Source organism: Eschrichtius robustus, chromosome 12, assembly GCF_028021215.1.
Source record: "Eschrichtius robustus isolate mEscRob2 chromosome 12, mEscRob2.pri, whole genome shotgun sequence".
Classification (NCBI taxonomy): Eukaryota; Metazoa; Chordata; class Mammalia; order Artiodactyla; family Eschrichtiidae; genus Eschrichtius; species Eschrichtius robustus.
The window spans coordinates 39,027,452-39,303,729 of record NC_090835.1 but is presented as its reverse complement, the minus strand read 5'-3'; the positions used below and the strand labels follow the sequence as shown (position 1 = coordinate 39,303,729).

General features: G+C 48.0%; 7 protein-coding genes, 1 non-coding gene and 2 pseudogenes across 32 annotated transcripts; 5 read left to right on the top strand and 5 right to left on the bottom strand.

Moving 5' to 3' along the window:
* Positions 1-8,763: 8,763 nt before the first annotated feature.
* Positions 8,764-9,976, bottom strand: GPX1 (glutathione peroxidase 1). Its single transcript, XM_068558592.1, has 2 exons — positions 9,606-9,976; positions 8,764-9,328 (listed from the first exon to the last, which is right to left on the bottom strand). The coding sequence occupies exons 1-2, from the start codon at positions 9,960-9,962 to the stop codon at positions 8,969-8,971; spliced, it is 717 nt and encodes a 238-aa protein (XP_068414693.1). The 5' UTR covers positions 9,963-9,976; the 3' UTR covers positions 8,764-8,968.
* Positions 9,977-11,043: 1,067 nt separating this feature from the next.
* On the bottom strand, positions 11,044-70,530 carry RHOA (ras homolog family member A). 2 transcript variants are annotated; one of them, XM_068557178.1, is made up of 7 exons: positions 70,329-70,530; positions 66,087-66,165; positions 23,666-23,750; positions 21,965-22,122; positions 17,574-17,694; positions 13,543-13,673; positions 11,044-12,303 (listed from the first exon to the last, which is right to left on the bottom strand). In XM_068557178.1, exons 4-7 carry the CDS (start codon positions 22,118-22,120, stop codon positions 12,130-12,132), a joined length of 582 nt encoding a protein of 193 aa, XP_068413279.1. In that variant the 5' UTR covers positions 22,121-22,122; positions 23,666-23,750; positions 66,087-66,165; positions 70,329-70,530; the 3' UTR covers positions 11,044-12,129. The 2 variants fall into 2 exon arrangements, with proteins under 2 accessions (XP_068413279.1, XP_068413278.1); XM_068557177.1 differs by lacking the exon at positions 23,666-23,750 and having other exon boundaries at positions 70,329-70,528.
* LOC137773882 (NADH dehydrogenase [ubiquinone] 1 beta subcomplex subunit 8, mitochondrial pseudogene) lies at positions 23,066-23,499 on the top strand (annotated as a pseudogene).
* A 165-nt stretch (positions 70,531-70,695) lies between the features above and the next one.
* On the top strand, positions 70,696-78,997 carry TCTA (T cell leukemia translocation altered). Of its 14 annotated transcripts, none has more exons than XR_011075614.1 (5): positions 70,696-71,143; positions 71,448-71,550; positions 73,001-73,080; positions 74,657-74,710; positions 78,638-78,997. XR_011075614.1 is itself a non-coding variant. In XM_068557185.1 (4 exons), exons 1-3 carry the CDS (start codon positions 70,921-70,923, stop codon positions 73,041-73,043), a joined length of 369 nt encoding a protein of 122 aa, XP_068413286.1. In that variant the 5' UTR covers positions 70,696-70,920; the 3' UTR covers positions 73,044-73,080; positions 78,638-78,997. The 14 variants fall into 14 exon arrangements, 9 of the variants coding, with proteins under 9 accessions (XP_068413286.1, XP_068413285.1, XP_068413284.1 ...); XR_011075612.1 differs by having other exon boundaries at positions 73,001-73,636; XR_011075613.1 differs by lacking the exon at positions 74,657-74,710 and having other exon boundaries at positions 73,001-73,636.
* On the bottom strand, positions 74,617-80,411 carry AMT (aminomethyltransferase). Of its 2 annotated transcripts, none has more exons than XM_068557172.1 (9): positions 79,939-80,411; positions 79,669-79,836; positions 79,046-79,126; positions 77,400-77,531; positions 76,905-76,983; positions 76,465-76,610; positions 76,200-76,380; positions 75,655-75,810; positions 74,617-75,552 (listed from the first exon to the last, which is right to left on the bottom strand). In XM_068557172.1, the coding sequence occupies exons 1-9, from the start codon at positions 80,233-80,235 to the stop codon at positions 75,374-75,376; spliced, it is 1,419 nt and encodes a 472-aa protein (XP_068413273.1). In that variant the 5' UTR covers positions 80,236-80,411; the 3' UTR covers positions 74,617-75,373. The 2 variants fall into 2 exon arrangements, with proteins under 2 accessions (XP_068413273.1, XP_068413274.1); XM_068557173.1 differs by lacking the exon at positions 76,905-76,983 and adding an exon at positions 76,815-76,860.
* A 123-nt stretch (positions 80,412-80,534) lies between these two features.
* NICN1 (nicolin 1, tubulin polyglutamylase complex subunit) lies at positions 80,535-84,928 on the bottom strand. 2 transcript variants are annotated; one of them, XM_068557175.1, is made up of 6 exons: positions 84,748-84,928; positions 83,245-83,421; positions 82,882-82,995; positions 82,362-82,433; positions 81,942-82,046; positions 80,535-81,867 (listed from the first exon to the last, which is right to left on the bottom strand). In XM_068557175.1, the coding sequence occupies exons 1-6, from the start codon at positions 84,877-84,879 to the stop codon at positions 81,826-81,828; spliced, it is 642 nt and encodes a 213-aa protein (XP_068413276.1). In that variant the 5' UTR covers positions 84,880-84,928; the 3' UTR covers positions 80,535-81,825. The 2 variants fall into 2 exon arrangements, with proteins under 2 accessions (XP_068413276.1, XP_068413277.1); XM_068557176.1 differs by having other exon boundaries at positions 83,245-83,361.
* A 6,979-nt stretch (positions 84,929-91,907) lies between these two features.
* On the top strand, positions 91,908-92,791 carry LOC137774015 (NEDD8-conjugating enzyme UBE2F-like; annotated as a pseudogene).
* A 9,752-nt stretch (positions 92,792-102,543) lies between these two features.
* TRNAG-CCC (transfer RNA glycine (anticodon CCC)) lies at positions 102,544-102,616 on the bottom strand. The gene has a single exon. It is a non-coding gene; the product is annotated as a tRNA-Gly (tRNA).
* Positions 102,617-106,270: 3,654 nt separating this feature from the next.
* DAG1 (dystroglycan 1) lies at positions 106,271-174,738 on the top strand. 9 transcript variants are annotated; one of them, XM_068559547.1, is made up of 4 exons: positions 108,725-108,885; positions 126,630-126,783; positions 156,192-156,588; positions 169,911-174,738. In XM_068559547.1, exons 3-4 carry the CDS (start codon positions 156,304-156,306, stop codon positions 172,311-172,313), a joined length of 2,688 nt encoding a protein of 895 aa, XP_068415648.1. In that variant the 5' UTR covers positions 108,725-108,885; positions 126,630-126,783; positions 156,192-156,303; the 3' UTR covers positions 172,314-174,738. The 9 variants fall into 9 exon arrangements, with proteins under 9 accessions (XP_068415653.1, XP_068415648.1, XP_068415644.1 ...); XM_068559546.1 differs by lacking the exon at positions 108,725-108,885 and adding an exon at positions 108,893-109,041; XM_068559548.1 differs by lacking the exon at positions 108,725-108,885 and adding an exon at positions 109,052-109,184.
* Positions 174,739-184,902: 10,164 nt separating this feature from the next.
* BSN (bassoon presynaptic cytomatrix protein) lies at positions 184,903-270,307 on the top strand. Its single transcript, XM_068558336.1, has 11 exons — positions 184,903-185,096; positions 208,554-208,565; positions 233,691-234,099; positions 247,863-248,747; positions 256,097-256,564; positions 257,013-263,657; positions 265,912-267,988; positions 268,294-269,102; positions 269,230-269,329; positions 269,880-270,011; positions 270,267-270,307. Exons 1-11 carry the CDS (start codon positions 184,903-184,905, stop codon positions 270,305-270,307), a joined length of 11,772 nt encoding a protein of 3,923 aa, XP_068414437.1.
* The last annotated feature ends 5,971 nt before the right edge of the window (positions 270,308-276,278 follow it).

The following is a 276,278-nucleotide window of genomic DNA, read 5'->3' as shown; positions in this document are numbered from 1 at the left end:
TGATTCGTTTTGCAGCAAGATACAGTGTCCTGAACACCGTATGTTTCCCACTCGACCCTGCATACAAAAAACACAGCCCTCCTCCTGGAGGGGGGAGTACGCCCAGAGCAAGGAGGAGACCAGGCAGCTGGCCTATGTGAGTCTAGCAGTTCCCGCCCTCAGAGAAAAATAAATAAGACCCAGTACCTGCCCTTGTACGATCTAACAGACGAGAGGGGATCTTCCACAAATAGCCCCAGCGCCGAGAAGTGCGTGATAAGCACCGTTACAGGGTATGAACCAAAGACTAGACCCCAAGCTGTGAAAGGGAGCCTTTGACTTAAGTACCTTTTGAGTGTGATTTTTTTTTTTTTGGCTGCGTTGGGTTTTCATTGCTGTGTGCAGGCGTTCTCTAGTTGCGGAGAGCAGGGGCTACACTTCGTTGAGGTGCATGGGCTTCTCATTGCGGTGGCTTCTCTTGTTGCAGAACACAGGCTCTAGACACATGGGCTTCAGTAGTTGTGGCATGCAGGCTCAGTAGTTGTGGCCCACGGACTTAGTTGCTCCGTGGCATGTGGGATCTTCCCGGACCAGGGAGCGAACCCATGTCCCCTGCATTGGCAGGCTGATTCTTAACCACTGCGCCACCAGGGAAGTCCCGAGTGTGATTGTGAAGAAAAGCATAGAAATGATGGTGCATGTTAAAGGAGAGGAGACTAGAGGGGTCAAAGAGAATTTCTGGAGCAAGCAAGGAAGGATCAAAGAGTGAAGATTAGGCCAGTTGAGCTGGGCACAGACTGAAAGGACCTGAGAGCTAAAACTAGAAGGGAGGCCGGAGGGACATATGTCCTGCCTTAAATGGCCCACAGATATTGTAGGAGGTTGAAGAGCAGAGAGAAATAGCTGAGGGTGCTTTATGCCTACAGTGGTGCAGCCTAGAGACCTACTAGGAACCTTTGGAAAGGTGCCTATGAAGGAGGAGAGGAGAAACAGATGAGCCATGTTCAGTGTTGGGGGTGGAAGAGAGAGCTGGCCTGGTGAAGCTGTGGTAGGACATTTGAACAGATTTACTATTTTTATGTTGGGTTTTGGCTAATTGAAATTAATTTGCACTCCTGGGACATCTATCACACCATCTGGTAACAGAGGCCTTTTGGCAGTTGGGTAGATAGCAGGGGAAAGTAATTTGGAATTAAAACTGCCTTGAATAACCACATAGCAGTTAATCCCCTGCAGGTAAGAGTTACCATCACGTGATAATTCTAAATCTGGGGAGCCAACCCTGGCACCCCAAGTGCCCTTCTGTGAAAGTTCTTTGAAATTGTTAAAAATGTTATCAAATGAGAAACACTGCCTTTAGTCCTATTTATGGAAGAAGAAAGTTGGGTTACTGACATGACTTCAGAACCTACATTACAATGTCTGCTTCCCTCTTCTTTTTTTAGCAGTTTCTCCTATACCATTTATGGCATGGGTCAGAGTCTTAAGGAAGTAGGACAAGTCGTCAGCACCACTAGAAAGGGGGACAAAACCTAATTATAAAAATGAAAACTTTGGAAAATCTTTTTAAGCCTGGATCTCTTCAGTGCTATTAAATAGCTGTAAAATTAGTACACTAATTATGGGTAGTCCCTAAAAATTTATATTAAAATTATCAAGTGCCAGTAGTTAAAATGCAAGGAATAAAGTGAAACTTCATAACCAGAAGATCACCATTATTTCCAGTTTTAAAACTTTCTTAGTGAGTTTGATTATATGTTAAAAACTGAGAACTAGAAACAATGAACATCTGCCTGTGTGTTCCTGCTGTTGTGAGAGTGACCCGCGGATTTGGGAGGAAAGGAGTTGAGTGATTCAACTCAGGAGACACCCTGGCCCCAGGACTGTGTTCTCTGTTGGGCCATTTCCCCTAGGGAGAGGTATGGGCCTAGTAGACCCCTCTCTTTGCCCCACAACCAAACCCCAGAACTGAACAACTCACCCATTGCCAAGGGAGCTTGGAGCACAACAACAGGAAGGAAAGCAGGAAGAGAGCTGGAGGCAACAGGTCTGGCTGATTGGTTACATACTACGATCTTGGACTGTGATGATCTATCTAATTGAGGGTTCGTAATGTCTGCGTGTGTGAACTTTAAGTTTTATTTGGTTCCAAATCATGAAGTTCTTGCCTTGGCTGGTACTATGGCTTGCTCTAAACCTACCTGGAGTTGGCCCTCCCCAGTCACCCTTGGTCCACACTTGGCTGGCAATCACAGAGCACGTGTGGCTGTATTCACAAATACTGGGCACCTTTTTTTTTTTTTTTTTTGGCTGCATTGAGTCTTCGTTGCTGCGTGCGGGCTTTCTCTAGTTGTGGTGAGCGGGGACTACTCTTCATTGCGGGGCGTGGGCTTCTCATTGCAGTGGCTTCTCTTGTTGTGGAACGTGGGCACTAGGCACGTGGGCTTCAGTAGTTGCAGCACGTGGGCTCAGTAGTTGTGGCACGTGGACCCTAGAAAGTGCGGGCTTCAGTAGTTGTGGCACGCAGGCTCAGTAGTTTTGGCCCACAGGCTTAGTTGCTCCGCGGCATGTGGGATCTTCCCGGACCAGGGATCGAACCTGTGTCCCCTGCATTGGCAGGGGGATTCTTAACCACTGCACCACCAGGGAAGTCCCTTGGGCACCTTTTGATTAGAGGTGGCATCAGGAGAGAAATACTTTTTTTTCCTTTTTGCCTGTGCTTCCTTACCTTGCCCAGGGGACTGTGAAAAAGTGAAAGGCGCTAGAGGTACATTTTAGAAGAATTAAATGTCTTATCAGTGACACTTTCACCTCTGTTACATAAGGGTTAGGTTACTGGGGAAGGTGACAGAGGCAAAAAACTGAATGAATCTCACAGAAAGGACGTGGGATCATTTTTTCCCATGTTGGAGATTCCATTCTGGTTATGCCACTGTCGGTAGCTAGCCCTGATTGGGTGGGGAAGGTGTTGTGTCCTGGGCCCATGTGTGGTCGTGTCTCCTCTTCCTGCTCTAATTCTGTTACCATCAATGTCTTAACCTTAAATAAGCATTTAGATATTAATTGTTAGATATTAATTGTATGTGTCGTTTTCCCTTTGCACAGAGCAAATTCTCCATAAGCATTTCTTGGGTGAATGAATGAAAGAATTATCCAGATAGTAGTCATTTTTTTCATTTGACTGATAATCTGTTATGTCCTCATAGTCCCTACCGTCCAGGGGTTCCCAGCCAGTGAGGTTGGGGAAGATGTTTTCACATGTAATTATAGTGTGTTGTGTGATAAAAGTGCTAGAGGAACATGGAGGGTGATGCTGTAGACACTTCGCTAGGAAGGAAACATAAGCAACTGGTGTAGGAAGCAGAGGTATGCTTAACATTAAGGATGAAAAAAAATTAAAGATAAGAAAAAGGGAGGGACTTCCCTGGTGGTCCAGTGGTTAAGACTCCGCACTTCCAGTGCAGGGGGTGCGGGTTCAATCCCTAGTCAGGGAACTAAGATCCCACATGCTGTGCAGCGGTGAGGCCCAGAAGAAAAAAAAACAGTATGCTTAACATCCCCCCGACCTTTGAGGATGCATGATGAGTCTTCCAAGGAATCCTGAGGGGACCAGGGCTTCTTTAGATTCACACACATGTACACAGATATAGCCACGTGCTGGGGACAGAGGAGGCTGGGGTAATAGGTGCTTCTTCTGCAGGGAGGCTCAGATTCCCTCCAGTCACCTCCCTGTGGAGTCAGATAGCCTGCAGGACTGTAGGACACCACCCAAGGTGGGCTGCACCTGCCCCTGGATACTGCCCCGACTCTGGGCATTTGGATTAAGTGAGCCTGTCTGTGGTCTCCTACCTTGGCCTTGCTGGCCATGGCTACACTGGACCTGGGAGGGGTGCTGGGAGTGGGGTTTCTGTCTGCAGGATGAATGATAGAAGAGCTACTGGGCCTCTGCCCAGCACATCACTGTCATGTCCTGTCAGTTTCAATGCTTCTGGATGCAACTAACAGAATACCCACCAGCAAGTGGCCCACCTAGTTAGTGATTTTATTTTTGTTTTTTCACGTGACAAGCCTGGATTTGAGTTCTTGGGTAGGTCAAAGCTGAAGGATGTCAGATCTCAAGTTGGCTTCTCTGTTACCCCCAGGGCCAGTGCCCATAAGCCCTCACTCCTTGGGCAAGAACTTCTCTCATCTGAGCTCCTGCTTCTCAATCCAGCAGTGCCTGATGCCCAGTAACTTATTGACCAGCTCCAGCTGGGCTTTATTTTAGTGCCATCCCAGGTGTGTCACACCTCTATGAAAGCATGCTTATCTAGCCTATTTGGTGATTGCAATAACAAAAACCTGCCAAATTCAGAGTACTCTGACAGGGATCCCTGCCCATTCTTTAAAAATCCATGCTGTGGATGGATATCTTTCTCTTGTGGAAAGCTTTAGCAAATATTTTTTACTCAATATTACCCCAAAGTTAAAACTTATGAGAAAAGGCTGATCAGGCCAGGAATGCCTCACTGAAAATAAGCTTATTTTAAATGTTGTTTGTGGAACTACATCAAGACAGAATAAGGAAGTCATCTGATAAAGAACTAATTGTGCTAGAAGTGCCTGACCAAATGAATTTTATCAGATTTTTTTTCAGCTTTGTTGAGGTATAGTTGACAAATAAATTTTAGTGTGTACATTGTGATTTAATATACATATACATATTTTATCAGATTTAATGTTTAAAAAAAATATTTAAAACCAGCATTTCTGGAAGAACTGCTAAAATGGAGGCTTCTGAACCTACTGAGTAACAGCACAACCCATCCCCTTCTCAGAAGACCTGTGGCCTAAATACTGCTGCCTGCTCCCAGATCAGGCAGTGTCCCGGGAGGCACTGCTACCAAAGGCCAGGACCGCAGGCAGGTTCACTGGGATTCCTTCACTTTTACTTGTTAATTTGAGCTGCTGATTCACAATGCGGTGGAGTGGGTGCAGGTCAGAGCCAGTAGCAGTTGCATGGTTGAATGAGAAAGAATGTGTGTGTGTGTTTTGGGGGAAGATGTCCACTTTCTTGGGGAGGAAGATGAAGTGTTAACCGGCTTTAGTCTGAGTGTTCCCAGAAAAAGAGAGAGTTGAAAAGGACAGTTAAAGGAGGCATGCAGCTTCAAGTCTGAGGAGGAGTATTCACCAGCCAGTGTCAGCCACATGGGGATCTCAGAATTTCCTTTGTCTTGCAGCCCAAGGCATAAACTGAAGAAAAAAAGAAAAAAAAAAAGTGGGCAAGGAGGGGTGAGTCACCAGGTACCCAGAGGGGAAGAAGTTGGAGTCAGTTTGGAAAGCCCTGGATTCCCATCCCAGAGCCTAACCAGAGAGTGTGGCCCGGGCCACACTGACCCTTTACAGGAAAGGGGAGAGTTGGAGCAGGAAGTCTCTCCTCATGGGTTCAGCTGTAGGACATTGAATAGGACCCTAAATCCCCAGGCTATCCACATCAGCATCTCTGGAGGGGGGCCGTGGACATAGCTTTTAACAAGCACCCAGGTGATTTTTGGGCACTGTGTATTAGCTCCCAGAATAGGACCTGGTAGATCTCGGGCACTGGCTGTCTGGTTACAGCTCTAGCTCCCCCTGACACTGCACTTGCTGAGGAACCCTCAGTTCACAAGCACTCATCCCAGATAACTGTTCTTTTTATTTTTTTAATTTTGGCCACGCTGTGAGGCATGCGGGATCTTAGTTCCCTGACCAGGGATTGAACCCGTGCCCTCTGCAATGGAAGCGCAGAATCCTAACCACTGGACCACCAGGGAAGTGCCCCCAGCTAACAATTCTTTATGAAATGTCCCTTCCCTCGGCTCTTTGACTCCATCACTGTTCCAGCTGTGCCTCTCTGCCATCTGACCCAGAAGCACTGTGAATTCATAGGCCCCAAGTTTAGGCCCCCTGATCTTCTTGCCACTCTCCCCAGGTGAGACCGTATCCTCTCCAATGGCTACTTACTGGCCCCTTGACTAGACCTTTGTCTCCAACCCAAATTCCTTTTCTGAGCCTCTTGTAAGCACCTGCTCCAGATATCTCCATCTGGATGTCTCATGCGCCAAATCTGAATCTAAACAGTTTTCTTCCCCCCACACCTGCTCCTCCTTGTGTTACCTGATTGTCAGTGATGCCACCTTTCCACCTCAGACCTTCACACACTGAACTCCCTGCCTGTCCACCCTCCATCAGCTTGTTCCTCAGCTAACTGCTCCTTAACCTCTCTTCAGCTTCACTGTCACTCCCTCCAAGAGACAAAAGCGTGATCCTCCCCACTGGGCCAGGCCCTCTAATTTATTCTCAAAGTACGCCATACTACTCTCATAGAACTAAACATGCATTTAGTAATTATAGAGTCTTTCTGCTTTCCTGAGGACTGTATCCTGGCACCCAGCAGAGTATATGGCACAGGGCTGAATGATGAGTGTTGCAATAAAGGAGCAAAGGGCTTTTAGAGAAGAGATGTGGGGTTTAAGGAGGTCAAAGAGGGCCTAGGTATACCCAGATATACCCAGGTGTATAGGTTGTTAGTTTCCATTCCAGCAGTCAGATTTGGAGTCTACAAATAATCGTCAAAAATCCCTGACCCTGTTTTTTTGTTTGTTTGTTTTTAATTTTATTATTTTTTTACTTTTGGCTGTGTTGGGTTTTCGTTGCTGCACGCGGGCTTTCTCTAGTTGCGGAGAGTGGGGCCTCCTCTTCATTGTGGTGTGCGGGCTTCTCATTGCAGTGGCTTCTCCTGTTGCGGAGCACGGGCTCTAGTCGCGCGGGCTTCAGTAGTTGCAGTGCGTGGGCTCAGTAGTTGTGGCACACGGGCCTAGTTGCTCCATGGCATGTGGGATCTTCCCAGACCAGGGATCAAACCTGCGTCCCCTGCCTTGACAGGCGGATTCTTAACCACTGTGCCACCAGGGAAGTCCCCCTGACCCTGTTTTGAGTGGAAAGTTTTTCTCTTTATATTAATTGACGAACACTGGCTGATTCATGCTATACACCAGGCTCTATGGACCCTGAGGAGATGACCAGCCCCTTTCCACCTCCCAGACTTTCACCCTCTGGGGAAGCAGACCAGTCACTCACAGATGTAATCAAGACTTTTGGTTCTGAGAGGAGCACAGATAGAGTGGGGTCTCAATGGGGAACAGAGCTCTGCCTTGTTACCTCAGAGGGGACTCAAAAGCGAGGTGGAGAGGCCTTGCAGCCAGAGGGAGGTGGGCGTTTTGATGATGGAGAGAGAGGGAGCCAGAACAGAAACAGCCCTTAATGACCTAAGGGCAGGCAGAGGGGGAGGGCAGCAGCAAAGATGCCTGCTTAGGGTTGGAAGAAAAGTTCTTGAGAGTTGGTTAAGACACAGAAGGGACTTGAGCCACCAATTTGAGCATAAACATTGGGACCCCAGAACCTCTGGACCGTGTTCTGGACTGATAACACATATCTGGGTGCTTGTCTGTCCAAACAGAAGCCTCACTGCATACAAGCCCGGCAGAGTCCCTTGTATTGTGATAGGAAGTGGCTCTAGGTCTGTCTCAAGACTACTGACAACAGGAACAACAGATGGAGAAGTTGGACCTGAGCCATACCTGAGAAGCAGCGCTGGCCTCCAAGATACGCGCCTACCCTAAGCCTGACCATGCAATTGCAACTGCAGGGCATGGTCAGAACAACCAGTTGTATACTCTTCTGAGTACCTGAGAGGCAGCAGCTGGTAAGCACAGCATCAGAGCAGATAGAAGCACTGGGTAGCCCTATGCAAAGAAGATCTAGAAAAGTAATGGGGAAAGAAAGTTATGTTGCATAAGCTGTCAACTGTGTAAAGTGGGCTTGTATGGCCCTAACACTTGAGGAGGCTGTTACCAAGTAAGGACTTGCTGCCCAACACACTTAGAAGCCAATACTATGGCACCCACTTTTGAGCAAAGAGCTTTATTGCGAGGTTGACCGGCAAGGAGACAGGAGGCAAGGCTCTCAAATCTCCCTAATCTGGGGTTTGGTCAAACTTTTTTGAGTTAGGGGAGGATGGGTTCATATGTGGAAGTACTGGTGGGGCAGGTTTTGACTGGAGGGCTTTGGAACTTGGCCATTTATGGTAAGGTATGGTAAAGGGGACTTCAGCACTGGGTCTTCCTGGACAATGGATCTTTCACTTCTGAAAGGGTTCCAGCATTCAGGTTCTGGTCATGTCCAGGTTCTTTTGGTTGTGTGTGGGGGAGGAGGGGTGGAGGTGGAAAAACTTGGTTCCAGGCATTATTAGAATTCAAAACTTCTCCTCTGCTGCATGACTTGCAGTTTTGTTCTGCTATCTCTGAAGAACAACTCAGTATCTTGTTATCAACAGAGCAGGGCCAGTTTGGGCTGGTTCTGCAGTTACAAAGCCACGGACTCTAAACGTTGAGTGGGAGCCCATGGTGTTATTTTTTGTGAAGGTCATTTTGAGCAGAGCAAATACTCAGAAAGGAGAGGCCTAACTACTGAGGATAGGCAGTCAGCCTTTGAAATTTCTTCCTCTTTTTGAAATAAAGACTTTCTCTTGTAACAGGGCCTCAGGATGGCCCTGCTGCATGTCCTGGCAGAGGGAGAAACGCTGAGACAGGAGCTAGGGTTCCCACATAGGAAAGAGTGAATTCCACTGCAGACAAAATTTTGGGATGTTCAGGCTTGGCTAGGTAATGCCAGCCAAGGAATGGGGGCTTAAGCTCCCAGCCCTATGACAGTGAGGTTAGTAGGAAAGGTGTCCCCATCTGACAATGACACAGGACATACACACAGTTCTGCTCACACTCAGCACTTTATTAATGAGAAAGCTGTGGTCTGGGAAAGGGGAGGCTGGGATGGACAGGACCAGTGCCCATCTCCGGGGATTTTCCTGGACATCTGGCATTCCTCCATGCAGGTTTAGAGGAAACACCTTCATGGATAAAATCCCCAGAGGGCAACGCTGTGACTGCCAAGCAGCAGGGGTAGGAGGGGCACCCTAGGCACAGCTGGGCCCCTGGGACAGCAGGGCTTCGATATCAGGCTCGATGTCGATGGTCAGAAAGCGGCGGCTGTACCTGCGTACGGGAACACCGTCTGGGCCCACCAGGAACTTCTCGAAGTTCCAGGCAACGTCGTTGCGGCACACCGGAGACCAGGTGATGAACTTGGGGTCTGTCATGAGGGCAGTGGCGTCGTCACTGGGCGTGGGCAGAGCCTCCCGAAGGAAGGCGAAGAGCGGATGGGCCTTCTCGCCATTCACCTCGCACTTCTCGAAGAGCATGAAGTTGGGCTCGAACCCGCCGCCTGGTCGTACGTACTTGAGGCAATTCAAGATCTCCTCGTTCTTGGCATTTTCCTGCGGGAGGGGAGAGCAGCTGGGACCCGGGGCTGCGAGGGGAAGGGAAGCCTTCTAACTGCAAACATGAAGTTTCTCCATGAGTCACTAGACTGTGCCTTTCTTGCACAACCCCAGGGTGGACCTCAACCCCAGCCGGGATGAGCGCCGGAGGGAAGCGAGCCGGTGGGCCGCCTCTCCGCCCCCAGGGCGCGCGGCTGCTGGGCCCGGCGGGTCGTCCGCCGGCGCTCCTAACCCCGGTCGCACGCCCACCCCCGCTCCGCCCGGCCCAGCGCACCTGATGCCCAAACTGGTTGCACGGGAAGCCGAGCACGACCAGGCCCCGGGACCCGAGGCGCCGCTGCAGGTCATTCATCTGGGTGTAGTCCCGGACAGTTGTGCCTCAGAGCGACGCCACATTCTCAATGAGCAGCACCTTGCCCCGCAGGGACCCCAAGTTCACGGGCTCCCCGCCGGCCAGCGGGCGCGCAGAGAAGGCGTACACCGAGCGCGGGGCCGCTGCCGCCAGGGCGGCCGCCGAGCGCTGAGCGGCGCACATGGTGTGGGTGCCCAAAAAGACAGGAGAGAGCCGCGGACTAGACGAACACGGGGTCCGGGAAGCGCCTCCTTTTAACAGGCGGGCGACCGGGGTCATGTGGCTCGGGCACTTTTCCGGCCGCTCCTACCCGCCCCTCCCCCGCTCGGTCCCGCCTCATCCGGCCTCTGTCCTACGGCTGTGGTCCCGCGAGGCTGGAGGGTGCGGTCGGGCCGGATGCGGACACCGCCCAGACCGTGCCGAGGCGCGGACGCATTTGGTCCCGCCCAGGGAGCGCAGCGCCGGCACTGTGACAATAGCCCGGATTATCCAGCCCAGAGCCCAGGCCGAAGAGGGCTTCGGATTCTTTCTCAATGGTTCTTCAGGGATTGGGGCCCGGCACGGGGAGACTCGCCAGCAACAGAATCGTTCGCTGCCTGTGGCCACACAGCCCTCCCAGCCTATGCCATATTACTACTCCCCGGGAACGTGCCCTATTGTCAGGCGCAGAGGGAGTTATGACTTGTGATGATGGTGCAGTTAGCAGCAGCTGCTAAGGCAAGTCCTCTGTGTTGACACTTCCTGGTTCTAGGAAGGTTAAGTTGGAGGAGGGTGGGCAATGCTGGGGAGAAAGGGGGCGGGCAGCCAGCTCTTTCTAACCCATTTCCTTGCATTCTGGGTCTGTCCTAGACTGTGTTCTCCTCCTGGCCTCTGGTTTCCCTCCTACTTTTACACCCCCAGTGTGGCACGACCCTTACACAGGTTTTCTGGGGTCACTGCTCAGGCCCTGCTCCAGACCCCTGGAGGGGAGACCAAAAGCATGCAGGGCCAAGGGGACTCAGTCGATTTCAGACCATCCTCAACTTCATCTGGAGCTCAGGCGAGGAAGTAAAAGACACTGAAAATGGACAGGTAGTAAGAAGAGGAAAATATCACACTAAGATTTGTCCAGAAGAATGACTGCTTGGAGTACCCCTCAGTCGGCTGCATTCCCTACCTCACCCCACTCTGAACTTGAATGTGACACAAGATAATCATTTCCACCTCTTTGGGAGGAGCCAGGTTAGTGCCAGCTTTGGGGTAGGGGTGGGCAAGCCAGTACTTTGCCCCCCTGAAGGAACCTTCCAAGGTGAGCTAGGCAGAATTCATCCTCCATTCCCAGCCCTGGAGAGAACCAACACAAACACCAGGATACAGGAAGTTTAGAAAACTGCCTTTATTCTATTAGTAGCTGGAAAAATTAACTGGTACAGAAAAAAAGTTTAGTCAGCTGGAGAGGACAGAGAAACTGTGGGCCATCCAAGAGAACTGGTGGCTCCTCTGGGAGGGAACCTGGATACAGTGAGAAAAAAGAGCACTGTGAACTAGAGCCAGACCCTGCCGTCCAGGTGAGACAGGTTATGCCACCTTCTGAAGTATCTAAGTGCCTCAGGCATAAAACCAAATTCCTATTTACTTAGCCCAGCTCTGGGGAAGGGGGTACTGGAATATGTGGGGCCGAAAAGGGGAGACATGGCCATCTTTTTTCAGAGAAACTGACAAAACGGGAATTTAAAAAATGAATTTTCCATCTGACTTTATTTTCAAATACACTTTCTTTTTTTTAAAAAAACCAATACACTTTCTGTGAGGATGACAAATATCAGTATTAGGAAATCCAATTATACAAAAAATACTACATCTAGTCTGGGGTAGATATATTTATTTTTGGTAACATACATTAAGCGGCACTAATTACACAGTAACTATAAGGTAACTAACATGAAACCACAGAACTGTAACTTTGCCACAGCTGCGTGAACTTGGGCCTTTCTGGCTGAGCACATTTTCAAAAAACTGGATTGCCACCCAGAGCTATGCCAATGAAATCTGTTAAAATGAGTAAAGCTCTGAAGTGGTGACTCACCAGAGTACCTTGGCAGCTGAAAGATGAGAGGCGGACATGTTAGTTATAAAGTAGTTACAGCCTAATTCACAAAAGTTACCAACTGTTTCTCTTTCTAGAAAGAAGCAAGAAGTTAGGAAATTCCTTGAATTAGCGCCTAGTGTGTCAGGTGGGAGTGCAGAGGAGGGCTGTTAGAGCAGTGTCAGAAGGACCCTGGTGGGTCAGGTGGGTTGGACATAATTAATAATCATGGTTGGCTTCTAAATACTGGTAGCAAGATGACTTCTGATTTGTAATCTTAGGTAAATTATAGATAAATGAAAAAGGCCAGTAATCATACACTAAGATTAATAAACAGCACTTCAAAATTAACCGCATGAGGGCCGTGCTTGCAGCAGGGTTTCACAAGACAAGGCACCCAGATTTTTTCTTCCCACGTCTGGCTTGCAGAGCAGCTCTCGTGGCCATTTCAAAAACCTCCCTCACTCCATCTTTGGTCTTTGCTGAACACTCCATGTACCCAAAAGCGCCAATCCTGTTTGCCATATCTCTGCCTTCTTCCGGTTTTACTGGCTCCTAGCAAAGAGAAGAGAGCACTTTTAGTTAACAGCGTTACATACATATAGTAAGTAGGTGTAGAATATTCAAATTCAGCTAAAAGACTGCTTTTAAAAAGCTGCCGAACTCCCAGATTTGAGTTCTGTCTTATGACACTCATATGGGGTGACCCCCACCTCCAATGTATAAAAAATCCCTGTCAAACACGCTCTTCTCTGGGAAGTAGAGAGAAAAGGAGAGGCCAGCGAAGCCCTAGAGGGTTGAGGGAATCAAGGGCAAATTACTCAAGCTGTTGATCCAGGGTAAGCCCTTGGGTCTTCCTGTAGTTAGCTTCACAGAGGATTGAATGCTCAGGGAAGGAAATAGATCCTGACCTTCACATTCAGACAGAGAAACCTCAGGAGGAGAACCCGTGCAAAAGACCTCAAGGCACTCCTGCAGTGGGGAAGTCCTATCATTGGGCCATCTGGCTTCTCAAAAGCCAAGATGTCACCTCCACCATCACTTTTAAACTTTTTTTTTTTTTTTAATTTTATTGTTATTCATTTATTTTTGGCTGTGTTGGGTCTTCGTTTCTGTGCGAGGGCTTTCTCTAGTTGCGGCAAGCGGGGGCCACTCTTCATCGCGGTGCGCGGGCCTCTCACTATCGTGGCCTCTCTTGTTGTGGAGCACAGGCTCCAGACGCGCAGGCTCAGTAGTTGTGGCTCACGGGCCTAGTTGCTCCGCGGCATGTGGGATCTTCCTGGACCAGGGCTCGAACCCGTGTCCCCTGCACTGGCAGGCAGATTCTCAACCACTGCGCCACCAGGGAAGCCCCCACCATCACTTTTATAAAGGCATTAGGGCTCTCTGTTTGGACTCCCTGCCATCAGGATTTCCTGATCCTTCAGTTGCCACCAATTTATCTTTAGCCTCACATATACGAAAGTAATAACTGGAGAGAGCAATCAAGAGCCTGATAAAGTTCCTGAATCTGAAGCACTGACTACTGCTGTGATGGTCCTTTCTCAGGCAGGCAATCTTCGGGGCACAGCACTACCTCACAAGAGAGGTTCCATCTTACAGGACTAGGGAGTTTTAGGGACCCCCTCTGTGCAGGCCCGAGTCAGTGAGGGCCGGATGGACAGAGAGAGGCTTCTGGGACTTTCTCTGAAACAGCCTGGCCTTTGAGGGTTTCTGCTGGGTTCCCTGAACCTCGAACCCAGGCCCCGAGTTTAAGAATGCTACAGGAAGACAGAGCCCTGCCCTAGACCATACCTGCTTCATCTTGGCTAGCTCCCGCCTTGTGTGCTCATCATTTCGAAGATCCTTCTTGTTCCCAACCAGGATGATGGGCACGTTGGGACAGAAATGCTTGACTTCTGGAGTCCATTTTTCTGGGATGTTTTCTGAAAGAAGCAAAATGCACATAATTTGGGGATACATACAATTCTATCTTGAAGAATCTCCAAAAACCCTAGTTAAATTGCAAAAAAACTTCTTGAGAAATATGCCGGACATTTAATGGAATTTCACTAGTTTCAAAACCATGAAAAAGGGAAAATCTAACCCCCCTTCTCTTAAGCACAGAATCACCAGCTTTTCTCAGTCCCACCAAGGAGCTCAGCTCCTCTGGAGGTGGCACCAGGTAAAGGCTCTCGAGGAGCAAAGGATGACTCCACAATGGTGCCACCTGCCCCAAGAAGGAAGGCTCCCCACCAGCCATCCATGTCACTGCTGGCAGATGATTCTGACCACAGCTTACAGAAGGAGTCCCCATTCTGGGGCTATAGCTGGCTCAGGGTTCACATGTTTTCTCTACACCTTACTCATGGGCCCTCAGCATGACCTACCCTTGGGTTACTGGTATTTCAAATGGCTTGAGTGGCTTTTGAAAATGAGTAATAACCAGCTGTAGCTTCTTGCCAATACTGTAGTAATTTAGAAAGGTTCTACGTACACCATGGTGGACAAGTGCCCTGGGTTCAACCTCACACACCCACCACCTTGAGCATCTCAGTGTCAGGGATGACACTATAAAATGGGGTAACAGTAATACCTTACATGAGGCTATTTTGAGTCAATGCGTACAGAATACTTAGTATGATGATCATTCAAATGGTACTGATTGTAATATAACACTATATTTTAGGAGTAAACTGTTCACTCTCTGACTTCAAGACCAAAAGGCAGGAGTTAGAATATAAAAGATGCTCTGCCTTCTGGCTAGAAGGTACAGAAGCTACATGAATAAGGTCAGGAAAACTCATAATTCAACGCTCCACTCTTCAGCACATAAGACAGACACTTGTCTGCTTTCCTTCCTCCTTTGCTATAGCGGCTAGAGTCAATCACTAATGTGACAACTTAAAACTCAAAGCCTTATTCTAGAACAAAGGGGTTCCCAGAGAAGTGCAGAGCAATAAAGAGACAAGGGCCAGCATATCTAACAGTGAAGCCAAACAGCCTCAGTACTGAATCTTGCTCTTATCTCTGCACCCTGTGGTCAGTTTTCAGTTCAGGTGCAACAGTGATCACTTTAAAGAGAAGGTGAGATCACATCACTCCTTTGTTCAAACCATCCAAGAGCTCCCATCTCACTCATGATGAAAGGAGAGGTCCACACCATTAACCACATGGCTCTGCAACCCTCGCTCCACTCCCTCTGCTACAGCTACACTGGACTCCTTCCTTCTGCCTGGGAAACTCTTTTGTTGGCTATCTGTGTTGGCCTCCCTCACCTATACTTCAGGTCTCTGCTCAGAGGTTTCCTTTTCAGTGAGGTTGCTGACCATCCTATGGTCATCTTCTAAAACAGCATACTACCATGGCCTATTCCATATCCACCTCTATGAATGTTATTTGTAACATTTCTTGCTATCAGATTTACTGTGGTTTTTGCTCTTCTGTCTCCCTTCATCTAGAATATAGGTTCCATAAGCAGGCGCTCAATAATTATTTGCTGAATATATAAAATTATTACTCCAAAAGTCCCCCCCACCCCCTGGAATTCAGGACATATAAACTGAAATGAATTGCCTCTGTCTTATCTTCACTTTTCATAAATGGTTTTAAAACTTAATTTTTTACTTTTTAATTCAGTGATGGCAATCGCCTATGACTGCTCCCACCTCCAAAGTAATCTGATATCAGGACACATCACTTTACATGGATTTACACTGGGGTGCTTTAGGGGCCATTTGGAATTCCATAAAGCCAGAGAAAAGGAATCCTTATCTAGATCAAGCAAATGAAATTTTGCCCAGAGTCTACTTTTATACGTGAAGTTTTACTGCAACAGAGCCAAGCTCTGTTGTGCTACAACAGCAGAGTTGAGTAGTTGTGGCAAAGTTCAGGAGGTGCAACAGAGAACACATGGCCAACAAAGCCTAAAATATTTACTATTTGGCCTTTTACATAAGTTTGTTGACCCCAGGCCTCAACTAGAATCTAGACTCTAGACCAACTGCCAGTGAGACAGCAGAGGTTCCAAAAAGTAAACTACTGTCACAGGGTTGGCCAGCAACAGGGCTGAAACCTGCACACCAACATTCTGATTGCTGATCAAACTTGTTATCCTACACCTAGACTCAGGGCCATGGTCTAACATCCAACCAGGTAAAAACGAAGTCCAGCATTAGGTTCACATTAGCTTTTCAGTTTCTTGATATAGACGTTTGAGTTCCCAAGACACATTTTACTGGGGCAAACTACCGGTGGACTTCTCTCCTACTCCCTAGCCAAGATAAGAGAACTTTTAAAAGGCCCTTGGCAAAACCAAGCTAATTCAGTCAGCTCAGCAAAGGGGCGCTACCTACCTATCATACTACTGTGGTGACCAGCAGTCTCTCTAGGTATGTTTGTATTTCAGAGAGGGAGATCAATCTCTCTTTGCCTCTTTACTTTCTACCTCTGCTCTCCTCCCTAGGACCTGCCCTCTGGGGGAGAGGATAGCAAGAAACAAGTCATAGTAAACAGAGGTCAAAAGCTGCAGACTTCCTTCGAGACCAGCAGACACAGTCTTAAAAGAAAATGTGAGACTGAAGAAGAGTAACTTTTTTGCTCTGAAGGTACTTTTGTCCCTAAAGGATTATACCTTGGATGAGGCGGCAAAGGGCACACAATCCTCCTCATTCCTATAGGATTTAGGCTAAGTCCATGATGTGTGTGTCTGAGGGGAAGGTGTCACATGGCTCCATTTTCTCTCTAAAGCTCAGCCTCTAGGGGCTTCTAACAGTCCCTCCAAAGGAAGGCAGATTAATTTGAAAACCAAAACTAGAACACAACTGTTAAAAACGAACCAAAGTGAAACAATAGCAGAGAGCACCCACTCTGTCTCAGTTTTGGGAGATATTGCACAGGGGGCTCAATCTCAGCTTGGCTCCTTGGGCTGCATGACCTTGAGCAAGTGGTTCAAAGTCTCAGAGCACCTCCCCCAGTACTGTCATTAAAGTGAGTACAAGCATGACACAGAAAGGGTCACTCTAACCCTAACTCCCCAGCAACAGCCCAGGCCACCAGCAGGTCCTCAACAGTCATCTGTGTTAATGATAATCTCCTTGGCCCACATGCTGCCCTGTAAAAACAGCACTGCAGCACCAAGCAAGACATTTCGTCATCTTCAGTACAAACCGAAAGCACGTTCTGTTTCAGGCCTTGCTGCCTTGTTTTGCAAAGTGTGAGGTCAGCATCATTCCCTCTTTTTTTGAAGGAAAGCACACGTGGCCAATGGAGCTAGTGGAATGGTCAGGTTCAAGTCTCTGTTAGCTAAGACGCTTTATAAAACGGCTAAAATAGGGCTTAAAAACATTACCAGGAATCACCAAGTCATCAGTCAGTCTAGATTTTGGGAAGCAGCAGGCTCAATATCAAGTACTGAAAAAAGGTGTGGACACCCAAAAAAAACCTTCCCCAAATCTTAGTCCAAAAAATAGCTTTGGGGAATGCCCTGGTGGTCCAGTGGTTAGGACTCCACGCTTTCACTGCTGAGGGCGCGGGTTCAATGCCCTGGTCGGGGCAAGCTGTGCAGTGCAGCACCCCCCCAACCAAAAAAAGACAAAAAATAGCTTTGTATTCGGAACCCACCTACTTTACAAGGTGGACATGGCAGTCATGGGAGACCTAGGCTGAAAAGGGACTCAGGGCTCAGGCTCTACAGTCCCAAAGCTCTAGGACTCTGGCCACTGATGATTCTTTCTCTGAAACTCATGTCTGCTTTTCAGTCACTTGATGCCCAGAAAGGACCTGAGAAACCAGAGGTCGGCCAGGCACACAGGCAGTGACAAACATCAGGCTGCAGGGCTACTCACCTAAACTATCAGGGCTGTCAATGGAGAAACACATCAGTATAACATCAGTATCCGGGTAGGAGAGAGGCCTCAAGCGATCATAATCTTCCTGCCCAGCTGTGTCCCACAAAGCCAACTCTACCTATGATAGGAAAAATAAACATAAGAGTGCAGGTTAATCCCACCACTTACTTTCAGAAGAAGTGACACTTAACACAGTACCTTCAAATGATAGACTGTCCAAAATAGTAAAATACAGGAGTGTTCACTTTTATTAGAATCAAGCCTGAAGATGGGAAGGAGTATTTAAATTATTTTAGGTTGAAATTTCTCAAAATTGCAAATTTTATAAACAGATGCTAGAATTGAATAAAGTACCTAATTCAAAATGTCAAGTCAAAAATAACTTTGTAGGGACTTCTCTGGTGGCACAGTGGTTAAGAATCCACCTGCCAATGCAGGGGGACACAGGTTCGATCCCTGGTCTGGGAAGATCCCACATGCCGTGGAGCAGCTGAGCCCATGTGCTGCAACTACTGAGCCTGCGCACTAGAGCCCGTGAGCCACAACTACTGAAGCCTGTGTGCCTAGAGCCCGTGCTCTGCAACGAGAAGCCCGCACACCGCAACGAAGAGTAGCGCCCGCTCGACACAACTAGAGAAAGCCCGTGCACAGCAACGAAGACCCAATGCAACCAAATAAATAAACAAACAAAAAACTCTGTAGCTTATAAGTACTTAATTACAAATAGCATTCTACATAGGAAAGAAAGTGAATGAACAAGAGGGGAAATCAACTGTAAACAACATTCTACTAGGTATACAAGGCAAGAGAGGGAAAAACCAGAACAAGTAACTTTTCCTAATACACTCTCACTCAACCATTTCCTTACTTTGTCTCATCATTCTGCTCCAACGTGGAAACGTGGAAACAAGACTGTATTTGAGTTGATTGGTAAGAAAAGACACCATCCTGGGTGTTAGGCAAGGTCTGAGCTGACAAGAAAGGCCTATGGCTCTGCCTTTACTGCTCAAAAAAATGTCTGAATGGCTGAACGAAAGCATCACATAGGTAGGAGGGTACTCCTTTCACACCTGGGAACCTACTCACTTTCCAGTGGTAGGAGGGCAAACTGATGTCTGGGCTCTGGACATAGCCCCGCTTCCACATTGTCCAGCACTGCAGTCAGCCCTGTCACCACTTCTTACAGTCACAGTGGATTTTTAACACCCTTTGCTCAGGAGCCCTTTGGGGCCCAAGGAGCTCTCCCTCCAATGCCTAGGACAGCCTTCTATTCCTAACATCTTCAGAGCCCATATTTCAGAGTTTCTAAATATTATTCCTACCTTAAAGTTGATGGCTAATTATCTCTTCCACCTTGAACCTCTGCCCCAGGATGTGTCACTCACAACTTCCACATGTCCCATTGCACCTCTGTCACGCACACATACCATCAGCTTGGTATAGGAATCTGTGACATACTGATGCCCAATCCTCACAGCTGGTCTGATCTCAGGATGGTACAGTGCATTCAATCTCTGCCAAATCCTACTCCTCTGGCTCCTCCACACCTCATGGGTATTCAGTCAGACACAACAGCCAACTCTGATTGTCTCCTGATAAATGATTTCAGGGTGTCAGGACTGTCTCATGTCAGAATGGGCCTTTCTATTTTTGGTAGGCCTATTTCTTGGACCATGATCACCTAGAATTTTGGATGGTTCCCTAGGCTCTGTTAGTGCATACTTTTATGAGAACATTTGCAGGAGGCGCCCTCTCCCATCCTGGGGCTACCGACTTGCTCTAAGGTAGGTAGCTAGACTGTGATACCCTCTTCCAGATCAAGTACCTTTCTTTCAGGGTTTCTCTCCCTGGGTGAAGGGCTCCTCTATTTTGCCAGCGTCAGGCATGTTCAAGGTTGGCAGAGCAAGAAAGATATTCATAGACCATTCCTCAAGGTTTATAAGTCAAAGTTCCTAATTTTCCTTTTCTTTTTTTAAATTAATTAATTTATTTATTTATGGCTGTGTTGGGTCTTCGTTTCTGTGCGAGGGCTTTCTCTAGTTGTGGCAAGCAGGGGCCACTCTTCATCACGGTGTGCGGGCCTCTCACTATCGCGGCCTCTCTTGTTGCGGAGCACAGGCTCCAGACGCGCAGGCTCAGTAATTGTGGCTCACGGGCCCAGTTGCTCCGCGGCATGTGGGATCTTCCCAGACCAGGGCTCGAACCCGTGTCTCCTGCATTGGCAGGCAGATTCTCAACCACTGCGCCACCAGGGAAGCCCCTAAATTTCCTCTTTAAAATATATTTATTTATTTATTTATTTGGCTGCACCAGGTCTCAAGGTTTATAAATCCCTAAATTTCTTTTTATTTCTTAAAAAGTTATTTATTCGTTTGTTTATTTGGCTGTGCTGGGTCTTAGTCGTGGCACGCGGAATCTTTGTTGCCACGTGCAAGATCTTCGTTGGGGCACGCAGGATCTTTTAGTTGCGGCACGTAGGATCTTTTAGTTGCGGCACGTAGGATCTTTTAGTTGTGGCATGCGGGATCTAGTTCCCTGACTAGGGATCGAACCTGGGCCCCCTGCACTGGGAGCGTGAAGTCTTAACCACTGGACCACCAAGGAAGTCCCAAAGTCCCTAAATTTCTTAAAGGTAAGATCCTGGTCATTCCAAGACACCAAGGCACAGATGATGTTTCAAAGACGACAGAAGAGTCATTACTACCCCCGAAACATATATACTGCCACAGGTGGAGAAGACTCTCCCAACTGATGGTCACAGACACATAGCAACCAACAGCTGTCAATCTCTGAATGAGAAGATAAAACCAGCAATATACATTCAAGTAGGCTTTTGAGAAATGTGCTATGAAAATACCAACCTAATCCTGTTTTCCTCAAGCCACTGGGTCTTTCTGTGTATGATGCATGGCAATCTAAATTAGATGAGAGGGCTGTTATGTGACAGCAGGCCCAAAGATCTCAACACATTTTCACCCAGCTTGTCACAATTGGGCCCTGTCTCTACACAAAACTAATCTTCCTATCAGGCCCACAGAAACCCTGTATCATCATGCAGAGAACTGACTGAAAGTTGAATTGGCAACACTGTACTGATGGGCCACCTGCAGGGAAGGACCCAGACAAAGTTCTGTTACGCTGGAATTCATGTGTTTTTTTCATCCATTCTTGACAAGAAGGGTGCCTTGGGGTTCCTAATGGCATGAGAGCAATCATTGTGGCCCACACGGTAACTGGATAAACTATAAAAGACGGTTCTGAGTACGCTCTTGTTCAGCCCAACTTGTCAAGTGCTTTGGTGCTTCCAAATGCCTTAAGTCACTTCATAGACCCCCGATGTCAGCCGTAAAATAGCTTAAACCACTTTACAAATGAAAGTGGCTCAAAGATTAGGCAGCTTACTCATGGTAATAGAAGTATCAAGATACCCTATGAGGGACCCTAGAATTCTAAGCAGCTGGCCTAATGTGCTTTCCATGCACAGTCCCACAAAATGAGGCTAGGTAATACTGGGACAGAAAGGGATAGCAGGTAAAGCAAGAATATGAGAAGGAAGAAAGGAGACAGAATTGTGGAAGCCAATAAATTAGGTGCTAGCAGCATGAGACATGTGACTGAATGCCTTAAGAGGACTGAGTGTGTTGGAAAAGAGCCCCTTGTTCTAGTTTTCTTTTCAGCTAACCCATCTGCAATGAGAATTTCATTCCTCTTCAAAAGATGTATAGGAATCTGGATAAAATATTATTTTGACAACAAAAGGGAGCAGAAGAGGAAAAAAAAATCTAATTCCAGAAGAGCTTTGCTCCAGTCTTGCTGGTGGGCTTTCAGGGCAGACAGGAGGAAACACTGTCCTCACCACCAGTGACAGGTAATTGAAGCAAATGTAGCAGCCTGTTTATGTTAAAGTAAAAAAAAACATTAAAAAAATTAAATGTGCCGGTGTTGTTTAAATGTCACACTGCTGGTGGTATAGATCAGTACAACCCTTTAGAAGCATAATCAATAAGGACCCGTTGACCTAGTAATCTCAAACTTCAGCACTTAATGAAATACTATGACAGAAAAAAAAGTCCATCCATACAAAGAGGTTCATTTTAGTATGATCCATTTGGCAACAAACTAAATTTCAAATATAAATAAAGCTGGAAAGAACACATGTTCTAAGGCTTCCCCATGTGAAATACATATGAATGTGGACAAAGTCTAGACGGTAAGTTAATAATGAACAAAACTGATCTAAAAGGCAGGATGAGAATGGATTTCTCATTCTAACATTTTTGTTATTGTTATATTGCATACTGAAGAGACAAAAAGGCCTAATTCTCTCCAGGCTCTATGAATAGCCTAACATGCAAAACAGTACCAGTTGTTATGAAAAGTATACTCACCTGCTTTCCGTCCACTTCAATATCTGCCACATAGTTCTCAAACACCGTAGGTACATACACCTCTGGGAACTGGTCCTTGCTAAAGACAATGAGCAAGCAAGTCTTGCCACAGGCTCCATCTCCAACAATCACCAGTTTCTTCCGGATGGCAGCCATTGCTGAAACACAAAAGTGTTGTCTAGAATGCACAAGAAGCTGTAATAGCTTCAGTCTATAGCACACACTTTTCTGACCATGGAGCACATGCTTCTAGTAGCACACCAAAATATAAAATGCTAGTACACCTTTCCATTTGGCACCAAAAAGTCATACCAAAAACCCATAACCAACATTATACTTAATGGTGAACATATTGAAAGCTTTCCCCCCAAGATCAGGAACAAGACAAGAAAACCCACTCTTGCCACTTCTAAGGAAGTTCTAGAAATTAGTCAAAAGACAACATAAAAGACATCCAGATTGGAAAAGAAGAAGTAAAATTATCTTAATTTGCAGATGACATAATCTTATATATGGGAAATCCTAAGGAATCCACTAAAAAACTATTAGAACTAATAAATTCAGCAAGGTTGCAGGGTACAAGATCAACATACAAAAATCAATTGTATTTCTATTCCCTAGCAATGAACAAACTGAAAATGAAATTAAGAAAACAATTTCACTTGCAATAGCATCAAAAAGAACAAGATAAGAATAAATTTAACAAAAGAAGTACAAAACATACTCTTGAAAACTTAAAAAAACCATGTTGAGAGAAATTAAAGATCTAAATAAATGGAAAGACATTCATGTTTATGGACTAAAAGACAATATTGTTAAATGGCAATATCCTCCAAATTAATCTACAGATTCAACACAATCCCTATCAAAATCCCAGCTGGCTTCTTTGCAGAAACTGAACTGATCAGAAAATGCACATGGAAATTCAATGGACCCAGAATGGCCAAAACAATCATAAAAATGAAGAGCAAAGTTGCAGGACTTACACTTCCTGATTTCAAAACTTACTATAAAGGTACAGTAATCAAGACAGTGTTGCACTGTCATAAAGACAGACATATAGGTCTTTGTGCATGTGTGGGGTGAAACAGGAAGGTGAAGATGGCAGCAGCCAGGGCGGGGGTCCTGGGAGTCCGATGGCTGCAAAGGGCAGCCCGAAACGTGGTGCCGATGGGTGCACGGACAGGTATGGTTACTACCTGAAGCTCCCTGACCACTCACAGCAGGAGAGGGATCCATGGTATGACTGGGACCACCCAGACCTGCGGTTGAACTGGGGTGAACCGATGCACTGGGACCTAGACATGTACATCAGGAACCGTGTAGACATGTCCCCCACTCCTGTTTCTTGGAATCGTATGTGTAAGCACCTCTTCGGCTTCGTGGCCTTCATGCTGTTCATGTTTTGGGTAAGAGAGACTTACACCACCTACCAGCCTGTGGGGCCAAAGCAGTATCCTTACAACAATCTGTATCTGGAACGAGGTGGCAATCCCAACAAAGAACCTAAGTCGGTGTTTCACTATGAGATCTGAGGAGGCTTCATGGGCTTTGTGCCCCCTAGCTGACTCCTTTAATCCTAGAGATTTTACCTTAATGAAATCCCTAATAAAACTTAGTGCTGTGGTAAAAAAAAAAAAAAAAAAAAAGACATGTATAGATCAATAGAGTAGAAGTGAGAATCCAGAAATAATCCCTCACCTTAGGGTCAAACAATTTTCAACGAGGATGCCAAGACAATCCAACAGAGGAAAAACAGCCTTTTCAACAAATGGTGCTGAGACAACTGAATAGATATATACAAAAGAAGAAAATTAGAACTCTACCTCACATCATATACAGAATTAACTCAAGATGGATTACAGACCCAACTCCAAGAGCTAAAACCACAAGAGACATTTTTTAATTAACCAGCAACAACAACAAAAAACACAGTAGGGCTTCCCTGGTGGTGCAGTGGTTAAGAACCTGCCTGCCAATGCAGGGTACATGGGTTCAAGCCCTGGTCCGGGAAGATCCCACATGCTGCAGAGCAAGTAAGCCCATGTGCCACAACTACTGAACCTGCACTCTAGAGCCCGCGAGCCACAACTACTGAGCCGGCGTGCCACAACTACTGAAGCCTGCGTGCCTAGAGCCCACCTGTGCTCTGCAGCAAAGGGAAGCCATCGCAATGAGAAGCCCAGGCACCGCAACGAAGAGTAGCCCCGCTCACCTCAACTAGAGAAAGCCCGCGTGCAGCAAGACCCAACGCAGACAAAAAAAAACACAGTAAAATATACATAAAATCTACCACTTAAACAAATCTTAATAACTTTGGTGGCATTACTTACATTCAACACTGTTGTGCAACCATCACCACCATCCATTTCCAGAACTTTTTTCACCTTCCAAAACCTAAGTTCTATATTCATTAAACAATAACTCCCCATTTCCCCTACCTCCCCTCTGGCAACCACCATTCTACTTTCTGCCTCTATGAATTTTACTACTCTAGCTACCTCTTGTAAGTGGAATCATACAGTATTTGTCCTCTTGTGACTGGCTTATTTCACTAAGCATAATGTCTTCGAGGTTTCTTCACTTTGTAGCATGTGTAAGAATTTCCTTTAAGACTGAATAATATTCCATTGTATCAATATGTATATACCACATCTTATTTATTCATTCATCTGCTGACACTTGGGTTGCTTCCACCTTTTGGTTATTGTGAATAATATATTTATCACAATATCCTGTGGACAGTATATTCACAAATATATCCATCACCAGGAACCAAAGAAAAAAGATAAATTGGACTTCATAAAAATTTTTTAAACTTTTGTGGTTAAAGAGATAGCATCAATAAAATGAGAAGACAACCCACAGAATAGGAGCAATGTTTGCAAATAACATATCTGATAAGGGACTTGTATCTAGAATACATAAAAAACTCTTACAACTGAACAACAAAAAAAGCAGCTTATTAGGTTGGTAGTCTGGCTCAGGGTCTCTCGTTGCAGTCAAGGTTGATTTGGACCCAGAATATATAAAGAACTCCTACAACTCAATAATAACTAGACAAACAATCCAATTTAAAAATGGGCAAAGGGGACTTTCCTGGTGGCACACTGGTTACAAATCTGCCTGCCAATGCAAGGGACACGGGTTCAAGCCCTGGTCCAGGAAGATCCCACGTGCCTCAGAGCAACTAAGCCCATACGTCACAACTACTGAAGCCCGCGTGCCTAGAGCGCATGCTTCGGAACAAGAGAAGCCACTGCAATGAGAAGCCCACGCACCACAATGAAGAGCAGCTTGATGCAACTAGAGAAAGCCTGCACGCAGCAACGAAGACCCAATGCAGAAATAAATAAATTAATTAATTTTAAAAAATGAGCAAAGGATCCGACTAGATCTATGACCCAGCAATTCTACTCCAAGAGAAATGGAAACAGTGTCCACAGAAAAACTTTACATGAATGTTCACAGCAGCATTATTCATCATCATCAAAAAGTAGAAACAAACCAAATGTCTAACAACTGATGAATGGATAAAATGTGGTTTATCTACACAATGGAATATTATTCAGCAATAAAGTGTGTGGGGGGGGAATACTAATACATGCTACAACATGGATGAACCTTGAAAACATTACAATTTGTGAAAGAAGCTAGCTACAAAGAACCACATATTGTGTAATTCCATTTATATGAAATGTCCAGAATGGGCAAATGCAGAGATAGAAAGTAGACTGGTGATTGCCAGGGGAAGGGAGCTGGAGGAGGGAGGAATAGGGAATGACTACCAAGGGAATAGAGGAGTTTCTTTATAGGGTGATGAAATTTTTCCAAAATCATTCTCAGATGATTGCACAACTCCATGAATATTCTATATACAACTGAACTGTACACTTTAAATGGGTGAATTGTAAGGTATGTGGATATTTAATAAAGCTGTTAATAAAAAAGAAAAGAAAAGCAAAGCAAAGCATGAAGACTCCCTCCATTTGGCACAGACTAGTGGTCAACCCCAATTCCCACCATTACCTCTTAGAACAGCACTCCAATTTTTAGTTGTGTACTTTGTTGCCCAGCTAAAAGACTACATTTCTTAGCTTCCCTTATATTAGGTATGGCCATGTACAAAGTTCTAGACCCTGAAATGTAATCAGTATTTTGTGGGACTTCCAGGAAGTCTTCCTTAAAGTTGAAGTCTCATGCCCTTCTCACCCCCTTCCTCCTTCCTGCTGCTTAAATCTGGAGTCAGGGCTGTTTAGAAAAAGTCATCCTAGAATATGAAGATGAGTGCCACACCCTGGAGTTGGAGGAATAAAGGGTAGAAGGAGCCTAGGTCCCAGATATCTTGAGAGCCACCATCTCAGCCCAACTGCCTACTTCCACACTTCTTTTATGTGAAGGAAAAATAACTGTCTTGTTTAAGGTAGTATTTTTCAGGTCCCCATTACCTATAGTCAAACTAATCCTCAACAATACATACTCACTGACAAAATCATGTTGTCTGAAGGGAATGTTTCTCAAACTGGAGTGGGTGAGACAATCCATTGGGGTACATGAAGGAAGCATTAGAAACTAAATTTTTTAGTCTAGAAAACATAAGAAATTTAGCTTTAAAATTAAATACACACACACAAAAAAAAATTAAATACACATAAACTCATAAGCATAAGGTTCCATAATGGGAAGGGCTGACGTTGCCATCATTTGTGAGTTCTCAGAACATCTGCAGTATACTGCAGTCAATATGTGCCTGGCTAAGAATATACACAGATATTATGAAATTTTAACCAACCCACAATATTACCTAGTAATTTTTAAAGACTTTTTATGTTCTGCAAAAAAGCAAATTGAGGATTATGGATAATACTAATAATGAAAGCACAATAATTAGCATATACATAAAGGGAAAATGTGCTCAATACAATTCTTTAAACAACAGGACCACGCAATCAGACAGTACTGTATAGAGACCAGCCCTTTAAGTTATAGCTCAGCACTCTGGCCATCCATTCAGCTTATGTATCCCTCCCTCAATTTTTGCTTTGGATTCCTAATAAATATGGGACCCACTTCAGGCCCTATACTTGGTTCACTTGTGTTTTGTCTTCCAACCAGACTGCAAGTCACCTCACAGCAAATGACGTATCTTAAATTTCTTTGCAGCCCTATGTGGTTCAGTACCTTAGTGGACATGTAGTAGGTATTAAGTAAATCCAAAAACAAAACAAAAAAAATTTTTTTAATGAGAAAGGAGAGATAGATTACCTCATTTTCAGTCTCCTATGAAATAATCCAGGGCATAGACACTAATGAATTTACCTCTTTAAAAGTCCTTCCTCTATGTTCAGTCTGACTGCTAACATCTTGAAAGGATTCACAAACCATTTTCTACTTTTTCTCATGCTCTCCAATTCATGCCAAGACTTTATATACTTTACCCATCTCCTCAGGCCTAACTTGGTACTGGTTTATGCCCAAAGTCAAGGAACCAGGACCTTCCAGGATGCAAACAAAATGCATCAGGAACTTCCCTGGTTCAAAAAAAGGCTGCTATCTTTGAATAGCATCCTTCCTAGAAAGCACTCAATTCTCAAGAAATAATTCCTCTAAATCTAATGTGGTTAAGGACACACAAAATGAAAATGCCAGGGAGCAACCAAAAAGGCTCTTGAAAATTTTCCCTGGGGAACATTTTGCCCAGGAAAAGTACAAAACCATTCAGCTTCTACTGATGACAAAGACAGAAATCACAAGTGATTATGGGACAAAATGAAAATGAAAGCCTACAATTACAAGGTAATTTCTGGGATGCTAGGAGTCTGGCAATACAACCAGAGTTGTTGACGAGATGTGAAAAGTACAAACATTAGAAAATGAAACTCGCTAATTTTTCCTGAAATGACCCAGGAATTTTTTCTTTCACTCTAGTATCTTTCCTTTCCACTTTGTTATAATCCAGTATCTTTTAAAGTACATGGCTTGCCAGCTTGAAAAAGGAAATCACACTGAGCTCTCTGCAGTCTATCTGCCAGATGTATCATTTTCTATTTCTAGACTCTGAATTGTTTCAGATATAATTCTTAAGAGCTTTGAGTAGAGGTTTATTTTTCCAGTAACAGTCAGTTATATCTATTTAAGTTACCTGTAATAGTATGCAAGTGACTGTATATTTCTTTTAAAAGTTCTTTATTATTATCCTCAGTCCAAAACCTTCAGCATAAGTTACTGTGCTACCCTCACTCAAGTCGAAAGGAGCTCTCTCATGGTGCTAAAAGGGCACAGAAAGTACCCACTCCGAGTTTATGTTCTCTGCATCACAAAACCAGCCTTTCCTCAAATCTCAAAAAACAATGTGTTTTGGCTGTGAACCAAATATCAGCAAATTACATTAAGCAGTTACTGTTAACAAAAAAAACAAGACAATCAAGACTGCAATATATTTCCCATCCATATGTAAATAGAAATGTGTGCCCAAGAAAAGCAACTGAGAGGCTACATGTAGTGTCCCATGTAATCCCACACTTGGTACTCAACAGTCACAAGGGCAGATAGCTCAGTGACTCTCAGGAGCCCACACCATAGCCCTCCAGTGCAGCACCCCTTTACAGGAGGTATGTGGAATCTCTGCCATCTCTTACAGGGTCTGGCATTATGAGAGGCACTCAGTGAAGAGCAGTTACTACTACTAGGGTCTCTCTCCTGCCCAGGCCTAAACTTAGGTCCTCTAGCACCTTTCAATTCATACACTATTGCCACCTGTGGTATCCCAAATCCCTTTCATCTCTCCTGTCTACTGGCTCCTTCTTTCAGTCTACAATAAAGTGCAGGGTGCCCTATTCTAAAACAAGAAATCTCCACATCCGTGCTTTCCTCTACTAACCTTCCTCTCTCTGGTCTGTTTCAAAGAAAAGGTACAAATTCCTGCTTGCTTCATACCCACTCACTTGCTTAAATTCTTCCAATCTGCATTCTGCCCAAATTTCTACTGAAACTTTCTCAAAAGTCACTAATGACCTACCTTCACAAAATCCAGTCCTCATTCTCCTTGATATTTTTTTACCACCTTACCTTCCTATCCTTGGACCTCCTTGACAAAATATGCTGATGTGCTGATCCCTTAAGTCTTCCATCTCCCTAGCTACAGCCTCCACACCTAACGACTCCCTTCAAGATTGTTTTTTTCCCTCACTCTCCTAGTACTCTACCTATCTCTGGGAGTTTCAGTTCTTCAAATATTACTTTTATGCACATGATTCTCAAATCTCTATCTCTGACCCAGTCCCTGTTCTCAAACTCCTGACACACCTGAACTCTGTGCTCTGCTTGCATATCAAATTCAACGTCTCCAAGACATCATCCCAACTTCTGTCAAGTCTCTTCCCAGTTCCCCCAATCTTGGTGACAAAAACAAAATTACACTCCTAACACACTCAACTCACTGTAGAAACCCTGAGGTTAAAAGACTCTTTTACTTCCTTTGTTCTTCACAGTATAACTACTGTCAAGTTCTGGAGAATTCTACCCCTTCACGGGTCTCACTTCCACCACTAACACTTCCCCTTGCATTCCTACATTGTTTTCAGTTCAAGTCCTCAGTACTCCCTACCTGGAAAAAAGCAAAAATCCAACTGGTTTCCTCACTTCCCTTCTATCCTGCCTGTTGCAGCCAAATCGTCCATTCCTATGCCTGGGCTTCAGCCCATCAGTCTTTGCTCAAAGGCCTTTAGAAGGTCAATGCCAAAATCAGGTCAAGACACATCAGCCTTAACCTCTACGACCCTCTGAAATTCTAACAGCAACCTATTTTATCTTCACAACTTCTCTCCATTCCTTATACACCTGGTTCTGTTAACTGGCCTTGTAAAATTCCTCCACCTCAGCTCAAAGCAATGCCTTCTTTGAAAAATGTTTTCCTTTCCCCAGAAAAGAACAACTCACCTGTCCACCTCAACTACCACCTTCTGTTTCAAAGCCTATTTCTGGTCCTACAGCTTCCACTCCCAAAAATGAGATGCTGCCTAAAAGTGGGGCTTTGGACTGCTCTTGGTTCTTATACGTATCAGTTCAACCACTTTTACCAGGCATTCTACTCTATGTGAGAGATGTGGCAGTTTATTTCTCTGTGCTTGACTCATATCCATTCCTGGGGTTTAAGTTCCTCCAGGACAGGGACTATGCTTCTGGCTTGGCCTATCCCTTGGAACTGTACTCCCAGCTGCATTAATGGCAAGGATACACTGAATGGGATCCATGTACAGAGGAATAAAAGTCTAAAGAAGGGGTATGTTTCCCCAAAATACTGATGAAAAACCTATAGTCTCAGAAAACTGAAATTCCACTCAAACTACCACAGGTCAAGCACTAAAATACTGAAAAAGACTTAGTGTGTAATACTAACTGGACCTGGACATGTGCTGTACTCAGTAGAGAATTTCAATGACATTCCTTTGAAAAACAGACTACCAAAGTATATCAACTGAAGCTACTTCTGCCTGACTTACCACGGATGTTTTTAGAATCTCAACATTGCAGCTTCCCCTCTGGTCTGATATACCATATATAATGTTTGCTATCTGCCTTTCAAAAGCCCCCAATTTTAAGTACATACTTCCTACCATCACTGTATTGCAATTGGATCCTTCACATCTGAAAACATCCCTGTAAAATGCTGTTAGAAAGCCAGGTAGCACCACAGCAAAGATACATGCTCTTAGTGACTACTCTTCACAGGCGGACAGTGTGCCAAGTATACTGGGCCCAGCCCTGCCCCCTGATTTTCAAGGCCAAGAAAATTCCCAGGATGGGAACAATGGCATTATCAGTGGCTGCTACAACCTCTCAAAATCAATCACAACGATGACAAATTAAGGTGCCCTGACTTAGATGTGGATGGAACCTACCTTGCCCCTGTTGCTTTGCTTTTGGGGTTTTTTGGTCGCGCCGCACAGCTTGCGGGATCTTAGTTCCCCGACCAGGGATCGAACCTGGGGCCCTGGCAGTGAGAGTGCTGAGTCCTAACCACTGGACTGCCAGGGAACTCCCCTGTTGCTTTGCTCTGATGTCAGTTACTATTCTATAGGCAACATGAAAGCCCCACAGTCTTCCTGGTATAGTCTCATTCACAAAGTTACTGATGACCACACCAAAAAAGTCAGAAAGACCTTCTAACTCTGTGTCCAGAATGCTTTAAGCTATAGCAATAGGGTGAACTCAACAAGGCCACATGGGTGGCTGTCTGTGGCTGGCATTCAATGATCTAGTGGTTAAAGCATAAAATACAATAAAGAATTACTAATTGTTATTTAAAGGTTTCTATTAGAAAGCAGGAACTTTTGTTTTATTTGTTCAAAGACTCGAAACTTATCAAAGGTTGGAGCTCAGTACAGGACTGGCCCTGCTGCTAAGCAGCAGTGCTGGGAGTGAATGGCAAGAGGTCACCCTTCTGGAAAACACCACCTTCCTTCCATAAGAGGAAATAAGGGCTGCCTGGACATAAACATCCTCCCTGAACAGCACTGAGGACAGAAGGCAAGAACATCTTTTTTGTGATGTGCAAATCCTGGATGACATAGTCATAAGTACTTGGAGCAATGCCCCTTTCAAGGGTGATTCTTCTGCTGGCATTGATGATGAAGCACTTTCCGAGGCATATACCTCACCGGCCCCATCAGAGGCTTGGGTTTTTGGAGGACAACCACTGATACACTTCACTGCCACATCTGATAGTGATGCCTACTGCTAATCACAGGCTACTTGTGGCTCTCAACTCCATTTCTGCCTAACCCTATTACCTGACATACAACTCCTTCAAAAAACACACTATGCTAATCATTCTTCTGGTTCTCTCTTTAATGATACAAATGGTGTCATAAGTTTCAAAATATGCTATACTATAACAGATCTTAAACTGCGTGGACCTTGATCAGCCACCATGACAACTTACACTGGTAGATCACAATGTACCTGTTACACATTTGATAGGAAATGATTTGATCCTGAACTTCTCCAAAGGCAGGTTTAATTATCATTCATTTTACTAATGAGAAAAGAAGCTTAGAGTTACTATATTTTACTGAGTATAAGGCCAGTATGTTATTAAAATACATTTTCAAACTGAAAAACTGTTCTAGCATGTAAGGTACACAGTTCTAAAACTTCCATTATTTAGAGGGGATGCTGAAATGTAACTTGTGCAATTGGGATAGACAACAAAGGATTTACTCATTGCCGAAGAGCCCTACAAATCAACCAAACTCCATTAGCCTAAATTTCTGCCAGTAAACAGATAAAATAGGCCAGGTCTACTAAGCAAACATGTCATGGAAGCCCTGTGCCCACTGACACACAATGAAAGGCATGTGATGTCCAACTGGTCAGGGGGCAAGGGGATGGGGGAACATGACACATATGAAAAGACGTTATTCTACAGTGTGTTATATGTATATTATACAGCAGATGTATACACACATATAGAATCTTTCTTTAAAAATATTTCAATTGAAGTATAATTCACAGGACTTCCCTGGTGGCCCAGTGGTTAAAATCCACCTGCCAATGCAGGGGGACACAGGTTCGAGCCCTGGTCCTGAAGATCCCACATGCTGTGGAGCAACTAAGCCCGTGTGCCACAACTACTGAGCCTGCGCTCTAGAGCCCGCGAGCCACAGCTACTGAAGCCCACGTGCCTAGAGCCTGTGCTCTGCAACAAGAGAAGCTACCACAATGAGAAGCCCATGTACGGAAACGAAGAGTAGCCCCCGCTTGCAGCAACTAGAGAAAGCCCACGCACAGCAACGAAGACCCAACGCAGCCAAAAATTTTTTTAATAAATAAATTAATTAAAAAAAGAATCTGCCTTCCAATGTAGGGGATGTGGGTTTGAGCCCTGGTTGGGGAACTAAGATCCCACATGCTGCAGGGCAACTAAGCCTGCGTGCTCTAGAGCCCACACACCACAACGGAAGATCCCACATGCCACAACTAAAGACCTGATGCAGCCAAATAAATAAATAAATAAATAAATAAAAGAAATATAATTCACATACGATACAATTTATCCATTTAAAGTATACAATTCTGGGGATCTCAGTACATAATGATTATAGTTAATGATACTGTATCATATACTTGAAAGCTGCTAAGGAAGTAAATCTTAAATGGTCTCACCACAAAAAAAAGAAATGGTAATTATGTGACGTGATGCAGGTGTTAGCTAATGCTTTGGTGGTAATCACTTTGCAATATAAGTGTATCTAACACTTTGTACATACTTGCACAATACTATATGTCAATTATATCTCAATAAAGCTGGGAAAAGAGGTATACAATTCAATGGTTTTTGGCATACTGCATTATTTTTAGAAGTTGTGATACTATATAACAAAATTTGCCATTTTAACCATTTTTGTGTATAACTGTGATATTATGATATATATTTATAACAAGAAATATATATATATATTTCTTATTTGGTCTTCATCCCAGCTCCTGGCACACAGCTCCTAAAACCTTGGTAATTTCCTAAGCGATATGTGCAATGGAGAGTTATTTGTTATAATATTTGGTCTTTTGGCCTCAAATAGCTCCAGTGTAATCAGGGTGAAGAGTGTCTTGTTATTCATAACAAGCTCTTTTCAATCATCCCTGAGTTTAAGTTAATGAGGTGACTTTTGGAAAATCCCCAAGGATGGGGACTGGTTGCCAGGGGAACCAACCATGTGATTAGAGGGTTGGAACTTTCAGTCTACCCCCCCACCCCCAAACAGGAAAGAGGGGCTGGAGGTTGAATTAATCACCATTGGCTGGTGATTTAATCAATCATACCTGCATAATGAAGCCCCTCCCAAACCCAAAAGGGTTCAGACAGCTTCCAGGTTGGTGTTGTGAGAGTGACACACCCGAAGAGGGTAGGGAAGCTCTGTGCCCCTTCCCACATACCTTGCCCTATGCATCTGGTTGTTTCTTTTATAAGAAACCGGTAATCTAGTAAGTTAAATATTTTCCTGAGTTCTGTGAGTCACTCTAGCAAATTAACTGAACTCCAGGAGGGGGCTGTGGGAACCTGGGGATTATAAAGCAATAAAAGCAGAGCTCTTTGGGTCTTAAATGACAGATTCACAAAATTAAAAGTTGACTTGATTCAGATATAAAATTTGAAACTTTATTTAACCCAAACTCTGCTTGCTTTGATAACTAAGCCAAATTTCTTTCAAATGAAATTACTCACCTAACAAAATTCTGTTACTGTATCTTTAACCTCAAAACATTAGGGACCCAAGTCTAACTAAGGAGCTTCACCTCCATGTGTCTTACAGAGTGATTTACATTGCTCTAAAGAGGTGAGACCTATACTTGGCCCAGGTTAAGGTCTCTGGAAGAATCTACTTATAAAGAGAAAACATGCAACTTAAACCATCTCCATCTACACAAGCCAAGAGCTACTGAAGGGTACTGGGAGACTAATTTGGCAACAATCATTTAATATTATTAGTAGCCTTTAAGCAGAAAAAAGGCTTTCTTGAAATTCATTTCAGGACACAATCTATATGAGTTCTCCCAAAATAAAGTAGCATAAGGTCTTACTGCAAAGGACATCTAGCCCAGGATCTAGCATTCCAACTTTTTTTCTAAAAAATTCCTTAGGCAGTCATCAAAGTACCAGCAAGATAATCAGCTTACTCAAGCCACAAGCTAGAATTTTTCAAGCTCCCAATGAGAGCCCAGATATGGTAGCAGCAGATCTGAAGTGATGCCCAGTACTATCTCTGGCAGATGCATTCTGCTCAAGCCCTCGCAGTAAGTCAAAGAACTCTGATCTCAACACAGGCAAAGCAGTTCTGAGATATGGAGAGCTTTAGTTTGTGGCTCACGTTCCTATCTAGTCTCAAAGTTATGTTCTCCCAACCCTGTCTGTCCCAGTATTATTAATGGTGGAGGCTGTGTTCCAAAATGATTATTTCCAGCCACTATGAGCTGATCTGTAAGCTTTTGAGTGCAGCCCCCAATTCTTATACTGTTCTGCTAAAACTTTATTTAACCTAGGTTTACCCAGACAATTTAGGCTATTCCAGAGTTCTTTTGCCTTACCAAATCATCTATGTAAGGACATTTCCTTATGATGACACAATGGAGTAATGCTGAACCCTGAATATAAAACACTGCCTTATTCTTTTTTTTTTTTTAATAAATTTATTTATTTATTTATATTTATTTTTGGCTGTGTTGGGTCTTTGTCTCTGCGCGAGGGCTCTCTCCAGTTGCTGCGAGCGGGGGCCACTCCTCATCACAGTGCGCGGGCCTCTCACTGTCGCGGCCCCTCCCGTTGCCGAGCACAGGCTCCAGACGCGCAGGCTCAGTAGTCGTGGCTCACGGGCTCAGCTGCTCCGCGGCACGTGGGATCCTCCCAGACCAGGGCTCGAACCCGTGTCTCCTGCATTGGCAGGCAGATTCTCAACCACTGCGCCACCAGGGAAGCCCCACTGCCTTATTCTTAATTCTAAAAATTTTATTTTCTAATAATGAAGTGAGAACCCATTTGCAAAAGGGAAAAGGCATTTTCTTAGATGGAATGAAAGCAAACAACAAGCCAGCACCTATTCTGGCTTTTCTAAAAGTGCACCTTCTTCCCCAAATCAATTCTTCTAATACAAATTTCAATCCCTTGAGTCATGCTCTCAGGTAGGTGTGAGGAAAACCAATAGAGTACAGTAATAATATAAAAAGTGTAAATGATAGGCTCAACTCTTTCAGCTACATTTGCATTTTATAAGAGCCTATAAAACCCAAATAAACACCTAGTAGATGATTACTTCATGAGAGATGAACCTTCCTTGATTATTCCTCAATCACTCTCAACTTACACTGGATATGTAAAAAAAAAAAAGGTGGGGGAGGTTTTACAAAAAAAGAGAACAAAGACTAAATCTCAAAAGTCTTAAGATGTCAGAGGGAAGCAATAAAGAAAACCATGATACAAAGCACAAGGAAAGAAGTGTTAAAAAGAACTGATTAATACCCCAGGAGTTAATCTTTTGGGGTAAACAAAAAAAAAAAAAAAAAAATTTTTTTAAAGGTATTTCACGAAGTGAGCACATCCATGTAACTACCACCAAGATCAAGAAACAACACGATCAGCATCCCAGAAGGTCCCATGTCCCCTTCCTCCTAAGTCATTCCTGGACTAGTCTGATTTCTTTCACTGTGGATTGGTTTTGCCTGGGTTTAAATTTCTTTGATCTTGAACTTTATTTGGGGCTACTTTATTTTAACAATCTTTCAGAGATTCACCCAGCTTGCTTCAAATAGCACTTGGTTTACTTTCATAGCTGTGTCGTATTCTGTTCTTGACTGATTATTTGGGCCTTTTAGGAATACTGTTATGACAAATCTTGCACGTGTTTGGTATACTTATTTACTAAACAATTTTGTGGGTTTACACCTAAGAGAATGTTTTGCTTTAGGACATACTACTAAACAGTTTTGCAAGGTAGTTATATACTCCCACAAGCAGTAAATGCTTCCCATTCAACGATACTTTTTAAATTTTAGCCAAGTTGGTGGCTGTGTAGTGGTATCTCATTATGGCTTTAATTTGCATGTCTCTGTTGACTAGCGGTGTTGAACACCTTTTCCTGTGTTTACTGGCCATTTTGGAAAGCTGCTTTTGTGAAAAAGGGTTACTTTGAACTAAGAAATTCAACCCTACTGGGGAAATAAGATACCTATGGAACATACTAAGATGTAGATTGAGATTTTTTTAACAGAAGCCAAAAGAGTAACAGAGTGGGTTAGACTATCAATCACTGAGAAGCAGATGAACAGATTTCAGAGAAATTGTAAGACTCACTGAAAATTATTCTGGGGTACCTGGTAGGTGGTGGGTGCTTCATTTTACCCCTATAGTGCATACACTGATTAAGAGGTTCTCAAAGTTTAACATGCATCAGAATCACCTGGAGAGAGGGCTTGTTTAAGCCCAGATTAATGGACCCACCCCCAGAGGTTCTGATTCAGTAGTTCTGTGGTGGGGGCTGAGAATCTGCATTTCTATCAAGTTCTCATGTGATGCTAACACCACTAACCTAGGGACCACTTTGAGAACCACTGAAGTGTCCTAGATAGTCACCTTAATAGGACTATTTCGTTAATTGAAAACTAAAGACTAAAGGATTAAAAATACAGGGAATTAAGTCAATTATTAGTGCCTTACAATATTTGCTTTTGGTTCAGTGAGTTATTTTTAATTTCCAATCCAATTTAATCTAGTAAGACTCTAGAATGTTGTACACTAAACTCCAGGTGTTAAACAGCTCCAGAAAGCCTTCAGGAAGCTATTCAGACAAATGTGAGTCAACATCATGGTTACACAAACATGAGGAAATCACCAGACTGCTGTGTGAAATGGGGAGAACTGAATGTTAATGCCTCATTGTAGTTTACCTACCCAAGTGCAGGAAGCAGCCACTCATAACAGTTGAAAAGTGTCTGAAGGACAGACCACTCCCACACTGTGCAACCAGGTAAGCAAGACAGGCAGCAGCGCAAATAGGCAGTAGTCAGCAGAGGGAATCGTTAAGACTTGTAAAAAGAAGTGTGAAAAGAGCTGGCCACCACTTATAAGTCTTACTGTAGCAGAGCTTCCTGAAACTCAGAAAGCTACTACCCTTGCTTGACAGATAATCATCTGTCCCCCTCCATGAGAGTAAACAGACTTAAGACACACTAGAACCAAATCGATGACTTCACAGCAACTCAAACATACTCGACAAATTTGGCAGCTCTCTTCCCCTGGTATGCAAATGACATTCTGAAAAGAATGTGTACAAAAAAATCATAAAAGGATAGAAAGCTAAGGAAAACGTGAAATATAATTTTTACAACCACAGGACTTTTGATCAAATATATGGAAAACTCGTTAAGGAGAAATAATTCAGAGTAATCAATCACCATAAGTTACATATTAACTGAATCCATCCTTCCTTCCCTTCCTTTCTTTCTTTCTAAAATATCTATCTGAAAAAAAAAAAAAGAAAGAAAAAAAAATCTATCTGGCTGCGCCGGTGTGTTTGCGGCATGAGGGATCTTCATTGTGGCATGCAGGATCTTTTTAGTTGCGGCATGCGGGATCTAGTTCTCTGACCAGGGTTTGAACCCGGGCCCCCTGCATTGGGAGTGCAGAGTCTTAACCATTGGACCACCAGGAAAGACCCTTAACTGAATGTTTCACAATGTCACCAAGATTTGCTTGGATAGGCAAAACAGAAAAGGACACTAAAACCTGCAGGATTGCTTCTTGATGTTTGCGGTGGAGAGAAGGGTGAGAGTAGAGTGTTTAGGGATATGGACTCTGGAACAAATTGTTTATTAGTTCAGGGCCTTGTTCTGCCCCTTACTAGTTAGCTGCGTGACCTTGGACAAGTTAGCCTTTCTGTGCTTCAATTTCTTTATCTGTAAAATGAGAATACTAGGCGATCCCATAGGGCAGTTATGAGAATTAGACATGTTCATATAAAGGAAAAAGTCTATAACGGCATTATTCAAGTGTTTGCTATTTCTGGCAATTTCCCTTTTATTTTCTACAAAGTGGTGGGAGACAAGGCTTCTTCACCTTTAAATGCCTAAGGTTCTAGGTACAAGTAAGGAGAAAAAGTAAGTTGGGGAGGGGTGGTTGCAAAAAAAGAAAGATGATCTAAATAAATGGTAAGACATCTGTGTTCATGGATCGGAAGATTTAACATTGTAAAGGTGGCAATACTCCTCAAATTGATCTATATATTCAATGCATTCCTTACCAAAATCCTAGCTAGCTTCTTTGCCAGTAATTAAGAAGCTGCTCCTAAAATTCATATGGATATCCAAGGGACCCAGAATAGCCAAAACAATCTTGGAAAAGAAAAATTAAGTTGGAGGACTTCCTAATTTCAAAACTCACTACAAAGCTAGTAGTAAACCAAAAAGCAATGTGGTACTAGTATAAACACAGACATATAGACAAATGGAATAGGACAGAGAACAGAAATAAACCTTCACATGTATGGTCAACTGATTCTTGACAAGGGGCCAAGACCATTCTATGAGGAAATGACAGTCTTTCCAATAAACAGTGCTGGGGAAACTGGATATTCACATGCAAAAGTTCAGACTCCAACCTTATACAATAAACAAAGTTAACTCAAAATAGATACAAGAGGAAAACTATAAAAACCTTAAAATACTGGGGAAAAATCTTCCTGTCATTGGGTTTAGCAATGACTTCTTGGATATGCCACCACAAGCAAAGTCAATGAAAGAAAACTTAAATTGAACCTCATCAAGATTAAAAAGTTTTGTGTCTCAAAGGGCACCATCAAGAAAGTGAAAAGACAACCCACTTTTGAGGAGAAAAGATTTGCAAATCACCTGATACGGGATTAATATCCAGAATATATAGAGAACTCCTAAAACTCAACAGCAAAAAAAAGTAACAACCCAATTCAAAACTGGGCAACGGAAAATATACAAACAGCCAATACGCACATGAAAAAGATAGTCAACATCATAAATTATGATGGAAATGCAAATCAAAATCACAATTAAATACCACCTCACACCTATTCGGATGGCTAAGATTAAAAAAAAAACAAAAAAAAAGGGGCTTCCCTGGTGGCGCAGTGGTTGAGAATCTGCCTGCCAATGCAGGGGACAGGGGTTCGAGCCCTGGTCTGGGAGGATCCCACATGCCGCGGAGCGACTGGGCCCGTGAGCCACAACTACTGAGCCTGCGCGTCTGGAGCCTGTGCTCCGCAACGAGAGGCCACGATAGTGAGAGGCCCGCGCACCGCGATGAAGAGTGGCCCCCACTTGCCGCAACTGGAGAAACCCCTCACACAGAAACGAAGACCCAACACAGCCATAAATAAATAAATAAAATAAATAAATAAATAAATAAATAAATAAAATATTTAAAAAAAAAAACAAAAAAAACCAACTCAGAAAACAGCAAGTGTTGACAGGAATGTAAAATGGTACAGCCACTATGGAAAACAGTATAGAGGCTCCTCAAAAAATTAAAAATAGAATTACCATATAACCCAGCATTCCACTTCTGGGCATATACTCCAAAGCAGCAGTCCCCAACCTTTTTGGCATGAGGAAGTTTTGTGGAAGACAATCTTCCCAAGGAGCAGGGGTGGGAGTGGGGTGGGGAATAATTCAGGTGGTAATGCGAGTGATGGGGAGCAACAGATGAAGCTTTGGTCGCTCACCCGCCACTCACCTCCTGCTGTTCCTAACAGGCTGCGGCGTGTTCCTAATGGCCCATGGCCCAGGGTTTGGGGACCCCTGCTCCAAAGAATTGAAAGCAAGATCTTGAAGAGATATTTGTACATCCATGTTCATAGCAGCATTATTCACAATAGCTAAAACATGAAAGCAACCCAAGTGTCCATCAACCAAGGAGTGGATAAGCAGAATGTGTTATATACATACAAAAAATTATTCAGCTTTAAAAAGGAAGGAAATTCTGCAATGTGTTACAACATGGATGAATCTTGAGGACATTCTGCCAACTGAAATAAGCAAGTCACGAAAAGGCAAATACTGTATGATTCCACTTATGTTTTAGAGTAGTCAAATCATAAAAATAGAAAGGGGAATGGTGTTTGCCAGGGGCTGGGACAAGGGAACAATGGGGGATTAATGTTCAATGGGTACAGAGTTTCAGATTTACAAGATGAAAAGAATTATGGGAATAGATGGTGGTGATGGTTGCACAACAACGTGATTTTTTTTTTTTTTTTGGCTGTGCCATGTGTGGCTTGCAAGATCCCAGTTCTCCGACTGGAGACGGAACCTGGGCAACAGCAGTGAAAGCCCGGAACCCTAACCACTAAGCCACCAGGGAAATCCTGATGTGAATGTATTTAATAACCCTGAACTGTACACTTAAAAATGGCTAAGATGGTAAATTTTACATTATGTGTATTTTAACTAAAAAAAAAAAAAAAAAAAAAAAGTGATTAGTAGGCCCAAGTCTTCACAATGATTTAGAAGACAGAACAAATCAGTTTTACAAAAGAAAAGGAGGCGTCCCTTCTTTTGCTGGCTGGTGCCTGTATTCTGCCTATAGTGGCCACAGGCTGGCTGTCAAAGGCAATCAGCCTGACAGCCCATGTCAGGATTTAGGAAATGGTATCTGCTTCACTTTGGAAAAGGCAACATGTAACGAAAAACATAGATCAAACAAAATTTATGGCCTGTCCTAGGCCCAGGATTCCAAGGAAAATTTACAAATTTTAATGGTGGCATTAGAGAAACTAAATAAAACTCTTTCAGGAATAAGTAAAAGAAGTCATGGTTATTAATGTGAAAGAAGAGATAATCAAAGGGAAAAATGGGGAATCAAAGTGAAAATTTTACTTAATGAAGAACAGTGAAAAAGTCACCTAACAGTTCTTCAAAGAGCCCAGAGTGACAAGTGCAGCTAGCAAGTTGTTGCAAATACCGTTGTGATCTGGGGTTTTAAGAAACATAGCTTAATTACAGTTTATCTGGAAGGCAAGTAGAAAGATGCTTAAACTAAGGTACCTGCAGGATTCATGAGACATTTCAATGACAATATAGCAAGCACCTAGTACACGTTTATATACCAACCATTAATAACTACATAACTGCCTACAAAGTTGGCTTTACTAAGCAATTAAGTTAATATAACAAACTTCACCTAGAATTAGGTAAGAAGGGTGGTAGGATAGAAAAATCAGCTCAAGGATCGAAGTTCAGAAATTTAAGCCTGGATCATGAGGCCACCCACAAGCAGACACCTAGGTTTTAAGGACTGCACTGCAGAAGCAATGTTTTCCAACAATCTTCTCTGAAATTAAGGGTTGTCTCCAGGTAAAGGGTCCATTTCACTCTAGATCTATTCCATTAACATCTGTACCACAATACAATTTTGTAAAAAGTAAAAGCATATTTTGGTCCTATATACACTTTCCTTCTGCCCAAGAAGCCTCCCCACCTCTTCTCTATCTACCAAATATTTACCTTTCAAGATGACGAAGTTACTTCTTTCCTAATCTCCTCTTCCATTTCCTTTTCCTTCCCCACACAACCTCCTTTATAAATATCCTTATACTTATTTATCATTCCTATTTAAACAAGACTCCCTCTACCGACTGAAAGCTAACTTAAGGCAGGGACAGTTTTATTCATTTTTATACCACCAATGCCAAGCATGTAGTGCCAGACACCAGTAGGCTCTCCACATGTGTTTGCTGAATGAACGAACGAAAGCCACTGTGTAATTTACCACTGGCTGCTACATACAGAAGTAAAAATTTGACTTCAATCCACCTTTGAAAGGAAGCACTTGTGAAGCTCTCCTCAACACGCTTAAGATGTCACTCACACCTAAATTATGCATAAGCAGGAAGGAAGCCAAAGACTTCAACAATAGTTATCAATTGGAATATAAAAATAATGAAAAAATATATTCAGGGAAGCAGAGTCATTGCTTGAAGCATGAACACAAGAGATAGGATGTCTGGGTTGTTTTTACTCCCAAAGCTGGTACTGTTACAGTTTCAATGCCCAACATGGTAGCCACAAATCACATGTGACTAATTTTTTAATATTTTAATTAATTCAAATTCAAAAATTCACTTCTTTGATCACACTAGCCACATTTCAAATGCTCAACAGCCACATATGACCATTGTATTGGATAGGCAGATACAGAACATGTCCACCATCACAGAAAGTCTACCAGACAGGATTATATTCTAAACAATTCTCCCACGGCTATTTGGTAGACACAGGATTCTTATTCAATGTCCTGGTTTTTTGCATGCTACAAGGATCTGCCAAATAAGACATATCCATAATTTCACAGTATAGATTTTTCTGGAAAACATTACAGCAAATATCAGGTCATTTAAAGATAAATTCTAGAAGGCACTCTCATCCATTACCCAGTCACTCTTACACCCTTTAGTACCTACACTCTTAATACTTAAGTACAATGGTGATCACCACCTTGCCAGGTCCAGTGGCCTTGTCTCAATTCTTCTCTCCCTTACCCCTGATCAGTCTAACCCAAACCAACAGTTTTCTATGGGCCATTCTCTGTTCCAGGTGCTAGAGAGCAGCCTTATATGAAAGACACCTATTGTTTTCTGTACAGAAAACAAAGCAATGTAATTAAGTGCTGTAAGAGAAGCTTATGCTCTCTGGTTTGAATGGAGAGAAAAGCAATCAATTCTGCCAGAGGGCTTCACAGAAGATAACATCTGACCTGGACCTGGAAGAATGAGGATTAGTCGAGGAGTTGAAAAGAGTGGTGGTGGCTCAGGAATACTTTCTAACATGAGGGAACAGCTTTAGCAAATGACCTTAAAAACAAGAATTCAGAGAGGAGACAATGAAGCTGGAAAGATGAGTGATAGTTAGGCTGGAGGATCTAGAATGTCATGCATAGCAACCTGTATTCTATTCTGTAAACAAGAGAAAACCAATGGAACAGCACCATCAGATCTGTGATTAACAAAGAGAGCCGGGACTTCCCTGGTGGCGCAGTGGTTAAGAATCCACCTGCCAACGCAGGGGACATGGGTTCGATCCCTGGTCCGGGAAGATCCACATGCCACGGAGCAACTAAGCCCATGCACCACAACTACTGAGCCTGCACTCTAGAGCCCGTGAGCCACAACTACTGAGCCCGTGTGCCACAACTACTGAAGCCCGCGTGCCTAGAGCCCGTGCTCTGCAACAAGAGAAGCCACCGCAATGAGAAGCCCGCGCACCGCAACGAAGAGCAGCCCCTACTCGCCACAACTAAGGAAAGCCCACACGCAGCAACAAAGACCCAACGCAGCCCAAAATAAATAAATATAAATAAATTTAAAAAAAACCAAAACAAAAAACAAAGAGAGCCTTGGCAGCAGCATGAGAGATGGCTGGGAGGTGAACCGGACAGAAATGAGAAGACCATGGTGAGAGTGCCCACGAAGAGAGAGAAGCCTAATGAGAGGGTGAGATGGAATGAGCACAATCTAAGAAGCTTTTTTCTAACCCTACACACATTTCCTCCAAATCAGGTGAAAAAGGCTAGTGCTGACACTAAGTTCTTATTACAGGTAAAAAAAGGATAGCCCTCAAGCGTGTGGAATACAGAGAGATTGTGATCTATCCACAGAGACCGCTAGTAACGTGAAAGAGGTGGACATGAGGGAGCCAGAGATTTTTGAGCAGAATAGTCAGAAAGCTATGATAAGAATTAGCCCCAAGAGAAAGAGCATTTCAAGGAAAGGGTCCATATTATATGACTAGCAAAAAGGGCATAGACATAACAATCAGAAGGTCTCTAGCAGCACAGGGGAAAAAAACCTTTCAGTTGGCCACAGGGGAGGATTACACTGCAGTGGATGGAGATGAGGGCATGAGGAAGGTGGGATATAACGTTCTTTCAAGAAGTTAGAAAATACATGTTACGGGCTTCCCTGGTGGCGCAGTGGTTGAGAATCTGCCTGCCAATGCAGGGGACACAGGTTCGAGCCCTGGTCTGGGAAGATCCCACATGCCGCAGAGCGACTAGGCCCGTGAGCCACAATTGCTGAGCCTGCGCGTCTGGAGCCTGTGCTGTGCAACAAGAGAGGCCGCGATAGTCAGAGGCCCGCGCACCGCGATGAAGAGTGGCCCCCACCTGCCGCAACTAGAGAAAGCCCTCGCACAGAAACGAAGACCCAACACTGCCATAAATAAATAAAATTTAACAAAAAGAAAATACATGTTACAATATGGATAAACCTTGAAAATTTTATGCTAAGTAAAAGAAGCCAGTAACTAAAGACCAAATATTACATGGTTCCATTTATATGAAATGTCCAGAACAGGCAAATCTACAGAGATGTGGTTGCCTAAGGCTGGGGGGTAGTGGTGGGAGAGACTGGAGGATGACAGCTGGAAAATACAGGAGTTTCTTTTCAGGGTGATGAAAGTGTTCTAAAAAAAAATTTTTTTTTTTTTTTTTGGCTGCACTGGGTCTTCATCGCATCGCGTGGGCCTCTCTAGTTGTGGCACGCAGGCTCTAGAGCGCATGGGCTCAGTAGTTGTGGCACGCAGGCTTAGTTGCGGTATGTGGGATCTTATTTCCCTGACCAGGGATGAATCCAGGCCCCGTGCATTGGGAGCGTGGAGTCTTAACCAATGGACCACCAGGGAAGTCCCTGAAAGTGTTCTAAAGTTGACTGCACAAATGAGTGAATATACTAAAACGGAGTGAATTATACACTTTTTAAAAAATATTTATTTATTTATTTGGCTGCGCCGGGTCTTAGTTGTGGAACTCGGAATCTTCGTTGCAGTATGCGGGATCTTTCGCTGCGGTGCGTGGGCTTCTCTCTAGTTGGGGTGCACGGGCTTAGTTGTCCCACAGCATGTGGGATCTTAGTTCCCCAACAAGGGATCGAACCCGCGTCCCCTGCATTGGAAAGCAGATTCTTAACCACTGGACCACCACGGAAGTCCCAAGTTATACACTTTTAATGAGTGGACTGTATGGTATGTGAATTATATCTCAATAAAACTGTTACCAGAAAGTTTTTTTTAATTAAAAAAAAGTCTGGAAAGTGTGGCAGAGACTCCTCACTGCCTGCCTCAGATCAATCATTCCCCTTCCTGGTCAAATGGCTGCCAATAATAAAGACTACATCCCCCACCTCTGTGGCAGCTAGGTGGGGTATTAAGGTCTAGCCAATGGACTGAATGTAGAATTGATGCAGGGGAGGGGAAAACTGCTAGAGTAGAGTTCTGAGGAGATTAGAGGGGACTAGCATCTAGCACACAAGTGGAGGGGCTAACCCTGGATATGAACTATGGACTCCCAAAGGACCACTCCATGATAATAGAGGAGGAAGCAGACCGTAACAGCCAAATGTAGGTGAGTAAGCAAATGTAGTGGTGGACTCTTCTAATGGCTTCCATTTTCTCAGTTAATTAAGAAGAGAGATCATCAGTTGACAGGGAAGCTGGGGAAGGGAAACAGAAGGTTTGATCGAAGGAGGTACTTCCATATTGTCCTAAAAATAGAATAAATAGACTAAGGAATCTTAGTGGGACTGCTGGACAGTGCTTAACTTAGGAAAGAGCCACCTTTCAGGTTAGGGGTCATGAGTTCCAAGTGAGACCAATCAGCATACTTTTTTCCTTCTCCAGACAATCAGTTACAGGGTAGAATAAGTAAAAAGTTGGATTTAACCAGGGCCGACCTTTTGCCAGATAAGATGAAGTGAGAAAAGAGTTAAGAATATATAAAAGGGGGTGATTACAGTGATGAACTATGAACACTGAGGAGGAAAGTGGGAACTGAAGAAGACTGAGGGGCAGTAAAAGGGTAATAAGATCAATGGATTGTAAGCACCAGCGTGACTGAAGAATTTCAGTGTCTGAGTATTAAAGGGATTAAGTCATAAAAAGAGCACGCTATTAATGCAGGGAGCAACTTCTCTGAAGGGCTATTGACAACGTTAGAAGTTAAACTGCATATATTGGGAATTCCCTGGCAGTCCAGTGGTTAGGACTCTGTGCTTCCACTGCAGGGGGCACAGGTTCGATCCCTGGTCAAGGAACTAAGATCCTGTATGCCTCGGGGCGCGGCATACATACATACATAAATAAATGCGTACATCGTTTGAACCACCAATTCTACTTACAAGCATTTATCCTATAAATGTATTCACATGGATGTAAATATTTATGTTCAAGAATACTCACTTCAGCAATAGTTTTATTATTATAGTAACAAACGATCAGAAACAACCTAGGTGTCCCTTTTGAGGACTGGTTAAGTATCCATACAATGGCACATTATGCAACCATTAAAAGAAAAAAGATCTGTGTTAATGAATGATCTCCAAGATAGATTAAATTTAAAAAAATAAGGTGCTGGTACTTCCCTGGTCGTCCAGTGGTTAAGAATCCACCTTCCAATGCAGAGGACGCAGGTTCGATCCCTGGTTGGGGAACTAAGATCCCACATGCCGCAGGGCAACTAAGCCTGCATGCTACAACTAGAGAGAAGCCCGCGCACCTCAACGAAAGATCCCGCAGTGCCTCAACTAAGACCAAAAATAAATAAATTAAAAGAAAAAAAAATAATAAGGTGCTGAGTATTTACACTCTCATACCATTGTGTAACGGTGGAATGTACAGATATATAGAACAGGGCCTGGCAGAGGTACACAATTAACATTCACTGAAGAACAATGAACACTGGTATATACAGACTCTCTCTCAAAAAATTCACAAGAAACTCTTAACAATGGTTGCTTCTAGGAGCCACATATCCTTTTGCATTCTCTCAATCTATAAGATGTACGTACTATGTTTTTGAAAATGATTAATAAATTTTATTTATTTACTTATTTTTGGCTGTGTTGGATCTTCGTTGCTGTGCGCAGGCTTTCTCTAGTTGCGGGGAGCGGCAGTGCACAGGCTTCTCATTGTGGTGGCTTCTCTTGTTGCGGAGCTCAGGCTCTAGGCGTGGGCTTCAGTAGTTGTGGCACGCAGGCTCAGTAGCTGTGGCGCACGGGCTTAGTTGCTCCGCGGCATGTAGGATCTTCCCGGACCAGGGATCGAACCCGTGTCCCCTGCATTGGCAGGCAGATTCTTAACCACTGCACCACCAGGGAAGTCCCTTAATATGACTGACTTGGAAAGGTCTACATAGTATATTAAGCAAAAAAAAAAGGGAAGAAACAAAGCAGTACATATGCAAGACTCCATCCTGGACTCTGATCTCCTGTTTATTGAATCTGACAGATGCATATTGCCCCCTCTCCCACATAACTTCCCTAGGCTAACCAACACTGTCCACCCTCTCTTCCCTATAAGGAGGTAAAACAAGATTATCTGTGTTCAAGCAGTTTAACACTGCAAAGGGCTGACTCGCACCACTCATAACACTCCCCTTTATCTCCTTTTAGGCCAAGAGTTACGCCCTCCCCAGAGACGACTCCCTGGCTACCCCAGCACAAATTCTTCTTTATCCCTGAACTCTTAGAGCTGTTTCCCAAATGACTGTATAAGCTTGCCATCACTTGGTACTCTGCACTGGTAGAGAGAAGGCTCTTGAAATCAGGTGCTAGGGTTCAAAGCAGCTGTGAATCTTTGGATAAGTTACTCAACTCCTCTGTGCTTCTACTTCCTCATCTGTACCAGTGGGGAAAATAATGGTTCCTACTCTCACTGGATAGTGGTAATTATTGAGTTAACACAAGAAGGCACTTAGAATAAACAATACCTAGCACATAACAGCTAATGTTTTACTGCTGGATACTACTGTCTGTAAGCTCCAGTAAAAAAGACTATACAGCAGTCCCCTGAATCTACAGGTTCTGCATCTACAGATCAAAAATATTCGGAAAAAAAAATTCCAGAAAGTTCCAAAAAGCAAAACTTGAATTTGTCACATGCCTACAACTATTTACATATAATTTACATTGAGTTTACAACTACAGCTTACCCTTGAACAACACAGGTTTGAACTCCACAAACCCACTTATACCCAGTTCTTCAATAAGTACTATAGAGCTTCCCTGGTGGCACAGTGGTTAAGAATCTGCCTGCCAATCCAGGGGACTTGGGTTCGAGCCCCGGTCCGGGAAGATCCCACATGCCGCAGAGTAACTAAGCCCGTGCACCACAACTACTAAGCCTGCGCTCTAGAGCCCGTGAGCCACAACTACTGTAGCCAGTGCGCCTAGAGCCCGTGCTCCGCAACGAGAAGCCCGCGCACCGCAATGAAGAGTAGCCCTCGCTCGCCGCAACTAGAGAAAGCCTGCGCACAGCAACGAAGACCCAACGCAGCCAAAAATAAATTAAAAAAAAAAGTATCCTCTAATAAATAAATAAATAAACACTATACTATACTATCACACAATCCTGGTTGGCGGAATCCAACTGAATATGGGACTTGAGTATCCAGATTTTGGTATCCAGGACAGGTCCTGAAACTAATCCCTGTGTAAACCAAGGGACGACAGTATTTATGTTGTATTAGGTATTATAAGTAATCTAGAGATGACTTAAAGTACATGGAAGGATGTGCACAAGTTATACGCAAATACTACACCATTTTATATAAGGGATGTAAGCAGCTACAGGTTTTGGTATCTGTGAGGATCCTGGAGCCAATCCCCTGAGGGATAACTATCTTCATTTCTATACTCCCTACAATGCCTAGCAAGGTCAAAGGTATCACTGAACATAAGTATGTGTTTGCCAATTGAATTACTGATAAGAAACCTAGCTTTCCTAAGTTAATGCATAAAAACATGTTGGTATAAGAAAGAGTTAATTTTCTAACTTTTGAAAGGAAACTTTCAAAAGCTCAAGTTACTAAAAATAGACATTAGCCTTCAAATTTACTTCCTCTTAGTTACTTCCCTTCTTTTCTGAATTGGCCTTAAGTCTCATTCTTCAAGTAGGAAGGTATTTCTTTTCAAACAAGACTTACAACTAACAAACCATTGTATATAAAACTCCCTAGCCCCAACATTCATGTATGAAACAACATCGAAAGGGGAGAAAAAAAAAAAAGACTAAATGTCTATCTTGTCACCTTAGACATGGCAAAAAGCCTTGAGGAAAAGACCAGTACTCTGGGAATATTTTAGAGGGCAGCAGTTTTCAACCATGATGAAGAGATTCATTACAGGGGATCAAAAACAATTTGTTAATAATAGCTAAAGTACTGAAGATTGTAAGCAATTTATTTTTTCCATAAATTAGAACAGATTCAAAGTTACCCGAATACAGTGGTATTTTTTCCTAAAATGAAAACTTCCCCAATCCAGTAAATATGTTTTAAGGCCAAGAGTTTTTAAGGCCTATAAGCATTCCTTTCTTGCATTCTATTAAGTCTTCCAAAGCAGAAGAGAAAAGGCCTGGAAATTGTGCAACACCACTGTTAACTTGTGAATAATCCTGATTATTCACTGTAGTTGGAGGAAGGTGTAATCACACGCACTCTAACCCCTGCACCATCCAGATTCAGGAAGGGGACAGCTGACACAAGCTCTCAGAGTTCCAGGTGATTCTTATCCACCAACCCTCCCAACCCAAAACACTACCACCAACCTTACTTGACCAAATGTTACTTTTGGGTTTCAAAATCTGAGTCCCATCCTGAGTGTGTTTCATGAGCATACAGCATCTACTATATGGACTACCCCATAAAATCAGAAATATTCATTACATGGATAGGTCCCACATAGACTAGCCAAAGAAAAGATTCTATGAGAAAGTAATTTCAGTTATAGGTAGCAACAGAGTAGAAAGAAGGCAGTTTACAGTAGCAGTAAAGGAGCTATTGATACATTACCTGATAGTTATCTTACTAGCTTTGTGCCCCTTTACAGTTTCCTTATCTGTCAGGGCTGGCATGAAGATTAAATAAGATATTACACAAAAAGGGCTTACCTATTCTGAAAATAGGTCAATGTTCAATAAATGTGTCATCATTATTTAGGTCTTATTTTGTACAAATGGCAACTCCTTCCTTCAAATTCCAACTGTCCAGAATTGAAGACCAGTTTATAATATGGCCTGACCTGAAAGGAATGTTTTTCCTAAAATGAAACTTTTACCAGTCCAGCAAATAATTATTTTTCCAAAGTGCATATGCCATCCATACCTCTTTCCACCCTCTTCTTTCCCATTAAAGAAAAAGACTTAGCTTTTCTCTCACTGCCTAGAAGTACAGGCCCACAATTCTTCATTCAAAAGCCTTGGGGTCAGATGTTTCTAAATTCAGAATTTTTCAGATTTAGAAAGGTAATATGGTGCAAATGCCAAATATTCTGTAACACACCCAATGGGTTAATAGTTCTTCAGTAAAATAAGTAAATATTCACACTAAGTAGGATAAAGACTACACAACTTCTCATCAGTTCAGGTTTTGCCATCAAATGAGTCTGTGGTTTTTAGAACTTTCTGAATGGCAATTATGAAATCCTTAGTCCAATGTCAATCTGTTTTAAACACACAATCATATTCCTCTCAATACTTTCTAAGCACCTTTTGTAATGCCCTCAAGTCTTATTTTTCCATGACCAATAACAATGCTGTTATCTCAGAGAAATGGATTGAGCCCCTCCTGACATTAAACCAAAATAGGCTTTAAATTAGGTGAGTTGGGGGTTGGGTGTGTTAATTTTGATAACTTGTTTAGGGACCACACATTTTGCAATACTTATTTTCTTAGATTCACAGTTAATCTGCCCCTGAGCACAATTTTTAGCTTATTTTTGGCAGATAAAGAGCCACCAAAGACTTTTGAGATGGTGCTACCAGGTTATAATAAATGCATTATATATACGGACATTTATTAGCCAAACATTCATTTTAAGCAGGCACAAAAAAGTTCTCAAGCCAAGAAACAGAAGTAGAAATAATTCAACTGAATAACTGTACTGTTTCTGCTAGATCAAGATCTTTATAATATTTTGGAAAGATAATGAACAAATTTCCATGCAGAGAAAATAATCACAGCTTGAAAAATTACTAATTCAGCATACTTGAGATAATTATAATTCTACCTCATAATTCTTCAATGGGACTAGTTACACAAAAGAAACAGTGATGACTACGGCAAGCTTTCTACTGTTTCTTAACCACCCAAGAAATAAAAGCATTTAACACCAGCATAGCTTTGGACATGACTTAATTTTTACTTTTTTACTGCATTCATTATTTTAAACACAGTGGACACAACAGATTAGAAGTTGAGTTCATAAGACTTGTTAACATCCATATGCTTCAATTATGTAATACAGTTGAAATTTCATATTGTTTATTTCTCTCCCTAAAGAAGTTGTTACAAATCAGTATTGTACATGACTATTACAAAAGCAAAAATTGTCTACTCTTTTGAAAACTAAACTTGACAATTTAAAAGGAAAATTTAAGATACATAAAAATCCTGTGAATTTCATTATGAAGAGTGATGATCCTAGTGTACATAATAACTTAACCCCAACCCTAGGTTTTGTCAATGTTAGTTTCTGTGGATGGGAGTAGTGTCAATGCAAGAGGTGCAAAAAATATTTTGGATGAAATGTGGGTACAAAATGTCACATTGCAGGTAAGGAAATAACTATAAATCCCAAGCCACTAACTTATAAAATTATAAAACCCAAGGCATACAACCACCCTTGGCCAAATAAAATATCCTATAATATCCTATAGCTGAAGATATTAAGCCATCTTTCTTCGGTCTTTCCTCTGCCCTGAATGAACGTCACCCACCTTTCCCCCACTTAGATAACTCATACTTAAAAGGCTAAGTCACTTTCTCTCAAGGCCTTCCCTGAGCCAACTTAGATCAGGTCCCTTAAGTACTCTGAGCATGTAACATTTCTCTCGGGACTTCCCTGGTGGCGAAGTGGTTAAGAATCTACCTGCTAATGCAGGGGACACGGGTTCAATCCCTGGTCCGGGAAGATTCCACATGCTGCGGAGCAACTAAGCCCGTGTGTCACAGCTACTGAGCCTGCGCTCTAGATCCCGCGAGCTACAACTACTGAGTCCACGTGCCGCAACTACTGAAGCCCGCGCGCCTAGACCCAGTGCTCCGCAACAAGAGAAGCCACCACAATAAGAAGCCCGTGCACCGCAACGAAATGTAGCCCCCACTCGCCGCAACTAGAGAAAGCCCGCGCACAGCAACATAGACCCAACACAGCCAAAAATAAATACATAAAATAAATTTATTTACGTAGACCCAACACAGCCAAAAATATATACATAAAATAAATAAATTTATTTTTAAAAAAATTAGCATTAAAAAAAAAATTTCTCTCTACTTCACTCGTCACACCCCCTCCAAACTTTCTTCCTGCCAAACTCCTATTAGTGTAAGAATCACCTCTTATTCACCATTGTTGGACAAGCACAGGCGCGAGCATGTAACAGTTAAGTGTTCAAATAACAAATTCCAAAAAATACATTTCCCAGAGCAAAGAAGCTTATATAACCAATTTGCTGCATGCAAATTTTTAAAAGAAAACAAGTTACAAGATTAGCTGTGTACACCAATGGTGAGCTACCTCCTAAGGCACAGTTGTAGTAGTTTAAGAATTCACCCTCATAAAAAAAAAAAGAATTCACCCTCATAGAATTACAGAAACCCCTCATATAATCAGGAACTTCAATCATCTGTAACAATGAGTGTTAAAACTCAGATCCTACGAACTTATTTGCTCTTATTTTAGACAACTCTGCAAGTCTAACTGGCCAGTAGCTCAGTTCACAGTAGTTTAGACAAATGCATGCTTGGGTGAGAAAGAGGTGTAGCCTATGACATGAAAGTAGAAAACCCTGTAAATCAGGCTTGGAAACGTAAAATGGGAAGGGAGGGAAGTGCCATTCAGTCCAGGCCAGAGTCCTAAAGCAGTGCAACATACTCCAAGGACAGACCTTAAAAATCCTCTAGCAGGGGACTTCCGTGGTGGTCCAGTGGGTAAGACTCCAAGCTCCCAATGCAGGGGGCCCGGGTTCCATCCCTGGTCAGGGAACTAGATCCCGCATGCATGACACAACTAAGAAGTCCGCATGACACAACTAAGAAGTCCGCATGCGGCAACTAAAGATCCCACATGGTGCAACTAGACCCGGCACAACCCAAATAAATATTTAAATAAATATTAAAAAAAAAAATCCTTTAGTTGGAAAGACCTCAATCGTTATGCAGGGAAGCTTAAGGTCCAGATACTATAAGAGAAAAAGAAGACATTCACTACAGGAATAAAATAAGTTTTAAAGCTTAAAGATGCAAGCTTCAGTTATCCAGAACACAAAGATACTATTTCAGTGGTTTAGGATCTCAAAATTTCTACAGGAGCCATACTTCCTGTACTTAAATACACATGAGTGAAAGTTTACAGGATGCCCTGCAATGCACCCTCCTGAAGCAAAGCTATCAGGACTATAAAACTGAAAATAAAAGTCAAAATACAGCCTTTTCTTCAGATAGTCCTAAAAGTAACAACCAAACCAGAATCAGATTTTTGTTCAAACAATAAACCTGGTTGAAAGGAAGTGTAGATTTTTCATAAGCACTCCCTTCTCCAGTACCCTCCTCCATTCCACTGCTTTGGTCCTTTGTTAAAATACACATACAAATGAACAGAATACATACTACTTCCGTAAGTCAGAGGAAGAAACTGTGTTTCAGCGCAATGGGCAGAAATCTGTCCTATCAACTCCAGGTTCACCCATACCTAGGACTGTGACTAGCACAATGGAAACACCATTAAACACTTGGGAAAGTAAGCTGAAAACATAAAGCCATTTATTTTGTTTATGGACTACATTGGAAACCTCTGGCAAGGAGGCGCAAACTACCATCTGTCCATTTGCTCATAATGAGCTTGAGCCTGGTACTATCAACATTATTTGGCCATCCTGATCAAGCAGTTGCCAAGGGTCAATGTCAGTTCAAAGGCCCTTGGAGACCAAGAGCAGCAGGCCTAAGGTACATAATAAGGGCAAGTAGAGGAGAACAAGAAAGCCTCCAATATACTGCCAAGTGGGAATCATCCCAGACTGAAATTCTTCTTTGTGGGGCAGGGGAGAAAGAAACACTCCTGAGGGAACATACCTTCTGGCTTCCTAAATAGGAGCATCATATCACTGACTTCAAAATGTAAAAATTTCAGGGTGAAACTTAAATATTGGGTCGACAAAAAAGTTCGTTCGGGTTTTCCCGTAAGATGTTATGGAAAACCCGAAAGAACTTTTTAGCCAACCAACAGATGCACAGAATCAGGATTTGACCTTGTGCAACCTAATTCTCCACTTACACTGTCCCCAAGACAATGCTTGTCTGGAGAACTGACACATAGAGTAGAATGAACCAAAAGCCCCAAGCTGCCTAATGTCCTGTTGAGATGTTTCAGCAGTGACAGTGCACAGCCAGGCACTGTATTTTGGCATAAAAATCGCTAGTCCTCTCAAGGTTCCACAACTAACAGACTGAAAACTCTTTAGGGTGGGGCCTGAACATCCATTTAAAAAACTTATTTTTTTAAATTGAGGTGAAATTCACAGAGTATAAAGTTAACCTTTTTAAAGTGTATAATTCAGTGATATTTAGTACGTTCACAATGTTGTGCGACCACCAATTCTATCAAGTTCCAAAACATGTTCATCACCACCAAAGAAAACCCCACACCCATTAAGCAGTCAGTCCTCAGTTTCCCCTGCCCCCAACACCTGGCAACCACCAATTTGCTTTGTCTCTACAAATTTACCTATTCTACACACTTCATATAAATGAAATCATACAATATGTGGCCATTTGTGTCTGGCTTCTTTTACTTAGCATAATGCTGTCAAGGTTCATCCATACAGTAGCATGTATCAGTGCATTTTTAAAAAATAGCTGAATAATATTCCGTTGTATGTATATACCGTATTTGTTTATCCATTCACCTGTTGATGGACATTTTGATTATTTCCACTTTTTGGGTATTTGAATAGTACTGCTATGAACATTTATGTGCAAGCATTTGTCTGAGTATCCGTTTTCAATTCTTTTAGGTATGTACCTAGGAGTCGTAAGGTAATTCTGTATTTAGCTATTTGAGGAAAAGCCAAACTATTCTCCACAGTGTATACTTTTAACTATCTTGCCAAATAATCAACAAGACCTATTGTTAAGGGGAAAGAATAGATGTATAACAGTGGGATGTGCATTCGTTTGTATATAAAAAAGGGACACAGTATCTCTAGAAGGATACACATGAAACAGTTACTTGGTTTATACACAGGAAACAGGTACAAGGTTTTCTCTGAAGCAAGAACCTTGGGAGGCAGAGATGTGAGAAAGGCTTGTTTTCATGCTTTACCCCTTTTGCCTTGCACTGAATATACATGCTTTACCAACCCCTTGCTCTAAAATACCTTTAAAGCTCCAAAGGAAGCAATACTCTGAGAGAAGCACTGCACTCTAGGACAGGAAGAATATACAGTTTTTATTATAAACATTACTGTATGATTTTATTTTTACCTAGTGCATTTTCCCCCTTTTATTGTGGTAAAATATATATAACAAAATTTACTATCCTACCCATTTTTAAGCGTACAGTGCAGCGGTATTAAATACAGTCACACTGTTGTGCAACTATCACCACCATCTATTCCCATAACTCTTTTCATCTTGTAATCTGAAACTCTATACCCACTGTACATTAACACCCCACTCCCCAGTATTCTTCTTCCCCCGCCAGACCCTGGCAACCACCATTCCACTTTGTCTCTACGGTTTTGACTACTCTAAGTATCTGGTATAAGTGGAATCATATAGTATTTGCCGTTTTGTGACTGGCTTACTTCAGTTAGCACAATGTCCTCAAGATTCATCATGTTGTAGCACATTGCAGAATTTCCTTCCTTTTTAAGGCTAAATAACACTCCATTGTATGTATATACCATATTTTGCTTATCCATTCATTGGCTGGTAGACACTTGGGTTGCTTCCTTGTTATAGCTATTGCGAATAATGCTGCTATGAACACAGGTGTACAAATATCTCTTCAAGACCCTGCTTTTAATTATTTGGGATATAAACCCAGAAGCGAAATTTCTGGATCAGATGGTAATTCTATTTTTAATTTCTTTTTTTTTTTTTTTTTAATTTTTATTTATTTTTATACAGCAGGTTCTTATTAGTCATCAATTTTATACACATCAGTGTATACATGTCAATCCCAATCGCCCAACTCAGCCCACCACCACCACCACACCCCCGCATCTTTCCCCCCTTGGTGTCCATACATTTGTTCTCTATATGTGTGTCTCAATTTCTGCCCTGCAGATCGGTTCATCTGTACCATTTTTCTAGGTTCCACATATATGTGTTAATATACGATATTTGTTTTTCTCTTTCTGACTTACTTCACTCTGTATGACAGTCTCTAGATCCATCCACGTCTCAACAAATGACCCAATTTCGTTCCTTTCTATGGCTGAGTCATATTCCATTGTATATATGTACCACTTTTTCTTTATCCATTCATCTGTTGATGGGCATTTAGGTTGCTTCCATGACCTGGCTATTGTAAACAGTGCTGCAATGAACATTCGGGTGCATATGTCTTTTTGAATTATGGTTTTCTCTGGGTATATGCCCAGTAGTGGGATTGCTGGATCATATGGTAATTTTATTTTTAGTTTTTTAAGGAACCTCCATATTGTTCTCCATAGTGGTTGTATCAATTGACATTCCCACCAACAGTGCAAGAGGGTTCCCTTTTCTCCACACCCTCTCCAGCATTTGTTGTTTGTAGATTTTCTGATGATGCCCATTCTAACTGGTGTGAGGTGGTACCTCATTGTAGTTTTGATTTGCATTTCTCTAATAATTAGTGATGTTGAGCAGCTTTTCATGTGCTTCTTGGCCATCTGTATGTCTTTTTTTTTTTTTTTTTTTAGAGATTGTATACTTTATTTTTTATTTATTTATTTTTGGCTGCGTTGGGTCTTCATTGCTGCATGCGGGCTTCCTCTGGCTGTGGCGATTGGGGGGCCACTCCTCGCTGCGTTGCGCAGGCTTCTCACTGCAGCAGCCTCTCCCGTTGCAGAGCACAGGCTCTAGGCACGCAGGCCTCAGCAGCTGTGGCACGTGGGCTCAGCAGCTGTGGCTCTCAGGCTCCAGATGCAGGCTCAGCAGTTGCGGCACATGGGCCTAGCCGCCCCGCGGCATGTGGGATCCTCCCCCACAAGGGCTCGAACCCGTGTCCCCTACATCGGCAGGCGGATTCCCAACCACTGTGCCATCAGGGAAGCCTGTATGTCTTCTTTGGAGAAATGTCTATTTAGGTCTTCTGCCCATCTTTGGATTGGGTTGTTTGTTTCTTTACTATTGAGCTGCATGAGCTGTTTATATATTTTAGAGTTTAATCCTTTGTCCGTTGATTCGTTTGCAAATATTTTCTCCCATTCTGAGGGTTGTCTTTTCGTCTTGTTTATGGTTTCCTTTGTTGTGCAAAAGCTTTGAAGTTTCATTAGGTCCCATTTGTTTATTTTTGTTTTTATTTCCATTCCTCTAGGAGGTGGATCGAAAAAGATCTTGCTGTGATTTATGTCAAAGAGTGTTCTTCCTATGTTTTCCTCTAAGAGTTTTATAGTGTCAGGTCTTACATTTAGGTGTCTAATCCATTTTGAGTTTATTTTTGTGTATGGTGTTAGGGAGTGTTCTAATTTCACTCTTTGACATGTAGCTGTCCAGTTTCCCAGCAGCACTTATTGAAGAGACTGTCTTTTCTCCATTGTATAGCCTTACCTCCTTTGTCATAGATTAGTTGACCATAGGTGTGTGGGTTTATCTCTGGGCTTCCTATCCTGTTCCATTGATCTATATTTCTGTTTTTGTGCCAGTACCATATTGTCTTGATTACTGTAGCTTTGTAGTATAGTCTGAAGTCAGGGAGTCTGATTCCTCCAGCTCTGTTTTTTTCCCTCAAGACTGCTTTGGCTATTCGGGGTCTTTTGTGTCTCCATACAAATTTTAAGATTTTTTGTTCTAGTTCTGTAAAAAATGCCATTGGTAATTTGATAGGGATGGCATTGAATCTGTAGATTGCTTTGGGTAGTATACTCATTTTCACAATATTGATTCTTCCAATCCAAAAACATGGTATATCTCTCCATCTGTTGTTATCATCTTTAATTTCTTTCATCAGTGTCTTATAGTTTTCTGCATACAGGTCTTTTGTCTCCCTAGGTAGGTTTATTCCTAGGCATTTTATTCTTTGTGTTGCAATGGTAAATGGGAGTGTTTCCTTAATTTCTCTTTCAGATTTTTCATCATTAGTGTATAGGAATGCAAGAGATTTCTGTGCATTAATTTAGTATCCTGCAACTTGACCAAATTCATTGGTTAGCTCTAGTAGTTTTCTGGTGACAACTTTAGGATTCTTTATGTATGGTATCATGTCATCTGCAAACAGTGACAGTTTTACTCCTTCTTTTCTGATTTGGATTCCTTTTCTTTCTTTTTCTTCCCTGATTGCTGTTGCTAGGACTTCCAAAACTATGTTGAATAATGGTGGTGAGAGTGGACATCCTTGTCTTGTTCCTGAGTTAGAGGAAATGCTTTCAGTTTTTCACCATTGAGAATGATAGTTTGCTGTGTGTTTGTCGTATATGGCCTTTATTATGTTGAGGTAGGTTCCCTCTATGCCCACTTTCTGGAGAGTTTTTATCATAAATGGGTGTTGAATTTTGTCAAAGGCTTTTCCTGCATCTATTGAGATGATCATATGGTTTTTCTTCTTCAATTTGTTAATATGGTGTATCACCTTGATTGATTTGCATATAGTGAAGAATCCTTGCATCCCTGGGATAAATCCCACTTGATTGTGGTGTATGATCCTTTTAATCTCTTGTTGGATTCTGTTTGCTGGTATTTTGTTGAGGATTTTTGCATCTATATTCATCAGTGATATTGGTCTGTAACTTTCTTTTTTTGTAGTATCTTTGTCTGGTTTTGGTATCAGGGTGATGGTGGCCTCATAGGATGAGTTTGGGAGTGTTCCTTCCTCCACAATTTTTTGGAAGAGTTTGAGAAGGATGGATGTTAGCTTTTCTCTAAATGTTTGATAGAATTCACCTGTGAAGCCATCTGGTCCTGGACTTTTGTTTGTTGGAAGATTTTTAATCACAGTTTCAATTTCATTACTTGTGATTGTCTGTTCATATTTTCTACTTCTTCCTGGTTCAGTCTTGGAAGGTTATACCTTTCTAAGAATTTGTGCATTTCTTCCAGGTTGTCCATTTTATTGGCATAGAGTTGTTTGTAGTAGTCTCTTAGGATGCTTTGTATTTCTGCAGTGTCTGTTGTAACTTCTCCTTTTTCATTTCTAATTTTATTGATTTGAGTCCTCTCCCTCTTTTTCTTGATGAGTCTGGCTAATGGCTTATCAATTTTGTTTATCTTCTCAAAGAACCAGCTTTTAGTTTTATTGATCTTTATTATTGTTTTCTTTGTTTCTATTTCACTTATTTCTTCTCTGATCTTTATGATTTCTTTCCTTCTGCTAACTTTGGGTTTTGTTTGTTCTTCTTTCTCTAGTTCCTTCAGGTGTAAGGTTAGATTGTTTATTTGAGAGTTTTCATGTTTCTTGAAGTAGGCTTGTATAGCTATAAACTTCCCTCTTAGAACTGCTTTTGCTGCATCCCATAGGTTTTGGATCATCGTGTTTTCATTGTCATTTGTCTCTAGGTATTTTTTGATTTCCTCTTTGATTTCTTCAGTGATATCTTGATTATTTAGTAACGTATTGTTTAGCCTCCATGTATTTGTGTGTTTTATGTTTTTTTTTCCCTGTAATTCATTTCTTTTTTTTTTTTTTTTTTTCATTTAAAGCTTCTGTTTCCTTATTTATTTTCATTTTGGATGATCTGTCCATTGGTGTAAGTGAAGTGTTAAAGTCCCCCACTATTATTGTGTTACTGTCAATTTCCTCTTTTATAGCTGTTAGCAGTTGCCTTATGTATTGAGGTGCTCCTATGTTGGGTGCATATATATTTATAATTGTTATATCTTCTTCTTGGATTGATCCCTGGATCATTATGTAGTGTCCTTCCTTGTCTCTTGTAACATTCTTTATTTTAAAGTCTATTTTATCTGATATGAGTATAGCTACTCCAGCTTTCTTTTGATTTCCATTTGCATGGAATATCTTTTTCCATCCCCTCACTTTCAGTCTGTATGTGTCCCTAGGTCTAAAGTGGGTCTCTTGTAGACAGCATATATATGGGTCTTGTTTTTGTATCCATTCAGCCAGTCTATGTCTTTTGGTTGGGGCATTTAATCCATTCACGTTTAAGGTAATTATCGATATGTATGTTCCTATGACCATTTTCTTAATTGTTTTGGGTTTGTTTTTGTAGGTCCTTTTCTTCTCTTGTTTCCCACTTAGAGAAGTTCCTTTAGCATTTGTTGTAGAGCTGGTTTGGTGGTGCTGAATTCTCTTAGCTTTTGCTTGTCTCTAAAGCTTTTGATTTCTCCATCAAATCTAAATGAGATCCTTGCCGGGTAGAGTAATCTTGGTTGTAGGTTCTTCCCTTTCATCACTTTAAGTATATCATGCCACTCCCTTCTGGCTTGCAGAGTTTCTGCTGAGAAATCAGCTGTTAACCTTATGGGAGTTCCCTTGTATGTTATTTGTCGTTTTTCCCTTGCTGCTTTCAATAATTTTTCATTGTCTTTAATTTTTGCCACTTTGATTACTATGTGTCTCGGCGTGTTTCTCCTTGGGTTTATTCTGTATGGGACTCTCTGCGCTTCCTGGACTTGGGTGGCTATTTCCTTTCCCATGTTAGGGAAGTTTTCGACGATAATCTCTTCAAATATTTTCTCTGGTCCTTTCTCTCTCTCTTCTCCTTCTGGGACCCCTATAATGCGAATGTTGTTGCGTTTAATGTTGTCCCAGAGGTCTCTTAGGCTGTCTTCATTTCTTTTCATTCTTTTTTCTTTAGTCTGTTCTGCAGCAGTGAATTCCACCATTCTGTCTTCCAGGTCACTTATCCGTCCTTCTGCCTCAGTTATTCTGCTATTGATTCCTTCTAGTGTAGTTTTCATTTCAGTTATCGTATTGGTCATCTCTGTTTGTTTGTTCTTTAATTCTTCTAGGTCTTTGTTAATCATTTCTTGCATCTTCTCAATCTTTGCCTCCATTCTTATTCCGAGGTCCTGGATCATCTTCACTATCATTATTCTGAATTCTTTTTCTGGAAGGTTGCCTATCTCCACTTCATTTAGTTGTTTTTCTGGGGTTTTTTCTTGTTCCTTCATCTGGTACATAGCCCTCTGCCTTTTCATCTTCTCTATCTTTCTGTAACTGTGGTTTTTGGTCCACAGGCTGCAGGATTGTAGTTTTTCTTGCTTCTGTTGTCTGCCCTCTGGTGGTTGAGGCTATCTAAGAGGCTTGATGGGAGGCTCTGGTGGTGGGTAGAGCTGACTCTATTTTTAATTTCTTGAGGAGCCTCTATATTGTTTTCCATAGTGGCTGTACCATTTTACATTCCTGAGAACACTTGGTGTTTTCTGTTTTTTTGATACTTGCAGCCATCCTAATGGGCGTGAGGTGGCACCTCACTGTAGTTCTGACTTGTAATTCACAGTCCCAACAAGGATAAAGTACATATATTGTTTTAAATAAAAAACTAGTTAAAAATAGAAAATGTTTTTTTCATTTTTATCGGAGTATAGTTGCTTTACAACGTTGTGTTAGTTTCTACTGTACAGCAAAGTGAATCAGCTATACGTATACATATATCCCCTCTTTTTTGGATTTCCTTCCTATTTAGGTCACCACAGAGCACTGAGTAGAGTTCCCTGGGCTATACAGTAGGTTCTCATTAGTTATCTATTTTATACATAGTATCAGTAGTGTATATAAGTCAATCCCAATCTCCCAATTCATCCAACCCCCCCTAAAAACAGAAAATCTTAAAGCCTCCCAAGGAAATGTTCTGTATCTTGACTGGGTGGCAATTACACAGGTGTATACATTTACCAAAACTTACTAAACTGTTATTTAAATAAGTACATTTCATTTATGCAAATTACACCTCAACAAAGGTGATTTTTAAAAAAGCCTCCTAAAGTAATTCCAACTTTAGGAACTGGATCCCATGTTTAGGAATAGCCAGGTTTGCAAACCACTGTTCCTAAGCAACAGGGATCCAGTAAAGAGGCCTGTTTATTTCCCCCTAAATTAATTCTTAGGGTGCTATCCCCCCTCCAAAAAAATTACCTTACAAATTAGATTAAAGTGTGATTACTCGGTACTACAAACTGTAACTTGAATAGTGAAAGTTAAAGAACTGCACCTGCATGTCTGGCACCGGGGCTAAGTGCTTCTCTCTCACTGAACCCTCACAGCACTCTGTTATCCCCATTTTACAGAGGAGGAACTGAGTTACAAAGGGGTAATATTACTATCCAGAGTCATAAGCTGTCAAGTATAAGAGCTAGTACTTAACTGTCAGTTCTCTGCAGAGAACCCATGCTCTTGCCTAAGATATTCTATTGCCTTCCTTTTCTGAACTTAAGACCTTCAAAAGATAAACAGTTTCCTTCGAATAACTTTAAAAGTTAAACAAAAGACTTCATCCAGAAAAGAACTTTCCCACAAAAAACTCTAAACGCCACAGTATTTCCAACAAAACTGTCAAATCATGTAATAAAATTATCTCGTGACAAAAAACTGTACTGTTACAACATTAAATATCCACCTTAAACGTACTTCCTTCCTTAGGCCTCAAAACCTAAATAACAAATAATAGGGTTGGTTACCTAAAGGTACACCAGAAGAGTGGCCAAACATTTGCTCTCTGGGCCCATGGAAGAGGCATCAGAGGACAACTCATCTGCACTATATCAACTGAGACACAACTGCCATGGGAATAAGGTAAAAATAGCAGTGTACATACAACAAAAGTAGAACTTTCAACCATATGCTTAAAATCAAAGCACAATTTTTTACAGTAATGGAATTGGATCTCTGTATTTTACAGCAGCTAGGAACTTCAGAAAATAAAAACCTATCTTCTTTTGTCCCTCTTCTTGCAAAAAACACATCAATTTTTATGTGGGAACTGCTTTTGGGGGCCTACTATTAAACTGACGAAGTGGTTCAAAACATTTTCCTGTTATGTTTTAGGGACTTCTGTCTTAGGGACTATGGTAAGGATGCAAGCTTAGTAAAATTGGAAAACTTAATTAATGGAAAATATAATTTCTAAAGAATAAGCCTGAAAGATAAACGAAGTCTGCATATAGCTGGTACAGGATAAATGCATGCTTCTAACTTCATGATCGAAGATTCTTCAACTACAATTAGACACATGAATGTGCATGAGAGTTGCCATGTATTAGATATTGTTCAAAACCCCTTCAGTTATAAAAGGCAGTGGCAGCAAATAACAGTAGAAAAAAATCTCCACCTCACAGATCTACTTTTCTGTCCACTTGTTGGAGAGTGCCATCTCTGCTGCTACTACTTACTGATGCTTAGGGGTAGAACTAAATGATCCCAGTGTCAGATAAAGGCAGAATCACTACTACAACCCAAGAATGAATCTTTACAACTTGTGATTTACATGGTCTCATGTTACCAAACTATTATTCATGATGTCAGTAAACATTTATAAAAATGATGGTAAAATCGAAGCCCAACATACTAACTCCTACAGTTAAACAAACAAAAGACAAGAAAAGAAAATGAAAACAACTAACACGTGTTTCTCCTATTCAGTCAGGTGGCAGTAAAGAAATTCATGTAACTTTAAGCTTCCTATTAAAATCTTCATCACTCTGAAAGCAAACGGTCACTATATAAATACAATGCACTGATATCCTGAAAGAAAAATATACTTGAAGAATCTACCAGAGTTAGAACAAGTATTTCCACCAAGGGAGAAAACTAATATGCATTGAGCATTGTGCTCTTCACATATTATTTCATCTAAAATTCCTATGAAATGGAAATCTTCATTTCACAGATGTAGGTGCTGAGGCTCAAAGAAAAAAAATAACCTGCTTAAAGACAGACAGACAGATAGACAGATAGATAGACAGACAGACAGGCAGGCAGGCAGGCAGGAGGCAGGCAGGCAGGAGGCAGGCAGGCAGGCACACTGTCTAAGGCAGAATTCTTTTGTAATTACAGGGCCATCAGCCTTTCTGGTAAAAAAAATCTGATTTAAGCAAACTTAGAGAGCAAAAGCATAACCTTAGTTTTGTTTTTAACTCAGTAATGTCAAAAATGAACTGAGAAAACAACTTTGAAACACAGTCTGTCCTCTTTTAAGAGACGCCATCAATCAAACCACCCTAATGCATCACTCGAATCTGCTGAAAAGGAGAATTTCAAGCCTCATGGAACTGCAATAGAGTATCACGCCCAGTGGTGCTAGCCTAGTTGCTGTCCTATGCCCAGCAGTTGCACTGGGCTAATCTCTTGCCATGGATCATCAGTATTCCCTACTAGAATAAAAATGAGCAGCGCTATTAATGATTTTGTGATTATTAACCCCTGATGTGCTTTCCACTTTCTCGTCAGTGATATTGAGAAAAGCAGATGAAATGATTCAAAATGTTCATGTTTTTAGGAATAAAGACATTGTAAAACAAAGAAAAAACTACCTGAGGGCAGGGACCTTCTTTGTTTTCTTCAAATGTGTCCCGGAACAGCACCTGCATATACTAACTATTTGTTCAATGAATGAATAACGACAAGCTAGCTTGGCCATTCCTTTTACCATGCCAACCATAAGTTCAAAGCCAACCGTAAGTTCAAAGCCAACCAAAACCACTACCATTATATGACTTCCCTGCCAGGTAGCCTATCTCATCAAATGAGAATATTCATCCTCTTAACAGCTCACTTCTTTACATACAGAGTTCCCTCCGACCCAAGGAGAACAAGAAAAAGTAGTCAAAATGGTACCAAACCAGGATACTTACATGGTATCAATTAAATTAAGATGATTCTATTTCCTTTATTTGTAATCCGTTTAAAATATCTGAATAGCCCCTGGATGGGCTATTACACCTGCTATTAACATTCTTCTTAATGCTGACTCCTCTGGCAAGAAGGATTGTCCTCCAATCCTCATTCTCTGGTTGAATTACTTTCTATTGATAATTAGACATACCCAAAGCACAGGTTGTGCACAAACTGTAAGATGACCAAACTACTCTACAGAAAAAACGAAAACTTAAAGAAATTTAAAAACAGAAGAATTAAGATGGGAGTGATCCAGAAGTGAGAGAAGTATGTGGATAATATGGTAAATACATCTCCTTAAAGATTAAGAAGTTAGGAAATATATCTTCATCTAAGAAGAAAAATATTGCTTAGAATAGAAATAGGAAGTTAGAGGAGTATCTTATAGAGAGAGGTTGGAAAATAAGACCAGAGAGAAAAGTTATGGAGTAAGATAAAGATCTCAAGATTGGTGGAGAAGAAAATCATTAATAGTATTGCACCCACATTTCCTTAGAACTTACGTTAATATATAATATAATTATTTCTCTTCCATGAAGAAAGGAGAATGAAAGCTATTTACATACCTTACAAATGTGCTGCAAGACCCACGGCCTGTGTGGCAGAAGTTCTACAAAGTGCCTTGAACTTCTCAGATGAAAGGTACTATAAACACATTAAAAAAAAAAAAAATCAGGAATTATGTCTATTCATTTCGCAAAGAAAAAAACAAAAGCACAGGATGTAAAATGGGTTTGCCCAAAGTTCTGTTAAGTAATTCAGAATCCAGAAGGGGGAAAAGCACAGAATTTAATTTTTACTGACATACCATAAAATTTACTTTTAAACGTTTTGGCCTCCTTCACTTAACAGAATGCACACTATCAACTTTATTTTCTGAGTATTACAAATTAATGTTGCCCTTTTAAAAGCAAAAATCAAAAGCAGATGAATCCTATGCAAATTAATTTCCCAACATTATAAACATTTAACACACAGCATTACAAACACACAGCAAAGTTAAAAGAATTTTACAGTGAACACCTATATGCCTACCACCCAGCCTACCACAAACATTTGAATGACCTGCTTTATCAAATTACATTTCCTTTTTTTTTTTTTTAATTTTTATTTATTTATTTATTTATTTTTGGCTGTGTTGGGTCTTCGTTTCTGTGCAAGGGCTTTCTCCAGTTGCGGCAAGCGGGGGCCACTCTTCATCGCGGTGCGCGGGCCTCTCACTATCGTGGCCTCTCTTGTTGCGGAGCACAGGCTCCCGATGCGCAGGCTCAGTGATTGTGGCTCACAGGCCTAGTTGCTCCGCGGCATGTGGGATCTTCCCAGACCAGGGCTCGAACCCGTGTCCCCTGCATCGGCAGGCAGATTCTCAACCACTGCGCCACCAGGGAAGCCCTACATTTCCTTTTTAATACAGGCATTACAGAGAAATTAAAGACAACTATCAGAAAATCAATGGATTCAAAAAAACAGGTTGAAGTCATTAGGTTAAGGACATGAATAATATTAGGAAATCCTTCTGATACCTTTGTCAGAAATGGTCAGTATTAGTTTACTGTTTAAAGTCAAAATGGACTCAGATCTACCCCCTACTCTTGGTGAATGATTCTAATTGTTTAATATCAGATCAGATCATTATCCTGATCTTTTAAAAAAATCTGATGATTAAAAAAAAAATCCAAAGAACTTCCCATGTCCTAAAAGGTTCTACATGATGTGGTCCCTGCCCACCTTTCTAATTTCATTTTACCTCCCACTTTTCCCTTCACTCCACTCCAAACTTATTTCATTGGCTGCTTATGTTCTCCTCTTTCCCTTTACTTGAATATTAAATAAGATGCTATCATAAATATGCTTAAGCACATTTACTTTACCCACCCTCTTAAAAAAAAAAAAAATCAAGCTCAATCTGGTATCAACTGCAAACTGGCTCCACTTTAACAGAGTATCTCATATTTTGATGATTATTAGCTATAAAAATGTATTCATAATCATCTGGAGGAAGCACCAATAAACTCAGACCAACACCCAGAATAAGCAGCTTCAATGCCTAGCTGATTTTCAGTCACATGACTACCATAATTATGAGTATACAAGGACTTGATACTTCAGCACCACAGATTAAAAATGAGTCACTTGAAATAGAAACACTTGAAATAGGAATTTTACAGTAATTACTAACTTTAAACTGTCTTGAGAATTTTAATTTATTAATCTCACAAGTACTTAACAGTGAGCATGTCCCCAAAGAGCAGACTATAGTGAGACACATTAACACAAGTTTAAAATTTGGTTATGTTAATGTGAAGATACAAGCAAACAGTTCTACAGGCCAGGTGCATAAAGGAATAAACTTAAGTCGTAAGGGAAGACGAAATACCTTTAGGGACCTTTTAAAACTACAAATATATGTGATTAAAATCCAGTGATTATGTACCATTTATCATTATCACTAGTAGCCACAATGCAATTAAACCCGAGGTGCTGTCTATAGAAGCCCAGCAAGCCCAAATTAGTGCTCTTAAAAAAGTTGAAATATCAGTCTTTCTTCTGACAAAGTTAACGTGACTCCCTCAGCTCCAGGACAATTAAGAAGGCCCAAAGTAGCAACCCACCTTCACCAGTCACAGCGTGGACTCCAAGCTATGGACAAGGAACACCTGAAGATCTACCTGTTTTTACTCTAATAACTTACACCCCCACATGACCAGGTTAAACTTTTAAACGGAGTTAACTGACAAACAAGGAATTCGGACTGAAAATACTCCAGCAAAACCACCACCACATACATATACACAGGAAACTATATTCTCGATATGTACTGTTTCTCTCCATCCCACCTCAAATCAATAGTCAAAAGAGCCCACAGTTGCCTGATAACATCTTATCAGGGCCTAACTACGTTGGATTTGGAGCAGGGGAGTCTAGGCCTGCCTCTGGAGGAAGCTGGGTCCCTCAAGAAGACCAAAACACCTCACGCCAAGAACTAGACCAAGCAGAGACCCTGTATATTCATTTACCTATTTCAATCAACTGCTGTAGGACCATCCAAATTACAGAAAGGAGAGTAAAAGCTCAAGAACTGAAATTTGCTTGGAAAAATTTTCAGATTCTCCCAATACATAAAAAATCAGCAATACATAAATGAAGAAACAGTTGGAATAAGTTGAAAGTCCTGAATTTTAGCTGACTCTAATCAAGCTGTTTGGGAGTACATGGAGATCTTACAGTGAAAATAGTTCTGGCTGGCAACTGACTAGACATATGACCTTGGGAAATTTACTTAAGTCTCTGGGACTCAGTTTCTCATCTGCAAATGCGGTTGGACTACAAGTCCTGAAGATTCCTTTCAGGTCTAAAATTCTTGATCAGTGAAAAAGTCAGTGGATTCCTACTCTCTTCTTCCCTCTAGTACAGATATTTATGAGAACAGAGGCTATAAGTCTAGGACTAGACTTTGACTAAAACCAAGTTCCATCTTATATTTTTTGTTTGTTTTCTTCATCTTATAAATTTTATGTCCCCAAGAGCCACCAGTGCTCTAAAAAACTAGAATTACTCAAGACAATTTATCAAAAGAGATCCTTCAAGTTATCCTTTACAATTAAGAATTAATCTTCTATTTCAGTCCAAACAATGTCACTTGTGCCAAACGCTCAAAACAGCATCTCTCCCAATTTAGCCATGTCTAAAAGTGACAATCAGGCAATGGTACATAAGCATTACACATCTGGGTGTGTGACACTAAGTGGCGGAAAAATTCTCACAACATACAACATTTAAAAGAATTTTTAAAGTATTTTTCCCCCTTCAGATCTGGCAGAAGTATAATCTGATCACACACCTGCATGAAACATTTACTTCAATTAAACTGTCTTAAACACAAAAAGAATCAAACGAGTTACCAACAGAGGTAAAAATTTTAAATCAGGATCATTAAGAAACACAAGTGAAACCAACTCTGGGAAAAAGAATGCCAATTTTCTATCATAAACTACTAAACATGGTTTTGACCAAATCAATTTGAGTGCAAATAGTACTATTTAATGAACGTGTAACTGGATCCAACACAGGTAACTAAGGACAGATGTCCAGGTGATTCCTACTCAAGGCAGTAATTTAGACTAAGCAAAACTGCAAATTAATACTTTATTTTGATGACACATAGTTTAAATCATGAAAAAATGTTCCTTTCAACTGGAAAATTCCCTTCTTTTAAATACGGAAGAATCCTAACCCTTAAGATTTCAACACTATATTTTACTTACACAATCTCAAAGAATACTGCATTAAAAAAGAAAATACCCAAAACATAACTGGACTTCACGCAGTATAAAACGGTGATTCATGTTTCATATTAAACGTAAAAGCCAAAATGGAGTTGTAAAGAGTTTCCTTCCCATTTCAACTCCAACAGCCACGCGCGCTTCACAGGGGACGGCTGCCCAGCGGCTCGTGGGGCCCAGCTTAGAGCCCCCGCCCTGCCCGGCGCGGCCCTAGGAGAGGAAGCGACGGGGACCGCGGGCTGGCGGGCCGCTTGGGCTCCAGCAGGCCTGGCCGGGCTGGGGGAAGGGGCGCGGGAGGCCGCGGGGCGCGCTTCCGGGGACTGCGCGGGCGGGGCCGCCGCTTCGGGAAGCGGGGCCTGGGTCCCCGGCCGGGGGTCAGGGTCAGGGGCCAGGGTCCTGGTGCTGCCGGCCGAGAGCAGCAGGTGGGGCGCGGCCGCGGCGGGGCGGCGGCTGGCGGGCGGCCGGAAGAGTGCCGGGCGGGCGGGCCCGGGGCACCGCGGCGCCAAGAGGGAACCTCTCGCTCACCTCAGGCGACGACTCCGAGTCCGGCCTCTCCGCGCCGAGGACTCCTGTCCGCGAGTCGCAAGCTCGAAGACTACAGCGGGTGACTGAGAAGGCTACGGCGGACTAACGAGAGAACCGACGGAGAGCAACGGGCGGGGAGCGCGAGAAAGCAAGAGCGGGCGGCGGGAGGGCGGGGAGCGACGTGCGCGCCCCCGCGTGCCCAGCGGGCTCGAGCCGGCCCCAGTCGCGGCCCCGCGCACGCGCGCGCACTCCCTGCTCAGCCACGATTGCTTAGGAGCGTGTCCACACCCTAAAAGCAAGACTCTTAACCAATCATTGCAGCCGCGTGGGGCATCATGGGAACTCCTGGGCTATAAAAGACCTGGTTGCTATTTTATACTCCTCGAGTCACTCATCCTTTAAGCAGGGTGGGGCTAGGTGCGCGTGCGCGGTTTTAACACTCCTCCCCAAACTGCCAACTCTTCGCGCAAGCGGGGTAGACTCGCCTTGCCTGGGTTTACGCGTGCGCACTAGCGGGCCTGGACCCGGAAGACCAGACGCCTGCGCAGTGGGGACTACGGTGACAGTTCCCCGGCTGGGACGCCGGCCAGTGATGGCGGAGCTTTGGTCTGGGCAATCCTTGCAGGCTCTGCCGGCCACGGTGTTGGGCGCTCTGGGCGCCCTCGGCAGCGAGTTCCTGCTGGAGTGGGAGGCGCAGGACATGCGCGTGACCCTCTTCAAGCTGCTGCTGCTTTGGTTGGTGTTAAGTCTCCTGAGCATCCAGCTGGCGTGGGGGTTCTACGGGAGTACGGTGACCGGGCTGTATCACCGGCCAGGTGAGACGATCCACCAACTTCCGTAGGCCGGCCACCCCCTCCCCCACCGACTGTACCTTTGGGCTCCCCAGAATCCCCCCAGACTACCAGTGGGTCCCCTGAGAACCTCATCACAACTTAACGCTGTACCCTGACCCATGTCAACATACCATTTCACGCCAGAAACCCCACCAGTCCACCCGTCACATATAAATTCGTTTCAACCCCCGTCAGACAATGCCACTAGTCCCTTAGGGCCTCCACTACACTCTCCATCAAACAATACCACTGGCCTCTAACCTGACCTGGGCTGATGCCTGTTCAGATACCCACCCCCAGCTTGCTGCAGCTCTGGATGTGTTCCTGCCCCCAGGTCTGGGCGGCCAGAACGGATCCACACCTGATGGCTCCACGCATTTTCCTTCCTGGTGAGTAAATTTACTCCTATGTCTACCCCATGCTTAGCAGGCAGAGGCCACTCCTGAGCTGAGGACAGGGGAAGGGAGTTCTCAGGGTAGGAGGCCACCAGCTTTGCAGCAAACCCCAGGGTCTGCACTAGAGCTCAGGCTTCAAGTGACATCGATGTCTGAGCAGCCCATCTGTATGCTGTTCATACAGAAATGTGGGGTGGGTGGCGTTATTGTCACAATTTTAGAGATGTAGTGGCAACTGCACTGTGAGAGATGTAGAGATTCCACTGCACTGTAAGCCCGTCAGTTAGAAAGGCAGGAGCCTCTGTCCTTAGTGCACTGACTGAACTCATCAGGATCAGCCTTCTTATCTGTAAAACATGAACTCACTAATCAGAGCGTTCATTCAGTTGATCTCTGAGCTCCTACCACATGGCAGGGGCCACACTAGGTCCAGAGAACAAGAACAACCCAGGCCCTGCTCACAGGTGGAACCAGAGATTTAAAAAGGGAGGGCAGAACCTAGTGGCGTGGCAGGGCAGGAATAAAGACGCAGATGTAGAGAACGGACTTGAGGACACGGCGGGGAAGGGGAAGCAGGGACGAAGTGAGAGAGTAGCATTGACATATATACACTACCAAATGTAAAATGGATGGCTAGCGGGAAGCTGCTGCATAGCACAGGGAGATCAGCTCAATGCTTTGTGATGACCTAGAGGGGTGGGACACGGAGGGTGGGAGGGAGGCTCAAGAGGGAGGGGATATGGGGATATAAGTATACATACAGCTGATTCACTTTGTTGTACAGCAGAAACTAACACAACATTGTAAAGCAATTATACTCCAATAAAGATATTTTAAAAAAAATTTTTTTAATAAATAAAAGGGGAGGGCAGCAGTGCAGAGGCAAGGGTCATCAGAGCTGGTGTCTTCCAAGTCAGACACCTAAGCTGAGGGCAAAGGCTAGGGGTGTACCAAGCAAAGAGAATGGACAGAACAAGGCCTAGAGGCAAGAACAAGGGTGACATATTGGAAGGATAGACAAGGCTGTGACGCTGGAGCTCAAACATAAAGAAATGGAGGGACCCGGAATACCCTATCCCAAGTCTCAAGGAGCTATTGGACTCAGCAAAGCCATGGCCTGATCGAATTTGCTTTTATAACTGCCTGCTTCATGGCAAATAGGTAAAGGAGCCCAATAGAGAGGGCAAGAGGCCAATTAGGAGGCCTGCCACTGCACAGGTTTCTGTCCTTGGCAACTGGCGAAGGATGGGAGCACCATTCACAAAGTGGAGAAGCAGGAGGAAGAATAAGTCTGCAGAGGACAGTGGTGGACCCAGTGAGGGCTGTGGAAGCTCAGCAGAGAGGTCTAGGTTACAGTGTGGACTTACTGAGCCCAGCTCAGCCCCCACAAGGGGACTGTTGTGCTGTCCGTGGAATAACCCCTCTTCTCTTCTATCACTTTCAGGGAAACAGCAGCAAATGAACCTCTTAAAACCCACAGAGAATAAGGGAAGGCAGCAGAGGGGTCTCCAGGAACATCACCAGGTCTGCTGGCTCCCACACTGGGTTCTGCTGCTGCCCAGACCCCAGGGACGACTGCAGCGGGGGTAGAGGTTGGGGGTAGGGAGTATGCCAGTGCTTGCAGGGCTGGGCCTTCACTGCCCTTGGTCTTGCCTCCAGCAGCCCCAGGCATTGGGCCAGTAAAGAGTTTGCCTGTACCCTGATCTGGGTAGCTTAAGGAGAGAAGGCATGCTTCTCCTTTCAGGGGTCAGCTCAGAAGCCTCTGGGTTGGGGATGGCAACAGTCCATTTTCTGTCTTGGCTTTTTCCTGTTCCTCTTCCCATCCCCCTGGGATGTGACCCTGTAGAGATTTGTCCCTGGGAGGAAGCCTGAGGTTGACCAGCTCTGACATTTGTAAGGCAGGTCTGTTTTCCCCTAAGCCTTGGGTTTCCTTTATTTGGTTTTGCTTTGTTGGCAGGGACCCAGGGAATCCTGGCCTGGACACAGCCTTATATTTTATGGTTACTTAGCTGGCCATTCAAGTGTAAGACAGTGGACACCAAACACCCACCTCCTTTGGCTCATCCTGAGCTCTCCAGATGTGAGTCAGGCTATATAAGTTCTCTTTTCATTGTACTCATATTCCTCTTAACCCCTCCCAGAATGAAGCTGGGTACCTAAAAGTGGCTGAGTCCCGGGGGTGACCTCCCATCCCCACTGCTTAAGTGCCTGTGGGGTTGTGGATCTGTACCCCACCCCTCAAAGGGACATACTGAGCAGTTTAGTGCAAAGCGGCCCCATTGTGCCCTGCAGCCTCACCACTTCCCATCTTGACCTGGAACCGGAGGAGCTTCGTTCTAAGAGCCCACAAACTAGGCAGGCCTGCCACTTCCACAGTGAGCCAAGGGAACTTCCAAAGGTATAAGTGGCAAACACCAGTTCCTGAAAGCAGTGTGGCCCTAGACCTGCCTCCTTCCCTGATGGACATACTTCTGCCTGCTTCTGCTGGGCCAGCAGCTACCTCAGTGTCCCACTGCTTGCTTCCTCTCTGTTAAATGTCACATTTCCATCTGGCAGCCTTTGCCTAGGCTGTCTTTGCAGAGTGCACTGGAGTAGGACTATGCTGAGCTCATGCACAAGTACTCCGGAGTATCTTCTGGCTGGTGGGATGATGGTTCTGCAGCCCCAGGCCTACCCACTGACAACAAACACCACACTCAGAATTGGTCCCACCTTTCACCCCAGGCTCAACTGAGGATGTGGCTTATTAAACATGGAAGTGCATCAGCTGTGTGGTTATTGACAGGACAGTGTGCATGCACAGGGGAAACTGGAGAGGGAACACCCTGGGGGCTGTTGCCCCTGAGCACCCAGAATACAACTTGCAGAGCTGGAGAGACGATGCCAGCTACCTGGAGGAGCAGTGGTGGTGCCCAATAGGGGCACTCTCCCCTTTAGTTCTTATAGACCTGCCCCTCTCAAGGGGAACCCACTCTGAGTCTGGGCCAGGAAGGCAGGCATTGGACTGACACCCCAGGAACCCTGTGGACAGAGAACAATGAAGCTAGAACTCTAGCAAGCAAGAAGGAAGGAAGCTCATTTAATGTTTTATTTTTTTTAGGAGTCAGTGGAGTCCAGTAGTAAGTCCCAGGGACGAAGGTCAGCCCAGGATAAGGCAAGTCTGGGAGGAGGCCCAGCCTGCCCTACAACAGCCCTGGGGCTCAGAACAGGTGGTGAGCCTGGCATGGCTGGCTACTGGGCAGCAGGCTGGGCCAACTGGAGAATGTGGAAGAATGAGTCCATGCCCCCCTCAGCCATCCCCAAGTTTACACACGGGCACCACAGCCCTACTAGGCCAACCCTCTGTGAGTCAGGAATCATCCCTGCCCAGGAAGAGGCAACAGTTTGAATTCATGGGAAGTGAACCAGAGGAGGTAGCCGGCACTGCCCAAGGTAATGACTCTTTGCAGTGTGAGAAACCGTGGTGAGGTAGGTTGGGCAGGCTTTCTCCTCCCCCTAAAGGTGAGCCTTTGCTCCACAGGCAGCACCTGGCAGAGTGGAAGGGCGAGGTGCCAGAACTGATGCTTCTCCAGCAGGCAAGAGTGGGGTCAATGGGACCGTGGGCTGGTCCGTCACTCAGAAATGGGGTCTTGAAGTTGCAAGTGGCACAGGATGAAGTGGGAATAGGTGGTGTGACCCTGTCACCCAGACAACCAGTACCAGCCTCCACCTAGCCACCTACCCCAAGTGTGTTCTGCCTCAGCTTCCTGACTAACCCCTTGTAGAATGCCCTCCAGGGTAAGGCTCCTGGAGGAGAGGGCCCTGCTCCAAGTCATCCTCACTTAAGGGTATAATAGTTTGTGGGCACAAAGGGCATCTTGCTGACCATGGCCATCTGCTGCTTTCGCCGCACCTCTACAAGCAGCAGGGTACCTGGCCGACTGTACTCATAGGGCACATAACCCATCGCCACATTCTTCCTCAGGCAGGGTGAGGGGCAGCCACTGGTCACAGCACCTGTCCGGGCAGACGCCATGTGTCCACACCACCCTGCCAGCCCAGAGTCCCCACCCTCCTAGGGAAGAGACAAGGGCTCTCCAACTTCCCTGGTCAACCTACCAAGCACGGTACCCTCTGTACTCAGGATGGGGTCGTGCGCCCGCACAGGAGCCCCCTCACACATTAACCCCACACGCCTCCGCTGCACCTTGCCCTTCAGCTGGGGAACAATGACCGAGGCTCCTGGGAAGTCCATAGCAGCTCGGCGGCGCTTCCCTGGAACATGACACATCAGATTTAAGCCACAGTCCGTAGGACCCCTGACCACAGGAGGTCCTAGTGACAAGGACCCCAAGTGACATCTATCCAGCATCAAGGCCCCTTCGCTCAAGCTGCCCCTGGACCCCATTCCTCCCCTGCAGTGCAGTCAGCCATCCACCTACTGACCCCTGGTCTTGGAGGCCATGTTCCCCACCTCAGTCTGCTGAGGGTCCTCAATATCTACTGGGCAAAGCCACTGTGGTACCTTCAGGAAATGAAGGCTCAGGGAGGCTGTGCCACTTGCTCCAGGCTACACAACCTTGGAAGCAGTCCGGGGTTGGCTGGTCTCATCAAGGGTCACTCCAGCCTTCAGGATCCCCTCCCTGAGCGCTAGCCCAGCTCACCCAATGTCCAACTGAGGCTGCCTTCCACAGGTGTGGTGTGTTCGTCAATGTCGTTCCCATACAGGCAGAGGCCTGCCTCCAGGCGCAGGCTGTCCCGGGCTGCCAGCCCTGCCAGCTTCACCTCTGGGTTTTCCAACAGAGCTGTTGCCAGGCGGACTGCCTCTGCTGCCAGCACCGAGATCTGCAAGGGACACCAGGGAGCAGATGGGCTGCTGGCCCCAGAGTCCTATGCCCTGCACTACCCTGTGCCCACTTCTTGACAAACCTCCACACCATCCTCTCCTGTGTAGCCACAGCGGGTCACACGGCAGCCAGACACACCAAACACCTCCATCACAGCACTGGTCATGAAGGGCAGTTTCCTCAGATCATCTGCCACGCCAGCCTGTAGCACCTGGGCCGCAGTGGGGCCTGGGCCCAGGGAGCCAATAACCAAGTGTCCAGGTCCTGGTGCCCCAGAAAGCTGGATCACAGCCCTTAGGGACCAGAACAAGCCCTGAGCAAGCCCCACTCTGTAGGTGGGAGAAGATGCTCTTGCCCACAGCCCATGGAGCCTTGTGGCAGGTAGAAGGAGGGCATGATACCAAACTTAGAATTATGGTGCACCATCCTCACCTTCCCCCGGCGCAGCGCGGCCTCTGTGCCAAGCAGTAGAGGAAACCTGGAAGGCAAAGGTCAGCTCCAAACCCAGCCTGGCCCACTTACCTTGCAGGGCTAGCAAGGCATTATCCATCACCTCCAGGCCCACATCGCTGCCCATGTTCTGAAGCTCCCTAACCTTGTCCTGAAAGGAAAGAAATAACCACATTTGCTCTGGGACCCCTTACTGAGCACCTACCACGGGCCAGGTGCTGCAGAGCTCGGCAGAGTAGGCTGGTTTCCATCTTAACAAGGTCATACAACTACTAAGTGGTAGGGGTGACTCAAGCCCAGGTCTGCTAGCTCTAACACCAGGCTCCAGGCCCTCCATCCTCACCAGAGGATGCTCACTTAGGGGCCAGGATCAGCTTCACCTCCCCACCTCCCCCACTTCCCCACCACTGAAACTTAGCATGCTCCAGGGAGGGCCCGCTCTGGCCCACTGTTCTTTCAAAGAGCCATTGTCTGAGCTCCTTATCCATTCCAGGTCTGTCCTGGAAAACAAGGATGCTGCTCTGTGAACAAGGAGGACAGGGTACCTGGGACGCAGAGGGGCTATACCTGCATGAGGGTCAGGTCCTTTTCCCAGCAGCCAGCATTGGACACCACATACAGGTGTCCCTCAGAGGTGTTGGTCACAATCAAGTCATCTAAGATGCCGCCAGCCTCATTGGTAAACAGCGACAGTGTTCCCTAGCATCAAAGTGGAGCATCATTGCCTCCAGGTCCAAGAGGCCAAGGTCAAGTGTGAGTCAAACACACCCCTGGGCCCACTCAGCCACCACAAACTCGTGAACCCTCGTGCATAGTGCTGAGGGGTGGCAGTGCAAGGAGCAAGGCTGGGTCAGCCCAGGCCCCTGCACAAGCCCAGGGTTTTTGATCCTCATACACTGAGAAAGGTTTCACCTCTTCCCCACCTTGGGGGACACCTCCCTGATCTGGTGGGGCCTCTGCACCCCTCCCCATTCAGTAGAGAGAGCCCCTCTCACACTTAACCCACCATACCTAGGACTTGCTGCTTCGTCCCACCCAGACCTAGGACAACTCAGTCTGTGCCCCAAACCCCAGGACAGAAGCTTCAAAGTCTATGGGAATTCCCTGGTGGTCCAGTGGTTAGGATTCGGTGCTTTCACTGCTGAGGGTGAGGGTTCAATCCCTGGTTGGGGAACTAAGATCCAGCATGGCCAAAAAAAAAAAAAGAAGCAGCAGCAGCTTCAAAGTCTATCTTGATGATCCCATGTGCTCCACAACAACCCTCCAAAACACTTGAGGCTGGCTGGCCTCAGCCTCCCCACTGGATGGACAGTATAAGAGCCTGAGGTTAAGAGGTCACATGAATCACCTGGGGATCTTGTTAAAATGCAGGTTCTGATTCAGCAGGTCTGAAGAACTGGCCTGAGAGTGTATCCTAACAAGCTCCTATGTGACGATGAGGCTGCTGGTTTACAGACTACGCTTTCGTTTTTCTTTTTTTTTTGGCCGCGCAGCTTGTGGGATCTTAGTTCCCCAACCAGGGATTGAACCCAGGCCCTCGGCAGTGAGAGCACAGAGTCCTAATCCTAATCACTGGACCGCCAGGGAATTCCCAGGACTACACTTTAAATTGCAAGGGGTTTAGCAGCATGGAAGGTCACAGAACAGGACATGAACCTGGGTTTCTGGCCTCCCAGCTTGATGTGGTGGGGATGGGATAGGACCCTCCCTGCAGATGGCTGGGTGTCTGGACATGACTCAGGGACTCCGTCCCCCAAGAACAAAAGCCCTGAGAAACTGTGTCTGATCCATCTCTGTGCCCCTAGGCCCGAAGCAGGGACTCAGACTGGTTTGCTGGCTTATGACTAAGAACACTCATGGAGCAGAAATAAAAGAGAGGCCCGGGCTTCCCTGGTGGCACAGTGGTTAAGAATCCGCCTGCCAATGCAGGGGACACGCGTTCAAGCCCTGGTCCGGGAAGATCCCACATGCCGCAGAGCAGCTAAGCCCGTGCGCCACAACTACTGAGCCCACGTGCTACAACTACTAAAGCCCACGCACCCTAGAGCCCATGCTCCGCAACAAGCCAAGCCACTGCAATGAGAAGCCCGCGCACTGCAACGAAGAGTAGACCATGCTCGATGCAACTAGAGAAAGCCCGCGCACAGCAACGAAGACCCAACGCAGCAAATAAATAAATAAAATTAAAAAAAAAAAAAAAAAGAGAGGCCCACCTGGTTTGGCTTTAGCTCTGCAATATCTCCAACCACTAGACTTTCCATCAGCTTCACCCGGTCATGGCCAAATATCTTGGTCTAGGAGAGATCAAAAAGCCTCAGGTCACTGCAGTAGCTACAGTCTGGAAAGCCACGGGGCTAGGAGGCATCCTCCCTGCCACCCACAGCACAGTCCAATCCAGCCAAAGTGCCTGACTAGTCTTTTGGTTCTGAAAGTGGCAGAAGCCCTACTTTCTGACTCCCCCACACCCGCCAAATACAGAAGAGATGCACTCAGGGAGGTTAGGGAACTTGAAAGGGCCCAGCACCTTCCTGAAATACCACCTTTTCCAAACCAATACCTAGGACAGTGGATGACAATGAGTGGCAGCCCTGGAAAACCCAGGACGTTGAGGCACTCCACTAAGTGGGAGCAGGCTAGAGAGATGAGACAGGAGATGATCAAGAGACCCTCTGAGTCAGTTTACTGAGGGCCATAGTACATTACACCCTTGAGACCTCCAACTCTTATGAGAGGGCTGCCCTTGGAATCCAGCTCCCAGCAAAGAAAGCCGAGGGTTGCACCATTGTGGACGGAGAGGAAGCCCTGGCCTAGCAATCAGCGCACTCCCCTGGCTCACCTGCAGCATGTGGGACACGTCAAAGAGCGAGCAGTGCCGGCGTGTATGCAGGTGTGAGTCAACGTGGCTGTCCCGGTACTGCACAGGCAGATTCCAGCCTGCGAATGCCACCATCTTCCCGCCATGGGCCAGGTGGAAGTCATAGAGTGGTGTCCTGCGGAGCACGTCCTGCGGGCGGCCGGGCTCAGTGCCACCAAGGCCCCAGACCCCAGCCCTCTTCCTCCCCCACCCTCCAAGATTGGCACCACAACCCAGCACCCTCTATCCCACCTGTGCACTACTGAGAGAACGGCGCAGGGCCGAGGGGAGCGCCTGGAGACACGAGCGCAGACGGGACATCATGCTCCCAGCCCACTGCATTGTTGCCCGCAACTGGTGCAGCCGACGCACAGAGGCCACCACTCTGCCAGGCACGCTGGGAGATGTAGTCCAGGCCCTGCTTAGATAGGTCTCTCCCCCGCCCGGGGGATCAGAAGAGGGAGTGGGCAGCCCCAAGGGCAGGCGCAGCTTTAGAGCACACAGTGCATTGACTCCCAGCTGCAGGGAAATAGCCCCGGGCGCTTCCATCTGATCAGGGCAGATTGGGCGGTTGGAGCCAGTTAAGCCACTCAGAAATAGAGCTGGGGGCTAGACCTCCCCCTGCTGACTGCCCTGCCTCCAAAGGGCCAAAGTTCTGCAAAGGGCTGAAAGGCCTGAATCACCAGTTTAGGACAATAGGAGTGTAAGGTCACATGGGGGGATGGGAAGGGGTGGAGAGGGCACAGGAGGGTGGAGTCAGCCCGGCAGGCAGAGTGCCACAGTAACCTGGCCTCATGTGAGGGTCTCCAGCTCTCTCACTGGGCAAACATAGGCAGCAAGCACAGTGATGCATTCCACAAGTATTTATTGGTCTTGCTGCACACTAGGCCCTGTGCTGGGGACACAGCTGTGCAGGAAGCAGGGTCCCTGCCATCCCAGGGACCTCCCCCCTCACTCACATACACACTGAGGACTGCTACTCCCTGAGCACAAGACTGATCATTACCCTCTTAGCAAAAGCTGAATGGGGCTAAGTAAATGACCCTGCAGGCAGATACCACCTGCAAGAACTCTGATAGGTGACATCAGAAGGTGGCCACCAAAAAGTGGCTGCCCTTCCCCTAGAAAGCTGTTGAGCCACACAAACATCCAATTTTCCAGGTCCAACACATGTTGCAGTACTGCCTCATAACAGCCCCCAGAAGAAAGCAAGTAAAAAACAGAGAGAAGCAGGATTTTCTCATAAGGAGCAGCAGCCTGTCTTATTCAGCTGCTGGCCTAGAGTTGTAGAAAACCTCAGCCTCTTAAAAGACACCAATGAGAACTCTCACCTGGCCCCCACCACCACCACCACCGAGGTTGATCTCTCATCACACTGAGCATGGCTCTTAGATGGGGGCAACTGGAAGAGGGACAAGGATGTGCTTTGGGCTCTGTCAGATGGCAGACAGGTCCCAGGACTCATTTTCAGGCCCCAGCCTTGCCCAGGGCACCCGCCCAGACCCGATGGATGGGGGCAGACCCATTTGAACGCACATCCAGGAGCCAACTTAGGGACCAAGGGACTCAGGCTGCCCAAATTCCCAGCTTTGTGTGGCTCCCTAGGCAAGCAGCAGAAGAGTTTAGATAGGAATTTTCTTTTTGTGGGCATAATACAAAGGGAAAGAAGACCATTAGGGGGCGCAGAAGGAAAAATGCGGCTCCTGTTTCTCCCTCAAGCTTCCAAACTACGACTGCCAAGCTATAGCAGTCTTCCAAGGCTAGACAGAGCAGGTTCTAGTAGGTTACCCCAGCCCACTGCACTCAGGGTGAGGGAGCAGGCAGAAGACAGGAATGTGCATGTTGGCAGGGGAGACAGAGGGCACAGGGGGATTCTTAGCAATAGAACTGGAGTGTTTTTAGGGAGGGCGAAGGAGGAGTTTTGGGTTGCAGTCAGGTGAGGACAGAGTGTATCCCCTCCAGGAGTTCATGCTAAAGCAACAGTGAGCCCCCAAGAATCTTGACTCTGTGAACATGGTCCCGACAGAATGCGCATGCAGGCAACACTCGGAATGCACAGGGACAGCACTTCGGCCTCTGATGGCCCAAACCGGGCCTGGATGGGCACGGAAGGCCAACGTCTTGGCTAAGGGCCACAGCTCAAGTGTAGGAGAGCAAGTTCAGGTCATAACAGCCATCCACCTGCAACACAAAAGACCATCAGATCTGACCCATTTAGGCCAACGGGAGCCAAGCAGAGGGAAGCAATCACTCACATCAAAGCGGCCGATCCTTGTGGAGGTGTGACTGGCCCGGATCATCTCTGTCAGCGCCCACATCTGCTGTACCTCGGAGGATACCCTGCTGGGGTCTGGGAGACCCTGCTCCAGAAGGAGGGGTCAGTGGCCATGGGTCTCTCCCCAGCAGTGCCCTTAGAACTCCAGATAGGCCAAGTTGGGCTATGGGGCCCTCCAGCTGACATTCCCAGATGACTTGTGAAGCATGAGGATGGGGCCTGATGTGGAGTAGGTGGCCCGGCCCCACACAGAGATGCCTCAAATCCCAGGAGGAAGGTGCACAGAGTGAACCAAGGTCCCTGGGTCCAGCCCCAGATTCTTGCAGAAAGGGGTCCCCTTGGGCCTGTGCTGGACACCAGAGCTGTTCGCACATGGTTCTTAGCCAGGGTGAGGGCTTACCTCAAGAAGGGGAGCAGGCTGATCACAAGGCACTGGGTGCGAGAGCCACTTGGGGAAGGTCACGGAAGGGCTCTGCAAAGCAAAGGCATACTGCCCTGAGGCGGGCAGAGTAGGAGAGACCTGGAACCAGATCCCAAGGTCCTGAAGGCAGAGAGAAGGGCCCCTGAGCCCCAGAAACTGGGAAAATCCTGTTTAGGTCCCAGGGGCAGAAGACTACCTAAGCTCTTCTGCTATGCAGAAGGAAGCCCCACGAAGACAAGGAACAGAAGTATATCTGGGTACCTGAATGTTCCAGATCTGAAAAAGGTAGGTAGCCCCAAAGGTCAGGGGATATGGGGACATGGCCTCACCTCTCATCATGAGCTTCCAGCATTCCCACCTGGCTAATTTCCAAGAAGGACTCCTTCTGAGTCTCCCCATCCTTACCCATCCACTCCCACCTGTAACCCCAGGCCTCCCAGCCATAGCTAGGAGCCTCCTGGAGAAAGGGCCAGCAAACAGCTCTGAGCTAGTCACTTACCTTTGGTCCCTGCTGGTAGATCTGCAGCTCCTCCACTGTGAAAGACAACCACAGTGGTGATGGCTGTCGCAGAATCAGGCGTAGTTCCAGTACTTTGCCCATGTCACACAGCATCTGACACATACACACAAGGACCCACCGAGGCCCCAGCTCACTGCCCAGGAGCCAACCAGCAATGAGCCAAGGTGCTTCCTCCCCAGGCCTTTGAGAAGGAAACAGTAGTTCCTCCACGGCACTTGCCCAAGAACCACAATTCAGGCCAACCTTGCCCACCCCTCTTCCCTCATGGTATCCTGGCCCAATCCCCAGGCCTCTTGTGAGCCCTCATCTGGGCTGCCCTGGCCATGCTGAGTCCCAGCTGACCTGGTGCTTGAACAGCGATACATACTCCTGAGCTCCCTCCTCACTGTGTGGGTCAGGCATCAGGCAGTAGTCCCGAAGGCAGGTCACCCACTTGGCTGGAGTGTGTGTTGAGGTGTGCTGGCGAACACGGATGGTCAGAAAGGCTGTGTAGTAATTCTTAAACATGATCTCCTGCAACTAGGGCACACACAACCCACCACAACAAATCAGACCTAGTCCCCGGGCCTGAGGGGTTCAAAAGCACCATCTCTTCCTCCACTTAGGAATGTACTCTTCTACCAATCTAACAATATCAACAAGAATCCACTGGGGCCCAAAGAGATTTTGCCTTCCTAGAACTCACAGTCTAAATGAGCACGTCATGCAAACAAACCATGACCTCGGATCTTGCCGCATGTCCAAGATGCTGCAAGTGGTCAGAGCCCTAACTCTAGATGAGTCAGAAAATGTACAGATGAGTTCATCAAGTGGACCATGAAAGGTAGAAACTGTAAAGTAGCATAAACAAAGGAGCACCAAGGGGTGACAAGACCTGGCATACCCCTGGAACAGAGAGTGGTTCAGCCTAGCTAAAGCAGTTCTCATCACTGGATACTCATCAGAATTACTCAAGGAGTGAATTCCCTGGTGGTCCAGTGGTTAGGACTCGGTGCTTTCACTGCCAGGACCTGGGTTTCGATCCCTGGTCAGGGAACTAAGATCCCACCGTGGTGAGGCCAAAAAAACCACCACCACCAACAACAACAACAAAATACAACAAAACAGAATTACTCAAGGAAATTTTTTTTTTTTTTTTTTTAAATATAAGTGTACAGGCTCCACCCCAGACCTACTGAATCAGATTTCCAAGGTTGGGCCCTGTAATGAAGTCTCCCAGCTTAGAGTAAGCAACAGCTTGGGGGAGAACCACACACTACAGGACAAAATGCCTGGGGCCGAGAAGCAAGTAGGGCAAAGACACAGAGTGGCTCTGAATGCCAGGCCATTAGAAAGTGGACTTTGCCCTCTGTGTTGAGGTCTTGCAGTGTCCAGTCACTCTGCCAGCAGATGTGGAAAGGCAACTGGAGACTGGAAACTGGAGCCCCTGGGAAGATCCTGATGAGGGATGATTTGAACCTGACCTCCAGCAGGGACTGTAGGAATGGGCAGGAGGCAGGTTTGGGGGTAACTCATTGTCTAATGATACCCAGCCAGTGGCCAGGGACAAAACGACCTCTCACCTCTATTAGGTTCAAAACTGTATTTCCAGCACCTAACCTACTATCTCGGCACTTCCGTGTCAGCGCCATTCTGGACATTGGGGAGAGACGTTGAAGAGAACAGAAGAGGAAGCTGCATTCTAGTAACTGTGTATTAACTGAAGGAATAAATAAATGGTTAAACTGATTCGTATGGGCGAGGTACTGCAGAGGCTTTCGGTAAACGATTAAATGGCTGGGACACGCCCGAGTTCCCAGATAAGCCCCGCCCAGGAGCCCCGGTCGCGCCCACTTGCTTGCTCACCTCGAAGGGCGCGACGCTGGGGAAGGTGACATCGATAACCAGCACGCCAGGCCGGCCTTGGGAGGTCCGCACGTCGCCCACCTGCAGGGCCACAGTGCCTTTCACATGACAAGGGACCGACACGCGGGACATGGTGGCAGCGGCCGCGACAAAGTAAGACCAATGGTCCTTCCCGGCGTCCCCAGCCGGGCCGCAAGAACTACAACTCCCGAGAGGACTCGCGCTCGGCCAGCCCAGCCAATCACCGATGCTCGGGGCGGGCCCGGATTCGGAAGTGCCTGCGGAAGTGCTCCTTCAGCCAATCACCGAGCGTGCCTTAGAGAGCCACCAGGGACCATGCCCAGAAACGGCCTAGCCGTTCTGGATCCGGTTAGTGCTGAACCTTCTAGGTGCCCTGAGGTGTCAGTCGGTTACTGCCTCTGTGCAGGGCGGGCGTCAGTTAAAGCACATAAAGCCATGAGCATGAATGAGCATAGTGTCTGGACGACACTGGTTGCAAAAATAGATATTAACCCTTTTTTTACGTGCGCGAAGGATTTGAAGAAGAAATAGCCAATAGCCAACAAGAAAAGATAAATAGCCAATATGCCCATGAAAAGATGCTTAACATTATTATTCATCAGGGAAATACAAATTAGAACCCCACACACCCACTAAACAGACTAAAATTAAAAACTGACAAAACTGGAACCCTCATGCATTGATAATTTCCTGCCACTTTGAAAAGCAGTTTGGCCATTCTTTAAGAACTAAATTTATACTTAAAACATGATCCAGCCATTGCACTCCTAAGTATTTACCCAAGAGAAATGAAAGCATATGTCCATCCAAGGACTTTATTCATAATAGCCAAAATTTGGAAATAATCCAGGTGTCCAGCAGATGAACAAATGAACAGATTAGCTAATTGTGGTGTATCCACACAATGAAATACTACTCAACAATAAAAAGAAATGAATGAATCGACAGGCTATCAATAGATGAATGGGTAAACAAAGTATAATTACACAAAATGAAATTATTCAGCCTTAAAAAGGAATGAAATTCTGGCACATGCTTCAACAAGGATAAACATTGAAAATATTACACTTAGTGAAAAAAGCCAGACATAGAAGAACAAATATTATATGATTCCGCTGATGTGAGGTACCTAGAAGAGGCAAATTCATCTAGACAGGAAGTTTAATAGAGGTTGCCAGGGGCTGGGGAGGGGGAAGTAGAGAGTTATTGTTTGACAAGTACAGAGTTTCAGTTCAGGATGGATGGAAAAAAAAATCTGGAAATAGTGGTGATGATTACAAAGCACTATGAATGTACCTAAGGCCAATGAATGATATATACACTTAAAATGAGTAAATGGTAAATTTTATGTCATGTATGTTTTACCACAATAAAAAACAAACAAACAAATGAACAACTGACATACACAATACCACCACTGGATTTCAAATGCACTATGTTAAGCAAAAGAAGTCAGACCAAAAAAAAAAAAAAAAAAGAAGTCAGACCCAAGTGAGTTCATATGGTATGGTTCCACTTACATGAAATTCTAGAAAAGTCAAAACTAATATAGAGTAATATAAATCAGAACAGTTTTCCCTGGTGCCAAGGGTGACTGTGAAGAAGTACAGGGGAATATTTTGGGGTGACAGAAAGGTTCTATGACGTGATAGGCTGGTAGTTATATTTGTCTAGACATTTGTCAAAATTCATTAAACAATGCTTAAGATATGTGCATTTTATTGTATCTAAATTATACCTCAATTGGGAATTCCCTGACAGTCCAGTGGTTAGGACTCTGTGCTTTCATTGCCGAGGGCACGGGTTCAATCCCTGGTCAGGGAATTAGGATCTCACAGGCCGCACAGATTGGCCAAAATAAATAAATAAGTAAATAAAAATTGGTTAAAAAAAAAAAATATATATATATATATACACACACACACACCCCAATAAAGAAATTTAAAAAAAAATAAAATAAATTATACCTCAATAAACATGTTTTTAAAAGAAAAAAATTAAACATCATATTTATTATCATCATCATCCTTCCAGATACTTGTAGAAACAATGCCTCAGAAATTGTCACTTAAGCCTGTTTTATGGATAACAAAGCTGAGGCCAGATGTGGGCCAGTGACTTCCCAAGCCAAGAAAGCAATATGAAGTAGAGCTGGAAACAGAGCCTCTTTTGGACTCCTACCTCATAGGTCAGACCCTCCAGGCAACAGTCATCTTTGGTGACCTGTGTCTTCTCTGTGTGAGGGGCTCCAGAGACACAGGCCCAGTGTAGCTCATAGGATTCTCCTAGTGGGGCATCAAACAGACACGAAACCAGGATTCCAAGCCAGCCCAAGGAACAGCCTGGAGGAGCTGAGCCTTCCCAGCCCAGACCTAGAGACCTCCAGTGACAGAAAACTTTCCCTGCCTCATCATAATTTGTAACCTGTGGCTTCTGGACTGGTCATTGTTATCTCCATTTTGTTTTTTAATATATTTATTTATTTATTTATTTATTTATTGGCTGCATTGGGTCTTCATTACTGCACATGGGCTTTTCTCTAGTTGCGGCGAGTGGGGGCTACTCTTCATTGCAGTGAGTGGGCTTCTCATTGCGGTGGCTTCTCTTGTTGCGGAGCATGGGTTCTAGGCACACAGGCTCCAGTAGCTGCGGCACACGGGCTCAGTAGTTGTGGCACACGGGCTTAGTTGCTCCGCGGCATGTGGGATCGTCCTGGACCAGGGCTCGAACCCGTGTCTCCTGCACTGGCAGGCAGATTCTTTTTTTTTTTTTCTGACATCTTTATTGGAGTATAATTGCTTTACAACGTTGTGTTAGTTTCTGATGTATAGCAAAGTGAATCAGCCATACATATACATATATCCCCATATCCCCTCCCTCTTGCATCTCCCTCCCACCCTCCCTATCCCATCCCTCTAGGTGGTCACAAAGCACCAAGCTGATTTCCCTGTGCTATGTGGCTGCTTCCCATTAGCTATCTATTTTACATTTGGTAGTGTATATATGTCAATGCCACTCTCTCACTTCATCCCAGCTTACTTCCCCCTCACTGTGTTCTCAAGGGCAGGAGGATTCTGAACCACTCTGCCACCAGGGAAGCCCGCTATCTCCATTTTGACTCAGACAAATGATTCATTGCCTGGGTCCCTCCAGATTCCTGAGGGTTTCCCTTTTAGGGAGCCACCACCCCCCCATAATGGAGCAGAGGTTTCCCTAAATCCCAGAGGACTATAGCCCTCCTGAGAATCAGGAGGATACAGACAGGCTTTGGTCTTCAGGCCTCAGCTCTGAGAGCAGACACAGACCCATGTGGCCCCTCATTGCAGATGAGTCTCAAGATTGAAACAGGAGGGAAGGGTGCAGGGCACAACCTTTGAAAGAATGACATAGCCTGAGGACATGACATAAACTGATTAGTACCAAATGGGTCCAAGATGGCAGACAAGTCGACTTCCACTAGACCTTGAGCCTCAGTATACAGCTCATTGTAACACATCAGTAAGCTGACTGACACACCCACAGAGCCATGGCAGTCCAAGGCCCACCATAAGTATCAAAAAGTGGGTGGTGGCCCAACTCCTGGAAATCCCCACCCTTTCTCAAAATAGCTGGAATACTCGCCCCACTCATTAGCCTATGCAATTACCCACCCCTATAAAAATTGATAACCCATACCCTGGTGCTCCTCTTGCCTTCTGAGATGGCCCACTGTCTGTCTGTGGAGTGTGTTTCTCTCTAAATAAATCCACTTCTTACCTATCACTTTGTCTCTCACTGAATTCTTTCTGCAATGAGACATCAAGAACCTGAGCTTCATTAAATCCTGAAACCAGGTGTGTGATCTCAGTTGGAAGACTGTGAGTTTTCCCCGGCTGCATGGGTTCGAGTCCCAGTCAGGCTTTTGGCTGGGTTCCGAGTCCCAGTCTGAGGTGCACGGTTTCAATATCTCTCTGGTGAACAGCCACCTCCACTCCATATATATATGGAGAGAGAGAGAGATCAATTGAGAGATTGAGATTATAAACTTATAAACTCTTTGCTCATGTGATTATAGAGGCTGAGAACTCCCAAGATCTGCCATTGGCAAACTTGAAACCCAGGAGAGCTAATGTGTAGTTCTAGTTCAAGTCTGAAGGCATAAAAACCAAGAGAGCTGATGGTATAAATTCCAGTCCAAAATCTGGCAGTCTCAGAGACCCTAAAAGAGCTGATGTTTTGGTCGTACCCCAAAGGCTGGAAAAAGAACAATATTCCAGCTCAAGCAATCAGACAGGAGGGGTTTCCTTTTACTCAGCTTTTTTGTTCTATTCAGAACTTCAACTGATTGGATGAGGCCTACCCATATAAAGGAGGGTAATCTGCTTTACTCAGTCTATTCAAATATTAATCTCAAAAACTAAAAGAAAGAAAAAGAAAAAAACAAGTGTTAATCTGACACAGAAACACCCTCAGACACACACCCAGAATAATGTTTGGCTAAATGTCTAGATACTCCACGGTCATTTCAAGTTGACACATAAAATTAACTATCACACAGTGTGTTGTTAAATTTCCACATATTTGTGATTTTTGTTTTCAGTTTTCCTTATCTTATTCATGTCTAGTTTCATTCCATTGTGACCAGAAAGGAAAAGATACTCAGTACGATTTCAATCTTTTTAAATTTATTGAGACTTGTTTGTGGCCTAATATATGGCCTACTCTGGAGAATGTTCCATGTTCACTTGAGAAGAATGTGTATTCTGCTATTGTTGGGTGGAATGTTCTGTATATCTCTGTTAGGTTTAGTTGGTTTACAGTGTTGCTCAAGTCCTCCATTTCCTTACTGCTCTTGTCTGGTTGTTCTATCCATCATTGAACATGGAGTATTGAAATCTCCAAATATTATTGTAGAACTGTGTATTTCTTCTTTCCATTCTGTCAATTTTTGCTTCATATATTTTGGAGCTCTGTTGTAAGATGTATGTATGTTCATAACTGTTATATCTTCTTGCTATATTGTACCTTTTATCAATATTTTCCTTCTGTCTCTTGTAAACTGTTTTGATTTAGGTCTAATTTGTCTTACAATAATATAGCCACCCAACTCTCTTTTGGTTACTATTTTAATGGAATATATTTTTCCACCCCTTACTTTCAACCTCTTTGTGCCCTTATACCTAACGTGAGTCTCTTATAGATACACATAGATAGACCTTTTTTAAAAAAATCCAATTTGGGGAATTCCCTGGCAGTCCAGTGGTTAAGACTCCACACTTTCACTGCCGAGGGCCCGGGTTCAATCCCTGGCCAGGGAACTAAGATTCCACAAGCCACACAGCGCAACCTAAATAAATAAATAAATATTTTAAATAAAAATACTATATATACATATGCCATCTGAATGACCAAAATATATATTTCTCCTATATATTTGGTCTTCATCTACAGTTTCTGGTTCACAGCTCTTAAAACCCTTGGAATTTTCTGAGAGACAAGAGCAATGGGTTAATATCTGGTCTCTTGTCCTGTCCTCAATTCCTGAAAACTCTTCAGGGAAAGTGACTTTTGGATCCTGGTCAAGGGTGGGGGCTGATTGCCAGGAGAACTTTTAGTCCCACTCCCCAGACCTCCATGGAGGGGAGAGGGGCTGGAGGTTAAATCAATCACCAAAGGCCAATGATTTAATCAATCATGCCAATGTAATGAAGCCTTCATAAAACCCCAAAAGGACAGGGTTCAGAGAGCTTCTGCATTGGTGAACATGTGGAGATATGGGGAGAGTGATGTACCTGGAGAGGGCATGGAAGCTCCACACCCCTTCCCCATGCCTTGCTCTTTGAATCTCTTCTTCTGGCTGTTGATTGGTATCCTTTAATAATTGTTTTATAATAAACCAGTAATCTAGTAAGTAAAATGTTTCTCTGAGTTCTGTGAACTGTTCTAGCAAATTAGTCGAAATTGAGGAGCAGGTCTTGGGAACCTCTGATATACAGCCAGTGGGTCAGAAGTACAGGTGACAACCTGGAGTTGAGATTAGCATTGTAAGTTGGAGGGGGTCGTCATAAACTCAGTTTGTGGCCATTTGGTTAGAAGCACAGGTAACAACTTGACCTGTGTCTGAAGTGGAGGGCAGTCTTGTGGGACTGAGCCCTTGACCCATGGAATCTGATTCTATCTCTGGATAGATAGTATCAGAATTGAGTTAAATTCTCAGACACCCTGTGGGGAAGCCTCCACACACATGTTGGAATTGGGTTCAGGGAACCCTTATTTATTCCATTACTGCCTTTTTAAAAAAATTTAGTTGATCTTTTGTAGTGTATCACTTTGATTCCTTTCTTTCCTTTTTTGTATATTTTTAAACTATTTTCTTAGTGGCTTACTTAGGGATCACAACTGATATCTTAAATTTATGACAAGCTAGTTTGAATAATACCAACTTAGTTTCAAGAGTTTACAAGTACTCTGCTCCTATACATCTCTGTTCCTCCCCCTTTATATTGTTATTGTTACAAATTATATCTTTATACATTTTATGACTACTACCATGGATTTATAATTGTTTTATGCATTTGCCTTTTAAATCATGTAGAAAAAAGAGAGAAATTACAAATCAAACCAAAAGTATCATGATCTTGGCTTTTATATTTACCTATGAAGTTACCTTTACTAGTATCCTTTATTTTAAATTATGGCCTCAAGTTACTATCTAGTGTCCTTTCATTTTAGCCTGAAAGATTCCCTTTAGCATTTCTCATAGGGCAGGTCTACTGCTATATCGTTGTTTATTTTAAATAAGCAAATAGGGACATCCCTGGCAGTACAGGGGTTAAGACTCCCAGCTTCCACTGCAGCGGGTGCAGGTTCGATCCTGGGTGGGGGAGCTAAGATCCCACATGCCTGGCAGAGAGGCCAAAAAAAAAAAAAAGCAAATAGTTTAAATTTTCCTCAGTTTTACTTTCCAACACATAAACATCTATAAATATAACTCACATAAAATCTCTCTTGAGTCCTCAGTTATAAGAGTGTACGGCCTACCGCCCGGAGCCAGTGAGGCTGTGAGGGGGTGCGTCTCGCCGCCCCTGGCCCACCTGGCCGGGTGTTGGGCGCTGGGCGGCATCACCTGTCTCGGGGTGCCCAGGATAAAGGTAGCAGTAATGCTGATGCTGGCAAGCAAACTGAAGAGGGATGACGGTCTCAAAGGGTCCGGGGCGTGAGCCACAGCCTCTGACTCCACTCGATGGGTTTCTGTGAGAGCAGGCTGCTTGTTAAAGAGGTTGCAGAACTTGTTGCTAATTTACCTTGTACGTGTAAAGTGTATTTTCCTGATCCAAACAAGCTTCACTGTTTCAGCTGTCACCCCAGATGAGGGTTACTACCAGGGTGGAAAACTTCAGTTTGAAACTGAAGTTCGGGGACTTCCCTGGTGGTCCAGTGGGTAAGACTCTGTGCTCCCAATGCAGGGGGCCCAGGTTCGATCCCTGGTCGGGGAACTAGATCACACGTGCATGCCGCAACTAAGAGTCCACATGCCGCAACCAAAGGATTCCGCGTGCGGCAGCCAAGACCTGGTGCGGCATCAATAAATGAATGAATGAATGAATGAAACTGAAGTTCCCGATGTGTACAACATGGTGCCTCCCAAAGTGAAATGCTTGACCAGGATCTGGCACCCCAACACCAAAGAGACAGGCGAAATACATCTAAGTTTACTGAGAGACCATTCGACTGATGGCACTGGCTGGGCTCCCACAGGGACACTGAAGGATTTTTTTTTTTTTTTGGCCGCACCACAGGCACACAGGATCTTAGTTTCCAACCAGGGATCGAGCCTGTGCCCCCTGCAGTGGAAGCTTGGAGTCTTAACCACTGGACCACCAGGGAAGTACCACTGAAAAACAGTGTTTAGGTATTAAACTCTTTGTTTACTGATCTTTTGAATTTCGATGATCAACTGAATATTGAAGCTACAGAACATTTGCAGGACAAGGAAGACTTCAGCAATAAAGTTGAAGACTACATTAAGCATTATGCCAGATGACAGGAGGAGAAGACTGCAGGGCTGTGGACTGTGCATTAGAAGTTTGTCTCCAACTGAAACCAACAGGGAGCCTCCTCCCCAGTCCTCGTGCTCCCCTCAGTCACGCTGGGGCGTCGGAGTCCTGTGACCATGTTGTCCTGAGGAAGAACCTCTTCACAACCACCCACTGTAGATGGAGAGTTCCACATAAACACAACAAGGAAATGTGTGTGGGGTTCTAAAGCATTGTCTGCTTAACATGTTTACTTTTTTGGAACTGTACTGTATAGGCTGTTGATAAGATTCTCGAGAAGTTGTAATGAACTCAACATTGAGGCTAGAGCTTGCTTCTCCCCCTTTTCCCAAAGTCAGTTCCCTGCACAGGTGATGCTAATGATGTGCTCATTGTAGTTCACAGACTGGCGATTAGAAACCTGCTACAAACTGTGACTGGATGCAAATTCTCTTAGCTCCTTCCATGGATGTTGGCCCTGCCTAGACATCGTGAAGCTTCCCAGAATGCATAGTCATTCACTGTAGATCTCTTACTGAAATGCATATTTTATTTAATGTAAGTATATTTTGGAACAGATTTGTAATTTGTATGATTTAATGCTTTAATTATTTTTTTCTATTCTCAGTTTGTATTTTCATTGTATAGAGTAGACAGGAAGATGTTGGGGCAAGCAACTATTGAAGAGAAATTTTTTAAAAATATGAAAGACAAAAAAAAAGAGTGTACGTGGTTTTGAGACTAAAAACTTTGAGACCCACTGTTCTAGAGTTTATTTCTGGGAGTCAAATTGTCAGATCATGGCTATGAGAGAATGCATATTCTTACATTTAATCAATAACATAAAACTTTGGGACTTCCCTGGTGGTCCAGTGGTTAAGACTCCACATTCTCAATGTAGGGGGCCTGGGTTCGATCCCTGGTCAGGGAACTAGCTCCCACATGCATGCTGCAACTAAGAGTCCTCATGCTGCAACTAAAGACCTCCCATGCCGCAACTAAGAAGTCCACATGCCGCAATGAAGATCCAGCGTGCCGCAATGAAGGCCTGGCTCAGCCAAATGAATGAATGAATGAATAACTAAATAAATAATCCCACATGGTGCGTGGGGTGGCCAAAAAAAAAAAAAAAAATCAAACTTCTTCCCAAAATGGTTATATAGCAATAAGCAATAATATTTTAAAACTGCATCTCTGGCCCTGCTTTTATAACTCGTCTCTTACACTCCTCTCTCCCCTGCTCTGGCCACATTGGCCTCCACACTGTCCCAGGCTCACAGGTTTATTTCCACCTGTTTGCTCACTGTCTCATTTCTGTCACTTCTCAGCCCTAATCTCTCCTCACCTGACATCATATTGCACATTTGTTTATATGTCTGATTGCCCTCCAGAACAGCACTGTCCAACAGAAATATAATGTAAGCCACAAATGTGGGCACACTATGTAATTTTAAAATTTTTGGTAATGTTAAAAAAAAGTCAAAAGCAGGTTAAATTATTTTAATAAGATATTTTATTTAACCCAAAATACTCTAAATATCATTTCAATATAAAATCAATATTTAAAATGTTAGATAGTTAACATTATTTTTTTACTAACTGTTTGACATCAGGTATGTATTTTACACTTACAGCACTTCTCAATTCAGACTACACATTTGAAGAGCTCAATAGCAGCGTGTGGCTAGGGGCTACAGTATTTGACAGCACTGCTCTAAAATGTAAGCCCTGTAAAAGCAGAGCTTGGTCTGTCTTGTTCCTGGCTAAATCCCCAGCACCTAGAACAGTGCCCGGCACATATTTTATATTCAATTAGTGTTTGTTGAATTCGTGAATGAATAGAATGGCTTTGTACTCCTTGGCAGCCTTCCGTAGGACAGGTCCCAGCCCTCTGAGAACACATCATCTGTCTGGCAACCATCAGGCATAGTCGGACAGCAGTGTCACCTGCTGGGGAATGGGGAGTCACGCACCCATGAGAATCAGGCACCAGGACTCAAGGCTGGTGGAGGGGGCAAAGGCAGGAGGTGGGCTTTGGATGCCTGGAATGCTATTCCTTACCTGAGTCTTGGACCCTCAATTTTCCAAAAATCTTTCCCAGACCTTATCTCCTAGTATTACCAAGGTAACTATCATATTAAGAATTCCATCAATAATAAGACTTACCTGGTGGCACAGTGGTTAAGAATCCACCTGCCAATGCAGGGGACACTGGGTTCGAGCCCTGGTCCGGGAAGATCCCACATGCCGCGAAGCAACTAAGCCCATGCGCCACAACTACTGGACCATGCCAGGCTCCCTTTTGCATGGTCTACACCGGAACTCTGGAAATGGCTGCCTGAAAGTCTCCTACAGGCCAGCCCTCTGCCCAGTCCTTTTATTTTTTATTTATTTATTTATTTATTTATTTTTGGCTGCATTGGGTCTTCGTTGCTATGTGTGGGCTTTCTGTAGTGCGGCAAGCGGGGGCTACTCTTGGTTGCGGTGTGCGGGCTTCTCATTGCGGTGGCTTCTCTTGCTGTGGAGCGCAGGCCCTACAGTGCACAGGCTCAGTAGTTGTGGCCCACGGGCTTAGTTGCTCTGTGGCCTGTGGGATCTTCCTGGACCAGGGCTCAAACCCAGTGTCCCCTGCATTGGCAGGTGGATTCTTAACCACTGAGCCATCAGGGAAGCCCTGCCCAGTCCTTCTTAACTTCTGTTGGGTTTAGACCTTTTGAGAACCTGATGAAAGTCAACCTCCTCCAAGATTACACTTGCACATTCGCGCACGTGTGTGTGCGTGTGCGCACACACACACACACACACACACACACACAAGTTGCTCGTTTGTAATGTTTGGAGATCCAGAAAGAGTCAGTATGTATAAAATTGTACTAAATGGGGATTTCCCTGGTAGCCCAGTGGGTGAGACTCTGCGCTCCCAGTGCAGGGGGCCAAGGTTCGATCCCTGGTTGGGGAACTAGATCCCGCATGCATGCCACAACTGAGAAGTCTGCATGCCGCAACTAAGAGCCTGCATGCCACAACGAAGAGCCGGCACAGCCAAAATAAATAAATAAATATTTTTTTAAAGTTGTACTAAATAAACGGCACCTTTGTCTAACGGCATAGTGGGTCTACAATAACCATCAAGTTTCTGATCCAGGTGGAGAAATCTCCTAGCAATGTTGAATGAACAAAGCAGAATAATAATAGTAACAATAATAATTACCACTAACACTTAATTTAGCATTTACTATATGCCAGACACTGTTCTCTTTATGCTTGTGTTCTTTCCTTATTCCACTCCCCTTCAAGGTAGAAATCACAATTATTCTAATATTACAGGTAAGAAAATGAGTGGAAAGTTTCAGTAACTTGCCCAAGGCCATATATCTGATGAGCGGCCATACTGGGGTTCAATTCTGGCAGGACACCATGTTGTATATAGAATCTGGTCTGAACTCCATGATTTTTTAAATTTAATAAATATTAACTGAGCACTGTTTTTCACATGGGCATACAGCAGCGAACAAAAGTCTCTGCTCTCTTTTTTTTTTTTTAATATTTATTTATTTATTTGGCTGTGCCAGGTCTTCGCTGCAGCACGTGGGATCTAGTTCCCTGACCAGGGTTCCAACCCAGGGCCCCTGCATTGGGAGCACAGAGTCTTAACCACTGGACCACCAGGGAAGTCCCTCTCATAGAGGATTCATTCTAGTGGAGGAGATAAGACAAATAAATCAGTTTACATATGTCTCCTAGTGATAAGCACTCTGAACAAAACAGCAAGTAATACATCCAGAATACTCTTGCCAGGATTCAGCCAGGTCCTTTGTTAAAAGCCTCCTGGGGAGTTCCCTGATGGTCTAATGGTTAGGATTCAACACTTTCACTGCCATGGCTGGGGTTCAATCCCTGGTCAGGGAACTAAGATCCCACAAGCCATGCAGCAAGGCCAAAAAATAAAAATAAAAAAGCCTCCTGGATCCTAGGGCAGACAACAACAGTTCTTTCCTCATCTCCTACCCTGGGTTCAAAGTTGCTGGTTGGCAGCTGGAGGTGGCAAGAAAGTGACTAACAAGTCCAGGCTCTGCCTAGAGATGACCACACTAGGCAGCTTACCAAAAGCCGTAAATGAGTAGAAGAGGGATTCAGTTTCAAGGTGAACCAATTGGGAGGGCTGTGCTGGGTAGGCAGTGAAGGTTGGGAGGGCATGAGATTCAGGCAGGACCCAGAAGTATGGGCATGATTTGGACTTGAGCTATGCTTACTTAGCTCAAGCCCTGGTATATAATAGGTGCTTAGTAAATGTGGTGAATGACTGATAGAGTTGATAAATGAAAAAAACAAAACAAAAACAAAACACACACCCTTGTATTGATGGGTGTGTGTGTGAATGAGAGCTCAGAACTTCAAAAGCTCCCAGAGGCCCGCAAGTTGGCAGCCAGACCCATCTGGATGAGCAGAAGGCAGGGGGGCAGCAGATACTGTTGGGGTGTGCGTAGAACAGCCCAGCCCTGGTGAGTGCGGGTCTAGCTTCTCAGCTGGGTCTGAAGCCACCCCTTCTTTTATACTATCTCCACTAAGATGATATGAAGTAGCTCCCAGGAGGTGGCAGGGCAGATGGACCCCTTGAGGCTCCCTAGCCCAACCTCTCAGGCTCGAGAGGGCAGCGCAAGTCAAGATGGCCAGGAGCTGGCCCATGGTTCAGCCAGTTGGGGCAGAACCAGACTAGAATTTCTCTGACCTTAAGTGCACTTCAGGGGGTTCTAGCCTGGAATCCCTGCAAGCACTGCAGGATGTTTAGGGACTCTTTTAAATTATAGGCAAGACTGTGTGTGTAGGGAGTGTTTGTCTGGGAAAGTGTCAATAGCTTTTTCAGATGATGGAGGTAAGGAACGCTGGGGACCCTGCCACAGGGAATGAAATCCATGGTACCCCCTTCCTAGAGTTGGTCTCCAGACAGGCTCTATGCTGCCTTCCCAAACATTGGCTGGCAGGCCCACCATCTCCCTTGGGGCTTGCCATGGAGTACTCAGCCACTTCCATTCCAGAACGTGTGTGCCCAATCAGGGGGTGGCAGGAAATAAGACTTTCTCCGGTCCTTGGGGGCTACTGGGTACAGCTGGGAGCTTGGAGCAGCTTCCTGCAGCTGCTGGGGACAGGGAGCCAAGGAATGCTTGCCTGTGTTTCCCTGGCTTTCCTGGGACCTGCTGTCCTGCCACTGAAGTCACTGGGCCTCACCAGGCCCCACTCCGGGCCTCACTGTTGGTACATTTTATCCCATTATGAAAGGAATCTGGAACGAGTTGACTCTAGTGTTGGGCAATGCAGGACCAGCAGGAGGCTGCCCAGCTGGCTTATCTTGTCAGTTCCCCTGCCTCCTTCCCTGAGCTCCCCGTGCTTGGCCCCAACTCCAGACCATTCTGCTCAGAGTCAGGCAAGTTCCAGCAAAGTCTAGGATGCCTGGTCAGGGCCTGCTCAGGCAGTCACCCCTTCCCTGTTCTTGTCCATCTGTCCGGGCCTGGACAGGCTCTGCTACTGCTGAACCCTTCCTGGGAATTCCCCAAGCCAGCAGGAAACTAAGCTGCGCCCCTCCCATAAGACCCAGCTTCTGTGACCCCTACTCCATATACTTCCTCAGACCAGGCCAGGCTGCCTGACCCCCCTCCATATACCTCCTGGTTTCTTGTGTGCAGCTTTCCCTGAGGAGCTGGAACGCGTGCTTCTCTGTTGCCCTGGCCATGACTTCTAGTTCTCTGCCTTTGGCCTTCTTGCATGTCTGGGAACAGAGTACGTACTCAGTAAAAGGCTTTGTTATTTTATTTATTTATTTTTTTGGCCACACTGCGTGGCATGTGGGATCTTAGTTCCCCAACCAGGGATGGAACCTGCTCCCCCTGCAGTGGAAGCACAGAGTCTTAACCACTGGACCGCCAAGGAAGTCCAAGGGCTTTGTGATTTGATTTGCATACTTCCCTGTCCTCTACCCACTTCCTTACCCTTTTACAATTAAGGACTGAAGTGGGCTTAGATTAAATGCCAGAACTTCTAGAAGACTCTATAATCAGGCTACCCTGAGAACACCTGTGTTCAACCACTGCCCCCCCCCGCCCCCACCCCCACCCCCACCCCCACCCCCCACCCCAGGTCTTTTTGCTCTTTGAATGGGGCTGGCTGACCTGGAGCCCTCTGCCTTTTCCTCACTGAGGTTGCCCTGAAGCTTCTTCCCTCCCTCACTGGTCCCTGACTACTCATACAACTCAACAGTGTCAATACCCCCACCAAGGTTGAGCCCATGTGAACAAAGGGAGGAGGAGAGAGAGACCCGCCCTGTTTCTCCCAAGTCTGGAAGCCCCTCTCATGAATTCAAGGCCTCTGTGTCCTGGGCTCCAGAGGTGGATAGGTCCTGGTAGTTGAAGTTTTTTGGGTTTTTTTCTGGCTGCGTTGGGTCTTCGTTGCTGCGCGCAGGTTTCTCATCGCAGTGGCTTCTCTTATTGCAGAGCACAGGCTCTAGGCACGCAGGCTTCAGTAGTTGCAGCACGCGGGTTCAGTAGTTGTGGCGCATGGGCCCTAGAGCGCAGGCTCAGTAGTTGTGGTGCACAGGCTTAGTTGCTCTGTAGCATATGGGATCTTCCTGCACCAGGGCTCGAACCCGTGTCCCCTGCATTGGCAGGCTGATTCTTAACCACTGCGCCACGAGGGAAGTCCCAGTAGCTGAAGTTTTGATGCAGCTATATCCATCTGTTCACTCATTCAGCAAGCATCAGTGGAGTTCCTTACTCTGGGCCAGGGACAGTGAAGGCTAGGAAGATGAATAAAGATTCGCAGCTTGGCTATTTACTGGCTGTGTGACCTCTGGTGACTTTACCCTTGGGCCTCAGTTTCCTCATCTGTAACATGGGGCCAGTAATAACAACTGTTGCAGAGGGTTGTTGGGAGGCAAAGTGAAATTTTGTGTGTCCAGGGTGCAGGACAGAGCTCAGTGATGGCAGCTGTTATTATCAAGGGAAATCTTTGTTCTCCAGGAGCTTGAGGTCTCCTAGAAACAATAGGGAGTCAGATGCTGAGAAGGCTTTTGGGTGTTGTTCTTGAGTGGAATAGGCAGGACTTGGGTAGGCGGAAGAAGAGGGGCCCACACAGGTGGCATTCTTCAGGGAGTTGAGGGGAGGGGATGACACTGGTGAGTCTTGACCAGTCTGGGGCAGGCCCCTATTGTCCAGGGTGGTATAGGGTGGGGCTCAAATTTATTCTGCAGGAGGCTGGAAGTCTCTGAAGGTACGTTGGTTTGTAAGGTTTGGCCTCCAAAATGCCAATTGGACTCTCTGGGAAGTCTCTCCAGAAGTGTACAGGTCTCCAGCACAGACTTAAGGCTCCAAGAGGCCTCGTTTTCAATCAAATGTTTGTTCACTCATTCCAATTTTACTGGGTACCTTCTAAGTGCCAGGCCCTGTCTCAGGTGCTAGAGGTTCCCAGGATGGAGGGAATAGCCAGACATAGATCCTCTAGTCTGTCCTAGGGATAAACTTTAAGTGAGACTTAATAATATGGTGGGGTAAACCAGGGTCCACAGCAGAGACACCCTGCCCAGGCCAGAAACTGAGACAGGGGATGAGCAGGAATGAGGTCAACCAAGTGGCCAAAGAATGCTGTGGGCAGAAGTGTCACACCTGGGAAGGCTTGAAAGGCTTGAGGGGAGCTGGCAGATGCCTGGCATGTTTGTAGGAACTTAAAGAGGTTCCCTGTGGCTGGGGTCACGTGCAAAGAGAAACTGGAGTAAAGATGTGACGGTATGTGTTGAGAGAAGTGGAGGGTGGGGGCCAAGCTGGGCAGGTCAGGATGAATGAGAGGTCCTCGCCCACCTGCCCCCCTCCCAGCAGCAGTGGGAAGTCGGGGGCAGAGCACTGAGCAGGGCGGGATCACAGGTAGATTTCAGTTTGGAAGTTAACTTTGGCTGCTGCCTCACAAAGACTGGGTCAGCAGAGGACAGGGCCCCATGGCCCCCTGCAGGCCACAGTGGTGTTATGGGAGAAGGTTCTCAGAAGACAAGGCCCCAAAAGACTAGGGGGATGTGCAGGGTAGGGGCTGGCACCTCACCCTCAGACTGACAGGAGGCAAGGGGACTTGGCCCTGGAGGAGCCTGGGAGCAGCAGCAGCTGTTGCTCCTCGTGAGGGTTCAGGCAGTCCACAGCTGTGGTGGGTCTTCAGGATTTGAGGTCAAAGACCTCTGAAAGGCAGGGCTGTGGTGGGCCAGCAGGGCTATCGGCCAGGGAAGGGGGGAGTCGTGGCAGTTCAGCGGGATGCAGTGTCCTACTCTGATCCAGCTGTCTGGGAACAGCTGCTGGCCCGGAAGAAGGAGGGAACCCAGGCAGCAGCAGGTGAGGAAGCTCCCTGGCTGCTGGGCTGTGGGAACGGAGGTTGAGAGCCAGTGGGGGGTGGGAGGGCATTGGGAGAGAGGCAGCATCTGCTGCCAATGGACCAGCCTGGCTCCAGTGCATTCTTTTTCTTTTTTTTTTGGCTGTGCCCCGCAGCTTGTGCAATCTTAGTTCCCCCACCAGGGATCGAACTCGCACCCTCGGCAGTGAGAGCGCAGGGTCCTAACCACTGGACCGCCAGGGAAATCCCAGGCTCCAGTGCTTTCAGAGGCAACTGAAATTCCTCTGGGAAGGAAAGACTGGGGTGAGGATGGGGGTGGGGAGACTAGGGAGGGAGCCAAGTACTTTTCTCTGTGTTCCAGTGGTTTCCCCCAAAGACCATTCTCCTGGGCTGCACTGCCTCCTCAGGACCCCTCTAGAGCCCTCCCCCACCCTAGTGGGGTTGTTGGTTTTTATCCCTCTCACCTACTCTTCAGCTCTCCTTATCTGCACCTGTGTCCTGGCCCTTCTAGGAAGGAAAGTAGACAACCCGACGCCTTTTGGAAAGCTCTGGCCCATTGGGTCATAGAGGGAAAGGGGTTTTCCCAAGGTCCCAGTCAGTCAGAGGCAGGCACAGGGGCCCCTGCCTGTGTACAGCTAGCCCTTGGGGCCTCAACCCTAGGTACCCACTATAAGAGCAACTAGGCCTGGTACGCCCCCAGGAACTGCCTCCTGAGAACTGGGAATTGATGGGACTTACTTAGTCCCAGTGGTTGTAGGTGCAGTAAAGAGGCCTGTGGGCTCCCGCTTCTCTGCCCACCTCAACACCAGGGCCTCAGCACCATCACCATTGACCCAATTGCTGAGGGTCTCAGGCAGCAGGGCGAGTACAAGGAAGTTTCAGGCAGAGGGAGGGTACGGGGTCAGCTGAGGCCAGTCTTCCTTCTTGGGGGCCCCAGCATGAGACGAGCAGCTGCTCAGCCCTGCTTTGAGGCCCAGACTATCCCCTTCAGGAGCAGCCTTCCCTCCACCCTGATGTCCCCACCTTTGTATTGTTCCAGCTGCCACATCCCCACATGTGCTTGGGGGCACAGAGATGGGATGGGAATGAAGAGATGAAATGTTTCTTTTTACCTTTGCTGTAAAAATTCTCCATGGATCATGAATGGGTCTTTGTATGGCTCTTAGGACATGTTAGTGCCTCTGCAAAGAGCCACGACCATGCTTGTAGCCAGTGGTGCCCACACCCAGAGGTCCAGAGCCCTGGCTTCCAGCTGGGGTCTCTCTTACCTCAAGAGCCCAGTCCCCAGTCTGTCCTGTTCCAGGCCTTCTATTTTTTTTTTTTTTAATATTTATTTATTTGGCTGCGCCGTGTCTTAGTTGTGGTGTGCAGGATCTTTTTAGTTGCGTCATGCGGGATCTAGTTCCCTGACCAGGGATCGAACCTGGGCCCCCTGCATTGGGAGTGCAGAGTCTTAACCACTGGACCACCAGGGAAGTCCCCCGTTCCAGGCCTTCCTGGTCCCTGGGGTCCCTTGTCAAGTTCAGCTGACTGAACCCATCTGATGAATATAGACCCTCTCCTGCCCTTCCCGGGTAACCCCAGCCAGGACCTCAGTCCATTCCATTCGGCTAAATGGCAGCTGCAGGGAGGGAGCTTTGAAGGTTACCGCCCCTGATCAGTGAGCAGAAGGGAGATGGATGCGACAGCTGGCTGAGGCCTCATGTGCCTGCCAGGTGACACCCCGCATGCGGCCTCATGTGCCTGCCAGGTGACACCCCGCATGTCCTGAGGGCCTCCTGCAAGCCTGTGTCCGGCAGCAGCCCCAGGGGAGTTGGGTGGGGGGGTATCGCCCAGAACCTGTCTTGGGGCAGGACATTCCCACCCCTCAACACACACACTCCTCTGCTCTCTCCCGCCTTCACCTTGGTCCAGACCAAGTGCTTCCTTTCCTCAGAGGGTTGGTGCTAGACCTTCTCTGGTGGGCTCTGCATGGTCTGTCCTAAAGCCCTTACCTGCAGTGCATACCAGGAGCTGTCCAAGCCATTCCTCTCCCCACAGGCATGTTCCCTCCCCCTTGGTCCTTCCTCCTCTGGGGCTGAAAGGAGGGGTGCTGCCTCTCTGGCCTCTCTGTATTCCCGTGGAAGATGGAGGCAGGGAAAGTGAGAAATTTTCTCTCTAAATGCTTGTTCTGACTTGACTTCCATGGTGCCTGCTGTCCCTCCCCCTGAGGATCCCCATCTGTGCCCCTTCCCCTGCCTGCTCTCCCACCCCTTTCCCCACCTCCAAGGGGAAGGAGGAGCTCCAGGGCTGGGGCCAAGCTGCTGCCCCCTCATTCCTCACCCCACTGCATTCCTTCCAGGAGGCCTGAGGGCAGTGTCCCACTCCCTTCCTCCTCCTCCTCCTCCTCCTCCTCCTCCTCCCCCTCCCCCTCCCCCTCCCCGTCCCCTCCTCCTCCTCCTCCTCCTCCTCCCCCTCCCCCTCCCCTCCCCCTCCCCCTCCCCCTCCTCCTCCTCCTCCTCCTCCCTCCCACCCTTCAGCTTCCCTGCCCCTTGCTTCTGGGATCCTATACTTCTGGCAAACCCAAGCCTGGTTAAATACAGCTCCAGTGCCCGCCCTCCCACCAGTCACTCTTTCTCCCTTGTTCAGGGTTCCATTCACTGCTCAGGCCATGGTGACCTCCCGGTTTCCTCAGACCCGTCTGGCCACTTTCTCCTCTGACTTCACTGTTGTCTGTTCCCTAGAAAACCCCAGGACTTCCTCCTTTACCTCCTGCGGGCTCTGCCTTCAAAGAGAGGACTTCCCTGATACCACACAGCAGATCCTGGCCCCTCCCGGCCCTCTCATCCCCTGATTATTACATTTTTATTTGCTTATTTATTTACTGTATAGCTTGTTACACTAGAATTTGAGCTCCACAAGAGCAGCTTGTTCCTTTTATCCCTTGCTGTATTTCCAGCGTACAGTAGACTCAGTAAATATCTCTGGATTAATAATACACTGACAGATGTTTCACAATGGTCCTGATTCAGTCATATAAAGTGATATTCTGTCACTCTCAGTGAGCAGGCAAATCTGAAGCCCACATATGAGGTCACTTGATGATGAGGGACAGGCTCAGAGAAGGCAAGTAGCTTATTTCAGGTCACACAGTGAACTTAGCTCTGGTTCGCAGCAGGGGCTTATTCCTCATATGGACACACCTGGAGGTTTGGCTGATCTGCTAACATTCACTCTTTATCCTTTATTAGCTCCCCTCAAGATGCCTGGATGGATCCCTCTTACTCCTCCCCCAGATGCTGGGGATTTCCCAGACCACAGGTGAGGCTCCCAGGGACACTGCCTGTATCTGTCAGCACTCAGCCTAGAGCAAAGGGTGTCTGTCCACTCAGGTTCAACACTTTCCAGTGTTCTAACAGCATACCCATCAGCCATGAGAGCAGAGTCAGAACCAGTGGTTGTCAGGTAACCTGTTAATGTCTCTTGACTAAGGGGCCACTGAGAGGAGCCGAGGCTGATGAGAGGCACACTCTCAGATCTCAGGCCAGCTCTGAGAGGAAGAGGTCTTTCTGCCATGGAGGAGCCCTGGCCAAGCTCTGGGCGAGACATGGACATATGACTGAGCGTGGAGAAGGGACTCTTAATCTGGCTGAACAAGAAGAGTGTCGGTCTGAGGGCCTGGGTTCAATCCTGGTCAGGGAGCTAGAAATCCCATAAGCTGCATGGCGCGGCCAAAAAAATAAATACATAAATAAAATAAAACAAAATAAAAAAAAAAAGACTGTGGGTGGCTTCCGCCAAGACTCTCTGTTTAGGGGCTAGCTGGTCAGTGACTAAAAAGAATTAACAAAGAGGCGCCTCAGCTTTGTTTGCCTCCACTGGCTCCTCAGCCAGACCAGACCTAATCTGGTGTTTAGTCCAGTGCTCAAGGCCACAGGCCCAGTGATTTGAGAATAATCACCCAAAGTTGGCCTTGGGGGACTGTCTTATCCCAGAGCCAAAAGGGAGTGGAATGTGACTGAGGGAGAGGGCAGTGGACATGTGTCCATCAAGGGGAGAGGCGACTTTTATTCATTCGACCAACCCTCACCCTTGCTGTGGAGTTCCTGTCCCCACAGGACTGTATGTTCCTGGAGGGCCAGGTGCAGAAGCAGCTGCCAGGTTGACTAGAAAGGAAGGCCCTATGCCAGACATGTATGAAGGGGTCTGGTGGAAGTGCTGCAGTTGAGGTCCCTGCAAGGGAAGGAGAAGATTTCTGGGAAGACTGGTGTTGACCCGCAAACACGCCTACTAGCAGTTTCTCCCGGATGAACTTATCAGCCCTTTCTTTCTGCCAGAGCTGCTGGACAATCTGCCTTCTGTTAAATCCAGACAAAAGGGACCCCTCCCTTGCCCTGATTTGGCTGGCCTTGCTTGCCAGCCCACTGCCTCAGGCAGACCTGCAGGCCTGGCATTTGGACCAGGAGCCTCCACCCTCAGCCAGCACTGACCCCTGCCCCTCTCCATTGGGCCTTGGGGAGGATCAGTAGCAGGAGCCTCCCTCCCCATCGAAGTCTGAGGCTGGGCACTGGCCCTTGGCCCTCGGTTCCTTGGGAATATGCCAGAATGAAAAAGGCCTGGAAGCCTAGGACCAGAAGAAAGTTTGGTCCAAGTAGGTGTCTGCTGGATTTCACCTGAGCTAGAACCAAGGCCCTAGCTTAAACCATATCAGCACCAAGTAAGCACTGGGACATTTGCTTTGGGCCTTGTACAAGGCTTAGACCCTTGGGGATAACTGCCAACCGAGAAGGGAGGCAGGCAGCATCCCGATTCCTTCTTTTCCAAACAGAAATTGAGCCTCTATTATGTGCATGCTGTTAGGTGATCGTTGCAATGTGGGATCAAGCAGGTGCACATATCTGGCCTCAAGGGCTCATACTCTCGTGGGGAAGACAAACCTCAATCTGATAATCTTCCTGAAGCCTCTGGCTGGGGTTCTAATTGGAGGGTGGAGGAAGCACTGGAGGCTATATGGCCAGGAGAGTTGAGGGCTGACTGTCATGCCTAAATAGCCTCATTCTTGGTCTCTTGATCAGTTCTCCCTGAGCCCATACCACGTGGGCCCTTTGGGCAGCTGTTCTTGGGTGTGCCCTGGGCCTCACTCTTGGCTGTGCTCTCCAACTGGCAGTGAACACCAAGCCTGATCTAGGATGGCCTAGGCACTGCTGGGGTTCCAGAATAGCTCCCAAGGGTGAGTCACTGGGGACCTTGTGCTGAGCCCTAGGGTGAGCTGTGGGAGCCCCAGGAGAGGAAAGGTTTCAATTCTCAGGACTATAGGGAGTAACAGGGCCTTGACTTTACAACCCCCACCCAACCTAGGGGCCCATGAGGACTGTCCACCTCTCTCTATGGGCTCCATGGGGGCTGGTTGGGCTCCACTGGGGGCTGGTTAGGCCCCAAGAGGCTGGCCATCCAGGCCTCTTGCCTTCTAGGGCCTGAAGGAACAGGGGGTTGGGGGAACCCCAACTCCAGACAAAAAAGAAGAAGCCAGCAATGAGACCCAGAGCTCACATCTGTTCTGGTCTTGTGGGGGGAGCTGCCAAGGCTGGAGGGCTGGGGAAGGGGGAGAGCATTGGGGCCAGCCTGGGACAACAGCATCTCCAAGTGAGTTCCAAACCTGGAGAGGCAGGGGCTGGAAGGATTTGGCTGTAAGGGCTTCAGGCAAACTCTGGTTGTTGCTCCCCTCCTCCTAGGACTAGGAAGGGCCTATCCCACCTTTTGGCACCAGCTGGTTGAGGTAGAGACCTTCCCATGGCCAGAGCTCTGGGGGAGCTTGGGCATGGGGTGCTGGGACCCTGGAGGCCAGAGTGAGGCCCGGTGCCTCATCTAGCAAGACCAGTGCCAAAAATGAAGAAGGGGAGTTACTCTAGTATCCATGGATGGTCATTGAGGACTAAAGAGCAGCTAGCAGTTTCTGTGTAGACGGTAGGAGGGATGAGGCCTGTACTCACTGCTGTCTTTTGTTTTGGGAAAACATATATATATATAATTATACAGTCAGACACTAAAATACCCAGCAGAACCTAGGGCTGCAAAGCAGTGTCTGGTGTGTGTTTGTGGGTGGCAGGGAAACTCTGCAAGCTGAAGGAGTGAATGGAAAGAATGTATTTTGTTTAGAAACCCAAATAATTTTCTACATTTTTAGCCTTTTTTTTTTTTGACATCTTTATTGGAGTATAACTGTTTTACAATGGTGTGTTAGTTTCTGCTTTATAACAAAGTGAATCATCTATACATATACATATATCCCCATATCTCCTCCCTCTTGCGTCTCCCTCCCACCCTCCCTATCCCACCCCTCTAGGTGGTCACAGAGCAGCGAGCTGATCTCCCTGTGCTGCATTTTTAGCCTATTTGAAGCAGGAGAATTTTAGAACTGGATTTGAAAGACCATAAATTTTTTAGGTTTAACGTCCAAGGGATAATTTGGGGCTTTTTTCCTGGTTTTTACTTCTTTTTCTGGTCTGTGTGAATGAAGTTTGGAGCCTAAGCATTTAAGTATAACGCATCACAAACAAGTATGTGTGTTTGAGAGATGAGGCATTCCTTTTTGCTCTCTCTGAAATTTGCTTCTTCTAGTCCTTCCTAAGGAGGGGAGAAAGCAGGGGAGACCCAGGGCTGTCCGGATTCCGGATTCCGGGAGGAACCCCTGGCAGGCAGCAGCCCGTTCTGTGTTCAGAATGTACTCGTTGACAAGAGTGCGGGCCTGGAATTCCAGCCTGGCTACAGGCCCAGGAGGGAATGGACACATCCTGCACAGGGTTTGGGGAACAGAGCCCACCACGGGTCCCATCCCCATACCCGTCCAGTAACTGTCGGGGGTCTTTGAGATAGTGGGCCTAGGTAAGCCCTGGGGAGTGAGAGCATTTTTAGGACCCTCCCCTTGAAGGGAGACAGACCTCAGCAGTAACTCCCTGCCCTTTACTCCCCCAACTCCCTGAAAGAATGCGGGCCTCGAGTGAGTGACCAGCGCCAGCGGGTCAGAGCTATTTCTGGCGGCTGAGGAGGCACCGGATTCCGGGTGTTCAGGGCAGGAGGAGGGGAGGAGGGTCAGGCCTGAGGCGCTTCCCGGACACCCCCGCCTGCTGGAGGCTAGGCCCCCGGAGAGGGGCAGCCTTCCTGCCCTTCCGGCCCTCGGCCCTCGCCTCAGTTCCTCATCAGTATAAGAGTCGGGCAACGGGGCCATCATCCTTCGCAATTTGGAGGACGCTTCCTGATTGTTTTCTTGTCTTAAAATTACCTGATTTGCGTTCGACAGAAATCAGAAGGGCGGAAGGCAGTCTATGGGTGGCCAGTTGTGGCCGGGACAGTTATCGGGCCTGACCACCCGGGTAGGTTGGATGCCTCTCAGGGGCCCACATGCCTGAGGTTGGGCGGGGCGCCCTTCCCCCACTCCCACTCCTGAGCTCTCCGGGTAACCCGGACGGGCCGGGGCGTGTCGCGGGTACGGACCTGGCCCGCCGCGGGCGGGATTTCCAGGACGGGGCGTGTCTTTTCAGACGGGGGCGTGGCGGGCCAATAAGCAGAGCGGCTCGGGGGGCGGGGCCTGTGCGCGGGTGCGGCGCGCTGCGGGCGGCCGACGCAGGCAGAAGCGGGGGTCGCGGGGACTGCCGGTCGGCGCCGCGCGGAGCTGGCAGCGGGATTGGCTGCGGCTCTCGCGTGTCAGGGGGTTGCTAGGCTTCGGTCGCGCGCCCCGCCCTCGCGCTCCGCGCCCTCTCACTGCCCGGTACGTGCTCGCGCCGAGGCTGCGGTGCGGCGCTAGAGCTCCTCGGGCTCGGCGGCGGCGGCGGCGGGAGCTTCCCGCCGTGTCCCCGGGGAGCGGCGGCGGTGTCTCGCGGGCGGGAAGAGCGAGCACCTGCCGCGGCCCGCCCGTCGGCGCTCGGTGAGTGCGCCGCCCGTCCACTGCCGCCGAGCCTGGTAGCCCAGGCCCCCATTTCCGTCGCTGGCCCAGCCTTCCGAGGAACACCTGCTGCTGCTCTCGCTGTTTGGCACGGGGCGGGGACACGGTCGCGGACGTCCTTGCGGGTGAGGCGGCGACGCGGCCCGGGTAGAGCCGCCCCTTGCTCTCGGCCCCTCAGGCGAAGGCTGGGGGCGTCCGGGCCCGGGCTGCGCGCCGCGGCGGTGGGCCAGGCCTCAGCCCGGGCCGCGCTCCAGGGGACGCGCGGCGGTCGCGGGCGTGTGCGGCCTGCGGACTGTCTCCCGGGCTTCCTCAGAGGGTCGCGCGGCCCAGTTTGGCCGGAGCCCGAGGATGGGGCATTGAGCCCCTCAGGAGGCGCCGCAGCCGCTGGATCCTGAGCCGCTCAGAGCCTTGGGGTCACCCCTTCACACACATACACACTTGGCTTCTTTGGTGTTTGGAAAACCATATTCACCCGCGGGTATATTTGGAAAATGTCTCCAGAGAAAATGCTCTCTCGGTTTAGAATCCTTCTGCCGTAAATTCCGAGTTAATTTCATACGAACTCAACTACTAATTTAAAATGGATATTTTAATCTCTATGACTTGAGAAGCTCTTACATTTGTAAACTTACTTCAGAATTAGTTTTAATGGTGATCATGAAGTTTTGTCTTGGTGAGAGCTACAGCCTGGGACAGCACGGTTATAGCCTAGAGTTGTCTTAAGAGCCCGGCCTGCTGTTTCCCTAAATAAGCGAGTAGACGTGATTCCTGGCATGGAAGCCAAACTCTGCAGGGAGGGTGGTGTTTATAGGACATAAGTCCAGATAAAGAGTTGGATGTGCTACCAGGTGTTTTGGAGTTTGGTGTAGGTGGGATGTTGTAACTTTATCAGGTTGTTCTATGCTCAAGCGTTCAGAGACATAATTTTGGGATGTCCTTTTTTAGAAAAAGAATTGAACATTGGAGGCATAGTTTGAATATGAAGAAGTTGAATTGAACTTTGTTTGCCTTGGAGCCAAGTAATAAGAGCTCCTGGCCTACATGCTTAAAGGAGGCTGAGGAGCCATTTCTTGGAGGAGTGAGATTTGAGGAGGGAGTTGGATGAATGATATGAGCCTGTTTAAGGCCTGTGGGATACTGTAAGAAAGTAGGAATAAGCATTACTATATAGGCAACAAACATCTGGTTGGAGCATGAAAGCTTGTGTTGTTACGTGCCTCTGTTGAAAGAGGCAGAGAGCCAGTCTTTACTGCTCTGAAAAATTGATTTAGCGAAATACATTCATTTATTTAACAAATATTTGGCATCACTGCTTACCAAATTCTGTGGTAGGTCCAGGGGACCCATGTAAAAGAGACTGGTTCTGCCCTTAAGGAACTCAGTTTCGTGGACAGTGGGGGATGGGGAACCTATGATTGATAGTGTCTGCCCAGTAAGTGTGCTCAGATGGTGCTTGGGAGCCTGAGGAGAAAGGGAATTCCTGAGCTGAGGCTTGCAGGGCCAGCAGAAATTAGCTGGGGGACAGCAAGGTCCGGACACAGGGAATCACATGTATATGAGTGCCTAAAGTAGCACATGTGAGTCCTCCAGCATGACAGGTGGGAGCCCCAGGCCTTTCTTGTTGTGCTTAGTACTTCAAACTTCATACTCAAGGTGCAGGAGTCTGGGAAGGCTTTTCCTCAGTTGAGTGGCATGGTCCAGACCCATGTTTAGAAAGATCTTGTTGGTGGCCACATAGGTAGTGGCAGGGAGGGGATGGGAAAAGGACCTCTGGCTCTGAGGTTGGCCCTTAGAGGAGAGATGAGAGAGAAGGAGCCAGCTCAAGAGACTGGCTGAAAAGTTTGAGCAAAGAGAATACCAAGCTGTGATGGGGGAGGAGACTGCATTCAGGAATGTGTGGGCCAGAATATTTAGCATGACCAAGGCTTTAAACCAGGTCTTCTGCAAGTTTGCTAGTGCCTCTTAAACACTGAATATGGTGGGATTTGGAGGGACCCTGGGGCAACTTAGACTGGGATTATTTAGAAAAGGAAAAGCATGGCATTTGTTTGTTAAAAACCTTAAACAACCTTATTTCTCACTTGAACTGCATTGCATTTCTTCTTGGGCAGGGCTGGTATTTTTTTTTTTTTTTTAGGGCTGGTATATTAACCCCTGAGAGTAGATGTGTGTTCATCCCTGTTGAGGCAGATGGGAGCATGTTCAGTCCTTTACCTCACAGTTGTTCCACCCTTCCCTGTGCTCTGGGCCAGTGACACGATGGATCTACATCAGCCACAGTCGAGGGCCTTCTGTGCTTCTGCTCTGCATGCACCGTTGCTAATGCTTATGAGAATCCTTTATAGTGGCTTAGCAAACCGAGTCATAGATGAAGGAATGTTCCCAAGGTCACACAACTGTCATGTGGCAGAATTAGGATTTGAACCCAGGCTGAACATTTGGCTGTACCCATCTGTGTTTCTGTTATATCAGACTAATAATGGTGGCCTCGGTTGGGTCCTTCTCTGGTAAAGACCAAGCCCAGGTGTCTGGTGGTGGGCGGAATGCCAGGACGATATGGGAAGGTGATCAGTGATCCCACGTGGAACTCCAGGAACATGTTGTGCGGGACCATTTTTCAGAAACCTAGGGTTTGTCAGAGCCTTCTTGAGGCCTGTGCTGGTTGCTGTGGGTACCATGCTGAAGTAAGCCAAGGAACTTGGGTCCTAGGCTGGAGAGGGCAGACTTTAGGGAAGAACTGCATTGGGCTAGACCTTCAAGAACGGTTAGTGGTTTGATTGGTGAAGGAGTGGTGGCAAGAAGGTCACAATTCTGTGGAAGAAGAAATGAGCAGAGGAAAGGGGTGGGAGGGAGAAGACTGGGCACTTTTTTTGTATGTTCTGGAAGGTTGGGTTGCAGTCAGAATGCCACGTGGAGGAGTTTGGTGTTATGTAAGAACAGGAAACCTTGAAGATCTTGGAGCACAGCTGTGATTGGATCAGCTCTGGGTTTTAAGAAGTGAGCCCTCACTGTGAATGTTGAGGCTGGGCTGGACCAGAGGCAGGTTGGTTACTGCTGTGGTCCAGTGGGGGAGACACGATCTGAACAAGAACAGTGGTCAGCAGGGGAGTGGAGAGAGATAAAGAAGGTTCAAGATGAGCCAGTTCAGCAGATGTTAGGGACCTGAATGGTTCTGGTACCAGCAGGGCTCTACCACTGAGTGGAAGAGGCAGGAGGTTGACAGTGAAAAGATGAGGATGTAAGGCTGCATCAGCCAAGCAGTGGTGAGGACTTGAGAAACTCCAAATAAAGAGGGGCCCCTAGAGAATTCCCCAGTTGTCCAGTGGTTAGGACTCTGCGCTTTCATTGCCGAGGGCTGGGTTTAATCCCTGGTCGGGGAACTAAGATCCCACAAGTTGAGTGGTGTGGCCAAAAAAAAGAGGGGCCCCCTAGACTGCAGGAATGGGAGAAGGCTTGAGTCTTTGTGGCAGGCAGGTAAGATGGCAAGGAAGAAGTGAACTTACGAAAGAGAAAGCATGATTCGTTGACCCACTTGGTAGGTAGAGGAATAGTTTGAATTAAAATGTCTATATAGTTTTGGATACTCAGAATCATGGTGGGTGTAATGTAGCCTTATTTTTTAATATTTATTTATTTATTTGGCTGCATTGGGTCTTAGTTGCAGCACGGGGGATCTTTGTTGCAGCATGTGGGATCTTTTCGTTGCGGTGCATGGGCTCTTCATTGCGGTGCTCGGGCTTCTCTCTAGTTGTGGCACACGGACTCTAGAGTGCGGGCTTAGTTGCCCGACCTGGGATCGAACCTGTGTCCCTTGCATTGGTAGGCAGATTCTTAACCACTGGGCCACCAGGGAAGTCCCCCGTAATGTAGCTTTAGACTGGATTCAGTTAAAGAATTGCCACTGGCTCACAGATTTGACCTGTGCAAGGCAAACTAAAGGTGGCCCGTGATGGTGTGAAGTTAGAGCCCCTTTACCTGTGCTTGCTTTTTTAAATTGGGTTTTTTGGGGGTTTTTTTTGGTCATAGCCTTCTTGATAAGAGGCACATAACTAGCCTAGTGGAATTGCAAGTGTTGACAGATACGTTTTGTGGATGGGCAAGAATTAAGAGTGAAGTCTCATGAGTTTTTTTCCTAGCCAGTATAGGAAGTCAGCAATGAGAAGTTTGATTCAATATTCCAGGTTCCGGGGTACATTGTTTAGATTTGAGCCACTGCAGAGTATGACCGCTTGGAGGCTAGAGGCTTCCAGAGTATCAGAGGAGCAAGAAATGGTGGTGTGAACATCGAAGGGGACTCAGATGGGGTGTAGAGTATTGAACCTTAAGGGAACTCAAAGTGAGAATACAGGTAGCATGGTCTTCAATGTGTCCTGTATATTGGTCAAGGATTTCTCCCTCCTTTTCTGGAGTAAGTGTTCTCCCTTCTCCATGTTAAAGAGTGTTTCTGTGCCTTTGCCAGTGTTATTGTGCTGTTGCTTTTTTTTTTTTTTAAGTGTTTTTTTTTTTTTTTGATAAATTTATTTTATTTTTGGCTGCATTGGGTCTTCGTTGCTGCGCACGGGCTTTCTCTAGTTGTGGCGAGCAGGGGCTACTCTTCGTTGTGGTGCGCACGCTTCTCATTGCGGTGGCTTCTCATTGCGGACTAGACGCGCAGGCTTCAGTAGTTGTAGCACATGGGCTCAGTAGTTGTGGCTCGCAGGCTCAGTAGTTGTGGCTCGTGGGCTCTAGAGCATAGGCTCAGTAGTTGTGGCACACGGGCTTAGTTGCTCTGCGGCATGTGGGATCTTCCTGGACGAGGGCTTGAACCCGTGTCCCCTGCATTGGCAGGCGGATTCTTAACCACTGTGCCACCAGGGAAGCCCCTGTGCTGTTGCTTCTTAAGCCCCCATCTTTCTCTCCTTTTCCTGTGTTGACACTCCAGTTCTGGAGTAAGGTGATGGTGGTTTTGAATATACAACTGATTGATCTGGTCATTTCCCAGTAGGTCTTTGTGTGCGCATGTCTCTGGGTATTGATTTAAAGCAGTCTTCCCGTGAGTTGCATAACCTGATTTGACTTTTGACAGTCCCTCTTCACTCTGATCATTAGTCAGTAATACTGCTCAGATAGCAATTTCTATAAATAGGATTTTAGAGTAGTTTACAAAATTACACCAGCCAGAGTGCTTAATTTAGCCTTAATGAATAGGGTTTCCTATTTTCCTGTTTCTTAGGTTTGATAGCTAAGCATTTTCTTAACCTTGCTCTGGGTCCATGGTGGAAGGATGGATGGGATGCTGTGGTACAATATCATAAACAGAGCGTGTTTAAATTGGTGAAACTGTTGTGTGTTCTCTGTTGGAGTGAAGTAAATCTGAATGAAACTTTTGCAGTATGTTGACTTAATTTATATTTTAAAAATAGGATTCTAGTGGGAATAATCAACTGAATATAAAAAATCACTTTTTAAAAAAAATTTTGGCGGTGCCAGGTCTTAGTTGCAGCATGCGGACTTCTTAGTTGCGGCATGCGGGCTTCCTAGTTGCGACATGTGGACTCTTGGTTGCGGCACGTGTGCGGGATCTAGTTCCCTGACCAGGGATTGCACCCGGGCCCCCTGCATTGGGAGCACAGAGATTTACCCACTGCACCACCAGAGAAGTCCCTAAAAAATCACTTTTATGACAATGTCTTTATCCTGTACATCATGGGGTACATTTACTAGTGTTGAGGTTTTGCTTCTCAGTTATACCTTCTTGAGCTAATTGTTTTTGAAAATACCACTGTCTAAATTTTAGAGATTGGAATTAATTTTATATTTTTGAAGCTGTTTATAATTTTTGGTCCTGGATTGACTCTACAGAATACATTTCGTTTTCTTTATTACCCTTTGACAATAAATAAAGGGTGACTGATTGGTGGTGTGGGCGGGAGACTAAGTGGCATTCCCCACTTCCTTTGGAGGTGGTCATTGTGGTGTATGTAATTCTATTTCGGTTGTGAGCTTTCACCAATATTGGTTCCTTCTTTTCCTGTAGGGCCTCTGTTCTCCAGGAAGATAAGGCTGGTTTTTTTTTTTTTTTTTTTGGCTGTGCTGCACAGCATGCAGGATCTTAGGTTCCCCAACCAGGGATCAAACCTGTGTCCCCTGCAGTGGAAGCACAGAGTCTAAACCACTGGACCCCCAGGGAAGTCCCGCCAAGATAAGGCTTTTAAAGCAGCCTCGCACTAGAAGGTGAGGTAAGGTACTTGAAAAGGGAGATTTCTGCGAAAGAAAGATGGTGGATAATCACGTACTTGGCAAAATGATCACGGAATTTTAAGACACTATAGTGGGGGAAAAGCTGTATTAAATAATACATATATTTAAAATAAGAAATGTGGAAGAAAAAAGTAGAAAGGAAGGGAAAAATCCCTTGTCCCCCAACTGTATTCTTTCTTTAAGTAGGAAATGCTAACACATGGTTCAAACTCAAAAAGTTCAAAAGGATTGTACAGGGGAAAGAAATCTTTCTTCCACCCACCCCCTAAGTCCCTGCTTTCCCTCCCTAGGAGCAACCGTTATTCCCTGATTCCTGGGTGTCCTCCAGAGATGGCCCTTGGGCAACACTTTTACTGAGTTTAGGTTAGAGTATAAATTTAATTTTTAATCTTGTTTTTGCCCTCCCAGCATTATAGCATGATCATTGTTCTATAATTATAACATTTTTGATGGTTAACCTGTCCCCAGTTCTTACATGGTTGTTAATCTTACTTTGGTTATAATAGGTAATGTTGCAGTTAACATCTTTGTGCATAAAGTTTTTTTAGAATCTTTTTATTACCACAATATTAAATGTAAAACTTTTGAAAAAAGTGCAGTGTGACTTACAGTTTTGGAGGAGCACATCTATAACATCAAGTAAGGCAGGTTTTTATTGATTTTCATTTTTAATCACTGTGTACATTTTCCCCAGTTCCTTTTCTGTGACTTGCATGGGTATGCAATTATTATAGTCACGTAGAGGCCTAGACTCGATATTCCCTGCCGTTGGGGGTATGTGTAGCCACAGATTCATTCTTCCTGAGGCAGTCACAGCCCTTGGATACCCTAAGTATAGGGGAGTGTGCCAGTTGAGGGGAGCTTAAGGATGAGTGAAACATTTGGAAGGACGTGTCGTACTCAGGGAAAGAGAGGACGGTGCCCAGCTTGGTCTGTTTTGGTATTTGCTCTTCATTTCTATGAATGTTGAGTTTTTGTGTATGGAGTATGGGAATCGACAAACAAGAAGCACTGCTTACAGAGTTCTTTCTAATATGTATTGAAACAGATTCGTGGAATTGGAAGATTCTTGTTTTGGCAAATGTTATGGTTGTCTGTGTTTTACCTCTCACTGTACTGGGAACATTTACTCTAGGAATTCCAGGGGTTGATATGGGATTACTTAAGAAGATTCCCAAGGCTGTCTATGACAGAAGTGAACCAGTTCTGCCTTGGTTTTCATAAATGCCTCTTTTAATTAGCTTAGTTGTTCTCCAGGGCTGGGTTGATTCTCTAACCAGTTTTTGCCAAGAAAATTTATAAAGTTAATAATGGAATTGCAAATACTGGTTTCTTTTTATTTGGCTGTTAATCAGCACCCAGTATACCATCCATTTTCTGGGCCCTTATTATACTATGAAATGCTTTCATAAAATATGCATCTCTCATCACTGTAAATGTCTTGTGTATACTCCTGCTTGGGCTGGTAGATTGTCTTTGCATCGGATCTGCCCTGACCTCTGGGAGCCTTGCTTACTGGATTTTTTTTTTTTTTTTTTTTTTTTGGCCTTGCCGCGCGGCACGTGGGATCTTAGTTCCCTGACCAGGGATCGAACCCATGCCCCCTGCATTGGAAGCATGGTGTCTTAACCACTGGACTGCCAGAGAAGTCTCTCGCTTACTGGATTTTTTAATGGTGGAGACCAGCCTGATGAGTAGCCCTTGAACAGGGGTGGATTCTGGGTCTTGTGGAAAACGAGGAAGTGTAGCGAACTTTGCTTTACCTGTTATGTTAAGCATACCTGAATAAGCGTCTTATATTTTTAGACTTTTGAGCAATATTGGGAAGATTGAATTGCCTGAGGAGAGAAATTTGGTAAGAGGAGACTAGAAGAGAAGCTCTTTATTAAAGATCTAAAAATAGAATTCACTGAAGTCACAAATAGATAACAGTAGGATTCCTGTCTCCTTTCCTTCTCTGGATTGTGCTACCAGCTGTTGCTTCTGCTTACCTGGAAGGGATCACAATATTTTGTCAGAAGGGTCAATAGTATAGACTTTAAAAAAAAAATTTTTTTTTTTTTTTTTGTTTATTTGGCTGCATTGGGTCTTCATTGTGGCATGTGGGGGTCTTTCGTTATGGTGAGCAGACTTCTCTCTAGTTATGGCACTCAGGCTCCAGAGTGCACAGGCTTAGTTGTCCCATAGCACGTGGGGTCTTAGTTCCCCGACCAGGGATCGAACCGCGTCCCCTGCATTAGAATGCGGTTTCTTAACCACCGGACCACCAGGGAAGTCCCAATATTATAGACTTAACATACTGTTTTTGCCAGTCTGAACGTGTGCTTTTTCCAGTTTTAAAAGTAGTTTAAAAAGTGACTGGATTCCTTGGCACTGGGAAGAAATCTTTAGCAGGAAAAGTTGATTGTTCTGCTTGTAGTACCAGCCCTGGGCTGACGGGGGCTGTGGGGTCCCCTGTCCCCTCAGCGCCCTGAGTGGTGGTGTTTTTTTTTTTCCTTCTGGTTGGGCACTGCTGCCCAGAGAGAGGACTCCTGTGTAGGTCATCTAATCCGCATGACTTAATCAGTTGGCACCTTAGGACTCCCTTCTGCTTTTTTAGGAGGGGCCCTTTTTGATTTGTGCAGCTGGATAGGAAAATGGCTGCTCAGGCTTTCTTCTTATGCAGGCCTCTGATGCCCTGGGCTGCCTGTGCCCTTTCCCTCCATGTGAGGGGGTGAAGGAATGTCCTGGCCTCCCCTCTGCCCTCCTGCCATGAGCTTCCAGGGAGAATGGGGCCCATTGTGGGCTGTGCACAGCCCTCCGCTTAAGTGTCAGGCCTGCCATGGCCTCTCTGTTGGTCTCCTGTGGTTACAGGGTGCTGAGGGGCCAGAAGCCCAGCAAGCAGTCATTTCCTCACATGCTGCCCTGCTGTTCAGGAGTGTTCTGAGGGATGGTGCTTGTGCTTTGTTTGCTCCTGGGGCTGCCCTCTAAGTTTGTCAGTCTTGGTAAACATTCTTGTGGACCCCTTTGCAGGCCTGAGCTCACTCTTGGGGCAGACCTCAGGCCATATTTGGAGAGGCAGGCCTGCTGCTCCCAAGGGTGACTGAGTGCCAGGTCACAGGAGGCTGGGCAGTTCCTCCAGGCCACTGGGGAGGCCCAGTGTTCTGAATCTACTGGGAAGCATAGGATTAATCTATTTGTGAATGAAATTGGACTTCAAATTCTTGTTTTTCAAATTTATTTTGGCCTTCAATTATATCTCAGTAAAGCCGAGGAAAAACTTATTTTGGCCTTAATCAACTGTAGAACTTGTTGAAGATGTGAAATGCCAGAATATGGTGTAGGGGAAGCCAGAGAGACTCAACTTTTTAAAAAACAGGTTTGTTCTGGATATGGGAGCTCTCTCCTGATATCAGACTGCCTTACCCATCAGGCAGTTCTTCTCCCGACCCCAGGCAAGTGTGTCCCTGGAAAAAAATGTATGAGATATTTTTGGTTTTGATGAGTGAACAGATAGAGGTCACTGGCTGTTTCTCTTTCGGGGGTGTTGGCTTCAGATAAGGAGCCAGATTTGTGATCAGCTGTTGTTTAGCAGGTTCCATGAAGGGTAGGTGAGTGAGTTGGTGGTGGTGGTAGCGGGGATGGAGGAGGCCTAGTCAAGCCTTTCTGGAATTGGCGAAGGGCTTTTCTACTTGAGGGCTATATTGATTGCGTGGGAGGCTGCTGAGAAATTTGCTCCTCTAAAACTCAGGTAGGTTGACTTTGGAATGGTCCTGGAAATTGTTCTTGATCATAGTAAAAAAAATTCCATTCTTTCCATGATGGTTCAATATGTACAATTTCTTTGTCTTCTGTTGAAGTGTCTTGTGAAAGGAGCAGCTGGCACTGGCACTGCCCTGGATGTTTGCCTTCCTCCTACCTTTTTTTCTTTCTTTTATTACAGGAAAAAAAAATTCTAGCCTATTTTAACCTGCTATCTGAGCAGAGTGATACGTTTCCTTCTCTGTTTTAAGATTGGGAGTGGCACTTGTTTTTATCAAATAAAGGAATAAAACATATTTGCCATGCTGAGATCACACTGCAAATGCCAGCACTTGTTATAAAATGGTATTGAGTTTTCTAAAGGAGAACTGTTCTTTCAGATAGTGCCTGGTCATGCTATGGTCTTTTGGGTCATGACTTCCCGAGAGGTGAGGTCTACCCACTGAAGGCCCTTGCTTTTTGGCAGGACAGGCACGATTTTTGGTACAAGTGTGACGAGGTTGGACAATGAAAACACTGACTACCCTCAGCAGTAGAAACTCGAGCCTGAGGAAGGAACCTGCCAGAGGTACTGAGTCCCCTGGAACCCTGCCATCTTGATGTGGCCTTAAGAAAGGCCCTTGACCTTTCTGCCTCAGCAAAATTGGGATAGAATATCCTCCCCATAGGCTGCTGAGGAGGAAATAAAAGCTTCCTAGTAATGTGCCCTACACCTCTCCATAATTGCTACTTATTATTATTACACTTGTCCTTTTTCTAGTGTAAACTGAGAGTCCGATATTTAATAAAGGCTGGACATATTTCTTAGGTTATGTGATTGGTTCAGGGGTGTTTTTTATTGTGTTTTATAATTACATACATAATAGATTATATTTTATATGTACCAAGTAGTATCTTATTAAAAAAAAAAAAAGCCTTAGACGTGAGCCCATTGATACCTCTCAGAAAGCGGCTCTAGCTTGACTGCTTGCTCGCCTGTGGAGCTTTGAGTGCTGTGGTGTCTTATTGGGGTGCGTCGTCCTGGAGGTACTGGCCCCATCAAGATGAATAAAGGACAAAAATAGTTTGAGGACCAAGGATTCTGTTAACTAGACAGCATTGTTTATATTTTTAAGGAGTTTCTTTGGAAATTCTTTGATGTGCCCAGGTTTGTTTTCTTGAACCTCACCAGTGCAGTAGAAGGAGCATGGACTGGCAAGGTTGCCACGTGAGTTGAGTGCCTGGAAGTGCTTTGTTTCCTTTTTTTGTATAATGTTTATTTCTGTTTGAGGTATCAACAGCAGTGCATGTCTGGTGTGAAAAGCCCTTGGTTTTCAAAGAGCTACACCTCTACTTATTTTTTCCCCATGTGACCATATGACTTATTGACTAGGTAGTTTATAATAGGTAACTTTGACTTTTCAGTCAACAGATAGCATTTTAAGAGACTTGGAGCAAGTGAGTGCTCCTGGTTGAACATTGGGCAGCAGCAGATTCTGTACCTGGAGCATGTAATTTAGCTGAGCTGTAGTGTTGGAACTCTTTAGAACAGAAATTTTAAGACTTTTTTGTTTATTGTATAGTAGGATGAGCTCAGTCTGGAATGTCAGAACCTTACTCTGTAAAGTCAGCATCCTCCCTGGAAACCTGAAGTATTTTGGGCTTCCTTGATTCCTTGAGGGACAAATTGAGCGTAGAGCTCTGGGGTGGGAGGAAGATGAGGGTACAGGCACCAGTGCCCAACTTCTGAGCAGAGGATAATTATCCTAAAGACAAAAGTTGGGTTCCAGCCTCCAGATGATGAAGGCACCGGGTTTTATGAATCTGTGTTCAGGGGGAGCTGCCTGTGGGTTCCCACTGGAGAAGGCTCCAGGTGATTTCCAGATAGTGAAGGCATTTGGTCTCTGATCTTTGTTTTAGAGGCAGGTGAGGGTAAAGCTATTGGCTGTTATCAGATAAGAAAATGACATGATACCACCAGCGGGGAGCTGAAAATCTCTAAATGCTCACTCTAAATCCTCTGATAGGGTAGAGGGGAAGCAGAGCCCACAGGGCTTCTCCCAGCCTGGGAGTAGTCCTGGGGCAGTGCAGGGCAGTGCAGAGGAGGCCACTGTGCCAGAGCTGATTCTCAGTACAAGAGAAGAAACCCTGCTGTGGAAGTAAGTCCATTTCTATTGCAGTCACTGCAGACTCCTTGTCATTGTGGGGGAATTATTGACCTTGGCAGTTTTATTTTAAATTTGGATCTGGGGTGGAGAAAGCAGGACTCCCAGTGGTTTACATAGTGATGTCCATGTTCCTTAGCTAGTCTGCTCTTGTAGGTTGTCTGAAGCACAGAAATATTACACCCATCAGAGATTATGGGTGGCTGGATTAAGATTGTTTGTATTTTGTATATATATTTAAAGTGGTGTATTTTGTGTCAGGTCCTTTACATGCATTAGCTTACCTAATGAATATATGTTTATAATTGGAAAAAGTTAAAGAAAAAAGGAATTTGATCTAGGAAGTGTTTAAGATGAGATATTGGCTGTTAAGCAGCCTTGCAAGACAGGCTAGCCCATGAACTATGGAGGGGACTGTCTTTTGGCACCCAGCAGTCAAGCCCTGTTGTCGCTGGGTTTCAGTTATTTGTTTATTCATTCAGCAGGTGGTTTTTGAGTCACTGTCATGCCCTGGGCACCGTGCTAGGCCCTGGGAATGGATCTGGCAATGGATGAGAGAGGTACGGGCCCTATCGTTGCCCTGACCAGAAAAAAAAGGAGAAGTGATGAAGTTATTTCCCTTCAGTTGATATTTTTCAGAAAAAAATGTGATTTGGAGAGGCTGAGGGTCATGCCCCTGGCAAGTGACTGCAGTCAGTGTGCCTCTGATTCATCATAAAGGGGAGTGGGAGGGCTAGGCCCATCTTAGAGAGTGATGTGAAGGGATCAGGGAGAGGACCTTAGAGAGCTGGCGGGCAGTAATAGATTATTTTCAAAGCCAAGCTGACATTTGGGTATACAGTGATGTGTCTCTGACCTGTTGAGCCATTTCCTAACCCTGATGCCATGGGAACCAGTTGAGAGGGATAAAGGAGTCATGCAGGTAGCTACAATATCAGCTTAAAAACCAGCAGAGCTATTGGAGAGTGTGGGACCTGGGTGAGCAGCCAGTGGTGGTTCCTAAGGCCAAACCCCTGAATTAGAGAGAGGTCTCCACCCAGTTGCCTGTGAGGCCACCCCCTCTGTTCCATGCTTCCTGGTGGGGTTCTCTCTCTGCATATGCCGCTTTGCAAAGTCCTCAAGCTCTTCCAGGACTGGTTTTTTGTTTACTTCATCTATTTATTTATTTATGTATTCATTCATGTGTGCGTGCGTGCGTGCATGCATGCCGCGTGACGCAGCATGCAGGATTTTAGTTCCCCGACTAAAAATATCAGAAATTGAATCAGTTCAATCAGGGATTGAACCCATGCCCCTGCAGTGGAAGCACGGAGTTTTAACCACTGGACCGCTAGGGAAGTCCCAACTTAATCTTATCTTTTTAAATCTATTTTTTAACTTTTAAAAAGCTTTACTAGTGTAAAATTAAATAAAAATGGAGAAAAGAAGACTACCCTCCCCCCAAAAAAAGTAGAGCTTAGTGAATTATAAGGTCATGAAATAGAACTTTATTGGTTCCACCAGAGGCTTCTCTGTGGGCCCCAACCCTGCCACAGCCCCCTCACCCCTTCCTTCCCAAGGTGACCCCATCCTGTCTTTTTGTAGCCATTTTCTTACTTTTTTTTTTTAATGGTTTTATCTCCCAAATGTATATCCTTAGGCACTGCAGTTTAATTTTGTCCATTTTTTTTTTAAGTTGTCATATCTTGTAAGTTTCGTTATCTGCATTTTCTCCCCTCTGTCCCTTTTCCTTGCAATTATCTGCTGAAGAACCTGGGCCCTTAGACCTGTGGAATCTCTCACAGTCCAAATTTAGCAGATTGTGTCCCAAGGTGCAGTTGAGCATGCTCTTCTCTGTATTTCCTGTGAATCAGCAGCTGGATCCAAAGGCTTGATCAGCCTCAGGTTTGGTCCCTTTGGCAAGGCTGAGGTGGTTTGGGTATTTCCTCGGAGTGCTGCTTTCCTTTTGTTCCATATTTTGCTCATAGCAGGTACCCAGAGCACCACTTCTGTGACAGGACAGTGGGGCCTGAGGAGAGGCTAGGCCCAGCTCAGCCTCTAAGTGGCTCTGTGGTCCTTGTCAAACCAGTTTCCCCAGCACGGTGTGACAGGTGTTGCAAGAGGAAAAGCCTGGATGTGTTCTCTGGCCTAATTCACTGAGATGGGTTCACAGTGCTGTCCCCCTCTCAGACCCTCCCTTCTTCCTTCACATTGCTCTTCTCCCCACATTCTCAGCTCCTCTGCCTTTCACTGTCTGTCCCTCATCTTGTCCCCTCTTTAGCTTTCCTCTCTTCCTTTCCCCCTTTGTTGATAGGGTATTGTGATGGGAAAAGGTTGTTTGAGACTTAGGAGAGGAATGCTCATTCTGCGTGATTGCTCACCATCTGGGGGACTGTGGAAGCCTTGGTTTACCCATCTGTAAAATGAAGGTGTAGCTCCTGATGACTTAAATGGTCACCTCAAACTCTGTCTTATGAGTATTGTGTTTTACAAATTTTCTCTGTGTTTGAAAGCTATTTTAGAGGATTTTCCTGCTTCTTCATGTAGGCCAGACAGCTCCAGTGGTAAGGAAATGGAGAAATGGATAGAGCTTAGAGAGCAGCCAGAATCTAGTCTTTCCCCATATCTGCACCATCAGACCAGGCAGGTTGGGTGGATAGTAGAAAGCTTTGTGGGCTGCGGTCATGGCCTCACCTGCTGGTCTCAGTCTCTGGGTACAGAGACTTGCCTTACAGAATGGGGAGGCATGTCAGCTACCAGTGTTGTCGCCTTGCTGGCTGGTAGCTGAAGATGGCATGTGGAGGTCCAAGAGTGAGTGCTGAGAGTAGGCTCAGGCTCCAGGCCCAGGAACTCATCAGCTAGTTCTGGCTTTCTTGTCTGGAGGCCCCACCCCAGCTTACCCCAGAATTTGATGGGCAGCGTAAGCCGGTATCTGGTGTGAGGGCAACTATGTGCTCATCCCAGAGCTGCTGCCTGGTCAACTATTGCCGTGAAGATCTGGAGGAAAAGGGCTCTTCTCATGGCTGGCCTATACCTTTGTATATAGCAAGCTCATTGCCCTTCAGATGGGAGCTGCCCCTGAGAAGAGATGTCATGTGTTGTACCAGGATTTTTCTGGCCTTTCCCCAGTGCTGTGACACTTACCGTGTGCCTGTGGAGTTTTTGTTGTGCTATTATTTCACACATTTAAAATTCCATTTAGTTTTTTTTTTTTAAATATATTTATTTATTTATTTATTTATTTATTTTTGGCTGTGTTGGGTCTTCGTTTATGTGCGAGGGCTTTTTCTCTAGTTGTGGCGAGCGGGGGCCACTCTTCATCGCGATGCGCGGGCCTCTCACTATCGCAGCCTCTCTTGTTGCGGAGCACAGGCTCCAGACGCGCAGGCTCAGTACTTGTGGCTCACAGGCTTAGTCGCTCCGCGGCATGTGGGATCCTCCCAGACCAGGGCTCGAACCCATGTCCCCTGCATTGGCAGGCAGACTCCCAACCACTGCGCCACCAGGGAAGCCCTTCCATTTAGTTTTATACTTAAATAATTTTGAAGCCATGTAAATTCAGATTTTTGCATCCTGTATGTCCATCAAGGTTGCTTAGGCCTAAGGAAGTAGACCAGGTTTTGCTTTCTTGTTTTGAATCCAAGTTTTCTGAGGGTTGTCCTTTAGGGAGGAGAATGTAAGGAATTCCAGAGTTAGGGAGGTGTGGACTGTGCTAGTGGAAGGGCTGGAGAGGCTGCTGGGCACTGCTCAGGAGCTGCCTGAAGGAGTGGGTGTCAGCAGCGGGTGTGGCAGTGAGGAAAGCACTGAATCTCCTGTGTGAGAGATCTGTATCACTACCTTTAAAAATTGCATTACTTGGGGCTTCCCTGGTGGCGCAGTGGTTAAGAGTTCGCCTGCCAATGCAGGGGACACGGGTTCGTGCCCCGGTCCGGGAAGATCCCACATGCCGCGGAACGGCTAGGCCCGTGAGCCACAACCGCTGAGCCTGCGTGTCTGGAGCCTGTGCTCCGCAACAAGAGAGGACGCGACAGTGAGAGGCCCGCGCACCGTGATGAAGAGTGGCCCCCGCTCTCCACAACTGGAGAAAGCCCTCGCACAGAAACGAAGACCCACCACAGCCAAAATAAATAAATAAATAAATAAATAAATAAATAAATAAATAAATTTTAAAAAGGGGAAGGATTAAATATATGTGTACATTTAAAAAAAAAAATTGCATTACTTGGAATTTGGTGAGGTCAAGACCACAACCAGAGCTGGTTGCTTAGGTGGTGAAGCAGGAGTTAAAGCTGTGTTTTCTGATGTTGGCTGCTCTGGTATTCTGTGGTGTTTGTGATCAGCTAAGAGTGAAGGTCCTTAGAGGGAGTCCTTGCTTTCACCTCAGGTGTGGGCAGGTGGCAGGCAGGTAGCAGGCCCCAATCAAAATTATCCCAGGCCAGAGCTGAATTATCTCATTCTTTAGGCTTTGAAAATCTATTCTGTTACAGATGAAGTTGTTTCACGGAATCTCCTGATAACTAGTAGTATTTGATTTTTTTTGGTCACTATTAAAAACAATTGAAGCAAAATTTACATGTAGCAAAATGCATAAATCATAAATGTACAGCTTGACAGTTTTAGATATTACATATATCACTCAGATCAAGATACAGAACATTTCCAGTAGGTTCTCTTGTGCCTTTACCCAATCAGCATCTCCCTAAAGGTAACCACTTTTCTGACCTCTGTTCTTGAGCTTAGTTTTGCTACTCTTGACCTTTATGTATGTGGAGTGATAGAGAGTATGATATGTACTTTCATGTGCCTGTCTTTTCTTGCTGAATGTTAGGTCTGTGACATCTTTGTGGTTCTGTACAGCAGTTTGTTCTCTTTTGTTGTATAGTATTTCACATATGAATATACCACAGTTTACTGCTTTTCCTCTTGGTGGACATTTGAGTTGTTTTAATTTTTGACTGTCATGAATAATACTGATATGAACCATTCTTGTCCATGGCTTCTGAGTATATATCTAAGAGTGAATTGCTGGATATATTTGATGTTTTAATTACTGGGAATTTTGTCTGTATGCCTCTGTTGTATTTTATTTTTGATCTTCTCGTGGAGAATTTCAAGTACAGTCAAAGACAGAATAATACAACGAATCCCATGTACTTATCACCAGCCCCAACATCCATCAACTACTGGCCAGTCTTGCCCATTCACACTCCCAACTCTTGTCCCTACCCCACCCCTCCTTTACTTTGAAGCAAATCTCAGACATCCTGTCATTTCATCCATCAATAGTTTAGTGTGTATCTGTAGAAGGTAATGTAACCACAACAGCTGCTGAAGGGCTTCATGCTCCTATCTGGTCCTGGCGTTCTTCACTAGGGGTTTGTATCATGGTCCTCATGGTAGGATGTGGTTCCCAGTTCCTGTTACTCCTCATCTTGATGGAGTTGCCTATGTCCCTGTGTTTTCCAGGAAGTTTTTGAACCAGGAACCAGCATGGTATAGAGTTGGAGAGTCATCTTTGGACTTTGGAATGTCAGTCACTGTTGTGGGCACCACTTTCTGTTGGATTAATCGTTCATGTGTACAAGTTAGGCTGATCTGAGTGAAAGATGAGAGTGAACTGGTGAGTACTTTTGTGCTCAGACGCACAACTGCCTGTCCCAGATGGCTGCACTGGCCTGGGACAGATGGTTCTTTCCTCAGTGCCCCAAGAGTCTGGAGGGTGTGACCTCCAGGATAGCCGGGCTCCAGCATTCCTCTCAGACCCTGCCCCTCAGTTGAAAAACAATAGGCCTCAAACTTAGATTTGGCAATATGATTTAGAAAAGGTTAATGTTTTTCAGAACAGTGAAGCTACAGTATGAAGATTAGACTTGGGAGCCTCAAAATACTCTCTAGCTTCCCTTTCCTGTTCTCCTTGGGCTCAGCACTTGTATTTGTGTTCCCACTGCCCTGAGCCCAGAGTTGTTTAGGGTGGGCCCAGAAGGTACCCTGATCCACAGGGCTGGTCCACAATAGGAGCAAAGAGCACCACAGATAACTTATTATTTGGAGTAATTAGCCCATAAATTTTCCATAGCAATTTTCCTCTGAGGTAGTCAAGTTTGACTAGAAAAACAGTGCCATGTTTTGATTCATTAGTCATCTGGATGCTCACCCTCCCATATTTTCATGCTGGCTAACTATGAAGTACCATTACTCCCAGCTTGAGTTTATGATACCTGCTGCCCACTATGCCCATTAATCCAACAATATGAGAGGGACAAACTGTCTCATGCTCTTTCAACCTGTCCCACACTCCTTTCTCTTCCATCTCATGTTATTGAAGGAGTTTAACAGTAACTCAATTTTAGTGAAAGAGAAAAGTCACTCATATCTTTAGGTGGGAATGTAAATTGAAGGGTATTTTGCCAATATCTAGCAATTCTAATATACATAACCTTTGACCCAGCAATTCCACATCTAGGATTTTATCCTCAGATTTCTTACCAGAAGAATGCAGGGCTGAGAGGGAGAGAGCACCCTTCAGAGCAAAATATGCAGGATACTTAGACAGGTATGTGCCACAAGCAGCAGGGGGTAGTGAGGAAGTAGATCCACCCACTGGGGCTGAGGTCTTCCAGTTCTAGTAAATTTTAAAAAGTAACAGTTATGAAGTATGTGATACCATTTGAACTTTGAGTGAAATAAAAAGAGATGTACTAGTTTATGTATTTAGAGATACATTAAATGTGTCATTTGTGGAGAACTCCTGAAGAAACCCAGCCTGCTTACCTGAAGGCCTGGGAGGGAAACCACCTTTTCTCTTATGGCCTAGTGTATTATTGAAATTTGTTTTACCTCCATGTGAATTACTTTTATTGCATTAAGTTCAAAGGACCAGACAGCTGATGGCATCATTGTGAGGCTTACTGTGTATCTTCTGAATCGTGCCTGGGGATTGTTAATAGGGAATCTGATACTGGGAAACATTGATTTCAGCCTGCCCATATTTTGTGTTTAGCTCTGGGACCTCTGAACTTGGTGATGGTCTGGTTGGGGGTTTTTTCCTCCAGGAGGGAAGACTCCTGGGAAGGAAAGATGAAACTATTTTTAATCTTGAGCAAACATAGCCCAATGTAGTAATTTCAGGCCCCAGTGTCACATTTTCTTCCATTATAATCCGAGTCACTTTTAAAGCAAAGTCCTTTTTTGTACATTTTGTGCTTGTAGTGTTTCTAGAGGGAAATGCTTTTAAGTTACCCCCTCCTTATGAAGGAGGGCTTGGGGACCTGGTGGGCTATGTTTTGAATCATGAAGTCAGGGGCCTTGGTGCCTGGAATCTGGAACGCTAGTGGACAGAGTGCGAGGGTGTGAGGTAAGTGGTAGGATTACGGTTACTTAGGCCATCACTGTTTACAGAACTCATCTGCTGACTTTGCCTCACAACTGTTGATGAATATTGCTGCTTCGTCAGGGAAGAACTGAGGTTCTGAGACGAGAGGCCGACCATGCCCCACATTCCTTTTTCTTAATACTTATTTTCTTTTCATTTCACACAGTTTATATATATATATATTTTTTTCAGTTTATATTTTTGTAACTTAAAAATTTGTTATAACTTCAGACTTGCAGAAAAATTGCAAAAGTAGTACAAGAAACTCCTAAATACTCTTTACCTTGAGTTACCATTTGTTTACATTTTGCCTTGGTTTTGCTTTGTCATTCTGTTTCTTGTCATTCTGTTTCTTTTCTCTCTGTACATTTTTTCCCTGAACCATCTATGAGTGATTGGCAAATAATCGTGCTCCTTTACTCCTAAATACCTAATTGTGTATTTCCTAAGAATAAGAATACTCTCTTAACATAACGACAATACATCTGTCAGTATGAGGGAAATTTAATATTGGTATAATATCTAATCTACATTCCATACTCAGATTCCTCAGTTGTCCTAATAACATCTTTGATAGCCCCATGTGAGTAGGCACAAGTTGCTGGTTTGTCTTGATCATCAGTCCTGGTTGAGGAGGTACCTGACAGTTATTTCCTCCTTAAAGGTGCTGTTTTTCCCTTCGGAATTAATAAGTAATTTATGGTAGGACACTATGTAAATATCCTGTTCCTTATCAAACTTTGACCCTCTACTTTCAGCATGCAGTGATGCTTCTAAGACCATCATTCCTTCTGAATTAGTTGTCATCTTACTCAAAGAAGAGCTTTCTCACCTCCTTCACTTGTTTATTCATTGTTTATATTAGTTCACATTGATAACTTATTCAGTGTGGTATAGCCCATTCTTGTCATTATTCATTTTGATGCCCAGATTGTCCCAGGTTTGGCCAGTGGGATCCCCTTTAGGCTGGCTCCTGTGTTCTTTTGACATGTCTCCATCATTGTTTGAGCACTTCCTTACTTTCTAGTGCAACAAGATGTTCCAGGTTCCTTTCCCCAGCCTGGCATCAGCCCTTTCCACAAGGAGCCTTGGTTTCTTTTAGTTGAAGTGGCATTTAGAAACCAGGGTATGGATGCATGGTACACATTTTTATTTACTAAAGTCTTTTAAAATAAATCTAATTTTGTATTCAGTTACTTAATCATGTTGCAGTTGAATAAAGGAGTTTCATGATTTGAATGAAGGAGATCCAGTTCTTGACTTTTGTTATAAGTAGAACAAGGGAACACATGATATTAGCAGACTAAGATGGACTTTAGCAACAAAATAAAAGAAGGTCTTGCCTGCTCAAAAACAATTTATTTCTGCTTAACTGTTACAGAAATTACCAAAACCACTGAGCTAATTTCTAAAGAGGAAGGATATGCCTGAATATTGATGCCAGGGACCCTTATTCCAGGCTGTGGACTGCCTGACGTCCAGCTCCATGAGGCAGTGCCCTTGACTCTGTTGTCAGAGCTTTGGAGTAATGGCAGTGTCTTTCGAGGCGATGAAGCAGAGCTGCCCTGGTGTTTCAGGTGGTCTTTGACATAGTTCTTCCCTAGGTGGGTTCCAGTGTCATGGGAAGACCTGGGTCTGACCTGTGTTCTCCCTGTGCCATCGTTAGACTATGTGAGCAAATCAGATATGGCCCCTGCTCTCACTATTCTGAGAATTTAATGAAGAAGGAAAGGTATAGTGGGGGGTTAATTGGATAATGGGGGACTGAGTTGGGCGGGTTTCCCAAGGAAGCAGCATTTAGCGGGCTGGGAGCTGAAGGGCGAGAGGGAGTGGGAAAAAACTCTACTTAACAAATGCTCATGAGTACTTTTTTTGTGTGTGCCAGGCAGAGAGGGTGGACCTGATTCATGGGCAGCTGTCATGAGCTGCCTAGAACACAAGAGCCATGTGATGACAGTTGTGGCTCAGGCAAGTTAATCTAGTGAACCAGGCTTCAAGTCCTGGCTCTGCCCCTTACTTGGTATGGACTTCAGTTTTTGCATGTCGTAAAGGGGACATTAGCTATTCAGCAGGGTTACTGTGACGTAGGGTCACTTGCCATCCTTAAGGTGTTGCAGCATCCAGAACATGATTACTCCTTGTTATGGCAGTTGAGTGTAGGGTAAACCATAATAATTGAAAGGCAGTCTTTGTGGAATGCTTATTGGGCTGAGTGGCTGATGCATCACTTTCAGTTCATCCTGACAGTAGCCCTTTGAGGTCAGTGACACATGGTCCCCATTTCACTGATGAGAAAACAAGCTTAGGCAGCACCTGGAGGCCAACTTGAGCTCATGTCACAGAATCAGAGTGGAGCCAGCAACTGCCACAGCCATTATATGACTCTGAGGAGGACTGGGGCTTGGAAGGCAGGAGGGAGAACAACTCCAATATCACTCCTGGGTATTTCATGTGGTGCCAGTGCTGCTGAGTAGCATTGATGTGTTTTGTGAGGACATGTGGGAGAAACTTTCTAGAGGATCCAGAATTGTGGGTCTGGGGCTCTGATGAGAATTTCAATACAGGAGTCCTTGCCCTGGTGAAGATTGATCAGATATACTGGGTTGAGGGTAAGTTTCTGCATTTCCAAGCCCTTTTTCTCAGCTGTGCACCAGTTTTTTAATTCCTTCAGTACCTGCTGTCCGTGTGGTCTGGGCCCCAAACTATACTGTCTACCTCCTGTTCTGTTTCAGAGCTGCTGTATCTTTAGAGCAGGGTTTACTGTTGGTTGAAATCTGCACCCCGGTCAATGACATCAGAATTTTGGGGGTGGGATTCAGGCATCAGCTATGTTCCCTGCCCAGGTGATTCTAATGTGCAGCCAGGGTCTAGAGCCAACGCTCCAGAGCTTAGGAGAGCTTGTATCCTTGGTTGAAGTAAGAAACTTAGCCTGCTCACGAAGACAGAACTGGGTATTCAAAGGGTGTTGATGTCAAAAAGAGTCATGTACCACAATGTTCATTGCAGCTCTATTTACAATAGCCAGGGCATGGAAGCAACCTAAGTGTCCATCGACAGATGAATGGATAAAGAAGATGTGGCACATATATACAATGGAATATTACTCAGCCATAGAAAGAAACGAAATTGAGTTCTTTATAGTGAGGTGGATGGACCTAGAGACTGTCATACAGAGTGAAGTAAGTCAGAAAGAGAAAAATACCATATGCTAACACATATATATGGAATCTAAAAAGAAAATGGTTCTGAAGAACCTAGGGGCAGGACAGGAATGAAGATGCAGACCTACTAGAGAATGGACTTGAGGACACGGGGAGGGGGAAGGGTAAGCTGGGACGAAGTGAGAGAGTGGCATGGACATATATACACTACCAAATGTGAAATAGATAGCTAGTGGGAAGCAGCCACATAGCACAGGGAAATCAGCTCGGTGCTTTGTGACCACCTAGAGGGGTGGGATGGGGAGGGTGGGAGGGAGACGCAAGAGGGAGGAGATATGGGGATATATGTATATGTATAGCTGATTCACTTTGTTATAAAGCAGAAACTAACACACCATTGTAAAGCAATTATACTCCAATAAAGATGTTTAAAAAAAACAACAAACAAAAGGTGCTGATGAACCTGCCCATTAGATCAAAGCTCATCTGAGGAAGATGGTCACAAGCTTTAGGAAACAAGCTTTAGGTGGCCTTGATAGCCAGTGCATCAGAAAGGGGGTGCCTTCTGTTTCCCTCTTCCTGGGAATTCTCATGCCCGATGCTGTAAATGTCTAACTGTTTTTGAAGTGGAAAGGAATGGACTTTGGTATGGTGCCATATTGCGGAAAAACAGTGATTTGTGTTTAACTCCCCAACTAAATGTTTGTTGAGCACCTGTTCTATTGAGGGGCTGGGCCGGATGTGGGAGTAAGCATTCCAAGTTAAGTGGAGCATGATCGCGCTGTAGGAACACCTGCGGCTCTGTGTTGAGGAGAACGTGCTGTGCGCATAACTCGTTAAATGAGTGGCAGGTATTGGGCATGCTTGGATAGAAGGGAAAGCACTCTTGGAGTGGTAAAGGAAGGGCAGTCTCTCAGGAGAGGAGGACTTGGAGACTAGTTCTGAAGATAAGCAGAGAACCTGAGGGTTCAGTAGACATCTCTGCTCTGGGCAGTGATACAATGTCCTAGCTTATGGAGGAGTAGAGCCCTCCTATCCCTTCCTATCCCAGTGGTCTTGGATGAACAGACCGGTCTGGAAAGTAGAGGTAACACTCTGAGGACTCAGCTTTCCCTGATGGTGCTTCACTCTTCTCCACCCTGGCCAGGCCCTGCTGTCTAGCCCCCACTGCATTAGCCTGAGCTCAGGACTTAGGTGAATTAGACCCTATTCCACCTCTCAGGGGACACCCAGTCTAGTGGGGAAAGTTTTTATTGAGAAACAAGAGAAGCTCCTATTATTATTATTTTTGGCTACGCTGCAAGGCATGTGGGATCTTAGTTCCCCGACCAGGATTGAACCTGGGCCACAGCAGTGAAAGTGCCAATTCCTAACCACTGGACTGCCAGGGAATTCCCACATATTATTTTTCTTGAGACTAGTCCTCTAAATAAGAGGAAGCATTTTCATTTTTATGGTGTTCTTCATTTGTGAAGAGATTGAAACACAAATGGAATGGAGTTGGAGTTAAAGAGCAGATGGTGGAAGGTAGGATGATATGTGATATTGAGTAGATGGCCAAAATTTTTTTTTTTAATTTTTATTTATTTATTTTTGGCTGCGTTGGGTCTTCGTTGTCGCGCGCAGGCTTTCTCTAGTTGCGGCGAGCGGGGGCTACTCTTTGTTGTGGTGAGCAGGCTTCTCATTGCAGTGGCTTCTCTTGTTGTGGAGCACGGGCTCTAGGCTCATGGGCTTCAGTAGTTGTGGCTCTTGGGCTGTAGAGCGCAGGCTCAGTAGTTGTGGTGCACGGGCTTAGTTGCTCCATCGCATGTGGGATCTTCCCGGCCCAGGGCTCGAACCCTTGTCCCCTGCATTGGCAGGCAGATTCTTAACCGCTGCACCACCAGGGAAGCCCTAGATGGTCAAAATTTGTTGAATACAAATCATCAAGGAAATATAATTCCTATTGTGTGTTTCCTTGTTAGAGCAAGGTGCTTATGGAAAAAGAAAAGGAATTGCAGAAGTATTATTTAATTTGCCATTTGCCTAAGTTATCTCTGTTCATGCTGTTGATTATAATTGTAGCTGGTGTTGTTTCATTCCATGTTTGCCTAGAAAACAAGGTTTCTAAGAACAGACATAGATTTATAAAATTATTTTTTAAAAATCCTGTCGGCCAAAAAATTGCTGTTGGTCCATTGCACCCGGTGTTGCTCTGCTCTCTCGAGTGCTGTGACCTCTGATAGTCACTGACCTCTTTCCTGTTCCATCCCCAGAGGACAGCCACACCTGAAGTTCTGTTGGGCAGGACCACTGCTTTCCTATTGAGGTGTAGATGAAGTTAGAACACGTTCATTCTCCTTGAGAATGTTTTGGACGTGGGACTTCCCTGATGGTCCAATGGTTAAGAATCTGCACTCCCAACGCAGGGGGCCTGCGGTTTGATCCCTGGTCAGGGAACTAGATCCTGCATGGTGCAACTAAGAGCCTGCATGCCGCAACTAAAAGAGCCCGCGTGCCACAACTAAAGGTCCTGCATGCCGCAATGAAGATCCCGTGTGCCACAACTAAGACCCGGCACAGCCAAATAAATAAATATTTTTTTAAAAAAGAGAATGTTTTGGACATGATTCCTTTAAAGCCTGTTGTGTCACAGCCCATAATAAGTGCTGTGCGCTAACCATGTACAGGCCTTGGTGCCCAGGCGCTACACTCGTTGCTGTGGCTCATCCAGCAGGATATGAGCTACAAAGAAGTAACCAGTACCAGACAGGTGCACACCGGTCCTGTTTGAGGTGCTCACTGAAGCTTAGATTCCTGTTGAGGTTGAGGCCTTGTCACTTTCTTGCTCCATGGTCAGTGTCAAATTCAAGTACTTAATAGTCTGTAAAAGCAAAAGATAGCTGAGATCCCTGGATGCATTGCAAGTAATCAAAAAAACATATGCAAGCTTTAAATTAGTCTTCTTTGAACTAACTGCAGTTGTTTACAGGGTGGACTCTCTCAGAAACTGCTGCTCAAGTTTGCAGCTGCACTAATGCTTGGGGTACGAGAGGTGGAAACTCTGGTGTCAAGAGCCTGCTGGGTGACTTCCTGCTTCTTAGCCTTTCTGCAAGTAGAGAGCTGGAGTGACTTTTTGAGGCGTCCGTAGATTATGAGTTTATAAAGAGAGCTTGACTTGAAAACAAAACAAGAAACTCCAGCTCTCTAGATAAATGCTACTGGTAATTTACTTATTTTTAGTTCTTTGTCACAGAGAATTCTGGATTTTCTTCTAATCATTTGCTGAATATAGAGGTAATGATCTAAGGCTGGCAAAGGACTGGAGGGCTGCTCTCTCCCTTGGGATGAGAAGCATCTCCGAGGAGCTCATGTCTCCATTTGCTCCCCCTCCAGTTCTGAGTCAGGTTGATGGGTGAGACATCTACTTGGGTAGTAATAGTCAGCGAAATCCCTAAAAGGATCTGACTGCTGTTTTTGTGGCCATTTCCTTAATCCAGTAAGAATGTCTCTAGCCTAGCATGTCTTGCTGCCTTAGGATGAACAGCTTGACAAGAGTGTGGAGAGTACTCTCTCCAGTCCCTGTTGGTTGTTGCCCTGACTGTCTTGTCTCTGCGTCTCCCACTCCCCCATACAGAAATCTATGTAGGGACAGAGACCAAATCCTGTTTTATCAGTCAGGCTTTACAGGACAGCTTGGTCTGAGAAGATAGAATCAGAGCTCCATCTAGTTTACTCAGACCTTCTCTTTTGCCTGTGACCTTTCTGCCTTCCTGTCCCTTTACTGACCAAGGAAGCTCTGAGGGGTAAGCAGCGGCTATCCCTATGGTTCTGTGAGGGGCCAGCCTGTTAGGAGGACTGTTGCCATGAATCCCTCACAGTGTCATCTTTATCCCTGTGTGAGATAAATGCAGAGGTTCCTGACTCTTGATTAGATCTGTTCTTAAGACCACAGAACTTAACAAGATTCATTGGATTGGTATACAATGAGAAGACATAAAATAAACTTGTCATTTACAAAAGAGGTCTTTTAAGTAGTTAGCTCCCAGCACAAATGATTTACATAGAGCCTGGGAAGGGCAGGGTGCCTCTGTGCTCGCATTAGAAGCCAGTTGAAGATTCCTGGGAAAAGAAGATAGAGTATCTGAAGAATTAAGCTGTGGGCTGGTGGGAATCTTTTGTTCATTTGGGCTATGGGAGTCTATTTGTGCCTGACAGTGGCCCAGCTTGGAAATTTAGACGATCTTGGCTCTGTTTGGAAGAAGAAAACAACACCTTCGTGCATCAGGAGATGCTGGCCACTACTGAAAAGTACTTGGTAGCTGTTACTTTCTCCCCAGTACTTGGGAGTATGTAAATTGTAGCTGTACCCATTTGATAAGACAGACGATCCTCTGCATTTGTCCTTCCCTTATCTGTATTTGCTTTTAATTTTTAATCCTTGGGTTCTAAAAGTCAGGAACTAATTTCCAAATAATTACTACTGAGTGGAAACCCACTTTTTCCTTTGTGCTAAGGGAGTGATCAAAGCCTGCAGGAAGAGGAGGTAGAAGCAGGGGGAGGAGGTAGAAGCAGGGGGAGGTGAGGACAAGGGCATCTTCAAGGATTTCTTCAGTTGTGTTATACCTGGGTGTAAATCTGTTGTGGCAGACAGTGACTGGGGATCTCCTGGAGCTTTGAGGAGGGGGAAAGCACTTGGGAGTAATACATTTCCTCCATCTTACTTGGTGTAGAGGTACCTGAACTGGATATATTGTATTTCTCTGAATCAGTGCTGTGATCCTTGAAGAGCAGCCCCATATCCTCTACTGGGGATATCCTTGTACCGGTGTGCAATCAGCCAGAAGTTGCTGGGATTGGCCCAGGAGCTTTGCCTTCACCGGTTCACTGGGAGCTGGTACTTTCAGGTGCCACTCTAGGCCTGATTCCGAGGTCACACTTGGCATGACCTTCTTCTGCTCAGCATTGGCCTTGTTCACTGCTTCACTGCCTGGTCATAGAGTGGCTGTGGCTTTGCAGAGCAGGGGTTCCAAGAGTCTTCAAGGCCATCTTTTGGCTCTTTTGCTCCAGCCTTTGGAAACACAGCCCTAAAACCTACCAGAGAAGTTTGTGATTATTTAGATTTTGCAGCTGTAGCAAGGCTGAGGTAGGTAGAAGGACGAATCAGAGCCATATGTGGGAGGGAAGGAATTCTTCTAGCAAGGAAGTCTGAGCAAAGGGAGTGGGTGCTAGTTGTGTCTTGTCCTTCTATAAACAAGGTTTGGCAATTTCTGGCGTGGTTGAAATGTTCTTGATGGTCAAGCCTTAAGAATGTGGCCCCAAAAAAGAATGTGGCCAAAAGCAGGTCACAGCTTTAAACACTGAAGGCTGAGTATTTGCCTAGATAAACACTCAGAACAATGACACCTTACAGTGAAAGTGCAAGAGCTCCCAGTCACCGTGGGCCAGGATACCCCTGTCTGGCTCCTGAGGCCTGTATTGTGAGGTTGCTGGCAGGATCAAGGGCTGCAGTAATGGGGGACCTGAGTAGGGAGCTGGGAGTGGCTGTGGCCACCCCAATATTTCTCATCTCATTCCTCTGTTCTGGAGTCTGATTAGCCAGTTAGGTAAGGAAGGCCAGCAGTCAACAATCTTTTTCTAACCTTAATTCATTGAAGTCAGATTAGCATATTAGTTTTGAGCTGTGGTACTTATTTTTAGTCTTTTGTAGTATAATGGAAAAAATACCAGAAAGCTCAGCTTTTAACTTCAAAGTGTGAAATCAGATGATTACTTGCTTTGTGCTTGGTGAATCATTTTGGGGATTTAGGTGAAACCCTGTTGCTATTCCCTGATATCTGAGTGCCTGCTTGGTGCTAGGCATCAGTTGGGGAAGAGGGCAGCAGAGCATATGTGGCGTCAGACCCCTGCAGTGGACCTCTTCTCTCTCCTTCCTCTCTGGGCAACCTTTGGCATTCAGCCTTGACCCGACAGATAATTGACCATTCTGCCCTCACAGTGTAGTCCCAGCTCTACCTTTGTACTGAGATGAGGAAGGGGTTGGATAGCCAGAGGAAGTTTGGGGAGTCAGAACGCAACTTTTATTTTCTAGTAAGCACCTACTTGGAAAACACTTATATAAGTATTTAGTTTATTACCTCTTGTGTTTTATGATTTAGTAATGTATGTAAATCTTAATTGACTATTTTTGTATGAAATTTGGGAAGACTACATGCATAGCAAATGAAGCTTCACACCTAGTACAGGGTAGGTAGTCGGTAAATATACACTGAAGTGTTAACTATTGTTGGGCTCTCTTGAGATAATTGTAATTTACTTTAATTGGGTTCTTGGATGCCACAAGGGTATGCAAATGTAGTAACTCATTCCCACTTGTATTCTGCTGAGTCTGGCCACCCACCTCTCACACTTGCTCCCCTACTTCCACCCCACCTCCAAGTCCAGCTGCTGCAGCCAAATGGACAGTTAGGCCTGGTCCTTATCTTTGAGCTCAGTTTATCCTTTTCCAGCCTCAGTGCCCTACCTGGGCATCGATGATTAGAAGACTGGACCTAAGCCTTATAAGTTTTTTCCGAAGTCTAATTGGTGTGACACTTGAGTAATGTGGGTTTTAAAAAAATATTTATAATTGTAGTAAAATATACATAACGTAAAATTTGCCTCCTTAACCATTAAATTTTTAAAACATTGTGGTAAACAAAACAACATAAAACGTAACCATCTTAACTGTTTTAAGTGTGCAGTTGAGTACTGAGTAATGTTTAACAGCAGCATATGGAGTTCAGTGGAGTGTAGAAGGAACTGTTTTTCAGTGAGCTTTATCACATAAGATGTTACAAATCTACTCAGGCTAAAAACCACGGTCCAGTGGAGAATGGCCTTTCAGCCCTGGCTTCTGAACCTTGTCTTTCTTCCCTTCCTCTAGGATGTGTTTGCACCTGAGTGAGTTTGTACCCAGGTAGAAAGCCTTTACTTCCTTCCTGCCTTTGTTGAGAAACCGAACCACCGTCAGCAGAAATCAGTGCCCTTCCGGGACCTCTGCTTTTCGTATCTGTGATAACAGAGTTTCCAAGAGTTTTCCAAGTGAGAAAAGCATTCAAATAGCTTTTGTGTTTGATAGACTGTTGAGCAGTGCTTGTTTCTCACAGGTGGTAATTTTTTTCTTCCACATATTTTTACTTTTAAATCTCTTGCTGTGTATGTGGCCCTGGACTCTTGGTGGGTTCCCAAGCTCCCTGATGGTGTCTTCGCCAGGCTGCCCCCACGCCTCTGATGATACTCCCACGGGACACAGGCCAGACAGGAACTTGCTTTGTGTCAGAGAAACCTCATCTGCCTCCTGAGTAGTGAACGATTTTAGGGTGACACCTTGCATCTTCACCAGTGACTTGGCTCAAACCTTCCTCATCTGACCCCAAGGTGTGAAAAAGTCCTGTTTTAAACTCAAAGCAGAGCAATCTGCCTGTCTTTTTGGTGTTTGAAGCCCAAGTAAACAATGACTTCACACTATTGTTTTCCATTGTGTTGAGTACATCCTGTTGGCCATCAGATTGAGCAGTTTTAAACTGGTTAACCCTCTAGAATTTTTAGATTAATATTAGACTGACATTTAACATTTACTTTTAACTTCTGAGTGTCTGGACAAAAGCCTTTTTGCTAGATGGAACCTAAAGTGGTTGTTTCAGTTAAGATTATTCCTTTTGACCATTTAAAACAAGGTCATGGAATTTTATTATTTTAGTTTTGTTTTAAGAAGAAAATCCCATTTTCCTTAAGTGTTTTAATTACATCGTGAATGGTAGCAATTTGACAGTTTAAATACTATTTTTAGGTAATATAGCTATTAGAGATTTAGGGGTTCCTGCGAGTGGTGGGCTGGGCTGCCTCTGCTTCGTTTTGTGTGGTTAATAATGGGTTGAATCCCACAACTTTTCCTTCATTCTTAGAAAATAAAAACTAGTAGGGAGCCATTCTTTCAGAGTTTTTAGTTAAGATACTTTGAAGTTTCAGTCTCTGTAGGTTTTTCTGCACGTGAGGAAGCGTTAAGTTTACTATAAATTGAGTTAATGTCATGTATGCATTTGTTCCACGCGTTTTTTGAGTGGAAAGTTTTTATTGACTGAGCCTCCTCCATGCATGCGGCACTCATTAGCTCTGGGAGGTAGCCAGTGCTGGAACAGAGCTGCTTCTCTCCTGGGGCTGGAATTCCAGAGGGAATCTTCTAGTTCCCAGGGATCCAAGTCTGTCTGGACAGGGTAGAGTCACAAGGCGCTCACACACGCTCGATCTCCTCTCCCCCCCACCAACCCCAAACGTGCTTCATTTGCATATAGATAGGGATTAGTGACAGGAAGGAGCCCAGAAGGATTCTTTCCTCAGATGTCTGGGGTCCTCACCTACCCCTGTATAATGCTTTTGAGTCTCTGGTTGTGTCCCTGCCGATTGATCTGGTAAACTTTATTTATTTTTTATAAATTTATTTAATTTGTTTATTTTTGGCTGCGTTGGGTCTTCGTTCAAGGGGGGGCTACTCTTTGTTGCGGTGCGCGGGCTTTTCATTGTGGTGGCTTCTCTTGTTGCGGAGCACGGGTTCCAGGTGCTCGGGCTTCAGTAGTTGTGGCTCGTGGGCTCTGGAACGCAGGCTCAGTAGTCGTGACGCATGGGCTTAGGTGCTCTGCGGCATGTGGGATCTTCCTGGACCAGGGCTCGAACCCAAGTCCCCTGCATTGGCAGGCGGCTTCTCAACCACTGCGCCACCAGGGAAGCCCTGATCTGGTAAACTTTAAATACACCTGCCTCCAGGGCAGATTTTATGTATTTTGTTTTACAAAGAGCACCACCTTTTAGGCACTGCTGAAAACTTGGCTTTTTATTTCTGCCCATCACTGGAGAGTCCCCAGTGTCACAGTTGGAGAAAGGAAGTATGCCCATTTTTCACATTGTATGCCATGGCTTGTTGAGCAGGTGTTCAGAACGCCAGGGGCTTCACCAAGGCTCTGGGAAGGTCCCTCTTACCCCCCCCAGAGTTGGATTTTGCTGGGGTCTGGAGCAGTGCCGAGCTCAGACTTAGTGGCAGACATTGCACTGGGGACTGGCACAGAGGAATGAGTTACCCATTCCCACTACCCGTTTCTCAGCAGGAGAGCTTCAGCAGTGTCAATCAGCCAAACAGTGGTGAGTTCAGCTGAGACATATTCTTGGGCTACCCTTAGCACTTGCTGGTATTCCAGAGGGTATAATGTGAGTGTGCATGTGCAGTGTTGAAATGAATGGCTGTGTCAGGAAGACTGGGTGACTGACGTAGTCTTTTCTCTGGTTCCTCAGCACCTTCTCCTCCCACCGTCTTCTGGCCACAGGCTCTGTATGACCATGGTTGAGTGTTACCTCTCTTTAGGCCTTGGTTCTGAAAACTGAGGAGGAGGATCTCTGTAGTGCCTCCATCTCTGGATGACCAAGTGTGTGAGTATGAGACTATGTGGAAAGCCTTCCAGAGGGATGTCCTAATAGTGGTGTTTGGATGCAGCCTGACAAGTTCCTAGCACAGGGAGACGTGACCGTTGTTTATAGGAAGCCAGTATCAGAAAGACACAAGGCTGCTTTTTGCCAGTTTGCAAAAAGATCTTTTCTTCCCAGAACATGGAAAACCAACACATAGCAGCAGTTGGAGTTGTGCCCTGGACAATGCCTGCTTGCTAAATGCAGAGCACTTAGTCATGCCCATGAAACAGATACCCCGTGTCATCATATGTCCACAGATAGCATACTGGGCTTATGTTCCTGGTAGGACAGGGTGTGTCTCATACTGTTGCTGTTTTCAAATAAGCTGAGAATTTTTAAATGGAGAATCAGATTAGAAAAGCAGAAGATCAACTGGATCTAATAAGTAGAAAAATAAGTACACAAAAGAATAAAGGCATCAGAAGAAGATTAAAAAAAAAAAATGTCCTGTATCCTCTCCATTCATTTATTACCTGTATGCTTGGCATACATCAGTGATTGCAACAGGTGCATTCCTGCCCTTCCCTTCTACAACTTACAGTCTTGCGGAGTGTTGGTTGAGCTGAGCCATTTACTAAATAATAGTTAATATGTATAAGAAAGGAAAAGTTATAGAAAGCACTATGCAACAGTAAAGAAAACACTAAAGTTACAATTTAAGATAGTATAAAACAAAAGACTTAGAGAATTTAAAAAATTAAGTGATAAAATAAACTATAAAAGGGGTACAAAAGCACAGACAATTAAAAAACTGGGAGATATTAAAAAAACAAAACAAAACATAAAAGAGCTTGAAGAAAAGCCTTAAATTTGGGGGCAGTTTATAAGGATCTGAGGAGAAGACCACCACCCAGGATATGGAGAACACCAGGTGTTGAAGAGCTGGGTGTTTCCTTCCTTGCCTTTCCTGGTAGAGGACCTCACAAAGGTCACTGGGAGTTAAGTGGTTCTTGGAACTGATGCCTGCAGGACCCCAGCTTCTAAGTCCGTGATCATTTGGTGTCCCCCTCGAGAAGTGTGGCACTTAACACTGCTGGCAAGTCTGGTGGACAAAAGTGTTTTTCATGTTGCTTTAATTTTCTTTTCCTTGATTACTAGTGAGGTTGAGCATCTTTTTGTATGTTTATTGCTTTCAGGTTTTCTTTTCTGTGAATCACTTGTTTGTTATCTCTTCAACCCATTTTTATTGTTTTAGGGCACTTGATATATTTTGATAGGGATCCTTCAGCTATCACATGCACTGAAAAAGCTCTCTCCCAGGCTGTGGTTGGTCCTTTTTATTTTCTTTATGGTATCCTTTATTGTACAGAAATTTAAAATTCTAATTCAAATTTATCTTTTTTTTTTTTAGGTTAAAACATTTTTTTGGAAATAATTGTGGATTCACATGCAGTTGTTAAAAATAATACTGAGAGATCTCGTATGCCCTTTACCCAGTTTCCCCCCATGATAACATCTTAAATAATAGTACAATATCACAACCAGGATATTGACATTGATACTATCAAAATACAGAACATTTTCATCACCACAAGGATCTGTCACGTTGCCCTTTCATAGCCACATCTTTCCCTCATGTCCTAACTCCCTCTTTAATTCCTGGCAACCACTAATCTGTTCTCTGTTTCTATAATTTTGTCACTTCAAGAGTGTTATATAAATGGGGACTTCCCTGGTGTTCCAGTGGTTAAGGATCCCAGCTTCCACTGCAGGGGACATGAGTTCAGTCCCTGGTCAGGGAAGTAAGATCCTGCATGCTGCGGTGTGGCCAAAAAAAATTTTTTTTTAAATAAATTTATTTATTTATTTATTTTTGGCTGTGTTGGGTCTTTGTTGCTGTGTGCGGGCTTTCTCTAGTTGAGGAGAGCGGGGGCTACTCTTTGTTGCGGTGCATGGGCTTCTCATTGCGGCGGCTTTTTGTTGCGGAGCGCGGGCTCTAGGCGTGTGGGCTTCAGTAATTGTGGCGCGTGAGCTCAGCAGTTGTGGCTTGCAGGCTCTAGAGCGCAGGCTCAGTAGTTGCGGCACACAGGCTTAGTTGCTCCGTAGCATGTGGGATCTTCCCGGACCAGGGCTCGAACCCGAGACCCCTGCATTGGCAGGCGGATTCTTAACCACTGTGCCACCAGGGAAGCCCTGCGGCCAAAATTTTTTAAAAATTAATTAATTAATTTAAAAATTAATGTTATATAAATGAAATCATATACTGTGTAACCATTTGGGATTAACATTTTTCACACCACATAATTCCCTTGAGGTTCGTCCAAATTGTTGAGTGTGTCAATTCAAAAGTTCATTCCTTTTTATTGCTCACTAGTATTCCATGGTATGGATGTACCACAGTTTAACCATTCATCTGTTGAAGGGACGTCTGGGTTGTACCATTTGTTGAAAATGGTTGTACCATTTGTTGTACCATTTGTTTCTCCCCCATTTAATTGCTTTGTACCTTTGTCAAAAATCAGTTGAGCGTTCTTGTTTAGGTCTATTTCTGTAGTCTGTATTCTGTGCCATTGATTTATGTGTTTGCCCCTCAACCAATACAGTCTCTTTTTTTAAAATATTTATTTATTTTCCTTATTTTTTTTTTTGGCTGCATTGGGTCTTAGTTGCAGCACACGGGATCTTTGTTGAGGCATACAGGATCTTTTTGTTACAGCACATGGTCTGCTCAGGTTTCTCTAGTTGTGGCACTTGGGCTTCTCTCTAGTTGTGGCACAGGGGCTCCAGGGCGCATGGGCTCCAGAGCGCTTGGGCTCTGTAGTTTGCGGCACGTGGGCTCTCCTGTTGAGGTGTGAGAGCTCAATAGTGGCACGTGGGCTTAGTTGCCCCACGGCATGTGGGATCTTAGTTCCCAAACCAGGGATTGAACGAATGAACGAATATCCCCTGAATTGGAAGGTGGATTCTTTAGCACTGGACCACCAGGGAAGTCCCCACCAATACAGTCTTGATTCCTTAGCTCTCTAAGTCGATATTAGGTAGAATAATTCCTCTTTAGTCTTCTTTTATTTTTTAAAATTTATTTATTTGGTTGTGCCGGGTCTTAGTTGCGGCAGGTGGGCTCCTTAGTTGCAGCTCATGGGCTCCTTAGTTGTGGCTTGCCAGCTCCTTAGTTGTGGCATGCAAACTCTTAGTTGCGGCATGCATGTGGGATCTAGTTCCCTGACCAGGGCTCGAACCCAGGCCCCCTGCACTGGGAGCATGGAGTCTTAACCACCGCGCCACTAGAGAAGTCCCTAATTCCTCTTTATTCTTCTTGTTCAAAATTGTTATTGTGTTGAGAAGCTGGAGCTGGTGTATTAAATTTAAGAATATGCAGATTATGACCTGCTGAATGAGGGGGCACAAGCCATCCACATGATGTCAGCAGGTAGCTCCCTCAGCATCTGAGCTCCCAGTTTGGGGAAGTGAAAACCATAGGGTCGTTTTGATTGAAGGTGCAGTTCCAATCCGCCCACACAAAGGAAGTGAAGTCACAAGGTCTGTTACTTACAGATCCCAGAAATAAGGGGGTGGGCAATGAGCCAGGGTAAGGGCAGTCATCCGTCTCAGGTCACAAGCGAGCAGGAGATAGAGAGCACCTATTACTTACATGGTGGTTGGGGCAGAGGTCCCTTATTTTTCAGGGGCTCAACTCTAAGTGGATATTTTAAAAGATGCCCCAGGAAAAGCAAAGCGGGAATTTATGGTGGGAATCTTAAGCTCAGATCCTTATTGGAATGTCCAGACTCTGGGAAATGCCTAGGCAGCAAATCAAAATAGTTGTTTTTCTCATCACAGCTATTTTATTTTATTTTATTTTTAACATCTTTATTGGAGCATAATTGCTTCACAGTGCTGCGTTAGCTTCTGCAGCACAACAAAGTGAATCAGTTACATGCATACACACATCCCCATATCCCCTCCCTCTTGCACCTCCCTCCCACCCTCCCTATCCCACCCCTCTAGGTGGTCACAAAGTACTGAGCTGATCTCCCTGTGCTATGCAGCTGCTTCCCACTAGCTATCTGTTTTACATTTGGTAGTCATCACAGCTATTTTAGTTCCTTTGCCTTTCCATATAAATTTTTCTAAATTAATTAATTAATTTTTTGGGTTACATTGGGTCTTCATTGCTGCACGCGGGCTTTCTTTAGTTGCGGCAAGTGGGGGCTACTCTTCGTTGTGGTGTGCGGGCTTCTCATTGTGGTGGCTTCTCTTGTTGCAGAGCATGGGCTCTAGGTGCGCGGGCTTCAGTAGTTGTGGCATGCGGGCTCAGTAGTTGTGGCTCACGGGCTTAGCTGCTCCGCGGCATGTGGGATCTTCCTGGACCAGGGATCAAACCTGTGTCCCCTGCATTGGCAGGCAGATTCTTAACCACTGTGCCACCAGGGAAGTCCTAATATAAATTTTAGAATAATCTTGTCTCTATATACAAATATTCTTACTGGGATTTTGATAGGAATTACGTTAAACCTTGAATTAGTTTTCTAGGGCTGCTGTAAAAAATTAATACAACTTTAGTGGCTTAGAATAACACACACAATTATTCTCTCATAGTTCTGGAGACCAGAAGTCTAAAATTAAGGTGTTGGCAAGGGCTGTGCTCCTTTTGTGGACTCTGGGGAAGAATCTATTCCTTGTCTCCTCTAGCTTCTGGTGGCTGCCACTATTCTTTGGCATTCCTTGGCTTATGGCCACATCACTCCAATCTGTGCCTCAGCCTTCACATCCCCTTCTCCATCTGTGTGTGTGTATAATCTCTCTCTGCGTCTCTCTTATAATGAAAATTGTGATTGGATTTATAATCATCTCCCCAGGTCAAGATTTGTAATTTAATCACACCTGCAAAGACTTCCCTTGTAAAGTACATTTGCACATTTTAGGAATTAGGACCTGGTATCTTTGGGCAACCATTATTTAGCCTATTACAAACCTGTATATCAGTTTGGGGAGAATTGACATCTTTACCGTGTTGAGCTTTCCAGTCCATTAACACAGTATATCTTTCCATTTGTTTAGATCTTTGATTTCTTTCACCAGTGTTGTATGGTTTTCAGCATACAAATTCTGTACATGTTTTGTTAGATTTACACCTAGATATTTCATTTTTTAAGCAATTTAAATGGTATTATCTTTTAAATTTGGTGTCTGCATGTTCATTTCTAGCATACAGAAATAAAACTGATTTTTTAAAAAAATAAATTTATTATTTATTGGCTGAGTTTGGTCCTTCTTGCTGCGCATGGGCTTTCTCTAGTTGTGGCAAGTGGGGGCTGCTCTTCGTTGTGGTGTGTGGGCTTCTCATTGTGGTGGCTTCTCTTGTTGCTGAGCACGGGCTCTAGGCATGCGGGCTTCAGCAGTTGTGGCTTGTGAGCTCTAGAGCGCAGGCTCAGTAGTTGTGGTGCACGGGCTTAGTTGTTCCGCAACATGTGGGATCTTCCTGGACCAGGGCTTGAACCCGTGTCCCCTGCATTGGCAGGCGGATTCTTAACCACTGTGCCACCAGGGAAGCCCTGCGGCCAAAATTTTTTAAAAATTAATTAATTAATTTAAAAATTAATGTTATATAAATGAAATCATATACTGTGTAACCATTTGGGATTAACATTTTTCACACCACATAATTCCCTTGAGGTTCGTCCAAATTGTTGAGTGTGTCAATTCAAAAGTTCATTCCTTTTTATTGCTCACTAGTATTCCATGGTATGGATGTACCACAGTTTAACCATTCATCTGTTGAAGGGACGTCTGGGTTGTACCATTTGTTGAAAATGGTTGTACCATTTGTTGTACCATTTGTTTCTCCCCCATTTAATTGCTTTGTACCTTTGTCAAAAATCAGTTGAGCGTTCTTGTTTAGGTCTATTTCTGTAGTCTGTATTCTGTGCCATTGATTTATGTGTTTGCCCCTCAACCAATACAGTCTCTTTTTTTAAAATATTTATTTATTTTCCTTATTTTTTTTTTTGGCTGCATTGGGTCTTAGTTGCAGCACACGGGATCTTTGTTGAGGCATACAGGATCTTTTTGTTACAGCACATGGTCTGCTCAGGTTTCTCTAGTTGTGGCACTTGGGCTTCTCTCTAGTTGTGGCACAGGGGCTCCAGGGCGCATGGGCTCCAGAGCGCTTGGGCTCTGTAGTTTGCGGCACGTGGGCTCTCCTGTTGAGGTGTGAGAGCTCAATAGTGGCACGTGGGCTTAGTTGCCCCACGGCATGTGGGATCTTAGTTCCCAAACCAGGGATTGAACGAATGAACGAATATCCCCTGAATTGGAAGGTGGATTCTTTAGCACTGGACCACCAGGGAAGTCCCCACCAATACAGTCTTGATTCCTTAGCTCTCTAAGTCGATATTAGGTAGAATAATTCCTCTTTAGTCTTCTTTTATTTTTTAAAATTTATTTATTTGGTTGTGCCGGGTCTTAGTTGCGGCAGGTGGGCTCCTTAGTTGCAGCTCATGGGCTCCTTAGTTGTGGCTTGCCAGCTCCTTAGTTGTGGCATGCAAACTCTTAGTTGCGGCATGCATGTGGGATCTAGTTCCCTGACCAGGGCTCGAACCCAGGCCCCCTGCACTGGGAGCATGGAGTCTTAACCACCGCGCCACTAGAGAAGTCCCTAATTCCTCTTTATTCTTCTTGTTCAAAATTGTTATTGTGTTGAGAAGCTGGAGCTGGTGTATTAAATTTAAGAATATGCAGATTATGACCTGCTGAATGAGGGGGCACAAGCCATCCACATGATGTCAGCAGGTAGCTCCCTCAGCATCTGAGCTCCCAGTTTGGGGAAGTGAAAACCATAGGGTCGTTTTGATTGAAGGTGCAGTTCCAATCCGCCCACACAAAGGAAGTGAAGTCACAAGGTCTGTTACTTACAGATCCCAGAAATAAGGGGGTGGGCAATGAGCCAGGGTAAGGGCAGTCATCCGTCTCAGGTCACAAGCGAGCAGGAGATAGAGAGCACCTATTACTTACATGGTGGTTGGGGCAGAGGTCCCTTATTTTTCAGGGGCTCAACTCTAAGTGGATATTTTAAAAGATGCCCCAGGAAAAGCAAAGCGGGAATTTATGGTGGGAATCTTAAGCTCAGATCCTTATTGGAATGTCCAGACTCTGGGAAATGCCTAGGCAGCAAATCAAAATAGTTGTTTTTCTCATCACAGCTATTTTATTTTATTTTATTTTTAACATCTTTATTGGAGCATAATTGCTTCACAGTGCTGCGTTAGCTTCTGCAGCACAACAAAGTGAATCAGTTACATGCATACACACATCCCCATATCCCCTCCCTCTTGCACCTCCCTCCCACCCTCCCTATCCCACCCCTCTAGGTGGTCACAAAGTACTGAGCTGATCTCCCTGTGCTATGCAGCTGCTTCCCACTAGCTATCTGTTTTACATTTGGTAGTCATCACAGCTATTTTAGTTCCTTTGCCTTTCCATATAAATTTTTCTAAATTAATTAATTAATTTTTTGGGTTACATTGGGTCTTCATTGCTGCACGCGGGCTTTCTTTAGTTGCGGCAAGTGGGGGCTACTCTTCGTTGTGGTGTGCGGGCTTCTCATTGTGGTGGCTTCTCTTGTTGCAGAGCATGGGCTCTAGGTGCGCGGGCTTCAGTAGTTGTGGCATGCGGGCTCAGTAGTTGTGGCTCACGGGCTTAGCTGCTCCGCGGCATGTGGGATCTTCCTGGACCAGGGATCAAACCTGTGTCCCCTGCATTGGCAGGCAGATTCTTAACCACTGTGCCACCAGGGAAGTCCTAATATAAATTTTAGAATAATCTTGTCTCTATATACAAATATTCTTACTGGGATTTTGATAGGAATTACGTTAAACCTTGAATTAGTTTTCTAGGGCTGCTGTAAAAAATTAATACAACTTTAGTGGCTTAGAATAACACACACAATTATTCTCTCATAGTTCTGGAGACCAGAAGTCTAAAATTAAGGTGTTGGCAAGGGCTGTGCTCCTTTTGTGGACTCTGGGGAAGAATCTATTCCTTGTCTCCTCTAGCTTCTGGTGGCTGCCACTATTCTTTGGCATTCCTTGGCTTATGGCCACATCACTCCAATCTGTGCCTCAGCCTTCACATCCCCTTCTCCATCTGTGTGTGTGTATAATCTCTCTCTGCGTCTCTCTTATAATGAAAATTGTGATTGGATTTATAATCATCTCCCCAGGTCAAGATTTGTAATTTAATCACACCTGCAAAGACTTCCCTTGTAAAGTACATTTGCACATTTTAGGAATTAGGACCTGGTATCTTTGGGCAACCATTATTTAGCCTATTACAAACCTGTATATCAGTTTGGGGAGAATTGACATCTTTACCGTGTTGAGCTTTCCAGTCCATTAACACAGTATATCTTTCCATTTGTTTAGATCTTTGATTTCTTTCACCAGTGTTGTATGGTTTTCAGCATACAAATTCTGTACATGTTTTGTTAGATTTACACCTAGATATTTCATTTTTTAAGCAATTTAAATGGTATTATCTTTTAAATTTGGTGTCTGCATGTTCATTTCTAGCATACAGAAATAAAACTGATTTTTTAAAAAAATAAATTTATTATTTATTGGCTGAGTTTGGTCCTTCTTGCTGCGCATGGGCTTTCTCTAGTTGTGGCAAGTGGGGGCTGCTCTTCGTTGTGGTGTGTGGGCTTCTCATTGTGGTGGCTTCTCTTGTTGCTGAGCACGGGCTCTAGGCATGCGGGCTTCAGCAGTTGTGGCTTGTGAGCTCTAGAGCGCAGGCTCAGTAGTTGTGGTGCACGGGCTTAGTTGTTCCGCAACATGTGGGATCTTCCTGGACCAGGGCTTGAACCCGTGTCCCCTGCATTGGCAGGCGGATTCTTAACCACTGCGCCACCAGGGAAGTCTTACAACTGATTTTTGTATGTTTGTTTTATATCCTGTGGCCTTGCCAAACTTACTTGTTAGTTCTAGGAGTTTGTTTTGTGGATTCCTTGGGATTTTCTACATAGACAATTATGTTATCTGCAAGTAGGGAGAGTTTTATTTTTTTAACTTTATTTATTTTTGGCTGTGTTGGGTCTTCGTTGCTGTGTGCGGGCTTTTCCTAGTTGCAGAGAGCAGGGGCTACTCTTTGTTGCGGTACACGGGCTTCTCATTGCGGTGGCTTCTCTTGTCATGGAGCATGGACTCTAGGCGCGTGGGCTTTAGTAGTTGCAGCACACAGGCTCAGTAGTTGTGTCATGAGGGCCCCAGAGCACATGGGCTTCAGTAGTTGCGGCACGTGGGCCCAGTAGTTGCGGCTTGTGGGCTTTAGAGCGTGGGCTCAGTAGTTGTGGCACACAGTTTTATTTTTAAGTCCCTACAGTTTTAGTTTTTCCTTTACCATCTACATGCCTTTTGTTTCCTTTTCTTGCCTTATTATGCTGGCTAGAACTTCTAGCACTATGTCAAATAAGAGTGGTAGGGGACTTCCCTGGTGGTGCACTGGTTGAGAATCCGCCTGCCAATGCAGGGGACACGGGTTAGATCCCTGGTCCAGGAAGATCCCACATGCTGCGGAGCAGCTAAGCCTGTGTGTCACAACTGCTGAGCCCGCTCTCTAGAGCCCACGAGCCACAACTGTGCTGCAGTTACTGAGCTTGCATGCTGCAATTACGGAAGCCTATAGCCAGCGCTCCACAGCAAGAGAAGCCACCGCAATGAGAAGCCTGTGCACCGCAACAAAGAGTAGCCCCCCCTCGCCGCAACTAGAGAAAGCCCATGGACAGCAATGAAGACCCAACGCAGCCAAAAAAAAAAACAGTGGTGAGAGCAGACATCCTTGCCTTGTTTCTGATCTTAAGGAGAAAGCATTCAGTCTATCACCATTAGATGCTCTTTATCAAATTGAGAAAGTTGTCCTCTGTTCCTGTGTTTCTGAGATTGTTTATCATGACTGGGTGTTGAATTTTGTTAGGTACTTTTTCTGCGTTAATTAATATGATCATGTGATTTTTGTTCTTTAGTCTGTTAATATGGCGGATTACGTTGATTGATTTTCAGATATTGAACTGACCTTGTACCCTGAAACAAGTGCTACTTGGTTACGGTATATAATTCTTTGTATATATTGCTAAATTCTATTTCTTAATGTTTTGTTAAAAATTTTGTGTCTGTTCATCTGCATTTTCTTCTCTTTTTTTTTTTTTTGGTATTGTCTTTGATGTTGGTGTCAGGGTAATGTTAGCGTCATAAAATGAATAGGCAAGTGTTTCTTCCTTCTACTTTCTGGAAAAGACTGTGTAGAATTGGTGTTAATTCTTTAAATATTTAGTAGAATTTATTAGTGAAGCTGTCTGGGCCTAGAGATTTCTTTTTGTGGGAGTTTTTAAATTATAAATTTTTTAAAATTACAAATTTTGAGGAATTGGTCCGTTTCATTTGAATTATCAAAATCTGTGAGTTATTTGGTAGTATTTCCTTATTATCCTTTTTGACGTCTGCAGGATCTGTAGTGATATCCCCTGTCTCAGTCCTGATATTGGTAATTTGTTTATAGAAATTTGTCAATTTTATTAATCTTTTCAAAGAACCAGTTTTTTGTTTATTGATTTTTTTTCTGTTGTTTTCAATTTTATTGATTTCTGTGCTTTACTGTTTCCTTCCTTCTGCTTGCTTTTGGTTTATTTTGCTCTTTTTTTTTTTTGAGATTCTTGATGTGGGAGCATAGATTATTGATTTGAGACTTTTCCTTCTTTTTCTAATGGTTTCAGTGCTAGAAATTCACCCCTAAGAGCTGCTTTAGCTGTGTTCCACAAATTTTACTATAACCCCACAAATGTATATTTAGTTCAGTGTAACATTTTATTTCCCTTGAGACTTCCTCTCTGACACAGGAATTATTTAGAAGTACATTGTATAGTTTTCAAGTTTTGAAGATTTTCTTATTATCCTTGTGTTACTGATTTCTAATTTGACTCCATTGGGGTTGGAGAACATTTCAGTATTATTTCAGTTCCTTTAAATTTGTTGAGATTTTTTTCATGGCCCCAGATGTGATCTCTCAGGGTATATGTTCTGTGGACATTTGAAAAGAATATATGTTCTGTTGTCAGAACATAAATGTTGATTAAATCATATTGATTGATAGCATGTTTTAGTTCTTTTGTACCCTTGGTGATTTTCTTTCTAGTTGTTCTATCATTTGTTGAGAGAGTGATATTGACATTTCCAACTAGAATTGTTGATTTGTTTATTTTTCCTTTCAGTTCTATCAGTTTTTGCTTCTCATGGTTCTGCAACTCTGTTTGGTGCATATACATTGAGGATTAGTATTCTTCTTGATGGATTGACCCTTTTATCATTATATAATGTACCTCTCTGTCTTTGATAATTTTCTTTGTTCTGAAGTCTACTTTATCTGATATAAATACAGCTCCTCTTGCTTTCTTTTAATTATTGTTTGCATGATATATCTTTTCCCATCCTTTTACTTTCTACCTATCTTTTTCATCTTGGTGTTGTCATCTGTTGATTGTCTTTTTTTCATTCAGTTTGGGATCTTCTTGGTTCTTGGCATGATGAGTGATTTTTCAGCTTTTTTTTTTTTTTTTTTTTTTGGTGGGGGGCTGTACCGCATGGCTTGCAGGATCTTAATTCCCTGACCAGGGATTGAACCCGGGCCTACGGCAGTGAAAGCACCAAGTCCTAACCACTGGACTGCCAGGGAATTCCCATGATGAGTGATTTTTGATTGAAACTTGAACAATTTTGTATTTTGTTCTGAAACTCTAGATTCTGTTTTAGCTGGCTTTTGTTTGACACTTGCCCGGCAGAGGAAGGGTAGAGGAGGCACTGCCTGATTACTGGGAAGTTTAGATAGAAGCCCAGGTTCCCCACTCAGCCTTTGTTGACACCTGAAGGCAGGTGAAGTCCTTGTTACTGCTGGTTGAGGGTGGGAGTTCTAGTTCCCTAGGCCTCACGACTGCTGAGCAATGGTTAAAGTTCTGACTCTCCACCAGTCTTCCTCTGACACCATCCCAGCAGGGATGGGGAGAGGCTCCTTCTTATTGCTTGGGTGGGAATATAGAAATCCAGGTTCCCCTTGTGGTTTCCACTGACACCAAGGGGCTGAAGGTAGAGGGTGGTGCATTGTTGCTAGCCAGTGAGGATGAAAGTCCCAGCTCCCTCCCCAGTGGAGATATCAGGGTGCCTTGTTACAGCCTCATGAGGGTGGAAGTCTTGGCTCCCCACTTGGCCTTTGTAGGCATGGGTGGGAGTGGGGCCACAGTTTTTTCTGTGGTGTTTTGCTAGAATAGGGCTGTTACTGTCTAAATGTTTTATGTCTTGCTAGGTTACCCCCTTCTTGCTCCTTTGGATAAAGAGAGCAGACTTTTGTTAGGACGTTTTTTGTTTCATCTGTTGGCATTTCTGGGTTGCCAGCTTCTTCAGCTCCCAATTCTGGTATACATGAGGCAAAAGAAAACCCAAGGAACCTCACTGCTGTGTCATTGCTTGAATCCTGGGGTCCCTAGCTGGTCTGCCTTCTTCTCTTGACTGTTTAAGAGTCTCATGTTTATTTTATATATATAATATCTAGGATTTTCCCTTGTATTTAGTGGGAAACTAAGGAGAAGTACATCTATTTCATCTTCCTAGAAGTGAAAGTCCAATGGTCTTTTTCTTTTATGTTTTGTGTTTTTTGATATCTTTTAAAAATGAAATCCTTCCTTATTCTGACATTCTGCTATATTCTAAACATTTTAAAGTTCTGCTTTTTACATTTATGTATCTAATCCACCTGGGATTTATCTTGTTTTTGATGGAGAAGTGACAGAAGAACCTAATTGTGTTTTTTTTCTACATAGATAGCCACTTGTCCTGGCGCCTTTGAACAGCTTCTTTGCAAGCAGGTTTTGGGCTCTCCCTCTGGTTCCACAGTCCAGTGTCTACTCTGCCCCATGTGACACTGCCTTAAATACAGTAGCTTTGTGATAAGTCTTGGTTTGGTAGGATAGGACTCCCAGCCCTCAAAATTGTTTTACTTTCTTGGGTTTTGTCTTTGTCTCATGACTTTTAGTTCAGAAACAAAATAAGAACAGGAATAACGAAGTCAATAACAAAAAAAACCTTTTGGCATTGGCTTGGATTTGCATTGACTTTAGAGTACGCTGCCTGTTTCAGTGGCCTTGTTTTCTTCAGCAATTTTATTTACTTTGCATTACCCAGGTCAAAAAATATCACGTGGCTCCTCAACAGCTTGGCTCAGGGCAGGGCTTCATCGTTTTCCAGAATGGGAAATTGCTTGTGATGGCTGTGGCCACCTGTGGGCACCCAGAAAGTCCCACAGTGCATCTGTGTGGCTGCCAGCCTTAGAGCAGGGTCATGAGCTGCTTGAAGCTGGTGTGGGGGAGAGGGGACAATGTGCAGGGTTTTAGTCACTGTTGGGGGTGGGGGGCAAGAGAGTTCAAATAAGTTTCGTTCACTAGCACTGAGTTAGCAAGTATATGCAATATGTGGGGTGTAAGCAGTGGGTGGTTGCCACACTTCTCTGTGCAAAATACTTGGCTTTTCAATTTTTTTCAAAAGTATTTTTTTAAGACTTAATAATTGTAATATTTGCCACATTGTTTTATCTCTATATATGCATGCACATGGGTTTTTTTTTTCCCCTTGGACCATTTCAAAGTGAGTTGCAGAGATTTTTGATACTTCATCCCTAAATACTTCAAAATTGAGGACAATCTGTTATTGAGCCACACCACCATCATCTCACCTAAGAAAATTAACAATAAATCTAATCTCCAGCCCACATGCACAATTCCTCAGTTATCCCTTTGGGAGCTGATCTTGTGTGTTTTTTGTTTTTTTTTAAAAGTAAATCCAACACAAATGAACCTATCTATGAAACAAATGGAATCAGGGCCATAGAGAATAGACTGGTGGTTACCAAGGGGGTGGGGGGTAAGAGAGGGTTGGATTAGGAGTTTGGAATTAGCAGATGCAAACTGGTATATATAGAATGGATAAACAAGGCCCTACTGTATAGCACAGGTAACTATATTCAATATCCTATGATAAACCATAATGGAAAAGAATATGAAAAAGAATGTACATATACGTATAACTGAGTCACTTTGCTGTACAACAGTAATTAGCACAACATTGTAATTCAACTATACTTCAATACAAAATAAATTTAAAAAGTAAATCCAGGGTCCAGTCAAGATGTACACACTGCATCTGGTTGCAGTCTTTAAATCTAGAATAGTCCCCTTGTATTTAGAGGCGTCAGATTTGGAAAGACCAGACCAGCTATCTTGTAGAAGGTCCCACATTCTAGATTTGTCTGATTGTGTCTTCATGGCCCTGTGGTTCCTATGAACTGGAAGTTAGTTGTAGAGCGGCACTACCCAACAGAAATATAATGTGATCCACATATGTCATTTAATATTTTCCGGTAGTCACATGAAAAAAAAATAAAAATAAGCAGGTGGAATTAATTTTAATAATATATTTAATATCTTTATTATGTACTATTTATTAATATTTATTTACTTAACTATACTTAATATTTTATATCCAAAATATTATTTCAATATGTAATCAATATTTTTAAAGTATTAGAGATTTTACATTCTTTTTTTTTTAGATTAATTAATTTATTTATTTAGGCTGTGCCAGGTCTTAGTTGCGGCATACAGACTTCTTAGTTGCGGCATGCGGACTCTTAGTTGTGGCATGCATGCAGGATCTAGTTCCCCGACCAGGGATCGAACCCTGGCCCCCCTGCATTGGGAGTGCAGAGTCTTACCCACTGGACCACTAGGGAAGTCCCTAACGTTCCTTTTTTATACTTAGTTTTCAGAATCCACGGTGTGCTTTATACTTAATGGGCCAGCCACATTTCCAGTGTTCAGTAGCCACATGTAGCTGGTGGCTCTGTACTGGACAGTGCAGGGTGAGACTTGATCCAACTCAGAGTAGATATTTTTGGCAGGAACACCTAGGGGGTAGTAACTGCCTGTGCTCAACTTTGAAACCATGGAAGTTGCTGAAGTCTGAGTCTACTCTTCTTCTTTTTCAGGCTTTGGGTGCTCTGGGATGGAGCAGGTGTGCAGAGGCTGAGGACCCAGTTCTGGGACCACGTCACTTGCTTCCTTTCTTAGACTATCTGCTTGAGCAGACTTGAGCCCGGGATGAGGATGTCTGTGGCCCTCTCGCTGCTGCTCCCCCTCTGGGGGAGGACCTTTCTCCTTCTGCTATCTGTGGCTGTGACTCAGTCCCGCTGGCCCAGTGAGCCTTCGGAGGCCGTCAGGGACTGGGAGAACCAGCTCGAGGCGTCCATGCACTCAGTACTCTCAGACCTCCATGAGGCTGTTCCCACGGTGGTTGGCATTCCTGATGGCACCGCTGTCGTCGGACGCTCATTTCGAGTGACCATTCCAACAGATTTAATTGCCTCCAATGGAGAAGTCATCAAGGTGAGACTGGATATAAACTGTAAATGAGGAATAATTCTCATCTTCCATTTTAGTTTTGATTTTAGTGTTAATTTTAGGTTTTTTTAGTTTTTTAGTTTAGGTTTAGTTTTTCAGTTTTCGAGGAATTCTGAGCTCAGTTCTTCCAGGACCTGCTAAGTGTTCCTTAAGAGAGGGACAGCCACTGACGTTCACTAGAGGGTCCCCATATATCTCAGAATAGCATCCTAAACCTTTATTTTTGCCCCATTTTGAGGGTGTCACCATTAAAAAGCTTTTACATATGTACTCTGGAAGATCTTTTGGTCATCAAGTTAAGGATTTGATGGAAGGGCCTGTGTATAGGAAATGGTCTGCTTTCATTAACCATGGGATTAAACCCAAGAAATATGGAACTTTTAAATGCTTTGAACCTATTTTTTTTTTCTTTTAATATTTATTTATTTATTTATTTATGGCTGTGTTGGGTCTTCGTTTCTGTGTGAGGGCTTTCTCCAGTTGCGGCAAGCGGGGGCCACTTTTCATCGCGGTGCGCAGGCCTCTCACTATCGTGGCCTCTCCTGTTGGGGAGCACAGGCTCCAGACGCGCAGGCTCAGTAGTTTTGGCTCACGGGCCCAGCCACTCCACAGCATGTGGGATCTTTCCAGACCAGGGCTCGAACCCGTGTCCCCTGCATTGGCAGGCGGATTCTCAACCACTGCACCACCAGGGAAGCCCTGAACCTATTTTTTAAAAATAAGGTATGAGTAAATATTGGAGTTTTGCTTTGCTTTGGTGTTCTATGTTTACTAATGTATTTGGTCACTTAAGAACAAAAATTAGTACTTAAATTTCAGCCTCGCCTCATCTCCTTTTGGGGAGGCAACCCAGAAAACAAGGGGATCTGAGATCTTTGTAACTGAAGAGTGTCTTGTCCAACCCAGGGTGGAAATTAGTTGAAACAGGAAGCTTTTGTGTGAAGAAGTAACATCCCTTTGGGGTTGTGGGACCTTGGAATTTCCCCTACTTTCTGATTGAGTTTGCATGGGAGCCCTGTGGGTGGGTGGGGTGTACTCCTCAAGCTATGAACATCTCCTAGAGCAGATGTCAGCACACTTTTTCTTAAAAAAAGCCAGATAGTAAGTATTTTTTTGGCTTTGCTGGCCATATGGTTTCTGTTGCAACTCCTCAACTTTGCCAGTGTAGTATGAAAGTAGCCATAGACAATATGCAAGCGAATGGACATGGCTCTGTTCCAATAAAACTTTTTTTTAAAAATAAATTTATTTATTTATTTATTTAATTTATTTTTGACTGCATTGGGTTTTTGTTGCTGTACACGGGCTTTTCTCTAGTTGCGGCGAGCTGGGCTACTCTTCGTTATGGTGCGTGGGCTTATTGCTGTGGCTTCTCTTGTTGCGGAGCATGAGCTCTAGGTGCATGGGCTTCAGTAGTTGTGGCACGCGGGCTCAGTAGTTGTGGCTTGTGGGCTCTAGAGCGCAGTAGCACGGGCTTAGTTGTTCCATAGCATGTGGGATCTTCCCGGGCCGGGGCTGGAACCTGTGTCTCCTGCATTGGCAGGCGGATTCTTAACTACTGTGCCACCAGGGAAGCCCCCAATAAAACTTTACTTTTAAAAACTTTACTGAAACTGAAATTTTAATTTCATGTGATTTTCACGTGTCAAGAAATACTATATCTTCTTTTGATTTTTTTCCCCCTCACTCGTTTAAAAATTGCAAAAAACATGTTTAGCTCATGGGCTGTACAAAGACAGGTGGCAGCCCAGATTGAACCTGCGTCCCCTGCATTGGAAGACAGATTCTTTACCACTGGACCACTGGGGAAGTCCCATGGCCACAGTTTTCTTTTTTTTAAATAAATTTATTTATTTAATTTAATTTATTTATTTTTGGCTGCATTGGGTCTTTTTTTTTTTTTTTTTCATTTGCTTATGTTTGGTCTCTATCCTGCATGCTGAAGATTTTCTTCAAGTGTTTGCTAATCCTTTATTTATATTAAAAACTGAAGCACTGGACAACAGTTTGGAAAGTCTGTGTGTGTGTAAGTGGGGGGTGGGGTGGGCTTGCTGCATGGTGAGTGTCATCATGGGGTGGTTGTGTGATTTATTTATTTATTTATTTTTGGCTGTGTTGGGTCTTCGTTGCTGCACGTGGGCTTTCTCTAGTTGTGGTGAACTAGGGCTACTCTTCGTTGTGGTGTGCAGGCTTCTCTTGTTGTGGAGCACGGGCTCTAGACGTGCGGGCTCAGTAGTTGTAGCACACGGGATTAGTTGCTCTGCGGCATGTGGGATCTTCCCGGACCAGGGCTCGAACCCGTGTCTCCTGCATTAGGCAGGCAGATTCTTAACCACTGCACCACCAGGGAAGCCCTGCATTGGGTCTTTGTTGCTGAGCGCAGGCTTTCTCTCGTTGCAGCGAGCGGGGGCTACTCGTCGTGGTGCGCGGGCTTCTTGTTGCAGAGCATGGGCTCTAGGTGTGCGGGCTTCAGTAGTTGTGGCTTGTGGGCTCTAGAGCACAGGCTCAGTAGTTGTGGTGCACGGGCTTAGTTGCTCCACAGCACGTGGGATCTTCCCAGACCAGGGCTCGAACCCGTGTCCCCTGCATTGGCAGGCGGATTCTTACCCACTGTGCCACCAGGGAATTCCTCATGGCCATAGTTTTCTAACCCTTGGCCTACAGCATTCTTTCCCCAGAGGTGTGGCTTGAATATGAATTAAAAGTATTCCAAGGTCTATACTTTGTTATGGTAGTTTTTAATATCTGTTTTGCACTTAGATTTCTACATACACATAGTGTTCTGGCTATTTATTGGTATGTTTAAAGCATAAGAACATAGTGGTTTGAAACAGCCAATTTGTTTTGCTCACAGTTTTGTGGCCAAGAATTCAGGGATTTAGAGCTAATCTGGGAATCTCATCTCTGCTGCACATGGCACTAGCTAGAGTGGCTTACCTGGGCCTGGAGGATCTACTTCCAAGATGGCTCATTCATGGCTGGCAAGTTGGTTCTGCCTGTTGACAGGGAGCTTACCTGGGGCTGCTGATCAAGGTCCTTGGTTTCTCTCCATGTAGACCTTTACACAGATACTTGGATTTCCTCACAGTACAATAGCTGGGTTCCAAGATTGAGTATTCCAAGATACAGGAAGTGGAAGCTGCCAGTCTCTTAAGGCCTGGGCTTGGAAACTTGCACAGTGACACTTCCTTTGTACTCCATTGGTCAAAGCACACCCAGGCTCTAATGAGTCTTTATCAACTTCCCTCTCTGACCCACAAGCCCCAGGCATCTAGATTAGAAATGGTCACAAATTCCATGCCACTCTTCTCATTGAGAGGTGTGTCTATGCCCCTTTCCCTTGAATCTGGGCAGACCCACTCCTCACCTCACCCTCCTTGTGTTCTCTTCCTTTTCCTTTTTGACCCCCTCTCCTTAGCTCATGGCTTGTTCTTAGGGTGGCCTTGTGTTCTCAGAGGTGGTCATACTTCCGAAGATCCTGGCTCAGTTCCATGGAGCGCTTTCTAGTTTGTGGAGTCTTTGAGAAAGATTTCCATGTAATCTTCATAACACCCCAGTAAGCCAGTTTCTAGTTTATTAGATGAAAAATGGCGTTTTTGGAGGTACATTTCTTACCCAGCATCAAATTTCATCTTCTGAATATCCAAACCCTGTAGTGATTACCCTTGTTCCAGTGGCCACTGGAATGTTGTACATGGATTAGTCTTGACCAAAGGTGCCTTGAGTCGATACAGTGAGCTGAGTATTTGCTGTATCTGGCAGAGGGACATTTAACAGGCTTATTCACTGGGGGAGCAAAGAGATTTTACTAGGAAAACAGGATTTTATCTGAGTATATCTATCTGTGGAAAGCAGACCATTTAGTAGATGATTAACCTGTAGAAAAACAGGTGAAAATGTGTGACTCTTCATCCCGAACAGTCTTGACATCAGGGTTGTGTGGGGTGGGAATCAGATCAGAAAGCCTGACTTCCTTCCTGGAGCTTTGGTTTCCCTATGTATAAAACAGGATTGAAAAGTCTTTACATTAAAGGAGTTGGTTTTTTTTCCCCCCCATTATAATAATGATGTATAAATGTACATTGTAGAAAAAGGGAGAAATAAAATCTCCTGTGGTTCCTACCACTAGCATACTCCTCCATCATTTTCTGCGTTCATCAAGAGGTGTCCGTGTCACATACACACACAGACATTTTAGACAGACCTGAAATCATGCTGAATCTATTTTTTAACCTTTTTTTCATTCACTGTAGTTTGAGTTTTTTTCCTTGGTTATTAAGTATTCTTTGGGAATGTAACTTTTAATGGCTGCCCAATATTCTTGTGTATGTGAGGAATATTTCAGATCTTGGTCCCAAGGAGCCTTGTTGGGGTGACCTGCAAATCATATCCATCACTATTACTGTCATCCAAACTACCACTCACTCACCTCTTCCCAGGCGTCCTGCCTCTGTTCTTAACCCCTTAGTCTGTTCTCCATACTGAGGCAAGAGACATCTTTATCTTTGTAAAGCTTACATCTGCTAAAAACAGGCCTCCCCTACCCCCCTGCCCTTAGGATTAAGCCCTGTTTGATCTGGCCTCTGGCCTCTTCTCTCTCCCCTTTCCCTTTGCATACCTTGTCCCAGCCACACCAGCCTCTTTCTGCCCCACAGATATGCCAAGCTCAGGGCCCACCCCAGGCTGCTGGCTCTTTTTTTCTTCTGTCAGCATGGGTACAGCCACCTCTTTCAGGCTTAATTTCAGCATTGGAGCCCTTTCCCTCCACCCTGATGAAGGCAGATTTCTCACAAAACCTTGTGTTATCTTCTTAGCACATTTTTGTACTTGAAATTCTTGTTAGTCTGCATGTTTGATTCCAGTCCCATAGTAGGCCTTCAAATGTTTTTGGGCTGGCAGAGGGAAGGAGAACCCCCTCAGTACCTGCAAACCTGCTTTGGATTGTCAAAGCCTACCTGCCAGGGACTTATCTGGTGGTGCAGTGGTTAAGAATCCACCTGCCAATGGCAGGGGACATGGGTTCGATCCCTGGTCCAGGAAGATCCCACATGCTGTGGAGCAACTAAGCCCATGTGCCACAACTACTGAGCCTGTGCTCTAGAGCCCACGAGCCACAACTACTGAGCCCTCATGCCACAACTACTGAAGCCTGTGCGCCTAGAGCCTAAGCTCTGCAACAAGAGAAGCTGCCTCAATGAGAAGCCCACACGCCACAACGAAGAGTAGCCCCCACTCCCCACAACTACAGAAAGCCCGCGCACAGCAACGAAGACCCAACACAGCCAAAAATAAATAAATAAAATAAATTTGTTTAAAAAAAAAAAAAAAGCCTACCTGCCTGTTTGTAGGAAGAAATGCCAGCCTGTGTCAGGGCAGTAAGAGACTAAGCTTGCCTAAGCCTCATGTGGGGTTCCCAGGTAAGGGTTGGCCTTCCAATCAATTAGCCGAATTGCCTAATGAGGACTCATAGGCAGAGCATGGTCTGTCCTGAGACCTGATGAGATTAGATGGGGTGGTTGTCATACTTGCTGACTGGTCAGGAGATGTGCATGGGGGTTGGTGATAGAATAATTCAGTGTTTGTAACAGACCATGTAACAGTCTATAGAAGGGGTAGAAAATTAAGTCTTATGCTAAGTGAGCTGCACTGGCTACCTGCCAAGCCTTGTGGGACCTGTGTGGGCTGATGGTTGTGGTATTTCAGGAGATTGTGGCAACTTTGGGAATCACAGTGACAGAGGAAGTGCTGCTTGGCATCAGCCAGGTATGCCCATCGGGTAACATCAACTCCTAAAACAAGCACTTCCCTATATTTTATACACCAGGCTTCAAGGAAGCAGGTCAGGAGAAAGAAGAACGGGACATGCCTGCCTGGAGGATTAGCCCTGAGGTCCTGGATCTTTTGCTCTCCCCCACATCTGAGACTCTTTCATGTCCAAACAGTCCTTGTCCAGTCTCATCCCAGCCAGCACCTATTACTTCCCTGCTGTTCTCTAGCTCTACCTCAAGAATCAATTTGCTATTACTGACCCCATTTTAACTCCCAAATGGACTCCATTGATCTGATGATGTAAGAAGGGGCTACGGGCTACCTCCAGACCTTTGTGGCCAGCATGACCTTACTGAAAGACCTGTGCCTTGGGTCTCTTCTTTTCTCCTGTGGCCTCAGGGCACCCTAAAGGAGATGGTCCTGGCGTGTGCTCCCTTGGACCAGACTAGATGCCTGTATGCAAAGCTCATCCCAGGTCTTGACTGTTCTTTGCTCTCACAGGAGTCTTAGGTCTTAGAACACCCTCTCTCTTCATCAGGGTCTGTGGGTATAGGTCCCACGGAAGCCAGCTTTGCCTTTGCTGGGCAGATCCTAAGCTGTCCCAAGTTGGCCATAGTATAAGTTACCCCCCTGACTTCCCTCAGGATTGGCGCCGGCTCCCTAAGGGTGCCTCTCCTCTGACTTGAGTGTAGGACTGGCTGAGGAAGGTGATTATATGGCTGGAAATGTTCTAACTCCTCCTCTCTGGGGTGGTCAGGAGAGAAGTCTTTGCATCTCATGAAATGATTGGGCTACCCCTCTAGAGCCCTCTCAGATGTCTCATTTTGGTAGTGCCCATGAGGATGGCTTTTCATCCCTGCTTCCCTTTAGCCTCCTTGTCTGGAGACAATGTGGAATTTCTCTCAGCCCAAGATGTCGGCAGACTGGGAGCAGCCCTTCCTGGGACTGTGCTCTCATCTGCTGGCATAGGCCCCCAATTGTTCCCATGAGAACAATGGGTACTCTTTTTGGCCAGGAAGGGGAGCTCATGAAAGGAGTATTTCTTTGGATGCTTGAGAGCTTTGTGGCAACCCCGCCTGCGTGAGATGAACTGCAGTTTCTTCCTACCTCAAGTGGGTGTTCCCTGGCTCTGAATTGATCCCTTGTGAACAGAGCACACTGGGAAATGCGGATTGGCGAAGGAAGGCATCCTTGGGGGTGGGTTGTCAGAATGGCATTTGCCCAGACATATCAGCTCAAATACTTATTATTGAATATATAGGCTTCTATGTTTTAGGAAAAAAATTACTGACAAGGACTGAAAACATGACAAAGTAAAAATAGTTGATGTCAGGGCTTGGGATTGAGGGACTGATTCTGAGAATTTTATTAGTGGCTATAACTATGCTAAGCTGTCCCTTACTTTGGGGGGAAAATGATTAATTTTTGTTTTCAGATGAGAACAGTTAACATCAGATAAAATGCTTCATAATTCAAACCAGAGGGGCACTGATGGGGCTGGACAGGTTGTGTTCAACATGTGATCCTGTGGCCTTGGCCTTTGTGGCAACAGCCATATTCTGGTTTGAGGTTTGAATGTCAAGCAACAGAACCAATGATTGTCTCTCATGGGTGTGGCTCTGCTCTACTCGGTAAAGCAAAGTATGTCTACCCTGGTTCTACCCTGGTTCCTCACCTTCTGTGGGGGCAAAGTCTTGGCCTTTGACCTCAAGCCAGAGGCTCTTCCTGTTGACATGTGCCATCTCCCCACAACCCAGCCATGTGACTGCCCATGTGCATCATTTGCAGAAGCTGAGCTTGGCCACAGAGCAGATTAGTCTCACTGTCATAGTCCATGGCACAGACACAGGATCACCCTGAATGTGAGTCAGCACCATGGGGGCCTCTGAAACGTGACTGGAAGCTGACTCCATCAGAGGGACTATTTCCTGCCCCCCTGAGCAAAGGAGCCCACCACACAGTCGGCCTACCCCAAGGAGGCCTTGATCACCTCATGTGTGAGTGCCTCCAGGGTGTTGCCTATGGTACCCAGCCATAGACGGCTGCAGGTTGGCTCAGCTCCGCAGCTTGGGTGAGGGGTGAGGGGCTGAAGAGTCCAGGAGCCAGTGACCAGGTCTGAGGGAAGGCAGGGACTTTGCCAGGGCAGGCTGCTAAGAGGCCCAAGCAATGGGGTGTCACAGGGCAGCAGTTTGTGCCACTGTGAAATGGACCACTGAGAAGACCCTCTGGCACATCTATTGGGGATTCAGGGAAGGGCCCAGCCTGAACCCCTGGGGCTGTCCTGTCTTGAGGTGTTGGTTGGAAGGTGCCACCACTGAGGCTCAAAGGACCCTCCAAAAGGTTTGTAGTGTGGGGGAATTGTCACCAAATGCAGTTTCTTGATTATACTTTATTCCTAAGATCGCTCTTTGCTGGCCAGCATCAACTCACCCAAGTGACAAGTATATGAAAGTGCTCATCCATCTTTCTGGAACTTTTGCTTGCCATTTCTAAGTCCCGTAACTCCTGCATGGGTAAGATACCACCTTGTGGGTTCTGAATGATAAAGCTTAGGTTCTCTTGGTTTTAGAAACCAGTGGTCATATAGTTAATTAAGCCCTAGTGAGAGTCCAGCTCCTCAGTTTTGATGGGCAGAAATCTGCTCTTTGATGAGGGACTAAGTAATATAAGCCCCTCTGCCGATTTGTTCTTTCTCCAGGTATGTTATGCTGATTTGGAGTGAGAGACTCTACTTGGCGTTGCATGGTGTTTTAGCACAGGTGCCGTATCTTTATCAGACCAAGTGTTTGACAAGTCTACTGTGCAAGAGAAGGCTCCAGCGAAGAAGTTGAAGAGAATGTCTGAGAACTGAATAGGAAGTCAGTTACTAGTCATCTGCTAGTATAGACTGAGGAGTGACCAAAACCTTCATGTTTGGCAGTTCCCCAATCATTGGTCATGGTGATTAATTGTGGGCATCGCTGGGCAGGTAGTCTTCAGAACTCCTTATGTGTCTGCCCAGGTTTTGTGGTTTTGATTCTTAATGTTTTTGGATGTACTTTATGGATCAAGATTTCTAAAATTGGGTGTGTGGCTGTTCAAGATCTTGTTTTCCTCAGTGCTGGGCTTGCCTTCCATCTCAGAAGCATGTTCTCTCTGAGGGTTGCTGAAACTGGAAAGATTTCTGGCTCTTTCTGAGTGGCCTGTGATCTAGAGCCCATGATCTCAAATCAGGCTTCCTCCTGCAGTTTCTGCCTCCTGCAGGTGTTCCCATTGCCTGAAGTCTCCTTTCCAAGATGGCTGCTTTATAAGGTCAGCAAGGGAGTGTTGGTATTTAATGATGGAGGGTGACTTGAAAACCTGGGGGTGACTTGAAACCCTGGGGGAGTTCCATGGCCGGGGACAGCCTGTCACCCCAAATACATGTGCTGGTGTTATGAGCACTTCACACAGAGCTCTGATTCCTGCTTCTTGCCTGCCATTTCTAGCCTGGCAGTCCTTAGAGGGTCAGTTGTGGGTGGTTACAGTACAGCTAGGACAGAAATTTCTATATGAGTAAACTAAAGATTCCAAGGATAGTCGGAATCTCATGTGCAAATATGCCAGGATCAAGCACATCTCTTTTAGACTTAGAGGATGTGAGTGCTGGCTTTGGGCTGTCACCTGCAGCAAGTTCTCCCTGCCCTCTATGCCCCTCAACGTTTTCATCCACTCTTAGAAAACAGGTCTTAACAGGTAAGCAAGTCCCTGAGGGTCCCCAGCCTTGGCCGTGTTCCCCTATAGGGTCCTGGCTTCCTCTTCCTGTGGCCTCTCCACTTCCCTTTGATGCTTTGAGTTTCTGCTTTGGGGTATGAACCGGGAGACAAAGCCTCAGTGTGTGCTGGGTCCAAGGCCATTTGGGAAAGAGGATGGGGGAGTGGAGCCTGGACACGCCCTGGATCCATTCCTGCAGGAGCCTCACAATGTGTACTGTGTCCTCTTTCAGCCCATAGGGGCGGGTGAGGAACCAGCACTGACAGAGTCCAGCGTGTGCCTGGCCCTGTGATCATACAAGGCTGGCATCTTTTCCCCCTTCTTACATATGAGAAAACTGAGGCTGAGGTTGGATGAAGCCTCAGACTGCCTGGAGATGGGGCTTCCCTTCGGGTACGGTGTTTTTATAGAGATGAGTCCTGGCTTGTCATGGGGGCTGTGTCTCTGAGAAGGAACTTTCATATCCTACTTCACCCTTAGGCCCTGAGAGGAAAAGTGGTCTAGAGCCTGGAAGTTTTGCAAGCTGGGGAGGATGTCCAGAGTTCCCATGGACTGAGGGGCTCCTGCTTTGTCACAGTAGAGCAGGTGTTGCATCCCAGAGCGTTCCCTCAACTGAGTGCCCTTGAGAGGGAGGGGGGCCGCTAGTGGAATCCTTTGGGGACTGTGGACACTGCCAGACCTTCAGGCATGTTCAGACTTCCCAGTTCAGGGGCTTTCCCTAAATGGCCTTGAAAATGCAGAGATGTCAGCTTCCCTGTGACTTGGGTAGGTTCCTTGTGGAACTCAGATTTGTTTTGCTTCCTGTGGCCTTTCTATTAAAATGAATCATTGCCAACCAAAGTGCTGCCTGGACCTGATGTTTGCAGTACCAAGATGCTCAGAGATGCATGGATTTTAGAACGTTCAGGTTAGAATCTCTCCTTGTCTGAGGAGTACCCAACACGCCAGGGACTGTTTGCTTCCGGGTGTAGATCCAGGTTGAACACCTATCCTGTGGCCAGGGCTCCAGTACCCTGAGGAGCCAGAATTTGCAGAAGGGAGGGCAGGTGCAGGGTGGAGTGGCTTGGCTCTGTTTTTCTGACATGGCTTATCCCAAATATTGTCTCTAAAGCTGTGGGTAGACCATAGTGAAAGAATTTGTTTCAGTAACCAAAATGAAGCTACACAGTTCTGCTCTTCCATCGCCCAGTTTGAGATTGAGCATTATAACTTGCTTTGGTGACACCTGGGGTTTTCTTTAATGTTTGTTATTTATGTTACACGTTATTAACATGCTAAAATGTTACTTGGCGTAGTTCAAATAAGTGTATATTTTCTAAGTCTGGCTGTGTGGGAGCCTTGACCAACCTGGGTTTATGCCTTAGGGCATGTCTGACAACAGAACTGTGGCTGTTGGGGGTCAGCAGAAAGGGAAGCCGAGCCAGCCAGGGAAGCTTGAGGAGGCGAGGGCCCTTCTCTGTTCTCTCTGTTATAAAGTGCCCTTACGTAATTGAGACAGACTTGAAAAAGCACTGACGCTGCTTACTCATCTGTGCTGATGGAACACACGGCGCTGGGCACAGGGCTAACTGCCTGGCCACTGAGGCATATCCCATGGGCCTGGCCAGCCACTTGGCACCCATCTGGAGCCTCTCCTGGTCTCTCTTGGCCCTGTTCAGTCTTCTCTACAAGTGGCTTCTCCTTGGCTGACTTCATCCAGAGCTCCATTCTTGGCCCTCCCTTTCTCCTTTCTCTGCCCGATCTCTTGCAGGTGTCCTCTCATTCCAGTGGTAGTCATTGGGATGGAGTGGGCTTAGGAGAGATACCCTTGGGTGGCCGGAAACCTGGGTCCACGCCCTGGCTCACCTACTCTCTTCCTCTCAGGAAGTTCTTACCCCACCCCTGTAAAACATCTCATGGTTCCCTTGACTACTCCATTTGGCCTTAACATCTTTGCTTCACATTTTTTGCAAAACTAGATCATTCAACCTTTGCTTTATATGTTTATATGTGGATGTGGCAGTTTTTATATTTAACATAATTGAACTGAAAAAATTTAAAGCATAGGTTTTTCAGTCAAAGCAGTTGTAATAAGTATTTTTGTAGCTAAAAAAGATTGTAAAGGAAGACTATATTTAGTGTTTTTCATGGATTTGAAGACACCCATGTGTACAGTTATTTTACCATTTCTGATGTTGGCTCTGTTTGCAGTGGATGGTGAGTGATGGGATGGGGGATTCTTAGTGGTTCATTAATTAGATGATTGTGCACCCTAGGGTTGATGGAATGTGGTGTCACAAAAGAAACTCTGTGAACTCAGTGGTTCAGAGAGCAGTCAATAAAGGACAACTCCTAATAATGTCATATGTCTTCTCATGGCTTTTTGCTGGAGGTAGGAAATCTCTTTATAGGCAGGGTAAATATCTGGTCTCTGATAAGGTTGATGGAATGGCATGCGCATGGACACCTGGGTCCTGGCTGGGAAGAGCAGGTATGAGTTCAGGGTCTCTTCCCCAATCACTCAGGCACCTGGCTCTTGGAAGGAGGAAGCCTGACAAACCAGAGCCCCTGGGGAACCCAGCAGCCATAGCTGTGGCCTTCCTGCCACAGGGAGGGAAGCATTTTAGTTTCCGTCTCCTGACAAGCAATGACCAGGAAGGGCAATTCCTGGGCCGAGGCTGGCAGTAAGACATGCCATCTGTTGGCCATTGTGTTTCTGGACTTGATGGACAGGGCAGTGGAGCTGACTGAGAGTGCCTTTAGGCAGACCAGAGAGTGGATCCCACCTTTCTTGCATTGGGGGCAGGAATAGGTGTTTCCCGAAGGTGAGAGAAGTCATAGATGGGGCCTGGGCAAGAGGTGAGTCTTGTTTGCCTCTTGTCAGCTGATGGTGGAAGTTTTTATGGTGGCATTCCCTTGGGGGCTTTACGTATTACCAGTCATGTCGCTGTGGAGGACTTCCACCCTGAAATAAGTCTGGGAGGTGCTGTTGGGTGGAAAAGGGGATGAGCTCCTGAGGCCTGCTCTGTGCTTCGGCTTTCCAAGGACAGAGGTAAGCTCTGTCCATTTCCCAAACTTAGTTGACTACAGAATTCTCTTTTAGAGAGACTGGAGGTCCTTGGAATGCCTTTGATAAACACTCTTCTTAGAATAATTGTTTACATTCCCCTACCCTGGGCATTGCAGTTTTTCTTGAGATTTGAAAAGCAGTGTTAAGACATTAGATACAGCTAACCAAATGTACCCCACTACACTTGAATGTAACATGGTGGTTGTAAAATGAGGCATCTGGGGGCATTGAGTTGTCCCTGCACCCAGACCGGCGTGCATTTCCACTTCTGGGCAGGAGAGGCACTCTAGGCCAGGCATATACCTTGAGCAAAGTTGTGGTGTCTGTGGAGGGTAGGGTAGAAGTCTGAGGCAAGGTTGGAAAGTAGTGCTGAGGGATGAGACACTCGGGCTTGATTCTGCAGGCAGAGTGGACGAGTAGGTGGCAGGGCACTTCACTGGTATAAAAACCTGCAACATTCTTGAGCTCCATGGCATCAGTTCTCTGGGATGAGACATGTGTTTTGAGTGCCAGAACTGCTGTCTCCCCACCGTGTGGCCTTGGGCGAATCATTTGCCTTCCATGCTAGCCCATCTGGCAGCCCCAGTCTTTCGTGACAGGTAAATGAGCTCCAGGAGAGAGGCGTTGGTTCCTCCACCAGGAATTCTGAATTGTACCTCAGGCCTGTCACACAGGTTAGGCCAGTGGTTAACTGTTGTGATCATTTTCGGGTTATGCAGTGATGGTGGCAATTAACTCATGCTGACATCTCTTCTAGGTATCAGCAGCAGGGAAGGAGGCCTTACCGTCCTGGCTGCAGTGGGACCCACAGAGCCACACCCTGGAGGGTCTCCCCCTTGACACTGATAAGGGCGTGCATTACATTTCAGTGAGTGCTGCACGGCTGGGGGCCAACGGAAGCCACGTCCCGCAGACTTCCAGTGTGTTCTCTATCGAGGTCTACCCTGAAGACCACAGTGAGCCACAGTCTGTGCGGGCAGCGTCACCAGACCCTGGTGAGGTGGTATCATCTGTCTGTGCTGCCGATGAGCCTGTGACTGTCCTGACAGTAATTCTGGATGCTGACCTCACCAAGATGACCCCAAAGCAAAGGATTGACCTTCTGCACAGGATGCGGAGCTTCTCAGAAGTGGAGCTTCACAACATGAAGTTGGTGCCAGTGGTGAATAACAGACTGTTTGACATGTCGGCTTTCATGGCTGGCCCAGGAAATGCAAAAAAGGTGGTAGAGAATGGGGCCCTGCTCTCCTGGAAGCTGGGCTGCTCCCTGAACCAGAACAGTGTGCCTGACATTCGTGGTGTGGAGGTCCCCGCCAGGGAAGGTGCTATGTCTGCCCAGCTTGGCTACCCTGTGGTGGGTTGGCACATCGCCAACAAGAAACCCCCTCTCCCCAAACGCATCCGGAGGCAGATCCATGCCACACCCACACCTGTCACTGCCATTGGGCCCCCAACCACGGCCATCCAGGAGCCACCATCCAGAATTGTGCCCACCCCCACATCTCCAGCCATTGCTCCTCCAACCGAGACCATGATTCCTCCAGTCAGGGATCCTGTGCCTGGGAAGCCCACAGTCACCATTCGGACTCGAGGTGCCATTATTCAGACCCCAACCCTCGGCCCCATCCAGCCCACTCGGGTGTCAGAAGCTGGCACCACAGTTCCTGGCCAGATCCGCCCAACAATGACCATTCCTGGCTATGTGGAGCCCACGGCAGTTGCTACCCCTCCCACAATTACCACCAAGAAGCCACGAGTATCCACGCCAAAACCAGCCACACCTTCTACTGATTCCTCAACCACCACGACTAGAAGGCCGACCAAGAAACCACGGACACCCCGACCGGTGCCCCGGGTCACCACCAAAGCTCCTGTCACCAGATTGGAAACCGCCTCCCCGCCTACTCGCATCCGCACCACCACCAGTGGGATGCCCCGCGGAGGAGAACCCAACCAGCGCCCAGAGCTCAAGAACCATATCGACAGGGTGGATGCCTGGGTTGGCACCTATTTTGAGGTGAAGATCCCGTCGGACACCTTCTATGACAACGAGGACACCACCACTGATAAGCTGAAGCTGACCCTGAAGCTTCGGGAGCAGCAGTTGGTAGGCGAGAAGTCTTGGGTGCAGTTCAACAGCAACAGCCAGCTCATGTATGGCCTGCCTGACAGCAGCCACGTGGGCAAGCACGAATATTTCATGCACGCCACAGACAAAGGGGGCCTATCAGCTGTGGATGCCTTCGAGATCCATGTCCACAGGCGCCCTCAAGGGGATAGGGCTCCTGCTAGGTTCAAGGCCAAGTTTGTGGGTGACCCAGCAGCTGTGGTGAATGACATTCACAAGAAGATTGCCCTGGTGAAGAAGCTGGCCTTCGCCTTTGGGGACCGCAACTGCAGCACCATCACTCTGCAGAATATCACCCGGGGCTCCATTGTGGTGGAATGGACCAACAATACACTGCCCCTGGAGCCCTGCCCCAAGGAGCAGATCACGGGGCTGAGCCAGAGGATCGCTGAGGATGATGGCAAACCTCGAGCTGCCTTCGCCAACGCCTTGGAGCCCGACTTTAAGGCCTTGAGCATTTCTGTGACAGGCTCTGGCAGCTGTCGGCATCTACAGTTTGTCCCAGCGGCGCCACCCAGGAGGGTGCCCTCAGAGGCACCACCTACGGAGGTGCCAGATAGGGACCCTGAGAAGAGCAGCGAGGATGATGTCTACCTGCACACGGTCATTCCGGCCGTGGTGGTTGCAGCCATCCTGCTTATAGCTGGCATCATTGCCATGATCTGCTATCGCAAGAAGAGGAAGGGCAAGCTCACCCTCGAGGACCAGGCCACCTTCATCAAGAAGGGGGTGCCTATCATCTTTGCAGACGAGCTGGACGACTCCAAGCCCCCACCCTCCTCCAGCATGCCGCTTATCCTGCAGGAGGAAAAAGCCCCCCTCCCCCCTCCTGAGTACCCCAACCAGAATGTGCCCGAGACCACTCCTCTGAACCAGGACACCGTGGGAGAGTACACACCCCTGCGGGATGAGGATCCCAATGCGCCTCCCTACCAGCCCCCACCGCCCTTCACAGCCCCCATGGAGGGCAAGGGCTCCCGTCCCAAGAACATGACCCCATACCGGTCGCCCCCTCCCTATGTCCCCCCTTAACCCACAAGCGCCTGGGTGGACGCAGGGGTAGGGCAGGGCCCTGGAGACAACACGGTGTTGTCTGTGGAGACCAGTGGCCTGCAGACCATCGCCCACTGGGAGCCGACACCTGACCTAGCACACGCTGACACACACGGGGCCTGGACAAGCCCGCCCACTTGGTCCTCCTAAACCCCAAAGCAGCTGGAGAGACTTTGGGGACATTTTTACTTTTAATTTTTGCCTAACAGCTTTTTGTTTGTTCATAGAAAATTCTTCGCTGCGTTTTTGAAGGCTGGCTCTGAAAGCACCGTTTGGAGTAGAGGTAGATGGAGGGAGCGAGGAACCGTGAATGAACTCGCAGGCAGTGCTGGGCGGCCTCCCGGCTCTCTGCGTTTTGCCTTTAACACTAACTGTACTGTTTTTTCTATTCACGTGTGTCTAGCTGCAGGATGTAACATGGAAAACAGTAGCTAAAGATTAAATTCAAAGGACTTTCAGAACTTAAGGTTAAGTTTTTACATTTAATCTGCTGTTTACCTAAACTTGTATGTGTAATTTTGGGGTGGGTATGGGAAATTGCTTTGCTAAAAATAAGCTCCCAGGGTGTTTCAAACTTAGAGAAGACCAAGGGACAGTATTTTTTATCAAAGGAATCCTATTTTTTCACACTACGTAAACTTCGTTGCTCTGATACCCCAGAGAGCCTGACTGGGGGCCTCCTGGCCCTGGCTCAGGGGCCAGGGCCCTGGTGCTGGGTTTGCTGTCCCACTGTTGCCAGGGGCTGGAAGCTGGAGGGGCCTCTTAGGCCATGGACATCCACACCCCCACCCCATGCACGCTAGCGGCCCACAACCAAGGGGTCTTCATTTCCATGGAAAGGGGACTCCAAGAGGCAGTGGTGGCCGTGGCCCCCAACCTAGGTGCTCCAGGTGGGCCAGCTGCTCGTGGGGATGCCTGGGGAGGTCGAGAGACTCGACTACATCAACCTGTTTTCTTTTACCCTTTTTCTGTGCGTTTTTTTCCCCCCTCCTAAAAGGAATATCATGGATTTTTGAAACACTCAGTGGGGGACATTTTGGTGAAGATGCAATATTTTTATGTCATGTGATGCTCTTTCCTCACTTGACCTTGGCCACTTTGTCCCAACAGTCCACAGCCCAACCCTGACCCACCCCACCCCTTTTCTCTGGCGCTCCAGTCCCAGGCCTTGGGCTTGAACAGCTGGGAAAGGTCTGGTGGCTGGGGAGGAGTGCCAGCAATAGTTCATAGTAAAAATTTGGGGGCTCTCAAAGCTAATTTTTTACTAAAGTTTTTATACAGCATCAAATTGTTTTATTAAAAAAAAAAAGATTAAAAATGGTGATGCTTACAGCAGTTTGTACAAGCTCTTAGTGTTGATTCCATGGGACTGACGGCTTTGCTCATTTTGATTTTTTTTCCCCCCTTCTTTTCCTAATGGTTTAAATTCTGGAATTACACTGGGGCTTCTTTTGCCTTTTTTAGCAGAACATCCGTCCATCCATCTGCATCTCTGTCCCGTGACTCAGGGGCACCCACTCAGCTTTGATTCTCCTCCTTTGGAAGAAACCATTTTGAGCATGACTTCTTGATGTCTGAGAGTTATTTTGGGTACCTTTTAGGGAGGAATGCCTTTTGCAATAATGTATCCCTTCCATGATCGAGGGCGGGTGGGTGGACCCAGGCTCCCTTTGCACACCACGCAGCCACTTCTAAGCCATATTGACCATTTTGCAGAGGATTCATGTGTGCTGCCTCAGGAGGGGAGGGACGGTCAGAGTGGAGGGGTCTCCACCCTGCCCTTCTCTGGAGGGTATTCCCGCTTGCACCTTCTCCCACAGGGCCTAGCCTCTCTCTCCTGCCTGGTCCCCTGGTGGGGTGAGCAGTGCCACTGTGGGGGAAGCCTGTAGATGAGGGCTCAGTGGACCTGTGATGACTGGGCCTTGTGCCTCCAAGCCCTGATCCAAGCCGGAGTTTCCCCAGTGCCCCAGAGTCAGGAGCGCAAGCTGAGTCTGACCTGGTGAGATTATTTTTGATGACCTTGCCAAAAGATAAACAATTTCCAGTGTTCCAGGTGAGGGCTTTGAAAGGCCTTCCAAATAGCTCCGTTGCCCCTAGCAACCCCACCATCGGGCATTGCCACGCAGAGACGTGGCTGGCCCAGAATGGCCTGTTACCATAGCAACAGGAGGCGATGGGGCAGTGAACAGAATAACAACAGCAACAATGCCCTTGCAGGCTGCTTCCTCCCCTGAGTGCCCGGCTGGCAGTGGTCTTTGGACTCTGTGACAGAGAGCCAATCTCACATTCAAGTGTTCACCAACCACTGACGTGTTTTTATTTCCTTCTATATGATTTTAAGATGTGTTTTCTGCATTCTGTATAGAAACATACCAAACTAAATAAAACAGTGTCTTTATTACAATGCCATTGCCTCCAAGCATCTCTTTCCCTGGCCCCTACACAACATGAGTGTAGGGTGGAACTGGAGTCCATGTGACAGAGGGAAGAGGGGACCCAGCTAGGCCCACTCGGAGGTGGCCTTTGAGCAGCTGACCAAATAGCCTTCACATCCTTACCATTTCTGTGCCTCTGGGAGGGGTGGGTGTGTGCACCAGAAGCTCTGCCAACCAATGAGCCCTCCTTAGCACCTCTTCTGCCTGAGCCAGCTGAGATAAATCTCCTTGAGCCTCAATTTCCTCATCTGTAGTGTGGGGTGGGGAGAGGAACGGGCAGAAAACCCAATGAGACTGGGCGGGAGGGGAGGATGGTGGGAGAGGTCTTGCTACAGGCTGTCTGCCCCAGAGTGGGTCAGCTTCTGCAGGTCCCAGACAGGGGTCCCTCAGGCTGGACCCCCTGCCCACTACCTTGTGGGGTTGAGGCTGGCCAATCTCCCAGGTAGTCTCAAGGCAGGTTTGGCCTTGGCCTTGGCCTTGGAGTGGGGAGAAGGGGAGAATGGTTTCTGGCCAGGCTGTTATGCCCTCATTGGGCCTATAGTTTCTGGGGGCCTGCCCCTAAGTGCCCTGCCTGGGATGGACAGGCCAGCTGGGTAGCCTTAGCATGACTTAGTGCCCAGGAAGGGGCAGGTTGTCCTGGGACACTGCCAGGGCGTGGGAGGCAGGGGATGCAGCAGCTGTGTCTTCAGAGGCAGGATCAGGGCCATTGGTCACAGAACAACTGGTGCCTCTTTTGGGCTCACTCCCACCACCACAGGGTCCTCACCATCTCCACCTACAGCCCCCAGGCTGCTGGTCTGCTCACAAACTTCAAGACCCAGAGCTGAGACTGGTCCTGTATTGCAGATAGAACTGAGTCCCAGAGTTGGGAGTTGAGTGTCAGACAATTACTTGTAGGATAGCACACTGATAAATACCAGGAAAAGCTGTCCCCAGTGCAGAGTTCAGGGACACATACCTCACCCCAAGACCTAGCTGCAGGAGCCCAGGAAATGACCCTGCCCTTGCTCTCTTGGCCTCAGGAAGTTCTGCTTAATGTCTAACCTGAAGCCACTGGGTTGAGTGGACTCACTGTCCTGAACTCGAGTAAAGGGATCCCTGCTTTCAGCAGAGAATAGTAAGGTCAGCAGGGTAGGAAGACGAGAAGCCACCAGGTTCTCTGGCCTCTGCTCTGCCCTCTCCTTCAGGAATATCTGATGTTTGGCCTGGCGGGCCTCTGACCCACAGCACTCCTGGCAGGTCTCCTTGGTGGGGATAGGGACTGTCTACTCACTTTTTTCAAGCTAGAGAGGGTGATGTAAGAAAGGGGCAGGAAAAAAGGGCTACAGTGGGGGAGGGGAGGGGGAGCTGTCAGACCCACAGAAATCTGCCTTCCCCCTCTGTCTCTGACCCAGGGCAAGCTCCCAGGATCCCTTTGGCCTGGCTTCCCCATCTGTGAGATAGGACAGTGCTGTTCTCCAAGGGATTCTGAGAAACCCTGGGAACTGGGGGAGTGGAATTGGGATAACAAGTCACCCCCACTGCATCTGCCTGTAAAAGGGTCAGAGAATCCAAGCAAGGCTAGAAGACTCTTCATTCTTTCCTGGTATAAAGGTACTGCCTTGGGCCAGGGCATTGGCTGCAGAATATTGGGGTGTCTAAGAGCTCCTGGCCAGCCTAGTTCTCTAGAACATCACCAGTTTGGTGGGGACTGGAGGCTCCAAATGACTCACCCACCTCCATTTGTTCCCAACAAGCAGAAGAATCTACAAGAGGCCCTTCCCTGGCTGCTCTAAAGCATGGAAGGCCCCACTCAAGCATCAGTCTTTCAAGGGTGAGCTTCACTCCTCTCTCTCTATTACTATATCTTAAAAATACAAATGAGCTAATGCTTTTAAGCTAAAGCTTCCTGCTTCGCTACCTTCTCAATCACCATGTTGAGGCAAGGTGACTGAGGCCCAGAGAGGGCAAGGGTCCAGGTACTGCGGCTAAGGCAAAGCAGGTTCAATTCTAAGTGTGACCTAAACACTTCAGGTTTTTTCAGATTGTAAAATTCTGTTCATTTTGTAGAGCAGCAAAAAATTATTTGAAGCCCCCCTGGGAGATGGCACCATTTCCCTTATGAGGACCCTAGCAGACCCAGAGAAGATATGGCAAGAGATTCAAAGTGAGGGTTCCCATCTGCTGGGAATGGGTTGCTCCTACACCTGAGGGCAGCATGGAGCAAGGGCAGCCTGGAGACCTGGCCACTGGGGCCCTCACTGGCCCCACTGCCCTCAGTGTTGATGGGCTCACTCCCACCACCACAGGGTCCTCACCATCTCCACCGACAGCCCCCAGGCTGCTGCTCTGCTCACAACTTTCAAGACCCAGAGCTGAGACTGGTCCTGTATTGCAGATAGGACTGAGTCCCAGAGTGGGGAGTTGGGGGTCAATTACTTGTAGGATACCACAATGATAAATACCAGGAAAAGCTGTCCCCAGTGCAGAGTTCAGGGACACATACCTCACCCCAAGACCTAGATGCAGGAGCCCAGGAAATGACCCTGCCCTTGCTCCCTTGGCCTCAGGAAGTTCTGCTTAATGTCTAACCTGAAGCCACTGATGGAGGTGACCCTAGAGTCTCAGCTGGGGTGGGGCTAAGTTGGTCTGTTTGTGTCCCTGTGAAGGCTCCGTGTGTCCAGGAGGTGCCCCTGGGTGGTTTCCGGGCGGTAGCAGGGGCAGCTCTCAACCTTGGTAGTGGTTCAGGGGTGCCCCATGTCAGCCCGGCGGAGAGCCAGTTGCCTGGGGCTCTGGGCCAAAGAGGGGGGACAGTGTCCATGGGCTCCCAGGAGGTGGCGCCACAGGCTGGAGTAAGCCTGACAGCAATGGGCAAGTCAGGCTGTGGGCGGGGTTAAGTAACAGCGGAGGCTGGCTGTGGGAGGGTGGAACCCGGCCTAGGGCAGAGCTGAGACGGCCGGGCACTGGACCAAGCCTAGAGCGGGGCGGGGCCGAGCGGGGCTGTAGGCAGGGCTAAGGCGGTAGGGCCTGCTGCCGAGAGCCGCTCCGAGTTAGGCCGCGGACTGGCGCTTTAACTGGGCGGGTCTTTTCTCGCTCAGCCACCGAGGCACAGACCCTGAGGGCATTAGGGTGCGAGTTGCTGGGGTTTAGAGCCTGCCTTTCGCCGCGGCCGTTCTCCTTCAGAAAGGGAAGCTAGAAGAGAATAAATGGGAGGGGCGAGTCTGGGGCCCAGGCTTCCAGATGGCTTCTGTTACTGGGGCCCTGCTGGCAAACCTTGAATTCGGATGTACTTAGGCAGGAAGGAATAAGGACCTTTCCTTTGCACCTTAGCTTTTGTAAACCTCCAGGATTCCTGCGGTGGAGGCCAGCATGGGGCCTGCACACAGTAGGGCTCAGCGCTTGTTGGATGCTCCCTGAGTCTCCTGTTCCTCCAGCCTGAGAGCTCCTGAGGACACGGCCTAAAGTGCTGCGGATCTGGGAGGGTCCTGGATGGAAGCCAGGCGGCTCCAGTTGCTGTGCCCCTAGGGGAAGACACTTGGCAGTAGAAACAGACAGGGATGGGGTAGCAGATGACACTTTCTCTGAGTCGACCCTGGAGTGGGGGCACCCTGAAGGCCCAGGGAACACCCTGCCCAAAGCTGTCTCCACAGCCCTGGGCACTCACTAGGACAGCAGAGACCATCCATTTGGCAGTTGGCTAGAGCTCCCAAAGGCAGGGCTGAGTGTACTCTTGCCTTGTGTCCTCATGGTGTTGCAGCCTCAGGCTGTAGAGGGCAAAGCCCAGGTTTGGGATTTGCTAAAATGGCTGGGAGTTCAGGTTAGGCCAGCTCCTTTCCCAGGGATCATGCCCCATTTCCCTCAGCATCTCTGTTGCAAAAGGTCTTGGGAGAGAAAGGTGAAGAAAGGGGCTGGCTCCAGCCCACGATGGCAGGGGATGGGGAGGTCCTGATGGGAGGTGGCAGCAGCTTGTCTCCGGGTGTGCCTGTGGGAGAGGACCAGCTTTGTCCTGGATGAACTCGCCCTCAGGGAACATGTGCCTAGTTGGGCTGGACAAGGAGCTGGGCTTGGGGGATGCTGAAGGGGATGGAGTCCTCCTCTTGTTTGAGGAGCACATGGTGCATATGTGTGTAGGGGGGAGGCCAGCGTTCCTGTGTTCAGTACAGTGATTAGAGGGCAAATGAGAGGCTAAGGAGGCATCCAGTGTGACCCCAATGGCTCTGACTCAGCAGCCACTGTGCCTCCCAAGGCCCACCCTGGGTCCCAGGCAGTACAATCAGCTTACTCCTCTCCTCAGAGAGGCCCTAGGCCAGGCAGGGCTAGGAGAGGGACACAACCACCCTCTGAGCCCCAAGAAGATCCCTGGAGCAGATCCGGGGATGAGGGAGGGCTTGGTTGAAATGAGCAAAGACTGGGGGAGGGAGGGCTCAGCGGAACACATGACCTTTCTGTTCTCTGAAAGCAAGAGGAAGATGTACTTTGTTCAGCCTTACTAGGAATTCCTCAGTCTGTACTGTTAGCTTATGGTCAGAAAGGCCACCTTCTCGGAAAGCTGATGCCCATGCCAGGCCTGCCAGCTGGGGGAGTTATTAATACATAACTAGCAGTGCTAACCCAGATGCTGCTGTGCAACTGATCCCTGCTGCTACCCACCCCAGAACCCCAGGGAAACCTGAGTGTGACTTCAGCCTTTATAGCCTGGTCTGGCCTGGTGGTGCTTTGGCCACACCCACGGCTGCAGGGGATGGTAGTGGTCCTGCACGGAGGGCCAGCAGTCAAGCCCTACAGATTCAGGGCCTGGTTTGAGCAGCAGGCAGACAAAGGCCAGACTTGGAGATTGCAAGTTCAGTGAGGGTGGAGTAAGCTCAACAGTCTTGATTTCGGCTGCATCCTTGGGGCCTAGCATGATGCTGTCTTTATTCTAGGGCTCAAAAGTGCCAAATTGAACTGAAATTTAAATTTAACTAAATTGAATTTAACTGAATTGAAATCATCCATCCTAGAAGAGGCCTAAGGGACTGTGGACCTTCTTTCTACTTGCCATAAGGGTTTTGTTTCACTGACCTGCCCTATTCTGTCCATCTTTCCTGGAAGGCAGGAATTCTTCCAGTGGCTCCTAGAACCTCCCTGGACAAACAAACCTTATCATAATCCACTCTGATCAGGGCAAAGATAAAACTCAGTGCAGAGAGTAGCTATGTCCCATGGCCTGAAATCCCTGGTGGTAAAGGGTAATTCTCAGTAATGGGCTTGGGTTTGCAGTAGTGGAGCCACAGAGGGTCAGGAGGTAGGGTTCCCTTTAATAGACTTCCCTGAAGACATGTGGAACTGAGTCTGATGAAGGGGTTGAACTAGCTTCCCCTTCCCGTGAACTGTCCAAGTCATGTCTGATCCTCTGTTGCCTGGAGTAGGATACATGGGCTGGTTAGGAGAGGGCATAGGGGCATGACTTGCCACCTGACCTGTTCCCCCCGCTCCCCATCCATGGAACAGAGGTAGGTGGAAGCAACTCCATGGAAACTGGGATCCTAGTGGGAAGGACTGCAATAGTAACTGAGGTAGCATTTTCTTTTTTTTTTTTTTTTCCATTATTTATTTATTTTATTTTTGGCTGTGTTGGGTCTTCGTTGCAGCACGTGGGATTTTTGTTGTGGTGTGCAGGCTTTTCATTGCGGCAGGCAGGTTTTCTCTATTTGTGGCGCGCGGGCTCAGTAGTTGTGGCGTGCGGGCTTAGTTGCCCCGCGGCACGTGGGATCTTAGTTCCCTGACCAGGGATCCAACCCACGTCCCCTGCATTGGAAGGCAGATTCTTTACCACTGGACCACCAGGGCAGTCCCGAGGTAGCATTTTCTATAGTTTACAGGAAACCATTTGTGTGCTTGTCTCTCCCCTTCTGCAAACTGAACTCCTTGAGGGAAGTTCCCACAGTCTTCACTGGGCCTGGCACCGAGTAAGAGTTAGGGATGCACTGGCTGAAGGAGGATGAGTGTGCGTGCATGCATGAATGAGATCTGCAAAGCCAGCCTGGAGGCCTGTTTGGGGGAAGGCAGAGGGGCAAGGAAAGCAGCATGTTTTGACTTGGACACTTACAACTTGGAGAAACCATGTCTTCATTATGTCACAACAAGCCTTTGGAAGCACATAACTCTAATAGCAATGGGGCTTAATTAGCTTTCTTGGGAGCAATGCATGGGCGGTGGGGCTAGGCTGGTGATAAACATTTCTGATAATTTTTTTACTGGTTTTTTTCACATAATTCAAGTAAAGATTTGCACATTGCAACAGTAAAGGAAGTATGCAGACAAGGCATCAAGCAAATTCTATACCTTTCAGTTTTGCTCCCTTTTCCTACTCTACAAAGGGCATGGGTCATCTGAAGACCCTAGTACACAAGCAAAATTGTCCTAGCCAGCCCAGATGCGCTGCTGAGCAGGACAAAGATTGATCAGGTTTCTTGTTTGTAGCCTCATACCAGCCTTCGGCTTGCTTGAGAGCTGCCTTATTCCCCATGTTAGTGGGTAGTGCTGACAAACCTCAGCCAGGAGGGAAACCTGTTTCTTTGGGCTTCCTTCCTTCCTCTTCAGTCCTGTTTTTCCATCCCAGAGGAGGAATGCACACAGGGATCCAATTTCCTGAGTTGCTTCTCACTTGGAGGTGAGATAGGCCTCAGCATCACTACAACAAAAAGAAGAGTGCAGAGGTCAGGGGGCCCTGTAGATGGGAGCCAGCTCTCCCAGCATCTCTGGAATAGTCCAAAGCCCGTAGCAACACGTCATCCAGAACTGTCCTCAGTCATCCTTCGTCATTCTCTCCCATCTCTATGTTCTCTACCTCCTCTTCTTGCCTGCAAAATTTGTCATTCCTCTTCACCACCATAGGCATCTTCACCTTTGGCTCCTGACCCTCTCTGTGGAGGTCACCATGCAGAAAGTAGCAGCCCAGGGTAAACTGGATTGTGTGGGGAAGCAGGACAGCCTCAGAGTCTGCACTCTGACCCCCTGTGCATGGGCTTGCCTGCCTGTTGCCTTGCCCATGGCCCAGCTGGCATCCAGGTGCAGCTCCTGAGGCCCTGCATCTCTTCATTCTTCCAAGATTTGCCTTCCAATGACTAATCATTTCTACAAATCCCAGCAGCAAGCTGGCTCTGACTAGGCCTTTTCCTACCTGGATAGATTTTTTTCCCCTGATTTCATTTTCCCTCTGGTCTTCTATAAGTGTTTGAGAGCACAGACTGGAGAAGTAAGTGGACATGTGTCCATCCATCAGTTCTGTTTTGGCATGTGGACTGATTCTCCTCCCATCTGGTCTTTCTCCAAAATGACTGCTATGTGTCATATGTCACACTGAAGTGGGAAGAAAATGCCTTTGGCAAGTGAAGTTTAGGGGGCTGGGAAGCTTCTGTAGGGTCTCCAGGTCCATCCTGTTCCTGGCCAGGCAGCAGCTGGACGAAGGAGGGAGTGGTACCAGACATACCACACAGCTGGTTTGCACAAACCGAGAGATTTGTGCATTCACTTGTCATGAAGTCAAGCCTAGTGAATTCTCCTAGGTCAGTATAGGCAGCTTGTCTATGACCCCTCCACCAGGAGACACTCTGGACACAACCTCAGCACCCTCCTTTTACTCATTAAGTCAACAACCCAAATGCAGTGTTGCAGGAGCTACAGCCAAAGGCCCCTCTGATGTGCTTTTAGACTGGTGGTTGGTGAAGCCCTTGGAAGTGCAAGTGAGGGAAATGCTCAGAGCTGCAAAGAGAACTCAGCCCAATCATTAGCCCCTGAGGTCCTGCTGAAAGCCAGCCCAGGGGATAGGACAAGCCAGACAATGTCCTTCTCTTGAGGAACGCCCACTGTAGGTCAAGAGGAAGGAAACAACCCCTGGAACAATGAATAAAAACTGGAGACTGAATCAGAGCCCCAGACAACCAGAGGCCAGCACCATCCCATGGTTGGCAGGAATCCCTGGGCTGAATGCCAGGGGTGGATGTGGACAGGGCAGGCATGTTCCTGGCGATGTTTCTCAGAGGAAGTGGGACTGAGAGTTTGAAAGGAAGGTAGGGGAACCACTACCCCACACTTCCAGGTCTCTACTGTGTCCTTTGTCACCAAGGCAGCAAAGACCCTGGAGTTCTGCTAACAGCCAGCAATCCACTCTGAGGCAGGCAACTCCCCAGGCCCGCTGCCTGGGTAGGGCTAATTACCCCCATTGGTACCAGGGACATGTTGATTTAAATCTGTGGAAAGCCACAGCTCCTATGGCTTCTACAAAAACAGAAAACAAACATCCTTCTCTCCCCCGCTATCAAGTGGCCCAGCCCACACTGACTGGTGTCTGTGAAGCCAGAAGGGCCTGGGTCGGGCCAAGGTCCGGTCATTGGCCTGCCCATAGTGCCTTTGTACACGTTCTTCCGCAGGAGAAAAGGTGTGGTACAAAACCCCCAAATCCCAGACCACCCACCAGAGGGACAACTAATAATAAAGTTGGTCATGTGTATGCTGGGCACTTGTTGTTTTATTTGTTATCAGCCACTCCACTCTCATAATCCCCCATGTTAGAAGGGCTAGTATTATTATAACTTTGCAGGCTAGTAAATGGAAGCTTGGTGAGCCTAAGTCAGTTGCCAAGGCCCCATTTGGAAAGTGGCAGGACTGAGGTGTGGATCCTTGTGGAGCCTAGATGTGCACACGTAGTCACCAGACACAAAGATGATTGAAACACAGGAGGAAACACAGTGAAGACCATCATAACATAGGCAGAGAGGCTCTCATCATCCCAGGCAGTCAAAGTCAGATAGTCAAGTCAGCGATCCAGGCTTCATGGAAACTCCATCCCAGAGGTTGGGGGAAAGCAGATCAGAGTGTATGGGAAGGCCCAGCCAAGGTCTGTCCATCAGCCTGGTTATCAGTGTTCATTGGGATCCCTGGATTAGTCCAGGTCAGGTTAGAACTGCTGACATCCCTTTTGATATATTCATCATCAGGAGAATTAAATGGGTTTATAAAATGGGTCCAAATTTACTCAAGTTCTTCTACACAGCCATGATTTATGAAGCCAGGAATAGTTTGGAAGATAGTCTGGATCTTCTAAGAAATATTCTCCCTCAGGAAAGCACAGGTTTGTGTGAGAAGCCAGGAGGCAGAGTAGTATGCAAACACTGAAGTCTGGAAAAGTGAGGTAATGGTTAATGCAGAGGCAGCCTGCAGCCCCTCATCTGGGAACAGTCCCTAGGAACCGCAGCTCAAAGCCTCTAAGAAATATCAATTCCTCTTCCCAATCTCAAAGGTCACTGTCCCAGGGCCTGCTGAGGCATCCCTTCCATCTGGCTTCAGGCCAGCCCTGACACACCCTCTACCTTTCCCAGGGACACTTCCTGCGACTCCTGTCCCGTGGGACCAGGCCTCAGCGTGAATCCCAGATGGTTTTCATTGCACCATCTGGATAAAGTCTTCACCCCCCAGCTAGCCTTTGAGACCCTCATAACCAGCCCCATCACCCAGCATCCTTTATCTCCTTCCTTCCATGACATTGTGCCTCTTAACACTCTTGTTTATTTGCGTTTCCAACTCCTAAACATCCTTTAATGCCACACTCGGTGTCCCCTCTCTGAGGCCTGTTCCCACAAAGTCTGCCAGGTGGCACACTTAAGTTACCCAAATGAGAGCTCCCACTCCCAAGTTCTCCGAGTCAGAAAGCGCCACTGACTCCAGGGCAGGGCACGGCGCGACGCCCCCACAGCCCCTTCTCGTGATCCGTGTCCCTCCAATCCTGGTTAGGTGGGAAGCTCCCACCAACCGCCGCTGGGCTCCTGATAAGAGCCCTCGCCGTTCGCGTCGGCCTCAGACGGCGCATGCGCTGGCGCCAACGGCTGTTTCCCTGCGACCCCGCTTCTGGCTCGTGTACTAGAGTCCTCACGGGCTGGCGGGAGCGCGCGCACGCGTGGGGGGGCGTCGTGTGCAGGGAAGGGGCACCCGGGCCGCGCATGCGCAGCGGCAGGCGGCGGCGCGAGCAGGGCTGGGAGACGATGGCGGCGGCGGCGGCGGCGGCGGCGGCGGCGGCGGCGGCGGCGGCGGCGGCGGTGGCACGGAGTGTGTGAGCAGCAGCCCGGGAACCGCCGGCCCGGGCCCAGTGCGACCCCGACCCCGCCCGGCCGCCCGCCATGGGCAACGAGGCCAGCCTGGAGGGCGGCGCTGGCGACGGGCCGCTGCCGCCCGGGGGCTCCGGCCCCGGCCACGGCGCGGGGAAGCCGCCTTCAGCACCGGCTGGTGGAGGACAGCTCCCGGCGTCAGGCGGGGCGCGGGCAACCGCCGGACCACCCGGTCCAGGCCCCGGGCCCGGTGCCGGCCCAGGCACGTAAGTGCGGGACACGGCGGCGCCCGGGGGGCGGGGATCTGTAGCCTGAGGCCGAGGCCGAGGCCGGGGCCCACGACCCTGCGGTCTAGTCTGGACAGCGAGGTCGGACGTCCGGCCACACTTAGAACCCAGCTGGTTTGGCATGAGCGGGTGGTCGCGGGAAGCGGCCCTCCCTTTACAGCCGCCCGGCCTTAGTAAAGCAGAATGGTGAGCGCAGGGTCAGTCCGGGCCTGCAGACCGTGACTCCGTCACGAACCCCAAATTCGCTTCCTCCCCAGTGCCGGGCTAAGGAGGGGCTTATGTAACCTCTGCCGGGTCCCTCTGCAATGGGATGGAAAGCGTCCTCCTGTCTGCTGGAGTCTGCATGTGTCCATTGTGTTGGGCCGAGGAAAGAGCACAATGGGAGTGGCTGTCAGGGAAGATAAGTGTCACTGCGAGGAACAGAAAGATGTGGAAATAGTTGAACCATGAACTTGGTCATGCGCTTTCCTCAGGCATTTAGTGGCTAAAATCATCTTTGGAGGAAGGGAAAATGCCACTGGACACCAAAAGGTACTTATTTAGGCTCATAAATACTAACAGGGTCATGTGCTTTCACAATGGTTTAGTGAAACACTTTGGGGTGAAGCAAAAATGCAGTTGAATCATCTAGAACCAAATATGTTCTCTTGTCTTATGATTTAGATTACCACCTCAAATCAGTGGACTGTTTTAAACAGAACATATCTGATCAAATACTGTGAAACCAGCTTGTTTAAAATGCATCCCGAGGTCCTATAAACAATCAAGTGGCAGTAAATGCAGTGGAAGGAAATGCCAATATATAATGAATCAGTAGACTGAAAACTCAGGAAAGCTACCAAGAGACAAGATAAAATGGAAGGCGTTATCTTTACACCAAATAGTCCTGGAGAGTAGCAAAACTGGGGAGTGCTTCTGGATCCATGTGAGTCTGCTGATAATGTTGCCTTGGCTTCTCTGTGTGGGAGCACATAAACTGTGAGGGAGCATAATTTTTGATTCTTTAGCTGCCCAACTGTGCCTTTCATGTGCTTATTTTCTCAGAAGTTGTTTCTTAGACAATTAACAGTAATGAAAGGCTCTTAGTAGCCTGAAACCTGCCACAGACAGGCCAGCCTGTGACCATCCCTTTGAGAGGGGGAATTTGCCCGTTTTACATTAGCTATTATGGTAATGCAGTTGGATAGCACACAGTTCTTAGCACTGCAAATACTGTCCATTTTGCTGCGTGTTGAGCTGCTGTTTGAGTTTTAGCTTGGGGGAGGCTCACTTAGGCTTTAGAGCTCTCCTTCCAAAGGAAAGCATCTACGGCTGAGTGGAAAAACACATTGTTGTTAGGAGTTCTCTATATGAGAAATTTGACATTTCTCTTCTGATAACCAAACAGGCTACTCTGCTTGTAGTTTATCTAATGTTACAGAGCCAAGCATATGAAAATTTGCAAAGACTTGGGCAGCTCAAAGACACAGGAAGAGGCTAGTGTCTATTCATATTCCTTTTCAGTATTTCATTTCTACCCTGTCTGTGTGTTCTGCTACAGAGCAGACCCATGAACTACTGTGGGTTAGGGAACCATGGGCTCCTGCTGGATTTAGCAGTCACATAATCTCACTCCTGGCTGTGGGCAAGGCACACATATGGACCTGTGGAGCTAAGGTCCTACAGCTGTCAGGCTCAGGGGGTGAGCTGGCTATTTGTCACCAAAGCTCTGAATTGGGGGTCCTTAGGAGATGGGATTTACTCTTCCAGCTGATATTTGCTTGTCAGAGCATCTCAGCTGAGCTGCACCTCCATGATATGTCTCTCCTTCAGCATCAGAATGGCTTCTACTTCCTCTCACCAGAGCGTCTCAGGTACCTGATGCCAAATTTAGCATGTTCTGTTCCGAGATGCTGCTGAACAGATTGGCCCATTGATGGAGAAAAAGCCCTGTGGCATGTGCTTCTGGGCATTCGGGAAAGGCATTGGCATAGTTTCAAGCCAGCTTGTGAATTTGGGGGAATTATACTGTGAATAGAGGTAGGTGGAGGGTCAGGTAAGGGGGAGATCATTTTACTAACCCCAAAGGGGAATGGAACTGAGGTCCTGGGGGAGTTGATTCCTGTCTCTTTCCTGTTGCTGTATTACCCCTTGTCACCCCAGGTTGAATTAGTCTTTTCATCCTCATACTGAGCTGACTTGGGTTCTGCGAGGGGGCGGCTCCAGCATCTGTGGCTGAAGAGCTTGACTAGAATCCTGTGAGTAGCAGTGCCACCACACCCATAGTGCTGCCTCTAACCTGTTTGGATGATATGGCACTTTGGGCATCAGAGAGTCTCTCAAGGCAGGGCTCTCTGCTTCTGGTCTCAGGGTCACATGTGCAGTTATATATGTTGTGCCTTTCCCAAGGAGTGCCAGGTCAGGGAAGGCTGAACTCTATCTCAGGCTCCAAGCCATATGCCTTGGTATGGGCTGCATCTTCCTACAGGAAGGGGCACCTTTCACTTATTCATTCATTCACTTATTTTTATGGCAGAATGCCTGATGTACAGTGAAGGTCCCAAGTTGATGGGATTTTACTTGTACACACATCACCAGTTCAAGAGAAATTTTATGAGTACTCCAGAAAGCACCTTTTAAAAAAATTGCACAAAGAAGCCACGTAGACCAGTGGCGGCCTGTTTAATCTACACCAGCTCTGCGGACTTGCAGAACTTTGACATTTGCAAATTGATCTTTAGTCAATCAACCAAGGTATATTTACTGGTATCAAGAGCAAGCACTGTGCTGGGCTTTGTGGAGGGTCTGGAAGAATATATGATGCTCCCCTGTCCTCTAGCACCTCACAGTCTGGTTGGTCAGATAGCTCTTGAAGAGCTCTCAAAGAACAAAGTCATGGAAGGTTCCTAGGAGTGACACTGTAGGCAGCTCAGTGTCTGAGAAGTATCAAATAGGTAGTGCTTATAGAAGGGTTGTCAAGTGAGAAGAGTGGAGAAGCAGAGCCAGGCTTCAAAAGAAGGAGAATCCCAAGGCTCCTTGGGAGAATGATGGGGATCTGAGAGGTGGAGAGAGATAGAAATGACATGAGGAGCGTGGTTTACACAGGCAGGGACAGTGAGCAGAGACTGGGGCCGAGTGCAGGGGTGTGGAAAGCTGGGGCAAACCAGGTAAGGCGCCTCCCGCTTGTTACCCCATTGAAATTGGTGATCAGTGCTGAGCTCTCACTCACTTCCAGTCCAGGGAGACATCTTGAGCCAAAGGCAGCTGGGCACAGAGAGCCTGGGCATTTGCTGGAAGGTGGTAGAAGCTGCTCTGAGAACCATACCCAGAGTTCCTTTCTCAAGATGGGTTTGCCATAATTATATCTCAAAAATAAATGAATGAATGAATGAATGAATGGATTTGTCAGGCATAGTATCTCTGGTTTGGGATTAGCCAGACTTGTTATGCTATGTCAGCTATCAGTCAGGCTCTAAAAAAATCTGGGATTAATTTGTAAGGCTAAAATGAAAGGATACAATTGTTAGGTTTGGAAATAATGATCCTTTATCATTTAGAGATCATGTGAGGCCATTGGATTCTCATGGAGGGCATGTCATGGAGTTTGCGCTTAAGTGACCTAACATCTGAATGGTGATGATGTCAAAAGCTCACCCAAAGGGGGCAACCATTTTTGCATTTCTTGCCAGGGAGAGAGGGACAGTTTTGATAATATAGCTGTTCCTAGCATTAGTAAGACTGATAAGATGCTGCAGATACAAAAAAAAAAAAAAAAAAAGTTATGGATGCATTAAGGGGAGGAAGTCTATTTTATTTAAAAAAAAAACTTTTTATTATGGAAAATTTCAAACATACATACATAAAAGTAGAGAGAATAAGTTAATGAGCTCCCATGTTCCCATTGCCCAGCCACCACCATCATCAGCTCATGGCTGATTAAGTTTATCTATCTCCCTCACTTCCCACCCCCATCTTCGAGATATCCCAACATTTCATCATCAATATTTTAGTGGCTGTTTCTAAGAAATAAGGGATTTGTAAAAACATTACCACAGCACCATGATCACATCTAAAACAGCTAACAGTCTCTTCTTAATCTTAGCAAATATCCTGTCAGGGTTCAATTTTTTTGATTATCTTATTAATTTATTTTTACAATTGGTTTGTTTGAACTGTGAACTAAACAGGGTCTACACATTGCATTTGTCTGATACATCTCTTCAGTTTCTTTAAATCTATATGTTCCTTCTCCTTTTTTCCCCATTGTGGTTTATGATTGGCTGTGTTATTTGTCCTGTGGTTTCTCATATTCTGGATTATGCTGATTGTATCCTTGTGGTGTCATTTAAGATGTTCTTCTGTCCCGTATTTTTCCTGAAAACTGGGAATTACATCTAGAAGCCATTCAGAATCACATTTCTCTTTTTGGCCAAGAAATTCTAGCTTTTTAAGAAAGAGTTCGTTGAGGGCTTCAGATGTGAAGGGACTGAGAGTTTGTTGAAAGTAGATCTAGACTTTGGACTAGTTTGGGAACCAAAGAACAACACAGTGGGCCACTTTTCTGTTCTTTTTCTAAAGTTCTCCTTCCACTGAGTAGGTTTGGTTCTGAGTTTAAGAAGTCAAAGCTTTCAGAGCCCCTGGATCACACCTTTTCACTCCAGCATAACAGGGGGAGCCTTCCCTGTATATGTAAGTAGCAGGCTGCTAGGAGAGAGGATTTGGGGCTTCAGTAAATCCTCCCCATTTTCATAGGTCCTGCACATTTGAATGGGGCCCTTTCCCCTAGTCTGTGATGGATGTGGGGAGGGACAGACCTTGCTATGTGTGGGCTACTTGGGGAGAATCTGTACCTGGAGCCTGTGGCCCATACGCAATCATTTGGTGCTGACTGTGGAGACAGGTTGGCAAAGCTGTCATAATAGTTATAACTACCATTGCTGGGTGCCTGTTCCACCACAGTCATTCCTCTAGGTGTTTTACACACACTTATTCCTTACTCCACCTGCCTGGCCATACAGCTCCTGCAGGCCCCATCTATCCTGGCCTTATTCGTCCTTCCTTCCCAGGGACTCACTTTTTAAAATGGTGAAATGGTGGCTGAGACCTACCTGCCAGCAGCAGGGGCCAAGTGTCACTTTAGGACTTGAGGCCCTCCTAGTAAGCTGGGACTTAGTGGACAATCCAGCTGTGGGGACTCCTATCTCAATTGGTGCCACGGGCATGTCATGCTGGTCTTGGTACTGCATTCGTAGGACTTGCGCAGGTTCCTTTCCTGCAGGGCCTTCTGCCATCTCCGTTCACCAGTGTAGTGGTGGAAGCTGATTGTAGCTGGGGAATGAATTAGGACCCTGGCCTATGGTAAGGGAGATGAATTCTGGTGTCCCATCCCCCCGTGGATTGGGCCTCTGGTGGGGGTCTGTCCCTTTCTGGCATTCTCTCAGTGCATGTGTCTTATACTTTAGGTTCTGGTCAGCTGTGCCCGTAGGATGGAGAAGAGGAGCATGCTCCCTGATTGATCTGTGCTAAACCTTGGCTGCCCACGCTGGTCTCAGGGCTGCTTTGATCTCTCCTTCCTGTACTTTGCTCTTAGGGGCATCTAGGGTTAAGAGAGCCTTGCTCTAGCAGAGACCTCTTACGTGGTATCTCCACTTCCTTCTAACAGGAGGGACACATGGAGGCATATTGGGAGCCTCCAGAGAACTTTAGGTCACCCTTGAGATCAAATCCAGATTTCTTTGGAGAGGCCTGGCTGCTTCTGAAGTGGTGGGACTGCTGTCAGGGCCAAAGGTGAGGAAGAGATTTTCCCTAAGGAGTAGTGGAAGGACTTGGTCCCAACCACTGAGGAGATCAAAGAGCCTCAGCAGCTTGTCTAGGAACTCATACAAGGATCACCCAACATGGTCCCATCTGGGACTGCCCCTATACACAGAGGAGCCCAAGCTCTCCAGTGCCCCAGGCTCAGGGAGGGGGATGTGCCCGCCCCCACCCCCAGGGATGCTGGAAGAACCAGTAAGACACTTGGGTGCTTAGGAGGAAAGGAGAGATAAGGAAATTTCCTGGTAGTCGCATCCATACATTGGATACGTTCGTGTGTGCTGGTAGGTAATAAGGATCGTCTGCACTTTTTGTATACAGGAGCAGTTATGAGGGATTTCTACAGATAAATTCTACTTAGAAGTAGGAGGACTTTAAAGTGATGTTCAGCCACGTATTCAGGAAACCCTTTGCTGAGCACCTACTGGATGCCTATCCCCGGGTGAAATGTGAGGAACAAAGGAAGGCGCAGGATATGGGCTCTGCCCTCAAAACGGCTCACAGCGTGATGGGAGAGAAAGAGAGACTTCAGTTCAGATCTTTACCCTCAACTTCCTTAAACTAGAGTTTGCTCCTGCCTTCTCTTTTTCTCACGAAGGTAAGAGAAATGAGCACACGATTAAAAGGGTTTGTATTATTTCATCTTCTAAAATAGTAGAGCACATATTTGTATGGTGTTCAACAGCTTACAAAACACATTCACAGCACTAACTTACTCTGTTGGGAGCTCCAAAGGTCTAACATGAGAGATTCAGAAGAACAGCCAGCTAGCTGACTTTAGCAAACCCAAATGCCATACACTGAGCACAGCTGGAGAACCACGTCACTTCCCTGCCTCCTGCTCTCAGAAGATGGAAAATTTAGCAAGAGGATGGGAGGGCCTTGAGGACAGGAAAAGGATCTGGAAGTAGGACATTTGAGCAAAGGACAGGGTAGGGTGGGGTGGGGGATGAAGAATGGTGGAAGCATCCTGGTTAGGGGTCAGAAACTCAGGTTTTAATCAGTCCTGATGTTGCCTGAAACTGGCTGTACGTGTTGGGTAGGTCCTCAGTTTTTTTCCATCTGTAGAATGAGAAATTTAACTAAATAATCTCCAAAGTCCCCTCCACCTCTGACAGCTTATTTCTGTGAGATGATTGAAAAGGAAGGGCGATGCTTCCCACTGTTCAGCTTCACAGAGGAGAGAAAACAAGTACAACGTGCAGCCTTTAGGTTAATTAGAAGAGCTTTAAATGAAGAGGATTGCTCTTCCATTGTGCCCCAGAGATCTTCCGGAGTGGACAAAATGACCTCACAATCAAGCCTGGAGCCAGGAGAGGGACTGGCTGCTGCCTTGCCACTTGGTTGCTCCTGGTAAACACGGGCTCTTGAAAAGCTCTTGGCATCCTTCTACTGGCTTGGCTGGCCAGCCAGCAAGGCTCCCACCTGGACCTGCAGAGCCTGCTGCAGGATTCCTTTTCCCAGCCGTGCTCGACTGCTTATCTCCTGAGTGTTGTCCCATCCGTATCCCACAGGTGCTCTGGCAGCAGCCAGTGTGCTCACGATTTCCAGGGGAGCCAGAGTTGGCAAACACTTCGTGGTGGGGGAGGTGGGGCATGGAAAGGGCTGGCCTGAAAGAGACTTTAGTTCTGCCCCCTTCAGTTGGCAGTTGTACAGCTTCCTTCACTTGTAGAGTGAGGAGATGGATGTGGTACTCGCTGCAGTTTCTCCAGTAGCTCCGTGGGTTCTGTGGGCTCAGGCCAGGTCTCCTCCAATGTCAAGGTCTGGCATGTGAGACCACGTCCTTCAGGAGCATGGTTTAGCTTCAGCACGTGCTATGTTTGCTCTGTCCTTTTATTTTGAGCATCTAATCCAACACCTAATGGATACCAGCATGGCTGCTTCCATATTCCCTGAAGGCAGGAGCTCTGCCTTGGTGTGAATACCCCAGTGGTCCGTGGCCTCTGATCCCTCCCAGGCAGATGATTCCACTGTTGGAAAGTTCTTCTTTCCCTTTGTGGGTCTCCTTATACCTCCTGTCTCTGGGTCCTGGCTCTGCCCTCTGGGCCGGCTGACTTATCCACTCACAGTTTTGGCAGGAGCTCACTGTGCTCTCACCTCCTCAACCCCGGTCTTCTCTCTAGGCTTCTCCAGCTCCTGTGGCTGGAATGTGACTCTGGGACCCTTGCTGACCTGGGCTGTCCTGCCCAAGACTGTCAGATCCTGAGGACAGGAAGGCTCAGAGAACAGGGCTCAGGGCTCAGCACGTCACATGGACTGTGAGTGACACAGTCTGAAGGATGAGGGGCCTTGGCTCATCTAGCCTGAGAACACCATCCTAAACCTTTGTGAGCACTCTCTGGCACTGCACCCCACAGTTGTCCAGCCTCATGCTGGGCATCTCAGCATGAAGGCTGGGTTCCCTCCATCCTGGGCTTGTGCGACCTGAGTGTGAATCTTTGGGGGTTCTGCATGGGTCCCTGCCATGACATCTCTGGTTGTACTTAGAGATCCCTTCCAACCTAGTGAGACCCTTTTGGATCCTGACTCTGTCCTCTGAACTGGGGTAAAAACTAAGGCAGTGTGATTGTTTCAGTAATCATGCTATGTGAACTTCTCCCTTTCCTATGGCCCTGTGAGCCCACTTTCCAAACCCCTTTATCTGATCTTGAGTGGACAGTGTTGGGTTGTAGAGGCCACAGCCTTGCTAGCTTGGGTTTGGAGTGGTGCCAGCTGAGGACAGTGGCAGAGACAGGGCTGGATTGGAGAGGCAGCCACCGCTTGCATCTTAGCCGTGGCAGCCCCTGTGCAGGATTGTCCTTCCCTGGTTGGCCAGGTCATGCTGGCCTCCCTTTGGGGTGCGTTGGCCTTTGGCTCTGTAGGTTAGATGTCCCCAGGGGCAGCAAATGCTCTGCAGATGAAAGTTTCAAACACACATAAAAGGAGAGAAGATGGTATGGTGAACTCCCTGCTGTGACCCCATCACCCAGCTTCAACAACGATCAGTGTTTTGCCAACTTGTTTCATCTATATTCCTCCAATTTTTTTTTTTGGCTGGAATATTTTCAGTCAAAATCCTAACATATCATTTCACTCATAAATACTTTAGGATGTACCTCTCATAGTTAAAAGATATTTTAATTTTAATCCAATGACATTATCACAGCCAACAAAGTTAACTGTAATTTTTTTTCAAACTTTATTTACGTATGTATGTATTTATTTATTTATTTATGGCTGCGTTGGGTCTTTGTTGCTGCGTGCGGGCTTTCTCTAGTTGCAGCGAGCGGGGGCTACTCGTTGTTGCAGTGCATGGGCTTCTCATTGTGGTGGCTTCTCTTGTTGTGGAGCACAGGCTCTAGGCGTGTGGGCTTCAGTAGTTGTGACTCGCGGGCTCTAGAGCGCAAGCTCAGTAGCTGTGGCGCACAGGCTTAGTTGCTCCACGGCATGTGGGATCTTCCCTGTAATTTCTTAATATAACCTAATACCTAGCCCATGTTCAATTTTCCTTGATTATCTCAAAAATGGCTTTTTATTTAAACATTTTTTTAATTAAAAAAAATTTTAGCAAGAGAAAACACAGATTTTTATTTATGTATGTATGGGGGAGTGCAGAGAAAAATGTGATTTCCGAAAATGACTTTTGAGAGTTTGTTTGTTCAAATCAGAATCCAAACAAACCTTGCATATATATAGACTATTATATATATGTAATGTATATATGTGTACTTATTTCAAAATAATGATAGATATTTTTACTAACAATACTAATGAATATAGTTTAAAATTCGCTTGCAGTTTCTTTTGTCCTTAGTTTATATATTTTCAGGAATGTGTAGTCAAAGTTCTGTGTTTTATTTATTTATTTTAAAATATTTATTTATTTATTTATTTGGCTGTACTAGGTCTTAGTTGCAGCACGCGGGATCTTCGTTTCTGAGTGTGGGATCTTTTAGTTGCAGCATGAGGGATCTAGTTCCCTGACCAGGGATTGAACCCGGACCCCCTGCATTGGGAGCGTGGAGTCTTAACCACTGGACCACCAGGGAAGTCCCAAAGTTCTGTGTTTTAGAGTTATTAGAAATGATTCTTCTCTGTGTGGTTATGCTACTAAGAGGCTATACAATTAAGGTGTTTTTTTTTTTTCCAGTTTGTGTTCAGTTTGTAAGGATTGCTTTTTGATCACTTACCTGTTGCCACTGTCATACTGCACAGTAAATCAACCAAAACTCAGTGGCTTCAAATAGCAATTTTTAATTCTCACTCATGCATCTACATGCTGGCTAGAATTCATTGATCTAGGCTGGGCTCCAGGCTGTAGGTGATTCCAGGTCTGCTCCACGTGTCTCTCATCCTCCTCAGACAGCAGGCTAGCCAGGGCATGTTCTTCCCATGGTGATGACAGATGCACAAGAGGGCATACCTAACCACATACACACATTTCAAGCCTCTGCTTGAAATGACACAACTGCTAACATTTCTTTAGTCAAAGCAATTTTTAGTTAAGCCCCAAATCAAGGTGTGGTACTGTAGTTACTATGGCTACGTAACAAATTACCCCAAAACTCAGTGGTATAAAACATCCTTTACTTTGCTTATTAGATTCTGTAGGTCAAGAATTCACGCAGGGCACAGTGGGATGGCTTATTTTTGCTTCACAATGTCTGGAGCTTCAGCTGGAAGACTTGAAGGCTGGGGACTGGAATCATTTGACATATCTTCATCATATTCATGTCTTACAGCTGATGCTGGCTATTAGCTGAGAGGGCCTCAGTGCTTCTCCATGTGGACTAGATTGAGCTTCCTCACAACATGGTTACTGGGTTCCAAGGGTGTCCTGAGAAAGGAAGTCAGGTGGAGACTGTGCTGCCTTTATTACCTAATCTCAAAAGATGTGCATTGTTACTTCTGCCATACTACATTCATTGGGGCAGTCACAAAGTCCTGCCCAGATTTGAGAGGAGGAGACAGACTCCATCTCTTGATTGGGAGTGTCCAGGTTCTATAAGAGCATTTGAGGGCTTCCCTGGTGGCACAGTGGTTAAGAATCCGCCTGCCAATGCAGGGGACGTGGGTTTGAGCCCTGGTTCGGGAAGATTCCATATGCTGTGGAGCAACTAAGCCCGTGTGCCACAACTACTGAGCCTGCACTCTAGAGCCTGCAAGCCACAATTACTGAGCCCACATGCTGCAACTACTGAAGCCCATGTGCCTAGAGCCCATGCTCCACAACAAGAGAAGCCACTGCAATGAGAAGTCTGCGCACCGCAACGAAGAGGAGAACCCCCTTGGCGCAACTAGAGGAAGCCCGCGCGCAGCAACGAAGACCCAACACAGCAAAAAAATAAAAATAAATAATTTTTTAAAAAAAGATCATACGAGGGAATTCGCTGGTGGTCCAGTGGTTAGAACTGCAGGGGGCGCGGGTTCGATCCCTGGTTGGGGAACTAAGATCCCGCATGCCATGTAGCTTGGCCAAAATAAAAAGAGCATATGAGACTGGAAATTTTGCTGAGATTATTTTCAAAAATAGAGTCTGCTTCAGCTGGGAAAATGTACTGCACTTCTAGTGGGAGGAATTGCAAAGTCACATGGTAAAGGGCAGAAATCCACGGAAGGTAAAGAATGGAGAACAATGCCATCTACCATATTTTTTCTTTACCATTTAATTTTCTTAAAATTATGTAAAACTTTCATGTGATTCCAAATAAAACAAGGTGTATTGAGAGAAGTCTAGTTCCATCTTGTTGCCTTCCACTTTGTTCTCTGCCTTCCCTGGTAAGAAACCATTTTTATCAGATTTTTCCATTGTTTCTTTTTGAAAATATGAGGAAAAATATACATTTATTTACCTTTCTTTTTTATATAAAAGGTAACAGATTCTAAACACTATACTTTGCCTTTTTTTCACTTAATATATCCTGAAGATCTCCTCATAGCAGAATATAGAAATTCTCCTGATTCCTTTTTGCATCTGGGCACTGCTCTATCATGTGCACATGCTATGGTTTTCCCTTGGGTATCAACCTGTGTCCAGTCTTTTGCTCTTACAAATAGCACCACAGTGAGGAACCTGGTATCTGTGTCATTTTGTATTTTTACCAGTGTATCTATGGGATATTTTGTGTTTTTTCCGCTGTATCTGTGGGATAGTTTCCTGTTGGATGCGGAAACAAAATGGTGAATGCACATTTTGCTATGTGTTGCCAAGCCTGAGGGGCAAGGGCAGAAGCTGGGAGCTAGTGAGGGCCTTGAACGGTATTCAGATGTGAGAGGATGGTCACTGGACGAGAATGAGGAGGGGGCGATGGGGAGTGGGGAGGTGGGTGAGAGTGCTGAAAAGTGCTCAACTTCTGAATATATTCTGGCTGTAGAGTCAGCAGGATGGCTGAAGGGTTGGCTGTGAAGGGTTAGAAAAAGAAAGGAGTCAGGAGGACTCCTGAGTTTTGACCTGAGCATCTGGTGAACACTGGGGGCAACAAGGATGGGGTCTAAGATCAGGAGTTTTTTCCTGGACAGCTTGTGTTTTAGAGGCATCCAAGTGAGATGTTAGGTAGGCAGCTGGGTATTCTAGTCCCGGCTAAAAACATGAAGTAGCACTTCACCTGCAAATGCTTTAATGTTGATGCCACCTGGTTCCTACAAGCACTCTGAGAAAGAAATAAGGAAGAGGAATAAATTGAGGCCATACTGGAGTTCCAAGAGGGCAAGTCAAGTATGTTCAACTCAACAAGCATTTATTTGATCAAATGAAGTGCCAGAAATGAAAACATTCACAAGAGGCCTGGCATTAAATGCCAACTGGTGCCTGGTTCCTGCCCAGGGCTGAGGATATAAAGGTGAACAGGTAGATTAGCATCCCTGTTTCCTACTACAGAGAATCTTTGAGTTAAACTTGATTGAAGGTATGGTCTCTGCCCTCTGGGAGCTCTGACTCACTCACTGGGAGATGCTCAGAAAGCCCACTGTGGTCCATCCTTCTCATCTTCACACACAGCTGCTAAAATAGATACAGAATTTGAGCCTCAGACCAGAGAGTTTACTTGAAAGTTCCAGCCCATCCCACAGGCTCTCAGAATTCATTGCTGGTTGGGTCTGAAGCCCAGACCACCAGAGCCACAGAGAACACCCTCTCACTGTAGGAAGAGTATCACTGTTCCTTCTTAACCCTCACTTATGTTCATGAAACTCCAGGAAGGCTGGACTGTGGTGTGGGAGAGGGTTCCCTTGGCAGATTTTGGGGATTGGGAAGAGGGCAGGAGGGAGGGAGCTCCAGGTCTGGGGTTGCTGCTCTGGGGTGGTGATCTGCTCATGGGCATCTGGGGTAGAGATAACATAATTTGACTCTGTGATGTACATTTCTCTGGGCCCTGGGGCCTGGGTGCAGGCTGTGGCACACGGAGCTGGCTCCAAAGCCAGTGGACTGGAGTAGGTCTTTCCCAGTGGCCAAGCATTCTTCTCTGCTCCCCTCCTGTACTGAAGCACTTTTGCAAATGATAGTGCTTAGTGCTAACTGCCAGGGTGAGAGGGGCTTCCTGCCAGGGTGCTTTCAGGGAGCTGTGATGCAGGCTGAACCTGTGGAAGAAAGGAAGGAAGGGAAGAGACAGAACAGGGCAGCTTGCTGTAGATTCTCCCAACAGACCAGGTCTGCCCCCACCCTACCCTTTACTCCCCAGCTTTGTCAGGGTGTATGGTGGAGCCCCTCCAAGGATCCCTGCTCTCATTGGTACTTGGCACCTCCCTGGCCAGCATGGTGTACCCCTTAGATTGCCTGAGCTGAAACACAGACTGAGGGGCAGCAGGTACATGGCCTCTGTGCTGTCCCTACCCAGGTACCCAGTCAGGTATGAGGAACCCTGGGAAACACATCCAGGGCTCCAGGGACAGTTGTCACACTACCAGCTCCTTTTATTTTTTAAAAATATTTTAAAAATATATTCTTTTTTCATATTCTTTTCCATTATGGTTTGTCACAGAATATTGAATATAGTTCCCTGGGCTATACAGTAGGACCTTGTTGTTTATCCATCCTATATAATAATTTGCCTCTGCTAATCCCAAACTCCAAATCCTTCCCTCCCTTACCCTCCCTCCCCCTTGACCAGGTCCTTTTCTAAATGGTAAGAACCTCCACACCCCTGAGTGTGGTGTGAGAAAGAAAAATGTCCTCCCTGTCCTCAATTCATAGAGCCTGGTGGGGACCCTTGGGGGCAACACTGCCCCTTTCAGTTGCCAAGACCTTGACTCCTGCTCAAGGAGTACCACTCCTGGTGGTGCTGAAAACCTGTTTTAAGTGGCATGAAAAAAGAGGAAACTAGAAGCTTTGCCTTTTTGGAAACCATCCTGTGTTCCCTGTACTCCCATATGAGCCCTTATTCTGGGACTCTCAGGCTGGTGTGATGCAGGGGCAGTGACCCCAGGAGTAATTAAGGCTGAGTCTCCTGGCAAGGTTTTCAGGGAACATGGGCCTTGGTCAGGCTCCCTCAGCTTCCTTTTCCTTAGTCCCTACTGGTGGCTCAGGAGAAACAAGACATTCAGATAAAGATGTACATAGCTTTTGGAAAGATAGTAACAATACTTAGTAATATTTGAGTGATTTTACTTATACAGTATTTTTTCCTCTGTGTAGCTCTGGCCAATAGAGGGTCAGAATCACTGTTGAGGGATGGAAAGACTGAAGCCAGAGAGGTAATGGGCGTTTCCAAGAACCCCATAGCAAGGTGGGGCAGGACCAGGAGGAGGAGCCTAGACTGCCCACCCTGGCCTCTGTTCAGTGAATCTCCCTCGCTACTTTGGGATGAGGAAACTTCCATGTGTCCAGTAAAGGGATCAGACGTCCGGTGTGCAGCACTGGCCTGCTTGGTACACTCTCTGCCCTTGGGTAGAGTGGGCTAGGGGTGGGGAGCAGGTGACAATCTCAGGGTGGCCTTGGGGGTATAAGGCTCCAGGGCCAGAAGAGAAGAGCCCAGCCCCCACTAGATGGAGTTTAGGGGCAAGGCCTCTGCTGCAGTCTCTTCCAAACAACTCACTCTTGTAGAGCACTCACTCTGTGTCAGGCCCCAGAGGCCTCAGGGTTCAGTTGGGAACGAGGACAGAAATCATTCATTCTTTTTTTATGTGCTGGCATGGATGCAGGGAGTACCTTCTGAACAAGCCCACAAGCTCCAGGACCTTGTGGAGTGTACAGCCTTCAGGAATAAGACCCATGGCCACTTTTCAGAATCGGTATAAGCGATTCTGATAAAGGGTGCTGGTTGTTATTCCATGACCTGCCTTGGGGGGTGGGTTTAGACACCTAGGATCTATACAGCACCACCGACACCCTCCCCCGAAAAATTAATTTCTCCAGAAGCCCTGCTTTATCCCCAGGAAAGGCTTTGCTCCCAAACGGTTCTCATTCTGAGAATGCTGTTTCTTTGTCCAACATTTTTGTTCATTATTTATTTTTGTTCAGTGTTTGTTCATTCAACAAGCATTTATTAATCCTGCTGTGTATCTGGGTCTGTGCAGGCTCTGAGTTCACAGAGGAAATGCAATAGTCAGCCTACTTGGATCCCACAGTCTGGGTCAGCATGAGGGACTCAGCCAAAGCCACACAGTTCAGAGAAAGGAGCAGCAAAACTTAGGTGCCCCCATGTGGGTCTCACTGGTGTACACACACACACACACACACACACACACACACACACACACACACACACACACACACACACACACACACACACACACACACACACACACACACACACACACACACACACCCTGACCCTGTTACCTCCCGGTGCTCCAGGGACAGCCTAATGGCCAGGTTCCTGTCCTTAGCTGCTTAGACCTCCCTGTGGGCTCAGACCCTCCTGACCATGGTCTCCTTCTCGAAACTCCCTTCTTGGTTTTGTAGCATGTCCTTGTTTACTTGTCGGTCTTCTTTGTGGCACTGCTTGCCCTGTCTGATGAGGTCCCCAAGACTCAGCCCTCAGCCAAATCTCTTCTTCTCACTAGGCCTGCCCAAGGCTTCTACGCAAAAGGTGCTGCGTGCTGACGGCTCCCCAAACTCTCCAGCTCTGGTCCTCCCACTCCCAGTGGACATCTCCATATGGGCCATCACTATGCCATCACTTGCCCTCTCACCTCTCCCCTTTGGCTGAAATAGTGTTTAATGTTGGGTTAGCAGGACCCCTTTTCTTGGGAAAACTTGAGTCTGTACCACAATGGACTTAATCTGACATAAAGACTTTTTTGAGGACAGGAATGTCGATGATTTTGTTTGGTATCCGTAAGAGATCTTAAACAGTCTTTTTTTTTAAAATATTTATTTATTTGACTGCGCCGGGTCTTAGTTGCGGCATGCGGGATCTTTAGTTGTGGCAATGTGGGATCTTTTTTTAGTTGCAGCATGCCAACTCTTAGTTGTGGCTTGTAGGATCTAGTTCCCTGACCAGGGATCAAACCCGGGCCCCCTGCATTGTGAGCGTGGAGTCTTAGCCACTGGACCACCAGGGAAGTCCCTTAAACAGTCTTTTGTTTGGGAATGGAACCTCTTCTCAGGCCCAGGCCTGGGCTCCCCAGGTCAGTAGGAGCAGGTGAGCAGAGTGCGGATGGTCAAAGAACACTTCTGGTGGGAAATATCATAATCCAACTTGGACAGCCTTAAGTCAAAATGAGGGGGCCATATTATAAGATCAGAGTTGTGTCTTTCAGAGCTCAAAAGTAGTTTATAGTCAGCTCTCAGATAGGGATGAGGACCAGGGAGATCATCTTCTCCTCCCAAATCTGCTTCTCTTCTTCTCCTCTCTGCTGCTTCTTTCTGCAGCCTGGTGAGTCTGGCTTCTCACCAAACAGGCTGGTGGGAATCTTGGCAACTCACAGCTCACCCATCCCTCTCCCTGTTTTCCTTTCCCTCCCCCATTTCAGTTCTCCAGGGGAGAGACTCTGAGAGGCTCAGTGTGGGCCAGGGGCCAGCATCAGCTCTGATCCACAGTGCAGGTGGAGCCACATTGTACAATCTGCACAGGACGTCATTCCACCAGATTCCCCCAGTAAGTGGAAAGCTTATGGTCCACCCACAAGGGTCATCTGTAGGATCCCTGCTGCTGGCCAGTGTGTCAGAGTGCCCCTTTAAAACCTCTTCCATGTGCAGCCCTTTAGACTCTATCTTACACCCTCGAGAACCTGGTATCCAGGTGAGACAGAAGGCCAGGTGGACCAGAGTGATTGCCAGGGCATGTGCCCCAAAGAGTGGTGGATGGCTCCTGGACCTGATTCTTTGCTTGTCCAGGAAGAGGAGAACATATTCCAGCAGCCTTGGGCTGACTCCACCCCATCCCCTCAGACTCCAATGGGCAGCTGCCTTTCACAGCAGCAGGCTTTCCTCCCAGAAGCCTGCTTCTGGGGTCCCCTGTTTTGCTTTGGGACCATAAGTGTGCTTCCTCTTTTCTACCCAACTGCTTTTGCTCTCCAGCCGGGTCCTGGCCTCTGGTCCCATTCTCTCTTCCATGAGCATACCATCAGCATGGCATTGGAGCCTTTCCTGTGACTGTTGCCTTAGTCTAAAGGCTTGGTACTGGGGGTAGGAGCAGAAAGGGGCTTGCTCCCTCCTTTTCTCATGGTATAACAGTGCTGAGCAGCTGTGAACAGCTACTGGGGCTCACCCACCAGGCTTCCCAAGGGCAGGAACTCTGTCTAACCCTTTGAGAAACATTAGGGAGGGATGGGGCTCAGGGTCAGCCATGGTGAATTGCGGCCTCTCTGTGGAGAAGCCTTGCTTCTGGGTGGGCCCAGGTCGGTGGGCCCAGGTGTTTCTCCTGGAGTTGGAAGTTTGGTCTATCCTGTTGGGATCTCCTGTAAGGATGCAGCCAATTTCCCTTTTCTAAGCAGGTGTACAGCAAGGACACCCTGGAGCAAGACCAGTAGCTCTCATCAGCATATCAGCTTGTGACAGGGCTCATAGGGAGTTCTTCCTTGCAACTTTGGCTTCAAGGTGAGCCTCTTAAAACCCTAGCAGCACAAGCCACACCTTTGGAAGCCAAGGCCAGGCCTCCAGACAGATGTAACAGAGACCCTGCTTCCCCCTCGCCCCCCACCCCTCCCCAGGACTGACCCCACTGTCCCGCTGATCTGGCTACGTTCCCTAAGGGAGGAGAGACGTGGAGAGGAGTGGGCGGGGGCAGGAAAGCCTGCATGGGGTGGCTTCCCTCCGTTGACCGTGATACCACTGATCAAGGTGCTAACTGTGTGGTTGCTTAGCATGACTGGGACAGGGGGAGCAAGTTTACTATATTTTCATCCCTGACTAGTGCACAGGTGGGCCCTGGGCTTGTGAGTACTCAGTAGGGTGGGGCATAGTGGGGGCTCCAAGAATAGGATGGACACTCAGCAGGGATTTCAGGAAGGGATCTTGCTGAGAGGTAGCTCTCAGCCCTCTCTGGGTCCTGCTACCCCCATGCTTCTCAGAGATCTTGCCTGAGCAGCAGTCTTGTTGCCAGTGAGGCTTGTTCTTTGTATTTGTTCCCATGCTCTTTTCTTGGCTTCCCTTTTTTATGTTACTCTCCCGACTCCTGATATATCCAGGTAATTTTGAGTTTTAACTTTGTTGATGAGACTCTTCTGGAATTATAAAAATTATATAAGTAAGACATGAATATATTCTTGATGTAAATATTCAAACAATTCAATCATATATTGAGTAAAACTTCTATTTTCCTTTCCTTTTCTAGCATTATTACTTTTCTGTGTATATTTCTAAGATCTTTCTCCAAGCATTTATATTCATGAATCTGTTGTGTACATATACACACACTTTTTAAAAATAGATCAGTTTCATTTTCTGTAGTAGCAAACATTTAATCACCAAACAAAACTTGTGGACCTTGAGCACCCAAGGGCCATCACAGGCAAACTGTTAGGCTGCAATGATAAAGTAGCACCTACTCCAGAAATCAATGCCCTAGGGAAGGATGCACTGCCTAGGAGGGGCACAGAGTTAGACTTAGCCCCCTTTTCCTTGCTAAGGGTTAACAAAAAACGGGGCACAAAACTCTGCAGGGTCTGCACCACCAGAGAAAGCTGGTCGAGACAGGAGGGGATGAAAATTTGGAGTTGGCCAGGGTCTTCAGCCATTCACATTGAGCTACTTCTGAACTGTCCCTGAGAGTTCAGCATTTGGGATCAGGAATTGGTGGGCGATCTCCACCCCCATAGGTGACAGCAAAGGCAAGGGAAGGTGAACTGGAGCAGTGGGTTACCTGGACCTCTAGCCACCAGGCCCTGCTGCATGGGGTGCCCGCTGTGTATGGGGAATGCCACTGGCTGTGGCATCTTCCTCTCCTGTGATGCCAGGGCCTTAGGATTGCCTCGGCTCCCCAGGGCCACCTGAGCCACCAGGGCTTCCAGGACTACCTGGCCTGCCTTGGCTGTCGGTGCTACCTGCTGCACCCACTGCACTGGCCATGGCTTCTGCACCTTCCTCCACTGTGCTTGTGACTCCTTCACCATCTGACATCTTTTTGTTTGTTTGTTTGTTTTTAATAAATTTATTTATTTATTTATTTATTTTTGGCTGTGTTGGGTCTTCGTTTCTGTGCGAGGGCTTTCTCTAGCTGCGGCAAGCAGGGGCCACTCCTCATCGCGGTGCGCGGGCCTCCCACCGTCGCAGCCTCTCTTGTTGTGGAGCACAGGCTCCAGACGCGCAGGCTCAGCAATTGTGGCTCACGGGCCCAGCCGCTCCGCGGCATGTGGGATCCTCCCAGACCAGGGCTCGAACCCGTGTCCCCTGCATTGGCAGGCAGATTCTCAACCACCGCGCCACCAGGGAAGCCCACCATCTGACATCTTGAATCCGCCCACCCTCTCCACTGGCCGCTAAAAGATCAACACACATACTTTCTTAAAGAAATGGGATCACACTGAATATGTTGCTTTGCAGCCAGCTTTTTTTCACAGAACAGTATGGGGAGACATTTCTCCCTACCCCCCTCACTTCTCAAAGAATCAGCAGTTTGGGCCCTAGATAACTTTTTGTCACCTTGTCCCTTCCTGAATTGGAGCAATCTTTGTGCCTTTTGGAGTCTCTTGGCCACTCCTGTGTCCCAGGCATATCTCCAAGCAAGCTACCAGACCTTTGTCTAGCTGGACACCTACTTGCTCAGCCTTTGAGGGTAACGTGAGCTTGAGCAGCTCTGTGCAGGGGTAGGACAGTGCCCTTGTTCCTGAGGCTCTGCCTGTGAACTTCAGAGCGTTTCCAGGTTCTAATCTGTTTTTCCAGCTAGGGCTGTCTCCTGGATGCAGGGGTCCCTGCAAAATTCCTTTTTCTTCCCTGACATACAGTGTGAATTCCCTTTCTCTATTCATACCTTCTGCAGGTTGCATTGCTCAGAGTCACAATCATCTGAGTAGAAGACTGCTCGCAGGGCAGGGCCACTTACAGCATAAGGAATCATCTGTGCCGGCATCTTGCCTTTCTTTTTGGTCCCCATGGTGACCTGTATTAGTACACACTGCCTATGCCCCTTCAGAGACCCAACCCTGAATCTGAAGGAGGGTGGGCCCCAATTCTCTAACCTCTTCCCACTAAAGGTTTTGGTGTTTGAAATTTGAAGATTTTTTTTAGTGCAGCCCAGCTCCATGTTGGATCAGACCTCTACTCCAGGGCAGAATAGTGCTTGGGGTCATTTATTCATTTGATAAATATTTATTGAGCACATACTACATGCTAAGCACTGTTCTAGGCAGTCCTTACTGTTGCCTATTAATCATGTCCTCCTCCCAAATTTCTTTGTTTTTGCTGGTTTCCTCACTGCTTGTGGGAGGCTTTTGCCTCGGGAACATGAATTTCAAATTTCCAACCAAATAAATCACAAGAATTTTTCCCTGAGTTTTTACTCAAATTCTATCCTACCAGGAGCATTTTATTCTCCTATGAAATGCCGAAGAAACAGGAGGCGTGTTTCCCAGAAACTGGCCTTGATGTGCTTCTGACAAGGCACTTAGTTTTAAGGGGTTGGGAGTGTTAGAGTAGGGTAGGGGGCGCCTAAGTTCCCAGGCCAGGTCCCAGCCTCGCTGCCTGTTTTTCTGGTGCCCTTAAGCTGCTTAGTTTCCTTAATCTTTAGTCTTCTCATTGGAAAAAAATGGAAATGATAAGAGTACCCACCCTGCGTGGTTGTTCGGAGGTTGATTATGTAAAGGGTGAGTCTGGCACATGGAGTGAGCTGAGAGTCTGATGGTGCTGGGGTGATGGTGTTAGTGGTCTGACTCCCACGAACGAAAGACATTGAAACCATTATGTATTTCATCAGTCAAAATTTTTTTTTTAAATGTCACTTTTTATTTTCTAACTTTGTGAATGCTTAATACATTAGCACCATAGCACATGCTTACAGTTTAGAAATGAATATTGCATATTTGGGGGTATAGGCTCAGGTAGCATTTTTTTTTTTAATTGATTTATTTATTTTGGCTGTGCCTGGTCTTAGTTGCGGCATGCGGACTTTTAGTTGCGGCATGCGAGCTCTTAATTGCAGCATGCATGTGGCAGGGATCCCTGACCAGGGATCGAATGCGGGCTGCCTGCATTGGAAGTGTGGAGTCTTACCCACTGGACCACCAGGGAAGTCCCTCAGGTAGTATTTTGAAATTCTTTTTTGAGATACAATTCACATAACATAAAATTCACCCAATTTTAAGTGTGCCATTCAATGTTTTTTAGAACAGAATTGTACAACAAAAACTACAATCTAAATTTAAAACATTTTCATCACCCCCAAAAGAAACCTTGTATCCATTAACAGTCACTTCTTATTCTTCCCCACCCCCAGGCTTAGGCAGCCACTAATCTACTATCTGTCTCTATAGATTTGCCTATTCTGGACATTTCATGATTAAATAGAATCATGCAGTATGTGGTTTTTTGTGTCTGACTTCTTTCACTTAGCATGTGTTCAAGGCTCATCCATGATGTAGCATGTGTCAGTACTTCGTTCCTTTTTATTGCCCAATAATATTCCATTGTATGGATATACCAAATATTATTCCCTCATAGGCTCATGAACATTTGGGTTGTTTCCACTTTTTGGCTTTGACTATTATGAGTAATTCTGTTATGAACATTTGAGTACAAGTTTTTCTGTAGACATATGTTTTAAATTCTTTTGGATGTATTCCTAGGAGTAAAATTGCTGGGTCATTTGGTAACTCTACATTTAACATTTGGAGAACTATTGGACTTTTTTCTAAAGTAACTGTACCATTTTACATTCCAAACAGCAGTGAATGATGGTTCCTTTTTTTTCCACATCCTTGCGAACATTTGTCATTATCTTTCTTTTTGATTTTAGCCATTCTAATGGGTGTGAAGTGGTATACATTGTGGTTTTGATTTGCATTCGCCTAATGACTAATGATTTGAACATATTTCATGTTATTGTTGTCTATATCTTCTTTAGAGAAATATCTATTCAAATCCTTTGCCTATTTTTAAATTGGGTTTTCTTTTTATTGTTGAGTTGTAGAAGTTATTTGTATGTTCTGGATAATAGACTTTTGTCAGAGATTTGATTGGCAAGTATTTTCTCCCATTTTGTGATTTGTCTTTTTACTCTCATTGATACATTTACAGTAAAAAAAAGTTTTTAATTTTGATATAGTCCTATTTACCTATTTTTTGGTCACTTGTGCTTTTGGTTCTGTATCTAAGAAACTATTGCCCAACCTAAGGTCATGAAGATTTTCTCCTATCTTTTCTTCTGAGTTTCACTTACATTTAGGTCTATGATCCATCAGAGTTAATTTCTATGTATGGTGTGAGGTAGGAGTCCAACTCCATTCTTTTGCATGTGGCTATCCCAGCACCATTTGTTGAAAAAACTGTTTTTTCTCTATTGTATTTTCTTGGCATCCTTATCAAAGATCGATTGACCATACACATATAAGTTTATTTCTGGACTCTCAATTCTACTCCATTAATCTATATGCTTATCCTTATGCCACTACCACACTGTCTTCATTACTGTTGTATTGTAGTAAGTTTTGAAATTGGGAAGTTTGAGTCCTCCAACTTCGTTTTTTCTCAAGACTCTTTTGACTATTCTGGATCCCTTACATTTCCATATGAATTTTGGAAAGGAGAGGCTTGTCAATTTCTGTGAAGGAGCCAGCTAGGATTTTGACACATTGCATTGAATCTGTAGATCAATTGGGGAATATTGTCATCTTTACAATATTAAGTTTGATGCATAAACATGGATGTCTTTCTATTTATTTAGATCTTTAATCTATTTCAACATTTTGCAGTTTTCAGTGTATAAGTCACATTTTTTGTTTGTTTAGGTTATTCCTAAGTATTTTATTCTTTTTGATGCTGTTGTAAATGGAATTGTTTTCTTAATTTCAGTTTTGTATTGTTCATTGCTAGTGTATGAAAATAAAATTGACTTCTGTATGTTGCTCCTGAATCCTGCAACCTTGCTAAACTAATTTATTGGTTTGAATAGTTTTTTAGTGGATTCCTTAGGACTTTACTATATTCAAGATCATGTCATATGCAAGTAGAGATAGTTTACTTCTTTCTTTTTTTTTTTTTGGCTGTGCTGTGCAGCATGCGGGATCTTAGTTCCCTGACCAGGGATTGAACCTGTGCCCCCTGCATTGGGAGCATGGAATCTTAACCACTAGACCGCCAGGGAAGTCCCTACTTCTTTCTTTATAATATGACTGCCTTTTATTTATTTTCCTTGCCCAATTGCTCTGGTTAAGACTTCCAGTACTATGTTAAATAAAAGTGGTGAAAGTGGACATCTTTGTCTTGTTCCTGATCTTAGATGGAAAGTTTTAGTCTTTTACCATCGAGTATGATGTTAGCTGTGTTTTTTTCATATATGGCTTTTATCATGTTGAGGAAGATTCCTTCTGTGCTTAGTTTATTCCTAAATCAGCTTTTATCATGAAAAGATACTGAATTTTGTAAAATGCTTTTTCTGTATCAGTTGATGTGATCATGTGTTTTTTTTCCTTCATTCTATTAATATGGTATATTACATTGATTGATTTTCAGATGTTCAACCATGCTTGTATTCCAGAAATAAATCCCATTTGGTCATGATGTATAGTCCTTCTAATAGGCTGCTGAATTCGGTTTGCTGGTATTTTCTTGAGGATTTTTGCATCTATATTCATAAGGAGATTGACTTGTAGTTATTTTTTCTTGTAGTGTATTTGTTGATATGAATTCTTTTTCAGTGTTAGAGTTTACCAGTGAAGCCATCTGGATCCAGACTCTTCTTTGTTGGAAGTTTTAAAATTACCAATTCAGTCTCTTTACTTGTTATAGGTCTATTCAAATTTGTTTCCTCTTGAGTCTGTTTTGGTAGTTTGCATCTTTCTTGGAATTTGTCCATTTCATCTAAATTACCAAGGGCGGGCTTCCCTGGTGGCGCAGTGGTTAAGAATCCGCCTGCCAATGCAGGGCACATGAGTTCAAGACCTGGCCCGGGAAGATCCCACATGCCGCGGAGCACCTAAGCTGTGCACCACAACTACTGAGCCTGTGCTCTAGAGCTCACGAGCCACAACTACTGAGCCTACATGCTGCAACTACTGAAGGCCGCGCCCCTAGAGCCTGTGCTCCGCAACAAAAGAAGCCATTGCAATGAGAAGCCCGCGCACTGCAACAAAGAGTAGCCCCCGCTAGCTACAACTAGAGAGAGCCTGCACGCAGCAATGAAGTCAAAACACAGCCAAAAATAAACTAATTTAAAAAATTAATTAATTAAAACATTTAAAAAGTAATAAAATAAATTACCAAGGGCATATGATGTTCATAGTATTCTTTTGTAATTCTGTTTATTTATTTAAGGTCAGTAGTGGTGTTCCTCTTTCATTTCTGGTTTTAGTCATTTGACCTTTTCTCTTTTTTCTTTATCAAAAGAATGTTTTTTTGGTTTTGTTGATCTTTTCAAAGAAAGAGAATTTTATTTCCTTGATTTTCTCTATTGTTTTTCTATTTTCTGTTCATTTACTTATGTTCTAATTTGTATTGTTTCTTTCATTGTACTCGTGTTTACTTTGCTCTTTTTCTACCTATTAAGGCGGAAGTTTAGGTTATTGATTTGAGGTCTTCTTTTGAATATAGGTGTTTACAGCTATAAATTTCTCTCTGACCATTGCTTTTGCTGCATCCCATATATTTTGACATGCTGTGTTTTCATTTTCATTTCTCTCAAAGTATTTTCTAATTTCCCTTGTGATTTCTTCTTTGACCCGTTGGCTATTTAGGAGTGTATTGTTTAATTTACACTTATTTGTGAATTCCCTAAATTTCTTTCTGTTATTGATTTCTTTTTTATTTTGGCTGCGTTGCGTCTTCGTTGCTGCACGTGGGCTTTCTCTAGTTGAGGCGAGCAGGGGCTACTCTTCGTTGCGTTGCACTGGCTTCTCATTGTGGTGGCTTCTCTTGTTGAGGAGCCAAAAAATTAAAAAAAAAAAAAGGTACTGAAGTCTCCAATTATTGTTGTTGAATTTTCTATTTCTCCCTTTAATTCTGTTAGTTTTTGCTTCATGTATTTTGGCACTCTGTTTCTAGGTGTATTTATGTTTATGTATATATGTATATATGTTTATAATTGTATATAATTAGATATTGTATATTGATTGTATATAATTATAATAATTGTATATAATTTAAATCTTTCTATTGAATTGAGTTTTTAAAATCGATCTTTATCTTCAGTAACATTTTTCTGTTCTACAGTCTATTTCGTCTAATATCAGTATAGCCACTCCAGCTCTCTTACGGTTGCTGTTTGTGTGATAATATTTTCCCATAAAAAAATTTTAAGCTATTTATGTCTTTGACTCTAAAATGTGTCTCTTATAGATAGCATATAGTTGGATTTTAAAAATCAAGTCTAATAATCTTTGTCTTTGATTCGATTGTTTAATTGATTTTTATTTAAATGATGTTATTGGTATAGTTTGATTTACATCTGCTAATTTGCTTTTTGTTTTCTGTATGTCTCATTGCTTTTTTATTTCTCTTTTCCTCCTTTACTGCCTTCTTTTGTATTAAGTGGACACTTTTGATTTAACATTTTAGTTCCTCTGATGGTTTTTAAATTATATAGGTTTAGATTATTTGTCTAGTAGTTGCTGTAAGACTTATACAGTATACATCTTTGTTTGTCAGAATCTGCTTCAGATTTATGCTTACTTAATTCCATTGAAATATAGAAACATTACTCTTATACAGTTCTATTACTTTTCCCCCTTTTTGTGCTATTAGTGTTATACACACTATATCTATATATATTACAAACATAACAGTACATCATTATAATTATTACTTTATATGATATTATGTAATGTTATATACAATCTTATATAGACCTTTTAAAGAAGCTGAGAGAAAAAGGGGAGAAAGTATATATTTGTGGAGTTTGTTATATTAACTTTCTTATTTACTACTTCTTATTCTCCTCATTTTTTCCTGTGGATTCTAGTTACTAGGTGATGTCATTTCCCTACTTCAATACAGCTTTGTTCCCACCCACCTCTTTTGTGCTCTTTTTGTCAGACATATTACATTTCTATACATTATAAGCTCAACAACACATACAGTTTTATGCAATTGCCTTTCTATCAGTTAAGAGAAGAAATATGCAATTATACTTTCTTTTATGCTTACTTACGTAATTACCTTCACCAGCACTCTGTTGTTTTGTGTGTGTGAATTTGAATTACTGTGTGGTATCACTTGTTATCTGCCTGAGGAATTTATTTTTTCTTTATCCCCTTAGTTTTACTGAGGTATAATTGACCTTTATTATTTCTTGTAAGGCAATTTGCTATCAACAGTTTTTTTCTGCTTTTGTTTATCTGAGAATGCTTTATTTTGCCTTCATTTAAAAAATATCTATTTTTCCAGAGATTTTTAAGCTCACTTTATATTTGTTATTAAAGATTGTTGACTCTGATAAGGTTGAGAACCAAAGGCAGAGTAATATTATGAAATATCAACACATTTCTTATTCACAGTTTTTAAAAACTGTTAAAAATGTTTAAAAATTTTTTTAAATAGCAAGCCAATAGAGTAGGGTAATTTGAGACATATTTTTTTAATTGAAATTATTGTAGATTCATATGTGGTTTTAAGAAACAATACAGAGACATTCCTCTTACATTTTGCCCAGTTTCTCCCAGTGGTAAAACTGTAGTATATCACAACCAAGATATTGACATTCATACAATCCACCAATCTTATTCAGATTTCCCTAGTTTTACTTGTACTCATTTTATGTGTGCTTATTAATTAAGGTATACAATTTTATCACCTGAACAGATTTGTGTACCCACTACCACAGTCAAGATTCTGATCAGTTCCAACCACAAGGATCTCTTGTGTTGTCCTTTTATAACTACATCCAGCCTCCCTCCTGCCCCTTCCCTCTATTTCATCCCTAATCCCTGGCAACACCAGTCTGTCCTCCATTTTAAATGTTTTGTCATTTCAAAAATGTTGCACAAGTAGAATCATACATAACCTTTTGGGGTTGGCTTTTTTCACTTTTTTTCACCTATAATTCCATAGAGACTTGTCCAAGTTGATGTGTCAACCAATAGCTCATTCCTTTTTAGTGCTGCATAGTACTTCATAATATGTATGTACCACAGTGTGTCCAGCCATTCATTGTTGAAGGACATCTGAGTTGACTCCAGTTTTGGTCTGTTACAAATAAAGCTTTTATGAACATTCATGCACAGGTTTTTTTAAAAAAATTAATTTATTTATTTGTTTATTTTTGGCTGCGTTGGGTCTTCGTTGCTGTGCACGGGCTTTCTATAGTTGTGGCGAGCGGGGGCTCCTTTTCGTTGTGGTGTGCAGGCTTCTCATTGCAGTGTCTTCTCTTGTTGTGGAGCATGAGCTCTAGGCACGTGGGCTTCAATAGTTGTGGCTCATGGGCTCCAGAGCGCAGGCCCAATAGTTGTGGTGCACGGGCTTAGTTGCTCCGCTGCATGTGGGATCCTCCCGGACCAGGGATCGAACCCGTGTCCCGTGCATTGGCAGGTGGATTCTTAACCACTGCGCCACCAGGGAAGCCCCCATGCACAGGTTTTTATGTGAACATAAGTTTTCATTTCTCAGGGATAAATGCCAGGAATGCAGTGGCTGGGTCATTTGACAGTTGCATGCTTAGTTTTTAAAGAAACTACCAAACTGTTTTCCAGAGTGGCTGTACCATTTACATTTCTACCAGCAGTATGCGAGTGATCCAGTTTCTTTGCATCTTTTCCAGCCTATGGTATTGTCATCATTTTTTAGTTTAGTTATTCTGATCGTCATTGTGGTTTCAATTTGCATTTCCCTAATGGCTAATGATGTTGAACATCTTTTCATATGCTTCTTTGCCATTTGGTCTGTTCGTGTCTTTTGCCCACTTTCTAATTAATTTTTTTTCTATTGAGTTTTGAGGGTTCTTTATATGTTCTGGATACTAGTCCTTTATTGGATATGTATTTTCAAATACTTTCTCTTACTCTGTAGCTTTTCTTCTCATTCTCTTACATAGGCTTTTACAAAGCAAAACTTTTAAAATTTGGTGAAGTCCAGTTTATCAATTTTTCAGTAATGGATCATACTTAAAGTATCAAATTTAAGAACTCTTTGCCTAGCTAGATCTTGAAAATTTTCCTGACATTTAAGTTTATTGTCCATTGTGAATTAGTTTTATATGAAGTCTGAGGCTTAGGCCAAGGTGTTGTTGTTGTTGTTGTTTTCCAGTCTTTGGATGTCTAACTCCTTCAATACCATTTGTTGAAAAGGCTATCCTTCCTCAATTGGTTGGTTTTGCACCTTTGTAAAAAGTCAGTTGAGCATATTTGTGTGGATCTATTTCTGAATCCTTTATTCTTTCCATTAGTTTATGTGTCTATTCTTCTACTAATACCACACTGTCTTAACTCATATAGTTATATAGTAAGCCTTAATATTGGATAGAGTAATTCCTCCCGCTTTACTCTCCTTTGACAAGATTATTTTCGTGTTCTAGGTCCCATGCTTTTCCATATATATTTTAGAGTAAGTTTGTTTATGTCTATAAAAACTATTGGAATTTTGATAGGAATTGCATTAAACCTATAGATCAATTTGGGGAGAATCGACATCTTTTCTATGTTGAGTATTCTAGTTCATGAGCATAGTATGCTCTTCCATTTATTTAGGTCTTCTTTGATTTCCTTCCTCAGCATTTTGAAATTTTCAGCTACAGATTCTATAAATGTTTTTAAGTGTATACCTAAGTGTGTTATTTTCTTTGGAGTGATTGTACGTGGTATTGTGTTTTTACTTTTGATTTCTTCATGTTTATTGTTAGTATATAGAAATGGAATTGATTTTTATATATTTATTTAGTGTCTTGCAACCTTGCTGAACTTATTTAATAGTTCTATGATTTTTTTGTAGATTCCTTGGGATTTTTAATGTAGATATAAATGTCATCTGCAAACACATACAGTTTTATTTCTTCCGTTCCAATCTGTATGTTTTTTATTCCTTTTACTTGCCTTATTACAGCAGCTAGAACTTGCAGTACTATGTTAACTAAGAGTGATGAGGGAGTGGCTGGAAGGGAGGGCTGGACTGAGGGACGTCCAGACATCAGGTTGAGTGGGGTGGTGAGACCAGAGGTCAGAGGAATTGGAATGGCAGGCAGGATTTGGACTTGAGTTTGTTAGGAAAATTCTTCTGGCTACTGTATGTGACATTCGTGGAGGAGGGGAGCCTGGAGCCTGGGAATGAGTAGAGGCTATAGTCACCACCCAGAGCCCCATCTTGGAGCCAGTGACAGAGATTGTTGAACATGGGTTTGAGACAGAAGAATGGCCTGTGAGGAGTGAGGAAAGAGTAGGTGAGGAGCCATCTTTAAGAGTAGGTCAAGGCAGGACAAGAAGCCCCAGTTCATTTTCCTCGCCCCTGTGATGTAGTCAGTAACCAATGGCAGAAACCAACTCTGTATCAGAAAAGCTCCTCTGGGAGAGCAGAGAGGAGAGTAAGTTCTCCAAGAGGAAGGAAAGTAGGGAGGTTCCTGGGCTCCAGAAAAAGGAAGCCATGGTGGGGGGGTAGCCTGGAAGTATGGCCAGGAAAATTGGAGGGACCGAGGAAGTGGTCTGCAGTGCAGGTGGCAACCATCTGAGCTGCCTGAACATCACACATGAGACCTTCTCCCTGAAGGTTCTGCAGAAGTTAAAGAGGTCCTTACTTGTACTCCTGGGCATGGCAGTGTCCAATGGGCTCAGCTCTGCTTTCCTTTCTGAGGCCTCGTGAGATATGTGAGTGACCAGAAGCCTAGAAAGATCTTAGTAAGAGCATGGTTTCTTGGAAGTTGGTCTTCTGAGTGTAACAGCTGTTCCAGTGCTATCTTGTGGCTCTGTGTCTTGGCCAAAAAATTTGAGGGTGAAGCTAAGTCCAGAGCTGCAAACAGAGGCCAAGGCTCTGATGGTAGTCCCTGGGGCAGAGTCTCCTGGATGTCATTTTCCTCACTGAAGTCGCTCCATGATGTCTCAGAGTGAAGGCTGAGTCTCAGTCTAGCCTGGTTTATATCCAGTCTCAGAAAGACACCAGACAGTTTTCCAATTTTTTGTGTATATCAATCACTAGCATTGTTTGTTTCTGAAGAATTTATACTTTTATTTCTCAATAGGAGGTAATTATTAGATTTCTGAAAAATGTGGGATTTGTTTAAATGAGTCACAGCGTTTGGCTGAAATAGAGAGGACTCCATCTGTTGCTTTTGCGTGGTCTCCAGTTCTGTTCTCTGTGACTAAGCTATAAGGGAAGCAGGAGAACTTGGTGTTCTGTGAGCTAACCATGACTGACTGTCAGACACGAGCCTCACCAAGTAAAGATATGGGAAAGAGGACCCTGTTTCCTGAGAGCTTCTCAACTTGAGATCTCTGCAATTAGTCACTGTGTTTGGGTGAGACGGGGTTGGGGGCAGGAGCCAAGGGCTCTTTGTCCACTGACTTCTGGCTCTTTCATTAGTGACAGGTCTTTCTCATGTGCAGAGTGAAAGAAGAGGTATGCTGTGAGTCAGGGGCACAGCACATGAGATTCTCACACCCCTGCAGCTCCTGTGAGGGGTAGCTGCTCTGTGGGTGGGGCGAGTTGCTCCCAGAGCTTTGTGCTCAATCAGCAGATTGGCCTGCCCTGCTTAGCTGCTCATGTACCTGCCTCTCACTGGGCAGCTGGGGTCTGGCCTTCCGCACCCACTGGAGGGGCTGGGCCCATACAGTCGTGCCTCGCCTCTGCTGGCTGCTCCAGGACCAGCAGCCTAGGAACTCTTGAGCGGCACAGGTGCTACTCCACTGCTCTCCTCTTCTGCTCTAGCCCTGGAGACCTTGTTCTGAGCTGTCACAGGAAGTGCCCTTTCCTCTGTGACTCAGCCTCATCTCTGCCTGTAGGTGGTGTGCTGCCTGGCTAGTGTGTAACCTCAGTGGACTCCTCCTCCTGTGGGGCCAGTTGTAGTGGCTGTGGGGTCCTGTAAGCAGATGCCACCAGCTTTGCCTGATTCCTTCTTCCCAACTACGCAGGGTGTATCACAGGAGTTGCCTGTCTGTTTATTTATTTATTTATTTATTTATTGGCTGGATCGGGTCTTAGTTGCGGCACGTGGGATGTTTCGCTGCGGCGTGCGGGCTCTTCGTCGTGGTGCTCAGGCTCTTCATTGAGGTGCGCAGGCTTCTCTTTAGTTGTGGCGTGCAGGCTCAGTAGTTGCGGTGCATGGGCTCTCTAGTTGTGGCACGTGGGCTCCAGAGCATGTGGGCTCTGTAGTTGTGGCGCATGGGCTTAATTGCCCGCGACATGTGGGATCTTAGTTCCCTGACCAGGGATCGGACCAGTGTCCCCTGCATTGCATGACGGATTCCTCACCACTGGACCACCAGGGAAGTCCCAGGAGTTACTTGTCTAGATTGGCACCCTAGGCAACACAGGCCTGCCAGGATGCATCGTGATTACCGAATTAGCAAGTGACCAGAGCCTTTTCCAGGAGTGAGCCTTGTGTGAGGAGAGCTGAGTGGATCCCGCTCCACTGCTGGAGACAGCCCAGAAGCCATTCCCTACAGTGATACCAGTAGCTCTGAAGGCCCAGGGAGATAGATTTCTGTTGGCCATTCTTTTAGCAGGTTTTTGGTGAGCCATACTGTCACTCTGTGCTGAAACTCAAGATCCGACTCAGCCCAAAAAAGTGCTCAGCTGACCTTGCCAGCTCCCAGCGAGTGCAGAGGCCCCCACCCCAACAACCCCTTCATTTTGGGTTAAGTGTTTCCCTTTCCTGGTACATCCATGAAGCAACTTCTCCTTCCCAACAACGAGCACCAGTTTGCTTTGACCCTGTGAGGGGTCTGTGCAACACCCTGTGGCTGGTGTTCGGACCACTAGCCTCGGACTGGGCCTACACCGGCCTCCCTGGTTTGCTCTAGCTTCCTTAACGGTAGCACAATAAGATATCCTAGGCTTAACAATTCTGCCCCTGGCTTTGTTCCCCTGACAATGATGCTGAGGATCATCTACAGCAGTCCTCAGAGACCTTCCTCATCCCTTTTCACAGCTGTGGAGAATTCCATTATGTTGTTGGACCACAGTGTTATTCAGCCAACTCCTATTGAGGACTTTGGGGTTGTTTCCTGAGCTTTGCTGGCACAAATCGTCCCAAGATGAATTTCCAAGTGCATGTATCTTTTTTATTTATGTGTGTAACCATCACCTCCATCTAGTTCTAAAACATTCTCTTCACCCCAAAAGAAAACCCCATACCCATGAAGCAGTTGCTCCCCATTTCTTCCTCCCCCAGACTCTAGCAACTAGTAGTCTGCTTTCCCTCTCTATTAATTTACTTATTCTAGATATTTCATGCAAATGAAATCATAAAATATGTAGCCTTTTGTGTCTGGCTTTTTTTTCTTTTATAAATTTATTTATTTATTTATTTTTGGCTGCGTTGGATCTTTGCTGCTGAGCGCGGGCTTTCTCTAGTTGTGGCGAGCGGGGGCTACTCTTCCTTGCGGTGCGCGGGCTTCTCATTGCGGTGGCTTCTCTTATTGCGGAACACGGGCTCTAAGCATGTGGGCTTCAGTAGCTGTGGCATGTGGGCTCAGTAGTTGTGGCTCGCAGGCTCTAGAGCACAGGCTCAGTAGTTGTGGCACACAGGCTTAGTTGTTCCGCGGCACGTGGGATCTTCCTGGACCAGGGCTCGAACCTGTGTCCCCTGCATTGGCAGGCAGATTCTTAACCACCGAGCCACCAGAGAAGTCCCTCCATTCCTTTTTAAGTCTGAATAACATTCCATTGTATGTATATACCACATTTTGTGTATCCATTTTCCCATCCATGGGCTTTTGGGTTGTTTCCACCTTTTGGCTGTTATGAATAATGCAGGGATCCTTGAGTCTCAGCAGCCTGGTGGACAGGTAGAGCAAAGACATGTAGACAGGCACTGGGATGAGGTGCGGAGGCTCGGGAAGGAGTCCAGAAGCAGGGTCTGCTCCCATGCCCCAGAGTGTTTGCGTGGCTTTGCTCAGGTGTCCCCTCTTCTGAGGGTCATCCCCCTCCTTCCTCATTTGTATTGTTCTGAACGAGTCAGCCTTATCCATTTGTCTTCTTGGTCTTTGCCTGTCTCTGCACCATAAGGCAAGTTCCATGAGATGAGTGGCCTTGTTTGCCTTGCTCACTGCTAGGTAACCAACATCTGCAGTGCAGCCCAGTGCCAGGCACCCTGAAGCTCTTGATAAAAAGGATCTAATGTTCGGTGAAGCCTCACACTTGTGCTGCCGTGGCTGCCATTGTAGCCTTAACCCCTTTCGTCTCCCCAGCTTGCATTTGGATCTGCACTCACCACGTCCTCTGTCCAAGTCATCCCAAACTATCCTGGGTCCCCAGCACCTTCTCAGACATTCCCCCCACCTTCTGCCAGGTGAGACCCTGGCTATGCCTGAGGTTGCAGCATTCCCCTCAGCCCCTCGGCAGGGCTCTGCAGACCCACACTCACTCGCATGTCCCTCCTGGCCAGGGGGCCTTTGGGGTTGCATGAGCCTGGCCCTCAGACCCTGGTCCTTCCTCTCTTGTCAGCCACAGGCCATATGGTTCTACCACTTTCTCTCCCTCGGCCTTGCTGGCTGGACCTCTCATTACTTCCCACTTCCCTAAAGATTTTGGCATCAGAATCCCAGGCTTCCTGCCCACTCCCCTTGCTGTAAGCCAGGGAAGGAAGGAAGGGAGGAAGGAAAGAGCTAATGTTTTTCTCAGTGCCTACTGTGCACCTGGCATTGCTCTTCCTCAGACTGGGGTGACCCTCGCCGCTCTGTTGGCTTAGGCTGGCCTGGGCACTCTTGGCGGGGACGCGGGGCTGGGCTGGTCCCTCAGGGCATTTGCCCTTCCCCTTGGGAGCAGACCTCCTGGACAGGGTCTTACTCATTACTCAGGGCTGTAACTCCATGCGCCATGAAAAGTGTGGTCATACATGTGCTGATGTGCTCACACACATAACCTTACACACACGTGTGAGCACATGCACGTGCCCCACACTCACACATGCGCAGGTACACTCACACAGCGTCTCATCAGACTTTTTTCTCAGGTCTTAATCACCACCCTCAGACTCACATTTTCCTTTTGAGTACATCTGTCTTAATGGATTTTAAGCACAGGTAGCTGAGTTTAACACTCTCAACATGTGAACACGTTTCAGGTAGGAACATGGGCATCCCTGAGCCTCTGCTGGTCAGATGCTGAGCCCTGGGAAGGGGAAGAGAGTGGGGAAGGGAGCTCCTGGTGGTCAGTCCGAGGGAGGACCTCTCCTGGTCAAGGGTCCCACCTGAAAGGGACTTTTGCTCCTTGGATGGAAGGTTCTGGCCTTAGGCCAGGCCCAGGGAGCCTTGCAAGAGAGTTAGCTACCCCATGGCAGGCTGGGCAGTGGGGTGTGTGAGGGTCAGCCCCTCAAGCAGGAGGAAGGAATAGGCACATGGGGTGAGGAGGGGTGGGGTGAGGGAGCACTTCCTGCAGGAGGCCTCCCTAGCCTCTCATGTTATTGGGAAATCTCTACCAGTGGCAGGCAAAGCTCCCTGAGAGACTCATAGGTGAAACTCCAACAGGAGGGATCTAGAAAGGAACCCCCAGCACATTCCTGGCCCTCACAGTCTAAGGGAGAGGGAGGCTTAGGAACCAAAGTGCCACAGGTAGATATTAGATTTCTCGTTCTGAGTTAGATCCCTCAGAAGTGAAGGGCAAGAGGACCACAGAGGAAAGACTGCGGAGTTGGCAAAAAGGGAAAAGGAGCCTCCATCCATGTACATTTTAGGCTGACAGGGAAGGTGGAACAGTGGGCACAGTGCTGTTGAGGCTGGAAGGGTGGTGGGTGGCTTTCCTTTTACAGTGTCCTTGAATGAAGAGGGCATGTTTTTCCTGCTGGAATCTTGAGTCTCATTTACCATCTTGAGATGTCATTTTTTGTCATTCTGATTTTTTTCACAAGCCCTGTAAAGAATTGCATTCACTAGATCAACACTTCCTTAGCACCGACCCCATTTGGGCCTGGGTGTTTAGTCCTGTGCTGCATGCAGGTAGGGCAGGGAGAGAGACCAAAGAGCTGCCCTCAGGCACCACTGGGAGCTGCCCTGTGTGAGGCCATGAGAGTCTGCAGGAAGGTCTACAGCAGATTTCTGGGGACTGGAGACTCTGGGGAAGGTCCCATAGAGGGCAGGATGCTTGAGCTGGGTTTTGAAGGTTGACTTGGAGTTTAAGGAAAGGGCCGTCTAGAAAGAGAGCAGAGCATAAGCTGGGAGGAGTGAGGGTCAGCTGAGGAGCCTCAGGACTCCCTGCCTGAAGGCAGTGCAAGAAGAGGAGACTGCTGGTGGGAGGACCCCACTGTAGAGTGCTTTGAAGGCAGAGGCTGAGTGCATCCAGGGTGGGGTGGCAACTTGGGTGGGGCTGGTGGCATTTCCCTTGCGCCTGTTTCAGAGGTGGGAAGAGTGAGCACTGGCGCAGTGTGTCTTGTGCGATTATGGCAGCTGCCTCATGGGCTTTCTTTTTTCTTTTTTTTGGCCGCACCGCAGGCGGCATGCTAGTTCCTAGGATTGAACCCGTGCACCCTGCAGTGGAAACACGGAGTCTTAACACTGCAGACCACCAGGGAAGTCCCCAAATGGGCTTTCTGAGTGAAGCTCCTGAACAGGGCCTACCCTGGTATCTCTGTCCTGGACTTCAGAGTCCTTTCTGCCCCCAGACTCTCTCATCAGCCTCAGAAGTCTTGTGGCCCCAGGATTGTTGCAACACATTTACTATCTTCCAAGCCTGGTGTGTCCGTCACCACCACACAGGACCGCTGATTCCCTAATCATTCACCCCAGGCCATTGGCCATTCAGTCCACAATTACTGAGTCCCCCTGTATGCCAGGCCCTGTGCCAGGCTCTGAGGACCGAGTGGTGACCCAGTGTGGAGGAAAGGCAGACTGCCCCCACTGCTCTCTGGAAGCCTGTCCCCTTCCCCCCCATTTTCCTCCAGAGTTTTCTCTACCTGTGCCAGCCCACATCCATTTCTCCTTCTGGGAGCCCCCGAATCCCCCACCCCTCCTCACCACACAAACATGTGTGCACATTTAAGTTCTAATTATTTTGTGTATGGTAAAGTTTTGTGTGTGAGAACACTTGCTTTGAGTTCTCTTGACTGTAATAAATTTGAAATTGCAAGGCAGAGGTATTGTTCAGAGGCTTTCCTCCTCATTTCATTACCTGTTATTTCCGGTGCTGCAGGCCCTTTGTCCAAAGGCAGGATTCTTTAGCGGTTGGAACAGCCCTGCGTAAGAACCAGCACTGTGCCCTGGGCTGTGGGAGCAAGTGACAGAAGGGCAAGCGCCAACAGGGTGACTTTGGGAGATGAGTAGGGATGGAACCCCTTCTATTTTTTCACTCAGAGCTGAAACCAAGGACCATGGATGATCCTCAGTCACAATTTTCTTTTACCATTTTTGGGTCACAGATAAGTTTTTCCTTATTGTATAGAAACATAAAAAGCAAGCAAGCTCTTACTAGTTAAAAAAAAAAAGTTTAAAAAATTTTAAATTAAAAATAAGAGCAGGACTGATTTCTGGACAGAGAGGTTTTTAACATGGAGTGGGCAGACGTTACTTTGGTGTTTCTTTCTCCCCCCAAATACACAATAGACGTAGTTTTTGGATCCCTCTGGCTTTCCATGAGAAGGGAGTTAAGGGGCCCTCAGGCTAGGTGGGGTTTCCCTGCAAGTCTGGAAGGGCAAGCTCTGGGAAGGCTCATACACTTGAGGTGTTTTCAGGTCCAGCCCAGTACCCTGTGCATGGCAGATGTTCAGCCAGTTCACGTATTAATGATGCAGGCATTGGCTTATCTTACTAACTGCATTGTTGGCCCCCGTCTTCCTTCCAGTGCTTGGATCAGGGCGGGCATGGAGCAGGCCCTTAGCCATCTTTGTGGCTGAGGGTGTGTCCCGGCAGTCCCCGAGGACAGGCTGACGGTTGAATCCACTGCGCTGGGTCTGAAGACAGGGCAGAAGCTTGTCAAGCTTTCTGAGCTAGAGTCCTGGCTTCTGCCGTGTTGGGGTTGGAGTGGAGAGAGTGAGGCCTGCTGCCTCCATTGTCACAAAGACTTGCAGTTTTCTCTTATCTCCTGGTTTCAGCAGAATTTGGAAGAGAGCTGACAAGCATAGCGCTGTCCCCTAGGTAAAAGGCTGAAGTAGTAGAATTTGTTGGAGCGAGAAGCAGGGGAAAAGCTGGCTCAGCTTTATGGAATGACTCCTGACTCCTGATTAGAGATTCCTAGCTTTGAGAGTCCTCTCCCTGAGCCAGAAAACTGGGACGCTTCGCAGCTCAAAGTTGTCCCTATGTGGGGTCCCCATGCAGATGTCTGCAAGCCTGGGGCTGGGTGGGGGCAGGAACCTCGGTGGCTTGGGCTGAATTCCTGGGCCACACCTGGGAACCATGGCACTCCCGGAAGACAGGGTTGGTAAATGAGAACCAAGGGCCAGCCTGGGGCCAAAGATCTTGAGAAGGCTGTAGAGAGGGGGCTAAGAATTTGCCTGTCCGCCATGTGTGCCTCAGAAAGCTGAGCCTGGGAGGGGAGTTCATGGGGGTATGTGGCTGGCCTGGAGGTGCCATTGAAGGGTACCCTGGTCACCACAGGCTGGAAAGGCCAGGGAGTGCCTTAAAATTCAAATGCTGTACATGCTGTAGGTCTTAGTACAGGGATGTGTTGGGATTTGCCCAGACGAATGTCAGCATCCTGGGTTCAGTCCTTATGGTGCCCAAAGGGAAGAAGAGTCCCTAAGGTTGGGGCCTTGTTTCCTCTGATGTCCCAGGTCAGGCCACGTGGAAAGCCTAGGAGGTGACGGGGAGAGCCTTTGAGGAGCTGCTGACCTGGGTCTCATCTCTGGGCGGTGACTCTGGTCTTGGCACCTGCCTGCCTCCTCTTCCCTCCTTTGGCCCTCTTGGCTCCCAGCGTGGGCCCCCGCCTCTCCTGGCTCCCTCAGGAATCTCCTACTGATGAGCTTTACCCAAGTCTGATGAATAAGTGGGAAAAAGGCGTTAGGGCACTAAAAGCAATAATGCTCCCCTCCTACTAAGTTCTAGCTAAAGAAACCAGCTCCTCTATGCACTGTAGTAAAACCCAGTCTTTGGATCCTTTCCCCTTGGAAATTGTGGTAAGTGGCTGAACCAGACCTTTGTAAAAGATGATTGATATAAATATGACTGTTTAATTCACCTAAAATAAGAAGTTGCTTTCAAGCCCCACCAGAGTCATTTCCTATAAATCTTGCCTAATTACAAATTATCTTTCGTCAGTTGATTATAACAACCTGTGCGAACTTCTGCTTCCTTTGACTGGCAAACAGGGATTGCACCCGCATTAGATTCTGGGAACCCCTGCCCTTATGGGGTGCTCAGTCTGACCTAAGGGACACTGTAAACAGATAGTGCCTTGCAGGAGCAGCACTGGGACCAGGCCGGTGGGGGACGCAGAGGGAGGGAGACCCCAGGAGGCTCCACACCAGAAGTCAGGTTGGAATGGTGCTGTGGAAGTGTTCAGCCAGCCCTCTGGAGAGCCTGTGGGCGTGGATGCAGGAAAGCCCCTGGCCTGTTGGGGAGCTCCCAGGCCTCAGGCAGGGCTTGTGTTAGGGGACGTGTGGGTGAGGCTTGAGAGACAGGCTGGTGTGGTAGGCCCAGACCAGCCATTGAGGAGTTTGGACTCCATGGGCTTCAGGAGGTCCAGTGCCTTCTGAGAGCAAACAAAAATGTTTATGAATGTGTACTTTTCTTCTTCTTAAGGATAAGATCTAAAGTTTTAAATCAGATTTATAAAGGGACCATGCTTTAGAAAACTTAGAACTTGCACAAGTGAAAAGCCAGAAAATGGCATTTGTTTTGTGTTGTAAAATGTCTTTCTGGTTAAATACGATAAATTAAAAGCATCTCTTTGCTCAGTCTCCTTACTGAACTAACCAAAAACTGCAAGAAGAATAAGAAACAGAAAACTCTCTTCAACAAAACTAAGAAACACCTGTATGTAGGAATGCAGTGAACAAAGAATGGTTTCCAAGCACAGGGAAAATTAGTTCTGATGAGGGAGGGCTCCAGAAGGGGAAACTTGCCTCTGCGGAACTAGGACAGGGAGGTCAGAGTCCAGAGGGCCAAACCCAAGAACCACCTTCTTGGACTGGTTAGCAAAGCCACCATATGTGGGGACGTTTAGGAGTGTCCCTGAACCCTGTGTGATGCCAAGAAGTTACTAGGGAGGTGGAGTTGCTCAAGGAGTTGAGCAGATTGGGGGGCAGGGAGTGGGGGGAACCATGGGCTGCCAGCAGCCTGGACAATGGAAAGACAAAGGAAAGTTAAAGTAGGTGTAATTGGTATCTCTGGAGAGGAGAACAAAACAAATGGAACAGAGAAAGATTCAAAGGTATAATTAATAGAAAACGTTTCCCCCCTGAAGTAAAGGAACACATAAATCTTTAGTTTGAAAGGACATACTGAATTTCAGGAAAAATAGATATGGAATATTAAGTTACTAAACTTCAAAGAGAAAAAATAAAAAGAGTTCTAGAGCACCTAGAGGAAAATGTTAGTATACCTATAAGAGGAACTAATTGGGCTGGCCCAGAGCTCCCCACAGTATTAGTTAGAAAACACAGGGGCTGTACCTGCAAAGTCCTCAGGGAAAGGAACTGTCAACTGAGAATTTTACATCCAGCCAAGCTGTTGTTCAGATTTAATGACCACAAAGGTATGTTCGGACTTTCAAGAACTAGGGAACATGGTTCCTATGAGCTCTTTTAACATGAATGAATGAATAAAAACTTCTAGAGATACACTCCATAAGACATGAATGGGCAAGCTATGACTAGAGGACTAGTAACCCCTCAACAGAGTCCTAAGGGGGATGGCATCTACCACTCCCTTGCCCTCAGGTGAGCCATGGTTCACACAAGCACCACAGTGCAAGAGACATTCAGCCTTCAGAGTTACACCGAGCTCATGGCATTTGATGGTTCAGCTGACTGATGCCCACACACAGCTCTTGTGACTCTGGGAAGACCACAGATTGGAGGTGAAAATGGGACCAAGGGAAAGGTCAGAGGTAAATACTACATGCATCCTCTGGTCTCTTTTGGGGGATGAATTTGACCCGAGGTGGGTCTGGCCCAGTTCTGAATGAGACACTCCTGGAAGCTGGGTATCACCTGAGGCAGGTCTGAGGGTCTGGTTTGGTTCTGCATCATGGATGACAAGTTCATGGCCTTTGTGCTTATGTGCCCTACTCCTGGGTTCATGACAGACCTTTCTAAGTGGTGGCAACAGTCTTTCCCACTGATCTTTCTCAAACCCAGCCCTCCAGGCAGTCTCTACCAATTAATGGGGTTAGAGGAAAGTTACCTTTATTTCCCATCCTTGTTTTGGATTCTGGAGACTGACTGGGCCTAAAGGGAACCAAGGCCAAATCAGATTGTCCTGAGAAATGCTCTCAACCTAGTGGACTCAGATAGGCCTCAAGGCTGGGGAATGAGGTATCCAGGGCTTGCTTTCCTTGCAGTTATGGCCTGGGTCCCATCTTGCTCTCAGCCTCCTGCTGGTGTCTCCCCTTATGCTGGCAGCTTCCCCGGGGCTGTGTCTGATGGCAGCAACTCTTATCCCTACCAGGGACCCATGATCAAAAAGGCAGGAGGCCACTGGCCTGAAAGCTGGGCAGGTCAAGAAATGTTTTCTTGTGTGAAAACTGGCACTTTTTTAAAACTCAAACTTTCTGAATTCTCCCATCCATTCCTGAGAGAGTTGCTCCAGGACCCAGGACCTAGATCCTGGTGCCCACCGTCCTGCAGCCCCTGCTTCTCTGCCTGGATACATGGGGGCCGCTGGGCTGGCCTAGAGGTCCTTCCTGGCCTGGACCTTAAAGGAGAAATCCTCCCATAGCATCTTCCTGGCCATAATTGCCTGTTAGAGAAAGGTCAGCCAGGAATTTATCAAAACCTTGTTTGAAGCTGTGGGAACTCTTCCGGCTGCTCTTAGAAAAACAGTTTCTTTAAATTCAGTCCCCTCCTGGTGAGCAAAGGCAGCCATTTATTTGTGTGAAATATTTCTCTTTCAAGTATTCAACTGGAGGTGGCGGGGGGCATGCTCTAGAATGCTGCCATGTGGAACCCAGCCTAGTTTTCCCTTGGGAGCTCACACGGTCTCTTCCTGCTTTTCCTGCCAGTCTGCCCAGCCTGAGCAGGCCCTCCCTGACTGCAGCCACCAGAGGGCCTCCAGGCTCCTTCCCACATGGACTAGGGCAGCCACGGCTCTCCCTGGTGGCCCTGCCCTTATGGACATACCTGGTGTCTGAGCATCTTTGGTCACTGGAGCTTGTCGGCCTCATGCCTCTCTTGGGAGTTTCTGACAGAGGGGAATCCAGCTTTTGACTGGATTATTCCTCCCGGCAGTGGTCATGGTATGGGACAGAAGGCCACAGGGGTACTGAGGAGAGCTGGTGGGGAGGCCGACGGGATTGGCCTTGTGGCAGGGGCTTCTTCCTGCCCTGCTAGCTAGCTTTAAGACTTGTTTCTGATTAGTCAGTAGCCTTAAATGCTGAAAGGGAGGAAACCTGGTACAAATACAGCAATTTTTACATCCTCTACCTTTCTTGGCCATCTTTTTAAAAGATCTATCCTGGATAAGGCATTTTTAGTCTTCCCCTGCTTGTCTTCCAGCCACTCCTTCATATCTCTGCCCTCTCCCTCCTTCTTAACCTGCCTGTCCTCCTGTGTCTTTTCCACTTTATGGCAGTGTCCCTCTCCCCTCCTGCTCACCTGTCCTCATCCCAGCCCTCCTCAAGGAGCAGGACTCCTGGAGGCTGCTGGGAGGAACACTGGCCTCCAGGCCTCTCACTACTGATGAGCCCATATCCATGAAGCCAGGTCTTCCCTGGGGCTGGGCTGGGTCCCGATTGTGGACACCTCCCTTCCTCCCTCCCTTCTGCACCCAGTGGAGACCTTTGTTAAGGAGGGCCTCCTGGGGAGGGCATTCCTCTGCCCTCCCCAGGAGGCCCTAGGCTACTTCAACCCTGGCCCCCTTGGGACTTGTGTCCAGTAGAGTGTCACAGACAAATCTGGATCTCTGGCCATGGATGGGCCCTTGTGGTCAGCAGGATAGAGAACTGGCCTGTCTTGAGGATAAGGGCCTGAGTGGGAGAGGGCTCATGGCCCTCGTGGGTGTAGCCTTTTCCTTCAGAGCTTCTGAGGCTTCTCAGCCCTCAGGGACGTAGACTCAGGAGCATGTCGTTGAATGCTCCTCCTTATGGGAACTTCTCTGACCCTGGGGGTTGTGTTCTTGTTGTTCTCCTTTCTCTGACCTCTCTGTTTCTGATACCCCTTCTGCTCCCATTAATGTTGATGCTCCCCACAAATCTTTTCTGGACCACTGCTCTCCATGTGATCTTTATCCCCTGAGGCTCGCCTGTGAACTGAACCCTTAACTCTCCCAGATAAAAATATCTAGACTTGTCTGAATTGAACCCAAGCTCCGACCCATTTCCTGATGTTCCTTGGATGCCCCCTGAAGACCACCAACTCAGCAAAACCAAACTCAACCTCGTGATTTTGCCATTTCACTCCCCAACCTCCACCCACCAATTGGCTTCTCTCCCTGGATCCTCCGTCTCAATCAAAAGAACCACTCCTCCCTAGACCCCAGGTCAGAATACCCCTGCTGAGCCTTCCCTCCCTCTTGGTCCCTGGACTATCTTTTGGGCTGTTGCCTTATTCTCACTGTCTCCCTGCCTCCACCATCTCCTTGACGCAGAGCTGGAGCACTCCCTTGTTTGAAAAGCTTGGAGGCCCTGCTCTCCTGGCCCTTCCTATTTTAGCTCTGAGCTTCCCATGTAGTCCTGGTAGTTGGGTGCACACTGTTGCCAGGAGCTGTTCTAGGTGCTGAGAATAGCACTGACTTACACCTTGTCAGGCCTCTGGGCCGTTGCAAGTGCTTTCCTCTCTGCTTCGATTGCCCTTTACCTTGGGGAGAACAGCCCATCCATTAAGACCTGGTTTAGATGTCTCCTAGTCCTCAAAGCCTTGTCAGACTTCTGCCTTCCCTGGACTGTGTGGAGGTGTCTTACAGTGATTTGTTTGCACATCTGTCTCCTCTCTGGACTTGAGGCTCCCAGAAGACTGGATCCCTGTCTGATTCGCTTTTTAAAAACATTTATTTTAGTTAAATATTGAATAGGTGTTTATAGAGAATATAAGAACACTGACAAAATATGTGTAAGATGTAAAGGATAGCAATACAACGAACACCTGTGGACCTACCTTCGTTTGTAAGAGACGTAATCCATTCTTACCATCAGTACCTATCACAGGGCCTGGAACTATCATTCCAGGGGTCAGTGAATGTTTGCGAATGACTGAATGCTCGAATGAATGAGTGAATGAATGTGGTTTTCTCTATGAGTCTCTCAGCGTTGCTGGCCAAACTCCAGGGGAAGTTGTCATAACTAAGTAACATCACTGCCCTAGCTCAGCCCCACTCCATGAGCTCACTGCACTGCCATATGACTTCCTGTTTACTTTGCATCTACACTTATTGAGTGTCCACTCAGTGCCCAGCATGGTGCTGGGGCCTGGGCTACAGTGAGAAGCAAAATGTCAGAGACCGCTTCTGAGGGAGTTTCCACTTAAACAGCTCTTCAGAAGAAAGAAAAAAGAATCCAAAGAATCCAAATTGCAGTGCTTCCCGCCCCTCCATAGCCTCACTGTGCTCCCCCAGAGGTGGTGTGGGACATGGTTAGGGACATGGACTGGTGGCCTTGATATTGGAATCCCAGTGCCACCACTTACAGGTCATAATAGCTTTGCAAGTTCCATAACTTCTATGTGTGGCGGTTTCCTTGTCTGTAAAATAGGCAAATTGGATCCTACCGCATGGATTTGCTATGAGGCTTAAAGGAGTTAATATGTGACAGGTGCTTGGCACATGTGGTGCTCATGGTGAGGGCCCGATTAGTATCACCTTTGCCATGGTCAAGTGGAGTGTTCTATGTGGTGGGACTGGGGGTGCAGCCCCTGGCCAGAGAGGACTCCAGGTGTTGTTCCTGTCATTCTGTCCTGCGTGAAGTCAGATCCAGCGGAGGACCGAGTGCATACCTGTCACATGCCATGTCTCCTCAGCTCGAACACATTTTGGGGCCACATTTTAATGTTCTGAGTCGTGATGTGACTGCAGTCCATCCATCCAGGAAACATGTATTGAGCATCCAGCACGTGCTGGGCACTGTGCTAGGCTCCGGGGTGCAGCTGTGGAGAAAGCACAGAGGCCCTGCCCGCATAGCGCTGTCAGGCTAATGCAGGGACCACAGAGGGTGCACAGAAGCAACATATATAGTATATGATGAGTCGGAAGGTGCTCAGTGCCATGGAGAACAAAGAGGCAGAAGGGATGGAAGCTGCATTTTAAATAGGGTGGTCCAGGAAAGTGTCTCCGAAACGATGCCACCAGAGCAAAGACTCGAGAGAGCGCGAGTGCCAGCAGATGCAAATGCCCAGAGGCAGGAGTGGGCCTGGCGTAAGGGAGGTGGACACAGGGAGAGAGAGATAGTAGGAGATGAGGCTGGAGGGAAAGGGCCCAAATCTCATGGGGCCTCATGGACCATTGTAAAGCCTTTGGCTTTTCCTGTGGGAGGGAAAGGAAGGTTTAAGCAGACAAGGGAAGTGGTTTGATTTATGTACGTAAAGGATTATCCCAGCTGCCGCATGGTGAAGACTGCCACGTAGGGGGGCAAGTGGGAGCAACCCAGCTTGTGCGAAAAAAAAGAGGGCACGGTGACTTGACAGGTGGAGCGAGGAGGCAGAGGAAGTGGCCAGACGCTGAAGCCCACAAGATTTACTGATGATTGACATGGACTGAGAGAAGAAGGGAGTCAGAGACTCCAAGGGGAAGATGGGGAGGGGCACATTTGTGGGAAGATCAGGGGCTCAGCTTGGACACAGCAAGTTTGAGGTGCCTGTAAGACATCTCAGTGAAGATGTAGAGTTGGCAGTGAGCCAAGGGAGGAGCTCAGGGGAGGAGTCTGGGCCAGACACACATTTGTAGTTATCAGTGGGGAGTGGGAGTTAAAGCCTTGAGTCTGGGTGGGTCTTGAGCCTCAGGGGTTTGTGTACTCGGAAATGCTTGTGTGGACAAAAGCTAAGTCCCTGCAATGTAGGAAGTGGGGTCCCTCGTTTGGGACACGAGGAAGACCCTGCAGAAGAGCTTGGAAAGGTATGGCCAGGAGGGAGGAGGTCGCCCAGGAGAGGGTGGTGTTCCGGGAGGCCAGTGGAGAGCTTATTTCAGGAAGGATGGAATGCTCAGTGCTGTTAAGTTCCGCTGCTGGTCAGGGGATGATCAGGTGGGAGGAGGAACTGAGAAGCGACTGTCAGATTTGATGATGTGGAGGCCACCGGTGACTGTCACTTGAGCGATTTCTGTGGAAGGATGGGCAAAAGCCAGGCTGTATTGGTTGAGAGGAAGGGAGGAGAGGGGCTGGAGGCCATGAGTGGAGACCACTCTTGCAAGAAGTTTTGCCGTAAAGAGCAGCAGAGAAATGAGGCAGTAGCTGAGGGGGAAAGTGGGCCAAAGTTCTTTTTTCTTTTTCAAGATGGGAGACACGTGTTTGTATGGCCATTGAAATAATCCAAATAGAGAGGTAAACATGGACGGTGAAGGAGAGGGGAGAATTTGTGAAGGTGAGAAGTGGGCCTTGGGAACAGGAGACAGGCAAACACAGCGGGACAGACGCCAAGAGGCCTTAGATGTACAAATTCCCCTCCAGTGGCTCCCGCTTTCCCTGCGAGATGGTGAGCAAGTCGTCAGTGACAGCGAGGAGAGGGAGGGACATGCTGGCGGCTTGCAGATCAAGGAGAGGTGTGAGGAATCATCCAGGAGACAGGAGAGTGAAGGGCTCATGGGCATGTATTGTGATTGCCAGGTGTCAACTACAGTCGCCGTGTGATGTGTGAACACACATCAGGCCTCTGTGCAGGGAGCGTTGCCCTTCCAGTGCAGACTTTGCTGGGTGCAGTGGGCATTGTTTGTTTATTCACTGTCACCACAGCTGAGTTGAAAGTTAACTTGAATTTGGATCCCTAAGTGTCACATAAAATGCCCCCAGAAAGACTACACTGTGATGCAACACTGAATTAAAAAGTCACTGTGTACACAGAAGATTGCCTGTCACACCTCACGCAAAACAAACACAGTAGAAATTGCTAAGTTTCTCAGGAGAAACCACTGACCTTGCACAGCCTGAGAAGGGGCTACAGTCTCTTCACATGTTATAAAGGGCTCTTCGTAGCTTCTGATTAGCTTTTAAAAAAATTTATTTTTAAATTTATTTGGCTGTGCCAAGTCTTAGTTGCGACACACAGGATCTTCTTTGCTACATGCGAGATCTAGTTCCCTGACCAGGGATCGAACCCAGGCCCCCTGCATTGGGAGCGTGGAGTCTTAACCACTGGACCACCAGGGAAGTCCGTTTCTGATTGGCTTTCAAGGGCTGCTTTTAAATTCTAGCCCCAAATAACTTAAGTAAAAAATGACATTATGAATTTAACCAAGTGGAATTATTTCTTTACGATACCTAGAAATTAGTCTACTGAAAGGCCCTAGAGTCCAGGTTCCAAGTGTGGGCCAGAGATGGCTGCAGCCACCACCACACTGGACCTCACAGCTGGTGGCAAAGGTGGCTCAGAGGGGCTAGACTCAGACTCTGGTTATCCCACTGAAGAAGAAAGTGGCAGGTCTGTGAGACTGGATGGATGGGTGTATGCTGTTGTTGGTTGATGGACATTCAACAGTGTTTCTTTTTCCTGGAAGAGTCTTAATTAGACCAAGGGTGTGTCTCTTCCCCAGCAGTTCCTCGGAAAGGAAGAAGGACTGCAGAGTGTCTTGAAGTGGGCCTCGCCAGGGGGGGCTCCTCGTCTCCCCTCTGAAATAGCTTGTCCTAAGACATCCTACAGTTGGCTCCTGAATTTTTTGGCAAGCAGATGGTCTTCATATAAAGGCAGCAAACTTAGAATCCCCTCCTATTAGTCAGACCCTACAAGGACCAGGAACACTGGGGCTGAAGGGGCCAGGCCAGGATGCTCCACAGGTGGCTGTGGCCGGGCCTCTGCAGTGGCTCTCAGCCAGGCTGCCCTGTTGCCTGGGTGCCAGTATCCACCCAAATGAATACAGACTGAAGCAAATATCGAATTTCAGGGAAGCAATATGAAGCATTGCTTTTGGCTTTTTGTGCTTGGCTTTTTTCAAATTGGAAAACTGGCAGAAATGAACTGAAATTGGGTCAAATGAGAAGGAATATAGGGCATTGAGTTTAGCTTGATGGTTTGCCTTCTAACTCATTGAACTACTCAACTCTGCCAGCTCTGCTGCAGCAGGGCCATGTCGGATGGAGGTTGGGGTCAGGAATATTGACCCCAACCCCCCTCGATGGTTCCTCAAGGCCTGGATCCTAGAACTCCGGTCCCACCCTGCCTTGCACTAGCAGAAAGGTAACACTTCACCCATCTTGATGGACTTGGTCTGGCATTAGACCTGCTGGAAGACTGCCAGAAGGAAGGCTCCATTGTCCCTGCTGGAGATGGCATTAACTGGGCATTGGAGTGCCTCCCCACCCTCACCTCTAACTTCCTGGGGTCGGCCTCTGAAGTGGACAAGCCAGAATGTAACAGACCTGCCAGGGAAGTAGCTCTAAACTAGCTGCATGTTGAAATCACGTAGGGAGGAAAAAAATACTAATGCCAGGGTCCTGTCCCCACAGATTTTGATGTAATTTGTCTGGGGTGCAGTCTGAGAGTCAGAAATTTTAAAATCAGCCTAGGTGTTACTACTGTATAGGTTTAGAGCCTTGGTTTTCAAAGTGTAGTCTGCAGACTATAGTAAAGGCATCACCTTAGAGATTCTTTTTTTTTTTTTTTTTAAACATCTTTATTGGTGTACCTTAGAGATTCTTAAAAGTGCAAACTCCACCCCAGACCTACTGAATCAGACTCTGCACTTTAGTGGGATGTAAGAGGGGACACTCATGAGCCAACCACATGGCCTGGTGCTGAGGGTTCAAGTTGGGGGACACTTGTCAGTCAGCACTCGGCCAGTGGGGGCTGTGATGATGCCACTGGGCAGCAGAGGAGGGTGGCGACGGGGCTTGGCAGAGTCACCTAGGTTGGTGGAGACCTCTGCAGGGGACTTCTCTAAGGTATATCTCTAACATTGTCATTTTCAATGTCATTTCAGCGTTTCCAGGAGACTGGACCCCAAGGAGCCCCTGGGTAGCCAGAGAGCAGCTTCCCCAACCCCGAAGCAGCCTTCTGCTCCTGCTCCCAGCCGTGAGAGCCCCCAGGAGACGAGGGCACAGGGCCCAGCAGGCCAGGAGGCTGATGGCCCCCGCAGGACGCTGCAGGTAGACAGCAGGACGCAGAGATCAGGGCGGTCCCCCTCTGTGTCACCGGACAGAGGCAGCACCCCCACATCACCCTACTCCATCCCCCAGATCGCCCCCCTTCCCAGCAGCACGCTGTGTCCCATATGTAAGACCTCGGATCTCACGTCAACCCCCAGCCAGCCAAACTTCAACACCTGCACCCAGTGTCACAACAAGGTCTGCAACCAGTGTGGGTTCAACCCCAACCCTCACCTCACCCAGGTAATCAACTCTGCGCCGGCTTCCTCCACCCCACCTGCCTTCCCAGGCCTCCCCTGTTTCCCCTTTTCACCAGCTCTCTTTTCCTGGTCATTTCCCTTGGCCATCAGCTTCTGTGTCCTCCCAGGGCTTGTATTCTGGCTCCCAGATGTGGTAGCAGAGAAAAAGTCCTGGCCCCAGATGTCCTGAGGTATTCCTGCACCTACTGAAAGCTTGGGCTCAGTCCTGAGTAGAAGATGCTTTCTTACCTGGTCCAAGTTTGACCTGGAAAAATGGCCTTAGGGAGGGCCAATGACAGTCTTATGGACAACTTTTCCCTGTGGATGCTCATTTGGAGAGGGCCATGAGCAGCTGCAGGGCCCAAAGGGAGGCAAGTCTCCCTGGCCGTCAGCCAGCCTCTCTCCCTGACAGTGGGTCTTGGAGAGGGATGCCAGTGAGGGGAGCAAGGTGTTAAGGGAGACAGGAAACTGCCTCCCACCTGGGCTTCAGGAACCACCTCCTCTGGGCTTCTGTTCCAGTAAGCTGGGGCCTGATGGGGCAGAGCAGCTACCCATCCCAAGAAACAACCTTGGGGTAAAGTAGAGACCCAGACTGGGGGCCAAGCATCCACATGGAGACAGTGTCCTACACTCACCAAGAGGCCACTGCAAGGCCATTTCCATGTGATTGGCCTCCGTTCTCCCCCAAAGGACCCTGGGTCCCCAGCCCCACCCTTGCTGTGTTGGGATGCCTTGAGTTGCTGTGGGATGCTCAGCCAAGCCCCTGAGCCTCTCTTTGGTGCCATGGAGGCTGGGTGCCCCAATATACTAGCTGGGCTGGGGCCATGCCTTTGAAATGAGTGGGTTTGTCAGCTTCCTCCCTCTCCTCCATGGTAACCCACAGAAGTCTCTGGTCGTTCCCCCAGGGCTCTGCCCTTGGGCCGGATGGAGAGTGGTGACTGCATGGCCGCAGCTGGGATTATCAGCAGCAGGAGCCGTTTGGACCACATGGGTGGGGGGATGAGTGAGAATAATTGTTCACAGGTTGGGGTCTATTTGTGATATGAGGTGCTGTGGGTGTGGGACGTGTGCTTTGCGAGAGGTAAGTGTGAGATTCCGAGGAAGGAGCTGCCGGTGTGGGGAGATGATTCAGTGCGTTTGCAATCACTCCTGGAGTGTGGGGGCTTTCTGAGGAGGCGTGCACACTTGTGATTATTACATCCGTGATTAGAAACAGCCCATCCCTGCACTGATCAGTTAGGTAAGTGTTGCTCCTCAGTATTTAGAACAGTGTGGTTAAGGCCAGGGAAGCTCACCTGGGTGTTTCTGCTAGCGAGAACCCAGAAGCACCCAGCCTCACAGGAGCAGGGAGGCTTGGCAGGTAGGGATGAGAGAGGCTGCTGTGGGGATCCCCCTCTTGTGCTGGCCCTGCCCCCCAGGTTCCAGCCTCCAGAGATGCTCACTAGAGCGGCAGGACCCGAACGACTCTGGGTGGGGTAGGCGGAGATCAAGGGAGAGATGCACACAGTGGCACCAGTTTCCTGGTGGGCATCTCAGTCCTTCCCACACAACAAACTCCCCCAGCCTAGGACCTTTGGTGAGGTGGGAGGGGAGCCAGCCTTTGGCTGTGCCTGGAAAAACAGCAGAGTGGGAGGACCTTGGCGACACTCGGTCCATCTGCCTCATTGTGCTGGGAGGAAGCCGGGGCTCAGGGACAGGAGGAAAGGGGCCTCCAACTTACTGCAGATTCACAGTGTTTGGTGAAGAGTGGGCCTCCAGACCAGGTCCTTCAAGGCATATACATGCAGGAGCTCTAAGACAGGGCTGTTGCTGGTGGCCTTTCCCAGACTTGCTTTCACGGAACATTAGGGGCTGCTGTTCCATGGCGTTCGGTTTGGGAAATGCTGACCATTCTCCAGGTTCTCACCTGGTGGATGCCCTTTTCTGCCATGGTCTCCAAGCAGAACCTTTTCTTCTTCACGGTTGGCTTTCAGTGGTGTTCCTGTCAAGGAAGAGAACCCTCAGCCCATTTTCCTGAGGGGCTGGCAGAGCCTAGTTCTTGAGTCAGAGCAGTTGCCCTTTGTCACTTCACTAAAAGCAGGTTCACCTTCCTGGTCACGCTTCCACGTAACGAGAAAGCACATTTGCAAGTTTTGCCCACATACCTGCTGATAGATCCACCTTGGTCAAACCACATCTGTTCTGGCCCTTCTAACATGATGTTCATCAGCCAACAAGGCTGTCTGTGGGGTTGCCCTGGTGTCCTGGGCCGGGCTCCTGCCTGGCCTGAGGTTCTGGGCAGCGCAAGGGGCGGGTTCTGAAGTCAGGCTGGTGTAGGTGGCAGGGGCTCAGGCAGAGTGACCTTTTCCAGGAATTTCAGCTCCAGCACTCACTTCCTTTTTTGATTACTCACTTCCTTTTTTGATTTCTCACTTCCTAGGAGGAGCCCAGCTAGAGTGGAAAGTGGTGGGGGGACTGCCAGTCCCAGCACAGATGCCCTACAGACACTGGCCACTGGGCAGCTTAATTGGGGTCCTGTCTGGGGGTGCGAGCTTGTGCCTGAAACTGCTAGTGTGGTAATGCCGAGGTAGCCTGGGTCCTGCATCCTGCCTTGAAGGTCACCGAAGCCTCATCAGGGCATGTGAGCAGGATGCATTGCTCCTCAGCTTTCTACCACACAAGTGACTTGGAGGGTTTCATGCCTCTCAGACCACTAATGAATCTGCTCTTGGATCTTTGGAAATGAGACCATGGAAAATGAACCTTTTATCGTGTGTGTCACAAGGAGAGAATCAGGGGCTGGTTGGTAACTCAGGTTGCAGCACAGATAGAACTGTTATGCTGAATGGCTGTGTGAGGACAAAGGAACAGGAAGGAAGGAAAAGACTGGCACTGCTGGGCCAATGGTCACTGGAACTCAAGAGTTTTGGTTTTTCTGTCTCATGGCATCTGTCAGGGTCTTATTACTTTAGCTGGGTCCTGTGGAAACAGCACACCAGGTCTGGAGATGAGAATCACATACAGGTCAGCCCCATGTGGCCAGAATAGTGTCTGAGATCTGGAACCACTGCTTTCTGGCCAGTGGACCCAGGGGCTGCTGGATGGGTACCACACTCACACAGATGTGGCACTTGCTGTCCTGCCCGTGCCCAGGTTGGCTGGTTCTCAAGGCTGTGATGCCTCGAGAGGAAGATGCCTGCCCATGCACTTTGCTGGGGGTCTGAGTGCCTGGACCACATTAAGACTTCATGGAGGTCGGGGAGCAGCTCAGAGCACCCTCTGTTTACAGATGAGGAGACCAAGGCTTTGTTTATTCTGATTCATTCTGGAGCAAGGGAGCTGGGGACCCAGAACCAGTAGCTAGGTCTCCAGTTTTACCCCAAGGACTCCCATCCCCATTCTCCTTATTCATAGTCCATTTTTGCTTGGGCTGAGGATGGTTCGTAGCAAGCAGGGCCATCCTGGCCACTCTTCGTGGTGGAGGCTGTTTTTTCCTGGAGATCTCCAGCCCTGGTTGCTCAGGGCAGGTAAATAATTTAACCTGTTTGAAACCATGGCAAAAGACTGGGGGTTTCCTTGTGGGGTCAGAACATTTCTCACCACCCACAAAAGACCCTCCCTGTGAGGACGCACTGACCAGGAAGCCAGAGGTGTTAGCATTTAAGCCAAGTCACTGCCCAGTGATGGGGAAAAGACAGGAAGACTGTTCTCTTCTCTCCCTGGATGTGGGTTCTTACACAAGTACCTTAAACCTCCTGAATGTTTAAGGAGAAGCAGGGTCCAGGGACCAGCCTCAGTGGCTTTGCCGATGCCCCAAGCCTGCTCCGTGCCACATTAACCCACCTGTCTGCTCTTCGGTAACTCAGCATTCAGGCCTGCCACCCCTTTCTCCTCTGGGACAGAGCCACCTGTTCTGATAGCCGGGGGAAGGAGACGGGTGTGGCCATGAGCCCGCTGGGTGGAGGGGGAAGGTAAGGTCGGGGTGGACAGCGGGGTGGGAGTGAGCTCCTGGAGAGGACAAGCCGTGGCTGGGGGCAAGCATGGCCTGTCTCTGTCAGCCGCCTCAGGGGCCTCCTTGCCCTGCTCAGAGCAGCCCCAGCAGCACATCCTGGCCTGGAACTCCTTCAGTGGAGTCTGTCCTCGCGCTAGCAACAGCATCACAGGAATGAGTGCTGTGCAGAGGCAGGGCTGACTGCACGCCTGTGCTTCCCGGTCGGATCAGCAGAATCCTCTCAGAACAGTACCTAAAGTGAGGCTGTAGCCTGCACGTGGGAGGCCCACCCTCTACCCCTGTGGGTAGCAGCAGAGCTGCCACCTTATCCCCAGCCTTCCAGGTCCAGGCAGCCCATGTGCCTTCAACCTCCCTTGCTCTAGTCAGAATCGCTTATAAGCCCCTCTAAGAAAACTACAGAAGAGTGATCATGGTCTTTCTTCGCCCATTCCAAGGTCTAGACTTTGCTGAGACGAAGCCAAGACCAAGCTACTGTGCCCTCCCCCATTCCCACCCCATTGGCAAGCCTTGGGCTTAGACACTTACCAGGGTGGGTGGTGCGGAGAAGGGAGGGAGAGATGCAGTGGCCACAAGCCTCTTCCTTTCCTGCCTGCATCCCACTCTTTTCCGGCGAGGGCTGGGCCACCAGCTGGCCCGGGGGTGGTGCTGTGAGTGCAGCACAGATCCCTCTGCTGCAGCCACCAGCCTTGCCCCCTTCCCTCTGCTCCCTCCTGGCCACACTGCCGCCTGGGCCACTGAGGAAAGAGGAGCGGGTGTTAGAAGGACATGGATCAGCAGTGAGCTGAGGAGAGGCAGAGGTGTCCTCCTCCTTCCTGGGCCCAGCCTTCCCCTCTCCATCTCCAAACAAAGAGGAAGTGGATCTCCAGGTGGCGGGCCCTTTGGGAGGCCTTTCTCCCCTCTGTACGTCTAGTCCTTGGGTGGTTTGCCTGGCAGTAGCCACTTTGACCCAAACAATCTCTTGAGTCAGTAGGGAAATGCCCCCCAAGCTTCAGCCAGCCCTGGGCAGCCAGCCGTGCTGTCAGTCCCTGCTCCCAGGAACTAGGCCCCTTGGCCGCCTTGCTTGGGCCACTATGGGGTGGAGGCCAGAGCCACTGGGGGCAGGCAGAAGAGGTGGCTGTTCAGGAGTGGGAGTTTTTTATAGCTGCGGCCGTCAGGCATGGCACTTAACTTTTAGCTATGAAAGGGGGCTGTAAAGTTATCTAAGAATGAATGTAAAATTAAATCAGAACAGAAAATAGGAAATTTTATTCCTAAAACACCTGATTTTGTATGTGAGGGCAAAAGAAAACAGCATGAAAAAGAATGGAGTGAAAAGGGTAGAAAGAGAGAAATAAAGTAGAAGCAGGGAGAAGGGACAAGACGGGGAGAGGCAGGGGGTCCAGAGGCAGGAAGAGGCAGACGAGGAAAGCTCCATAAAGTAGCCAGTTGCTGGCTGGTCACCTGTTGGTTCTGCCGTTTCTACTGTCTGTTAGCTCAAACTTTGGCCTGAGCAGGCCCGCTTGTATCTACTCAGTCAGAGGGTGGCCCTCTCCCTTCTTCTCATCCTTTCTTCCCTCCACAAATGCTTTTTGAGTCCATATATAAGCCAGGAACTGTCCTCAACACTGGGATTCAGGCAGAGCTGCAGCAGATGTGTTGCTCAGCCCTGGGGAGCCTCCGGGCCAGAGGGAGAGGCAGCCCGTTCACCAGTAACCACGCCCGCAAACACACAGCCGCACCTGGGGGTCAGGGTTGTGGAGGACCAGGAGGAGGGCTGGTGGGACTTGCTGTGATGCTGTGACAAGACTCTTCGGGACTTCTACAAGGAAGGGAGGTTAGACTGCAGTTGTTAGACTGATGCTGGACCAGAGACAGGTGGAGGCAGGGAAGGCCTGAGGGGAAGTATGTGGCCCATGTGACGGCCGGGGAGCAAGCCAGGTCCAGAGGGCAGGCAGATCCTGCTGGGGGCTCCAGATGTGATGTCAAGGGTTTTGGATGATGGCAGTGGGAAGGTAAGGTGTGCATTTAAAAACATCTTTTTGGAAATAGATAATGGTGATGGTTGCACAACATCATATATGTAATTAATGCCACTGAATCTACACTTAAAAATGACTAAAATGGCACGTTTTATGTTATGTTTGTTTTACTCCCCTTCATAGATGTATATGTATACAACAATAGCACACAGACACACACCCCACACTCTGGCCGCTGTGTGGAGGATAGCCTGTAGGGGCAGGCTGGGGCTGGGGTAGAGATGGTCATGGTGGGGGAACTGTGACAGATTCCTGGTGTATTTTGGAGGCTAAACAGACAGGTTATGGAAATGTAGTGGACATGGGGGTAGGAGATGGAGATGGAGAATTCTTCTGTTTGGGTCGTGTCAAGTTGGAGTTGTCTGTGAGCACCCAAGTGGAGTGCAATAGGGTGACAAATCTAAGACCCTGGCGTGCAGGCAGGTCAGGACTGGAGACCTTGGAGATTCACAGCCATATACTGACATCAGTATACTTCCCAGTAAACACTTCAGTAAGCCTCTCATTAGTTAGAGATCAGTATTTAAGGGTTTTTTTTAAGGTAAAATTTATATAGAATGAAGTGTACAAAGCTTAAATGTACCATTCAGTGAGCTTTGACAAAAGCATGCACCTGTGTCACCCAAAGCCCTCCAGTCAAGACAGACAACATCCTCTCACCACAGAAAGTCCCTTCAGGCCCCATCCCTGTCCATCCTCATCCCTCCTCCAGGGACAACTGCTGCTCTGATTTTTTATCTACCATAGATGAGTTTTGCCTATTCCAGAACTTCATATAAATGGAATCATACAGAATGCACTCTTTTGTGTAAGTCCTTTCTCACTCAGCACAGTGTTTTTTGAACTTCATCCATGTGGTCAACTCTCGAGAAGCTTGGCTGAGAAGGAGAGGAGAGAGCCCGGACAGTAACTAGGGAAGGTGTGCAGGCAGGAGAGGGTTTCTGAAAAGCAGGAGACAGTGGTGCTCTCTGAGCTCTGAGAGGAAAGCGATGCCTAGGCATGTGGGAGATGGGGCATGATTGAAAGAGTGGGGACCCCGAAAAGGCAGGTCTAGATCCTGAGTGTGGAGGAGGCATCCTATTATGTGGCTCCTTTTTGAGACACTGGAAGCAGGGCCATCATTTGATCCAGAAGGCAGGGGAAGATGACAGGCAGGGATGGGAATGGAGAAATTGAACCAGCCTTTGTGGAGAAAAGCTAACTGGAGAGATGGAGTGAGTTAACCAGGAAGCTGGGGGGCCCGGGAGAAGCTAGGACATAAGTTAATTTACAGTGGAGCCCCTTTGCCTGGTACCCATTCAGCTGTTCAGGTGTAGGCCCGGAGAAAAAGGTATGCAGTTGGATCTAATTCTGGAGCAGGCACGGGTCAAGAGAGCACAGACATTGAGCAGAGTGTGACAGGATCGGCAGACCATAGATTCAGCGGGGTAGGAAGGGATGTGAAAGCAGAGGGCCCATGGATGAACAGAAAGCAGAGGCTCAGTGGGGGAGGTCTCCACAAGGCCCCAGGCCTGCTGCAGTGGGGAGGCCTAGGAGACGACCTGGAGGCCGGAGGAGGACAGGCACAGGGGTAGTTTGGGAGGAGAGACAGTTTTGGGCGAGGGTAAGTTTGAGGGTGAGGCTGAGGGATAGAGGTGTCAGGCTGGTTAGTGGGTGGCTGCCATCTGCAGTGACTGTGGGAGTCAGTGCAGTGGAAGCCTGGGAGGCCAGAGCCAAGGACTTCTGAGACTAGAGGGCATGATGAGGGGGCCTGGAAGGCAGCAGGAGCCAGGAGGGGAACAGGGTGGGGAAGCCAATGGCTGAGCCCCGAGGGCCCTAGGGAGTTTAAAGAGAAGGTGAGGGACTTCCCTGGTGGCGCAGTGGTTAAGAATCCGCCTGCCAATGCAGGGGACACGGGTTCGGGCCCTGGTCCAGGAAGAACCCACATGCCACGGAGCAACTAAGCCCGGGCGCCACAACTACTGAGCCTACGCTCTAGAGCCCGTGAGCCACAACTACTGAGCCCGCGTGCCACAACTACTGAAGCCTGCACACTCTAGAGCCCGTGCTCCACAACAAGAGAAGCCACGGCAGTGAGAAGCCCGCGTACCGCAACAAAGAGTAGCCCCTGCTCGCTGCAGCTAGAGAAAGCCCGCGCACAGCAACACAAGACCCAACACAGCCAAAAATAAATAAATAAATAAAATTTTTTTAAAAAAAGAGAAGGTGAGGCATTACCACATTCTGAAATCCAGGGAGTGCAGCTTCTCCTAGAGAGGTCGTCTGGGGTCCAAGAGGAGTATGGGTATGGGGTGTAGGGGAGTTGGCTCGGTGCTGGACAGGAGAATTTTTTCCCAGGCCAGGGAAGGAGGGGAGCCCGTCTGGGGTAGGATCGCGGGGGGGAGTTGAGGGATATCGGGAGGTGGAGGAGGATCAGCAAGGGGATGGATTCTCTCCCTTTCATGGAGCTCCAGGCTAGTGAGGCCTTCCAGCCCCAAGCGGCAATTGGGTTCAGCCTCCACGACCCAAATCCTGGCCTCAGATGCTGGGCAGGTTCCCAGGGTCCCCCTCAGGGTCCTTACCTGATGAGATTGGCACAGGCTTCCCCAGTGGGCCAGGCCTGGCTGATCCAGCTCTGGATCAATGTGCCCTGCTCTATGGGACCCTGTGGTACCCGCGCCTAAACCTGAGGTCAACCAGTTGACAGGTAAAGCAGATTGGTGGCAGACTTGGGGCAGCTAGATGCTGGATGAGGCAGGTGATGTGTCCAATGCTAGGGGCAGTGCGAGGGCACAGGCCCACCCTTCTTCCCAGCCCACAGTGGGCTATGTGCCTCCTCCTGTCGAGGCCTGGCGAGTGACTCACAGCCCGGAAGAGCATGAGGTCACACTGGCCGGTGGGGCCCTCCCAGGAATCTCTAGACTTGGCACCAGCAGGGAAGGCTCATTTATAAGCTGCTCCTGTGATGTTTCAACTTGTACCAAAATGGAAAAAAGAATGAATGCAGCATCAGGCATGATGTCAGTGCAGTGATCTGACACCCTGCATGCCCGCTCTCCCAGGTGGGGCTGGGCTCGGAGGCAAGCGCTGCTCTCTGCAGGAAGGCAGGCTAAGTGACGTCTGCCACCCTCCTTCCTTGCTGGTGGGGACGTGGGAGGGGATGGTGGAAAGAGAACCTGTTACTGCTGGGGGCCCTCAGAGCTTCCTGGTAGCCACAGAGATGCCAGTGCGGCAGGCCCCACCCAGGAGCAGAAGCAAGTTCCCTGGGCAGCATCCTTTGGGGCCAAATAGGACGTGCAAGGCTGGATCCCACCCTTTGGGGCTGAGACGCAGGGTGGCAGGTGCAGTGCCACCAGTGTCCCTGTGGGAAAGATGTAGAAACCCCTCCCAAAAAGTTTCCCCACACCCCTTCCTGCCCCAGAGCCCAGTGGAGGGAGCCGCAGGGAGAGGCCACGCAGACGTGTGGTTCACAGAGCCCCCAGCCTGGTCCCAGGCCTCTGGATCCTTGGTAGGCTGCACTGCCTTAGCTGTCCTTCTGTGATTGAACAGTGCAAGTAAGGGAGCAGCTGAGAAAGGCTCTTCTCGGGGAGAAAGTCCCTTCAGAGCCAGGAACCCACAAGGCCTGCTTTTTTGAATCTCTGGCCGGCTCCTGGCAGAGCAGGCACTGGCTCCCTATGGGAAGCCATGTTCCTGTAGCTTCTGCTTCCCCTATCTGCAGACCAGCTCTTGGCTGCACACCACACTGAGCCTTCCCATCCCCTCTGCTGCTCAGACCCCCACTGGGCTGGGTGCAGGGGCATCTGCGCCTCTGAGATGGCACAATGGGTCCCCTTGCTGGCAAGAAGGATCAGCTTGACCGAAGCTGATGTGAGGCAGAACCATCTACCTCAGGGTAGCCCTGGGAAGTCCCCTTAGCTCCATCTCTGGGTCTTGGGACATAAAGTCTGTGACCTGCCCACCTCCTGGCCATGGGCCAAGGGCTTATGGAGATACTTGATAACAAGACTCTAAGAGAGGTTCCCTGTCACACTGGTAGAAGGCCATGCCCTCTGATTCTGGTGGGCAGCCAGCTAGGAGGGTACCCAGGAGCCACAGACACTGTGTCCAGCCGAGGAAGACTCTCGCTGTTGTTGGTTCCAGAGCCAGGGGAGCTGCCCCAGGCCTGGTCATGTATACCCAGCCTAGGTGGGCAGGTGGGCTGGTGGTGCACAGCCATCTCCCTCCCTACCCAGTGGACAGCCTCCATCCCCCTAACACAGGGTAAGGACCTTGGAGTAGGGAGGAAGAGGTTGAGGATGAGCCCCTCCCAGCAAGCTTCTGAAGTTCCACAGGGGAGGCAGAGAGGGAAGTCTTGCTGGGTTCAGAGAGATCCCCCAGCGAGCTTTCTCCTTGGGTGGTCTTGTGTGCTGGCCCTATCTGCCTGGGCCTGAGCCTGGGAGGGGTTGGGGGAGGGCACGGTCAAGGCTCCTGCTGTCTGGAAGAGGCTGGATAGAAATAGCTACGCCCATCTGGGAGATGAGTCACTGAGGGGTGTTTTAGCTGTTTCTTGGAGAGGTTCTATTTTAGGTGAGACGCCTGTGATAGCCTGGGTGATGGGGGCTGGGTAAGGGAAGGTTCTGGTGGTGAGTGCAGGAGTTTTAGCACAGGCCCTTGTTCAACCCTGTCCAGAACCCAAAGGAGGGTCACCCTGAAGTCCCAGGAGAAAGAGCCTTACCTCTCAGATTCCTCTTCCCGGGAAGTCCCACCTCAGGGCGTGCTGCAGAGACGGGACCTCCAGTGTGGGCTGCGCACCCACCACAGGAACTGAGTTTGTGGCTGCCGCCCTGGGCCAGGACCTAGGCCTCCCCTCAAGAGGGTAACCATCTCCCAGGGTCCCTCTGAGGGTGAGCCAAAACAGCTTGCTCCTGGGAGCTCCCGCTTTTGATGGAAGTGAACCCCCATCACCCTCACCAAAAATGACTTTTCTAAAGGAGTCTTTGGGCTGAGTCCCAGGGACACAGATTGTTTCCTCTGTAGCTTTCTTTGTCCAAAGGTAGACAAAGCTGCCTTGGGTCTTCAAAGCATCTAGATGAGTCAACAGTTCCCGGTTTGGGGGATGGCTTCACTCCCCAGTGCTGCGGCATCACTGTTCTCATGGTTTCTAGAGCCAGGCTTGGTCTTTGAGTTTCGCAGGGGCAACTTCTAGACCCATGACTTGACTTGCATGAGGCTAAGCGGTCTGCAGAAGAGGCAGACATGCAAAAGGCCGCAGGCTGCAGCCTGCAGCTCAGGAGCTGGGCAGGGCTGGCAGGGCCAGTCTTGCCAGGAGTGCCACTTCCAAGCTGGGTTACTGTGAAAGCTGGTGGCTAAATCATACTAGACCTTGGTTTTCTCTACTGTGAAGATAAAATGCAAGAATGCCTGCGAACATGCCCTGTGTGGTGCAGGGTGCCAGGGGGTACTCATCAAAGTGCAGTCTTCTCCCTACTCCTTGGATGCTGCTCTTGGGCTGCTGGCAAGTCAGCCACAGCGGCAGCAGCACAGCCCTGTGACCTCAAGGCAGAGAGCAGGGCTGGAGGCACCCCTGAGGGTGGGCAGAAGGAGCTTTCTGCCCCAGGGACCAGACTGGACCTTTCCCTGGCAACTGGGCCACTGTGGTGCTTTCAAAGACTCTGGCTGCTCAACCATAGATGAGCGGACTTGGCCTCTGCCTTTCTGGTTGAGAAGGAGAAGCCTCCTCATGGGATGCTGAATCTCCATTCTCATGGCTGCGGCCTTGCAAGAGCTATGCCCCTATTAATAGGTTGTCAGGATTAATCCCACAGCAAGCATTTCTGGAGTGATCCCTACTGTGTGCCACAAACTGTGCACTGTCCCAAGACCACCTAAACAAGAGCTCATGGGTGGGGCAAGGATACAGGAGACACCCAAAGGGACAAAGTAGCAGAAGCTTTGGGAAAGAATAAGTACTGTGAAGAGGATAAAATGGGTGATTACCTACAGAGTGCTTCGGAGGTATTTTCTTTCTTTCTTTTTTTTAAAAATATTTATTTATGTATTTATTTATTTGGCTGCGCCGGGTCTTAGTTGCAGCATGCGGGATCTTCGTTGCCACGTGTGGGATCTTTAGTTGCGGCATGTGGGCTCTTTAGTTGCAGCATGCAGGATCTAGTTCCCTGACCAGGGATCGAACCCGGGCGTCCTGCACTGGGAGCGTGGAGTCTTAACCACTGGACCACTAGGGAAGTCCCAGGTATTTTCGATTGTGTGGCCAGGGAGGGCCCTGTTGGTGAAGTGATACTCGGTTGAGACCTGCATAGCTAGCAGCACCCGGGGGCAGAGGGAAGAGTGAGTGCAAAGGCCCTGGTTACAGAAGAGAGCTCAGAGGACCACTTGGCAGAACAGGAGGTCCGGCGTGTCTGGGGTGAGACAGCAAAGGGGAGAGGGCAGGAAAGGAGGCCAGAGAGAGGCATAGGCTGGGGTAGATCGGGGGCCTCATGGGTCACAGTAAAGAGTTCCCATGGTTAAGTGTGGTGGGAATCCACTAGAGGGGTTTGAGCCTGTAAATGACATTCTCTGATTTGTATGTGGATTTTTGGAGGAAGATGATATTGGCTCATGTAGCTGGAAGTCCGAGGGTAGACTTAAGGCAGAGCTGGATCCAGGGAATTGAGTAAAGTCGTCAGTTCTGCTAGTTCCTCTTAGTCTTAGCTCCACTTCCGACTGTCTCTTGATTTCATCCTTAGTGCCTCTCTGCATGCTGGGCAAGAAGGCTACTGACCACTCCAAGGCTATGTCCTTCTGATGAGTGAGCCTATCTCCTGTTGTTCACTCACCCAGTAATATGGAAGGGCTCTGATTGGCCCTGTTTGCAAGGTCACATGCCCATCCCTGCACCCCTAGCTGCAACCAGTGATTGGCCCAACCTGAGTCATGAGCCTGCTGTCCTAGGGAGGAGTTAATGACAGAGAGAAACTACACGTCCATCATGTGAACAGAAACACATGGCTTGTTTATTCTGGAGGCACAAATTATCCCATTTTCTTTAAAAAATTTTTTCTTCCTTAAGAAAGCAAAAGGCTTTTTTATTCTACTTACGTCACTTACATTGCATTACTTTGCCCTCACTTAATTTGCTCTCAAGATTGCTCATTTATATCTTGTCTCCTCAGCTAGACTCTAAGCTCCTCTAGGACAGGAATCATGGTTTCTTTTTATTTTCTATGCCTCCCTCTCGCACCTATTACTCTTCACTTCTTTATTCATTCTGCAAGTTTTTATTGAGTACCTATTGCATACCAGGCACTGTTCTAGGGCCATGCTTTCCCTCCTGGTTTATATTTTAAAAGGTCACTCTGGCTGCTGTGTGGAAACAGCCTGAAGGGGGCAGCAGGGGAAAGAAAGTGACCAGTTGGAGGCTTTTGGGGTCATCCAACCAGGAGGATGGGAGCATGGATTGGTGAGGCGGGATGTGGAGATGGATGATGTACGCAGGTCTGAGGTACAGCCAGTGGCGTGGGGAGGACTCTGGCAGGCAGTCTGGCAGGCAGTGTGTTGGTAGTTGGGTGTGGGGAGTATGTGACTGCCTCTGCTTGGCTCCACGCGCCTGGCAGCTCCTAGAGGGCAGGGCAGTGCTATCTGTCCCTCAGCCCACCTCCTGGCAGCCCAGAAACACTGGAGCCAGGCTTGGTGCCCCTGCCTGTGCTAGGAGCTGGCCCTGGCTGCTGTGGGCTGCAATGACCTGGACCATGGGCACCCCCAGTCCTGACCACCCTGATGACCATGATGCTTCCTCCTCAGGTGAAGGAGTGGCTCTGTCTGAACTGCCAGATGCAGAGGGCTCTAGGGATGGACATGACCACTGCGCCTCGCTCCAAGAGCCAGCAGCAGCTGCACTCCCCAGCCCTGTCTCCGGTCCACTCCCCAGCCAAACAGCCCCTGGGGAAGCCGGAGCAAGAAAGATCACGGGGCCCAGGGGGACCACAGCCTGGCCCCCACCAGGCTGAGACAGCCAGGGCCACCTCAGTGCCGGGGCCTGCCCAAGCAGCTGCCCCTCCGGAGGTGGGGAGGATGTCTCCTCAGCCCCCTCTCCCCATCAAGCCTTCCACAGCTGAGCCCAGGCCACCTGCAGGAGAGGCCCTGGCCAAAAGTGCCACCACAGCACCCTCTGGGCCTGGTGCTGCTGAGCAGACCCAGGAGGGCCTCACTGGGAAGCTCTTTGGCCTTGGTGCATCGCTGCTGACCCAGGCGAGCACCCTCATGTCTGTGCAGCCTGAGGCCGACCCCCAGGGCCAGCCTGCCCCCAGCAAGGGGCCGCCCAAGATCGTCTTCAGCGATGCCAGCAAGCAGGCTGGCCCAAGACCTCCAGGCTCAGGGCCCGGGTCTGGGCCAGCACCTGGAGCCAAAACTGAGCCTGGAGCTAAAACAGGTCCTGGATCAGGGCCTGGAGCCCTGGCGAGAACTGGGGGAACAACCAGTCCAAAGCATGGCAGAGCAGAACACCAGGCAGTGGCCAAGGCTGCTGCCAAGCCAAAGACCATGCCGAAGGAAAGGGCCACCTGCCCACTGTGCCAAGCTGAGCTCAACGTGGGCAGCAAGGGCCCCGCCAACTATAACACCTGCACCACCTGCAGACTCCAGGTGTGCAACCTGTGTGGCTTCAACCCGACGCCCCACCTGGTGGAGGTAAGAGAGCTGGACCAAGCATGTTCCCTTGGGCCTTGGTGAGGGGCCAAGGCCTGGGGTGATGGGCATGGGAGCCAGAAAGGACTGTAGAAATCTGGGTCTGTAGCAGTCACGGGGCTGCCCCTACACAGCTGCAGAGGGTCTATGCTCCCTTACCTGTCCCTGCCCCCGGCCTGTCCTTCCACTCAGAGAATTAACTGGCACAGTGGACAGAATAATGGTGCCCACTGCCTCTGACCGGCTGACCAGTGCCCTGAGGCTGGTCCCAGAGGTAGCCAGGTTCAGGAGGCCCTGAACCGGCCTCTGCATTCTTGGCTATCATGGGCATGGCCCTGATGGATGATGCCAACCCCTGCTGCGCATGCAGGAAGAACCTGAGGTCGTACCCTGCCCTCAGTTTGTGACTCTCACAGGGGTTGAAAGGCTGTTAGGCAGAGGGCTGTGCCCCCATGCCCAGGGCAGGGCAGAAGGCTTTCTTACAGCGGGGCAGCCCAGCCAGGCAGTGTCCTCCCTTCATCCCCTCGTCTGAGGTCGTGGGTATTGATATCTGCTTGTCAAAGCCACAGTCTTTGGTCCACATATTTTCCTGTGGCAGGGCCTAGCCCTCCTTGGGACTGTTTATGGGGATGCTCAGAGATGCTCTTCTTACCCAGAGGGAAGTTTGAGGGAGTGCTGGGGTTGGGGGCTGTCTCTCTGCAGTCCCTCTTCCACAGGAGGGTTCTGGGCCCTGTGCAGAGCTGGGTGGAAGGGAGCAGGAGGCCTGGTGTTCTCTTGAAGCTTGGAGCCCAGCCTGGGAGGTTCAGAAGGTGCGGAGGAGGAGGTACCCTGGCAGAGCAGGACGAGCCTGGGCCGGAAGGCTGCTCTTGCTCCTGCCCTCACCTACTCTGCCCTGCCCAGGGCCATCCATGTGAACCCTACCTTGGCTGCCTTGCCCATAGCTGGGTGTGTCCCCTTCCGTGTGTGCCCTTGTGGTCTCTGATTGGCTCATCTTGGCAGGTGGATGTGTCCCCAGCTGTGTCATATCAGGAGATGTCAAGCTAAGCCCACTCCTCCTGCACACAGTAGCCGCCTGAGTCTTGGGGCCCCTGGGCTAAGCCATATGTGACTGATGGTTGGGCAGAGGAGTATGGAGTGCAGACCACCGCTGGCCCAGAGACAACAGAGGAGTGTGTGGTGTAGTCATGGTCTCTGTGGCACCTTGTTGTGACTTGCCTTGGGCCAGGCCTCCGTGGGAGCAGCCCACTGTGACAAGGAAGACTACTTTGGCCGCCACAGGCCATATTTTCCAACATATAGGGAGGGGTGGCCTGAGCAAGACGAGTGACCTCCTCGTGTGATGCCTCATGTGATGCCCTCCAGGTCCTCACTGCCACCTCCCCAAGCCCTAGGTCCAGTGGCTCACTGGAGGATGGCTGGCCTGGCTGCCCAGAGAGGTGAGGGGGCACCAAGGGGTCACCACAGGGCCAGAGGAACTCCAGTCCAGAGCCAGGCATACACCCACTGCCGGGTGGGGCAGCCTGACGCTGAGCCCTGTTGGACTGCTGAGCTGGCCCAGCCTGGAGGACCCTTGTCCCTGAGGGACCTCCGGGCCCACATTTCCTCATTAAGCAGGATGTGCAGAGAGGAAGGGAAAACTGTCTCTGTCCAGGAGTATAAATGTTCCTGACAGTTCCTTTCAGCGACTTCTGGGCCAGGCCAGGGGAAGTGCTGATTCTGCCCAAACAGGAGTGTCTCAGTCACATGCTGACTCTGGGTGAACGGTCTGGATTCTGATCTCAGCCCCTCATTAGAGGCTTGGTTGTTGCCTCCCTGGACCCTGGAGCTTCTGCCCCTCGGTAGCTAGCGTTGCCCCTTGCCCCAATCCCTCCATGTCCTGCCCCACTGCCACCTCCTTGGCCAGGGCCACCCTTGCCCCCACAGGACCTGTGGGTTCCATGGGCCTGATGGCAAAGCTGCTGGGCGTCCTGGTCCTAGATCTTCCCTACCCGCAGCTTCTGCTTCCCTGCCTCCTGCTCCTAACAGCAGTCAGAAGGTGGCCCAGCTTCTCTGACTCCATTCTCCTCATGGCTCTGCTTGTTAATGCTGCTATCCCCAGAGGGCCTGTGGCTGCTCCTGGGGAAAGTGTGGATGGGCAGCCATCATGCCCCCTCCCGTGGTTCCCACCATGAGACCGTGCCACCATCATCCATCAGAGGTGCAAGCTGGGAGCCTGGGGTCATCCTCACCTCCCTCTCTCTCACCTCAGCATCCACTCCATGAACCAAGCCCTGCTGGCTCTGCCTTCCCACTGGCACTAGACCCTGGCCTCTTCTTTTCATCCCTGCAGCCACGGCCCTACTCCAAGCCCTTGTCCTCCCTCACCCAGACAATGATCAGAACTTTCTCCCGGCTCTGCCTGCCTTGGGTCTTGCAAGAGGCTGGTAGGGAAGGGCTGGTGCTTGGTGTGTCCCCCTCCCCTGCCCTTCCCAGCTGAGGCTCTTAACCAGGCCATGGGCCATCTTTGGTCCCATCTCAGTGAATGGCCACTTGGCATTTAGAGCAATTTTGTGTTTTCCTGTGTGTTCTTGGTAAGAGGCTCCTGATTTTTCAGCAGGTGGCCCAGACACATCCTGCCTTGGGAGGGAGGTGGAGGGGTAGGTCTGCCTTGGCTGTCTCTCTCCATCTGGCTGTCTCTGTGCACAGCATGAGGCATGTCTGCATGCAGGCTGGGGGCCTGAGGGAGGGCCAGCTCCCCCCCAGGCCTGTTAGACCTGCTGTGGCTCCACCTGTGGGTGGAGCCACCTGTCTGGGCTGCCAGGGTGGGAATTACCCCAACTCTCTGAGCTGTAAAAACCTTTTTACCTTCTTTCTCAAGAGGGAGTCCAGAGCATACAATGGAGGAGGCAATAAGACTAGATCCCTTTTCTCTTTGAAATTTTCTCTGAAAAATTAACCATAGTGCTATAAAATGTGAGTCATTTCATGATTAACAGTTGTTGATTCCAAATTTTTTACCTATTTATCTTTTCGAAAGATAATAGTACCCTCTGGCTTAATTTTTAATTGGCTTTCGGTTCAAAATAGAGTTTGTGAAGAAATTAGTGGAGTTGGAGTTGTTACTGTAACACTGCCCGTTTCTTATCTTATTATAATTGCCAAAATACAAGCCGTGGCCTTGAGAAGTCAGGCCTCCCTGGGCAAAGGGCCTGGCACCTGTGATGTGTGGCATGGGCTGGGCCTATTTGGGTTGGGGGCTGCCTCTGCTCTAGACCTGCTTCAGTCTGCCTGTGGGGTAGTGATCTCAGGGAGACCTGTTTCCTCCCTTGTGAAATGGTGGCCATAGTTCTCCCTCTTAGGTTTCTGTGAGAACCAGGTGAGATGCCATACTTCAGATACTTGTGCGAGGTCCAACACACAGTCAGCCCTTGAGCCAGGAGATTGGAACCAGAGTGTCCTAAAAGACGGTCTCTGTACGGGAAAGAAAGAGTCCCCACCAGCCCCTACTACTTGGGTATGAATTGACCCCGTGGCCAGTGCAAGATCCTCGTCTCATGAGGGATGGCCACAGGGAATGGACACATTTGGTGCTGGAGCATGAGGAGAGCACAGCCCAAACATAAAGGCAAACGTTGGGGATATCAGGGAGGATTCCTCTTATCGGAGGCAGAGGTCCCCAAAAGGGGAGCCTACGCATGTCTGGGGACAGGGAAGGGCAGGGCAAGAGTCAGGAGAGGAACAGCAGCACCGTCGATGGCCATGCCTGTGGTCCAGTGTGCAAGTCTTGGGCTCTTTTATTTTTAACCTCTGGGCATCCTTTTCTCAGGAGTTCTCATCCACTGCCCCTGGTCTGGCAGTGGGGCTGGGGGTATGTTGGGCTAGGCAGCCAGTCCGGTGTCGCTGTAACCGGACGGACACCTAGGCCAGCTCCACATGCAGAGAGACTGTGTTCTGCAGGGTCATTCAGGCTGTGTCAGACAGTGCAGGGAGGATGCCCAGCTTACAGTGCAGCCTCGCTGGGCTCTCTTGGCCCATGAGGTGCAGCAGGCAGTGATTCCGGAAGGTAGCAGGTCTCACCTGCCTGTGGGGTACCCTACCAACTCTCTCAGATAATTCACTTCCCCTGCCTCGCCCCGAACCCACCTAGCTCCATCTGAAGGTATGCACATCTACGCCTCCCACCGTTATTAGGTGGCGATAGCCCTTGGGGGATTCCTACCTTCCTGCCCCCAGAAAGGAACTGGGCAGAGGGAGGCAAGGCAGAAATGGTCATCAGAGCCTCCCATGTCCATCCCCAGGTCCCAGATTGTCCCCTGCCCACTTGCCAAAGGGGGTAGGAAAAGGGGCAAGTGAGCAGCAGCTCCCCAAGGGCTGGGGCTGGATGAGGGAGAGTATCACAGAGAACGTGCAAGTGAATGATTGAATGAGGGGGGTAAACACTAAAGGGGGAGAGGGAATGCATGAACAGGGAATGAAGGAGCGGGGTGGGGGTGGGGGCATGAAGTGAGGGGCAGAGATGAGAGCAACGTGAATAGAGGAGTCAGGGCCTCAGTTTGCAGCTGCATTCCAGCCCCCAGGCACAGCCTGCCTCCCATCCCATCCCCATCCTTGGCCAGGTCTCCCCTGGCTGCACCTCTAGTGGCCCCAATGCCCTGTACCCTTCTCCCACCACCCCCAGAGGGCTGGGGAAGGGCCTCCAGCAGCCAGGTCAGCTGTTTATTTTTAGCTCTTACCTCACATGCCTCCTCCTGCCTGCCCTCCCTCCCTCCCTCCTTCCCTCACTGCCTGCTATAGCAGAGCCAGGAGCAAGAGGGCCAGCTGGGCAGCCCCTTCTGCAGCCTGGCTGCCTCTGTGAGAAAGCGTGGGAAGGAACGAAACCCCGGGGAGCATGTGACCACAGTTGACATGCTCTGCTGAGGGCTGGGCCTCTGGGCTCAGGTAAGCAGGCCACTGCAGGGGCTGCCTCTGAGCTCTTGGCATTAGGTCTGTCGCCTCCATCCAGGCCACCCTTCCAAGGTGCCCTTGCTTCATTTGGACTGTCACTTCTGGGGTGGGGTCTGCAGGCCAGAGGTGGAGGTCGGAGGTTTGCCAAGCCAGCAAGGTGAGCCAAAGCAGATGACAGAACCTTCAGAGGCCTAACCTGGCTGGCTGTGTGCATGGACCCAAGGTGGAGTCAGGGCAGTGTTGCCTTGGGCCAGCCCCCTGTCTAGGCCCAGATCCTAACCCCATCATGCTGATCCTGGGGCTAGGGAAGGGGCTGTTCGCTCATTTCCAGAACTCTCTCTGGGCCTTTGCTAACACCCCTCCCACTTCTCTAGGATCATTTTGCCACCTTACAGTCCTCTCTGACATGGAGGGAGTTCCACTGTGACCTCAGGTGACGCTGGGGGAACGTGGATGGGATTCCTGGCTCAACCCATCCAGCACTCTCCCTAGGCACCAAGTGAGCCCAAGACCCAGCAAGTGGCCAGCACCCATTGCTTCATAGGAGTTTGTATGGGGGATACACAGAGCATCAGATAAGGTCCAGGGGAATCAGCAGTGGTGCTAGAGCCAGGCCCTACAAGGAACAGGGTAAGTACCCGCAGGACCTCTGAAGGGTCCCCCTCCATAGCTGAGCCCCTCTGCTCAGGACCTGTGTGTGGAATTGGGCCTCCAGGCAGAGTTGGAGCTCCAATCTCAGGGAAGCGGTCTCAAGGCCCTGAGTAACAAGCTTGTGGAGCAGACCTATCCCTCAGTCAACACCAAGGCCCTGCCACCCGCCTGACCTGGCCTCTGCTGGGGCCCAGGGCAGAGATGTGGTGTGTAGCTTTGTGGGCAGGAAATCAGGTCAGAATCATTGATATGGCACTTGCCATGGTGGCCTGTGGATGCCAGGCTGAGGACAGGCATCCTGGAGGTACCATGCTTCCAAGGCTCTGCCAGGTGGGCTAGGGTCTGACTTGGGCCCAGGGGCAGTGTGTGAGGTAAGGGTGCTGAGGATGCTGGCCCACTTTGGGCTGGTGAGGGCCAAGGGCCACCTCTTTGCCCTGTCCCTGGCTCTTTGACCTTGTGGTTCTGTGTCCTCTGGTTCCCCTGATGCCCCATCCTAGTGGTCAAGCTGCTGGTGGGAGCCTGAGTGTCTTGGCACCCCGATGTGCAACAGTAGGACAGTAGGGGTGCCGAGGCTCTGCATACCTGGGACAAGAGCAGGCACAGGTGTGCTGTTACTCTCATTCCCCGCCCAACCCTCCCTCGTGGGCCAGGACAGGGCCTCAAGTCTTGCCAAGGAGGAGCCCTGACTCTGGAGGAGGCTCCTGGGAGACATGCTCCTGCCAGCTTCTGACCTGCTACAGAAATCACCCGCTCAGGGCTTGGGATGCTCGACCCTCTCCCTGTGCAGACAGTGGGACCTGGGAGGTTAGACTTGGTTTCTGGTGTTCTGGGAACTTCACCATTGATGCCCATGTCATACTCAGAATGACCTCTTTGGGGCTCTGGGTTCCAAGAAGGCTGCATGCCAGCCTGTGTGTCCGTCTTAGTCATGGCTATGTCTCCAGTCCCCAGCACTTAGACTGACACAGAGAGGGTAATCCTGAAACTGTTGGACTGATGGTTGAGGATTTGATCCTAGCCCAACTCTGGAGGAAGCAGGGCCCTTGGCCCAAGGGCTGGCACACACAGTTCCCATCGGAAGAACAGCCCAGAGGCCGGGGGAGCAGGAGGAGGCTTTCGCCTGGCGTCTTTGCTGGCCTAAGACAAGGTGACTTGGGCTGGGGGGTGTGAACAGAGGGGACTGCTCAGCTCCATCCCCCACCCCCAAGCAGGGCTTCCCCCAGACAGCCTCCCCTGGCCCCACGAGCCTGCACCCTCCCAGCACAGCCCTTACTTGGGTGTGGAGAAGGATGGTATCTGAGGCCTGAGAGCTAGGAGGCTGGGGCGGGGCAGTGCCTCTGGGAGGTGCTCCTTGCCTGATGCTGTTCCTGGTCTGCGGGGACTCTCACCTGGGGGACTCTGCACCCTTCCCAGAAGCTGTTCACGCCCTGGGGTTGAGTCCCCAGCGCCCCCTCTTCTCCAGATACTGTGCTACTTTTGTAGCCTCCCCTCTCAAACAGGTTCTCCTTTTCAGGCCAAGTGAAAAGCTCTCTATGGGGTAAGGAAGCAACCCTTCCTTTGGGTTTGTCTTTTTAACTCTACATATGCATCTAAAGGATGGGGCGTCTGTCATTTGGGGGCAACAAACGTATCAGTCTTTTTCTCCTCGTGCCTTTAGTGTCATGCTTTGGGAGATTTTCTCCTCCTTAAGTTTACAGAAATAGTCACAGGAATAATCTTTGAGTACTTCAGTGTCTTTGTGATTTTCATCAAACCCCTCCTCTCTCGTTTCCTTACAGAAAACCGAGTGGCTCTGTCTGAACTGCCAAACTAAGCGGCTGCTGGAGGGCAGCCTGGGAGAGCCGACCCCACTGACCCTGCCCGCCTCACGGCAGCCCCCTGTAGGGGCCCCTCACCATGCAGCTGGAACAGCCCCTCCGAAGCAGAAAGGGCCACCAGGGCTGGGCCAGCCATCAGGCCCCCCACCTGCCAAGGCCAGTCCCCTGCCCACCAAGGCCAGTCCCCTTCCTACCAAGGCCAGTCCCCAAGCCAAGCCCCTCAGGGCTTCTGAACCCATCAGGACCCCGAGCAGTGCCCAGGAAAAGAAGACAGGAATCCCAGCTAAAGCTGAGCCGGTGCCGAAGCCACCTCCAGAGACTACCCTGCCCCCTGGGACTCCTAAAGCAAAGGCTGGGGTGCGGAGGACTGAACCTGCCACCCCCGTCAAGGCGGGGGTTCCAGAAGCCCCCAAGGGTAGGGAGGCGGAGGTCAGTCTCATTTACTTCCCAGGGATCCTAGCTTTCAGGCAGGGCAATCTAGAGAAGGGCTTAACTCCCTGCGGGACTGGGATGTAGACCTGGGACAGGCCCTTTGGGGCCACAGAGGACAGCAGGGATGCCTAGATGAGGCCCTAGAGGGCCTGGAGCCTGTGAGTTCTAGGCCGATTCTGTGTCTGACACCTTATTGGATGCTTTGCTGGGTCCTGCTGCCATTAGATTTAGTAAAATTTCTCTTTGAGAACCTAGGGCTGCTTGGGGTTTGACATGGAACCTGTAAGTTATTCAAGACCAGAGCAATGGAGTGGGTGGTGGGCCCTGATCCCCTGGGAGGTGGAGGTACCCTTCCCCAGGGCCCTGGGTTGACGGAGAGGGCTGGACTCCCCCCAACGAGCTGTCTGCCATGGGGAGTCAGCATCTGCTTCTCACCCTGCTGCAGGAGCCGGTGGGCAAGCCTTACTCTCAGGACCTGTCTCGGAGCCCACAGAGCCTCAGCGACACAGGCTATTCCTCCGATGGTGTCTCCAGCTCCCAGAGTGAGATCACAGGCATTGTGCAGCAGGAGGTGGAACAGCTGGACAGTGCAGGGGCGACAGGGCCACGCCCGCCCAGCCCCTCTGAGCTCCACAAGGTGGGGAGCAGCATGAGGCCTTCGCTGGAGGCCCAGGGCCCGGCCCCCAGTGGTGAGCGGAGCAAGCCACCCTACGGCAGTGGTGAGGAGCAGAAGCGGCGGCCCCACTCCTTGTCCATCATGCCCGAGGCCTTCAACTCGGATGAGGAGCTGGAGGATATCCTGGAGGAAGAAGACTCTTTGGAGTGGGGGCGCCGGAGGGAGCAGCAGGACACGGCTGAGTCCTCAGACGACTTCGGCAGCCAGCTGAGGCACGACTACGTGGAGGACAGCAGTGAGGGTGGCCTGTCCCCTCTTCCGCCCCAGCCCCCATCCCGGGCAGCAGAACTGACTGATGAGGAGTTCATGAGGCGGCAGATCCTGGAGATGAGTGCCGAAGAAGACAACCTGGAGGAGGATGACGCTGCCCCCGCCGGGCACGGCCCGGTCAAACATGGCTCCCAGAAGGGCAGCCCCCGGCCCAGGCCCGAGCCCAGCCAAGAGCCGGGAGCGCTGCCCAAGAGGCGCCTGCCCCACAACGCCACCACGGGCTATGAGGAGCTGCTTTCCGAGGGAGGCCCAGCAGAGGCCGCAGACGGCACTGGGGCTCTGCAGGGCGGGCTCCGCCGCTTCAAGACCATCGAGCTCAATAGCACGGGCAGCTACGGCCATGAGCTGGACCTGGGCCAAGGCCCCGACCCCAGCCTGGACCGGGAGCCCGAGCTGGAGATGGAGAGCCTGACGGGCTCGCCTGAGGACCGCTCCCGCGGGGAGCACTCCTCCACACTGCCGGCCTCCACGCCCAGCTACACCTCGGGCACCTCGCCCACCTCCCTGTCCTCGCTGGAGGAGGACAGCGACAGCAGCCCCAGCCGCCGGCAGCGGCTGGAAGAAGCCAAGCAGCAGCGCAAGGCCCGGCACCGCTCACATGGGCCCCTGCTGCCCACCATCGAGGACTCCTCAGAGGAGGAGGAGCTGCGGGAAGAGGAGGAGCTGCTGCGCGAGCAGGAGAAGATGCGGGAGGTGGAGCAGCAGCGCATCCGCAGCACGGCCCGCAAGACCCGGCGTGACAAGGAGGAGCTGCGGGCCCAGCGGCGGCGTGAGCGCTCCAAGACCCCCCCCAGCAACCTGTCACCCATTGAGGATGCCTCCCCCACGGAGGAGCTGAGGCAGGCGGCCGAGATGGAGGAGCTGCATCGTTCCTCCTGCTCCGAATACTCGCCCTCACCCTCCCTTGACTCAGAGGCTGAAGCCCTGGATGGTGGCCCCCCTCGGCTCTACAAGTCAGGCAGTGAGTACAACCTGCCCACCTTCATGTCCCTCTACTCTCCAACCGAGACACCCTTGGGCAGCACCACCACTCCCAGTTCCGGCCGGCCCCTCAAGAGCGCTGAGGAGGCCTACGAGGAGATGATGCGGAAGGCCGAGCTGCTCCAGCGGCAACAAGGCCAGGCAGCAGGGAGCCGTGGGCCCCATGGTGGCCCCTCTCAGCCCATAGGCCCCCGGGGCCAGGGTTCCTTTGAATACCAGGACACCCCAGACCATGACTATGGTGGGGCTGCTCAGCCGGCCTCGGAGGGCACGCCAGCCAGCCTGGGAGCAGCCGTGTACCAGGAGATCCTTCAGACGTCACAAAGCATTGCCCGCATGCATCAGGCCTCCTCACGGGACCTGGCCTTTGCTGAGGACAAGAAGAAGGAGAAGCAGTTTCTGAATGCCGAGAGTGCATACATGGACCCAATGAAACAAAATGGCGGCCCGCTTACCCCTGGTACCAGTCCCACCCAGCTCGCCGCCCCTGTGTCCTTCTCCACCTCCACCTCCTCTGACAGCAGTGGGGGCCGAGTCATTCCCGATGTCCGTGTTACTCAGCATTTTGCAAAGGAGCCTCAGGACCCCCTCAAGCTGCACAGCTCTCCTGCCTCCCCCAGCTCTGCCTCCAAGGAAGTAGGCCTAACCTTTACCCAGGGCCCTGGGACTCCAGCCTCCACAGCTGTGGCTCCTTGTCCGGCTGGCCTGCCACGAGGGTACGTGACTCCGACTTCCCCAGCAGGCTCTGAGCGCAGCCCTTTGCCCTCTTCCACTGGCCACAGCTATGGACAGAGCCCAACCACTGCAAACTATGGGTCTCAAACTGAGGAGCTACCCCAGCCCCCCCGTGGCCCTGCTGTCAGTGGACGGGCTGCCAGAGAGAAACCCCTGAGTGTGAGTGATGGCGAGAGTGGCACCCCGCAGACCTCCCAGGGATATTCCTACTTTGCAGGCTCCAGCCCCCCTCTCTCTCCATCTTCTCCCTCAGAGAGTCCCACATTCTCCCCTGGCAAGCTGGGCCCAAGGGCCACAGCAGAGTTCTCTACACAGACGCCAAGCCTGACCCCTGCCTCGGACATGCCACGGAGCCCTGGTGCCCCCACCCCGACACCCACAGTGGCTCAGGGCACACAGACGCCACACCGACCCAGCACGCCTCGCCTGGTATGGCAGCAGTCCTCTCAGGATGCCCCCTTTATGGTCATCACACTGGCGTCAGATGCCTCCAGCCAGACCAAGATGGTCCATGCCAGTGCCTCCACCTCCCCGGTGTGCTCACCCATTGACACCCAGCCCACCACCCACAGCTACAGCCAGACAACACCTCAGCTGCCCCCAGAGCCACCTGGGCCACCTGGCTTCCCGCGGGCAGCCAGTGCTGGTGCAGATGGGCCCCTGGCACTATACGGCTGGGGCGCCCTCCCTGCTGAGAACATCTCCCTGTGCCGGATCTCCTCTGTCCCTGGAACATCTAGGGTCGAGCCCGGCCCCAGGCCCCCTGGCAGTGCCGTGGTAGACCTTCGCACAGCCGTCAAGCCCACGCCCATCATCCTCACTGACCAGGGCATGGACCTGACCTCTCTTGCTGTGGAAGCAAGGAAGTACGGCCTTGCTCTGGATCTAATCCCAGGACGGCAGTCTACCGCTGTACAGCCTTTGGTTATCAACCTCAATGCCCAGGAGCAGGCCCATGCCTTCCTCAGTACCGCCACCACCGTGAGCATCACCATGGCCTCATCTGTGCTCATGGCTCAGCAGAAGCAGCCTGTGGTCTATGGAGACCCCTTCCAGAGCCGGCTGGACTTTGGCCAGGGTGCGGGTAGCCCCGTGTGCCTGGCCCAGGTCAAGCAGGTAGAGCAGGCCGTCCAGACAGCCCCGTACCGTGGTGGGCCCCGAGGAAGACCCAGGGAGGCCAAGTTTGCCAGGTATAACCTGCCCAACCAGGTGGCACCTCTGGCCAGAAGGGATGTTTTGATCACTCAGGTGGGCACTGCCCAGAGTGTTGGCCTCAAGTCAGGCCCAGTGCCAGAGTCTGGTTCTGAACCCCATCGGGCCACCCCTGCAGAGCTGCGGTCACACGCCTTGCCAGGTGCCAGGAAGCCACATACAGTGGTGGTGCAGATGGGAGAAGGCACAGCAGGCACTGTGACCACACTGCTCCCAGAGGAGCCGGCAGGTGCCCTGGACCTCACTGGGATGAGGCCCGAGAGCCAGCTGGCATGCTGTGATATGGTCTACAAGTTCCCCTTTGGCAGTAGCTGCACAGGTACATTTCACCCCGCCCCCAGCGCACCTGAGAAGAGTGTGGCAGATGTTGCCCCACCCAGCCAAAGCAGCGGCCCCTTCTACAGTCCCCGGGACCCTGAGCCTCCCGAGGCCCCCACCTACCGGGCACAGGTGGTCGGGGGGCCTGGGCCCCATGAGGAGCAGAGGCCCTACCCACAGGGCCTCCCTGGCAGGCTGTACTCCTCCATGTCCGACACCAATTTGGCTGAGGCTGGCCTCAACTACCACACCCACAGGATTGGTCACCTCTTCCAGGGCCCTGGACGAGACTCAGCCATGGACCTCAGCTCACTGAAGCACTCCTACAGCCTGGGCTTTGCAGATGGACGCTACCTTGGGCAGGGCTTGCAGTATGGTTCATTCACGGACCTACGTCATCCCACAGATCTTTTGACTCACCCGCTTCCCATGCGGCGCTACAGCTCAGTGTCAAACATCTACTCAGACCATAGGTATGGCCCACGGGGAGATGCATCTGGCTTCCAGGAGGCCAGCCTGGCCCAGTACAGTGCCACCACGGCCCGTGAGATCAGCCGTATGTGTGCTGCCCTCAACTCCATGGACCAGTACGGAGGGCGGCGTGGCAGTGGTGGCGGTGGCCCCGACCTCATGCAGTATCAGCCCCAGCCGGGGCTCAGTGCCCCGCAAGGTCTGGCTCCCCTCAGACCTGGCCTCCTTGGGAACCCCACCTTCCCGGAGGGCCACCCAAGTCCTGGGAACCTGGCCCAGTACAGGCCTACAGCAGCCCAGGGAACAGCAATCAGACAGCTGCTGCCATCCACAGCCACTGTGCGTGCAGCCGACGGCATGATCTACTCGACTATCAACACTCCAATCGCTGCAACACTGCCCATCACCACCCAGCCTGCCTCAGCACTGCGGCCCATGGTGCGTGGTGGCATGTACAGGCCTTATGCATCTGGAGGAGTCACAGCCGTGCCACTCGCCAGCCTGACACGCATGCCCATGATTGCCCCCCGGGTACCTCTTGGGCCCACAGGGCTGTACCGATATCCTGTACCAAGTAGATTCCCCACTGCTTCCAGCGTTCCCCCTGCTGAGGGTCCTGTCTACCTGGGGAAGCCTGCCGCTGCCAAGGCCCCAGGGGCTGGGGGCCCACCAAGGCCAGAGCTGCCAGCAGGGGCTGCTCGGGAAGAGCCTCTTTCCACAGCCACCCCTGCTGCTGTCAAGGAGGCTGTAGCAGCCCCAGCCCCAGCCCCAGCCCCAGCGGCTGGCCAGAAGCCGCCGGTAGATGCTGCTCCTGGGGGCGGCAGTGGGGCCCTCAGCCGGCCAGGGCTCGAGAAGGAGGAAGCATCACAGGAGGAGAGGCAGCGGAAGCAGCAGGAGCAGCTGCTACAGCTGGAGCGAGAGCGGGTGGAGTTAGAAAAGCTGCGGCAGCTGCGGCTGCAGGAGGAGCTGGAGCGGGAGCGTGTGGAGCTGCAGAGGCACCGCGAGGAAGAGCAGCTGCTGGTGCAGCGGGAGTTGCAGGAGCTGCAGACCATCAAGCACCACGTGCTGCAGCAGCAGCAGGAGGAACGGCAGGCTCAGTTCGCCCTGCAGCGGGAGCAGCTAGCACAGCAGCGTCTGCAGCTGGAGCAGATCCAGCAGCTGCAGCAACAGCTGCAGCAGCAGCTGGAGGAACAGAAGCAGCGGCAGAAGGCTCCCTTCCCTGTGGCCTGTGAGGCACCCGGTCGAGGGCCTCCCCCAGCTGCCACAGAGCTGGCTCAGAATGGCCAGTACTGGCCACCCCTGACCCACGCGGCCTTCATTGCCATGCCTGGGCCTGAGGGGCCTGGGCAGCCTCGTGAGCCCGTGCTGCACCGGGGTCTCCCCAGCTCCGCCTCGGACATGTCACTGCAGACTGAGGAGCAGTGGGAGGCAGGCCGCAGTGGCATCAAGAAGCGGCACTCCATGCCACGCCTGCGGGACGTGTGCGAGCCGGAGTCAGGGCCTGAGCCCTGTGTGGTCAGGAGGATTGCAGACAGCAGTGTGCAGACGGATGATGAGGATGGAGAGGGCCGCTACCTCCTGACCCGGCGGCGCCGGGCACGGCGGAGTGCTGACTGCAGCGTGCAGACGGACGACGAGGACAGCGCCGAGTGGGAGCAGCCAGTGCGCCGCCGCAGGTCCCGTCTTTCCCGCCACTCAGACTCTGGCTCCGACAGCAAGCACGATGCTACTGCCTCATCATCCACTGCCGCCCCCGCCATGAGGGCCATGAGCAGCGTGGGCATCCAGACCATCAGCGACTGCTCCGTGCAGACAGAGCCTGACCAGCTGCCCAGAGTCTCTCCAGCCATCCACATCACAGCTGCCACCGACCCCAAGGTGGAGATCGTCAGGTACATATCGGCGCCAGAGAAGACTGGGCGTGGGGAGAGCCTGGCCTGCCAGACGGAGCCGGATGGGCAGGCCCAGGGTGCGGCCGGGCCGCAGCTTGTAGGGCCAACTGCCATCAGCCCCTACCTGCCTGGCATCCAGATCGTCACCCCAGGGCCCCTGGGCAGATTCGAAAAAAAGAAGCCAGATCCCTTGGAGATTGGATACCAGGCCCACCTGCCCCCGGAGTCCCTCTCACAGCTTGTGAGCCGCCAGCCTCCCAAGTCCCCCCAGGTCCTCTACTCACCAGTCTCACCCCTGTCCCCACACCGGCTCCTGGACACCTCCTTTGCTTCCAGTGAGAGGCTGAACAAGGCTCACGTGAGTCCCCAGAAGCACTTCACGGCTGACAGCGCTCTCCGCCAGCAGACGCTGCCGCGCCCCATGAAGACCCTGCAGCGGTCCCTGTCTGACCCTAAGCCCCTCAGCCCCACCGCCGAGGAGTCTGCCAAAGAGAGGTTCTCCCTCTACCAGCACCAGGGGGTACTGGGTAGCCAGGTATGGGCACAGGGGCTGGTCCAGGGTGGGACAGGGGTCTCTGCCTAGCCTGGGGGGCCCCACAGGGAGGGGCATCTCCTGGGGTGGGGGTGGAGTGACCTCCAGCTCCAGAGGCCCAGAGCTAGGAGTCGAGGAATGGATGCATATCTCGATGCACATCCAGTGGAGCCCGCAGCCCAGCAAGGACATCCTGGGCAAAACACACTCACACTTGGGCCCCCACGGCTATCCAGACCCTGCTAGAAACTTCAGCCTCACCCTAGCACTGCCTCTTCACAGCCCGTATCTAGTCCAGTCCCTGCCACCTCCCCCTTCAGGCCTCCTCAGCTCTCCCCTCCAGCCTGGGCCCCTCCTACTCCAAATCTCTTCTTTGGATGTTTCCTGAGAAAACCATAGCACCGACCTGGCTGGGCTGCTCCCCACTCCCCAGCCCCGGCCTGGCTCCCTTGCCCCACAGGAAGCCAAAGCCCTTTGGACTACCATTCAAGGCCCATTCCAGTGGGCTGCAGCGTGCTCTCTGCCTCATCTTGTCCCATGCCCCTATCTGGCCCTCAGCAGATCTGTTTACACACCTGTCTGCTGCCCTAGATAGGGGCTCCTGGAGTCTAAACTCACCCTCATCTGTGGCTTTAGTTGCCAATGATGTCCCGGGACTGTGAGAGGTGGCCTGCATGTTAGGAAGATGGGGGTTGCAAGGGACTGACACCAAGGACTTTTGAGTGCCAGGCCAGGAGGGGGTTGGGATTTTCTCAAAGGCCCTTGGAGCTTCTGGGTGTTTCAGGCAGGTGAGACAGGACAAGATGGGAATCTTAGAAAGTTTCCTAGGCAGAATATGGGCAGATGGACTGAAGGAAGTGATTGCACAGTGGCCCTGGGGAGAGCGCCTAGGAGCCAGAGGCATTGGAAGGTATATTTACCCGTTTTCTGAGTGTGATGCAGAGAGGAGAGAGGTGAGGCCTCAGTGGGTGGGGTTGTGGAGGTGAGTCTGGGTTGTGGAGAGCCCTGGGGTATGCAGGCTAGAGGGGTGTGGGTGGGATCAGGATTCTGGGCTGGCAGGGAAGGCACGTCAGAGAGGCAGGTGGTCTTGGCTCCGTGCTAGGGTCGGCACAGAGGTCCCATGGGCTGGCCATGGGGGTGCCACGCCACGATGGGCACTCATGGTGTGAGACCAAATGACAAAAGACAGACAACAGAGTGAGGGGTTCAAGGAGGGAAATTTATTCCATTCCATCAAAGGCCACCCTTCGTCCTGAGGTTTGGGGACACATTATCATTTCCTTTATGACATATGGTGAAAGTAGGTGGGAGGCTTTTATGTAGTTTCTTGGCAAGGTAAAAGGTAAGAAGCCCGATGTCAGTCCCCAGTGTGTTTAGGGGATTTGGGTGGTCCATAAAACCCGGAGGCCTGGGAGGTAGAGACAATGGAAGGACCCAGGACAAAGCTTCTGGCAATGTGGACCTTGAGGCAATGTGGAGCCTTGGGCAGGTGAGGGAGGACCCCATGGAGAACATGTTAGGGAGCACTGACTGGGAAGCCAGGTAGCCAGAGATAGGGCTGGAGAGGCCCTAGAGGAGTCTGGCAGCCTCAGAGAGCGGTAGGCTGACAGGGACGTGGAGGAGCTGGGGCCAGACCGAGGGCACAGTTTGACAGACGGTGGTACAGGGCCGCGGGAGGAGGAGAGTGGACAGGTGGCCGAACTGCATTTCACTTTAGAGACGAGGAGGGCAGGAGGCAGAAAAGACTCGGAGCCTGCAGCACCTGACATCCAGTCAGCATGCGCCCCCTGCCATGATCCTCTGGGAACCTGGTGGGCCCAGGACCCACTCCACTCCTGTCCATGGCCCTCCACTGCCCTTGGCCCCTGCCAGCTGCTAGGACCCAAACCCAGAGCCGTCAGACCTGTACTCTCCTCACCTCAGTACCCTCAGTGGGAGGCGGAGGGTGGCAAGCCTGTTGGAGACGTGCTGTGTGCCAGGCCAGTATTAGACACCAGCACAGAGGGGCATCTGCTGCTTCCTCCCGTCCCACTGTCCCGAGGTCTGGGGAGGAGAAGGCCTGTAAGATGATCACAGGCCCTCCCTCCAAGGCCAGTGGGTGGGCAGGGCAGGCCTCAAGGCTGCCTGATGAATCAGGGCACTGACAGTGTGGAGCCCAGCCCCTACCCCAGCCCAGGCCAGGGCTCTTCTACCCTGTGCCCTGCCAGGCCACCCACACCTTGGGTCTCAGTGCTGCCCGCCCTTCCCTCTGTCTCAGGTGTCGGCGCTGCCACCCAACGGCCTGGTCCGCAAGGTGAAGCGGACACTGCCTAGTCCCCCTCCAGAGGAGGCTCACCTGCCCCTGGCTGGCCAGGCTCCCCCACAGCTGTATGCGGCCAGCCTGCTGCAGCGTGGGCTGGTGGGGCCCACCGCTGTCCCTGCCACCAAGGCCAGCCTGCTCCGGGAGCTGGACCGGGACCTGCGGCTGGTGGAGCACGAGTCCACCAAGCTGCGCAAGAAGCAGGCAGAGCTGGACGAGGAGGAGAAGGAGATCGACGCCAAGCTCAAGTACCTGGAGCTGGGCATCACCCAGCGCAAAGAGTCTTTGGCCAGAGACCGGGGTGGCCGTGACTACCCGCCCTTGCGTGGTCTCAGTGAGCATCGCGACTACCTGTCAGACAGTGAGCTCAACCAGCTGCGGCTCCAGGGCTGTGCCTCTCCGGCTGGCCAGTACGCAGACTTCCCTGTCACTGCCGCTGCTCCTGCCACTCCCTCCGGCCCCACTGCTTTCCAGCAACCCCGGTTCCCACCTCCGGCGCCACAGTACGCTGCAGGCAGCGGTGGGCCAACACAGAATGGATTCCCAGCCCACCAGGCACCCACCTACCCTGGCCCCAGCACGTACCCAGCACCTGCCTTTCCTCCCGGCGCCAGTTACCCTGCTGAGCCTGGCCTGCCAAGCCAGCAGGCTTTCCGTCCCACAGGCCATTATACAGCCCAAACACCCATGCCAACCACACAGAGCACCCTTTACCCAGTCCCGACTGACAGCCGTACCCCCCACCAGAAGCCACGCCAGACATCACTAGCCGACTTGGAGCAGAAGGTGCCCACCAACTATGAGGTGATCGCCAGCCCTGTCGTGACCATGTCTTCAGCCTCGTCTGAAACCAGCTATAGTGGCCCAGCAGTAAGCAGCAGCTATGAACAAGGAAAGGCCCCTGAGCTGCCGCGGGCCAGTGACCGTAGTGGTGTGAGCCTGAGCCCAGCCCCCACCTACCCCTCTGACTCACACTACACCAGCCTGGAGCAGAATGTCCCTCGGAACTATGTGATGATTGACGACATCAGTGAGCTGACCAAGGAGAGTGCTTCCACTGCCCCTGACAGCCAGAGGCTGGAGCCCCTGGGGCCGAGCAGCAGTGGGCGTCCAGGGAAAGAGCCAGGAGAACCAGGTGTCCTTGAGGGGCCCACACTGCCCTGCTGCTATACCAGAGGGGAGGAAGAATCCGAGGAGGACTCCTACGACCCCCGTGGGAAGAGCGGCCATCACAGGAGCGTGGAGAGCAATGGCCGACTAGCCAGCACCCACTATTACAGTGACAGTGACTACAGACACGGGGCTCGAGCAGAGAAGTATAGCCCAGGCCCCGTGGGGCCCAAGCATCCCTCCAAGAGCCTGGCCCCGGCTGCCGTCTCCTCAAAGCGCAGCAAGCACCGGAAGCAGGGCATGGAGCAAAAGATCTCCAAGTTCTCACCTATCGAAGAGGCCAAGGATGTAGAGTCAGACCTGGCCTCCTACCCCTCCCCTGCAGTCAGCAGCAGCCTGGCCTCTCGGGGCAGGAAGTTCCAGGACGAAATCACCTATGGGCTCAAGAAGAATGTGTATGAGCAGCAGAGGTACTACGGGGTGTCCAGCCGGGACCCAGTGGAGGAGGATGACCGCATGTATAGTGGGAGCAGCCGGTCCCGGGTGGCATCTGCATACAGCGGGGAGAAGCTCTCCAGCCATGACTTCAGTGGCCGGGCCAAGGGGTACGAGCGGGAACGGGAGGCTGTGGAGCGACTTCAAAAAGCGGGCCCCAAGCCCTCATCTCTGAGCATGGCCCATGGCCGGACTCGGCCCCCCATGCGGAGCCAGGCCTCTGAAGAGGAGAGCCCCGTCAGCCCTTTGGGGCGGCCCCACCCTGCTGGGGGCACCCTCCCCCCGGGGGACACCTGCCCACAGTTCTGCTCCAGCCACTCCATGCCTGACGTCCAGGAGCACGTCAAGGATGGACCACGGGCCCACGCGTATAAGTGTGAGGAGGGCTACATCCTGGATGATTCCCACTGCGTAGTTTCCGACAGCGAAGGTAATGGCAGCTGGGGGTGATTTCTGCAGATGCTCAGCACCTGGGGGGCCTGCCCGCCCGTGGGGCCCTGAGCCCTGAGATGTCTCAGTGGGGCTGGCCTGGCGCCTCACCCAGTGGGCCCTGCTGCAGGCTGCCCTTCCTGCCTGCTGCACCCGCGCCCTGGCCCGGTTGTGGGAGGGGGCTGGGGCCTGGCATTACGCTTGTGGCTGTGGCGCCCACCCTCTGTTTTCCTTGCATGGCTTCAGCTGGGCCTCCCACTGCGGCCAGCCCGGGGGTTGATGGTGTTCTGTTTTTGGTCCCTGAAGCGTATCACCTGGGCCAGGAGGAGACAGACTGGTTTGATAAGCCCCGGGATGCCCGCTCTGACCGGTTCAGGCACCACGGGGGCCACGCAGTCTCCTCCTCCTCCCAGAAGCGAGGCCCTGCCAGGCACGGCTACCACGACTACGATGAGCCCCCCGAGGAGGGCCTGTGGCCACACGATGAGGGTGGCCTGGGCCGCCATGCTTCAGCCAAGGAACACCGACGCCATGGTGACCACGGGCGGCACTCAGGCCGCCACACTGGCGAGGAGCCGGGCCGGCGTGCTGCCAAACCACACGTTCGAGACCTGAGTCGCCATGAGGCCCGGCCTCACCCTCAGCCCAGCCCTGCCCCAACCGTGCAGAAGAAGGGTCAGCCTGGGTACCCCAGCTCTGGTGAATATTCACAGCCATCCCGTGTTCCATCAGCTTACCATCATGCCTCTGAGAGCAAGAAGGGCTCCCGGCAGGCCCACTCAGGGCCCGCTGCACTGCAGCCAAAGCCAGAACTCCAGCTGCAGCCGCAAGGTCGGCAGGCAGCTCCAGGTCCACAGCAGTCACAGCCGCCTCCATCCAGGCAGACGCCCTCAGCAACAGCATCGCGCCAGCCGCAGACACAGCAGCAGCAGCAGCAGCAGCAGCAGCAGCAGCAGGGTCTCGGGCTACAGCCTCTGCAGCAGGCCCCTTCGCAGGCCCGCCTGCAGCAGCAGGGCCAGCCAGCTGCCCGGGGTCCGGCCCCCGCTGCCAGCCAGCCAGCAGGGAAGCCTCAGCCAGGGCCCTCAACATCCACAGGCCCCCAGCCATCAGGACCAGTAAGTAGGGCTCCAGTACGTGGATCCTCCCCAGGGTGGATGCTGGGACTGCAGCTTGGACAGCCCCTTGGTTCCAGGCTGGGCAGAGTTGACGGGCGGTAGCTCAGCTATGGGTTCTGTGTTGCAGCCGCGGGCAGAGCAGGCGAACGGCTCTAAAGGGACTGCCAAAGCACCCCAGCAGGGGAGACTTCCTCAGGCCCAGCCACCACCAGGACCTGGACCTGCAGGTGAGCCTGCCTTTGGACGCCCTTGGCTATGACCAAGAGTACCTGGGCTGCCCTCTCCCTGTGCTGACTGGCACCCTGAGCTCCCCTGCACTGTGTGCCTTCACTGCTCCCTGAGAAGGTGCCCAGTGCACTGAAGGCCTCCCCAGCAGAAACGAGCCTGGGGTTAGAATGAGCCAATGGGATCACCAGCACTGGGGCCTTAGGGCCCAGGCAGCTCTGGGCAGGGAATCTCGAAGGTGCTGGTGATCATAGGGCCAGGACCATGGATTCTTACTGTCTCCTTCTTTCCCCTTCCCTTCTCTCCTCTGCCTTCTCATCTTCCTCTGCCTATTCCTCCCTTTCTCCCTCTTTATCTTCTTCAACCTCCTTTTTTCTGCTTCCTCCCACCCCTTTTCTTCCCACTCTTACCTTCCTCTCTTTATTTCTCTATCCTTCTCCTCACCCTCCACCTCACAGGGTACCTGTGAGATTTCCTCTCAGCTGCTCTCCCACTCAGACCCTGAAGAGCCAGGCCAAGCACAGCTTATGATGGTGGTTTCTTTACCCCTAGGCATGAAGGCTGGAGCCAAGCCTGGAGGGACCCCAGGGGCTCCTTCCGGCCAGCCAGGTGCCGACGGGGAGAGTGTGCTCTCCAAGATCCTCCCTGGTGGGGCAGCAGAGCAGGCCGGCAAGCTGACGGAAGGTACGCACTGCCTACAGCTAGGTCCAGGGTGGACGGCTGCTCCAGGGCCCTACTCTGGCAGAGGTCGGGTCTGGGGAATGGTTCTGGGCTCAGTCACCCAGGCACAGGCCAGCCCGAGGGCCCACCTGCTGTGGTCTAGTGGTTCTCTGGGTAGTCCCTGCCCCTTAGGCTGAGCTTGGCTTCACTGTGCCAAATGGCCTTGACTAGTAGGGAGCCTAGCCTGACTTCCTGACACCTCTCCTTTTTCTGTCACAGCTGTGTCTGCTTTTGGCAAAAAATTCTCCTCCTTCTGGTGACCATGCCCTGCAGGGTGAGTATGAGCTGCCTGTACCCACCCTCCCCTGGGAAAGGCCTGAGGCGCTCAAGTCGGGGCTCTTAAGTCCTGCGGGGTCTTCTGGGAGGAATGTGGTCTTCAGTAGTGGGTGATGTGGCCAGAGCTGCAGTGTCCTTCCCCTATGAGAGTGGGAGGAGGAAGAGGAAGAGGGACCCTGTGCGCAGAGGTCCCAACATGGGGCCAACACAGTAGAGGTCCCCAGCAAAGGGAAGCCAAGGCCAACATCCCTTTGTCCTTTTCTACCACCCCTTAGCCCCCAGCAGGGCTCCTAAAGCTATGAGTTGACATTAGGTTGTAGGTGGGTCCCCCTGGGATACAGCTCCTCCCAGCCCTCCTCTGTAAATGCTCCCCAGGCTCTTGAGGAAATGAAGGGAGATGATATCATTGCTGTGGAAAAATCTCTGGAGTCAGAGGCCTGGGCGCAGCTCTGGACTCTGCGTATAACAGTGAGTATCAGGACTAGGGTTGGGTGGGGCAGAGGAGGGAGTGAAGGGCCAAGGCCTGGCTGACCAGACTGACCCAGTTCCTATAAGTGTGAACTAGGAGGGACCTGGTGGGCTTCCTTCAGCTAGGATGGGCCCAGCTGCTACCTGGGAGGCAGAGACAACTGAGCTGGCTGAGGTGACTCAGGTAGTAACCTTGGGAAAGGGCCCGGCAGAGCCAACCGTGCCCCACAACTTGGGGTCTGTACACTGGGCACTGATTCCAAAGCCCCGTCCCTGAGGCCTAGTGCTGGTACCTTTGCTCCAGACATTCAGATGAGGCTGGAGTCCTCAAACCCTGGAGAGCTTAGCAGCCCTTGGTGTGACGTCAAGATACAATTGGCTTCACAGGCTGAGTTCAAGACCTGCAAGGTGGAAAAGCAGAATGAGTGGAGAGGCAGACAGGAAAGGGATGGAGCGGAAAGGGAGGTCACCCAGACATGAGTCTCAGCTCCAGACCAGGTCAGCCCAGGGAGAGAGTGGAAGGGCCTCAGGATGGGAGCCCTGGCTCTCTCTGGGCTGCAATGGCCAAAGCAGGATCCGAAGCCTCTGCCTAGAGCCTTCTCTGGACCTGGCCTTGCCTCTGGGCGGGAAGGAGGAAGCGGTACATCATGCAGGATGGCGGGGAGGGTAGGCCGGCTGTTGGTGCTGCTCTGCGCACAGCCAGGGACCACCTCCTCCCATTCCATAGCCTTGGGGTCCTCTTCCTACCCCACCTTTGCGAATTCTACTGTTAAGAGTATGGAGGTGTGGGTGCTTCTCATGGTGAGCAGGCGTGTGTTTGGCAGGGCCAGGCACTCAACAAGCAAATCACGAGGGAGCGCTGGGGCCAGCAAGGGCCTTTGCCCAGGCCTGGCCTGCTTGTGGGAGAGAGCTGGGTGCAGTGCCAAAAGGGCCACCTATCTCTGGAGGACTAGCGGGGAAACTGGAAAGGTCCAGTTTCCCATCCATTTATTCATTTATTCAATAAATGTTTGTCAGGCCCTAGGTAGGTGCTGGGCCCTGTTCTGAGTTCTGGGGATCCAGCAGGGAACAAGACCAAGTCCCTGCCCTCTGAAGCTGACAGTCCGTTAAGAGGGGGAGAGAATAAATAAGTTTTTAAAAAATGAGATTAAAAGATAATTTCTTAAGGTTGTAAGTGTTCTGAAGCCAAGGAAGCAGGATTATGGCATGGAGGGGGCCACTCTAGAGAAAGTGGTCCGTGATAGGTGAGGCTCAAGGAAGGAGAAGAGGCTGTTGTGGGATGTGCCCAGTGAGGGGACAGCACCCGCAGAGGCTCTGATGAGACAGATAGGCCTCAGGGACAGACAAAAGGCCAACACAGCTAGAGCCACAGAGGAGGGGAGAGATGGTCGGGGTGACGTCGGTTTGGGGGGGGCAGGAGCCAGCTGGGGTGGGCTTTGTAGGCGAAAGTAAAGAGCCCAGAATTTATTCTAATTAGAGTAGCCACAGTGCAGCACCTCAGTGTTCTTCCTGCCTTCACCCCACGACAGCGGGCTCCCTGACACTTTCCCACCCAGCTGGATGTTTCCTCTGAGTTGCCCTGAAACAGATATGAAATCAGAAGTTGTGCTGAAGGGAGGGGAAAGAGGGGCAGCCCATGGACCAGGGCTATGGTAGGACCCACCTTGGGTGTAGGGCCAGGGCACTGTCACTAGGGAGGGAAAGGGACCACTGGCATGGTTCCTTTTGTTCTGTGTCCTGTCACACGATGTGCATGGGCTACTGAGACCACTAACTTTGTAATTAAAAGAATCACCCTCAAGCTCTGGCATTTGGCTGATTGGGCCAAGCGGTCAGTGCTTCTGTGAGTGTCTATCTCCTGGTGTCTTTTGTGGAAATTTCAGAAGTGGGCTGGGAGAGGCTCATTGTTTTAAACAAAATCCCATCTCCCTCACTCTTAAGAAACAAAAAGCAACTTGTGTTAAAGAAATGGCCCTTCCTGGCCAACCTGATTCTTTCTTCCTGATCTTCTCTTTATGACCTCAAACCTGCCCAAGCACCCCTCTCCCCCAGCCTCAGTGGGGTGGGATCCCATGGGTGAGGAGGAGCCAGGCCGTCAGCATGTGGCAGACAGCTGGAAGGAGTGTGGGCGGGAAGCAGCTGTCCACAGTTCTTGACAAAATTCTTCTGTCTTTCCTGTTTCCTTCCCCCCTCCCTCCTTTTCTCCTCCAAGCATCTACAATCTGGCAAACCTTGGCCCAAAGACTCACACCAGGTGGGACGTGACAGGCGGGCCTCAGTTGAGGACGGGATGTTTTCTAACAGCAGCTGCCGGGGTGAAACATCTATTGGTCAAGTGGGACCATTGGCCCAGGGGGACCTGTGATTGTCTTTCCAGAGACCCTGCTCTCCTCAGGGCACCACCTTCAAGGCGTAGCCGTCGTTGGGAGGCAGGAACCCTCTCTGCAGGCCCTGCCACACGGCAGTCTTGCTGCTCTTCCCACAGCCGCCTTCTGCGGCCTGGCCAGCCAGGCTACCAATGCGTTATACACAGAGTTTGGGCGCGCGCAGCCTGTTTTTGATGGACGCTGCCCTCCCTCCACAATGCCAGAAGTTTTTCCACAGCCTTGGAGAGGGGCTTTGACTGAGGGCTGGGGGCCCCGGGCTCTGTTTCCTTCACATTCCAGCTGGCTCAGATCCCTCTGTGGCCACAGGGCCCTGCCCCCTTCACCCTGCCCCCTGGGTGACACCGGAGCAGACTTCCATGCGGCTAGCGTGGGATTGGGAGAACTTTACAAACATTAGGACCTAACACTGTCTCATCGCTGAAATAAGAGGCCATAGCACCGAAAAGCAGCGTGGGCGCTGGCTGAGGCTTCTCCCAGCCCGTGGGTGGCCGCGTGCTAGCACGCCCGCCACTATCTTCAAAGCCATCACCCCCAGTCATCGTGAGCATCCCAGCGGCACCACCATTGTCTCGACCAGCCGGCTCCTCGTTCGTACACCTGGGGATTTCTTTTGATTTCAAGAACAGCCTTAATCATTTCAGTTTGATTTAAGTGTATACCTCATAAACATTGTTCTTTTATTTCTCCCCCGACCCTTTCTCTCTTCGCTCTCTCGGCTCACCTCCTTGCCTCTCCCCTCCACCACCACCTTGTGACTGATGGTTTGGTTCCCTCTCTGCTCTGCCCCTGCTCAGCACAGGGAGAATATTGACTTAGAAGCAATAGTGGGCAGCAGGCCACCAAGAGCACAACCCCAGGGCGGGGTCTAGGGAGGCCCCTCAGCCCGCCTCTGTTTACCGTGCAACTCCAGTCCTTCTTAAGCCATCACCAGTGGACATGCTCAGAGCAGAGGGGCCAGGGCTTCTGCCAGCCAAGGGAAGGGCCCAGGGCCCTGTGCTGGGGAGTGTGGCGCTGTCCATCCACCTGGTGGACTGGGCGGTGTTCCTCCCTGAGGCCCTTCCCTTAGGGGCCTCCCTTCACCTTGGGCACAGCCACAAGTCTCATCTCTAACGTTCTATGCAATGAAATATAAACCCTCAAAGACAACTGTTAATATTTATTAAATTCCATGTTATGTATAAGGAGTTAATTGCAAACCTGCAATTGAGAAACTGGATAGATATGCTCATATCAAACCCCTCGCTCCCTTCCCCCTCCCCCGCTCCCACCGTGTGTGTGAAATTCTCAGTCTGTGGCATGTTCGACCTGTGGCAGGACTCGCTGCTGCCAGGCGAGTCACCGCCTGTCCCGCAGTGGAGCATGCACAGCTCGCAGCCTCTTTGCACGATTTCATCCATTTTCAATGCTCGACCCTCTTGCTTGGAGTTCTTTTTGTCTCAGAACCTCTCCTTCAGGAGTGCTTCTAGCTAACTTCTGCACGAGCTAGTGAGGACCCGCCAGAATTGCTGCCCAAGCATGCCAGGCTGTGGGCCCGGCAGGACAAGGCCCCACACCCCCTGCAGGTTTCTCTGACCAAGATGTCTCTGAGGAGACACGTGGTGGGAGCCCGCACAGGATGTGTGCGTGTGAACATTCTGAAGGTTTGCTGTAGGATTTCCATCTGTAAGTCACTCCCCCACTTACCCAAGCCCTGAGCCAGAGACATCTGGCCGCCCCTTCCCAGCGGGGCACTGCTCAAGAGCAGAGCTGGGCTGCGTCTGTAGCCAGAGAGACAGAGGCCAAGGGTAGGGCCCAGCTCCTGACTGCACCTCTCCGTGCCTCTCCTTTGTGGCTGGGAGGCTCAAAGGTCTGTGAGCCAGGAGATCTGGCCAGGGGGCCAGAGAGTGCTCAGGAAGAGCTGGAGTTTTGGCATTTGTGGTGAGGACAGCTGACAGTGTCATCTTTGATCAGAGTGCGTATTCACATAGACAGTGGCTTCAAGCTGAGTTTCTTGGGAAGCTTCTCAATAACAAAACTTACAGAAGGTTCTGTTGTGACACTCTCTGCATCTGTCTCCAGGACCTAAACTCCCTGCCAGCCCCTATCTCTGAAGCCTAAGTATCCCACTGCTCATCAGCTTCTCTACGACTGAGCCAAGAGTGCGGCAGGTGGTAGCTGCCCGACCCCTCCAGGCCTGGCCTTCCTCCAGAGTGCTCTGGTTTGCACCATGCATTTCTCAGGGGTCCACATTTCTCATCCTTTCCTATAAGGTCTACAAACCCCTTCAGAGAGGGATCCTGGCCCACCTCTGGCAGCTGTGGATGAGATAGGAGGCTGTCAACCCTTGTGTTGGGCCTAAGACCCTGCCCTTCTGGATTTGGGCTTCACCCATCCAACGGGACACCTGCCTCATCCCAGAGATCAGGCCTGGGCTGTATGAGGCCGTCTGTGCAAGGGCTGAAGGAGGCCACCATCTGGCACCTCTGACCACCCAGGGCCAGGTCTTTGTGGGGATGTGCCTAGTGGCTGGATACATGAGGGACTAATGCAGTGATCCTCCCCATAAAAGGCCAAGGGATGGGACCAGGAGCAGGGAACAGGCAGGGAGATGACAGCAGGTCAGCCTCCATCAAAGCTAGTTTCACGCTCTCAAATGTTGACTTTTCAGCAAATCTCCTTTCTGGCCAAGCTCTCTGAGTTTGAAATTTCTGACATCTGCCACTCCCTAACCCCCAGCGTATCCACAGGACACATCTGTACCTATCACCCCTTGTGAAGGTGGCTGGAGCAGGCCTCTGGGCCACAGGTGTCCTGGCCCTGTGTGGATACAGCTGTGGCTCTGGGGTCCAGAGGCTGAGGGACCAGCATTCGATGCCTTGGGCAGTGGGGAGCACCAAGCACATTTCCACATGGGCAAGGGGTTCTCTGGGATGCAGTCCAGGCCTTCTCTACATCCTCCCCCGACCCAGTGTCATGAACAAGGGCACTGCCGCCTCTGTCTACTTCAGGGCCTAATGCATTCACAGTGACACCCCCCTTCCCCACCACCCACTTAGTCCTTGGGAAGAGAGGGTGGTCTCAGGGCCCCCCATGATGAGTGGGCAGCAGTGGCAGCAACTAT

Excerpts from the sequence above, each read along its gene's own strand:
- BSN (XM_068558336.1), top strand. The coding sequence starts at position 184,903 with ATGGGCAACGAGGCCAGCCTGGAGGGCGGCGCTGGCGACGGGCCGCTG. Across the intron at positions 234,100-247,862 it reads CCAACCCTCACCTCACCCAG|GTGAAGGAGTGGCTCTGTCT; the intron begins GTAATCAACTCT and ends CTTCCTCCTCAG. Across the intron at positions 270,012-270,266 it reads GGCCGGCAAGCTGACGGAAG|CTGTGTCTGCTTTTGGCAAA; the intron begins GTACGCACTGCC and ends TTTCTGTCACAG.
- NICN1 (XM_068557175.1), bottom strand. The coding sequence starts at position 84,879 with ATGTCCCGCGTGTCGGTCCCTTGTCATGTGAAAGGCACTGTGGCCCTG. Across the intron at positions 83,422-84,747 it reads CCAGCGTCGCGCCCTTCGAG|TTGCAGGAGATCATGTTTAA; the intron begins GTGAGCAAGCAA and ends TGTGTGCCCTAG. Across the intron at positions 81,868-81,941 it reads CAAGGATCGGCCGCTTTGAT|GTGGATGGCTGTTATGACCT; the intron begins GTGAGTGATTGC and ends TTTGTGTTGCAG.
- DAG1 (XM_068559552.1), top strand. The coding sequence starts at position 156,304 with ATGAGGATGTCTGTGGCCCTCTCGCTGCTGCTCCCCCTCTGGGGGAGG. Across the intron at positions 156,589-169,910 it reads CCAATGGAGAAGTCATCAAG|GTATCAGCAGCAGGGAAGGA; the intron begins GTGAGACTGGAT and ends CATCTCTTCTAG.
- TCTA (XM_068557185.1), top strand. The coding sequence starts at position 70,921 with ATGGCGGAGCTTTGGTCTGGGCAATCCTTGCAGGCTCTGCCGGCCACG. Across the intron at positions 71,144-71,447 it reads CGGGCTGTATCACCGGCCAG|ATACCCACCCCCAGCTTGCT; the intron begins GTGAGACGATCC and ends ATGCCTGTTCAG. Across the intron at positions 71,551-73,000 it reads TCCACGCATTTTCCTTCCTG|GGAAACAGCAGCAAATGAAC; the intron begins GTGAGTAAATTT and ends TATCACTTTCAG.
- AMT (XM_068557172.1), bottom strand. The coding sequence starts at position 80,235 with ATGGAAGCGCCCGGGGCTATTTCCCTGCAGCTGGGAGTCAATGCACTG. Across the intron at positions 76,984-77,399 it reads AGGACCTGACCCTCATGCAG|GACAAGGTTAGGGAGCTTCA; the intron begins GTATAGCCCCTC and ends CTTTCCTTTCAG. Across the intron at positions 75,811-76,199 it reads CAGCCTCAGTTGGACATTGG|GGAAGCGCCGCCGAGCTGCT; the intron begins GTGAGCTGGGCT and ends GTCATGTTCCAG.
- RHOA (XM_068557178.1), bottom strand. The coding sequence starts at position 22,120 with ATGGCTGCCATCCGGAAGAAACTGGTGATTGTTGGAGATGGAGCCTGT. Across the intron at positions 13,674-17,573 it reads TGACAGCCCTGATAGTTTAG|AAAACATCCCAGAAAAATGG; the intron begins GTGAGTAGCCCT and ends TGCTTCTTTCAG. Across the intron at positions 12,304-13,542 it reads AGCTAGCCAAGATGAAGCAG|GAGCCAGTAAAACCGGAAGA; the intron begins GTATGGTCTAGG and ends TCTCTTTGCTAG.